We start from the raw sequence: 207505 nt of genomic DNA on the forward strand, positions 1-207505 counted from the left end.
GAAAACCAATTTATATTTTACCATAGATTTTAATTTATGATATTTTTTATGAGCTGTGGTTTGAAAAAGAAAAATTACCCGACGACCAATAAGAATATGGACATTTTCCGCGTAGGGGAATGTGTCGATGAAGGGGAAGTCGTCGTAGTACGCCAACCCGTCATTCGTGATGAGGTTGTGAATCCAGCCTTCCGTATAAGATTCTCGAGTGACCCTCGCGGAATTGGTCGATCAACAACTGTGGAGATATTAGGTGCCCCTGGCGAATGGCGAACCCGAATAGCAAGCGTGGTCGCATCAGCTATGGACATTGCCTAGCATGTATGAAGACTTCCTTGATTATACACGGGTGTTCGAAGATCGTCATTGATGATGGAATAATAAGACTTTAATTAATAGGAAAAAAAGAATTATTTAAGAATCATAAATAATAATCAAATTATAAAGAAAAAAAAAATATGAGAAAACTAAATACTTACCGACTAATTCGCCATTTAGGTTGTAGCGAGGATCGCGAGGGAGATGAGAGCAGCGATGGAGGGAGAGAATGGGCGTGGCAATCCGTCATTCGTTATGAGGTTGTGAATCCACCCTTCCATATAGGATCCTGTAGTGATCCTAGCCGAATTGGTAAAATATAAACATTATTATTACTGTACATTATTACGATATGTACATTATTATGACTCTACATTATTACCATAATAAAAATCAACATCTAACACATCGTAATAATGTAGATAATTATTTGTATTAGTATTAATTGTAGACTCATATGCATATAATTTGTTGTGGAACATATTTAATAATTTGTTTAAAAAATAGTAAAAACAAATTCCGGTGTGGTAAACTAATTATAATATTTAGTGAAAATCAATTTATATATTACCATAGATCTTAATTTATGATATTTTTAATGAACTGTGGTTTGAAAAAGAAAAATTACCCGACGACCAATAAGAATATGGACGTTTTCCATGTAGGGGAATATGTCGATGAATGCGAAGTCGTCGTAGTACGCCAACCCTTCATTCGTGATGAGGTTGTGAATCCAGCCTTCCGTATAAGATCCTTGAGTGACCCTCGCGGAATTGGTCGATCAAAAACTGTGGAGAGATACGAGGTGCCCCCGGTGAATGGCGAACCCGAATAGCAAGCGTGGTCGCATCAGCTATGGACATTGCCAAGCATGTATGAAGACTTCCTTGATTATACACGGGTGTTCGGAGATCGTCATTGATGATGGAATAATAAGACTTTAATTAATAGGAAAAAAAATAATTATTTAAGAATCATATATAATAATCAAATTATGAAGAAAAAAAATATGAGAAAACTAAATTCTTACCGGGTAATTCGCCATTTAGGTTGCAGCGAGGATCACGAAGGAGATGAGAGCAGCGATGGAGGGAGAAAATGGGCGTGGCAATCCGTCATTCGTGATGAGTTTGTGAATCCAGAGTGACCCTCGCCGAATTTGTAAAATATAAACATGGGAAAATATCAACAGTATCCCTCGTGTTTAATCGAAATGCGAGATTTATCCCCTCTATTTCTAGAAATATCAGACATATCTCTTCAGTTTAATATAAATGTCATATACATCCCCTAAAAAAATGTTATATTACAAATATCACATTTTTCGTTTATTTTTTACAAAAAAATAATTTGAACTCCCCAAAATACCCTTAATGAAATAATTTTTTATTTTCTATTCTATATACAAAAAGTTTAAATTAAAAAATTTCTTTATAAAAAGTTAAGGATTTTTTTATAAAGAGAGATTTTGATTTTTTTTTTAATAAAATAGTAAATAAATATTTATTTTATTAAGGGTATTTTAGGGAGTTCAAATTATTTTTTTTGTAAAAAATAAACGAAAAGGGTGATATTTGTAATATAACATTTTTTTAGGGGAGGTATATGTCATTTATATTAAACTAAAGGAATATGTCTGATATTTCTAGAAATAGAGGGGATAAATCTCGCATTTCGATTAAACACGAGGGATACTATTGATATTTTCCCTATAAACATTATTATGACTCTACATTATTACGATATCTACATTATTATGACTCTACGTTATTACAATAAAAAAACAACATCCAACATATCGTAATAATGTAGATAATTATTTTTATTGGTATTCATTGTAGAGTCTTATGCATATAATTTGTTGTGGGACATACATATTAATAATTTGTTTAAAAAATAGTATAAAAAATTCAAGTGTGGTAAACTAATTATAATATTTAGTGAAAACCAATTTATATTTTACCATAGATCTTAATTTATGATATTTTTAATGAACTGTGGTTTGAAAAAGAAAAATTACTCGACGACCAATAAGAATATAGACGTTTTTCGACGTAGGGGAATGTGTCGATGAAGGGGAAGTCGTCGTATTTCTCGAATTCATGGCGTTAATCACGTGCTGGTACTTCACGGAAGTTGCCTTCTTCTCTTCACGCACCCGTTTCTCAACTTCGTCCCTGAAGGCCTGCTTGAGCTCGTCGTGAAGCGACTTGAGTCGATTATATTCATCCTGCTGCTCGCCCAGCTCCTCGATATTGAGGTCCATCTCCCTCTTAGCTCGGTGATAATCCATCCTCAGCGCCTTGATTTTCTCTCTTTCCCCGGCAAGTTCAAGCTTAAGCTCGTCTTCCTTCTCGGTACGAGTGCTCACCTTCTTCCTGAGCTGCTCGATCTCTGCCCCCATCTGGGCCAGCTTAGTCTCGGGCACTTCAGCCTTTTTTAGGAGCTCTTGAACGAATGTGTCCCTCTTTATGTGCTTCATCTTGTGTCTCTGCTGAAGAAGGTTCAACTCGACTGTCGCCTGCAAAAAGAAAATGAGGTATTCTTCGTCAAACACACAGTCAAATTTATCATTAAATCAATTCAGGATCACCCACCTTGGCAATCGCGGCGTGGGCTCATCAGGTATTTCTCGAATTCGACCAACTCCTTGATCAGGGCTAACCTGATCCCGGGCTTGTTGACCTATCGGAGGAGAGCGGTCATGGTCATCAGATCCTTGTACAAGGGACTCAAACCCCTATAGTCGAACTTGATCAGCATGGGAGAAGATGCGGACTTAGTCAGCTGAACTTTTCCATCCTTCCCCGAAGCACGAGGCTTTTTCTGCGAGTTCCCGCTCTTTTGGCTTTTCAGCGGCCTTTTCTGACCACCGATGCTAGCCTCAGAGCTCGGAGTCTGAGCCTTCTTCTCCGAAGTGGAACCCCATTTTGCCTTCGTCCCCTTCGGGGTCACGATAATGACCTTCTTAGGAACGGGCTGCAAAGCCCATTTTCCTTTAGAATGGATCTCCTATTCTCATGCTTCTTCTTCGTCTTCCTTGTCATCCTCCCCGATCTTCCTCTTCCCCTTGCGACTCCGCCCAGGTGGCAGAGGTCCCGTCGGCTCGGGATCAGGATGAGAAACCACGTGAGTGATCACCACATCAGAGTCGTCGGAGCCCGCCTACGACACAGGCTGTTCATTTGAGGGACCAACTACCACGACCTCTTTACCCTTAGTAGAGAATGCTGAAGCATCCTTCTCAGCAGCCGCTTTCAAGCAGCCTCCTTCGCCGCAGCTTCATGTTCCGCATCCTTCTTTGCGGCAGCCTCTCTTGCCGCTGCTTCCTTCTTTGTCCTCCAGCCATCAGCTCGAGCCTTCATCTCTTTTTCACCTAGACCCTCTTGTCCTGGATCTTCGTCTTCTTTCGCTCTATCCGGACCCACTGGTCCTAGATCTTGGTCTTCCCCTTCTCTCTTTGGGCTTGTCTTGGATCTTCGTCTTGACGCTCAGCCCGAGCAGACAAGTCTTTCGCAACTACATTACAAGAAAGAAGAATTCATACCAGCCCGATCAGGAGAAAAATGAGTTGAAGACCCCTATCTGGACTTTCCAAACCAAGAAAATCCCGATCAAACCGCGCTTGTGTAAATCATTCTTCACTCCACATATCCACTCCAAAGCGTCCTAACAAGCTCCTCAAACTGATCATCGGAAGCGATAGTCTTCAGATAAATTGCACAACAAACCATAAAACAACATCAGAAAGGACACCCAAGATGAAAGAGAAGCTAAAGCGAAGATACAACCTAACCCGAGCGGCATAACCACCCTCGGTGAGCTCGGAGACCCTAACATAAAAATACATCTCCGCCCATCTATTGTCCCTCGTAGGGATCCCCTGAATAATGGCCATCGCGGGCTTCCACGAAAAGTAGAAAGTCCCAGGATAGACGGGAATTTCTCTTAGTCCCGATGAGGTGAACCAGGTCATTTAGGGAAAGCTTTACACCCAACTCTTTGGACGGGGTGAGTTGCTGAGAGTCACCTCCAGCTGAGCCATGTAACCTAAGAGAAGCCTAGGAATCGAAAACATAAGCCCACATTTTTCCAGAAAAATCTAGTGGAAACACAAGTACCCATCTTTCACGGTCTCGGCCGTATCGCCAAGACCATGCAATAAAAGCTCTATCTCAGGAGGAATATGAAATCTCCGCCTAATGCGGTCTAAACCGTTGGTATTGGGACGAAGATTAGGTTCGTAAATCGATGGACCGCGAACCTCTTCGTTAGGAATCAACGAACCTAGGATTAGATTGATCTCAAATCAGTAACTATCACACATAATTCTTAATTGTTGAAAACAGAAACCTAAAAATAATAAATATCAAATAAAGGAATTAGGGGAAATACATACCTTTGTCTTGGTGACGGCGATGGACATCGGAATAAGGATCGAACCGCGACGGAGCGATTGCACGGCCACCAGGCATCGAATCTACCTTAGAGCAGCAAGAAGAGAGAGAGAGAGCAAGTTTATATTCAGCGATTTATATACCTTTTGAAGGGGAGTGGGTAACTCGTCGTCCCAACCCGGCCCAATTCAGCGAACCCGAAGCCAAACGGGTCTCAAGATTGGGCCTAAGGGTTCGGTAATTTCAATCTTTACTTTCGGGAAATTTAAATTTAAATCCTTGCGACACTAACACTGATCAAAAGATATTAAATTAATTAGGACATTAACAAAAAAATTACCAATAGTCGGACCATCTTTACTTTAAAGAATTTAGGTTTCATGTTGTCGCTAGTTGTAAAAATTAGATTGAACATTCATCAGTAGAAGATATATAATGCTTTCATGAATTTATAATTTTACTAAAACAATAATGTAAACTGTTGGAAAAAAATCACGTGATTGTAGGCTAAAACAAACTATATTTAACTAGATTATGAAAACAATAAAATTGATAAAATTCGAGATACAAACTCAATAAAATTATTATATCAACATAAGATCTAAGTTTGACAAAGACTTGTCACCAGTGATCACCTTCAATCATTACATTTTTTATGTCTTACTTTTATTCTTTCTTCTCATTTCATCTCTCTTTCACTTAATATATTAAATCACATTAGTAAAAAATTCAATACAAACAGTTTGTTTTCTTCATGTTTTCCAATGATTTCTGAAGTATGCATCCAATCGTAGAAAAACACGGTATAATGTGGTTGACTTTTTATCGTGGTACGATAACGGTAAACAATAAATTAATCCTTAAACTCGACTACTCATGAGTCCTTTACGACCATCATTGGTACGCACCATTGGGTAGAGTTTCTAACGAAATGTTGGATTTCATTTTACTTGAAATGACATTTTAATTTGTAAACAATTACAAGGCTCACTAATTAATGCCTTATATAAATGCCTTGATTGCAACAGTGATTTTCCAAAGGAAAACTCATTTTTCAGCTGTGAAAATACATTATAAATTTCTGTAAAAAATACCCTTACACTTTAAATTTATGTACAATAAGACCTCACTTTTTAATTATGCAAATTTATCCCCCACTTATTATACTTATGAAAATTTATTCTGATTTACTTTGTGACTATTTATACTATTTTATGAGTTTTTAGGAGTAATGATCACAATCCTCAAAAAAGATAAATAAATAAACATATAAAACTAATGATTACACTCCTATTTTCATTAAGTGCATAGCAAAAAACTTTGTATGAATGTAATTTTTTTTTATTTGCCAATATTTTATCAATCCTGCTATTATTTATAATTATTTGGGTTTAATCTTAATTACTCTTAAAATAGTATTCAGTATAGAATAAGGTACGAATTTGCGTTAATTTACAAAGTGAGGAATATTTTGACAAAAAAAAAATAATGGTATTAATTTGCTCGAATTTAAAATGTTAGGCTGCTATATTCCACAATTGAAAAGAGAGGATATTGTTTTGCAGAAAAATGAAAAAGGCTGTTAATTTGTCGTTTGGAATTACAAATAAATCATAAATTTTGATGTGAAAATTATCACCACCAAAAATAACATAATCACCGTAAATACAAACTAGCCTTTTACTTGACTAGTCACGAGTCAAGCTAGCTTAAGGCAGTACTACTAAGCCTTTAATCAGAATTGGCCACAGAGCCCTTTGGAATCATATTGAGAGTCTTCATTAGGAAGGCGAACGTGAACGCGTCTTCTTGAAGCTTCTCGAACCTAAGCGACATAAAACACCGAATTTATTACCACCCTATCAAACATGAAATCACTGAAGCCATTGGCAAATTGCTTCTTCTGCCTCGAGAAAAACACTCGGACTTGATAGTTTATTAAGTGTGATTACTGCAATCGGTTTCTTAGAACTCCATTTTCTGTTATGGTTTCAGGTAAGTAATACCAATCAAGTGTGGAACAAAAATATAAAATAGTGGTGATGACATGAGATAAGAGGCAGGAAAAAAAAACACAAAAAATACCTTCCAGACTTTGAAAAATGCCCTGCACCAAGCTCGCATTTAAATAACAAGACGTTATTGTCCGTCTTCATTTCTCTTAATTTTGCCACAAATTTAGCTGGTTCCGAATACATAACCCTGGGATCTGATTATTAAGACATGTAAATCCGCGTTCAGTCTCAAAACTTTTTAACCTAACCAATATTGTATGCTATTCCTTTCTAGCCATTTAAGCTAGTTGCTTAAAGAAAAACTGAAGCTATATCCTTTTGCAAAAAGGACTACACTTAGATCTGCAGACGGAGTGTTTTAATAAATAGTATATATCTGTTTAAGGCCTGAAATGAAAGATTTATGAGAATTCCATCTACTCCTAAATAAAAATTTAGATGACCCAAAGGATTGTGTCTGTATGCCTACCATTTAGACCAGCTGTAACGAGAATGTGTGGATAGTTTTGAGCATTGACCTGAATGAGATAAAAGTCAAAACGCATTGTCCGTGAACATGATTCATCAGTTGACCAGAAAAATGGAAAATGAAAACAGGAAATCACAGCTGTTATGTACACACATTGTCAACGGGAGAATATGACTTCATGTAGAAATAGAACTCCTCCTTCCTAGGGTCACCCCATTCCTGCGACAACGTGAATTAATAAACAAATAAATAACGTTGTAAGAATGTTTTTGTTGTTACACACCCATGTTTATGATGAAAAAGCAATATGTTCATTCTCAATCAACCACGATGAAAAGATATAAACTTACAGAGCATCCATAGAACTAGCAATGACTAGGTACATCTAGGAAAAAAAAAAAAAACCTCTAGTACGAAACGCAACAAAATGCAACAGTTCAAGCTCAAAACAGCAACACTTTAAAGAAAACTTTAAAGCTGTATTGTATAAATTGATGCTCAACTTTATAACACGTAAAAGAAAACTAGCGGGTACATGAACTGTTCTTCAAAGAAAATAAAACAAATAAAGCTGTATTATCAATCTGAAAATTTGTAGGATCTTAAGGATTAAGAAGATTATAATGCTAACCAAATAATTTAGGATAGAATTTAGACTAATAAGACGTTACTACTACTATGTGTTAGGCCGTAACACTATGTTATGAGAGAGAGAGAGAGAGAGAATTGTGAGGAAATTCGGAGGGAGGACGAAATTCCTTTGGGGAGAGGTGGACATCCTATATTTTACTAATAGTGATCTCGATTAATGAAAGAAATCCATGGGACCGAAGTCTGGCAGTTAATGTCAATTTAATTAACAAAAATTTAGCGATATAAGCCACATAAACATAAGCGTTTGCGTTTTAGCCAACGTTTTGTAAATTTTTCGTAAATAGCCAAAAACTTTTGTAAATATTTCGTAGATAGTCATATTTACTAGAAATTTACTCTGCGTTTTTGGTTATTTTGATAGCGTAAATAGATTTACATGGTTATTTACAAAAAATTAATGAAACGTTGGCTATTTCAGTATTTCTATGGTTTCATATGGTTAGATAGTCGCTGGAACCTTTAATTCATGTAAGTGATGAATTCCACAATACAGTGTCATATAATGATATATTTTAGTAATCGTCTTTTATGACCCAATCTCACTTCCACGATAATAAAAACACGTACCTCCCACTCTGATGTTGTTAGGGGAATAGTTGGGTCAAGCATTGTCGTCACAACATCTACAAAAGGTACGCCAGCAACAGCAGCTTTGAACAAATCGGGCCTCATGTTGAGAACAGCACCGATAAGCAATCCGCCGGCGCTTCTTCCCTCAATACACAATTTTTCTTTTGAGCCATACTTCTCGCTGATTAAATACTCGGCCGAAGAAATAAAGTCGGTAAATGTATTTTTCTTTTTCAAAAACTTTCCGTTTTCGTACCACTGTCTACCCATCTCACCACCGCCGCGAATGTGGGCAATGGCATAAACAAAACCTCGGTCTAGCAAAGACAGCCTAGAGGACTTGAAACTGGGATCGATGCAAACCTGTTTGAATGAGAAGATGATGGAATCAACGTGATAAAGCAACAGTAACTTTATTTGCGTATAAATTAATATGTTCTCAACACCAAAGAATGATGCAACAGAATTCGTTTAATCTTCTAACCACGAGAGTTTCTAAAAACATTCATGCGAACATAAAACTGGCTCAAAACTTCATAAACTTCTTGCACGTAGATGCTGAGTAAAACCCCGAAATAACCTGAGATTTTAATTGTTTCAAACCCAAGTATAAAGCTCATAACTAGGTATCTAAAAGTTTATTATTACTACCCACTAACAGTATACTTCAAAAGAACTTCATAGAGGGTTGGATGTACCGATAGATAGTGCACAGCTCATAATAAACAGTTTTACACCAACTTCAACTAGTAGATATAAATCCAGGGGAAAAATAAATGACAGTTTCTGTTTTTATATTTCAGTGACACCCTTATGGAACGAGAATGTTGTTATAAACCCAAAAGGCGACCACAAGCAGAAGCATCTAATCTCATCTCATGCTTATATAACCCATAACCACTACATGCCTAACATAATCACTCACTAGCCTGAAAGCAGTATTCTTAACAGCGCTGATAACTGCTATAATATTTCCACATGAAGTAGCAACAAGAAATAAAAGGTTCAAGCACCCACCAGAAATTTAATTTATCAAAAAGAAATAATTATCTTTTTTTATGTTTTGTTTTTTAGTTTTTGGAAGCACCTAACTTTTAAGTTGAACTATTACCTCATAAGAACCGTAACCGTAGAGTAACAAGGGATCAGATCCATCAAGTTTTACTAAATCTTTCCGATAGACAATTGATAGAGGAATACGGACTCCATCTGGGGCAGTGGCCCATTTCCTTTCAGTCACATAGTTTGACGCATCAAAACCTCCCAACACCTTTATAAAACAATGAAAAAAAATCATGCATGTGAATACAGATTCAACATAGTTGAGCAAACATTAGTGGTTGGTAAGATATTTCCAGTCATTTGAGAGCAATTTTAAGCTAACATGGTTTTGCCATACTATCTTCACTCGAGTAAAATTTAGAGATTGTGAGCATGATTTCTTTTTTTAAAAAAGAAAGTGTAGTATATACATATATGGGGAAATTTACATCAACAAAAAAATTCTCGATGCTAAGCAATACTAAAATTTGTAAGCTTATCTGACTCCATATTTCCGTGTGTAGAACTAAGATCTCTTCCCGATAATTTACTTAATCTTATTCAAGAACAATTGAACCATGGAAAAGGCATGTTTCTGAAACATGAGCAGGATTTTGAAGCTTACTATTCATATACTTACTGTTTCGATCTTCTTACAAACTGAAACTCCAGTCATCATGTCGTAATCATATGCAGACAGAGGCGTCTTCATTGAGCTATAATGGTATCTTAAGATGCTGGAAGAGAATTCTATTTCTGAGGGATCTACCCACACTGAATATGTAGGGTCCAAAAACTTAACAGCCTGGCCATCCTCAAGGCCTCGAAGTGGTTCTCCCGCTTCTGGAAGGCGATACGTAGTTATTTTCTGCAGTCCATCTTCACGCTCACATACAACTAGGTGATCGGTAAATAGTTGTACACTCTGAATTTTTACACTACAAGGATAAAAAAAAATTGCAAAATATATACAATTTTAACTCAGGAATATCAACATGAACTGTCAGTTTAGCATGAACATGAAGTTTATAAGAATAAGTTTCAAACAACATGCTGTAATAACGTGTTACTGATGGCGGGTTTGTGCAAGAAAGTTTTGTAATAAACTACAAGATGGTCTACTTAGAAAACTTATTAAAGAAGCGGCATCGGTTGTTACAAAAAAATCCCCCGAGACATGTTAACATAATTCCTACTTCTAATATCATTGATCATTTGCTCACATATCAATTATTTAGATTTAACAACAAAAAAAAATATACCTTTCCCTGTGAGGTATAAGAACTGTTGTATCATTTACATTATCCAGAGGGCAGGCAACAACTTCAGAATTGAAAAGCTCATTGCTTCGTCTGGTAATGAAGAAGTGATTCCCACGATGGCTGACTGTAGTATCAACACCAGGTGTGCAAGGTGTAAGAACCGTAAGCCCATCCTCCGGTTTCGAAACATCAAGGTAAAAGTTGAACCTAGTCATTTTGCTTTCAGACGCAACAAACAAAAACTTCTTGCTCTCTGAAGCATGAAGATCAACAGAGAAAGTGTCGTCCTTTTCGTGATACAGCAACGTGTCATTTGACTGTTCTGTGCCCAACTTGTGCAGCCATACCTAATAATAAAAAAGAATTAAAAATAAATGGTCGATAAAATAAGCTGGAAAAAAATGTTAGAAAAATTGAATAGAATTTTGTATGCTTTTTCACAAGGAAATAATGAATTTCACATTTCCATTTACTTAACTAGAATTATAATTTGCGCGAATAAAACAAAAAAAAAAAGGAAAAAAAAAGTACAAGTATTACACCTAACTTTTTAACTTATTCCGTCAACTTGTAGACCAAAAGAGTAGTGAACATAACCCAAAACATCAGCACATGAAATGGAAATTTTTTCTCATTTCTCAAACATTTGAAACATCAAAAGGTTATCAATTAAATTCAAATATCATGAAATCATATGAATATGAACCTTTATGTTGAAAAAAATTTACGTAATGAAATCCTTAAAAAATGAAACGTGACAAAACTTCGACACGGCAGAAAGAAACAAAATTTCCATGTTTTAATCACAGATAAGAAAAAGCTCATGGCTCTGTTGCACCAATGAAATTAAATCTCTTTTCTTTCCTCTACATGCTCCAAACTGTGTCATTTCAATAATTTTCTTCGTGCACATTTTACTATAATCCGTAGACTAGATACAAAAAAGTAAAACAATCAGAAAAGAAAAGGACAGAAAAAGGAACCTTATCAGGACGAAGAATCTCATCCATGGTGACATACACCAGAGCCGAATTGCCCGCCCACTCGACATACGACGTCGAACGGCTCAACGCCTCTCCTACGCTCGCTCCAGTTTCAGCGTCGATCACTCGAACCGTGTAAATCTCGTCGCCTTTCGTGTCCTCCGCGTAAGCAACAAGCTTGTGGTCCGAACTGACCACGAAAGCGCCGATGCAATAGTAAGCGTGTCCGATCGCCATCAAATTCTCGTCGAGAATGACTCGTTCCTCCGGCGCTCCATCTCCGACCTCCATCGTATCATTGACAGAAGGCTCGAGCTCTGCGTGAGATTCCTTCAGAGGCCGACGACAATGCTGGACGTACTCTTTGCCTTCCAGCGTCCGATCGTAGTAGTAGAAACCACCGCGTCGCGTCGGAGCCGTCAAATCGTCTTCCTTAATCCTAGCCCTAATTTCGCCGAATAGTTGTTCCTCGAACTTCTTCGCATCTAATAAATTCCAGAGACAAAAAAAAAGTCGCCTGAGCTTCATCGCTATATGGATTCCGATTCTTAAAAGGTAATTTCTGAGAGGCTATTTCGTACCTGACATTATCGATTCGGTGTAAGCGTTTTCTTGCTTGAGGTACGATATGACTTCGGGATCGGAGCGAGAGTCGTCGCGGAGCCAGTAGTAGTTGTCGATCCTCACGTCGCCGAAGAGCTCCATGGGGTACTTGACCTTCTTCGCCGCCGGAGGAAGCGGCGGAGAGGGACTCGAGAGCTGCGACGCCATTGTCGACGATCGGAAGGACTTTGCTGAGAGTGAGACCGAAGAGAATGAGAGCGAGAGTGAGAGTGAAGAGAGAATGAATGGGAAGTGAAGAAGCCCAACGCAGAGACTAAAACGCATTGTCGTTCAAACGGTCGTTGTGTTTTTCTCCTTATTTAACGGATAAAATGGAAGGTTTGAATATTTTGCTCTTTTGTATTATTATTGTTTTTATTTTATTTTGTTGTGCATGAACATTCATGGCTTGGTGATAATCTTTGAGCAGAGAGTCTTTGTTCCATTGCTAAATTGCTAAGCATTCTATATGAAGAGAAATTGTGGATAGATTTGTGGCAAATGATGGGTAGCAAGTGGTATTTTTTTTCGTATTTTATTCAGGATAATTTTATTTATTTTCTCATTGGTGTAACAACTATAATAATGGAGGAAGTGATAGAGATTTATAGCGTCATGTTCTTCTGAATTTAAGTAATGTCATGTCATTCTTAGTTCAATAATGCCGGCGGGCATTAATGGCGGGTGGCCAAATAACCCTTCTAATTAACTGATTACCGGTGAAAATCTTCGACAACGACAAGTTCAAACCAAGCATATTTTGAAACCCAGCAAACATCTTTTCGAAGGAGAGAGGATTGTCGAATTCTTGTTTGAGCTAGGATATTACTCTCGCGACGGACGGAGGAGAAAGAATCACTATTACCGTTGGTTTTAAAACGGCGTTTTTCACAAATGACAAGTTTCACTGCAATGACACAATCGGAATCGAGAGAGTCCATAACTTAGTTTACTGGATTATGATAATTGGAGAGATTTACCCGTAAGGAACTATAGATGTGAGAAATTACTCCAAACATAGCTTACTAATAAAGTTACTCTCCCAATGGAAAAATCAACGAAATTAATTAACAGAACAAAAAGAGACATTGACTAATAATCGAATGAAGATTTTAGCAAAAACGAATACACAATCCACTGATTTGAGAAAAAGAAGAAGAAGAAAATAAAAAGAGAGACTAAATAAACGCACATTCTTCAGGCTAGAGCAAGGAAGGTTCACCTGCAAATTGCCATGACCTATATAACAAAAGGGTTTAATCAATAATTATACAAGTTATGCAGAGAGATTGATTATCCATCATCCAAATTCACTACAAGAAATACGGGACGCCAGTCCTGGGTCCTCTCATCTGATTGTTCTCCTCTGTTTCGGTGAAAAACTTTACTTCTCTCTCCTGTCACAAATGAAATAAACCAAAACATTTATCAACTATTCTACTTGTTTTCGGCAGAACAAGACTCTTCAATCAGATCACACTTTTCTTCCATTTGAATACTCTGAAGTGTGGACATAAACAGAAGCTTCTCACTCTTCAATGCAAGGTGTAAAATTGACAGTTTGGGTAGTAGCAAGGCATTGATGTAATTAAAGAGCATCAATTTATAAAGACGCCATCGTCAAATTTACAAATCTAATCTCATAGAATCAGATAAATATATGAGCCTATTCTGCGGAAGGGAACAAAATAAGGGTGAGGTTGAGTTTTACTAAGCTATAAAAACATATTTTTTAAAAAAATACCAAAACTATAACACATAAGAGGCTAGCAAAAGTAATAAAGCCATAAGCTGTAAACATCATATCCAGGCGTAAGCTTAAAATCTGCTGATGAGGGCATGGTAAAAGCAAAGGTAAAACAAAAAACAAAAAGCTACAAAACAGTGAGCTACCTAATTTAATGGCAGCGTACTATGAATTGAATTGAAGCCTTTGCATAAAAAGAAGAAAAAATAAACTTCATTCACTATTTTCAAGTCTAAATTATATTGTTTGAAAGTGGTATTACCATATTCTCGTTAAAACTCAATATAGATGCTACATTCCCACATCGATAGCAGTAATTTGGCGCAGACCAAACCTGATCAGCAACAAATATCATTTTTCGTTAAAATCCCCACAGAAAAATAAAAAAATAAAAAAATAATAAAAATATCTAGAATCTCACTGTAACGAGGCCTTTGTCCTGGAACATGTATTTAAGGCCTTCTTGTACAAGCTGGTGCGCTCGACAGACCAAATCAAGGTTGTTTATGTGGTTGAACTGGAAAAAAAAAATGAAAAGAGAACAGTTTCATTAAATGGATGGAAATACATTTGTAAAAGTCCATAAAGAGCTGTCAAAGTATGTGAACTTTTTGTTTTTGGCTGAAGACTGAGATTGGATCAAATTATCACCTCAGATGTAACCCTGGACCCAAAAAGCCAACCTGCTCCGCGTGGACTTACGGCCCATGTTTCAATATCTTCGGGATCACTCCACATTAGATCACAAAAAGGCCCCTCGTGAGGAATCTCACAGTTACGTTCAATAACCCGTATCTGCACAAATTCACATGCTTAAGATAATCATAATTTTACTAGCAGCATAGGTCCACAATAATCAATATATTGAAAAGGGGAAACAGTTTCGTAGAAAGTTTTTTAAAATTAGAAAATAAACATACTGACAAAGTAGAATATATACAACTATAACACAATCATATTATACTTTAGGCATTGGCTCAAAACCAGAACCCAGTTGATAAATGAAGACACGGTTGAATGAATACTAATAAATGCAATTTTACGGGGAAAATATTTATGAACCAAGCCCCATAAAAAACATCAGACCTGATCAATCGTTCGAATGTCGGGAGAAAGGCCACCATGGACACATAGGACCTAGATATCAAAGAAAATTGGACATAAATAAATAAATACATGAAACAAATAGAAAAACCAAATGGACACTTGAAATCATTACGATACGAGTTCTGAGAGAGAGAGAGAGAGAGAGAGAGAGAGAGAGTTTACAGTGCTGTCTATGATTGCTGAAAGTGTCAAGTAATCAAACACGTCTGTGCAATACCGCCACGCATTTGCATTTCCATACTTTCTTTGGCACTCATCGTAAAAACCATACACCTAGGATACAGGAATCACGTAATAACACACCTAAATCAGCATGCCATCAGAAAACTTATTACATGCAAACTAAAAATAGCTACATTACTAATACAGAGAAATTTCGTATTTTGCTAAGTTATGGATAAGAGTTTCAGATCCACGTTGAGAGTGAGAGAACTATAGAAGTGTGACAAATAGTGAAACCTCCATATAATATGGGCCTTGAAAAAGAAAGTTAAACCGTCCCCTATAAAACCTATTGTATGTCCAGCATAATGCATATACTGCAACACCCAACAGTCATTACTATTGAAATAATCACATTATACCCACAAAACTTTTACTAAGGATCAAAGTTACAAAATCACCACTTCAAAGAAGAAAAAGCTAGAACCATGAACTTACTCCAAATGGGAGAAGACTTGATAAAAGTGTTGTCTTTGGATGAGAAATGCAACAAACAGCTTTAAAATTGAGACTTATCATATTTTTAACTTTTCGGTTTACATATAACCTGAACAAGTGAAAGCTATTAGAATGAAGATAAACCTAACTCATAACACTGCTTTAAAAAAATCGCGCAATTATTAACCACCCAAGTAAAATACAAAAACACAAAAACCAGCTAAATTGAAGCTACCTGGGTCAGTTGCCTGCTTTCATGATTTCCACGCAAAAGAGTTATGTTAGCTGGGTATCTGCATTCAGAAGAAAAAAAAATGTTCAAAAAAAGGAAAGACGCAATCAAGTTTTGAAAGAACGTGCTTAAAAGTAGCGACAATTGAGGTTGTTGATAAAATACAACAAAGTTGCAACTATATCACCGATGCTACAAGTTTCTGTCCGTAAGATCATTAGTCTATAACCTAAAAATGCATCAGTTGGATGGCTTCATGAGTTAAATTCTACAAGACATGGTGGAAATGCTCGCAAAAACAGCTAAAGGTGCATAGGAGTCAGATTGCTAATGTTTTATTGAACCTCCACAAATTGTCTCTGAGCTAATTTAAAATTTATAAAATCCCTTGAACTATGGATTTCATAGCAATTTTTATTCCATTCATTATGGGTTTTTTATGGAATCTAACAGCTAACAGCTCTAAAAGTAAAACCTTACCCTAAAACTCCAACCTAAACTTCAAAACTGGGGGTAATATGATTATAGTAGATTTTAATTGGTCATTTTATAACAAGCTTACAGTCTAAATTAGATTTTTTGTTGTTGTTGCTTTGGTTAAAAAATGGAACACCGTCAAGAGCTTAGACCAAAGTTACTACGAAATTAAAAGTTCAACCAAATCAGCCTTTTTCTTATTACATTAGCTCCAAGACCAAAATGCAACTCCTGCAATAATTTAAGGATTATATGTGTCTATTTGTGCTGTTCAGAGAAATTTCAAAAACGCACATCGGCAATAAACGGCATACCTAGCTTTGAGAAGCAAAAGAATTGTGAAAACTTCAAGACTATTGTAGCCCCGATCAACAAAATCACCCTGCAGACCATCTGAAACTTAAGTTACCCATGCAACACAGGTTGATGTTCTATACAGAGACAATTTAGAATCATTTTCAAAACAGATAATAACCATACCATAAATATGTAATTTGTCTCTGGTACATGACCTCCAGTCTGGAAAAGTTTCATTAGATCGTGAAACTGGCCATGAATATCACCACAAACAGTAACTGGACTATTTACAGGCTGCACATTGGATTCCTCGATGAGTATATCTTTGACCTGAAAATGTTCCCAATTTTATGAACACATCATAAGACAAGGAAAAATAAAACATGAAATATATACACTAAAAAAACATCCATACTTCTAGCATTGAATGACCATAAACAATCTAATGTCTGCTACCATATACTCTAAATGGTGAAAAAAAAATGGATGTAACAGAAAAAATCATATTAAATTCAAGATGGTTAATTCATAGACATACTTACAAAAGGAGCACCTTTACAACTTATTCTTGTAAATATAAATATAAATAAATAAAGTAGGAACAAGTGACTTGTTTAAATAATAAATCTATTCTTTTATCATACACCAAATTACTTTCATTATCCTATAATTTGACAAAGATCATGAATCTGACAAGAAGTTCTGAAATCATTGGAATTTATCCTGTTGCCTATTGCATTTTCTTCCTCAATTTGTTCAGGAAATCACCTTCTTGCAAGAGAATGTAGTGAAGGCGAACAAAAATGACCATATTCACTCAAGAGTTCCTAATTTCTATGTCCTAATTGACACAAAGCTAAATTACAGCAGGCAGAACAATGTTAAAGAATGTTGTAACTAACAGATAATCCTTGCAAAGGAAAATAAAAAAGCCATCTCAGAACACAAATAACAAAACAAAATAACTACAGCAAATCATTTCTATCTACTAACACTCTTAAAGCCGCGGAGCTAGAGAAAAAGGATCATGGAACTGCACAAGTTTAAGAACTGCCAGAGCCTTTTTTTCTTACAGAGCTCGCAACTATATCCCACTAAGCACTGCCGAATCGGCCAATTCGCAAAGAGTTCTGAGGTGTAACGATTGAACTAGATCTGCTGGTCGCTCCTCTAAATTTCAAAGCCCAATTTATTTACAAACTCGCCAAGTTTCTAAATCTACCCTGAGTACCTTAACCAAGACGAAATTACTAGTACCTAACTACCTTGTATCAGTTCACCCATAAAATCACAAACAAAAAAACCCAGTTCATAGCTCTATCTTCAGATGCCCAAAATCACACACTCAAATAACGAATCACAATGCACTCGTACCGAAATCAGTTTCTAGCTGCAAAATGGAAAGTGATCTTTAAAAAAAAAAAAAAACAAGGCATTTCCGTACGGAATCTCAAAGCCCCCATTTTCTTGGATCCAACATACCAAACCCTAGAGCAAGCTACACCAATTTACCGCCAGAAATCGAGTCCGAAAATCCTCGAAAGCCGACCAGATAACGAAATGAAAGAAGAAAAAAATACAGATCGAGACAAAGCCCTGAGAAGTTCGAAGCGATTACACAACGAAAGAGAAAGAGAACAATACGTACGTATTCGCAGAGTAGTTGAAGCTCGTCCTCCAAAAGATGTTGGCCATCCTTGACCTTCGAGATCCACTGATCCAAATCCATCTTCGTTCCTCTTCGAATTTCAGTTCCTTCGTCTTTCCTTGAACTCGTTCTTGCTTACTTTCTTTCTAGGGTTTTCGGAGATAAAAAAAATCCCCAACGAGGAAAAATAAGAAACGAAAGATAGCCCCAAAAATTTAATAAAAACTCATTGGCATTGGTCAATACTTCTTCATATGAATCTTTCAAATCGGCTAGGCCAATACCAACCGTATTTATGCTTTTCTATTTTTATTTTAGTTTTCCTCACTGTCTGTATGCAATTTCTTTTAAATCTTATTTTTATTTTTTTTTCATTGTCTATTATTCCCAAGGATTGATGTCTAATTTTGCTAATAGTATGTTTTATAATTTTTTTATATAGAAAAAAAGTATATATATGATGCTAATATTATGGGTTAATGCCTTCTCCCCCCTCTAAAAACAAATGAAGGTCTTTAAATTTTATCTTTTTTCTTCTTTTCGTGTTTGTCGATTTTTACCAAATTTATCATTGTTATATTGTTATGAGCTTCTTAACTCTTCGCCGATAGCCGTTCAGAGTTTAATTTATCATTGTTATGAGCTTTTTAACTCTGTCGTGCACACCTACATCAGTCGACTGCGTTTCAGATAGAGAGTTTTTAATTATTTGTTTTCTTTTGGTTTTATGATTCAATACTCCGTCCATACATAAATAATTGTATGTGAATCATCCTTGTAGCATGAACATATATATTTTTTTATTATCATTAATCATATATGTATGTATATTACATTTATATGTTTTATTATATATATACACTATACATATATGTCATATGAGTATAATATTTTACTGAGAATTATGTATGATATATTATTTTTTATACAAGGCAGGGACAGTAAGTATTTAAAAATACGTGGTGGTGGAATTTTATCCATCTAAATTGGCTGAATCACATTCGATAGAAATTATTATTCTTCTTTTTTAACTCTTAGTCCAAACAAAATATAAGAACGATGTCATTTTAAACGTACCACGTAAGAATTACCACTTTGGTCCGTCAGACCAAAAAATGTCTGAGATTTATCCTTGATCGTCAATGCAATTCGGCATTTGTTTTCCACCAACTTCATTCTTTAATAACATGCTGTTATAAAATCAACCAAAATAAATACAACTAAAAAATTTACTTTTCAGAAGTCAACGCTATAATAGATTTGAATTCAAACTTCTTAAATGATTAATGGATGTATGTATAGGGACAGCGTTCCACATATTACAATGATAAATGTCCAATAGAACTAAAAAGACATTTTCCATTCACCTATTTCAAGGGGGGTAAACAAAAATTAAAAAAAAATTAAAAACCACAGAGCAAAACTTTTGGCCATTTTGGCTGTTTAGGCCAAGACAACTTTCTATTTTTCTATTTTACCACACAGAGCAATAATTTAGAGCAAGGGATATAAAGGAATTGAAATCACAACGATTCGGGGCTCGTCGAAGGTCTTATTTTCGAGGGCATCTGTGAATGGCGGTATTGAAATGAATCCCTCGGAGTAATCGACATTTTGTTCAACGCGTCGTCAAAATCATCAAGATCGTTTTCTTCGAGGGATTTCGCGTTCATCGCGTCCCCGTTTCCATTCGCAAATCCCTGGTCGGCTTCTCCGTCGCTGATGTCTTCTTCGTCGTCAAAGTAAGTGGCTCTTACCATCGACCAGAATATGTAGTTCGGCCGGATAAATCTAAACAATCGAGTAATAGGTATCGACAATTAAAGTTGTAATCTCAGAAGTTATGAATAAATAAACCAGAAAGTTTGGTAGCTCGATATGAAGGAGTGAGTTCAAACCTTTCGCTTTGCTTTAGCAAACACGGGTCGAATGGGAAGAACATGTCGAGTCTTTCGACCCCGCCAAAGGCTTTCGAAGACTCGGATTCCAAGTAGTCGTCGAATAGAAATTTATCGGACGTACTAAACAAGCCCGCAGCTTTAGCCTGTTCTAGGAATTCGGTCACTATAGACGGAAGACAAACCTGTTAAAGAAGAAAAAAGGAAATGAACACCAACACAAGTGAAAATACTACAGTAAGGAAAGAAAAAAAAAAAAAAGTGTTTATTTTTGTAACCTGCAAAGGACTCAATTGATGAGTCAAGATCTTGTCAAATGGCAGAGCAAAAAGCTGTGGTTTGAACCATGGATCTGTCAATATCGATCTCATACGGAAGCATAGCACATACATGATTGCCTGTAGAAAATAAAAAATAAAATAAAATAAATATTATAAAAAAAAAATTGGAGGTTACCAAAGAAAAATATGTAAGCTAGATCATATAAAGATTAAGTTCAAGACATATGTGATTTCTTATAGATATGGAAAACCACAGCGAAGAGTGTACCAAAATCTCAGAAAATCATACGGGACGGAATCAAAGAACACTTTTAAATGAGATACCCAAATGACGCTTAGTTGAGAGGTGAAACCGGATCGGTTTGATTCGGTTTTTGACATTTTTAGTATCCGAATCCGAATTTTCGGTTTTTAAAAACTCGGTCCAGTATCCGGTCCAATTTAGTCTAAAACCGAAATTCGGTTATCCGAATATTCGGTTATCCGGTTTCTTAAATCCAGTATCCAGTCCAGTATCCAATTTTTAAAATTCGGTTATCCAGTTTGTAAAATTTCAGATCCAGTTTAATATCCAGATTTATAAAATAGATATCCAGTTTCTAAAATCCAAATCCGGTTTGTAAAAATTCAAAAAACGAGTACAAACGACTCTTATAAAGCTCCAAAATGACAATACATAATCTAAAACTGAGTAAAAAAATAAAATTCAAAAGGACACTTGCCTCCAACTACATGCACATGTAAACATCATAATATAAAATTAAAATTACAACCCTAATGATCATAATAAACCATACAACAAATGAATTTGTATGTTACCTTTATAGATCACATAATCAAGTTGTAGTAAGAGTAGAAGTTGATATATGAGAAGTTTGTTCTTCTATGACAACTTGACCATCATATGTTAATAATAATGACATAAATTTAAAATAAATTTGTTTTAATAAACAAACAACAAATGAATATGTCAAATAAAATATCAAATTAATTATCTTACCCCGAAACAACTTGCTTAGAATCATTTAGTGCTTCCACTTCATCCATGTATTCTCGCAATACAACAGGATCAAGTCTTTTTTTTTAATATATATTTATTTTTAATTAAAAAAAATCGGTTAAATAACCGATATCCAGATTTTCCCAAAATCAAATCCGATATCCGGTCCAGTTTTGTAAACCGGATCGGTTATCCGAATCCGAATTTCGGTTAGCTGACGTGGCTCCAAATTTCGGTTTCGGTTCGGTTTGGATATCGGTTTTATCCGATTTTCGGTTCGGTTTTGTACAGCCCTACTTGAGAGTGAAGCAAATACCTGACATCCAGAGTAGAAGACTCGATGAGCTTTCGGGTCTATAACGCCATTCTGCATTGTGCAGTAGCTCAAACACCAGTCAACCAACCTAACACCAGATTTAATAGAACAGATGATTAAAGATAAAACTCACTAGAACAGTCCAATTTTGTTTTCAAGTTGTAGCACATACCTTTTCAGAACATCCGATATCACTGAAACTGATAAAAACTGTCCCCGGGACAAATAGCTAGCTAGATATGCCGCGGCACTCATCCTGAAATATATCAACACAATGACAAAGCTCAGTAAATAAGGCAATATCGAAGCTCCAAACAGAGCATAGAACTTCCAACACAATAGGAGAGATACATGAAAAAGATTAGCCGTGATATCAGCCACTCCGATGCAGAAAAAGGTTCTACTACGAAGGGATTAATTTAATTTTCCCCTTTTCTTTTTTTCCCTTTGGATGATGTCGATTGAAACATTTAAGTATTTGCCTATAACATGCTATTTCCTGTCACAAAGGTAATTAAGAGATGTAGGCCGAGCTTAACTTAGAAAAAGTAAGTGAAAGCATACTTTCATTCAATATCTTGATACGTTCCCGAATTGTATAAAGATTTTAAAGGAAACAATGGGTAGTACACGAAATTAATAAATAACCAAAATAAAGCAGTTTAAAAGTAACAGATTTTCACGTACCTATGAAGTGTCGGGCAGAGATCTGAAACAAAAATATCTGTGAGCACGGTTGCAAATCTTGTGCCACAGTTTTCAGGATCCAGAGTGCAAGCAAAGAACATCACAAACTGTAATTAAACAAACATATATTAAAATAGGACCCAAAAAAAAATATTAACTGCCACTGTAGGGCACGCAAATTGCAATTATTTCAAGTACAGCAACTGTTATGGAAAAAATTATGAAGGCTTAATATGCGGTGAATCTATATTAACCTGGGTAAATTTTGACTTATATGCAGTCAGAACGGTGTTTTGAAATGATTGAAGTAGATTTTCGAAGACCTGAAAAACAACACAAGAGCACTCGAGTACTAGTCAGACATAATGAATGCGCATAGATTGTGCTATGGCACAAGGAAAAACTTCCAATAAAGAATAGTAAATTATTTAAACAGAAAATAGAAAATAAGATGAAGGGTGGTAGATACCTGAACTAAACGGCCACCATCTTTACATGATTCAAGATGTTCGAATGTTAGCACCATCAAGTTATCCAACTTTTCAGCCAAAGCATTTCCTCCCAGAACTTTCCGATTTATTTCCGTGGGAAGCTGTATGAAAAAGTAATTTCATTTCGTAATTGCATTTGCCACTTTTTACAGTTCTTTCTAACTTAAACCACAGTTGAATCCGCCAGAAAAACCATCTAGTGGTTACAAATAAGGTGTCCTTAACAGAAATCAATACTAACTAGCTCCTGAGAGACTACTAATAACCATACCTCATTCTCCTCGAATTCGTCATCTGTACTTTCTTCAATATCTGCCATTTCCATGTTAAATACTCCTTTAGTGTTATCTTCTTGTAAAATATGGTCCCATCCAATCTCCACCTATAAGATAGGAAATACCGCATGAATGATGTCATGTCTCGAGTCTCAGTTGTTATATTCTATAAAAATTATACAAAAAAAAAAAAAAAAAAAAAAAACACTTACATCCAACTCTAGCAGCAAATCCACCACCCCTGAAAGCATAGTTCCCCTGGCAAGCTCACCTAATTCACCACCCTCCATCTTTAACATGTTTTCCACATATATTATGAGAAGCTACAAAAGAATAGAGTAGTTTGTTTAAACATAATCTGATCCTCAGAAAAGTTGTTAAAATATACAAAGCAGAGAAAAATAAAATTGAACTTTATAGTAAGAAACATCTTAAATTGACATTCTACATTTGCCACACAGGCACAAATGGTTATCACAATTAGCTAGCGTTCGAAAAAGAAAAAAAAAAAGACAAACCTTTTCTTGGAAGCGGAAGTTTGGCTTTTTCTGTATAATTATAGATATCAATCTCATAGGGGAAAGCGGCACCAAATCAGCTATTTCTTTCATAGCCGAATGAATACGGGATATCACTTCGCCTTTTCTCGAAATACCATTTGGCTGGCCCAAAATTGGAATGAAAGTATGAGAGGGTATGAAATTACTGACGATCATCTCCAAACACATATCAACATATTTTCCACTTGAAGTGGCCTGCAATATTTTATTTCAAACACTCGGTTAGCTTAATTTACTCGGTAAGCTTCATTAAAGAGAATGAAACTCGCAGCATGAAAAAGGAAAACCACGCACTAGTGAGATAATGAGTTCCACAAGTGCATCCATTACATCAGGTCCATAATCCCACATGCTCATTGCAAAGATCTGGAGACATTTGGCACTACGTAAATGCACCAATAAAAAAACCAAAGAGAGAGAGAGAGAGAGAGAAGCAATATCAAGGTAAAAATAGTAACTTACGGCTTCAAGAAGTGACTCGTGAATGAGTCTATCGACGTACATTACCGCACCGGAAAGTGCCTTCAAACTTGTCTGCCAAGAATAGAACATATTAAAAAAAATGCTAAAAATATGACCAATAGCCGAAAGAGGAAATCCCTCTCAGTTTTAGATTTTACTGTTGCAGTATGAAAGAAGAACTCACAACTAGACTCGCGACATCATCGGGAGAGTAATACTTCTTGCGGTAAAAAACCGCCACAAGCTGATTATACTCTACCATATCACCCTGTATCAAGCAAAATTCAGTTTTTTTCTGCTACTAAACACTGTCAACTACTAAAAGAGGAACATCAAAAAGCAGTTCAGTACTTAACCATAAGCCTCAAGTTAACTAACAACACTGATTTCAGTCTCGAAAAACTAATTCAGTTTTTTTTTTCCCCAAAATCAAAGCCTGTTTGACGGAATTTTCAACTTGCTTGCACAGAAAGCTTACCTTTGCGGCTGCCGTGAGAACATCTCTGACATGAATCACCAAGTCCGAGTCATCGAACTCAAAATCTTCCATAGCCTCAAACCCTAAGTCCTGGATGCCAGAATCGACTCCCATGGTTCCAGACCTATACGATACACGGATGAACAACAAACGCGCCTAAATTAGGTCAAGCGAATTCTCAAACTCTGTGGACTTCAATCCGACGAAATTGAAATACTCAAAACAGTAATCGCCGGCACTAACTAGAGCTGAAATCGGTTGACAGTTTGCTTTTTTTTTTCCGCCACCGCAAAATCGACCAAGCTCGGTTTCAGGTTCGAAGCTTACGTGATTGAATGATTGCCTGTGGGCCGAGAAAGGCGCTTTCTCTCTCCTCTGTTTGATTGGCAGCTAATGAAGAGGAGAGAGGGAAAGAGAGGGGTTTTAGTTCAGCGAAAGCCCTAATATATCAAGGGAAACTTGATAAACCAAGCTTAGTGTAGCATGTGTTTTGAAAACCAAACCATATTTTGGGAAGCATTTGTCCATGTAAAATGTCCAAATTACCCTTAAATTAAAATTCTTTTCAAAATCAATCCTTTATTTTCTCTGCACTCCCATTCCTTCCCATTTCATGCGTGCCTTTCCCATTCCCGAACCATTTCAATTCAAAACCCAAAAAAAAAACCCCGCTCATCCCGTCCCGCCCCAAATCCCTCGTTCTCTTCTCTTCTCTCCGTCGGTCATCCTCATGCACCCACGCCCATCGTCGTAAACCAGTCCAGCCCTACTATTCATTTCAGTCCTTCGTCGCCAGTCCAGCCGAGTCGCGAACCATCAGAGCCCTCCTCGCCAGTCCAGCCTTACTCGCCATTTCGCTCCGTGGTCGCCAGTCCAGCCGAGTCGCGAACCACCCTAGCCCTCCTCGCGAACCAGCCGAGCCCTCCTCGCCAGTCCAGCCGAGTCGTGAACCAAACGAAAATGGTGAGTTTGTTTTGGGTCCCATTGTTTTAGGGTTTGTTAAATTGAAATGGTTTCATAATTATTTAGATGACATTATTTGAGAATCTTCGATTATGACTTGTTAGGGTTGTTTAGAATATGTTTCGAAGATTTTGGGTATGAGGGTTTGAAGTTTTCGATGAATTTTTGGTGATTAAGATTGTTTTGATATGAAATCTTTGGTATTTTCGGTGTGAAATTTTGGGATGGGATGTAGTTTTGATTAGAGATTTTGGATTTTTTGGCTATGAAGTTCATAGCGGTTTGAAGGGATTTCGAAGATTTAAGTTTGCTTTGTTTATGTAATGGATTTATTTTTTGTAAACGATTTCAAAGTTTTCATTTAGTTTATGTGTTTGATTTCAGACGTTTCAGTTATTTTTTGTAATGGATTTTCAGAGTTTTCAGTTATTTTATGGAATGGATTTCAGAGTTTTCAGTTAGGTTATGTGAAGGATTTCATAGTTTGTAGTTAGTTTTTGTAAATGATTTCAGAGTTTTCAGTTATTTTATGGAATGGATTTCAGAGTTTTCAGTTAGGTTATGTAAAGGATTTCAGAGTTTTCAGGTATTTTTTGTAAATGATTTCAGAGTTTTCTGTTATTTTATGGAATGGATTTCAGAGTTTTCAGTTAGGTTATGTAAAGGATTTCAGAGTTTTCAGGTATTTTTTGTAAATGATTTCAGAGTTTTCTGTTATTTTATGGAATGGATTTCAGAGTTTTCAGTTAGGTTATGTGAAGGATTTCAGAGTTTTCAGTTATTTTTTGTAAATGATTTCAGAGTTTTCATTTAGTTTATGTAATGAATTTCAGAGTTTTCAGTTAGGTTATGTAAAGGATTTCAGAGTTTTCAGTTATCTTTTGTAAATGAGTTCAGAGTTTTCTGTTATTTTATGGAATGGATTTCAGAGTTTTCAGTTAGGTTATGTAAAGGATTTCAGAGTTTTCAGTTATGTTTATGTAATGAATTTCAGAGTTTTCAGTTAGGTTATGTAATAAATTTCAGAGTTTTCAGTTATCTTTTGTAAATGATTTCAGAGTTTTCAGTTAATTTTTTTTATGGATTTCAGAGTTTTCAGTTATTTTTTGTAATGGATTTCAGAGTTTTCAGCTAGTTTATATAATGATTTTCAAAGTTTTCAGTTAGTTTATGTAAAAGACTTCAGAGTTTGCAGTTATCTTTTTTTATGTATTTCAGAGTTTTCAGTTAGTTTATGTACAGGATTTCAGAGTTTTCAGTAAGTTTTCTGTGATTGATTCTTTATTTCGAACTTTTCTCATTTTTTTGTAGGCACCGAAGTATGAATTGTTAGTTCCCATCTGTAAGGATTACAGTGGTCAAATAAGTTTCAGAGGCAGCGGGTTCTTGAAGGTAATAAGCACACGATTTATGGTATTCGGATTACATGCTAGGTTGAAGGACACACAATTTAGTTGGATCGATTCCCCTTCCGTTACGGGTTTCAACTTTAATGGTGTGATTATAGACCAACTTCTCCAACGACGCATCCAGCAAAGATGTCAGGATGCAATTTACTTTGGTATCGGTAAGAATCCTATCCGTTTCGGAAGAAACGAGTTTGGTTTGATGACCGGACTAAAGTTTAGTACGCTTCCATCAACGGAAGAATTCAAGAAGCACCTTTCAAGCAACCGTCTGTTGAAGACGTATTTTCCTGACCCCGAACACGTTGATGACAACGACAAAAAACTTCACAAGGCACCGTCTGTTGCTGATTTAGAGGCAGCTTTTAACACGTGCACGAACAAAGAAGACTTGTACAAGCTCGGACTGTGTTTGATTGTGGAAGGCATCATACGAGGAAAGGATAGTTGGCAAGGTATTTGGGAGGAGTTGTTAAGTATGGTCGATGAGCTCCCATACTTTATGGCGTTTCCGTGGGGCCACGTTAGTTGGGCTGCCACTCTCGAGGGGTTGCTAGCGACGGACCCGAAACACCTGCGTACCTTATACGAGAATCGAGGTAAGAAGCAGAAGAAGGTTCAAGACGCAAAGTATGCGGTCCAAGGGTTTCTCCCTGCGGTTCAATTTTGGGCGTACGAGGCCATAGAGTTTGTCGGTGTAGAGTATGGCAAGAAATTGAGCGAGAATAGCATTCCGAGAATGCTCAAATGGGTGAGCATGAAACAAGCAAGACAGAAGGGGTTCACAAAAAAGTTAATCCGACAAAGCGTATGTTTTCTAACTTTTTTTCTTCGGAGATTTTATGTACATTTTCAGCTTCATTTCGACGTTTTCCAACTATTATGTATGATTAATTTCGAAGTTTTGTTTTATAGGTGGAGGCAACACCGACGCTTGAGCCTACCGATGGTGAGAAGAAGTATCTCTCCATACTCGAGAGACACCCATCTACTATACCAGAATATCCGGGTTACAATTCTGTTGTAGCGCACAAGAAGTCGGCGTACGTGAATGAAGAGGACGTTGGCCCACCACGTGGAGATGAGAATTTTTCAATACTTGAACGACGTTTGAGTGATGTGGAGCAGAATGTTAAGAAAATGTGTAGGGAGCAGAAGCGCATGAGGAAGCAAATCATGAGGTGGCAAAAAGACACGACTGAGAAACTCGATTATTTGGTAAGTGTCGTCCCGGGAAGCGCTACACAAGAAGAGAGGTATCCATCGGAGAAGTTTCCACGGCGGAGGTCACCATCGCCACATGGTAATCTCTCTCAACTGTGAATTTCGAAGTTTTTAGTTTTATATTGTTAATGATTTCGGAGTTTTATGGCTTTTTTTATATACTGTTTCGAATATTAGTTATTAATTTTTGGTGTTTTGTGACATAATTTTTGGCAGTGGAGAATGATGAAGGTTTATTTTTTGACCCTGACGAAGCTGTTAATATTCATGATGAAACTTTGGACCCTCCGGATGATGATGGTGAGGAGGAAGAAGAAGAAGACGATGACAACGATGAAGATGATGAAACTTTGGACCCTCCGGATGTCAACGATGGAGATGATGACAACGACGAAGATGAAGACGATGATGACGAAGGGATGGCAGCCCCCGAGACGACAAGCAACGTGGCAGCCCCGGAGACGACAAGCACCGTGGCAGCTCCCGAGACGGCAAGCGAGACGGCAGCCCCCGAGACGGCAAGCGAGACGGCAGCCCCCGAGGCGGAAGCCCCCGTGGCAGCCACCGAGACGGCAACCACCGTGAACGCCCCCGTGACGGCAACCACCGTGGCAGCCCTCGATGACGACGACGACTTCGTCAACCCTCCGACGAAAGAGACGGCAAGAACTGTGGCAGCCCCCACGACGGAAACCTCTGTGGCAGCTCCCGATGACGACGACGACGACTTCGTCAACCCTCCGGCGAAAGAATCTGTCCGTGTCTATGGTAAGTTCTCAATTTTCAAACTGTTGCCTATATTTCATGGTTTATGTTCTTTTTAATTCTTTTATGTTGGATTGTGTAGTTTCGAAGAGAAAGAGCAAGCGGCCCATAAAGTATGATGATTACACTCCGTTGAACACAGCCAAACTGAAAAGCCTGAAAAAGGGGTGATGAACATTACTTTGGATGAAAATTGGGTTTGTAATGTTTGTTGATAATAACTTTGGTAGTTTTGGAGACTAGTTTTTTTGGATGAAAATTGGGTTTGTAATGTTTGTTGATAATAACTTTGGTAGTTTTGGAGACTAGTTTTTTGGATGATATTTTGGTTTGTAATGTATACATGAACCCGAAATGTCTGAAATCCTTGACCAAAAATTACTGAAATGTCTGAAATCATTGACAAAAAATTACTGAAATGTCTGAAATCAAGCACATACACTAACTGAAAACTCCGAAATCAAACACATAAAATAACTGAAATGTCTGAAATCAAGCACATACACTAACTGAAAACTCTGAAATCAAACACAAAAAATTACTGAAATATCTGAAATCCATTATAAAAATTATCTGAAAACTCTGAAATCAAACATACAAAATAACTGAAATATCTGAAATCCATTATAAAAATTATCTGAAAACTCTGAAATCAAACAAATAAACTAACTGAAAACTCCGAAATCAAACACATAAAATAACTGAAATGTCTGAAATCAAGCACATAAAATAACTGAAAACTCCGAAATCAAACACATAAAATAACTGAAATGTCTGAAATCCATTATAAAAATTATCTGAAAACTCTGAAATCAAACACATAAAATAACTGAAATGTCTGAAATCAAGCACATAAAATAACTGAAAACTCCGAAATCAAACACATAAAGTAACTGAAATGTCTGAAATCAAGCAAATAAACTAACTGAAAACTCCGAAATCAAACACATAAAATAACTGAAATGTCTGAAATCAAGCACATAAAATAACTGAAAACTCCGAAATCAAACACATAAAATAACTGAAATGTCTGAAATCCATTATAAAAATTAACTGAAAACTCCGAAATCAAACACATAAAATAACTGAAATGTCTTAAATCCATTATAAAAATTATCTGAAAACTCTGAAATCAAACACATAAAATAACTGAAATGTCTGAAATCAAGCAAATAAACTAACTGAAAACTCCGAAATCAAACACATAAAATAAATGAAATGTCTGAAATTAATCACATAAACTAACTGAAATGTCTGAAAATTAGCTGAAAACTCCGAAATCAAACACATAAAATAAATGAAATGTCTGAAATTAATCACATAAACTAACTGAAATGTCTGAAAATTAGCTGAAAACCCTGAAATCAAACACATAAAATAACTTAAATGTCTGAAATCCAATACTACTGACGAAAAGTACACGACTTCCTATTATGTCCTCTACCTCCACAAATACTACATTTGCGCTGAACAACAATGACTTCACCTTGAGACGGCAAACGTTTGATCTTGCGCCGTCCTCCTTTGCTCTTCTTCTTCGGCCGACCGGCGGGGTTTTTCGCAACAGGTACCTTGACCTCCATATTCAACAGCTCTTCTGGAGCATTCCACTCGTTTTCAGGACCACAAGGGTACACAGCATCCATGTAGGCTGCTCTCCAACTTTCTACTCGACAGAAAGGGTGACACAATGAATACACATCGATGTTACGCTTTGTTGCGACACACGTCGCATGCATGCAAGGGAGACCAAGAAGTTGAAACAACCCGCATGTGCATTCTTTTGTCAACATGTTTACCGTGCCATCCTCGTCTCCATCAAGTACTAAGAACTCATGTTGCGTAACCCCCGAATATTGCAAATGGCGACCCTTTTGAACTTGAAGTCGTAAGTCCTCATCAAATTTTGGACTCAGTTTGGTCTTCGCATTTCCAGATTTTTCTCTTCGCTTGAAGAACCATTCTTGAAGAGTAAATCGAATGCATTCCACCATGCTACAAATTGGGAATGTTCTAGCGTCCTTTATCCTCTTGTTGAAGCTTTCCGCGTAGTTACTCGTCAATAAATTGTACCTGTTGTTAAAATATTCGAAGTCGCATTGTAAATCTAAGAAACAAACCAAAATCTTCGAAATAAAGTACTACCTGCTTGTGAACTTACCTTTTTCCAGGAAAGTACGACCGAGCAAACCTTTCAATTCCAATGTCTTCCAGATATTTAGCAAGGTTTGGATCTTTACGCCTTAGCTTCTCGAATTGAGCATGGAAAACAGATTTTCTCCAAGCATAACATGCGCCATACATCTCTGGGCCACAAACATCGGTTTTGAACACATGAGCAACATTCATACTTAGATGCTGGTAGCAGATCCCGTGATAACACTCTGGATACACAACCGGTATAGCATGAAGGATACTCGCGTGCCTAAAACAAAGCGTTTGAAACATAAATATTAGATCAACTAAAATATTCGAAATGTACTTCTCAGAAAACCTAAAATCTCTGAAATAACATTCCAAAATTGTCGAAACAAAACTAAAATCTTCGAAATTAAGTACCTGTCTGATATGAAACAAAGATCTGGCGGGGAACCGATGGTCTCTCTCAGTTTCCGAAGGAAGTAGGTCCAAGAGTGATTATTTTCGGTGTCTACAACAGCAAATGCAAGTGGAAACAATTGGTCATTTGCATCTAATGCAATCGCCGATAATATCTGCCCTCCGTACTTTGTCTTCAAGAAACTACCATCGATACATATCACAGGTCGACATGATGCAAATCCCCGTATACAAGCTCCAAGGGCCCAAAAACAGTACCGAAATCGACTGCCGGAGTCAAGAACAAGGTCAGTAACCGAACCTGGATTTTTTTGTTCTAATGCGTAGAAGTAAGCAGGTAACCGCTTGTATGACTCGTCAAGTGTACCCCTTATGTACCCAATTGCCGTCTCCTTGCATCTCCAAGCCTTCTCGTAACTCAAATTTATCCCATACTCCTTTCGTACATCTTCTATGATGTTCCTTGGTGTATATGATGTCGATTGAAGACTATACTTATGCTTGATAACATGTCCTACAATCCATGGTGCAGCTTGAAGTTGGCCACTAACAGGGGCATCAATCGAACAAGTATGTGTAGAAACATACACACTCACTTCGAACATATCACTGTTTGGTAGTTTATTCCCTCTCAATTTCCAAGTACAATCACCAGCTTTGCACTTGACTACCCATCGACTCCTGCTTGTTTCGAAGACCCTATACTGAAAGCTCTTTCTCATTGCAAGCATGGCAACTTTAGTTTTCAAATCAAACTTATTATCAAAAATTTGCCCAACACATATGTCCGATGAACTGGCAGTGGATGAAGGCGTACTTACATTTTCCTCCGAATCGGGAATTGAAACATGTGCATCCCATAATTTTGACTTCTTATGAGGCGTCGCCGATACTGGCTCTGACATGGGAATATCATTATCATTCATAACCGGATTATCCTCACAATAGAATCCGCTTGCATCAAAATCTTCCTCATCATCGCCATCTTCATCTTCCTCATCATCACCATCCTTACCTTCCTCATCACCCTCTTCATCGCATGGCGCCTGAAAATCATTCACCTCGACGCTAATACCTAAGCATGCTACCTGAGAATTTGGGGTTGGTGAAACTGCCCTGCTTGGAGTTGTATCAAGAGCTGCATCAACAATGTTTCTTTTCACGGGGGTTACGCATAAGGAAATCCTCAGCTTGGATTGACCAGAATTCTCTAACATAAATGCCGTCACACTAGCGTCCGATGCCAAAATGAGAGGAGGCATTGGTCTTCCAGCCCAAACATACGCAGCTTCAAGTTTCAAATCGTATAACGACTTGTCGACACAAAAAGCTTCGTACATAGCGATTAATAGCTCCGCCCGAGATATGTCTTTCGCGAGTGCACGGAGTTCGAATCGCGATTCATTAGTATATTCCCATTTTGTACCTTTGTTCACCCAAGTACCATCAAATAAACAACATATATTAACGTTTGAACCTGTTAAGAAGTTAAAAATTTGAGTTTAAACGATATCTTTTCTGGGAATCGAAATCTTCGAAATGAAATCAAAATAACAACTATAAACGTCGAAATTACAGACAACAATTTCGGACTTTTTTCTGGATCCAACATGACGAACTCAAACTCTTTTTTTCAGGAAATCAAACAAATCTCTTACAAAATATCATCGAATTAGGGATCGAAACTTACCCATATATCTTCGGGTTTGCCGTGCGTTGGGGTTTGCGACGACCGTGGAGATGGGCGTGCTTGGCTGTGGCTTGGCTGGTTCGCGACTCGGCTGGAGGGCTATGTTGTTCGCGAGATTGCTGGACTGGCGACGACGGCTGAGTGGCGACGACGGCTGCGGGCTAGGGCTCTGAGTGGCTCTGAGGATGGTTTCTTTTTTTCTTTTTTTTTTTGAAAGGGAAACGTGCTTGGCTGTGGGCTGCACGTTTTTTTTTCTTTTGTTTTGGTTTCTGAATTGAAAAAGACAACTGGAGTGAGTGAAGGATTGATTTTGAAAAAAAAATTCATTTAAGGGTAATTTGGACTTTTTACATGGTGATATGCTTGGTTTTCCTAAGGGAACCAAAACATGGTTTGGTTTTCAAATCACATGCTTTATCAAGCTTGCTTTATCAAGTTTCCCTATATCAATGTCACCACGGTCGGTAACAGTGTTTCAAAATCTCGCCAATATATCGAGACACGCGAGATCTAGCTTTTTGAAGAGTTTCGGTAAATTATCAGGAATATCTCGTGTCGTTTATATATATATTTTAAGCATAATCTGTATGTGTTGAAAAAAATGAAAAAAAAATATGATACCGGAATAACAAGGAAATGGTCGTATACATGAAAAAAATTTAAAGAATTTATTTTCTTTTTAATAAAAATAAAGAAACAATTGTGAGCATTTTGTGATAATATTATTTCTAAACACTTAATTTTGTGACAACATTTGTCACAAAATAATGTTATTGTGCCAATATAGTCAATAAGTATCATAATGTATCTTTTTTATATAGAAAAGAGCATGGATTCTATATGGTTCCAATGGACTGTGACATAATCGAAGTTAGATACTCGTAAGCTCAAATTTAGTTGTTCATTTTCCGGAACAAAACTCAAATCTAGATAATTTTTCTCCTCTCCACAAAAAAAAAAAACTTTGTTTCAAATTTAGAATAATTGTGGTTTGGTCTATTATTGTATTGTACCAATTAATTTAGTTTAACTTTATTGTCCAAGATTACCTATAAATATATACGCATGGATGAAATAAAATATCATCCCCATTCTAATTTACTTTCCATTTTCTCTACAATTTACTCTTCATATTTCTCCCTCTCTTTAAATCTCCTATCTTCTTCGGTTATTAGTGTTTAAAACAGTTTTTTATTTATTGCTTTGATTTTATAGCAACATTTATTTTTTATTATATAAATATATCTTTTTTTTTAACATTTTTTTATCTGGGCTTTACCACTTCATTCAAAATAATGGTAAAATTGTATCTTTTTTTTTTTTTTGAAGGAGGTAAAATTGTATCTCAATAAAAAAAAAAATTATAGAAAAATGTACGAGGAACATTTCGCGGTTAAATTTTTTTTTTTTTAAAGGAAACGTTTCTTGGAATTTCTAGGCACCACTTTAGGCAACAAATTTTCATCTTCCAAAAAAAAAAAAAAAACAACAAAACTGATTTGACAACTGATTATAAGCACAACATTTTCCATTGATGTCACTCTCAAAAGCATTCTCGTACACATACACCACCAAAAAAAAAAAAAATACATGATAGCTAGATAACAACAATATATTATCATCATCCTCAGTACTATAGACTATAGAGCCTATAGCTAATTAAATGAATGAACGAATCTAACAGTCTATGGAAATACAACTCTGCGCAATGGTATTGGGGTCAACCTTAGCGACAAAAGGGTTGACCTTAACCCAAACAAGCGAAAACACAGACGCCAAGAGCACAGACCAGAGAACAACAATGGTGGGAGTCCTATTCTGTCTCCCCATAAGCCCTTTGAGGAAAGGATAAAGATGAAGAATGACCCAGAAAGCGAAAAAAACTTTCCCGAAAAGCGGTCCCCAAGCCTCGTAGCCCTTGTTGAGCGCGTCGGAGAATCCAGCGACGACTCCGACGAGGTTGATGACCAGAAGGGTGGTCGGAGGGATCAAGAGAGTGGTCCACTTGATGACGTAGAGCTCGGAGAAGTCTCCTTCCTCGTCGGAGGCTTTGGAAGTGACTGTGAAGTTGGTGTCGATTCCGGCGAGCATTTTGAGGAAGCCTTGGAAGACGGCGAAGAGGTGGGCCGAGACGCCTCCGATGACCCAGAACTGCTCGTTGCGCCAGAACTCCTCGATGGTCACGCCGCTCCACCGAAGCTCGAGGACGCTCGTCACGATGATGGACACGAAGAGGCACAGGAACAGTAGGCTCGCCAAATTCGACAACTGATTTTATTTATACCAAAAGAAAAATTTAGGTAATAACTAGTCAGGTAAAGCGTTTGGAATTGTTATATAGTCAGCGTTTCGTAAATCTTAGGTAAATAGTCATAAAGATGATGTATCATTCCTGGTTTGCGTATTTATGTCAATTTACACGTGTAAATACATGGACGTAGTTATTTACTTAAAATTTATGAAATAGTGGTTATATAACAATGTGAAACTGTAAATATGATTATATACCTAATGGGCCGTTTATTATATACACATATACGCTCACTCGTTAGTATATAGGGTACTACAAAATAAGTTGAAGTTTTAATACTAACGAGGTTTATAAGTTATGAGTGAATAATTGCCAATTAATTTTTGAATGAAAGTTGTGATATGTGGATTTGTGGTTATGGGGCAAATTTGATTTTTTTTTTTTTTTATATGTGGGCATGTACGAAAATAATCATATAATTTTAGGCTAAAATGTAAAACTGATAAAAATTGGGGGTAGCAAAACAATTTTTCCAAACTTCAGAGAGTGACTGTGAGAACCCATATAGCTAAAAAAAAAAACGAATAACTATTCGCTAATTGGTTACTGAGATAAAAACTTGTGATATATACTTGGTAGACGAAAAAACAGTAATTGTTGCAGAGTGACAATATAATGACAATACGTATTTGCCCTCTAAACTTTAAAAAATTGCATTTACCCCTATTTACATTATTTTGATTTTTATTTCTAGCCTAAAATTATATAATTTTTTCGTATTTGCCACCTAAAAAAATTCTTGCATGCCCGTGATTTTTTTCTCTATCAAATACCCCCCTTATGAGTTCAAATTCTGATTCCGCCACTGTTCGTGCAATCATGGCATTATTAAGTGGCACGAGTAAGAAAAAAATTATTTATCTCGAGGGTCATATGTCAATGATCATTAATCTTGATTGTCAATCAATTTCGACACAAAGCAGTAGAACTAAGAAGAGAAGAGAAGACGTAGAGTAAATAGTAATAGTAAACGTACGGTGGGGATGATGAATTTTCCGGTGAGGAGGCAAATGGCGGGAAGAGTGCAATAGGCGATGAGGGGAAACGAGGTGAAAGGGTAAACGATGGTGTTGATGTAAGCGAGTCGTTGCAAGGGCCTCAGGCGCCCCCCCGCGAAGCCGTACCAGAGCGGGCAATGTCTGCTGAAGAAAATCTCGACCGACCCCAAAGCCCACCTCAGGACTTGGTGAAGCCTATCCGAGAGGTTGATTGGGGCTGACCCTTTGAACGCCGCCCTCATCGGCATGCAGTACACGGACCTCCAACCCCGACATTGCATCTTGAAACCCGTCAGGATGTCCTCTGTCACCGATCCGTATATCCAACCAATCTGTTCATCTCAACAACAAATTATTATTATAATAAATTAACAGAAAAATTAAGAAAATAGTCAATTTAAATGTTTGACATTATTAAATAGCCAATATTTTGTAAATATTAGGTAAATAGCTACTTTCAGACGTAAATTTTAGGTAAATAGTCAACGTTTGGTATATGAAAGTGACTATTTACCTATGATTTACGTATGAAAGTAGCTATTTATCTAAAATTTATCAAACGCTGGCTATTTAGCAATGTCAAACGTTTAAGTTAGATGTTTTCCTAATGGACTCATAAATTAAACCTAATTTTTGTAACTTTTTCTCTCATAGCTTTACATGAGAAAATAGACTTAAGAGTAGAAGTCTCTTTGATTCTCCCATAAAAAATACAAATAAAATAAATAAATAAATAAGTCTTTTTATTCTTATGCTTAAAATTTAATGTGTATGAGTTATATAAGTTAAAAAAAAGGACCGTCTTTTTAAATAAATTAAATTTACTCTTCTTCTTTATTTTTATTTTTTATGTCTAATTCAGGTCCGATTTCATTGTTTTATTAGTCTTTTTATTCATTTCCTATCAAATTTTATATGTTAAAGAAAAGGACTCTTAAAAATGTCTTGTTAAGTTTTTTTTTTCTTCTTTTTCTTCTAATTTAGGTCCGATTTCGTTGTCTTATCAGCCTCTCTCTTTCAAACAAAACAGAAACGTTATAGTATTAACGTTATTTTTATTATCATTACTATTATTAGTAGTAGTAGAGTAGTATAAGGTTTTTGGGGTTATATACTTCTCTTCCCCATTCGGTCTTCTCTTCGTAGCCGCAACTGATGACGTGGATGGCCTCCTTGATAAGCATGGCCGAGTGAGTCGTCTCGGCGACTCCCCCGTTCTCCATCAGAGTGGACTCGATAAATACGGTTGACAATCCGAACGTTTTCTCGAAGCTCATCTGCGAGATCAGCATCGACCTCTCGTGTTCATCATAATCTGCAACAAGAAGACGAAGAAGAAGACATCTTAAAAAAAAAACAACACATCTAGTTCTTCTAGGACTTCTTTTGAAACTTAGAGGCCTTACTGTCGATCTCGTTGAGGTTAAAAATAGCGGCGTCGAGTTCTTCGCGCTTTGCGTCTCGGTAGAGCTCTGATGGGTCTTTGGCGGGCTTTTTCTTCGAACAACAACAAGAGGACGAGGAAGATTTTGGCAGCGCGGGCAATGAAGGCGGGCTATACCCGTAAAGCGCTTGCCTGTTGAATACGCAACCCGTTCCCACGTACACTGGTCCTTGAATACCATCGAGACCTCTCATATTAACCTACAATCACCGACACACCATGACATTTTCTTCGAGACCCGAAAAAAAAAACAAAAAATTAGGTAAATAGCCAATTAAAACGTTTGGAATTGATATACAGCTAACGTTTCGTAAATCTTATGTAAATAGTCATAACAAGATGACGTGGCCTAATAAATGGAAGTGGCTATTTACCTAAGATTTAGGTCTATAAATATATGGAAGTGGCAATTTATCTAAGATTTACGAAACGTCGGCTATTTAGCAATATCAAACTGTAAATGTGGCTATTATTATACAAATAGCTGTTTCAAATCAATTGATTAGAAAAATAGTCAAAGTTACGTTGTCTAAATCAATTGACACTGTCAATAAAAATATTTGACCCCTTTATATAAGTAACATATCATTGTCAAAATATTTATTGCCTGGTACGTGCACATTTTTGCAAATATTGGCTATTTTACTAATTTTGGACAAACATTGACTACTTTATAATTTCAATTCGCCGCTAGAACATTCCAAAAAAAATCTTTATGATAAAACCAGATGTTGGAGCTTACGTCGAAGAAAACGGTGTTGCGATTGGCGTATCGATCGCTGCGATCGATCCCATCGAACCTCTGAGGGAACTGGACGTAGCACAGGCTCGGGCCTAGTTGAGGATCCATCAAGAAACACATTGCCTCTCTCACCGCCTTGCTGTTGTTCACGTAGTGATCGCAATCGAGGTTGAGGATGAACGGCGCATTCGTGAGGACCGCCGATACTCTAACCTGTGGAACGAAACACAAGGAAAGTCTTGATAATGTCTTTACTTTTTTTCGGCGTCTAAACTCGTGTTCCAAGTGGATTCAATTTACCAAAGCGTTTTCAGCGCCAGCTTTCTTGTGATGCGGATATCCGGGTCTCTTCTCTCTCGAGACATAGACAAGTCGAGGAAGCTCATTTCCCTCGATGTCATGAGCCCCGGTGCTCCCAAGAAAAACCTTAAGATAAGAAAACCAAGATTAAACATTGTTTCAAGACTTTAAATTTATTGACACTCCTTAAACTAAAAGTTAATAGTAATAAAATAAAAAAAAAATTACTTGAATCATGCCGGGATGATCGCGTGAGTTGTTCCCGGGCCAAGGAGTCCCGTCTTGCATAGTCCAACCTTCTTCGGGTGTTTTTTGGGCTTTCGCGACCAAGGCATTTACTCGCACTTTGAACTCTTCATAATCTCTCTAAAGATACGGAAAATAAAGAAAGGAAAAAAAAAGAAAGAGATTGAGCATTGGCAATCAAGTAATAAAGAAGTGTAATAAATAATGGAAGGGATTTGGATTTTTCAGGCGCGTTTACTTTCATGGCTCGCCGCTCTTTCACGAAAGAAGGCTGTATCTTGTCCTTCAAGTAATCGATCTTCTGCGAGAAGTAAAACTCGGGAGCGCGCGGCTCGATCGAGAATTTCTTGCAGAACGGGACCCACTTCCTCGCGAAATCTGCCGTTTCAGCCATGGACTCGAAGGTCAGCATCGCGGCTCCGTCGTCGGAGACATAGCACGAGACTTTCTCGACCGGGTAATCAACGGCTAGGATCGAAAGAACTGTGTTGGCGGTGATTAAAGGCGGTTCTTTCAACGGATCGACCGTACTCACGAAGAAATCAACGGCAGCGAGACCCGACACCTCACCCTCTCTCTCGTACCTGATACGATGCCATAGAATTACACAATAAGCTCTCTCTCTCATCCTTTCATCTCAAAATAGTCGAAGTTTGTCTAAAAATAGTGAAATACCTCAAATTTACAAAAATGTTCAAGTACAAAGTGTCAATAATTTTCTTCATTAGTTGATAAATTTTTTGATTGCGGTAAATTTTTTCCTTATATACATGGGTTAGTATTTTTATTGATAGTGTCACTTTAACTTTTGTTAAAAATTTGAAACTTCGGCTATTTTGCTAATAAATTAATTTCTAATGGCTATGTTGTATATATATATATTTTTTTTCTTTTTCTATGTACCTTGCGGCTAGAACGTCGGTGTAAGTCTCTCTACTGACTGGATACCATTTGGGAAACTGATCCAAAACCCACGAGACGGCAAACCAGATTTCGCAGATCACAGAGGTCATCCATAGACCGAAAGCACTGTCGACCGGGTGAGTCACTCGGTAATGGAAAAACAGGATTAAGATAATCAATCTCATGATTATCACAGTCCTATACGGCGCAAGCTTGCTCTTCGCAAGTGGAATGAGCATCGAGAGTGGCTGCGCCGAATCCGGTGGCCTAATTAAACAAATAAAATAAAAATTCAACTCAAGCATTCACACTTGCAAAAAAAAGAAAGCATGGTTGTGATCATTGGGGGAGCTTTCTTTTTAGCCAACGGAAATTTAGCGATATAAGTCACATAAACATAAGTGTTTGTATTTTAGCCAACGTTTTGTAAATTTTTTGTAAATAGCCAAAAACTGTTGGAAATATTCCATAAATAATCATATTTACTAGAAATTTACTTTGCATTTTTTGTTATTTTTATAGCGTAAATAGATTTGTGTGGCTATTTACAAAAAATTAACGGAACGTTGGTTATTTCAAAATTCCAACATTTCATATGGTTAGATAGCGCTACTGGACCCTTTAAAAAAATTAAAAAAACGGTAAAAAAAAAATCACTTACATTTGTTGTCCTTCTTCCATTTGCTGTTCGGTCGGGATTTGAATTTCGCCCTTTTCGGCCTTGATAACGTCTTTTTTCTTCTTCTTGTTGTTCTTTTTGCCCTTCCAGCTCTCTACCCTGTTCTTCCATATCGGATTTCCGTACTCATCGTTCATTTCTTAAGAACGGGAAAAGCCGATCGAGATCAAGATCATCATCAAGACCAATTGAAAGTTTTTCTTTTTTTTTTTAATCACAGAAGTGAATAGACATGTCTTACCACTATCCACTGTGGACACACTGCTGATATGCCTGGCATGAAGTCCCACATCCTATAAAATAAAAAAAATAAAAAAAAAAATTATTTCTTTCTTAGAATCATCGGAAGAAAGAAACATCGAACGCGAGCTTACCTTCGGCTCATCGAGCTGAGAGGTCATTGCGACATTTGCGTCTTCTGGTTTCATTTCTTCTAGCTTTTCGGTTTTCGCTATACGCAAATTACACAATACAAAAATAAAGTTAAAAAAAAAAAAGGTGATCATTCATTGGTGGAAAGAGAGGCTATACCGCCATAGGGCGTGCCGCAACGCAGGCAAACTTTTCGGCCCTCCTTGCCCTCGTACTCGACGCAGTCCCTGCAAATCGGGAAATTGCATTCGTGGCACGCCACGTAGATCTCTCCGTCGGCTTCGGCGCCCACTTGCTCGCCGCACATGTGGCAATGAGGAACCCCAGATTGCATCATCGTTTTTTTCTCCGAATCACTTCGCTTCGCTCCAACAATGTGTTTAGTCTTTCTTTTTTATATATAACAATGAGAAGGGTATATTATATGAGTTGGGCAGATCTTTAATGGTGGTTGTGATGGTTGGGTTGTTGGTTTTCATGTTGTGAGAGAGAGAGAGATGAAGCAACGGCTATGTTGGATGTATTTTTTTTTTCCCTTATTCTGATAATATGTGAAGAAGAAGGATTTCAATGTTTATTGTATTGCGTGAAGGCTAAGGAAGGTTATGGGTGGAATGTGTACATCTTTAAACCAACAAACAAACCGCACAGTCTTGCATTTTACGTCTATACAACAAGTACTTCGGTTACAATTCGGCTTTGGCTTTGCAATTTTGTTGGTTGAAATTCTTTGTCTCCTGTTTATTTATTATGATGGTTAAAATTGCGAGAAGGAAAAAAAAACAGTGATATACGTATTTATTTATTTATTCTCTCACCGAAATAATAAGTTTATCATGTATTAAAATTTAATAATGAAAGTACCATCCTCTCCATTCGTTTTTTCTTATCTAATTTTCTTATCGTTACCATATTAATTTATGCTTATAAGACCATCCACGATCCATCTCTATTTTTCATCTCTATTTTACATATTTACATCAGTGAACAGTATATTTTATCTGCACTCCATCTCTATTTTACATATTCTTTAACGAATATTCTAAGTATATCATCTCTCACTATAATTTTTTATAATTGAGTTTTAACCCATTATTATTTTTATAAATTACAAATTTGACCAACATCATTAATTTTGTTCATACTAGTCCAAATACATAGATATTATTAATAATTTAACCCAAAAAAAAAATCATTAATTGCACAAATATGATAATATATTAATTGAAAATAGAGTACATAAATTAAAATATTACATCACAAAATAAAAAAAAAAACATAATACATATAAGTATGAGTTGTTTCTTTTTTCTATTGTAGTAATTTTATTTTCTTTTGTAGTAAATAATGTAGTAATTATATTTTCTTTTGTAGTAAAAAAACATAATGTGATTTCTATTGTAGTAATTTTATTTTATTTTTTCAAGTATGAGTTGTTTTTTAATTAATAATTTTTAGAATACACTAATTTACAAATATATACATAATACATATAAATATTAAATTGTAGTTATAAATTAAATTTTGGACTAATAATATAATTTTTAAAAGTTTGGGGCAAATATAGAGATGGAATAGTGCATCTCCATATTTGGAGATACACTATTACATTCATCTCCATATTTGGAGAATAGAGAAAAAATTAAAGATGCATTGTATATGCATCTCTATCTCTATCTCTATAATAGAGATGCATCGGAGATGCTCTAAGCTATAACGTCTATATTGAAAACCATACATATATTTTCATTGTTAAACAAAAAATACTCCTAATTTTCAAATATTCACATTTTATTTTTTCACCTAATTTTTTTTTTTCTGTTGAACTTTTGTAAGTAAAACATGAAGAAAAAAAGAAAAGAAAAAAGATATTGATAGTCAAAGATGGCGGTGAGAAACATAAAGTATTGAAGTTTAGAATGATAATTTTTGTCCGACATAAAAATATGTGTATAAGTTTCCAATTTCAACATTATAGAAAATATTTATCCATTTAAGATATTCGTGTGCATATTTAATCAATTTTTCTTTTTATATTAGTTTTTTTGTTCATGGTAGAGTACATTTTTATCAAGTTTATTCCCCAAGACTTAACAGCATGAACTGTAGACAAATTACTGTAGCGGAAATTACAAATGACTTACAAATGTAGCGGAAAAAGATAGAGAAATCAAGCGATATTGACTTACCAACTTGCACAATAATGAGAATGTGTTTTCTTTTGTTAAATGGAAATTATTTACATTGAATTGTTTCAAATTGCACATCACGATTAATTGGCGCTAATGAGCAACATGATATTAACAATAATATGAGATTTTGAATGCCAAGATAGATTGAGAGGCATTTCTTTAGGTAGCAGATTGTTACTTACTTTTGACTAGCATTTAGTCTTACTTTCTAAGGTGTTCATTTCATTGAATTGATGATATGATCATATTTTTTTTTAAAAAAAAAATCTGAACGGATATGCCCTAAATAAAACACACAATTCTTTAAACACATTTGTATAAAGTTGTGAGCAAAATAAATTAATATGCAACGCGAGTTTTCTTCATAACAAACTTACAACATTCAACACTCACCACAATTCCACCGAATTCTCAAACTTCCAACATTCACCACCGATTTTTTCATTAGTGTGTAGTGTACAATAGAATTTTTTTTTTTTTTTTTCATTGTCCACCACACTGATTCTCATAAATATGATCTTATTTTGTTAGTGTAGCTTTAGAGTTTTTAATTCTGACTTAAACTAAAAAAAAACAAAAAAAAAGTTTGGAGTATTTAATTGTATGTAATCTAAGAATTTCCCTAAATCAATTTCTTTTCCAAGGTTTAGCACTAAAAAAATTCAAAATTAAACCGCTACACATTTTGTGAATTTTAAGATCACTGAACTATTATTCCACAAATTCTTCTGGTTAGTTACAGTTCTCATGTTTCACATGTCACTCACTATTTAAACATTAGGTGTTTGCATACACACATTATAGATTGATTATTTACGGACGTACCTCAATTTTTTTAAAACCTAAGTTCATATCATTTAATTTTAAAAATACGCAACACAATGTGAATTTTGACACAGCCCCGGAAGACTTTGATGGCGAAAACGGGCACGATTTCTGTTCTCATTCATTACCTTGCTGAAACTTTTCTAAACGGTGAGATGATGCTGATAATGTTGAAACCAAGTTAATAAGCCGCTAAATCTGCGCTAATGTGAAGAAACTGGTCTGCTAAACACAATGTAAGCTAAACTATTTCCCTGGGTCAAACATGAGTCTGGAATCTAAAAAAGAAAATCTATGAAACCGAATAGACCTTTACCACTTTGGTCGTGTCACAAACCACGAGGTTATCCGATTCCGTCGGGGTCGTACAGAGCCAATTAACCTGCCAAAATATTACGTTTGGGCGGAGTAAGAGATCCGAATTATGATTAAAACTAAATTAAGGAAAATTTCTATAGGACCACAACAATAACTCACTTTTTTGCTCATATCGATGTTCAGTCGTAGCATGTCCTTTGCAATGCCACCAGTTTCTTCTGGATCACGAAATCTCAACCAATCCCATACTTTCACACACTTGTCATTTCCACCCGAAATTATGAACTTTCCTCTCTCGCCGAATTGCGAAAACGCCCTGGGATAATTTACACAATTGAATAACAATTTTGATTTCTTTACACAACTTTCTTCTTCTTACACGATAAAATGTAAACAACTTACACACAAGACACTGCAGCGACGTGGCCTCCGATCGAGTAGTCCAAGTGCAGCCTTTTTCTTCTGTTCTGTTCCTCAATTTCTTCACCGCTCGCTTTGTTTCTGTTTTTCTGCCTACTTTTGGAACCCGAAGAGCTTTTTGACTGAATGGCGGCGAGTTCTGTTTCGATATGGATGACATCAACAACTCCGTCCCCTCTCGCGACCGTACAAATCTTCCCAGTTCTGTCTATCATTTCCATGTCCGGCACAGTAATTGAATGAATAAAAGCCGGATTGTAACACTGCCCCGCACTACTACCACTGTTATCCGGAAGACCTGTAGGTAAATAAAAATCAGAAACAAAAAACAAAACAAAAAAATCATGGCTCTCAATATTCGACTAAAAAAGAGTACTAACCAAAATCCACGATTTTGGATGGTCGACCTTTGGAAAAGTCCCACATCACTAGTTTGGAGTCCAGCCCTCCAGTGATAACTAAGAAAACAGAGAAAGAATAATCGGTAGTCAAACGTGTGTTGAGTGTGACATAATTACACAAAAAAAAAATTAGCCGACATGTATGGTGTTTGGTAGTAAAGACATATCAAATGAAGACCATTCATGAAAAAACTAGTGAAATGGTCAAAAACAATATTAAATTTAATAATGAACACCTTCCCATGGCCTCCACGGAAGGAATTGAACGCTGCTACATATCTATAAAACGTGGTAAAGGCGGCGATGTGGAAATCTTTAGGCGGACTAAAATGAAAGAAAGATTATTGGAAGCAAGGAAAAGTGAAAGGTAGTCCAAGATGAGAGGATACACTTGTATGGCCAGATCTTAGTGTTTTATACAGACATTTCTGACTGATGTCTATAATCTGCCACAGTGATTGTAACGATCCACATAAGCACAATGAAAAAAAAAAAAAAAAAAAAAACCCCCTCCAAATTTCGCAGCTACTACACACATTATGGTAATAACCTTTAGATCCCCAGAGTCATCAGCGGCGGCCAGAAAAGAAGACTTGAGGTTGCACGCAATCTGGGTTGTAAGGATTGAGCATCGAGAAGTAAGTACTAGCATGAACAGATGTAATTGAGTTTGTTTCAATCCCAAACTGGAATTTTATTTCTCATCACTCGTAGAACAAAAAATTCACCAAGTACAACGGCCTATGATATATAATATAAACGGTAACGTAAATGATTGAGTTTCCATGATAGTGATTCCATGCCAACATAGAATTTTATTTCTTATCACTCGTAGAATCAAAACTGCACCAAGTGCAATGGCCTAAGATACAGTAATATAAATGATATTTGTGCTTCTAAATCAAGAAGAACAAGAATGGGCTTTTCAAGAAAAATTCATGAGCATTGCTATTCATTTAACTATTTGGAGGTATGTTAGAACTTATTATGATATTTAGTCACGAGATCTGTGTACTCTTCCACAAGAATGTAATTGAGATTATTCCTACCTGATTTATCTCCTCCTTATTATACTCGTAACTCTCTAGTGGTTTTGACGAGGCGGGCTGCGAAAAAAGTCAATGGATATTCTTTTAGATAATAAATATTATACTACAAAACAACACCAATAGTGACCAAAACAAAATCACAACTCCTATAGCTCCCATCAACTTCTGGCAGGGATTACCAATTGAATATCAAAGCTCCTCACTTCTTTTCCCGAGGACAAGTAAATGACTTTTTCATTTCCTGTTTAAGCCAAAAAAATCACCGTCAGAACAGAGGAAACAGCATAACAAACCAACTGTATTGTCTAAAATAATCGCACTGAAAAATTCCTACAGGCCTTCTCATGATATTACCAGAAACAAGGGCACAATAATAAGTATAGTCCTCTATGTGAAACTAAGTCAGTCTCACTATACACCTCGTCGTCTGTTATATTATATTAAATAACGAAAACCCAAGATGAACAAACGCAAAAACTAATAGTTGACACGACTCTCTTCGTGTCATGTTGTTCAGTGATATTACTTTTGCCGACTTGATTAGAAATCGGCCTAGTGTAATCCAGGTTGTAATGTGTTGCGTTTATTCATGTTTTTTTCTTTCTAAAAAACAGTCATAAAAGATGACCTTCATCAGGGGAAAAAGAAAAAAAAAAAAGAAAAATTAAAGAACTTAAAAACTCAAGTTCAAGCTTCAATGTAAGTAAGCTACAAATGCATTAACACAAAGCTATACATATACTCAAAACAACGAGACTGTATAATATTCCTCTGAATCTTTCACTCAGTCTCAGAGGATTAGGGGAATAAATGGAGAGATTAAGAACAAATTACCAGACTTGAAACAAATGGACGAAATAGCTTCTTTGCCAACTTCCATGATCTGCACAGCATCTTCGCAACGCATATCGAACCAGCACACACAACCATCCTATATATACACATACATTGAAATCAAAATTCAATTTCGAAACCGAAGAAAACTAAACCTTGTTCCAATTGCGAAATACATTAGTCAAAAACAGCTCGTCGGAGATACAATCAAGTCCATATAGAGGTCGTTTACCTCGCCGGCGGTGAGGACGAGACCGGGAGTGTCACGTGACGAAATACAGGCGGTGGCGGTGGCTTTGTGGCCCTTCAGTCGCCTCGGCTTTCTTCTCTCACCATCGCTCATCTCTCTCTCTCTCTCTCTCTCTCTCTGTGATACACAAAAGTTGTTGATTTTGATCAGCTTTGTAGAAACCCTAGTTTCCAGTGGTTGGGTTTTACTATGCTCTAATGGCAATCCCTTGCTTTATATGCCGAGTAACAATCGGGAGTTTTTTTTTTCTTCCCTGAAATCGGAATGGTAGGAAATGCCGGTGTGTTATTAGAGTGAAAGTTATATGCTTGAGCTAATTTTATTATTATTATAAATTTCATTGTCTTACCTTCTTTCTTACAGGAATTTCATGAGTCAAATACTTTAATTAGTGGTTAGTTTAATAATATCTGAAATTATTATTTTATCTATTTTTTAAATAAAAATACATCTACAAGCATTTAAACTAAATTATATTTAGTAATACAAATAATTGTAAATTATCGCACCATCGCAAACAACCGTAAAGAATCGGAAGTTATTGAAATCAATAACAACAACGATTTGTAGTCCATGTTGACCATTTATTATTTAATCCTGATTTTCATCCCAAACTATCGTAAATCATGGCAATTTATCACAAAAAAAAAAAACATAAAAATAAAAAAAAATCACGAAAAAAATTAAAATCATTAAAATTATAACAACATCGACTCGTTGTTACTAAAAAGTCAATATTTCTTAATTTTTACGATTATTCGCAATGAAATTCAACTTTTTCATCTATGCTAGAGTCAAAAAATTAAATAAAAAGAGTCTAAGTTCATATATTTTTAAGAGATTTGTAAATAATTAGCCTCTTGGTAGAGGTGAGTTTAAATAAGTAGCCCAATTATCCAACTATTTAAAGGAATAGCCCATTTTTTTATGATTCCAAGTTAGCCCTTAAATGAATTTAACTTACTTCTCCGTCTCTTTCATTCCCGTCACTTTCATTATGCTTTCATCGAATTTTAGATTTGCAAAGCTTCAATTCGTCAGAGCTTAGATTTGCAAGCAGAGCCTGAGCCTCCTCTGCGTCGCGGTGGCAAAGGATATCGTCGTTGCGCTCTGCTACGACGTCCTCCACCGCGGATGATCTCCGACGTGATTCGGGATCGCGATCGGCGGCGGAAGCATCGGGACAAGATCCACGTGTTCGGCCACGATTCGACAGCGACGAGGTTTGATTTCGCAACGGAGAGATTGATGAGGGTGAGTCCGGGCTTTTGTCGATGTTTTCGAAGGATCTAGAATCGGTGGGAGGCGAATCTGGCGGTGAGGTAATTTTGTTTCAAATTCTAGGGTTTTTTTTTATTTCGAGAGTTAATCCAATCAACTGTCACAATTAATTTGATTAATTATAACGAATCTCTTCCGAAAACGATTTCGAACATCGGCGAGTTTCGCAGTTGCGCCGATTTGGCCGTTTGAAGGTCGCAAGTCCAATTATGCATATTAACCGTGATGATCCTCCTCCAGAAACGATCTTGAACATCAGCGAGTCCCATGGCTGCACCGATCCGACCGTTTGAAGGTCGCAAGTCCAATCTTGAAATCACCGGAAGAAGCTGAGATTTTATAGCTTCGACGCCGAATGTCAAGATCTCGTTTTCGATGTAGACGAGCGATACTTTACTGGAGAATGGAGAAACTTCGGAGGTGATCCGGTTAACGGTGTCGATCGGATCGGAAGCTAATATTGGGATTTCTCTTTTGAAACTTCGATGAAAACTCGGATTCCGGCGCCGTAGATGCGGAGATGACAATTAATAAGATTTATTGTTGTTCTTGTTACGGTTAATTAGATTTAATGTTGTTCTTATTACCGTTAATGAAATTTAATATTTTTCTTGTTACCGTTCTTGATATTATTTACTCTAATAGTTAATAATATTAATTCTTAAGAGTATTATTGAAATGTTATTATAACAAATTGACTAATTTACTAAATATGTTAAAATATGGACTGTTTGGGCTAGATACATAACCCGCTCTTTTTTTAAATAGCAAATTTAACTATAAAATTTACTAAATTATCAAGTTTACAATATGAAATTTTTCTTCTTAAAATGAAAAGAACCTTCTTTGTGTTAAATAATGAATAAAAAAAATTGTGCTAAATAACTAATTTAAAATAATTAATTCGCAAAATAATCAAATTAATAAAATAATCATAAGGTACATAAATTCAAGTTTAAAAAAATTGACATTTGTAATAGTATTTTTAAGTGATAAATAGTTTATAATAATTATAAATAGAATTAATGACATTTTTGGCCCCTCGTCTTTGACCTCTTTAACACCTTGGTCTCTGATGAAAAAACCCTGCAGTCTTGGCCCATTATGACCAGGCAATTTTCATATTTGGTACTTCTGTTAATTTTTCTGTCAAAATTGGCGGATACTCATCACGTGCAAGTCACGTGTGCGAATTGTGGAGGGTAATTATGTCTCACCTATATTTCATTTCATTTCCTTTGATTTAAGAATTTAAGTAAATAGAATTTCAGAGTAAATAAATGAACAATTAACAGAACGACAGCTCCACCGACCGTCGACCGTCGAAGCTCCAGAACGACCGTCAAAGCTCCACCACGCACCCGCCGTCGGGAACGCACCGGCTCCGGAGCCACGCGCCGGCCTCCACGTCGAACAGGTCCATCTGAGAGACGAGAACAAAAAACAAGACAAGAAACCCACTTCAGAAATCTTATTCATTTAAATGATTCAGGTGGCGGAGGTGAAAAAGATGAAATTTTTATACGTGGGCTTGTATGTACCAACATGGTGAGACTCAGAAACCAGAACCCACATCAGAAACCCACATTCAATTTGGGGCTTTTCGATCGCCGGCGCGGAGAAGCAACCAGGTTCGTCACCGGCGGGGCTGTGACTATCGGGACCTCGGGCGGCGGGACTGTGACTGGGGTTCGGGGCTGTGACTATCCATGGAGGTTTGGCTAAGCTAGGATTTGAGCTCTTGAATCTCTCTTGTTGTATCGAAGAGAATGGCGACCATGAATCCCTTCGACTTGCTGGGCGACGAAGACGCTGAAGACCCATCGCAGCTCAGAGCCCTCATCTGGAGGCGTCGCGCGCCACAGAGCTCGCCACAGCGCCGTCGGGGCAGACCAATGGCATGTGCAATCCCCAGGAATTGCTCCGAGACCGAAGCGATTCGTTCAGAACTCCAGATTCAGCCAACTGTTTCCCTGATTTCACAAACACAGCAAAAAAAGTATTTGATTTTGCGATCCGATTCCAAAACACATACTCAACGCTAAAAACCAAACCCTAGGTCGAGATTTTTTTTTTCGATTTCATTCGTACCAATTGATCGGAGGTCTTGAAGATGCTGACGCATGGAAGCGTCTTCATTCTGGAACAAGTGAATCGGCTTGTTACTCTGGTGAGGCTGAGCCGCCACGAAGAGCGCTTCTAGAAGCCTGTCGGCGCAGAGCCGGACGTCGGCGATGAGCCGAGCCGCGTGGGAGAGCCGCTCCATTGCCTGAGCCACTTGCTTCGGCGGCGCATCTCCGGTCGGAGCTCGGGCGGCGGTGTTTTGGCTAGCCGCCGCCGTAATCGCCATAGCTTGGTGTTGAATTTGAGGTTCTCGGTGAAAGAGAAATTAAAACGAAAATTGGAAAATGAAATTAATAATTTCCCAAATTAATTCAATCAAACTTGAAAAAAAAATAAAAAAAAGTCAATATTGTATAACTGAGAAGGGCATTTTAATAACTTCACTCTTTTTATTCGACACGTAAGCATTTTCTGTCTATTTTGACACTAAAAGTAACAGAAGGATTATAATTGAAAATTTGATTATCATAAAAGATCAAAATGGCATGTTTTTTTCATCAGGTACCAAGGTGTTAAAGAGACCATAGACGAGGGGCCAAAAATGTCATTAATTCTTATAAATATTGTAATTTTTAGCTGAATTTCTTTTAAATAACGTAATTTTGATTATTTTATTAATATATTAGTTTCAAATGATTATTTTTATACAATTTTTTCAATTTATAATGTTCAATTCAATTTCGCTTCATGGATGATCTATATAAGCCAAATTCCCCTCTCTGTCTCTCTCTCTCTAAATAAGAAAAGAAAAAGGAGGAGAAGAAGCAAATTTCATCCTTTCCCGTTTCGAAGATTTAACGCTCAACGAGTCGTGGTCTTATTATTTAAATAAAAAATATAAAAAAATTCGTGGTCTTCGCTCAAAGGGCAACAACAAGTCGATCGGAATTCCTTGAAGCTGGTATGTTATGAGCGTAAATTTCAGTTTCGCATAAAATTATCGAGCTTTAATATTACTGCATGCGGAATTCGGTACGAATTGATAATATACATTAAAGAATTTAAATTTGAAATACTAAAAAATTATGAATTATTTTGTAGTTTTTTTTTTTTTTTTTTTTTTTTTTTTCTTTACATATCGAGGAAAGCACAGTTAAGCGAAACACGATAAATCAGAACCATAAAGATTTCACGTTTCCTATCTCGACAACGCCTAATTTTGCTTTGGCTTTGTTAGGAATAATGGAAAAGGACTTGGATGGTCAGACTGGCTCAGATGCTGCGATTAATTCCTCAAATATTGGCTTCAAGGTTTGTATTCTTGAACCCTACACATTTTATTTTTTTCTTGATTAGTTCATCAGAGTGTATATTCTGGTTTTGGTTTGATGATCTTTAACTTGGCTTTGGTTTTAATGCTATGTAGCTCTTGAAGAAACATGGATGGAAAGAAGGAACTGGTCTTGGGGTTTCTGAGCAGGTGACTTGTTTATCTTTATCCTTTTCTTTCCGTTTTCGCTTTGTACTTTTGAGTTTATTTTTAATTCTAGGCTTGGCTTGTGTAACGAATATTTGTGCTTTATTTTAGGTATTATTGGCGCTAGCAGAGTATGAATTTGTTTTTTCGTTCTATATATTCTTAGGAAAACGAAAGTTGAACAAGTTTCGGACTTGATTTTCTCCAAGTGCACCAAATGCAATTCAGGTTGATTTTTTTTTTTTTTTTTTTTTTTTTACTAAAGCTTTCTTGGTTTTTAAGGGTTATTAAAAATTGCATAAATAGCTTACAATTAGCAATAATTTTGTTTCGTATTCTCTTCAGATGATGCATATATACCGATTTTATGGGGGTGAGAGACCATAGCGAGTGCTAGAATTGATTTTGCGTTCATTGATGTAACCCCATATAAATGTTTTTGAGTTCCTGTGGTTACGGGCTTGGTTTTGTTATTTGATTTTTTTTACGTGTATTGTATAATTCTTACGAAGAGCTTACTTGGTTGTATGAACAGGGAAGGTTGGAACCTGTTGAAGCGCATTTGAAAAATAACAAACGCGGCCTTGGAGCCGAGAAAGTGAATCAGAAACCGACACCTAAGAAACCCATCGTTGCAAAGCCAATCAAGGTGATTTTTTGTTTACTCTATGAACAGGTCTTGTTTCTGCTATAAAGAAAAAATGGCTTGGCTTTTCTCTAGTTCAAATTTCCGTAAAAAAACAATGTAGAAAAAAAGAAAAAGAAAGGAAAAAATAATGTGTTGTGTAAAATTAGAAAGATAAACGGTGTTTGAAGTTTGAACTATGGATTATGAGGGACAAGGTAGGGATGGCTATTGGATTGATTTTCCGTTAGTCGTAGATTTTTAAGAAGTCGTGTGTTCTTAATGTATTTGTATTTTAGGTAAAGCCACCGTACAATTCTAAATTTCTAATAAAACATCGCACATGGAAAAAATGTATAACGCAATCGGTATAATTTGTTTGCCCCTTTTATAAACCTGCTGTAATCCTTATTTAATTTTTTTAGTCATGACCTGAATCTGTTACATTTTATTTATTTATTTAATTTGTTAACGTTAATAATTAAATTAGGTAGCGCGCCCTGAAAAACCCAAGCTCACGAAAAGGATGAGGAAGAGGCTGGCGTTTGAGAAAATGCTCGAAGAGAAGGAACTTGAGAAAGCGTTCATGAGGCAGTTTTGGCCGGAGAATGTTTGATGCAATATTTGTATAGTATTTTTCGATATTCTCGTTCAGTCCTGGGTTTTTACTTATCTTCGTGGGTATGCACTAGTTGTATAGAATTTCGTAGACCCAATTATTTCTTAGCCGTTCATTGTTCTAGTTATTAGTGAAGCTTTGAATCAGTTGTAGAAGTTGATAGTCATACATGATTGGATCAGCCACATTACTAACCTCTCTTTTTTTATTCTTTTTTTCCTTCTATACAAGCAATGAGATTTATTTTTTCTTTCTTCTTTTTTTAACTGATATATGGAATGTACTTGATCTTTGAAACTTGTTTGTGGGTTTATAAGGGATACCAGATATGTTTCATATTCTGGCTCTATAAATTCTCATGTGCTCTATTTATGGACTGATATGACTATGACTATGTAACTATCAGGAACACTAGTTTATAGTTTTTATTTTTTTCTTCTTTCTCAAATCATCAGTTTAAACTTTAGAACATAATCGCTTCCGGGTGTTGTTTTTTTTTTTTTTTTTTTTTAATTTCAGCACATTTATGCGATAGAATATTTATTTTCATTTAATTTTGTAGCTCTATTTAAAAAAATTCGTAGGTATGCACTAATACAGAATTTTACACACCCGATTGTTTCCTAGCCGTTCATTGTTCTAGTTAGTGAAAGCTTTGAATTAGCCGTTCATTTTTTTCGTCATCTATGTTAATGAATGAAAAAAAAAATCGAACAGACCACCGGACCGAACTTCATAGGTCGGATTGGTTGTCTGTACCGTGATTTTCCGCTCAAAAACTGCCCGTACAACACAACTCTATGAATTGCATACTGAAGAAGACTAGTACGTACTTAAATATTTATATAAAAATAATGGAGTCAACGATTAACACTACAAATACAGTTTTGGGTGGAAATGAGCAACGACAGCTGAGTTATGTAAAAACTAAAAACAACATAAATGACACAACTGTAACATTGTCCAGAAATGTATTGGCGCTTTTAATCTAAACTAGGCTTTCTTTTTCTTACTAGACTGAGGCTTAACGAGCTGAACAGGCGCGGCTGGGATTCGGACCCACCATTCTCTAACTCGCCTTACAAGCTTGTCACTGCTCTCTTTCCGGTACGGCATATCCCTCGTGTAATATTCAATAAACACCAAAAGAGGTATGTATCGAAACGGCAAGAACGCAAATAACCCCGCCAAGACAACAAGCAACACAACCACCTTATCCGTTGCCTGCCAAAAAAAAAAACACGTTTATTCGAAATATGCCTTCAATCTAATTTCAATTTTCTTTTTTACATCGAGATAATCAATTTATCACTTTCAAAAAATTAATCATAGGGTAAAAAATTTATTGAAACATAGTAGACAAACCTTTGACTAATTTGCAAATCCATTAATTTCGACGACTATTTAGCTAAAAGAGCAAAAAAAAAAAAAATTATTTGAAATATGCGTTCAATCTAATTTCATTTTTCTTTTTTTACTCTGAGATAATTGTAGTCAAATGATAATTTTGTTTTTTCAAAAAATTAGGAAAATAGCCTACTTAAACGTTTGACATTGCTAAATAGCCAACGTTTGGTAAATCTTAGGTAAATCGCCACTTTCAAACATAAATCTTAGGTAAATAGCCAACGTTTGGTATATGAAAATGGTTATTTACTTAAGATTTACGTCTGAAAATGGTTATTTATCTAAGATTTCCCAAACGTTGGCTATTTAGCAATGTCAAATGTTTAAGTTGGCTATTTTCTTAATGGATCCTTTTTTTTCTTTTTTCTTTTTTTTTTTAAATTATAAATGGTACCTGTGGAAGAACTGCAAAAAGTAGGGCTCTTATCTTGAGGAGAACGATATTCCCGTCTTGAATCAATGCTTCCATTTGATTGATGGCGTCTTGTAAAGTCAGAAGCTGCTCGACGGCGTTTCGGTTCGGTGGAGATTTGACTTTGAAAGGTTCAAGAGGCTTCCCTTTGTTGAAATGCCTTTTCCAAAGCATAAGACCCGCAACGCACAGAAAAAGACACGGCAAAACGTATTTGATCCACCCACTGCACATCAAAAGATTCGGCCAAACCTTTACGTTATTTTTCTTCGTTTGTTTTAAGTCAGTCACACTAATCGAAAAGTTCGTCTTCGAATCAATATTATGTATTGCGACAGACCTTATCACGGACCAGCAGACCAATACCAGAAATACAGCCGATTTATAAGGGTCTTCCCATGAAGCAAAAAGTTGGACCCGGCTTATCACTCCGAGAGCTGGGAAAAGTAGTTCCTGAAGATATGTATACCAAAAAAAGAGGAGTAATGAGAATCACAAGAGCAAAAAGACCCCCATTGCCTTGTAAGGTAACATAGTTTGAAGTTACTAGACACTCTAGTCCCACTATATCATTCTTAAGTCACTTGGGACTTCTTAATTTAGCTCAATAATTTTCTTCTGTAGCTTTCGTTGAGAATGTAAATCAGTAAACTTGGTAACCAATTAAATCTGATCAATCATATGCAACCACTGAAAATGGATGTAAAACAGTATATTCATTTGGGAATAAAATTAGACTCGGAAGATAAAGAAAATCTTGACATGAAAGGACAACAAACTAGAGTTATTCACGATTTACCTTCATGACTGCGATATTGGTATCAATTCCTTCGACCTTGACTCGGTCAACTGTGGCCTGGGCCGCTTCAGCACTAAATGTGTCCGACAGCGATTGTTTGACTGACTCTTCTAAGGGATTGATCTCGCCAACACAAACATCTCCGACCGAACCTTCTTCGTAGACTACGTCTTTTTGCAGAACAAGCCCAAACTGTTGAAGCGCCAGAAGTGAAGTTGGAGACAGTTTCGGCTGATTTCTTGCATTCGGACTCCCAGAATCACTGCGTCGCAATTCGGAATCGGAATTCAAAAGGTTCAGTCGAACCAAAAGAGTTTCGAGAATAAGATCTCCCCCTGGAAGTGTCTCGGCTAGGTTAAAGGGGAGTAAGGTCTTGTAATGCGACGAGGAAAACTGGAAAGCTTCTCTGACTGCATGGTAACGGAAGATTCCCAGAATAGCCCTGGCAAGCACTTCCGATTTTTCAATCTCTTTGAGATTGTTTCTCCGGATAAACCTGTGCGCGTAAAGGATTTCGAGACAAATATCCAACCAATAGTCTCGGCGGGAATTCCCTTTCAGTTCAGTTAGTTCCATATAAACAGGATCTGCTCTGCAAAAACATTACAGAATGAACTTAGACTAATATTTATTTAAAATATTAGTTTTGCATGATGTGCTCTAAACTGTATGATAATAAGAAGTGGTGACATACGTAGATGTTGATTTGTACATAACTGCTGTATCGAAAACACGAGCACCCAACGGCCCGGTCAAATCGGGTTTGATGACCTGCTTCAAATCCGCTGCAAGATCGTACCTAACAGCTTTTTCGTACGACCCGACTCCCAATGGTTCGAAGTACAGAGCATAATTGGTCAGTGTCAACTTCCCTAAGAAGAGACATGTACTATATTACAGACTGTGGAACGGCTACAAACGTCAAAGTATACCACAACAGTAATGAGATATACATGGAAAAAAAATTACGTGAGCAAATAAAAGATTAAGAATTCACCAAAAAGAAGCCAAACCAACATGTATGCCCACACATTGCCGCCTCAGATGAAAAACTAGACCAACAATATCAGTCGGTCATTACAAAATTTACGGAGGAAGTTCAGCACTAATGCAATCCCAAATTGTTTTAAATATACGTTTTTTGTCTGGCTGGAAAAGAAAAGTAGGAAATATAATCAACTAACTAAAATGAAATGCCTACATAATCTAGAGCTACAAAAAAGTATCTTAATTATGAAAAATGAGGATAACACCTTTCAAAATGTGTAGATGATTACTTTTTTTAGAGTTGGAGTAGAGCGGCGTCTGTATAATCTAGTTAAATGTCTTCAATCGTGAGCAAAACATTTGGGGACCATGAAATAAATTATTTATAACTAGAGTCCCCTCATGCAAAAACACAGAAAACCCCCAGTATAAATGAGTGGTAACAGGAAAATCTTTTTTAAGAGAGCCTTTTCACCAAAAGGCATATATCCAACAAAGGAAATCCCACTTGGACAAAACTTCAGTCATATGATCGACATGATGAGTAATATCACAGAATGCAATGACTTACCAGGCCAAGCACCGAGACCAATATGCTGCAGAATTGGTTGAAAAGGAACTGTACCATCAACATCAAGGACGAATTCTCCCTCAGGAAGATGAAGATTCCCACTAGAAGATAGCGAAGCATTTTTCGAAAACTTGATTACCCTGAAAAAACCACGATAGATAAACCAAAATCAGGGGCGACCGAATTTGGGGACATAACACCATTTAGATATAAATTTCATGTGATTTAAACTATAAAATCAGCGACACTGGTTTATGGTTTTGGATAAGATAGCAGATAGCTATAACTTATTTGAACTCTGCGCATGATGTTTTCTCACTACAAACGAAAAGAAGAATAAATAAAAATGATGTACTCCCCGCAGAATCTAAATCACAACAAACGGCTTCTACTGATACAAGCATTAGATTCATTTGTTGGTATGCTGTTATTTGCGATTCAGCTATCAATGCTAGGGAATCACAAACAAAGTGGAAAATAACTTGTGCATAAGGGGAATGCTAGCAAAAGTTTGAAGATTACAGCATCTATAAAAATAAATAAATAATAAAAAAACAGTGAGAGAGAGAAAATTGCGTACTTGTCAAGGCTTCTTATGTACTTGTCATACAAAAGAAAATGAAGCAGATGCTTCGAAGAGCTTGTGAGTGCATTGAAGAGATTGTGCACAGTGATTACATCAGCGATAACGGCACAAGCAGGAGCGATCCTTGCAAAAGCCTCAGGTCCAACTGTTTTCTTCTCTTCATCAACCTAATAATTGATAAGACGAGAAATGTACTGTACATCAATCGTTCTTGGAAGGTAAATGAAATATAGCACAGTGCAGATAGGAAAAAGGAACAAAGAGAAACAACCTGAACAGCCATGTTTGTCGAACTTGAATAAAAAAGCGACCATCCACTATCATCCTCCACTTCACGGTCACTGGTAGGGCTAGCATCCTGATCGTATAGAAAAAAAAGTAAAAAATAAATAAATAAGAAATGCTTGGACCTGAATGTAATATTCAGGCTTTTTGGAATCCACTGTCCCTATGCTAATCAGATGGTGACACTTTGGCCAGTATTCTTTTTCTCTTCGTACTTTTCCCGTAATTTTCTTTTTCTTTTCATTTTCTTATAAATTAGTTAAAAATGGTAATTTAAGGAAGGAAAAAATAAATTATTGGCCAAAGTTTTTTGCCACTTAAATAAAACAGAGACATGGACGCCGGATAGCCTAATATTTATCAGATCATCAAAAAACTTACTTTCTCCACTGGTTTACTTTTAGGACTCGGAGAATCCCACGCAAGCATCATATCAAAAGTCAAACGACGGAATTCCTTATCGCCCAAGTAGTCCGAGCTCTTGGTCAATTCATGCAGAGTTTGGTATGAACAAAACTCTATAAAGTTCCTTGCATAAGTTGGAAGTTCGGTAACTTTCTCGGGAATTGCTGTTCCGAATCGGTCTTGTAGTTCTTCAGCGGGAATCTCAAGGATTCTGCAATAATACAAACATGTTTTGAAGGGCAAGAAAAGTTCAGAGAGAATGAAAACCTCACAATTACACAGCACATATATGTTCACAATTACACTAACATGTTTCCTTTTTTAACGACTGTTATCTTACAAGCCTTGGTTAGTTTTAGTTATGACGCCATTGGCTAGAAACTTTAGGGTACTGGGGCTTATAATAAACTGTTCTGTTTATCCTCTTCTATTATTGATTAATTAATTAATTAATCTATAATGTGGGGACATTGGTTCCTAACAAAGCATCACTCTCAAAGAAGCCTCATGGTATTGAACAAAGTATAAACTTAAATTATTGCAAGCACAGTTTTCAGCCAAAAAAAAAAAGGAGAATAATATCCTGATCCTTTTAATAAGGAAAGACAGAATTTCATTTAAAAAAAAAAAGAAGGAAGAAGATAAATGAGATTAGTATTTATTAGGAAAAGGAACATTAAAAAAGGAATGAGATTTTTTGGTCATTAAAGTCAAGAACCCACACTATTCCTCTTTCATGGAACAATGGAACTCAGTGACTATGTTTCATCAAACCATATTATTTTAAGAAAAATTCGTCAGCCAATTATACTCGCAAGATTTTATCCTTCCGTCAATGATGGACTCTCTCCAATTCCTCACTTAACCAAAATCATTCACAAACCATACTTAAGAAGAAGAAATATCCTAAAGAACAAGTAAAGCTATTTTTCCTGGTTCAATGAAAATGAGCATAGTTATTCCGAATAATGATACGCAAACTCAGGAATAAGCACTGTTCCCAAGGAACGAAGTAACCTAAATGAACGCGAAAACGCGAAATACAAATGCCAGCCATATTGATTTCACGAAGATCGAAAAGAGAAGAACTGAAATGGCGTGCCTGAGTAAGAGAGGGAAAGAGAACGCGAAACCTGGAACATCGAGAGACGACGGAATTGGCGATGAGAGAGAGGTGAGGAATGGCGAGAATGTCCAGGTCGACATTGGAGTTGGATTTCTTGGTGCTGAACAGAGATTTCCAGTTCTTCTGCTGCGTCTTGATTAGCCCTGCCCAAATTCCCATCGAAGCTTTCTCTGAAACGCTCTCCTCCATTGTTGCTTCTTTCTTCATTCTCGGTTCAGAGATTGATTGAGAGCCGACTTTCTTTGGGGAAACGGAATCAACGGGAAAACCAAAACTCAGTCTCTCAGTCTCTCTCGAATTCCTTGCTTGCATTGATTGGCTGAGCATGATACATCCAATCATATGAATTTATTTTTTTTAATAAAAGCAAATTTCTGGTTTTTTTTTTTTTTTTTTGGATTCCTTTCCTGTGTTGGATATTATTGATGGCCTGTTGTATATTTCTAATAAAATTAAAATGCTATCATTATCTAAAGAATATAGTAAACCTTAATAACTATCTTTTTTTTAGGAAACGTGGGCAATACCACGTAGAATTTCATTAAACATTCTCACATATAAGGCGAAAGAATACCGTGATTACAAAGTATTATTTTGGTCTCTAGGGACTTCACACATGGCGCAAGGAGCTAAGAGCAAAACGAGTTAAATTATGAGCCGCGGTGTTACAAGATCTAACAAGAAAGGTGATATCAAATATGGAAAAGTTAAGAAGTGCTACCTTGATGTCGTTCAACATGGTTCCAAGCTCTGTGGCCGGTATAACTCTTCTTTTAACCGCAGGAACAACTTCAAGGCAATCCGATTGCACCATCCCCCGATCAATCCCAAGATTAGTCGCCAAGGAAAGCCCCTTAAGGATAGCCGTGGCTTCTGCAAGAGAAGTAGCAAGGCGGAGATCCCGGGCCGAAATTTTCGAAGCAATGACATACCCCTTGTTGTCGCGAAGCATATACCCGGTGCCAAACCAGCCCGATCATTCATCAATGGCTGCGTCCACACAAATGGAAGTCGCCCCCATGGTCGGCGGAGACCACTCTCAGGCGTACGCCTCGTTGTCCGCCGAGGGCGCGCACGTGTTTGCTTTCCTAAAGGTATCAAGGAATTCGCCGGCCCACTCCACAAGGTCTTACGGTGTCTATTTGGTCTTCCCCGACAAGACCTGGTTCCTATGATTCCAAATTTTCCACACCAAAGCGACAAAAAACTCGAAATCACGTACCTTGACGGCGTTCGCAGCCAAGATGAAGATGCTAATGATATCTTCACCCCGAAGATCCTTAATCAAATCCTTGAAGTTCGCGAGCTTCCACACCTTTCGAGACCACTTGCACCTCCAAATGGCGTGCGTCACAGTTTCTAGGTTTCCAAGCGGTCTTCATCAATGATTCTTCGTCACGCAAAATTGGTTCGCACCGGGATCCATCCCCTACAAACTCTTCATGCAAAGGTTCACCTTCGAAGGAATAGAGAGCTTCCAAAGACGGTTCCACCAAGAGATTATTGCCGAATTATCGAAGGAGCAAGTGTCCGTAACGGCCGCCATAGCTACTCTGTAACCACTCTTCACCGAGTACTCCCCATCTTTGGAATAGTGCCTCCTTAATAAGTCGGCAGCCCCCGAAGTGCTCTCCGGGATGCGTAAAATGGCTCTGCATCCTCTATATCAAACAGCACTCGGACCAAGACTTCATTCCATTTACCATCATAATGTTTTAACTCCGAAACTCTTATTTCGTTGGGGATAAGGGGGGGATCCACAAGGGAGAAGTTAGTAGGCCGAGGGATCCATTTGTCTTTGCACACCAAGACTGTGGTATCGCTCGGCCTTCTCGATGACCTCGCGCTCAAGAGATCCCATCTCCGACATGGGTTGAACTTGGCAAGCGTCCGGTCGGCCGCTCCTAGAAGTCGCACTCGGCCCATCGCCTCCGGCCGGCGCGCGATCTGCTCCAGCAAGGGCCCTCGACCAAGCGCTCCAGCACGACCATCCTGCCCAGCCCTCATCGGCCGGCCCTTCCGGCCAGACTCTCGTGCGCATCTCATCAGCCCCCCCTCCTCGGCCAAAGCCTACAGCCGAGCGCCCCCACACGATAGCTCATCCCCGGCCAACGCCTCCAGCCAAGCAGCCCGACCGGGTCTCCTCGGCCGGCACCTTTGATGTATCTATACACTTCGAAACAATTAATTGTATTGATACTATAGACCACGGTCAAAATAAAAACAAGAAGCAAAAACACCACGGTTAAAGGCGATGTGACAGCCAATGAGTATTTTAGATTTTTTTTTCTTTGGTTAATTTTTAACCGTTGGATTAATTTTAACCCGACATAGCCGTTGGAGCAGCTAGCAATGGAGTTGGGTGTTCTCTGGTTTTAGAGTTTGGAGTAGGTTTAACATTGTTAATCAAACAAGCTTTTTAACTAGATGAAAATTGGGCAGAAGTCAACCGTTGCCTAATTAAAGAGTAACTTTGTTTAACAAATTTCCTTTAGTTAGACTTTGGGAATTAGACACTAATATTAGCATCTTTGAATTTTCTTTTCACCAAAATAATAACATATTATTTTTTGACACTTGAATTAGTTGCATAGGTTTAAAACTATTAATTTATCCTTTTATTTAATATTTTTTTTATTTCTTTGCGTCTCTTTGTCTCCCAACTCTTCGATATCTCTTTCTTTGAGACTAGATTGGTGAACAACTCTCTACGCAAAAGAGGAAAGCATTGGTGGTGACAGTCAAACGGTCAAAGATAGCCGTGACACGTCCGAAGAATGAAATACGACTCCGATTATTCGCATAGTTATGATAATTTTGACGTCACAAAGTTTGATATAAAGCCGGTGCCCAAAAACTCATTCTCAATTACAACAAACATGTAATATTTACGGTTAAGTTCTTTGTGCATTTAGTTTTGTATTGAGTTTAGGGAAGACATGTTATATGCTTGAGTTAGTCGATTTTTTCATGTGCTATCAACTCAAACCGATACAATTAATTTTTTTATTTTTGAAACTAACACGATTGAAAGGTAAAAATAATTAAAACAAATAAAAAATAATCGGATTGGTTTTGAGTGGTTTCTTCAAATTATTTTCTCAAAACATAAGTTTATGTTAAATAATATAAGTATTTTTCTTATCTTGAGAAAATCTACTTACGGAAAAAAAAAATTAAGCATATTTTTTTAACTAAATCTACACATATTCTCAATCAATAAAGTCTATTTAACATTGTTGAATTTATTTAAGTTATAGAAAAATGATAGATTGTGTTGCATTTTCTGTATCTTTTAAATAATAGATTATATAATCTCATTCATATAAATATTTGCAATCTAAAAAATTAAAATATTAACATTATTAGATTGGTTCAATTCAACCGAAAGACTTGCGTTTTAGGTCGGTAATAACTCAACTTTTTTTTGTTTGGTTTGGAAGATTAAGTTAGTAGTTTATAGCGATTTTAAGAGAGTTAGATTGGTCCAAAACGTGAAGAATTCAACTATTTTTCTAAATTAAATAGACAAATATAAATAGGTTAGAATATCGATTCCACACATTATTCGTCAATACACAAGTGGAAAAGTGGAAGAAAGAAACCATTTCTTCCCAAACTTTCTTCTCCTTATTGCTTTCTATTTTCCAACGACGAACCGGCGAGACGATGGGTCAAGTTCAAAGTGACGTTGCTTCAGAATCAGCAGAGTCACGAGTTGATGATTCCGGTGACCGTGGTTCGTCACCGTCACCGTCACCGTCACCGTCACCGTCGTCTTCTTCTCCTCCATCGATGGAGTCTCTGATCTCCGGTACAGTTCTCAGCTCTCCTTCGTTTTCAAATCCCTCACTCATCCGGTTAGTTAGTTTTCTTTGATTTCTCAGAATTTGTAATGAAAGTCACTTATTTATCTGTAAACGCTACGCATTATAATGAAGAAGTTGTGCGGTTTAGGTGTTTGTGAAAATGTCTCTATGTACTTTACAATTCAAACAGTTGTAGTATCAGTATATATATAGGGTTTTGATTAGAGAGAAGTCTTCGGGTTTTTAAGATTTTGGTTTATTAAATTTGTTTGAAGAGTCTTGCCAAAATTGTGTGCATCACTTGTTCCATTTGGGCTTATCATGCTTTGGCCTATGAAAAAACAGAGGATAAAATATTTAAATTGATTGTTAATGTGAACCAGTGATACTGAATTGATTGACCAAACTAGTAAGCTATTCTGTGTAAAAAAAAAAGTCTTGAATTTGATTGGATTTTACTCTTTTGTGGTATTAAACAAGCTTTTATGTAGATGAAAATTGGGCAGAAGTCAAACCTTTGTCCGATTAAACAGTAATTTTGTATACATGTTTCATTTTTGTAATGAGAGTAATGGATGTATTATTTGTTGGTTGGATCGAAATAAAAAAAAAACAAAAAAAAAAACAACAAAAAAATGGGTGGAGAGTTTGACGTCTTTATTTCGTGCATTAACAGAAGCTGCAGCGTTCGGTGAGGAAGGTGGGGATGTGAGTACATGTCAGATTACTAAATATATTAATTTTTTTCATTGTGATTAGCGAGTGACTCGTATCTTTTTCTGTTCGAGTTTCGTTTTGTGTTTTTTTATACATTTGAATAAATATGTTTTGAATCACTTGAACTTTGCACTTTTTTCTTTCAGTCTCTTGAAGATAAGGCACAAAAGGCGTTGGATTGCCCTTGCATTTCTCATCTGCGAAGCGGCCCGTGCGGGGGTCAGTTTTCGGAGGCGTTCCTTTGTTTCCTCAAGAGTACAGCTGAAGAAAAGGTAATCAAAATTGGATTTATATAAATTACTTTTTTGTAGTATGATAGGAACCGAAGAATTCCGCAGATTTTAATTAATTAAAAACTGAATGCACACAAAATACTCGATCTATACTTCGAGAGCTAGATATTATTAATTAACCTAAGTGGCTATTTATAGGCTGAGAAGCCTATAATAATGACCCTTAGCTAATAAAAATGACCGTCTTGCCTTAGTTATTGAGAAGCCGTTGTGAGAGGCTATATGATGGATAAATAGAGATCACGATTTATGCATTAGCTAGAGGGGTTATTGGTTTATCTTTCTGGTTTAATTTTTTTTTTTTTCGATCTTTGATTCCATATTGTCTATGTGAGTGGATAATGTTTGGGAAAATTTTACAAGCATGTCTCCAAAGTTATTACAAACGTAGTTTATTTTAATGTCCTTCTTTTGATTCCCATATACTATTGCCTCGGCTATACTTTTGAAGTCTGTGATCAGCCTCTGTAACCATTCTAATTTCTTATTTTGAACCCAACAAGTAACAACAGAGACAAATAGCAGAGAGGAAATATGGCATGAAGAAAGTGATGATCATTATTTAATAGTTTTCTAAACCGTTATTGATTTTCCAGGGCTCGGACTGTGTGAATCCATTTGTGGCTCTACAGGACTGTATCAAAGAGCATCCAGATGCGTTCTCTAAAGACGTTTTAGAGGAAGAAAATGAAGAAGAGGAAGATGAAATATTGAGCGAAGATTACAAGATTTACCCGCCAAATTTTGCCAAAGAGCCTCGAACCCCGAAGCCCAAACTTTAGGATTTAGAATGAAATTTTTTTCCCCCTCTGCTTTTTATTTTCCCTATATAGAAAACTTAAAATCATTGAAAATAAGCTCTGGTTAATAAATTGCAAAATGCTTAGGAAGTCATTCGGATTGTAATGAAGTGCTTAGAGCAATTGTAACTCTAGCACCAACTAGAGTAGAAATTGATGAAATGAATAGGTCTCAGCATTGCTTTACTTTTTTTTTTTTTTTTTCTTCTAAACTATCATATGAATGTAGAAGCTCATGATATTGGAAACAATGCATACATTTCCTTTTACAAATAATAGCTACCAAATTGGTTGTAAAACTACATTTTACCAAGGTAAGAGCACAATATACAGAAACCATTTTGAATACTCGTCGAGGGTAAGAATATCGGGAATCTGCGTTATCTATCTTGATTAACCTTTGTCTCTTTACTTGTCTTTGTTGCTCACAAATCCTTCATTCCCGGTCATTTTAAACTGACAAAACCATGGACTTTGGGCTTCTCAACTAGTTGATTTTAGAATGAGCTCATTTATCTGAACGGTTATTGCAGAGTAACTCTTCTATTTCATCAACACTGCTCACTCACTCACTCATTCACCACCTAACGATATGATTTCATTTCCTAGTTTCACCTGTTGTGAAACAATTAGAGAAAAAAAAAAAGGAAAGTTAAATCAACGCCAGCCATCGCATCCTAAAACAACAAATTGAAAACATGCCACAGATATTATTATACAAACTGTTATGTGAAGATCATCAAAGCGCATCACTGTCACAAATTTTTGCTTAAATATTGCATAAATAACAACAACAACAACAACAACAACAACAACAACAACAACAAAATATTGTAGCTCATCGCGCCTAATCACAAGTCATCTCCTTTTTTTGATGAACACGATAACAGACGTAAACAAAATGCATAAAAGAAATAGTTTGGAAACAGATTCTTAATGTGATTTTTAACTTACGAATGTGGTTGAGTGAAAATGAGAGAGATGAGCGTGTCATATAGCAAAAATAAAGGTGATAAGGAGCAAAATGTGAAGATAAACTGTTGAAGTTTAGAAATTTTTTAATACTTAAATAGAAATATCTGTATAACATTCTAATTTGGTGATTAGGTGTGTATGCAAAATAAACTAGATGTACGCATATTTTTTAAGAGTGTTGGAAAATAAAAAGAGTCTTTACTTACTGATTTGTGGAAATTTTCGTAGGAGGTCCATTGAATCTAAAAGTTTAGAGCAAATTCTTAATCCTTATTGCCAGGAGTGTAATTTTTGTGATTTATGGTAAATTATTAAAAAAAAAATCTATACTTTTTGACGATTTAAAAAAATAAAAAAATTTCGATGATTCTACTATGTTATTCAATAATTTAAAAGCATGCTACAAAAATCATGCAAAAACATAAATAAAAAAATTTATTTAAAATTTGATATTGGGCGTATTTAAACTTATTTGTTAGTTTTAAAATTAATTTTGAATGTGATTTTTGCATTAGAAATGAGAGATGCAAAAAGTTTGAGAGTAAAAATAAAAGTGAGCAAGAGAAAATTGTAAATATTAAAGATGGTGAAGGTGATTTTCGGAGCAATATGAGCCTTTGAATTTGATCCAAAGGCTCAAAAACGCTTAAAAACTGGTAAATTAACATTCTTAATATGGGCTTCAGCACTCCGCACAGGGGGTCAGCACGGCGCGCTGCTGTGTTTATCAACTCCAATTTTTGTTGACTTTGCTCAAAAGTTGTCGTTTGACCTGTTCTTACTCCCGTTTTTTTTTTCAAGTGACTCCCGATGCTCAATTAAGCACCCAAAAATTTGAAATTCACCATAAAACACAAAATAACTTTCAAATACACTTGAGAACTCGTTAGAATCATTTTCGAGAAAGAGAGATTAGTACGTATAAAACGTACATATCAGTGGTGAGTACTGGGTGTACGACCAAGGCAACAAACAATTATACTGACCGCTAAAAAAGAAAAGTTAACTCAACTTTGAAGGATAATATATTTGTAAGAAAGTCTTAACTTCTTCACACATAGGCCTCGCAAGTCTTTTAGTGAAAATTAAGGAGCTAGATTGGCAAAGTGGATGTCGGTGGGGGAGTTCTTCGACAACTACATGTACCTCGGAGCCGGTTAAGATTGTAATCAGCGAGAACCATCTTCTTTCTGGAGCGTCCAAACATATAAATATCGGTCAATAAAAATATTTTTGGCTCGCAAAGATGCTTCCGAACTCAAAGGAAGCCTGAATTTCGAAAGTGATCTTCGGGTCGGTGAATGGTGTGATTAGTGTGATCAAGTCTCTACTTTGCACACTCCATCGTCGCATGGTAGAGATGATTGTTGAAGTCGGAAAAATCCAAGATCAAATCAATACGAAAGATCGATTTAATATTTTTAATACGGGCCTCGAACTCACGTCGAAGATTCTCAAACTCGCTACAACGAAGTAATTTAATATAATGCGAACGAAATTGAAAGGGAAAGGTTTTATTGAATGAATACATAGCGTGAATTGTAGAAAGTAATATGCTGGAATATTAACGTAACGTGGCTTCATTGTATTGTTGCGAGTTTTTTTTAGAGAACAAAAGAAGTCTAATTAAAGAATCAAATCCTAAGAAATATTATAAGTTTTAAATTAGTAATTTCATGAAAATAATAAGAGAAAATATCAACAGTATCATTTTTGTTTAATCGAAATGCACGAATTATATCTTTAGATCCTATAAATATCGGACATATCCATTCAGTTTAATATAAATGATATATATATCTTCCTTAAAAATATGTTATACTGCAAATACCACTCTTTTCATTTATTTTTTACAAAAAATAATTTAAATTCCCCAAAATACCCTTAATAAAATAAATATTTATTTAATTTTTATTAAAAAAAATCAAAACTTCTCTTTATAAATAAATATCCTTAACTTTTTTATAAAAAAAGTTTTTAATTTAACTTTTTTATATATGAAATAGAAAATAAAAAAGTTATTTAGTTCAAATTTTTTTAAAAAAATAAACGAAAATTGTGGTATTTGCAATATATCATATTTTTTTTGGAGATATATGTCATTTATATTAAATTAAAAGAATATGTCTGATATTTCTGAAAACTGAAGGTATAAATCGTGCATTTCGATTAAACAGTGGTGATACTGTTGATATTTTCTCAAATAATAAAGTAGACATATTTATATTATTTTCATGAAATTAGTAATTTGAAACTAAAAATATTTTAAACATTTTTATTAATAAAAAGATTTTTTTGACATTTAGATGCGATTTATCACATCTAATTGTTTTTTTTTATGTTGTAAAAATTAACCCAAATCATTGAAACTCGTCTAATTTTCGATTAGTTCCGATGAATTCAAATGAATTCCGTGGAGTTTCGATGAAATTCATCGGAATTTATAAAAAATTAGAGGTTAAATTGGATAAAAAGATATTTTTGAACGAATTTGAGTCAAAAATTCAATTTTGGATTTTTTTAACTAAGAAGTCATAGTAATATTTTCTCAATTTTGAGTCTAAATTTTTCTTTTATCGTTATTTGTTTTCTTGTCAAATAGTTTCATTTGCAGCTCTAGCTCTGCCGTCACCGGCAACGAAGCAATCGCTTTCCTCTAAAAAAAAAAAATGGCGTTATCTAACTGTTCTTGCTCTTTCGCTTCCCAATTGCTTCCTCTTCACCGACCTCGTCCAAACCCTAACTTCCTTTCATTCCCTTCTTCTTCATCATCTCTTCGACGCTCTGTTATCGGACCACGGAGACCGATTTGCCTCACAGTCACGTCAGCGCAGAGAAGCGACGAAAAAGGCGGGAAAAAGAGCGGCGAGGCTGTCAAATCGGAGGAAGAGACCGTTGAGGTGGAAGAGGACTTGCCGTGGATCCAAGAGAAGGCCTTGGATTTGGTCGAGTTCACCGGCTCAGTCTCTCAGGCGCTTCCCGGGCCCAGAGTCGGAAAGAGCTCTCTGCCGTGGATTCTCGCTCTTCCTCTCGCCTACGCCGGGGTTACTTTCGTCATTGCGTTCGTCAGGACTTTCAAGAAGTTCACTTCGCCCAAAGCCAAGCGCAAGAGACTGGTAAATGATTTGGATTTGGATTTGGGTTTGAGTTCTTAGGGTTTAGGGGATTATAGAATTTTTGAGATAATTGTTGATGATTTGATGTTTGTTTGGTTCTATTCAGGTGAGCAAAAACGCCACATTGTTGAAATCCGTAGATGAATTGTTGCTGAAAGGAAGAGATGAATTAACCCCTGAAGCGCTCAAGACTCTTGTCGAAAATGTGAGTATAAATGTTTTATTATCATTATTGTAATTATTAATTTTCTTTGCCGATTGGTATGATAATGCTATTGATAAGTTTTTGCCGATTGGATGAACTATGCTGAGGATAGGTGATAATTGTGTGGTTATGCTCTATCCGAAATCTCACTGATGTTCTTGAGGATATAGTCTCATTTATATAGTGTAGATAAATTTCAAAATTCATAAAATTGAGGTATTTTTGGGCATCTTTACAATAGGACTTCTATGCAATAGTACAGCCAGATAAATGGCTTTCGGATCTTTTTGGTTTGCTAACCTGAAATAACAGACACGAGCTTTCGTAAACTCAAAGCTCTCAAACTACCGAGAAACTGATAATAAAAAAATGAACTGTCTTTGTATCCAGACGGGTTTCGCCATCGACGAGATTTTGCGCAAGTACATACGATATGCTTTGAACGAAAAGCCGTTCAATCCAGATTCGGTTGCCGACTTAATCCAGCTCAGGAAAGCTTCTGGATTGGATGACTTGCAGGTTGATGAGGTTCTAGTCGAAGTCTCGAGAAGGATTGTGCAAAATAAAGGTTAGGTTATAATTATTACCTCTCTTGCTTGGCTTTGATGTGTGTAATGAGAGTTTTATAACTTATTGAGATTTTTAGAGATGGCACAAGGCGATTTTCTGACGGCTTTGGTTATATGATCTTCAGGTCCCGTTGTAATGAATATGTCAGGCTATACCGAAAGGGGTTTCAAGAGAAAACTCGCTGTTCAGAGCCTGTTCGCGAAGGTGTTCTATCTCTCTGAGGTAGGTAATTAACAACGCACACAAAAGATATAATTGATCAACAGCTTCGGTGTTTATGAACTTTCTCGCTTGTATGATATACAACTTTTATTTGTTTACTTTCATGTTGTAAAACCAATCGAGAAAGCATTAAAAAAGAAAAATTATATATAAAAAAAAAAAACACTCCATTTATAGGCTAACTGTTACTAGCCATTACACGTGAAGTTAGCTATGTATTAAATCTCTTAAACAATTATTTCACTCCCTATATCCTAATTTGTAATAGGTAGTTTTGCTTGTTACACTAATAAAATGATACATATGAATCCTCGGCAGGCAAGAACTTTCTGATATAAAGAACAAGTGTTCGGCATTGTATCTATTTATTCATTTCATAATCCAAGCTGCAAATAGCTATAAATAAATAACAAAAAAGAGTCATTCTGGTCAATGTGACATCATTTCGAAATAATTTCCAGCAGTGTTCGGAGTCCTTATCGTATTTATAACGTAGTTCTTCGTATTTGTCGCAGCTGCCTGAATTCGGTTCCAAGGATAACTCTCTAGTTATCAAGGAGATATTCGGTGTTTCAGAGTAGGCATTCTTGACTCTTAAAAAGCCTCATTATCTGAATCATTTCAGTGCTTTGATTTTCATGCTCATCGATTGCGTTTCTTTCTATAATAAATCTCAGTGAGGACGCAGAGCAAATCCGGATCCACACACTGTCCGAAGCAGGAGATATGGACTCACTCGAGAGAATGGTTGACGATGGTTCGGATTCAGAAGAATCCACCGAGAATGCGCCGTCTGATCAAAATCTTGGTCCAAAGTAACCGTTGCTCGTGAAACGTGTTGCATAAAGAAAGATTAGCGAAGGCTATATGGCGGATCATTTGTCGCTTTTACCGGAAAGATTCAAGCTGAGTTTATGAGTAATGTTTTCTTTAAATGATATGTTTTAGAAAAAGTTTTGAAGTGTTCTCTAGATGAAGTTTATTTTGTAGCTTTCCAGGCAACACATCTGGAAATTACAGGAAGTAAAAAAAAAGAGCAATAGAACTTGAGTGCCAACAAAATACCATATAATTACCCTAGTGTCCCTATTAACACAAATTAAAAGCTAGGGACTAAATAGTAACTAGTTTAAGCCCTATTTCAGCTTTCTCTTATGAGGTAAAGAGAAACAATATTGATAATTTTTTACGAGAAGAATCACACCAAAACAGTTTCGACAACTTGTGACGAAACTGAGTCGATTTGAATTTGTGTTGGGCCTCAGAATCTTTGTAACTAGTTTAAACTCAATTCCAACGTATGAACAAAAGAGAGATAAATTCCAAAAACACAAGCAGGGATTTTTTTTATTAAGAACTTTATCAAAACGATTACAAGGGGTAATATTAACAAAGGAGAAGTAATAATAAGCGGTTGTCACGTGCGTAATTAAGCCTATCAATCGGGTATTTATTGCTGGAGGGAGTGGTTAGCGAACTCCGGTCTTCTGGGCCATGTCGTGCGTTAAGTTCGAATCTATCCATCATTCAGCGCGACACTTGTCGAGGTTGATCCGATCTTCTTGGAGTGGTTATGGGATGCGTACTTCGGTGGATAAGCATTGTCCAGGTATTCAGGGGGATATGTTAGTCTTCAGTTGAGCGAGCTAAATCACCTCGCGATTATAAAATTGATGTAATGTCGATGATTTGCTTTTATTAGGCCAACTTTACAATTTCGGGTCACATTTGTCTGGTGCTGAACTTGATCCAGAGACGAATCGACATCTCGATGTGATACAACCTTTTTCTATTATTGATTAGTATTTTGGGAAAGAACGGCTAAGTCCATATAAGTGCCGAACCAATCCTAAGGCGAAGCCTTGATAGAGTCCTCTCGTACCTCGAGCATTTACAATGGAGCACCTCGAGGATCTCCCTCTCATACCATAAAGGGAATTTGGGAAAGAAATATGACTGAGTCCTGTCCTCCATCATTCGAGAACCCAATGTCCACGGATCTACTCCGAAACCACCATCATTGAAATAGGAATACCGTTGGACCTCAGGTCATTTCTTGTTATTCTTGTAGACTTCGGTTTCATATGAAACCAGGAGAATTAAAAGAATGTTTCAGTGTGTTATTAATGAAAGACGAAGTCCAACATCAACCATAATAATAATAATTTTGCATGCAAGTCTAATTCAGAGGTCTACATAAGATAATATATTATATACCATATTCATAGAGTATCCCCCTTACAAAGTCTAAAAAAAATACATATTTTGGTAACAACAGTTATTTTGAGCCTTTGACGCCAATAAATACTTATTTCTGTTACTTAATATGTTTAGTGATAAATAAAAAATTTGCTGTAAAAAAAAAAAAAAAAAAAAAAATTACCAAAGGTTGGGGAAAAGAGTTGAACGAACGAAACCAACCAACTCTTCAAAAAAAGAGTTAAAACAAACACTGCGACGGAGATCTCAAGAAACCAAACAAAAATAAAAACACATGTGTTCAACATAAACATCAACCCCATTCATCTACAAATTCAAAACTCGAGAACTCCAAATCCCGAAATCAATCCAAAGACAACAAATATGCTTCAGCAGCAATTCCACCACCGAATAATCCCCGTTCGAACGACGACGACGACACAGTCATCATCGAAGCATTCACCATCGTCAGTGAATCCGAGCCTTCGAATCGTCGGTTCGGCGACGGGGAGAGATCCGAGCGTGAAGAAGCCGGCGTGGCTTCGGCAGAGAGCGGCGGTGGGAGAGAAGTTCGGCGAGGTGAAGGAGTCTCTGTCTCGGCTGGGACTAAACACAGTCTGCGAGGAAGCTCAGTGCCCTAACATCGGCGAGTGCTGGAACGGCGGAGATGACGGCGTCTCCACCGCCACCATCATGCTCCTCGGCGATACCTGTACTCGAGGATGCCGTTTCTGCGCCGTCAAGACCAGCCGTTCTCCTCCGCCTCCCGATCCCAAAGAGCCGCTCAACACCGCCATTGCGATCGCTTCTTGGGGGTCAGTCACTCTCTTTTTTTATTTTATTCGTTTGGGAACAGTGTAAAAGTCTCTCTATCTTTTGTGCTGTGGTATATTCTTTAACAATCTGAAATACATCATCGTTAGAATTATAATGACACGTTATTTATTTATTTTATTTTTTTTGGAGGGGAAATTAAGCTTAGCTTTTGTGAAATCTTGCTATTGTCATCATACATAATAACATGTGATAAGAGCATGAACACGAATCACTAGAGATGAGCTGACATATGGTAATGGATGATAGGGAGTTAAGAACATAGATTCGATAGCTTTAGGAGAGTCGATGATCGGTATTAATGGCTGCAATTGAATGAATGTGAGCTTGTCACTGTTTCGTTCGTTATTAGTTTTGATGAAGTGCTCGTTTGAACTTTGATCGTGTTATAGTATTGTCTGATTTCATCTCAAAGCCAATCGACAACGAGCTGAGTAACCATGTGATATAAACCTTCTTAAGTTCAAAATTTCTGATGTGATATCATTAACTGTTGGAAATACGTCGTCACATTCAACTAGGAGGGCTTAAGGTGAGTGTTCATGTCCATCGTTTGCTCTCGTGGGTTCATTTCCTCATGTGAGACCTACCTAGAATTATTACACCACTTTCTTCCTCAATATTATCGTTACTGTCCTCTTGCACTTCGTACTTCGTGTGTGTGAATTTGCCATGTAGTCTGATGAGTGATCTTTAAAGAAAAGTTTTTTGCTTGGCAATAGTTCTTGATTTTGTGACTCTTTATTTTATTTTTATTTTTTGTCATTTTCTTTTCTATGGATCAAATTTTTAGTGTGGATTATATTGTGCTTACAAGCGTTGATCGAGATGACATACCCGACGGTGGAAGCGGACATTTTGCAGAGACAGTCAAAGCCCTCAAGGTGAAGCCTTTACCCATCTCCTTTTAGTGTCTACTTTTGAATCGGCGCTATGTTGTTTGAGCGAATAAGTGCTTTTGACAGGTTACTGATTCAATGCACATGGTTTTGTTTTATTTTGTGCAGAATCTCAAGCCTGAAATCATGGTCGAGTGTTTAACTTCTGACTTCCGAGGTGACCTGAAAGCAGTCGACACTTTGGCTCACTCGGGACTTGACGTGTTTGCTCACAACATTGAGACCGTGAGACGACTCCAACGAATCGTTCGTGATCCCCGAGCTGGGTGAGCTGCAACATTTTCTTTGTAACAGTTCTTTGATTTTTATCTAACTTCTTTTTGTCATACATGCATTTGAGCTCAAGATTCAGTTTTTATTCTTCTTAAATAATCGAACTTTGAGCAGTTTCTGACAAACAATTTAAGTATTCAACAACTTGTTTTGACAAAAATTCAGAGAAACAAAAAAACGATATGTGGAAAGTTTGATAGATCTCGAATTATGTCGAAAATATGTAAAATGTAAGCATTTTTTTTTATCACATTTTAATTATGTGATAACAACATAGATTAGTCCAGTATATAATATTGACATTTACCAGCAGCAGTTTTTGATTTTGGTTCGGAAAACAAGCCCATCTGGAGAATTTTGTATTTATATGCTCATTATAATTGTCCTCTTCTGTGATTTTCTGCGGTTATAACCTCCATTGCTTGCGTGTCACTCCTCGTTTAGTAGTCGGGATTTTAACATTTGTTCAGCAATGCAGGTACGAGCAGAGCTTATCTGTTCTGAAGCACGCAAAGGTGAGCAAAGAAGGAATGTTTACAAAGTCTTCCATAATGCTCGGCCTCGGAGAGTCAGACGACGAGCTGAAGCAAACCATGGCTGATCTGAGGGAGATAGACGTTGATATATTGACACTGGGACAGTATTTACAAGTGAGTCACCGTTATTTACATGCAAAAATGCTTTTTCAGTGCTATCGAACTACGGAAAATAAAGATTACTTTCATAATGTTGTCGCAGCCCACTCCATTGCACTTGACTGTTAAAGAATACGTCACGCCCGAGAAGTTCGATTTTTGGAAGGAATACGGAGAGTCAATCGGGTTCCGTTACGTAGCCAGTGGCCCATTGGTAAGTTTTTTTTTTTTTTTTTTTTTTTTTTTTTTTTTTTTTTTTTCTTTTGGCTTGATAGACGATCAAATGTGTTGTCTTTGCTAAAAAAAACTTGGGTGACCTAGAAATTTGGTTGGCTTACAAAACCCCGTTTGGTTCATCGGTTCCATTCCGATATGCAGTTTTGAATTGAAAATTTAAAATAACGACTGGTCAAAAGCTTTAATAAGCTTAATTTGGAATACGAGTTTGAATCGAATAATTCTAGACTGTGGTGCTCTCTGAAACAAAATAATTTGATATGTAATTGTTCCTTAGTTCTCAATTCTAGGTATAAAACAAGAACTAGATTCAGTTCATACTTTAATTTGAGGCCATTTTCAATTAGAATTCTGATTGAAAGTAAATTCGAATGATTTGAACTAAGTTCAGCTTATGAAACAAATGGTAGTTGGGTTTTTTTTTTTTTTTTTTTTTTTTTTACGATTTAAAAAAAAAAATGGTTCAAGTGCTTCTGAAAATATTGTTTGACAAGTTCAATTTAGAAATCTATGAACCAAGATAATTCATCTTATATTTATGTTTTTTCAGGTCCGGTCATCATATAGGGCAGGCGAACTCTTTGTCAAGACCATGATCAAGGAAGCTAAAACTGCCTAGTTTTTAATAAACCTCATCGTCGAACAAAATCGCAAAACTCCGAGTTGATAGAATCTAGGGGAAAGAAAAACATTGCTGCAATGGCTCAAATTTTGAGTATTTATTTTAATCTAATTTATCGGAAACATTCTTTTTACATTGAGGAATCGGCCGGGTGCTCTAAAATAATTCCAAATAGTAATTTAGCAATACTTTTTAGCCTTTGGTCCGAAGTCTGTTCTCATCATTTGATTAATATTATGATATTGTATATCGATTCATTGTTACAGATCTTAATTATTTTAGGGTGAAAGAGGTTGCTATTCATCAGGAAGTCGAACTATTAAGAAGGTAAGGTGTTCGTCAGATCTTAATTATTATTACTACTATTGTTATTATTAAACTCTTGGATAATTTAGACGCTCAAGCTAATCAGGTACACTGAACGCTATTAAAGAATTTTACCCCTTTTTACAACCCATCCATGGATCATACAGATCGGCGAAACCACCAAAGTGATAAATTCAATTTTCATTAAATTTTTAAACATAGCTTTTGAATAACGAAAGTAATAAAAGCACAAGAACATCCAAGAGATCTCATGGTACCCAAATTTGTAACCACCTCACCACTAAATCAAAGCCAACAAAAAACACCCCCAGTATACAACACAAACTTTTTATTTATTTCCAAAAAAAAATAAAAAAAAATACAGTAATCAAGCACAAGTACTGAACAATAACTCAAATCATGTCAAAAAAAAAAAAAAAAAACCGTACCAAGTGGTCTAGTTCTCAACCTTGACTTGAACGTTACAGGAATTGTTGGGCTTGATCTGAGAAGACGCATCGGCGCCAGGTGGCGGTGTGGGAACTCCGTAGACCTGAGCGTTGTTGGTTCGAACGTCATGTCTTCCTTTGGCTCGCCCCAAGAAGTAACACCCGAACCCCAGCAACAAACAGAACAGAATCAATGGTAGAGATATCACAAATACCAAACCCATCTTTTGTTTGTTGATCAGAATCAGTGGAGAGAGAGAGAGAGAGAGAGAGAGAGAGAGAGAGAGAGAGAGAGAGAGAGAGAGGTTCTTTCTGATTGTGAAGGAGATGAAAGAATTTTTGTTTTTTTTAGAAGAATCCGAGCTAGTGTGTTGTTAATAGCAAAGCAAGAGTTGCGTGATGGTATTATAAAACTCTGTGGTGGCCTAACGTTCAAGTTTGTAACGGTCACTTTTTTTCTTTTCCTTTGGGTATTTGGTGGTTGGTTTTTCTTTATAATTTCCACGTGGAGGCGAAATCACCCAATTATTCATTTGTGGGGCCATTAAGGCTGAATATTGATTAACTTTTTTTTTTTAAATAGAAAATTAGTCTTTTAAAGGAAATTAATACCGGATGAAATTTGATGTGGGGGAGATTCGTGATGAAGAAAAGGACCATCATTTATGCTCTTAAAGAAAAATTAACAACTTGATCAACAAAAAATATAACTGGAGATAGAGACTTTGAAGCGTGTTTGATAAATTCTTTGATATATGGATGTGATCCTGGAAGAAATCCAAATTTGGAATTAATGAAAAAAAAACACACACACATACACACACACAATTTATCAATGAGGCTGCTCATAACTTTCAAAACTCGGATATTTTGTATGAACAAAGTTTGGTGATGGCCTTATATTCCCGTTTGCATATGGGAAACTATTGTGATATATATTAGTTATCAATGAGAAGTAAAAGGCATTTTTTCCTCAAGTGAGATTATTCTACGAGTTTCCTCGCAAGAAGTTTTAACCAAGCCTTTTTTTTTTTTTTTTTTTCATTCTATCATTCTTGGAGTTGAAACACAGAACGAAGAATAAGATTGAAGAAGAAGAAGAAACAAGAATTGAAATCTTCTAAATGATTTTCATTAATTCGAAAAAAGAATGATTGATGTGTTTTCAAACAAGCACCCATCAGGTAAAACAAAGGAAATGCCATGTAGGCAAGCAAATCACTTAACTTAGCTAAAACGACTTGTCGTACATATTGAACGACAAAAGAAACAAACTACCAGACTATCAAACTACCTAAACTCCAATACGTATGTATTCAGTCAACTTTCTCTTAGTGCTCTCAATTGGGTCGGGTAGCGTGTGGGCTAACAAGTTCGACCCTCTTTTTCTGGAGGTTTTGGGCCGGACCGGCCTTTTTCGAAAAAGAGTCGAGCCAAACCGGACTTATTGAAGGGTTTTGGTTGAGCCTAGGGTATGGCCTAACATGGGCACGATGATTAGGCCCATTTCAGACCTAACTCTCATTGTTTGTCATTTTTCTTAGGCTTAATTCATTGCAATGATTTTTTTTTTTTTTTAATAATTATTTTGCGCGTAAAATTTACTTTGTTAGTAGTGCAAAGATGAAGAGAACACACTTTGAGACATATGTTTAACCTCTAGAGCAACTTGGCAAACAACTAGTGGAAAGCGGCTCAGGAGACAAAGAAATTTGCCACCAAAGCCATTAACATAGTTCTTGTTAATCGAGGAGCTTGGCCGTCGCTCTCGAAGTGCCACTTAAAATAATTCAGAGTTTGGCCGCCGCTCTCGAAGTGCTAGACATCGAGGAGCTCATCTCTCCACACCATGCACCCAATGCCCGCCACGTGGGCATATGGCATGCACCTTCAATTCTTTCGACACTCTTCAAGGCACCTCTTCTCACTCTCCACCGGCAGAGACTCCTCAAATGTATCAAGTCAAACACCAACACCAATCCACGAATCTAACATTCAACTACTATAAAACATTAAATCTCTTTTACAAACCTTTTCCGGCGATGATTTGACGAAAGGAGAGCTTGCGAGGGCGCGGATGGCGTGCTTGCGAGCTTTGGAGGCTTGAAGCTTCGGTGGGCGGCATGAAGCTTGTGTATGTTTGGTGTGTTAGTGGGAAGAGAAAGAGAGGAAGTGATTAGATTTTTAATGTTTTATTTGAAAAGTATGTGTCATGCCATTGAAGTCAATTTGCACATGCATTCCATATTTTCTATTTTTAGCACATACTAACTATATATCACCTCAATATAGCACATACTTTCTGAAAGAGAAATTTCATTTTCTAGACTCGAAAATAATGAAAATATCTCAATTAGACCAACTACTTAAAAAAATCCAAAATTGGACTTTTGTACCAATTTTGAACGAAAATACCCTCAATTCAAATATACATCATCTCTCATCTCTTTCACTCTCACTCTCTCACTTTCTCTCTCTTGCTCTCCCAAAATTCCGACGCCCACCAGACCAATCTGATGCCAAAGACATAAATCCGACCTCCACCACCTCAAATCCGATGCCCACCACACCAAATCCGACCGAAACCACCACAAATCCGACCTCCACCACACCACTTCAAGGTCTCAAGCTCTCAAAGTGCCATAACCCAAAATGACAAAAAAAAAAAAATAGTTTTTTTTTATGTTTTTTTCATGGTTTGATTAGTGTAGGATTGATAGGATACAAGATTTTAGTGCTTATTAGTTATTTTAGGTTGATTTGAATGAGATTTGGAGGTAAAAATACATATTTTTTTTTTTTGAAAAACTGGAAATTTCTGATGAATACCATCGGAATCCATCGGATTCGGTCGGAATTGGTCTGAAAGGATCGGATTTGGTCGAAAAGGGTCGGAATTGGTCGGATTTTCTGTTTGAATTTCATCGGAATCATGAATTTCATCCGAAACGGTCGGATTTCATTGGAAATAATGTCAAATTCCGGAAAGTTTAACCTACATCTACCAACTTTATTTATTATACACAAATTATATCACTAAAGCTAAAAAAGATTAATGAAGAAGCATACTTATCATTTTGAAGGAATTCAACCAATTGGCTACGCGAAATGATGAGAAAATGAGAGAGAATGATAGATTTTCAATAAGCAGTGAATGAACTTTTTGTTATTAGTAGTGTTATATGGTCTTACAAAGGGTATTTTCGTCCAAAATTGGTACAAAAGTTCAATTTAGAATTATTTTTTAATTAATAGGTGTAATTGAGATATTTTCATAACTTTCAGATTTAGAAAATGAAATTTCTCTTGTGAAATTTCCCAATTGAAACTCGAAGCAAAGCATCCTTTCTTTTCTCGTGTGTGTGTGTTAGTTGGCTGAATGACTTCTCATTTTTATTTGATAAAACTATTAAAAGTACATAAGTTTAGGTGTATCCTTGTAACCAAATTGTAAATTTGAGATCACTTTGTATATTTTTATGAATATGCGTATAAATTTGTAAATTTCATTAAATCTCTCAAGCAGAAATAGAGTTTCCACTTTCCAGTCCAGAGGAGAAGAAAAATAGTGACAATCAGAAGAGAGAGAGAGAGGGAGAGAGAGAGAGAGAGGGAAAATGGGAAGCTCAGCACCACCGGCCCAAATTCCGACGAGCTTCGGACACGAGCTCAGAGCTTGCCTTCGTTGTCGTCTAGTCAAGACCTACGATCAGGTCCTTTTTTGCCTCTAAAACTTTGAACTTTCTTCACGGGTTAGGGTTTTATGGGATTTTTCATACCATAGATTCATTTCTGTATTTGCATTACAGTTCAGAGCATCAGGATGCGAAAATTGCCCTTTCTTCAAGATGGACGAAGATCATGAGCGCGTCGTCGATTGTACCACTCCTAATTTCAATGGGTATTTTCTCTTTTTTATTTATTTCAATTTGTTCTCTTCTCTGTGAAACCTGTCACGATGTCTTTTAAATTAACAAAATAATAATAATAATAATAAAATAATAAATTATAGGATAATCTCCGTGATGGATCCATCTCGAAGCTGGGCAGCTCGCTGGTTGAGAATTGGTATTTTATTTTTTATTTTATTCTGAAATGTGCCTTATATTCATTTGCAATGTCAAGGAATTGAGAGTTGTTTTTGAAAAAAAAAATCTATATTTTTTAGGGAAATTTGTACCCGGTTGTTACACTCTCGCTGTCTCAGAGGCTCTCCCAGAGGACTTGCAGGTAATGGATCATTGACTTTTTTTGTTCACAAATGCATGTTTGACATTGAAAAATTATACTTCTTTTTAGCTAATTCTCTGCAATTTCAGATTCTTTGTTAGTGTAAGTAAATCTTCAATTGTGGTATTTTTGCATTATATATAGTCTCTGGATTTCTCAATTACTTGTTGAAAGAAGTGTCACAGTTGTAAAACTTATAAGAAGAGAAGACTTGTTTCAGATGGTTCGAAGTTAACTTAATAGTTTTGTAGAAAAAACAAAAAAATTTCATATCCTTTTGCTCTCTCTATTACTTATTGTTCAGGAGGGTGAAAAAGTAACATCTATCTTGATGTTTTTTTTCCTTCCAGAGTTTGTTTTAATTTCTTGAGAGTATAATAGGTTGCAAAAGACAGTGCCAGATATGAATATTGATCTCTTGCTTTGTGTTTCTTTCCACTTAAGCTTTTGAACCTTTTTTTTTTCTCTCTTGAAAATCATGCTGATCATAATCAACCAATTTTTTTTCTTTCTTTGGTTGACACGGTGCAGAATTTGTGCGAAGACGAGAGAGTGCAATACGTTCCACCAAAACGCTCGTGAGTGCCGGGTTTGATTATGGTTATAGTCATAAGATTAGAGTAAGAGGACTAAACTATTTCAGAGAAACTGTTTCCTTGATAATACTAAATGTCAAAAAAAAAAAAAAAAAAAAATCCTGTGTTTTCATGTTGTGGAAAAAATTAGTAGTGATACAGATGTGGGCTAATTTGTGCCTAGCGTTTTATGAATATAATAACACTGATTAGAAGGAACAATTTAACTCTTTTTCTCTGTCTAACCAAATAGTTGGATAAATTAGCCTCTCTCTCTCCATTGACTCGGAGTTGTAACAAACTCGGTAACCTCATTTTCTTTTGGCATTAGGGATTTCACCCACAATTAGTCAATTAGACTATCTTTAATATCACAAAATTTTAATTTTTCCCGGTTTTTTCTGATAAAAATTTGGCTATTCTAGCTTATGACTATTTACAAAAATGAATTGAATGTTTCGCGAAACAATGCATATTTGCTCGTTCCAAGATAAGTACAGGTATATATTTTATTTTCTTTGTGGCCTTGACCTGAGTGGTTCGAAAATAACAGCTAGCAACACCGATAAAAAATTGGCCATTTTCTTGGTCTTTTTATTTTTTGTTTTTATGATGTTGGTGAAGAAGTCTGGTACAAAATTCATCGCTTAAGGATCATATAACTATTCTAAACTCACATACTAAAAAACTATAAGCTCGACTATGTCCTGTCAAAAAAAAAAAAACAGTACGATCCATATTTTATGTTGAATCGTAAGATAGGTGTTTAATTGGAAAACCGTAATCTATATAGATTTTGATGTCATTTAGATGCAATTTTTTAAACGTAGAACCAACATACAATCTGAAAAAACAACCAAAACAACAATGGAAGGTTTTTAAAGCAACGGTGGTAGTACTATAGTATTGTGAGACTACTCACGTTTTTTTTTACCAAATGATTTAATTTAGCTATATATTTGATAGTTGATAGTATACAAAAAGGAAAGAACGTTGTTCAAGTTCAACTAAATTCGGAATGGCATTTAAATTGTTTCTGAAGCCTATCGTATTTTTTGTTTTTCTTCCTTTGCCAACCAATGCAAATGTTTTTTTCTTTACAAATTTCCATGAGAAGGAAGACATAAGTACTTTCCACTGTTTATTTTCTTTACAAATTCATGCTTCCTTAAGCAAACCAAAGCAAATGTTTATTTCTTTGCAAATTTCCGTGAGAAGGAAGTTTGGAAGAACTTGACCACTGTCCAATGCCCAGAGAGAGACAAAGGCAAAGCACTTTGGTATCATGTTCGGTTTTGTTACTAAGAAACAGTCCCACATCGAAACAACATAAAGCAATACACTACGCAAAGAAATATAAATACAACAGTTTATCTAATTTCAAAGTCAAGCAGCCACGTGATAAGCACAAAGCGAACTATTCTTTCGCCTTTTACTAAAGAATACCGTGTGCTTGTCACAATAAGTGGCATACTCTTATTTTTTGAGGTGCTTCTTGAAAAGAGAAGCTCCTACAATTTCTAGTCTCAATTTTTATTTTGTTTATTTATTTATTTATTTATTAATTTTTACTATGTTCTTCTTTGAAGTAGTTGATTTAAAGTTAAATCTTATGTGCAAATAGATAGATGGAATAATGACTAGTAGAATTTGCATGTACGAGCAAAGTGATTATTGCTGTAAAACTAGTAGAATTTGCATGTACGAGCAAAGTGATTATTGCTGTAAAACTAGTAGAATTTGCATGTACGAGCAAAGTGATTATTGCTGTAAATTCATACTTACGTATTAAATTGTAACAACTTATTATTTCGGCTAATTAAAATTTGATCAAATTAAAGTTCCTTTAGTAGCCTATTTTTTTTTCAGAGAGAACTCTCACAATCACGATTCACAAGAACTCGAGGGTTTTTGTTCAAGGTCCTCAATTGTTTTGATTTTTTGGTGAAGTTCATTGGGCCTTATCCAGAAATTTGGTTTTTCGTCGAAGTTTAATGACCTTAGTCGGCAATGTTAATGGTAGCTTACTCAAGAATCAATGCTTGAGAGAAGTTTCGTTAAGGGGATTTACTTTTCTACTTATATCTTCATATCGTCCTCGAAAGTCTTTTTTACGCTTCTTTTAAGGGAGGAAATGAAGGGTTACTTTCACAGAATTCAAATCGAGAGGGGAGTACCTACTATTTCGTACTCGTCGTCCGTAGACGATTCTATGCTCTTTTGTCGGGCTATTGTTCATGAGGTTCGAGAGGTATGGAATCGGGTTTAGATATATTAATGGTGGTCCAGTTAAGAGGTCTAACTTACGAAATTCGGGGTCTTTTTCTCTAGAAATTGCCACGAGAATTTGAGGACTGTCATTATATGCAGTTTTCGGATGAGTGAATGTGAGGCGAACCTTGTCTATTTGGCAACCCGTTGATTCTTAAGAGAAGTTGGTCTTTCACATTTGCCTTCTTAAAGAAGAAAGTTCATGATCATCTTGAAGGCCGGGAGAATAACGCTTGTCAAATCGGTGGTTCAAAATATTGCTACTTATTCCATGTCTATCTTCAAGATGCCGTGGAATTTTTGCGTCTCTCTTGAAAAATTCTCACGGGTTTTTGGTTGTGGAAAATTTGGTGACGAGAGGTATATGGCCATTATCTACTGGGACTCTTTTGTGTCAACCAAAGGACTCTGGAGGGCTCGAGTTTCGAAAATAAGAAGATGTCAACATTGCTCTCATATATGAAATTCCATGGAATATGGTCTCTTGACTTGTTGCAATGAAGTATCCCATTGGACTTTTTGCATTCGCATAGCATTCACCGGCGGTAAGCAATCTGGCTCCACCTAACTTAGAACCTCTTTCATATCCCCAATATTGCCCAAATAGTCCCTCGCAATACCCAAATTGCATAAAGATCCGATAATGGCATAGAAGTTGTCATGAACTTCAAACAGTCCTCAATGAATAAATGACACGACAAATGTGAAGTCTCCGTGGAGACCCAAGCCATTGCCATAAAGAAATAAATGAAGCTTTACATTGTTGCAACGAAATTCAGAATGGCATTTAACTTTTTGATGAAACCTCTTATCAAGCCTTTTTTTTTCCTTTTCATTTTTTCCAACTCCGGATTCATAACAAATTCAATTTTACTATTCCTTGCTTCTTTTGGCCAATCAAAGCAAATTTTTCCTTACAAAAGGTTCTATAGCAATTACAAGTCCTCTCTCTCTTGAATGAATTGATTTTTTCTCCTTGTTGTGGACCTGTCTCTGAATTTTGATTTTGAATTTGAATTTGATTGTGAATTCTGATTGTTGTGTTGCATTTAATCTTTGCCTTTTGGAATCGATCGATTGATTTGCTTCATTTCGGCGTGAAGCGAATCGCGGCGCGGAGGACAAATTATGTGGAACTAGGTTCTCATTGGTAGAGAATCAGAGCAAGAACATGTCTTCTGAACCAGAACCAGATTCAAATATTGACGTTACAATATACACTAATATGTGTAAATAGTTGTAAATAATAGTTACTAACAGTTACAACATGTATAAAATGGTGTACTTTTTTTTAATCGATAATTAACATAAATAACTTATTAAAAAAAATATATATGAACGTCAATTCTTGTATCAACAACGTACAGTTTGATAAATGGGGAAAAACCTACTTTTGAAAGGTTGACTTCAACAATGTTCATAAAATACAAATTAATAATTGTAAATAATCGTTAATATGCAAGAAAAAATTAATAACTGTAAATAATTGTTAATACGTAATATAAAAAATTGTCAAATTGTCCTAAAATGTTCCAAAATCATTTTGAACAATTATTTGGAAAATAAAATAACTCTAAATAAACATAATAACTGAATAATTGATTTCTTTACTTATAAAAAAGTTAACAAACACAATAAATAGTAATAACGTGTTTGGTGTATTTCGTTCCATTCTTTATCACAATTACTAATTAATGCTTAAATTAAAGTTTCTTTAATTTAAAATTTGGGAAATTTTGAGCGGAAATTTTTATATGGTATTTACGTCAATTTAATTTTGTATATAAATTTTCGTGGTCATTTATCAAAAACTTACGAAACGTTGACTAAATGATAAATTTCAACGTTTTATATGTGTTCACCAATGCAATACTCCATTCAGCCCATTGGAGCAAATTAATTAGGAAATAAAAATAAAATAAAATAAAATAAAAAATAAATAAAAGGCTTGAGAGAGAGAAGAGAAGGTGAGATAAGTAAAGCACGCGCACACAAGTGTATACCAGTTCAACCAAACTCGACTCTTTTACTCTCTCTCTCTCTCTTTTCTCTAGACTGCTTTTACTTTACCAAATCTGAAACCCTTGTATTGAGCGAATCGGAGAGAAAAAAAAATGGCGAACATAGACATCGAGGGAATTCTGAAGGAGATCCCCGATGACGGTAGGGTTCCGAAGACGAAGATCGTGTGCACGCTCGGACCGGCCTCGCGCTCGGTCGAGATGATCGAGAAGCTTCTCCGCGCCGGCATGAACGTCGCCAGATTCAACTTCTCTCACGGAACGCACGAGTATCATCAGGAAACCCTAGATAACCTCCGAATCGCCATGCACAACACTCAGATCCTCTGCGCCGTCATGCTCGACACCAAGGTACCGAGTTTTCCTATTGATTCCGATGCGATTCGTGTCTTATTCAGCCTCGTGACATGATTGATTGATTATGTTGAAGCTTTTTTTTTTGTTTTGTTTTTTCAGGCTCCTGAGATTTATTGATTGGTTGTTTCGGAAATAGTTTTAGTTTTCCGATTTGAATGAAAATAACATTAAAATTTGAAGAATTGTTGAGATTTTACCATTCAATTTTTTTCTTTCTTTTTCTAGTTTAGGGTTTGATAGGGATTTTGCGGGTTATATGTGATTTAGAAAAAAAAAAACATTATTTGTATGTATTGATGATGATTGCTGTGATAGTTAAAAACAAATTTTCCCTCAAAGAAACAAGTTCTCTCTCTCTCTCTATACAGCTATTCTTAGCCGATCCTTTTTTGTTTTGTTGATTGTATTTAGGGTTTGATTGGGGTTTATGCGGGTTATATGTATTTCAGGAAAAATAAAACAATATGATTTGGTTTGATTGATGATTATTGTGATATTTTTTTAATCTATATGCATGAATACCAATATTTTTTTTTTCCTTAAATTTTCAGGGTCCTGAGATTCGGACCGGTTTTTTGCAAGACGGCAAGCCCATCCAGCTGAAGGAGGGTCAGGACATCACTATCACCACTGACTACACCATCAAAGGCAACCCTGAGACGATCTCGATGAGCTACCAGAAACTGGCCGTGGACCTGAGGCCTGGAAACACCATTCTCTGCGCCGACGGGACGATCACACTCACTGTCATATCGTGCGACGCCAAGGCCGGGACTGTTCGGTGCCGCTGCGAGAACTCTGCCATGCTCGGAGAGAGGAAGAACGTCAATTTGCCCGGTATCGTCGTTGACCTCCCGACCTTGACCGAGAAGGACAAGGAAGACATCCTTGAGTGGGGCGTCCCGAACAAGATCGACATGATCGCTCTTTCCTTTGTCCGCAAAGGGTCGGACCTCGTCCATGTCCGCAAGGTTCTCGGACCCCAGAACTCCAAGAACATCATGCTCATGTCCAAGGTACGATGATGGTCTCGGAATGTGGAATATCGTTCCATGGCTATGTTTCTATTTTGTTTGTTGTTTCGTTGGGATGTTGGTTTGTTGTGAAGAAAAAAATTGGGTTTTTTTTGGGGTTTTCTGGCTGTGATGTATTATGTATCTATAAGTTATCTCTTATAAACCCTAATAAATTATTTATTTTTCAAACACAATTAAAATGTGTATTGACATAAATAAACCTGTCGTGGGTGAGAAAAAAATGGGTTTTTTTTTGGACTTTCTGGCTGTGATAGGTTTAGTATCTATAAGTTAATCTCTCTCTTATGAACCCTAATAATCTATTTATATTTGAAACACAGTCAAATAAATAGTCTTAACATAAACATGTGGTTTTATTTGGTGTTTATGCAGGTCGAGAACCAGGAAGGAGTCGTCAACTTTGACGAGATATTGCGCGAGACTGACGCGTTCATGGTTGCCCGTGGTGATCTCGGAATGGAGATTCCGGTGGAGAAGATCTTCTTGGCCCAGAAGATGATGATATACAAGTGCAACCTCGTCGGAAAACCCGTGGTGACCGCGACCCAGATGCTCGAGTCCATGATCAAGTCTCCGAGGCCGACCCGAGCCGAAGCCACCGATGTCGCCAACGCCGTCCTCGACGGCACCGACTGTGTCATGCTCAGCGGAGAGAGCGCCGCCGGAGCTTACCCCGAGCTCGCCGTCAAGATCATGGCTCGAATCTGCATCGAAGCCGAGTCTTCGCTCGACTACGCTGCCGTATTCAAGGAGATGATCCGATCGACTCCGCTCCCGATGAGTCCCTTGGAGAGTCTCGCTTCCTCGGCCGTGAGGACCGCCAACAAGGCGAAGGCGAAGCTCATCGTGGTGATGACACGTGGCGGGACCACCGCGAAGCTGGTCGCGAAGTACCGTCCGGCGGTTCCGATCCTATCGGTGGTGGTCCCGGTTTTGACGACCGACAGTTTTGATTGGACGTGCAGCGACGAGTCTCCGGCGAGGCACAGCCTCATCTACAGGGGATTGCTTCCTTTGCTGGCCGAAGGGTCGGCCAAGTCAACCGACGCCGAGTCAACCGAGGTGATTTTGGAGGCGGCTCTGAAATCGGCCACCGAGAGAGAGCTCTGCAAGCCCGGGGACGCTGTCGTGGCGCTCCACCGCATCGGAACTTCCTCGGTGATCAAGATCTGTGTGGTTAAGTAAAAACGTGCGAGTCTTCTCTTTTCTTGAGAGGGCATTTGGTCAGTTTTTTGGATGCTTCTTCTTTTTCTGTGCTGTGTTGCGTTTTGGAGCACTAAAAAAAAAAAACCAGCTTTTTGTTTTTTTTTTTTTTTTTTTTTTTTGGCATTTTGACGTGAGGTATTATTATGGAGGGCTGGAGTACCTCTGGATAATCTTTTGCTTAGTCCTGCAAATTATTTTTTAGTAAGTTATTGTATGACTGGATTATTGCATGGTACACAAATAAGGGTCGATTATTATATGATCAATCTAATTGCTGTACTCTTCTTAGTATCACCATATTATCTATAGTTTACTTGTGCCGATTGTAGTGTTTTAACTTTCACTGCTTTGGTTCTTGCTTGAACTGATATGAAAGCTGCTCAGGGCAACCTCCGGTAGATTTCAACATCGATAATTCTTTTGAGACTTTTTTTGGGTGATGTAGTTAAATAACTAATTTAAGTTGAAAAATAGTTAAGGTTTGTCTTAATTTAGTGAAATAGATCAGCAATCTTGTTTCAAAAAAAATTTTGATCTCAAGATTAATTTTTTTTTAAAGGGATGAATTGCTTATAATAACTGCAAAAAAAAAAAAAATTGAAAATGTAAATTTGGTTACATCTCATATTGTGACAATGCTGAATAAATTGCATATACATATGTTGTTTCCAAGTGTTTAGTTGAAGTTGGTAACTATTGGTGCATGTGAACTCGATTGGTGGCAAATTAGTCGGTGAGTTTGACTTGGAAAAAAGTTGTACGTTTGTTAAGTGTTTTATTGTAAATCGGATGGGTCATCGTCTTTTAACCTGTGGATTCGGTTTAAATAATATTTTTTTTAAATTATATGGTCTTGTTGCCTTGTTTTTCAGCCAATCTTTAACGTTCCACTGCGATCCAAAGTACTAAATTCAGGGTTTAGACCAAATGGGACTAGTACAATTTTTTATTTATTTATTACTAGGACTATTTATTTTAGGCTATTCAAACTTTGTTTTGAGTTGAAGTTAAAATAGAGGTGCTTGAAGTGAAACTCATGGTTTTTCCTTCTTTGCTAAGTGAAACTCGTGGTTTTGTTTTTGTTTTTTTTTTGTTTTTTTAATAATCAAAGTAAAACTTCACATCTCGTCAAAAGGCTTCTAGATTTCTCATATTTATTCCTTAGTTTGTTTGTTCGTTAATTTGATGGATCCAAGTCCAACGCCGTTCAATCCACGACTCTCCGTTTCCACGTCACCCAGTCTGAATCACACCACCCAATAGTCACTTTCGCATGACTATGACACAGGATATAAATTAAATTTTTATTTTGTAAAATAGTCGACATATTCGACACATGGCTTCAAACTTCAAAGAAAGGAACATATACTGTCGGCTAAAGATCCAAATTAATGAATAGTCCAAAATCAGTTTAATAATAATACTACTCTATATTTTAATTGTTTCGTAATAGAAAACTCATGTAGTACAACGCTTACGCCGTATAATAACATTTTTGTGAACTGCGACAATTAATGACTAGACAATAAATGTGGAATCTGAGAAAATAATAATAGTATACAAGAAAAGTAAGGGACATAAATTTGACCAAGATCATAATATTCGGTAGAATATTTGATAATGCTAGTATGAAGCATGATTTTAAATATATTCTCCATCTTTTGATACTAGTGCTGATCTATATACAGTCAACATTTCAAATATAGTAAATTTCCATAAATGAACTTTTTGGAGGATTGCCTTGTTGGAGTTACTCTTGTTCGTTCTCTCCAATCGGTCGAAGAGGCTGAGGATTTTCCTTGTGTTGAATCTAGTTGTCTGGTTCAACAACTTTCACATCGAAACTCTATCTACGAGTCCTATATTGTCCGATCAAATCTCTTTTATTTTTGGAAAAAAGACTTGGAAAGATTAAAATATCGTCTACTAGCGCCAATTTTTGACGGGTTGAAAATCGTCAACAATGAAAATCCAATCAGAAGTTGGAATAAAATGCCAAAATAATAAACGTATCACGAAGTATAAATAAACACGCGAAGTTATTTAGGCTCGCCATAAATTATCGGAAATGCTTTGTAGTCACGATTTTACACGAGCCCCACCCAAAAGCATTAAACATCAAAAAGTGTTTTAAAAAGTGCCATGTGTAAAAAAATGCATGGATCGCTCAAATTCGTACTCGAACTAAATAACAACGCTCATAAATTATAGCTACGTTATTTTTAGGACTTTCTGGTGTCTCTTTCACTTTAATCAAAATGAGTACAAATTTTTGAGCGTCACTGAACTTTCATCCATTATTTAAAGGGTCTTTACTTTATTGCGACGTTACAATCCACCACATCGAAGACAATTTTTTTTTTTTGAAATGTTGAGAGAAATATCAGGAATTTGTACAAAGAATGTAGCCACATGTGTTTATCAATTTACAAGTTATTCAATTTATTGATAATAATTGGTTTTGAGATTAAATCTTATGATACCTCATAGAAGGTTTGAGTTTTGACTAGAGAAACAATAGAAGAGAAGGAGAAAAATGAACAATTATGTATGAGATTGGTATTTTTGTCTACATTTAAAATAGATCTATACCTACTCAAAAAAAAAAAAAAAAAAAAAAGATCTATACAATTTTTCAATTTTGAAGGTAGTGTAATATAAAAAGCAAAATAGAGATATTTTAGTGTATACAAATTCACTTTTGCTTCTTATCAATAAAGTATCAAGAAAACACATCACAGTCTCTGACCACCTTATCTTTCGAAATGTTGAATAATCCTCATCATCCAAAACGACTACATCATATCAGAGTCAGATTAATATATATATATATATAAAAATCTTCAATTATTCCTTCCGGGTTAACAAAAAAAATTATAAAAGACAGTAATGTAATATAATACACCTTTCCTTCTATATCATATAGCAACAGTCACTAACAAGTAGAAGCTTCAAAAGAAGCGAAGAGGCCAAAGTAAATGGCTTCGAAAATGGCGAATCATTTTCTGTCACTGTCAGTGTCTTCATTTTTTCTGGTGGTGATTTGCGTTTCTGGTTTCACTTCAACAGCAAGATTCATGGAAGTCGATGAACAGTACAGAAGAAACTTGCTTGCCAATGGTCTTGGCTCAACACCTCCAATGGGGTAAGAAACCCAAACCCTCTCTCTTGATCTCACTCAACTTGATATGAGAGAGAGAGAGAGAGAGAAGAGAGGGATTCTTTTAAAAAGACTCATCCTTTTTGCTTGTATGAGAAATACTTGTTTTGTCCCTCGATTTGCCTTGTGAATTGTAATTATCTTCTTTTACTTAATTTCAATTTCAGGGAGAAGATATATGAAGTTGCATGAAACTATTTAGTGTTTTTGATTATTGAAAAAAATTGACATGATCTGTCTTTATGGTGTTTAGTTCAATACCACTAATAACCGTGTTACTCTACTTCATAAGCAGTATAGTTGGTCTTGCTGAGTTTTTTTTTTAATATTTTATTTTTATGTTACCTTACTGACTATTTGTTGTAATTGTTTACTTTTGATCCATATTGATCCATAGGTGGAATAGTTGGAACCACTTTGCCTGCAAAATTGATGAGAAAATGATCAGAGAAACAGGTAAGTAGAGCACTAATTGAAGGTGTATATAAATTTATTTATTTATCTAATTATTTTCCTTTTTTCTTTCAGCCGATGCTTTGGTGTCCACTGGTCTAGCTAAGCTTGGATACACCTACGTTAACATAGGTATGTTTAAATGTTTAATTAAGCCTAGATTTTTTTTTATTTTTTTTTTATTTCAACAAATGGGTTTACAAAGGCAGCCATATATTTTCTTATATTTCAGATGATTGCTGGGCTGAACTAACTCGTGACGCCAAGGTAAAATTTTTTTACGCTGCAAAATTTAATAATGCTTTGAAATCACCAGATTGAACAAAAAAGACTTTATACTTTCAGGGTTCTTTAGTTCCAAAGAAGTCCACATTTCCTTCTGGAATTAAAGCTCTTGCAGACTATGTGCATAGCAAAGGTCTTAAATTGGGGATATATTCAGATGCAGGGTAAAAAACACACTAAAAAAATCTCTACAATTTTATTTTTATTTTTATTTTTTGAATAAATTCTTTCTAGAACCAAGATATAAAGTGTTGGTGTTTTGAAATAAACTTTTGCAGGTACTTCACTTGCAGCAAAACCATGCCTGGTTCGCTCGGTCACGAGGAACATGATGCGAAGACCTTTGCTTCTTGGGTATGAATATGATGATATGTTCTATCTGAAATTCTTAATAAACAAAATCATAATTTTAATTTATTTATTTCAAGCCATGAATTTTTGCTTTCTTTGTGCAGGGTATCGATTATCTGAAGTATGATAATTGCTATAATGACGGATCAAAGCCAACCGTAAGGTTGACCATTTTAAACAGAAAATAAACACCAAATGTTCATGTGACGATTTTCACGACCTTTTTGTTTTGTCACTATCTCTGATCACTGATTTGACGCAGATATCCTGTAATGACCCGAGCGCTGATGAACGCCGGTCGCCCCATCTTCTTCTCTTTGTGTGAATGGTAAACTAAGCTCGCCACAATTTTTTTTTAGTGATTTATTTTATTTTGTTAATATTTGTAATTATTTGACATAATCATTTTTTCAATTTGTAAACTAGGGGAGATATGCATCCGGCTCTGTGGGGCGCCAAGGTTGGAAACAGTTGGAGAACTACTGGCGACATAAAGGATACATGGGATAGGTACGATCACGTTTAAGGCCTCGTTTAAAACCCAGATATGACTCAAGAAAATGATAATGGCGAGGAAAAGTTTGGTGAAAATCCAAGTTATAAATTGTGTTCGAAAGTTGAGCGAAATTCGAAGGAGTAACATGATAGATATTCATTAACTATATTCTTGTTTGAGTTTGGATGTGCTTAAAAAAAAAAATGGATGAAAGATTGATTATTTATGGAGGGAAAGAAAGAACATTTGTGTGAGATAGTGAAGAAAAGAGAAAACAAAAACTCGTGTATACGAGAATTACCTTAGATTTTGATTTTTCATGTTTTAGTTATACATTCTCTCCATCATTTTTTTTTCAAAAATTTAGCGATATAAGCCACATAAACTTAAGCGTTTGCGTTTTAGCCAACGTTTTGTAAATTTTTTGTAAATAACCAAAAACTATTGTAAATATTTCGTAAATAGTCATATTTACTAGAAATTTACTCTTGCGTTTTTTATTATTATGATAGCGTAGATAGATTTACGTGGCTATTTACAAAAAATCAACGAAACGTTGGCTATTTCAAAATTTCTAACGTTTCATATGGCTAGATAGCCACTGGACCTTTATTTTTATTTTTTTTGAATTTACTCGATCCAAACAAAGCAACGAAGAAGTTAGAGGTTTTTTTTTTTTTTTTTTGTTGGCTTTCAAACACTGCCTTAGTGTTTGAGATTCGTCGAGGGATATGTTTTTCTAATGACTCTCTCTATCTCTCTCATAGTATGATGTCGAGAGCAGACATGAATGACGTGTATGCATCGCTTGCTAGGCCCGGGGGTTGGAATGGTGAGTTTCCGGCAAAAAATCATCTCTAACTCAATTATGATACATAATTCACGATTCTCGCTTTATTCCTCGACGCCGAACTCCAACAGATCCGGACATGCTCGAGGTTGGAAACGGAGGCATGACAAAAGACGAGTACATGGTCCACTTCAGCATTTGGGCAATTTCAAAGGTATTTCAGATTTATTTATTTTTTTGTGCTTTTGAAAATTATCTATCTCAAATGAATGAACGCAATATTCATTGGCCGTCCAATTCACGCGCGGACCTTGCATTTAGGCCCCTCTTCTTCTTGGCTGTGACGTGAGGAATGTGACGAAAGACACGATGGAGATCATTGCAAATAAAGAGGTCATCGCGGTTAACCAAGGTATCAAGCTTAATACACACTCTCGGTTCTCATTCTGTATAATCAAACATGACTTCTTTATTTGGTTATATTGACCGAACACTGATTCTACAAACAGATTCACTCGGTGTCCAAGCCAAGAAGGTCAGAATGGAAGGAGATCAAGAGGTAACAACGGATTAATAATAATAATAATAATAAAAAAGCCTTTTAACGATAATCGTTATGTTTGTCTTACAGATTTGGGCCGGCCCTTTGTCAGGCTACAGGGTAGCTTTGGTTCTTGTCAACCGAGGCCCGACTCCTTATCTGGTCACAGCCAACTGGGACGACATTGGAATCCCGCTCGGGAGCGTAGTGGAAGCTAGAGATCTTTGGGAGGTATTGATTATAAACATTTCATCATATGCCACTAAAGTCTTTAATTATATGTGTATCGTATCGGTGTAACAATTTCGTGTGTGTCGTTTTTTTCAGCACCGGAAATTGAAAAACAGATTTGTGGGAAACTTAACGGCGATGGTGAATTCCCATGGCTGCAAGATGTATGTGTTGAAGCCAATCGTCTGAGCAGTAACATTGGTAACTTGTACCGCAAGTTATAAAGGGTCAATGTATTTGTACGCTTTATATGGTTTAAATAAGTTTGTCAAGGAAAGCAGCAATGGTCTTCTTCTTTACAAGATTTTTGTTTTGTGTTTGTGTTTGTGTTTAAGTCTCTCATTGTTAAGAAAGTAATGTTAAGCTCATAAGTTGGTTTTTGAAGGACCATAAGTTTGTTAACTCCATTTGTGGAGATGAAAAGAAATAAGAATTACTCAAGCGATATGGTTAAGCTTTTTATGTGAGCCCTTCCCTCCCGGAACGCTTCTCGTGAACCTATGTGGATGGAATGAATCTGAAGTGGAGTCTCTCGCGGACCTCATAGTGGACTTAACATGGTTCTATTCGGAATTGCATGCTAAAATTGCATAAAATAAAAGAATACGTAACTTATACTTGACTAAACATACAACATGGATGAGAAGTTAAGATGAGAGAAGAATTTACGTTAAGAGTTTTATTCCCATGCTGCTTTCGGAATTCAATGAAGTGCTTGATTTTGAATCCCTCGCCTTTTGAAACTATGAATACTGACACCAAGTTTTTCGAGCCGTTCTTGGATGAATAGAGTCGCAAGTGTGGACTAACTTTGTGCTCAATTGAATTAACGAGATGTTCATTTGAATCAATGGAACACATTTGTGAGAGGGGTCTTTTGAAGAAATATGTATAGAGATAGATAAAAATTCGAATCCTCGTGAGTATATGGAGTAATGTTGGTCGAAAATAGCTTCTCCCTTATATGCCTATATATAGTTTTTCCTTCCCACAATAGCTTTATTTTTTGTTTGTTGAAATAAATAAAATATTAAATGTTAGAAATCCCACATTGATAGTGAATGAAAATGAACGGGGACTAACAAAAGTTTATAGGGGACATGTGGTACACCTCCTCCGTCGTCGAGATCTATTGGGCTGCCTCCTCATGTGGTTCATCTTCTGTCGCCACGATATGATGAGCTTGTTGGTAGGATCCTAAATATTTTGAACCCAATTGCTCAGCCTAGAAGCCCACGAAAATGATAATATATTTATAATAAGAACATGCTGCTAACTTCAATAACCAAATCATTGAACAATTTTATTTAGGATAATTTACAAGAATCCCCCCTGAACTATTACTCGATTAACGAAGTGCACAATCAACTCGGATTTTCATCAAAAATTACTCTGAACTCCTATATGTGTTCACTTTTGCCCCTTCCGTCAAATTTTTACTAACTCTGTTAACAATTTTATGACGTGGATGTCATATGTGACTTAAATTATATGAAATTATCAAAATACCCTCTATTATATCAATTTCTTTTTATTATTATTAATTCAAATCTAAAAAAAAAAAATAAAGTAAACGGTGCCAACTAATTCCAGGACAATTAATGCCCTATCGGTCGAATCAAGGAACGTCTTTAACTCCGCTGGATTACCCAGAAACTTAAGAGGAATCTCTTCAGGAGGAACTGAAATCTGAGAACGGATTGAAAACATAACACTTTGTGCTCGAAGCCTTCCTCGATACTTGTAAGCCACATAATGATGGTAAAACAAAATTGTAATTTCATTATCCGTAGCCCCAATAGCATTTGCTAGCATTTTCTCACTATTTCTGTACATAAACATCAGCTTTAGAGAGTTGAACTCATCTCGTCTGTCAGTAACAATACTCGATATATCTCTCATTAGCGATCGAGATTCACCAGACCCTGTTCATCAAATAGCAGCATCAGATTAATTTTCAGTTGCCAAATTAAAGAAGCAAGAATGAATGAACACAAACGAAGATGTTTTCCTTATCCAAAATACCATGTTCAGAACCACAACAAACATATAATCTCCTTCACAAAAAAACTTATAAAAACACGATACAATTGCTTCACTGTGAACCTCAGTTTTCAGCACATAAATAGAAAGGTTGGTCCGAAATGATCGAATTCATTTCTTCTACCTATAAACCCTTTTTTTTTTCCTTTTATCCTCAAGCCACGTAATTACTATCACAAGATCATTAATTTTTTATTTTCCTGCGCCAGTATGCACAGAATGAGAGTATCAAAATTTCCCCCCAAAATCAAAACATAATCTTTCATTTTTCCTGGCTTGAAAATTCATTATGTCAAAGCTTTAACAAACATATATATATGCGTATAGCTGGTTGATGGTCTGCTCGTGCTCGTCGTTGCCGCCGCCCATGCCGGCCCCGCGCTGGCGGCCGACGGCGTCGATCTCGTCGATGAAGACGATGCATGAGGGCCTTCTCGAATAGGTCCCGAACCCTGGAAGCACCGACGCCCACGAAGAGCTCGACGAACTCGAGACCAAGGGATCTGGAGTGGGGGCTGGGCAAGGACGGCGAGTCTCACCGGACTGGTTCGCGCAGAGGCTGGGGTTGCTTTGGATCTGGTGCGCGAGCAGAGGCGGAGAACCCGGATCTGGAGCGGGGGCTAGGCAAGCGAAAAATGAGGAGGCACCGGCGAGCTGGGAGATCGGTCGCGAGACCCGGGCGAAGGGCAAGGAGGCGCCGACGAGCCCGGAGAGCAGTCGCGCGCGAAGAAATTGAAATAATAGAGGGTATTTTGATAATTTCATATAATTTAAGTCACATATGACATCCACGTCATAAAATTGTTAACAGAGTTAGTAAAAATTTGACGGAAGGGGCAAAAGTGAACACATATAGGAGTTCAGAGTAATTTTTGATGAAAATCCGAGTTGATGGTGCACTTCGTTAATCGAGTAAGAGTTCAGGGGGTATTCTTGTAAATTATCCTTTTATTTATTTATTTTTTTACAGAAGAGCAAAAAATAAAGAACTTTTAGGCCTATTAAGCCGGCTTTGGGCGCGATTGAGAAGACTTGAGTGGACTTTGATTTCTACAAATCGGTGGTTCCTGAGCGTTGTTGACATTGAGATTCATCTCTTAGCTATGCGCAAAGATCTCGATAACCTATCTGGCTAAGCACATGAATAGATCGGTGATCTCTGCGATTCGACACCATTGTTGATGTTGGTTCTTGAAAACAGAGGTTCATATATATATATATATATATATATATATATATATATATAATATTTGGTTTACCAAATAAAATTGGTAAAATTATTTATTTTGTTTTTCTAATCCTCAACCTTTTGGGTTTGGAAAAAAATAAAATAAAATTCCAAGCCCTTTCCTTTATAGCCTTGAACGTCCAACACAAGTTCAATTGGGCATTGTAGTGAATTTGCAAGAGAATTTCCCCTTTTTAGACTTGCTTAGTATAAAACAATAGTATTTGAGAAAATAAAAATAACAAAAATAATAATAGTAAATAGACTTTTTATTTACATACTTTTATCAATGGATTTTTATCATTTTTGGTAAAAAAATGTCCCTATTTTTTTTTTTAATGAAAATGGCACAACGCCTGGGATTAAGGCATATCAGCCGAAATAAAGGAAGTGAGATCAGAAGGAACAGACTCCTCCCAATGCAAGTCCGATGAGGCACCAATACCTCGTTTAGCCAAACAGTGGGCTATTAAGTTACACTTTCTCGAATGAAAATTGACATTACAACCAGAGAAAAACACTTTAAAGGATATGATATCGGCCACGATCGCACCAGCCTCCAAGCAACTCCTTCGCTCGCCGGCGATCATGGAAACCGCCATCATGCAATCTGTATGAACGATAAGCTTTTGAATCCCCAGCTTAATGGCGAGCTTGATCCCTCTCAGGATATCAAGGAGTTCAGCAATCAGCGGGGTAAACGGCCTGGCGTAGGGGAACGCGAAGGACGCCAGCACCCCACCCGTGCTCCTCTGGAAAACGCTGCCAACTCCGCATCGCTGTTGGTCATTCATAACGGCCGTGTCAACTGATAGGTCCACCACGTAAATCGGGGGAGGACTCCAGTTCAGATGACGACTCTCGGCTTTCCCTTAATCTCCCCTAACTGCGCTTGCCGATAGTCGTCCAAAAAAACCAGCCGACCAGTTGACAACATCAGCTAGGTTCCGATCTCGGCCTATGAAGAGGTTGTCATTGCCTCGATTCCAAGCGCTCCATGCAAGTACCACGAAGCAATCGAAGTCCGCCGTGGACAGTTTCTCTTTCATAATCGAAAGGAATCCGATCATATATCATGTGAATCTTTCCTTGATGATCGCCCACCACCCGGTGACTTTCCATAGAGGCGAGATCTTCCGACAACTCCATATGGCATGGAAAATTGTCTCAATAGCCACTCCACATCTCATGCACCGAGGTTCAACATTCATGCCTCTTCTTGCTATGTTCTGACACACGGGAATCCAGCCTCTAGCGAACCGCCAAAGAAATACGCGAATCTTCGGTGGAACTCTGAGCTTCCACAGATCTGTCCACCCGCAGAGTGTTGGCCTCGGGTTCGAGGCATCTCCCTTTGGATGAAGATCGTTAAGCAGCCTGTATCCACTCTTTGCAGAATACGCCCCGTCCTCCGAGAAACGCCAAACCAAGGAGTCCTCCCGATCCTCAAGACCATCCGGGATCCGAAGTATCGCCATGGCGTCCTCTTCCGAGTACCAATCCCGTATGAGGGGTTCATTCCAGAGGCCTCCGGGAATTTTCAAACTCGCCACCGTTGCTCCTTCCGGGATCAGAGAGTCGGGGTGGGGCCCAAAGTTACCTGCTCGTGGAATCCATCTCCCGTTTCTAGCATCCACTCGATTACCGTTGCCAATACATCATCTGGACCCAAGGTCAATGACCTTCCTGCCCCATAACAAACCGGTCCAAAGGCTCGAGGCATGTGTAGATCCCGAAGCTTTAAGCACGTCCGAGTCCGAGTAGTAAGAAGCTCTTAAGACCCGAGAACCCAAGGAGTCCGGGTGTTTTATCAATGTCAAAACACTTTTAGCCAAGAGGGCTTGATTGAACCACTCAAGATACCGAAAGCCTAGTCCACTATTCTTCTTTCTTTCACACAGCTTCGGCCATGAACCCCAGTGCATCTTTTTTTATTCTCGATAATACCCTACAAAAAGTTTGCCGCCATACTTTGGAGATCTGAAACAATTTTTTTCGGAAGCTTAAAACATTGCATCACATAGTTAGGGATAGCTTGTAACACCGCCTTTATGATCACTTCCTTACCGGCCATGGAGAAAAAGGACCCCTTCCATCCTTTGACTCTTTTCCACACTCGTTCTTTGAGGAATCGAAAAACCTCCACTTTACTTCGACCTATCGTCATGGGAAGGCCAAGATAGCGATCATGACCCGGGGTCTCTTTAATATCCAAGACCCGAACCACTCTCCATTCGGCCTCTCTTTCACCGTCTTACCAAAGCACACCTCGGACCTCTCATAATTCACAAATTGCCCCGAAGCCTTTGCATACTTAGTGAGACAACTCTTAACTGCTGATGCTTCTCTCTCCAAGGCTTTGAAAAAAATTAGGCTGTCGTCCGCAAAGAAAAGGTGTGAAACTGTCAAACCTGGAGACCCAAATCTAATTCCTCTAATACTTCCTTGGATCTCCGCTTGTCGAAGGAAGCCGGAGAGCCCTTCGGAGCAAAAGAGGAAGAGAAAAGGTGAGAGATGGTCCCTTTGTCGGAGTCACCGATGTGGAATGATGTCACTTTTTACTTCGCTGTTGAGGATGAACGAGAAACAGACCGAGCGGACACATTTCATACGAGTCGGACCCAACGTTTGTCATATCCGAGTTTTAACATAATGGCTTCAATGAAACTCCACTCGACTCTTCGTACGCCTTAGACATATCCAGTTTTAGCACCCCGTATTGACCATTTCCAAACCGCCCTCTCCGCATTGTGTGGAGCCCTTCAAACCCAATAATAACGTTATCCGTGATTTGCATGTCACCCACAAAGGCACTTTGATTTTCCGATATCACCAGAGGCATCGTGGGCTTGAGTCGAGTAGCAATGCACTTAGCCACCGCTTTGTACATTTCGTTTACATAGGCTGATTGGTAAAAAATCTTGCATCCGGGTCGGTATAACACATTTCAGGATAAGGACAATAGACGTATCGTTAAAGTATCTGAACTCTTTGTCCCCGTTTAAGATGCTCAAACACTCCCAGGTGATGTCAACGCCTATGATGTCCCAAAATTTCCGAAAAAACATACCGGAGAAACCATCCTTACCGGGAGCTTTGGAAGAGTTGATATCGAAGAAAGCGACCTTTACTTCCTCCTCACTAAAATTCCTAGTCAAAACTCTATTTGTGCCGTCGGAGATGACCAGATCGAGACAACACGTGACCTCATCAATTTCTTCTCTACTCGGGCCCATCGAAGAGAAAATATCGTTAAAGTAAGAGGAAATCACACCTTCCACCTCCACCATATCATTGGTCCATAAGCCATTCGAGTCGTATATTCCGGTGATTCTATTCTTCTTTCGACGACTGGAAGCCTTTCGATGGAAGAAACTTGTGTTCTGGTCTCCACTAACGAACCATTCAGTTATACTATTTTGTTTCCAATATGTAGCTTCTTTGTTGAGCATACAATCTAGCTTCCGTTCCTCGGACCTGATAGTCTCCTCACCCGGATCCAAGAAAGAGGAGTTTAGAGCCTCTAGTACCTTTCTTTGTTTTTCTATGCTTGCCTTCATACTACGATACTTGTTACGTCCCCACTTCGCCAAGGCCTCCGCACAATCTCGAAGCGCTATGGGAATATCCGCCGACCAATGCTCTTTGTTGATTTTCTCACATCCGCTTTCATCGCTCCAAGCGGCTTCGAACATAAACGACGTGTATGGTTCGGGGTGTTGGTTGAAGCCCGACCGACCCCCTCAAGAAGGAGCAAAAGCGGGCGGTGGTCGGATTTCCACAGGTTGAGGTGGCGTACCCGACCTCTAGGGAAACACAAAGTCCACTCTTCATTAGCAACACACCTATCGAGCCTCTCCCAAGTAACATCTTTCCCCTTCTTCCGCCTCCAAGTGAACGGGTGTTCCTCAAACCCAATATCTTGTAGCTTGCACTAATCTAAAACCTTACGGAAGGCCTCAATTTGTCCTGGACTCCTAGTGTTGCCGCCCTTCTTCTCATGAGTAAAAAGAATCTCATTAAGATCACCGCCGCTAAGGAAATGACCATGTGCAAGCTCACAAACTCGCTTCAGTAATTCCCACGTGAACTTCCTCATTGACGTCTCTGGGTTCCCGTAGAGGCCCAAAAACTGCTAAGCAATACCATGACTAGTCACCATTCGGGCCTCAATATGGAATCTAGAAAAGGACCCAATTCCCACATTCGCATCCTCTTTCCACGAAAGCACCAAACCCCCGCTCCGCCCAACCAGTTCCACTGCAAAGCATCCCCCAAAACCTAGGAAAATTCTCGCTCTTTCCGCTGCAGCCGGGAAGATACGAGACTCGGAGATAAAAACAAAGTCCGGGTCGTGCATAGTCACGTGGAAACGAAGGGCCTCCATCATCCCGGGGTTGCCAATCCCCTGGACGTTCTAGATAACGCCTATCATAGCTCATGGTGCCCTTGCTCAGCAATGGTCGCCAATGACGTCGAGGAACCACCTTCAGCCATAGCCCTGGGAAAAGAAAGCACTGAAGGGCAGAGTGAGGAAAACTTTTCAGTTTGTGAGATCATACCAAAATTCTGTTGAAAGGTCGATTGATCAAGAGGAGTGACCCCCAACTTCCGCTTCTTTCCGGATTTCGGCTTAACGCTATTCCGACGATCTCCAGTCGGAGTCTTAGTCTTTGGGGATGGGCTCTTCCTCAGACTCAAGGCGAGAGACGTGGGAGAGAAGACTCGTTCAAAGGATTCTTTGACATTGGTAACAACCTGTGGGTCTGGAATAAACATTGGATTCTCAGTACCCCTGGATCGAACATCATGGCCCCCAGTTTCTCCAAACGTATTAGCCGGCCCAGCAAGGGATGAACGGCCCAAATATTCTTCAGATGACTTCTCCTGACCAAGCCCAGAATTGGTGCAAGGCACAGGGGGCCCTAAGCTGGGGGATGGGCCCAGGCCTAATTCAAAGGGGAAGTCTTTTTTGCCCTTTCCTCCCCCCTTCGCTGAGATGGTTCCTCGAGCCTCTCATAAATTTGTGGCAGGGGCGACAGTAATCCCAGACGTGTAAAAATGAGTCCCATGTTCAGTAACCCTCTCCATGCCTTTTGTCCGCTTCAGAGGTCGATCTTCTTTTTCATCAAATGAAGAGGAAATTCGCACTGTATCTGTGGCCCGTAGACCAATCTGCGTACCATCCTCGTCCAGAAAGGAGGGTTCATTTTCTCGGTTTCGGTGCATCAGATGTCTTCCACGCGGTGTGGCGAAACTGTGCCTCACCCGCCTCTCATTCTTAGTGTCTCTACCTTCATCTTCTTCCTGAGATGATTCTTCCCCGAGTCCTTGCTCCAATGATAAGCCTCGAAGCAATCCAGGATATCAGATTTCGGATCCATCCAGGGTCCGTATGCAGCAACGTTCAAGAAATTTTCTTTCCGGACCAGACGAGCTTCTTCTCGGTGACACTTCATGCTTTTGTGTCCCAAACATCCGCATAAGTAGCAAAAAAGGCCCACGTTCTCGTATTTAGCCTGAATCCAAGCGGAGGACTTGTCTTCATTATCCACGAAGAAACCAGGTAGCAGCGGGGAGGTCACATCTATTTCGACCTGGATTCGCACATACGAGTTATACCTGTTATGCACCTTCAGGTTACAACCCAAAAGAGTTTCGAACATTCTGGCAACCCTCCTGATGCTCTTATCGTGGACATAGGCTGGCGGGAGCATAGAGAGCCGGACCCAGAACAAAGATTTGGTCAAATCCATATCAACGATGGCCTTGTGCTTGGGCCACAGTGAGACCACCATCTGAGCCCCTCTGACGGTCCATGGCCGGCGAGCTAGGAAGGCTTCTTTGTCCTTTTTCAAAGCAAAATGCAGAGAGAAAAGGCCGGGAAGAACTTCCTTTGCCGACCATTTACCAGAACCCCGCCAGACTCTAGACAGGATTGCAACGAGAGTCGATCTCCTTATAGTTTTCTTCGAAAGAATCTTGGCCACCAGAACTTCCTCGTCCGAAAGCCGCCCTGGTTGGGACAGGGGTTCTTCATCCATGGAGAGCTCCGATGCCGAGAAAGACAGAGTTTGGTCCGCTCCATCTTTTAGCTCTTTTTTCCTTTTCCATCTGAGTTCCAACAAAATGAGAAGAAATGCTACTCATTGTGAATCGGAGACCTGGTTTGATGAGAAACCACCCTCCAGGAGATCAATCAGGGATTATCTCACCGTGAAAGACAATCACGTATTCGCTTCTTCCTTCTTTCCAGATACTCGACTCTTCTAAGAACTACCTGAGTTGTAGTCTTCCATGGTGTTTGCCATCTCTAAAATCAAGAAGATTCGCAGTAATCTGCCCTTGATGCGGAAAAGCTTATTAATAGAGACGTATTTGTGAAGAAAATAGTTAGGTCTTGGTGCGGATATTAATATGAGGGATGTACACAAGTACAATAAACTTTTATAAAAATCAATTTTTGTAATCACGAACTCTATTATTAAAAAACATATTTAATAAAGCTGAAATCAAATAGAAATAATCTATATTAATTGAATTTAAGAGCAACGACTCTTTTAGGAGTCGTCATTCCCCCAAAAACTCCTTTTCGCAAAAGCTAGATTTTATTTGAACCGAAATTAGTATTAGCCATTAGGCTATTCGCAATAAATGCTTTAAATACATTTTGGTACAAAAATTATAGTTCTCCAATTTTTAGCTATATATATACACGGTCGTGAAGGGAATGAATGATGCCATTTAATAGTTTTACATTCATAATTTATTAGAAATTTCTCTCTCTCTTAGAAAAAAAAAGTCCTTTTTTTAATTTCTAATATTATTTTGAACCCCAAAGTCAGCTTCTTTATAAGTTTATTATATTCTCTCGATGGCTCAACCCATGCGATATTTGGCATCAGTTTCAGTGTGTGTCACTGATGTCCCACAAGTTCCACGTAATAGGGCCACTTGTCGCGAAACCGTAAACCCGAAGCTATCCCATCTCACAAACACCGAATATTATAATAATTAATAGTATTAATATTTATATTAATAAAGTTGAGCTCACTCTCTCTCTCCGTTACCACGTGAGGCATAGCTTCTCTTTTGTTTGGCTAAGGATTTCGATTTTTCCGAAGAATCTCCGACTTACAGTTTTCATCTTCTAATTTAGCTCTTTCGAGGTACGTCCCAATGGATTCAGGTTTCAGTGGCGTCGGCGATTCAAGTATTTGTCATCTTTTTGGTTGATTTTGATTTTAATTTTAATTACCGTCTGTCTCTTTTCATCGTTGGATTCGGTCAAACTGTTGAGTTTGGATCATGATTTATGAAGCCGATGCTTTCGAATTGCGATAATTAGGCTTGTAGCTTTGTAGATGATCTGTGACTGAGATTATAATTTTTGTTTGTGTGTGTGTGTGTGTGTGTTCAATCGTTCTCGGTTTAGTTGCTGGTGAAATTGAGCTCTTTGATGCCAATTCTCATTTGATTATTGGATTATTGGGCGAAGCTGTATTCTTTGAAATTAATTTATCGATGATTTAGAGTTCGCTTGATAAAATATGGGAAATTGAAAGAGTTTTTGAATGAAGAATTGGGGAAAGAGAGGGAAGATAAATCAAGTGAGGGATAAACCAAGTATTGTTCAATGTATATTGAATTAATAAAAGTAAAACTATTTCGTCTTACTATTTTTCTAATTAAGTTTTGTGTTATACCGATAGGGGTTTAGTAATTTGTTGATATGGCTTCGACGGCTCTGATATCTGATACCGAAGCTTGGAGTGGCTTGAAGGTAATTGAATGAAAGCATATATTTTTACCATAAAGATCATTGCTTTTCTTAATTTTTTTTAAGACTTTAACTAATTATATCTTTTCATCAGGGCCATGTTCAAGAGATCAAAAAGACACATTTGCGTGATTTAATGGCTGATGAAAAGCGATGCCAGTCTATGATGGTGTATGATAACAATACCCTTTTTAAGGCGTTAATCAACCTTAATTGTTTCAATAAATGTGGCATTATAATTTGTTAAGCTATACAATTAATATGCTATTACTTTTTTTGGTCATTTACAGTGTGTATGATGGGCTGTTATTAGATTACTCACGGCAGAATGCCACAGCCGAAACAATTGGAAAGCTATTCAAATTGGCAGAGGTGAACTTTTTTTATTATTTTTATTTTTGAACTTCTTAAAGTAATTTCTGTGATTTTTTAAAACTTTTTTTTTTAATTCAGGCAGCGAATCTCAGACAAAAAATAAACCGCATGTTTACAGGAGAGCCTGTAAGTCTAACATTTTATCTTAATCAAGCTCTTCCTCCTATGTTAATCGAAATCTAGCTTAATCGGGCTTTAATATGAACGCTGACTTACTTTCCGTACTATTAGAACGTTCTGTTATGTTCATTGTTGAGGTAAATTTTTTCGACATCCTTCAGATAAACAGCACAGAGGGCAGATCAGTTCTTCACGTGGCTCTCCGTAGTCCTCGAGACGCGGTTATTCATAGCAACGGGAAGAACGTGGTCACCGATGTTTGGAATGTTCTAGACAAGATCAAGGATTTTTCCGACAGGGTTCGCAACGGTTCTTGGGTTGGAGCCACGGGAAAAGCGCTCAGAGACGTTATCGCTATTGGGATCGGAGGAAGCTTTTTGGGTCCTTTGTTTGTTCATACAGCGCTTCAGACAGGTTTTGCTATAGCACAAATTTACTCTTTGAGCTCTTTTTTCTTTCAGTACTTTATTGTTTTGGATAATTAATCTGCGTTCAAAATACTTATTATGGTTTTAATCGGGTGTTATTTTCCAGATCCGGAATCTATTGAAGCAGCAGGAGGACGTCTGCTTCGATTGTGAGCGTTTTATTTGATTATTTTTTATATTTTTTTTTTAATTTTTTTTTTTTTTTCTGGGTGGAATCTAGAATCTCTTGGAACCACCTTTTTCCATAATTAAGTTGTCTAGTAGAAGAAAAAAAAATGTGTCTGATTATGATTTTTTTCACATCGAAATAATCAAGTAAGACTGTAAGACGTATTTTGCTTCAACAAATAGTAACAGATTGTTTGAGTCTTAATTATTTTAAATTAGTTAAATGGTTTTTTTTTTCTTTATTTTTTATGCGCGCAGTCTTGCAAATGTTGATCCGGTTGATGTTGCTAAGAGTATAGCAGGGCTAAACCCGGAAACCACCCTTGGTAAAAAGACAAGTCTTGTTTTTCCCCAAAAACCCACCTCAATGATTATGGTTTCTGATTCTGGGGTCTCTTTTGATTTGCAGTGGTTGTCGTTTCAAAGACTTTCACAACAGCCGAAACCATGTTGAATGCGCGGACCCTTAGGGAATGGATATCGTCTTCTCTCGGGTTCGTAAACTACTACGATCCAATGCTCCAAATTTATTTATAAATATACTCTTGTGGTTCACTTTTTCTCATATATCAACATGCAACCTTTGAGGCTATATCTGATTACCTCGCGAAACAGGAAGAAGAAAAAAACTAGTATTTTGGGGAATTCTCTTATTATTCGTTTCTTATCATCGGATATTCTAGAGCTTGTAATTTCGTTATATCTCTGGCATGTGATTTCTAATTTGTTCTCAGGCTGGACGCTGTTGCAAAGCATATGGTGGCAGTTAGTACAAATCTCGATGTATGTTTTTTTTGTTCTTCTCATTCTCTTGGTGATTTTTATTTTGTTATTGTCAGCAATAATGGAGAATCGGTTCTTTGCTTTATGTTGAGCTTGTTGTATCTTTCTTGCTTGCTTCTGTCCAGCTTGTGGAAAAGTTTGGTATTGATCCCAACAATGCATTTGCTTTCTGGGATTGGGTCGGTGGACGGTACAGTGGTAAGTGATTTTCTTTCTTGTGTACCAAGTTATTTCAGTTGATTTGTCTGCAATGCCTAAAGCCTCTTCTGATTCAGTGTGCAGCGCTGTAGGCGTGTTGCCGTTATCTCTTCAGTATGGTTTCTCAGTTGTCGAGAAGTATGTCACTCGTCTTTGTTTCTTCTTATTAGAATTCGTTTCGATATTTGGCAATGTCCCTTTTAAGCTACATGGTTATGGTTTTTTATTGGTGCATTTTCTTTTTTCTTTACTCAAGGTTCTTGAAGGGTGCTTCGAGTATCGATCAACACTTCAAATCTGCGCCGTTTGAGAAAAATATACCAGTAAGTTCCCAAGTATCTTTGTCTTGATATCAGGTATTATTATCAAGTAATTTTGGATTGGGTTATTTTAACCAATCTAGTTTCAGGAAGGATGACATATACTTCCAAGTAATGCTGCTCAGAATAATTTCTTGCTACATGAGTACATAGTGGATGCTAATTACCTTGATTACATTAATTCAAATTGTCAACTGAAAGTCACATCTCATTATTATTTTTTTTAAACGGAATCTCATTACTTTTAACAAGATTATTTATGACTCCACTGTTATTTTCAGGTTCTTTTGGGTTTGTTGAGTGTGTGGAATGTTACATTTCTAGGATATCCAGCGAGGGTAAGTGATTACATCTATTCTGGATTCTCAATTGTATCATCTTCAATGTTCATTTTTTTTAATCTCTGTCAAACTGACTCGGTGATTATTGATTAGGCTATTTTACCTTACACACAAGCTCTGGAGAAGCTTGCCCCACACATTCAACAGGTATTTTTTTGGGTCCATTGGCTATCTAGCCACATGAAATGTTAGAATTTTGAAATAGCCAACGTTTCGTTAATTTTTTGTAAATAGCCACATAAATTTATTTACGCTATAAAAATAACAAAAAATGCAGAGTAAATTTCTAGTAAATATGGTTATTTACGAAATATTTCCAACAGTTTTTGGCTATTTACAAAAAATTTACAAAACTTTGGCTAAAACACAAACACTTATGTTTATGTGGCTTATATCGCTAAATTTTTGTATTTTTTTTCCATGATTTTTATTTGCTTAGTTATTTTCAAATAGGCTTCTTCTTTCTTGGATCTTGACAGCATACATTTTTCTATTATTATTATTATTATTATTATTATTTTAGGTAAGCATGGAAAGTAACGGCAAGGGTGTGTCTATCGAAGGAGTTCCACTTCCCTTCGAGGCTGGTGAAATCGACTTTGGTGAACCTGGAACCAACGGTCAGCATAGCTTTTACCAACTGATACACCAGGTATGACATTTTTGTTTTCTAAAAGTAATATTTTTTTTTTTTCAGAAAACAAGAACATTGTCGATTCATTTCCATTACATCAATTTACATATATACTTCACTCTTTTAGGGGCGTATTATTCCTTGTGATTTCATTGGTGTCGTGAAAAGTCAGCAACCCGTTTACCTGAAAGGTTCATTTTTTACATCCCAAGATTTAGATTTTGTAAATTTCTTTTCCATAAATTATTATTTTATGCTAAAATATCGTGTATCTTGTGCAGGTGAAGTTGTGAGCAACCATGACGAGCTCATGTCCAACTTCTTTGCCCAGCCAGATGCCCTTGCTTATGGGAAGGTAATATTTTATTTAAAATAAAAATAAATAATAAAAAACTAATAGTAAAACGAATGTCCACGATCTAATTGAAGACTCTTTTTTCCCATATAGACCGTTGAGCAACTACAGAAGGAGAATGTTTCGCCAGATCTTATCCCTCACAAGGTGATTCTTTTTAGCCATACTTGTTTCCCAATCAATCCGATTCCGGGGAATTAAAAATATTAACTCGACACTGTTTTTTCAGACTTTCACCGGAAATCGACCTTCTCTTAGCATTATGCTACCACAATTGAATGCCTATAGTGTTGGGCAGGTTCGTGGTTTCTCTCTATATATCTTGTGTGCTCTTTTTTCCTTTTTTAAAAATTGAGCCCTTTAGGCCTGTCAATATATATATCAAGTGTGTAAAGAAGATATTGATTTCGTTAGCTAACACTACACGCACGAATTCCCAGCTGTTGGCGGTCTATGAGCATAGAGTCGCGGTCCAAGGCTTCTTATGGGGAATAAACTCTTTCGATCAATGGGGCGTCGAGTTAGGAAAGGTTTGTGTTGTTTCGGAATAACTTGCCAATGAAGATAATTATCTGAGCACATTTCTCACCAGAAATTGTTAATTTGCATGTTTTTTATTTTGCATATAGTCACTTGCTTCTCAAGTTAGAAAGCAACTTCATGCTTCTCGTACCAAAGGAGAACCTGTTCAGGGCTTTAACTATAGCACCACAGCCTTGCTCACAAGATTTCTAGAGGTTTGCGATATATTTATTTATTTATTTGCGTTCTCACATGAATATAATTATGATTATTATTACAAGGACTACGAAGATTGATCACATCCTTAAATTTAACTTTGCAGGGAAGTTCTGATGTCCCTTCTGATCTTCCAACACTTCTACCTCGGATATAGCTGTGTTGTCGGCGAATGAAACTCCGTTTCTGGTGTCAGAATCAAAATCAGATGTTCTACGTCACGTCGATCGCTGACATTCTACATCAAGTCAATTGCTTTGAAATTGTTTTTTTTTGTTTTTTTTTTCTTTCTTTTTGATAATAATGGTGGTTAAGTTATGCTTGCGATTTTCCAAATGCTGAGCATATTTTGGATGCCCCACAATACTTGTTTCCAAAAAATTGTTACACGGTGGAGTTGAGCTTGCTCAAACATTGCTTAAATGGCACGATGACATTGTAAAGAGTAATTTATTATCTATATAATGGTAAATTATTTGAGAAACATGAAATGTTGTGAATTATTCACAATCAGATTTAAATACATTTATATTCAGAAAGGTTAAGACAAGTGATATGTTTATATGAGAGAACAAGAGGAAAGCACAATCCTTTCAGGCTCTATTATACGCTGTGAGGAATGTTTTTCTGATATACTGACCCGAGTGTTTCAACTAATCTTTTGCAGTGTACCATAAGCATAGCCAATCACGAGCCCGAGAGCAAGTAAATATCTCGACTAAATCTTCTTACCTCGACATTATCTCCGGCGATCCACTTCTCGAGAATTTTCATACGCTTTTCTTCAACTTTCTTCAAGGGTTCGTAATTTCTAGTCCCGTTTGGCACTAGCCAAGAATTACTTTGCTTCTGGTTTGGTGTGGACGTTATACTTTGATCGAGTCGAAGTAGTAACAAGATTTGGATTATTTCGTTATTAGGGACAAAAAATTCCAAAGATAAAATAACTTACCTTCGATAATTAGAAATGCTCGACTCCTCGAAAGACTCTTCCCAACTGAATTGCCTCCAAGGCAAGCAGTTTAAGAGCCCGAAATCCTCAGCCAACACACTTGAGATGATGAATTTGGAGAGAGCTATCTTCTAAGTAAATGTCCCTCATAAAAGTAAAATACTTACAAAATAACACGTCATAATTCTCATTACACACAGAATTAGTAACAAGTTTCATGGAACTCGAGCCCTTGTACGTCAGCTGACCAGAAAAAGCGATCTTCATGCTCGACAAAGAAACTATAAATCTGTAAAATATACATTACATGTGAGAAACTTGAATAACCATACATCGTAAGGTACACTAGTGTTTTTTTGACACTTGAAACGGCCAAGTTATCCTTAAATTATAAGATCAGCAAAAAATTTCAGCATGTCATCGAAAATTTCCGTATGAATGGTTAGTGGAGGTTTCTTTACTTTTTCTTGATCGCTATATGCATCCTTGTGATCTGATAACTATAATCTTCATGGATTATTGCTAATTTTCTTCCCTCCTTGATTTTTTGTTTTCTTCTCATGTTTGTTACGTTCAAATTTTCTCTTAATTGCAATAAAATCTCAATTTTCTTCCATCTTGTCGTTTTTTATGATTGTCTTCGATTATCAAAATATCCGGTCATAACTACTACTTGAACATGTGCACATCATTTTCGTCTTTTAGCTTTTTTGAATTATCCATAATTATTGACATTTTGATTCATTATTCAACATTTCCAAGGTTTGTGCATAATTTTCCTTGGATGAACAATACTACAAAAATTAAATTTACAATGGATAAAACCGTTGAAGAAGGGTTCCACAACTGTACCAATGCAGAATCCTCCGAGCCAAAAGTTATTAACAAATATAAACGACTTAAATGGTTACCGTCTTAGAATATAAACTTACGATATAACGTATTGTTGTGTTAACAAATACATAAGTTATTATCAGTTTGGTAATTTTTTTTAAAATTTTTGTTTAGAATTCACATTGGCGTTTCCGTCAACAATTTCCCCGGCTAAAACAATAGAGGTTCATTAAAATTTTATAGGTGAAAATTGTTAATTGTGGCTGTTTTCTGTCATTTATCACAAAATGACATGATTAAGGCTTTTATGACGATTTTTTTTTTTTAAATTGTAAATAGTCACTTTTTTTAATTTTTATTTATGTTTACAATTTTTTAAAAAACTTGTTTACAGTTTTGGACTCTATTTAACTTCATTTACTGTTTAAAATTTAATTTGAAAGGAAAATAATTATTTATCATTTGAAAAACAATTATTTTTTTAAAGGATTTGAAATAACAATCATTTTTATAATATTACACTTATAGATATTATTTTTGTAATTTTTTTTGGAGAATGCAACAAGGTTTGAGTTACCGGAATAACTAGTGGGTTATCGCGTGGGTAATCACTTATCGTCAGGTTTGAGTAGCTAACGTGAAATACCTCTAAAATGAGTAAAATCAGGGTTTACCGTTCCGATACCCGTAGAGAATTTCGTAATGCAAAAAATCGGTCCGGCCCATTTACGAATTTAATAAAAATCAGGGTTTAATGCGAAAAAACCGAGCTTTATCGCAGTTCTAAATAAAAAAATAAAAAAAATGAAGGGTAAATTAGCAAAATAGCCAAATCAAACGTTATGATTTGCTATATAGCCAAGGTTTTGTAAATACTAAGTAAATAGTCACTCGGATGACGTGGCCCAATAATATGTTTTTTCATATCCGAAAAATTGCCCTTGTTGCGTTTGAATTTTGAATTTTATTTCAAATTTCGGATTATAAAACTTCCCGAAATTTTTTGAAATTTATTTCCTGATATAAGTGTGAACATGATTTAGTGTATTAATGATTCCCTTTATGTAGGAACTAATTTGGACGTGGCAGTTGCAATTTATTTGTTTCCTATTATGTATTATTTTCATATATTTACTGTTTAAATTATCTTGTCTTGTTTAATATTTAAATTTTTTTTTCCAACGCACATGAATGAATCAGGTCTATATGCTTTTTTTTTTTTTTTGAAATTTTAAGCTATTTTCGCACAGGTTTTCATAAAATTAATATTGTATTTACGTATATTTACTATCACTGTTATGCTGCAATTAAGCTTTTTGAACGTCAATGGCTGGAAAACCATAATCCATTGTCAGGTAGTGTAAATACAGAATGTAATCAACATGATTTACAAACTGTTTTCGGTAGACGGCGTTATTGTGAGCGTCTTATTTCTTACCGCAATTATTTTTGTTCTCGCCGTCGTGGATGAGTCATATAACCATGTTTGCAGTAAATACATGTTAATATTCCAATTTCATTAGATATAACAAATTCATAACTTGACATATTTAGCAGTAAATACATGGAAATATCTTCGTCACAACTTTTTAATTTAGAATAAAATCCATGTTTTTGAAAAAATCGAACCCAAAAACCCAAATTTATCTTTCCATCATGTGTAAATTTTTGTCGGAAATTAGTAAAACCCCTTTATTCCATAACCGCTACAAAAAAATCATGTTTTCCTTGATTATGTAAATCGATGAAGAAAAATTGTAAATACGAGTTACAATAGGTAGAAATCTATACATGCATACCATCTTATGATAAATGAACAATAATCCACAGATTCATTACGCAGAGGAAGAATAATAAGTAATACCATCTTATTTCATAACCGATAAAAAAAACACTTTTTCCATGTTTTAATGTGTAAATCGATGATGAACATTAGTAAATACGAGTTACAATCGGAATAAATTACACATGCATACATGTTTGAGATCCCCTCGCCAAAATCGGTAGTCGGAGAAGATTAACGCAATTCGTCGGAGAGAGTGACGCGTTTTTGAAATTTTTTTTTGGGAGAAATTTTTTTTTTCTTAATTACCGAGTGAAAATCGGTTGTGAAATACGGTTTTAAATCTGCAGTAATTACTCTCCATGATTCTCGGAATCACGTTTTTTTTTTAAAAAAAGTCAACACCTGTGACTTATGGGCGGGAAATTATTTGGGCTTTTTTGTAAATTTAGACGTGTATTAAATGATATCTGGCTATTTACTTAGTATTTACAAAACCTTGGCTATTTAGCAATTTCAAAGGTTTGATTTGACTATTTTGCTAAATTATTATAAAATAAATTGAAATATCGTATACCGAGAACGACAGCCGGGTTGAGTTCCGGGTCAACAGAGTCGGACATATATATGGGTATCGGATTTTATTGATCGTATCTATCGGCGAAACAATTAACGGACAAATCAAATGTACACCCAAGCGTTCGCCACCACAGCAAAGCATCTGTGTTTATCACACAGTCCTTCTTCTCACACTCGTCACGCAAAACGACTGTCGTTTCGTGTTGTGGCAGTGTCTGCTTCGAGCCCTAGCGACGGTGAATCGGAGGCCAAAGCTTCCGGAACCACCGCGAGAGGTCGGAGGCTTCTCAGGCTCAGGGAAGACAAGAGAAAGAGGGAATTCGATCGACTCCACAACTATCCCTCTTGGGCCAAGTCTCTCTCTCTCTCTCTCATTTCTAAGTATATGAGTTAAGGATTTGTAAGTAAGCTGTTTGTTATTATTTCTTCTTGACAGAGTTCTTGAAGAAGCTTGTAGAGATGACGATGAGCTCCGAGCTGTTCTTGGAGATAGCGTTGGAAACCCCGAGCTTATGAGGAAAAAGGTAGTTAATTATTATTATTATTATTATTTGTCAGATAATTATTAATCCTAGAGTAGTAAGCCATGAAAACTTGTTTTTTCCATCATCAAATGTCAGAGGTTTTATGCTTAGAAAACATCAGCCCTTAGGCTTGATTGTAAATATGAATTTTATTGTTAGTTATTGTGTTCTTTTTGATGTATTTTGAACCGGTTAATGTGTTTGAGTTTTGAACTGTCTATTTCTTCCGCTGCGCTTTTCCGCTTAAAACAGTGGCTAAGATATATATATATATATATATATATATATATATTTTTTTTTTTCATTCTAAATTTTACTCTAGATTTAATTGGCTAAGTGAGGTTATGTTTGCTTTTCATTTGAATTTCACACACTAATTTTTTGTACTTTTTTTTTTCCGAGTATATCATATCATTTTAAGAGTGACATTAACGAGGGTTTAGGAATGTGGCACAGATCGAAGAGAGAGTACGGAGAAAGGGAAAAGACTTCACCAAATCGAAAACAGGCTCTGTTCTCTCTTTCAAAGTTAGCTTTAGAGAGTAATTTCTCTCACTCAACCATCTTGCCTTTTATATTTATCTCTTATTATTTTGGAAATGCTTTCTAACTCTGATTTGTACTATTGTTTGGTGTGGTTGATTTTGCAGCTTCAATCCTATTGATTCGTATATATGGTTTGAACTCTACGCTGCACCGTCGGATCGAGATGTTGAGCTTATCGGGAGTGTAAGTTCATCATCGAACCATGTTCATCATTGCTCTCTAGATCCAAAAAAAAAAAGATGAAAATAAATTGTTAGATTATGTTTATAGCTTCTGAAATATTTAGCAGCCTGTATCTTAGGATAGTTGTTATTTCAGAGCATACTGTTAGGATGTTAGTAGAATGAAACATTAAATATTTCTGATGAATAAACTCAATTGCAAGTGCTTTATCCTGCGAGTTTTCTACAAGTATCACTCTATATTTAATTTTTAGATGTTTGCCTTATTCGTTACAGAGTATGAAATCATGTTTATGACGATGGATGCGCAGGTTTTCCAATCGTGGTATGTTATGGGTCGTTTGGGTTCGTTTAACTCTTCCAATCTTCAGGTTTGGATCTTAAAATATCTCTAGTAACACAAAACCAACTTAGTCTGTTTGGATATTCACATAACTGTCATTAATACCCACACGGATCATCTGCATATAAATCAGGTGACGTATGAAGTTATGTACATTTTGACTAAATAAGAGTAGACTAAGTTGAAGATCAAAATTACAGACTGAAATTTCTAGACTAAGTTGTGACGTAGCCAGTAAGACACGACAATGCCAAGTCTTTCAATTATAATAAGAAAGTTAGTCGGAATATACTTAGCATGATAAACATAAAGGGAAAGTGTTGACAGCTGGCGAACGTATCGGTGTAGAAAGTTAGTCAGTTTTGGCAAAAACACCTGTATAAGAGACCTGAGCATCGCCTTCATTTTTGTAATGAAAAGGTTGTTTGTGATGAAAATATGAAAAGAGGCTAATAGGCAAGTGTTCGACAGCTGGCAAACGTATCGGTGGAGTTTGATCCTTCGTACGATGAAGTGAAGGGCTCCAAAGCGATGCCCTCGTCGTTCCATGACATCGGTGATGTCGAATTTCAGGATAATTGGGGCCGAGTCTGGTACTACAATCTTATCAACATCTCTCTTTTATATATATAACTATTTTCAGAATACGGCGTGTTTGGCTTCAACTTTGATAAACCGTTTTTTTTTTAATAAAATCAGAGTTGAAGAAAACTATATTGAGAACATCAATTGATGTTTTCTAAAAAAGTAAATACATACGTTGATCTTTAGTGATGAATGTCTTTGCAGGGTTGACCTAGGTACATCTGATCATTTTGGCATTGACGTGCTTCTCAACTGCTTGACGGTCTTGAGTTCAGAGTGAGAAATTAATATCACAACATTACGTTCTATTTTTCCTTTTTTTTGTTTTTTTTTGTCTTATTAAACACGTATTGTTTTGTTATGGGATTGACAGGTATTTAGGAATCCAACAAGTAGTTTTTGGAGGTCGAAAGATTGGTGATTGGGAAGAAGGGATGAGAAATCCGGAGTTTGGATACAAGTACTTCAAAATATGAAGCTACAATTGTTACATCTTTGTATCTACAAAACTTCTTTCGTGTATGTGCCTAATATTTTTATATTTTGAAAGATGAGCTATCATTGTCTTGTCAGTTTCTTCTGTGCTGTCCCAATGTGAACAAGAGACCCTAAATCGAAAAAGGAGAACTAATTATTGGATTCTTTTCTTGCATGCGTTGTTGCTCTACCAATGGAAAAAAAAAACTCAAAAAGCTCATTAACTCGACGAAGACCAAGACCAGCCAAAATAAAGAGTAAACAATTGAAGAAAATAATACCGCGTGATATCTCCTCGTGTTGTGTGTACATAAGTCATTGGTCTTGCTCTGTGCCTTCTTTTATGTTGCTACGTTTTACGTTAGCTTTATTTTTTAGTGCAAGTTGTTTGGAAAGATGTCGGTCTTCATGCTCCTACTTCTGGTGAGATATCTTTCATTCTGTGTGCAAACAGTATTTCGGGCAAGTTTCCAATATTGACAGATTGTCTCGCTGGTGACTTTATTGCAAGATATTCGTGTGAGGCTGGGTAAATAAACCCTAGATACACTTTCAGGTCTGTACAGCTGCTATAAAAGCCATGCGCTTCCCCCTTAGCAGCCTCGACGCTTTTGATAAAATACTTAGAGCTCCTAGACGTGCAAGACCGGCGGATTGGGAGGCTTTGTGTTTTGTTAAGAGCAGTGTATTCTCTCAAACACTATTCCAGAAAGATTGAGTGTCTGTGAGAGTTGGGTTCTGTGTTTTCGAGATTGAAGGCTCACGATCGTTTGAAGACTGAAAGTCATCCGAGCATAGGCGGTTGCTCGAAGAGTGGAATTGAGGCGGAGCTCAAATCTAGGGGGAGTCCCTGGTTTAGGTATTCACTGGTGGTAATAGTCTCTAGGTTTTATTGATTTGGTGATTGTAATCATTTTAAACCTTGCATGTACTATTGACTCCAAGATAGTGAAATCATTTTCACTGGCAGAGTGCCCCCAGACGTAGGTGTATTGCACCGAACTGGATAACCATATCGTGTGTATTCTTTTTATCGCACTGATTGTTGTTTATCCATTATCTGTGTTCAAGCAAGTTGTCGGACACATTGTCAACACTTTGTGTGCGACATCTTGTCTTTGTGACTAATCAGAATTTCATTTGGTATCAGAGCAGGCACCTAGATCTATTGGTGGTTTCCTGGGTATTTCTTTTCTGATTACCAGATATGGATAGTTCCAGAGAGGGAGGTTCGGTCAATTGCCCTTCAGTACTTGATGGAACCAACTATGGTTACTGGAAAGCCCGCATGATCGCCTTCATGAAATCACTTGATAGCAGAACTTGGAAGGTTGTGATACACTGGTGGGAAGCCCCAGTTACTATTGATGACAAAGGAGTTCCTACAGGTTCAAAACCCGAGAAGGACTGGAGCCCTACTGAAGATGAGGCATCTCTGGGTAACTCTCGTGCTCTCAATGCCATTTTTAACGGGGTTGATAAAAATGTTTTCAGGCTTATAAATACCTGCACAAGTGTCAAAGAAGCCTGAGAAATTCTTGCTGTTGCCTATGAGGGAACCACTAAAGTCTGTGAGCAGAAGCTGCAGTATCTTACAACAAACTTTGAAGCTCTCACTATGCTTGAAGATGATTCAGTCGCTTATTTCAATGTGCGCATTCGAGATCTTGCCAACGAATCATACTCTCTCGGGAAACCCATGACTGATGAAGATTTTGTTAGGAAAACTCTGAGGGCTTTAAGCCCAAGATCAAAATGAAGATCACGGCAATAGAAGAAGTCCATGACCTTAAAACTCTGAAGTTTGATGAACTCATGGGATCCCTCATGACATTTGAGCTTTCACTCCCCAAGATGGAGAAGAAACACAAAGGAATGGCCCTCAAAAGCTCTATTCATGAACAAAAGGAGCAGGTATAATCGGATTCTGACAATGAAATTGACGATACTGTAGCTATGCTGGCCAAAAATTATAGCAGAGTTATGAAGAGACTCAATCAGATGACTGGGAAGAATGTCTCCCAAGATGTCAAAGACAACCTTCAATAAAGATTCCAGAAGAATGCTAACCCTCACAGGAACGGTATAAGTGGTGAACGCTCTGGAAAAGGCAAAGGCATTCAGTGCCATGAATGTAAAGGTTTCGGACATATTCAGAAGGAGTGTCCCAACTTCCTCAAAAAGCAGAAAAAGGGATACAACGCCACTCTGTCAGATGAATAAGAAGAAGATAGCGACTCCGACCAGATAAGTAACTTTGTGGCCTTCACAGCTTCTATTCCCACTCATACTCGTGAATCTATTAATGAATCTGGCGAATCCTCTCATAAATTTGTTATAGATGAGGAACTATCTGATGATGCTATGAATGATGCGTACAATATTTTACACACCAAATGGGTTGAAGAGTCCCACGTTCTTGACAAGCAGAGTGCTCTTATCCTCTCTCTGACTGAAGACAAGACAATGCTCTTAGAAACCATTGTGGATCTGAAAAAGGAAGTCAGCCGCCTAAATGGAGAGCTGGACCAGATGACTAAATCAGTCAGGATGTTGAACTCCAGCACCGACAGCCTTGACAAAATCCTTACCATCGGAAAACCTGTAAAGAACATGAAGGGGCATGGATATACTCATGATGCTTCCTCATCCCACACTACCTTTGTTCCCCAAAAGCCTGCTAGCCAGATGTCGCAAAACATGCCTCAAACATCTGGTGATGACAAGTTTCAAGATCAACATCAACGACATCCTTCTGGACCAAGCAGGTCTCTTGTCAACAGACCTCGTTGGGTCTGCCATCATTGTGGTCGAAGGGGCCATATTCGACCCTTCTGCTATCGATTATACGGGACGAATCTTCATCAGCATCAATCCACTCACAGGAATACTCTTCCTCGCCGTCGACCCTCGACACGGTTGGAATGGAGAGTAAAAGACACATCCTACCATGCCAATATCGCGTACACATCTATGAGTGCTTCCACCGGTAGCGACTGGTACTTCAATAGTGGTTGCTCTCGCCACATGACAGGTGATCATGCCTTCCTGACCAACGTAAAACCCTACTCTAACTGTCATGTTACCTTCGGCGATGGAGTGAAAGCCAAGATTATATGTAAAGGTCAGCTAAATTATCCTGGTATGTCTTGTTTGACTGAGGCTTTATTGGTGGAAGGTCTTACTGCTAATCTTATCAATATTAGTCAGCTCTGTGATTTGAATTTGCGCATCAATTTTACTCGTGATAAGTGTGGTGATAAATGAGAAACATGATGAACTTATAAAAGGAACCAGATCTCGTGACAACTGCTACATGTGGACTCTCACCTCAAACGGTCAGGTCAACAATTGCCTTATGACAAAAGTATGAAATCATGTTATGACGATGGATGTGCAGGTTTTCAAGTCGTGGTATGTTATGGGTCGCTTGGGTTCATTCAACTCTTCCAATCTTCAGGTTTGGATTTTAAAATATCTCTAGTAACACAAAACCAACTTAGTCTGTTTGGATATTCACATAACTGTCATTAATACCCATACGGATCATCTGCATATAAATCAGGTGACGTATGAAGTTATGTACATTTTGACTAACTAAAACAGTAGTATTCAAAATCATAGACTGAAATTTCTAGACTAAATTGTGATGTAGCCACTAAGACACAGCAATGCCAAGTCTTTCAATTATAATAAGAAAGTTAGTCGGAATATACTTAGCATGATAAATATAACGGGAAAGTGTTGACAGCTGGCGAACGTATCGGTGTAGAAAGTTAGTCAGTTTTGGCAAAAAACACCTGTATAAGAGACCTGAGCATCGCCTTCATTTTTGTAATGAAAAGGTTGTTTGTGATGAAATTATGAAAAGAGGCTAATAGGCAAGTGTTTGACAGCTGGCAAACGTATCGGTGGAGTTTGATCCTTCGTACGATGAAGAGAAGGGGCTCCAAAGCGATGCCCTCGTCGTTCCATGACATCGGTGATGTCGAATTTCAGGATAATTGGGGCCGAGTCTGGTACTACAATCTTATCAACATCTCTCTTTTATATATATAACTATTTTCAGAATACGGCGTGTTTGGCTTCAACTTTGATAAACCGTTTTTTTTTAATAAAATCAGAGTTCAAGAAAACTATATTCAGAACATCAATTGATGTTTTCTAAAAAAGTAAATACATACGTTGATCTTTAGTGATGAATGTCTTTGCAGGGTTGACCTAGGTACATCTGATCATTTTGCCATTGACGTGCTTCTCAACTGCTTGACGGTCTTGAGTTCAGAGTGAGAAATTAATATCACAACATTACGTTCTATTTTTCCTTTTTTTTGTTTTTTTTTTGTCTTATTAAACACGTATTGTTTTGTTATGGGATTGACAGGTATTTAGGAATCCAACAAGTAGTTTTTGGAGGTCGAAAGATTGGTGATTGGGAAGAAGGGATGAGAAATCCGGAGTTTGGATACAAGTACTTCAAAATATGAAGCTACAATTGTTACATCTTTGTATCTACAAAACTTCTTTCGTGTATGTGCCTAATATTTTTATATTTTGAAAGATGAGCTATCATTGTCTTGTCAGTTTCTTCTGTGCTGTCCCAATGTGAACAAGAGACCCTAAATCGAAAAAGGAGAACTAATTATTGGATTCTTTTCTTGCATGCGTTGTTGCTCTACCAATGGAAAAAAAAACTCAAAAAGCTCATTAACTCGACGAAGACCAAGACCAGCCAAAATAAAGAGTAAACAATTGAAGAAAATAATACCGCGTGATATCTCCTCGTGTTGTGTGTACATAAGTCATTGGTCTTGCTCTGTGCCTTCTTTTATGTTGCTACGTTTTACGTTAGCTTTATTTTTTAGTGCAAGTTGTTTGGAAAGATGTCGGTCTTCATGCTCCTACTTCTGGTGAGATATCTTTCATTCTGTGTGCAAACAGTATTTCGGGCAAGTTTCCAATATTGACAGATTGTCTCGCTGGTGACTTTATTGCAAGATATTCGTGTGAGGCTGGGTAAATAAACCCTAGATACACTTTCAGGTCTGTACAGCTGCTATAAAAGCCATGCGCTTCCCCCTTAGCAGCCTCGACGCTTTTGATAAAATACTTAGAGCTCCTAGACGTGCAAGACCGGCGGATTGGGAGGCTTTGTGTTTTGTTAAGAGCAGTGTATTCTCTCAAACACTATTCCAGAAAGATTGAGTGTCTGTGAGAGTTGGGTTCTGTGTTTTCGAGATTGAAGGCTCACGATCGTTTGAAGACTGAAAGTCATCCGAGCATAGGCGGTTGCTCGAAGAGTGGAATTGAGGCGGAGCTCAAATCTAGGGGGAGTCCCTGGTTTAGGTATTCACTGGTGGTAATAGTCTCTAGGTTTTATTGATTTGGTGATTGTAATCATTTTAAACCTTGCATGTACTATTGACTCCAAGATAGTGAAATCATTTTCACTGGCAGAGTGCCCCCAGACGTAGGTGTATTGCACCGAACTGGATAACCATATCGTGTGTATTCTTTTTATCGCACTGATTGTTGTTTATCCATTATCTGTGTTCAAGCAAGTTGTCGGACACATTGTCAACACTTTGTGTGCGACATCTTGTCTTTGTGACTAATCAGAATTTCATTTGGTATCAGAGCAGGCACCTAGATCTATTGGTGGTTTCCTGGGTATTTCTTTTCTGATTACCAGATATGGATAGTTCCAGAGAGGGAGGTTCGGTCAATTGCCCTTCAGTACTTGATGGAACCAACTATGGTTACTGGAAAGCCCGCATGATCGCCTTCATGAAATCACTTGATAGCAGAACTTGGAAGGTTGTGATACACTGGTGGGAAGCCCCAGTTACTATTGATGACAAAGGAGTTCCTACAGGTTCAAAACCCGAGAAGGACTGGAGCCCTACTGAAGATGAGGCATCTCTGGGTAACTCTCGTGCTCTCAATGCCATTTTTAACGGGGTTGATAAAAATGTTTTCAGGCTTATAAATACCTGCACAAGTGTCAAAGAAGCCTGAGAAATTCTTGCTGTTGCCTATGAGGGAACCACTAAAGTCTGTGAGCAGAAGCTGCAGTATCTTACAACAAACTTTGAAGCTCTCACTATGCTTGAAGATGATTCAGTCGCTTATTTCAATGTGCGCATTCGAGATCTTGCCAACGAATCATACTCTCTCGGGAAACCCATGACTGATGAAGATTTTGTTAGGAAAACTCTGAGGGCTTTAAGCCCAAGATCAAAATGAAGATCACGGCAATAGAAGAAGTCCATGACCTTAAAACTCTGAAGTTTGATGAACTCATGGGATCCCTCATGACATTTGAGCTTTCACTCCCCAAGATGGAGAAGAAACACAAAGGAATGGCCCTCAAAAGCTCTATTCATGAACAAAAGGAGCAGGTATAATCGGATTCTGACAATGAAATTGACGATACTGTAGCTATGCTGGCCAAAAATTATAGCAGAGTTATGAAGAGACTCAATCAGATGACTGGGAAGAATGTCTCCCAAGATGTCAAAGACAACCTTCAATAAAGATTCCAGAAGAATGCTAACCCTCACAGGAACGGTATAAGTGGTGAACGCTCTGGAAAAGGCAAAGGCATTCAGTGCCATGAATGTAAAGGTTTCGGACATATTCAGAAGGAGTGTCCCAACTTCCTCAAAAAGCAGAAAAAGGGATACAACGCCACTCTGTCAGATGAATAAGAAGAAGATAGCGACTCCGACCAGATAAGTAACTTTGTGGCCTTCACAGCTTCTATTCCCACTCATACTCGTGAATCTATTAATGAATCTGGCGAATCCTCTCATAAATTTGTTATAGATGAGGAACTATCTGATGATGCTATGAATGATGCGTACAATATTTTACACACCAAATGGGTTGAAGAGTCCCACGTTCTTGACAAGCAGAGTGCTCTTATCCTCTCTCTGACTGAAGACAAGACAATGCTCTTAGAAACCATTGTGGATCTGAAAAAGGAAGTCAGCCGCCTAAATGGAGAGCTGGACCAGATGACTAAATCAGTCAGGATGTTGAACTCCAGCACCGACAGCCTTGACAAAATCCTTACCATCGGAAAACCTGTAAAGAACATGAAGGGGCATGGATATACTCATGATGCTTCCTCATCCCACACTACCTTTGTTCCCCAAAAGCCTGCTAGCCAGATGTCGCAAAACATGCCTCAAACATCTGGTGATGACAAGTTTCAAGATCAACATCAACGACATCCTTCTGGACCAAGCAGGTCTCTTGTCAACAGACCTCGTTGGGTCTGCCATCATTGTGGTCGAAGGGGCCATATTCGACCCTTCTGCTATCGATTATACGGGACGAATCTTCATCAGCATCAATCCACTCACAGGAATACTCTTCCTCGCCGTCGACCCTCGACACGGTTGGAATGGAGAGTAAAAGACACATCCTACCATGCCAATATCGCGTACACATCTATGAGTGCTTCCACCGGTAGCGACTGGTACTTCAATAGTGGTTGCTCTCGCCACATGACAGGTGATCATGCCTTCCTGACCAACGTAAAACCCTACTCTAACTGTCATGTTACCTTCGGCGATGGAGTGAAAGCCAAGATTATATGTAAAGGTCAGCTAAATTATCCTGGTATGTCTTGTTTGACTGAGGCTTTATTGGTGGAAGGTCTTACTGCTAATCTTATCAATATTAGTCAGCTCTGTGATTTGAATTTGCGCATCAATTTTACTCGTGATAAGTGTGGTGATAAATGAGAAACATGATGAACTTATAAAAGGAACCAGATCTCGTGACAACTGCTACATGTGGACTCTCACCTCAAACGGTCAGGTCAACAATTGCCTTATGACAAAAGTATGAAATCATGTTATGACGATGGATGTGCAGGTTTTCAAGTCGTGGTATGTTATGGGTCGCTTGGGTTCATTCAACTCTTCCAATCTTCAGGTTTGGATTTTAAAATATCTCTAGTAACACAAAACCAACTTAGTCTGTTTGGATATTCACATAACTGTCATTAATACCCATACGGATCATCTGCATATAAATCAGGTGACGTATGAAGTTATGTACATTTTGACTAACTAAAACAGTAGTATTCAAAATCATAGACTGAAATTTCTAGACTAAATTGTGATGTAGCCACTAAGACACAGCAATGCCAAGTCTTTCAATTATAATAAGAAAGTTAGTCGGAATATACTTAGCATGATAAATATAACGGGAAAGTGTTGACAGCTGGCGAACGTATCGGTGTAGAAAGTTAGTCAGTTTTGGCAAAAAACACCTGTATAAGAGACCTGAGCATCGCCTTCATTTTTGTAATGAAAAGGTTGTTTGTGATGAAATTATGAAAAGAGGCTAATAGGCAAGTGTTTGACAGCTGGCAAACGTATCGGTGGAGTTTGATCCTTCGTACGATGAAGAGAAGGGCTCCAAAGCGATGCCCTCGTCGTTCCATGACATCGGTGATGTCGAATTTCAGGATAATTGGGGCCGAGTCTGGTACTACAATCTTATCAACATCACTCTTTTTATATGTATAACTATTTTCATAATACGGCGTGTTTGGCTTCAACTTTGATAAACCGTTTTTTTAATAAAATCAGAGTTGAAGAAAACTAATATATTGAGAACATCAATTGATGTTTTCTAAAAAAGTAAATACATACGTTGGTCTTTAATGATGAATGTCTTTGCAGGGTTGGCCTAGGTACATCTAATCATTTTGTCATTGACGTGCTTCTCAACTGTCTGACGGTCTTGAGTTCAGAGTGAGAAATTTAATATTACAATGTTACGTTCAATTTTTCCTTTTTTTTATGTGTCTTATTAAACACGTATTGTTTTGTTATGGGATTGACAGGTATTTAGGAATCCAACAAGTAGTTTTTGGAGGTCGAAAGATTGGTGATTGGGAAGAAGGGATGAGAAATCCGGAGTTTGGATACAAGTACTTCAAAATATGAAGCTACGATTGTTACATCTTTGTATTTACAAAACTTCGACTTTCGTGTATGTGCGTAATATTTTTATATTTTGAAAGATGAGCTATCATTGTTATGTTAATTTCTTCTGTGATGTCCCAATGTGAACAAGAGACCCAAATCGAAAAAGGAGAACTCATGCGTTGTTGCTCCACCAATGAAAAAAATGAAAAAAAAAAAAGTTCATTAACTCGACAACCCACAAGACCAAGACCAGCCAAAATAAAGAGTAAACAATTGAAAAAAATAATACCGCTTGATATCTTCTCGTTTTGTGTGTACATAAAAAGTCATTGGTCTTGCTTTGTGTGGCTTCCTTTATATTTTAAGGAGGTGATTTATAGCAAATTTCAAACACAATTTTAAATAGGGAAATTGCCCTATCTACTACCAAATCACTAACTTTTTCCAATTTCCCACCAAAATCATAATTTGGCCAAAAATGTCACTAATCCCAATGTACAACTACCCTTTTACCCTTCACTTAAATTTTTCTTACAACCCACACCAACTCTCAAAATCCCGCTCATATCTCACATTAATCCATGACTCTTCCTGTCAATCTCTTTCTCTCACTCTCTCTTCTCTCTCTCTCTCTCTCTCTCTCTCTCTCTCTCTTCGCGTCAGTCTTTTCCCGAGGACCCAAGAAACCCAGGTGCCCGAGGACCAAGTCTCTTTCTCGCACCAACTCTCTAAAACTCGAGGACCCAAACGCCGACGAGGACCCAAAGCCACCAGACCCAAGAAACCCAGGTGCCGAGGACCAGCTCTCTTTGTCGCACCAACTCTCTAAAACTCGAGGACCCAAACGCCGAGGTGGACCCAAAGCCACCAGACCCAAGAAACCCAGGTGCCCGAGGACCAGCTCTCTTTCTCGCACCAACTCTCTAAAACCCGAGGACCCAAACGCCGACGAGACTCAAACTCCAGATTTAGTCCAAGATCAGGTCGCGCACAAGGTTCGTTTCGCTTTTTAGGATATTTTTTTGGGATATTGTTTGGGTATGTTAAGAATCTTCAGAGTTCATCAGTTCTTTAGGATATTGTTTGGGATATTGTTTGGATGAACAGATTTTAGGTGTTTGGGATGAATCTACAGAGTTCATCAGTTGTTGACATTAGATGTCAACAGTTGACATCCACTGTTGACATCTAATGTCAACAACTGATGAGAGAAATTGACATTTAAACTCTACAGAGTTCATCAGTTGTTGACATTAGATGTCAACAATGGACGTCAATTGTTGACATCTAATGTCAACAACTGATGACCTTAGGTGTCAATTTCTCTCATCAGTTGTTGACATTAGATGTCAACAGTTGACGTCCACTGTTGACATCTAATGTCAACAACTGATGAACTCTGTAGAGTTTAGATGTCAATTTCTCTCATCAATTGTTGACATTAGATGTCAATAATGGACGTCAACTGTTGACATCTAATGTCAACAAATAATGAAGACCTTAGATGTCAATAATCAGTTGTTGACATTAGATGTCAATAATGGACGTCAACTGTTGACATCTAATGTCAACAACTGATGAACTCTGTAGAGTTTAGATGTCAATTTCTCTCATCAGTTGTTGACATTAGATGTCAATAATGAACGTTGTTGATACTAATATGCAGAAATGTCAGAAAAACACTCCATTGAATCTCCGGTGACAAGCTATGACGACTTCGAGCCCCGAAAGAGAAAATTATATAAAAATGAGGTACATTTTGATGCCAAGCAAAGCTGATTTTCGGTTATTATTTTTTATGATTGTAGACATTCATACCTATAATTGTAGACAATTACTAAAATTGTAGTCAATTGATGTTAATAAGGCAAGCGGATCGGAACTCGGTGATGCACAACTCACGGAGTTTTAAATGAGCCAAGCTGAGTACATATGGTACTTGGATACTTTTTGTAGTGAGACTGAATCGGGTCCGATCACGTCTCTCGAAAGGGTTATGAAAGAAATCATCGGAGACGATTGGGAGACTCCGTTGAAGGAAAAAGGAGATTTTATGGAAGTCGTGCCCAAGGGGACACGACTGTTTATGCTGAAAAACCCAGAGAGAGGAACTTCTCTATTATAGGAGGATGAGGATCAACAAGAAATGAGTCTGACGATGAATTCCCCACATCATTGGTCTAAACTTCGTAATATTTATATTTGTATGGGTTTTTGTATGACTTGAATGCTTGAAACTGCTTAATATGTCTATTTACACTATGTCCCTTTTATATATGTGTAATGTTGTGAATTGCATGCCTAAGTGAATAACTAAATTTAAATTCATCCACTAGATGTCAACAGTTGACATCAATTGTTGACATCTACTGTCAACAATTGACATCAATTGTTTAGTTCCCTCACAACTAATGGAGAACAATAAGAAATCACAGACGTCTATTGTTGACTTTAGATGTCTAAAATCTGCATACAAGTCGGAGATTACAAATAAATTTCTCAATAAACTAAGAAATCAACAAGAGTCACTACTGAAATGGTGGAAATTACAAAGAAGTCTGAAATTATTGCGTGGACAAAGGAGTAGCACTATTGCATGTTTGACGATTGTGGCCAATTTGCCCGCAACGCGTACACTTGCGCCTAATAATGTCCTCACCTTGAGAGGGTATTCTTCTCTTTTTTGGCCTACCGGCGGCACGTGCTTTGTGTTGAGGCGGAAGAACTTTGATATTCTCCACCTCGGGGGGAATATTCCAACTCGAAATGTCGCCATGAGGATGATGTACACCTGCGTAGGTTGCCCGCAAATACTCCGTAGAGTAGAACTCGGAAATGTAGTTCTCAACTTGACGGTTACGTACTCGACATGCTGCGATTGCGTGTGGACAAATAAAATTATGAGCCTGCCATCGCCGACATGAGCATGTCCTCTCTTCTAAATTAACAGCATATACAATCCCCTCTCTGTCTACGACCTCAAACTCGTCGACTGAAGATGGCCTCACCTAGTAGAAAACATAAATTCATCAAAATCTTGTACAAAACATGAAACATACAACAATTGTAGACTTTACCTCCATTCGAACAGCGTATGCAATGTACTTGTCTGCTCTGGCTTGGTATACTTTTGTGAGGAGCGTGTTTGTTTTGGCCGCAGCATCTCGACGTTCATAAAACCATTTCATACTTCTCTCTATCAGCCAATCCATCAACTTCGAAACTGGAAATTGTCTGACTTTTACATTTAATGCATTCAATGCTTCCGCGTTGTTGTTCGTCATGATACCGTACCTCTTTCTCCTGAACATGCATCGTGCCCACCTTTGATACCCGACATCATTAGCTAAGTACCGTCGTATTTCGGGATTTTCAGCGTCCAACATGACCATGAAACTTTCAAATTCCCGCTGAGTGTATGCCTTCGAGGCACCGTAAAATTTCCACTTCACCTCCTTCGTAATCCCCTTGAAAGTAGTCTTCAAATTACCGTGAAGATGGTACATGCAAAAACCATGATCACAGTTCGGAAATACCGTCTTGATGCCATTGATTATGCCAGCGTGCCTATCAGATACAAATACTTGCTCTTCCCGTTCCAAGTTTGGCGAAGAAGTAAATCCAAGTTTCGTTAGACTCTGAAGGACCAATACAGTAGGCTAGTGGAAAAATTTGTTTGTTTCCGTCCATCCCACACGCCGTATACAACGTTCCTTTGTAATAGTTCTTCAAATGAGTACCATCGACGATAATCACGGGTCTTACATACTTCCACCCCGTTCTCCATGGGCCGAGTGACATGAAAAAACTAATAAATACGCCGCCCTCACCAGTGACGAGGTCAAATAAAGAACCTGGATTCTTAGTCTCGATCATGTACCTTAGCTTAGGTAAGAATGCGTACGACTCCATGGAATTGCCGTAGAGGGACTTTAGAGCCTGCTCTCTGGAACGCCAAGCTTTTTTGTAAGACATAGACACCCCGTAATCCATTTGCATGTAGTTCATTATCTCTTTCGGTTTGCACATACCCACGCTTGGATCAATACACTTACGCTTCACAACCTCTCATATTAAAGTACTCGTTGCTTGCGGGTGACGTCCTTGTCTTACGTTCAGGGCACAACTGTGGTCGTTGTCGAACCTAAAACATGAAAATTACAACAAACTTAGTTTCAACATTAATGTCAACAATTGACATCAGATGTCAACAATTGACACCAGATGTCAACAATTGACACCAGATGTCAAAAAACAGAGATCTAATTACAGTATTTCAATTTCATACATGATTCAACAAAGAAAGTTTACCTTCTAATTTGGAAAATGGGCGTGTTAGCCTTTCTCACGGCCCGGACAGCCCAATTACAATGCTCTCCCAGACAAACAACATGCAATGTGTTTTTGTCCGAGTTCTTTGTCTTATACGTGAAGTTGTTGTTTATAGCGAACAACATCAAGTGTTTCTGTAAAGTCTTTTTATCCTTGTACAATGCATGTCGCTCAATAAATACGGGGGAATGACCATCTAAAATAATAGCCTCATCCATGTTTGAGTCTCTCCTAGTAGATGAACTTGGGACGCTATGTGAATTCGGCGTAGACGGTGATGAAGGACGGGAGTTTTGTGGTGGAGGAGGGGATCGTGGTGACAGAGGGGAGTTTTGTGGTGGAGGAGGGGAGTTTTGTGGTGGAGGAGGGGATCGTGGTGACGGAGGGGAGTTGCGTGGTGGAGGAGGGGAGTTTTGTGGTGGAGGAGGGGATCGTGGTGACGGAGGGGAGTTGCGTGGTGGAGGAGGGGATCAGGAATTTATAGGTGGAGGCGAGTTTCGTGGGGGTTGTCGTTGTCGTTGTCGTTGTTGTTGTCGTTGTGTCTCATAGTCTGACAACCTTAAGTCATCCAATCCGAACGTACCACGAATTACCGAATCAGGAGTTGGAACCGAACCACACCCCTCCTCGGGTATGGATGGCATGTCAGAAACTCTTGTAGGCGGGTTTCCAACGCAACCACTATCACGGCTGTTGCCAGTGGATCCAACCCCTGGAGAATCGAGCCCGGGTGGAATTTCATTTATTTCCAATATCAATTGTAATTTCTCCGTGTCATCTTCTTTCCTCTTCCTCAAATATAAATAAGCTTCTAACGTAGCGTCGTTGGTTATCTCAACAGGTTTCAAGGCACCAGCCATGGCGTATGCAACACCAATGGTATGAGTGGATGGTGATTTGCCCAAATTCGCGTAAATGATTTGCATCAAACTAGCGAAGTTAACTTCATACGGCACCATGATTCCGAAAGATCCATTCTCATGATAACAACCAGGTTCAACCCAAGTTCCACTGTGCTTGAATAATAAATAAATAGCCGCCATCACTGCGTACAAAAATCATAGGCAGAGTTGAGTTATTAATTATTTGTTGACTTCAGATGTCAACAGTTGACGTCCACTGTTGACATCTGAAGTCAACAATTGATGAACTCACTGGTGAACATACCCAGACCAAACAGGACATTTGAATCTCTTTAAACTATCAAAATGACATAGAACTTGAACTTTTTGAACCACGAATAAATTTATGAAAAATGAAGAAATGCGAGACAAACCTTGTGGGCAAGCTGGTCTTGGACTACGAACTCGTGGGCGTTTGGATCTCGTAGGCGCGGGCTGGTCTTGGACTACGAACTCGTGGGCGTTTGGGTCTCGTGGGCGTTTGAGTCTCGTAGGCGTTTGGGTCTCGTAGGCGTTTGGCTCTGCGTGACCGTGGGTGTAGCGACGCCGAGGGTTTTAGAGACCGACGGAGAGAGAGAGAGAGAGAGAGAGAGAGAGAGAGAGAGAGAGAGAGAGAGAGAGAGAGAGAGAGAGAGAGAGAGAGAGAGAGAGAGAGAGAGAGAGGGATTTGGGATGAGATATGAGCGGGATATGAGCGAAAATGAGGAGTGAGATGGGATATGAGGGAGAGTTGGTGTGGGTTGTAAGAAAAATTTAATTTAAGTGGAGGGTAAAATGGTAGTTGTACATTTGAGTTAGTGGCATTTTTGGCCAAATTATGGTTTTGGTGGGAAATTGGAAAAAGTTATTCATTTGGTAGTAGTTGTGGCAATTTCCCTTTTAAATATGTAGTCAACATTTGATGAATTTTATAATCTAACCATTTACAAAAATTAATATTTTGAGAACATTATTTTGATGCACTCTAAAAAGTATATGACACTCATTGTTCGTCAAAATAAATGTCTTTACCATTAACGTGCTTCTCAACTACTTGACGATCTTGAGTTAAGAGTGAGAATACTAATATCATCACACTAAGATTTTTTTTTTCTTTTCTTATCTGTCTTCTTAAATATGTATTGTTTTGTTATGGGATTGGTAGGTATATAGGAATACAACAAGTAATTTTTTAGGGTTCATTAGGTAAATAGCCACATTCACAGTTTGACATTGCTAAATAACCAAGGTTTTGTAAATCTCAGATAAATAACCAATTTCATATATTTACATACCTAAATCTTAGGTAAATAACCATTTCCATTTATTAGGTCACGTCATCTTTATGACTATTTAACTAAGATTTACGAAACGTTAACTATATTTTTTTAGACAGCTATTTACCTCATTTTTTTTATGGGTCCATTAGGAAAATAGCCAACTTAAACGTTTGACATTGCTAAATAGCAACATATTTTTAAATCTTAGACCGATAGCCACGAAGATGACGTAGCCATATCATAAAATTTTATGTTTTCCAGGTTTGTCCCTCCTTTTTTTTTCTGAAATTTTAAATAAATTTTGATTATTAATTTGGTAGTTTATGTAAGGCAATTTTTTTTAAAATTTGAATTTTAAATTCTCTCTTATATTTCCAAAAATATAGCAAGCAATTATTTTTTTTTATTTTATCAATGTCCAAAATATACGTAACAATTATTTTTCTGATTTTGTGTTTTTTAAAATCGTAGTTCACATTGATACGTATTAACAAATATTTACAGTTATTAACATATATTAATACATTGGATTTATTATACGTTTTTATTTGAATATTTTTGGCAGTTATTCATTGAAATTTGAATTGTGTAATGTGTTTAAATTGGTTAATTAATTCTTTAGTTGCCTTCATCGTTTAAGAGTCATTATTCCAAAAAAATATAGCAAATAATTATTTTCTACATAATTAATTGAATTGTTGAAATCATATTAATTAGTGCCCAAAATATACGCAGCAAGTATTTACACTATTATGTACACCTATTTACAACTACTTACAAACGACCCAAAATTCTCTATAGAGACTCAATAGGTCTATTCATGGAAGACCGTAAGTGATCTACGCCGTTCGCTCGATCGAGATGTGCCTCTCCTCAATAAGCCTATATCGGGAATACCGTAACCGTCATCGACCTCGTTGGATCTCGTATTCCTAGCCCTCTATCTCGGCCTCGTCGGATCTCGCAACCCTCTGCCTCAGCGCTCGGCCTCGGCCTCGTCAGATCCAACAGTCTTTGTCTCAATCATATTAAAATAGTAAATGTTAATCTTTTTTTTTTTTATTTTAACATGAGTCGTATTTTTAAATTTTATTCTTATCTCTTAATTAAAAACTGTTAATAATTGTTATCGGCATCAAGGATCAAAATATCGGCGATATATCCCTATATATCACTGATATCTCGTTTTTTTATACCTCGGTAAAATATCATCAATAAATGTTATCGTTTTATAAAATATCCACAAAATATCGCGGTATATCGCTTTTTTTTTAAATATCGCGATATTTTGCAGTCTATTAAAGGGAAAGTGAGTATACTAGCCCAATCAGCCCATCAATATTATGAGAATAGCACAAGTTTGAATAAATTAAGGGAATAGCCCAATTGATATTTCACTACTTAAATTATCTTTGTATATAAGAGCAAAACTCAATCAGATATCCAAAATTTCTCAAACCTAAACCTAAACTCGTTCTCGTCCATTTCACGCCGCCGCGTCGCCGCCGATCGTCATCCATCCTCGTTGCTGGTCAACCGGCGCCTCTCTCTCGGCAGCACGTGCAAAGACCTTATGGTGGTACTCTCATTGCTTCTGACACTCTTCGCGAAGGTCAGATCGGCGACAAGGAAACCATGAGGATCATGGAGCTTCTCATTGCATTCTTCTTCTCGCTATTTGCAGTTTCGATCAACTTATACATACATCTGCTCGTTCGTGTTTTTGATTCGTTCTACAATTTATTTTTGTTTGTTGATTCGGTGGATTTTTCCTTTGTTTGTTGCTTCAGTGCTAATTCGCGAATCAGTTAATTAATTAACTGACTAAATTGAGTTAGGTTAATTAATTAACTGATTGGTTGAATTAATAATTAGCTTACGTTCTGATTTTTTGTGTGAGTAAAGTTAATTTTCTAACTAACCGAATTATGAATTAGGTTAATTAATTGAATGCTTTGAATAGGAATTGACTTAAGTTCTGATTTTTGTAAATTTTTTGTGAATTTCCAATCCAAACATTCGTTAATTAATTAACCTAACTCAATTCAGTATGTTTATTAATTAACTGATTTGCGAATGGTATAACTGTCTGCTAAGAAAAAATGGGTTATTTCCTTAATTAAATGAAACTTTAGCTATTCCCCTAATAAGAAGTGTAAAATGGGCTAGTGACAATAAATTTCACTCTATAAACTAGCAAAATATCAGCTACATTTTGGAAAAAATCGCCAGAATCGAATCAGTTTGATATCGATCAGGTCTGTGGAAATTTTATGCAACATCGGCGATATATCGTCAACTGACTTTTATATCCGTGGAAAATCGCCGGGCGACAAAGGGTTGTTATGCCATATCGCCGATATCAGCCGATATATCTCTGGTATGAGTACAAAGTTTTGATATTTGAAATTGATTGTGGAAAAATTGTTTTTCATTTTTACATTGATTTAACTTGAGTTTTGTTGAATTTTTTTGCATATTTGAGATTAGTACTTGATTATCTTTCAGATCTCCAACTTTTTTTTAAAGTTCCGGCGAGTTTTTCAATTTTCCGACGATCTGTGACCCATTTTGACGGCGGCCGGCGAATTTTCCGGCGAGTTGAAAATTTCAAGAATCTTTAATTCAAAGAGGTTAGTGTAGAAATTATGGTATTGTAGAAATTAGGATATTCCGACGCGTGAATTGAAATTTATGATTGTGGATGGGAATATGTGATATTGAAACTAGGATAGATAAATTGTGGTTTTAGAAAATGCGAATCAAAACTTGTGATTGTGATTGTGGTTAAAAAGTTGTGAATTATAAATTGTGATATTGTGATTGTGAATTTTTTATTTACAGAAATGACCGACGAAGGGGTAAGAAAGTATTATACGTCCAACCAATGGAGTGTGAACGGGTCCACGTGCCACTTTTGTGATTGGCAAATGAAAGGTGGTGGGATAACTTGAAGCATTTGAGAACTATTTTATGTTTTGTAATGTCTATTTTATGTTTTATAGTCTTCTACTCTTCTACTCTTCTTGGCATGAACTTTGTACTATTTGATTTTGTATTTTCATAATTTGGATTCCATGACATATATACATTTTTAGTTGTTTAAAAATATTTATTTGTTATTAGATTTTTGTCGATATATTTGTCGATGATCGATATATCACCGATATCATCGATAGTCGGTATTGAAATTGTTATAGAATATTCATCGATATATCTGTCGATACCCGATATATTCGTAAAATCAGAATCTTAATATGGGTATTAGTATCGATATTTTAAACTCGCTTCACTTATATTTCACAAGAGCACTGCCTGGCCTGTGCGTCAACCGTGTATTAGACATCATCGTTACTTTATCATTTGTTATTTCACGAAAGGTAATATTGGGCCCAATCTGTCTTTGGATCCGTCAATAGTAAAAAGAAAATAAAAATAAAAATAAAAATCCTAAAAATTACAAATGCCGTCGTGTTTTTTAATTTATAATTTACATACAATATAACTTTATTTTTAAAATATCTACTCATGTTTTATTTATAATAAATTTTCGCATACATTCATTCGAGGAGATTCAGACCGCCCAAAAACACCCACCGAATGTTATGTTTGGTGGGTGCTTCAAACTGAAAATTTTAAATTCGTTTGTAAGCGTATAATCCAAAAGAAATATTTTCGAGACAGTTCCGATAATAAAAAACAAAAAATTAGTCAAATAAGTCGAATGGTTAGATAGCCAATTTTTCTGTAAATAGTCATATCAACTTATTTACAACACTAAAAAAAAATAAAAATAAAAAAATATTCTCATCTATTTTGAGCTTTTTTTGTCTTTTTTTAGTGTCGTAAATAAGTTAAGGGGGTTATTTTCAGAAAATTTACAAAAAATTAATTTTTATACAAAACGCTATAAATAAAAAATGACTATATAGCTAAAAGACTCATAAAAAAAATTAGATTTAAAAAAAATGGGTCGTTGAATTTATCTCCAATGACCATATTTTTTTTTTCCTAATATAAACAATTCTTGTCCTTATTGGTCACAAGTTATATACCGATCAGGACCGTAAGGACAGTTCTAGGCGAATATCAATGAGGATGAGATTTGAACTTTGGATAAGGATTACAGCTTGTAAAAAGTAGTATATCAATTTATACCACAGACATTTAAAAAAAAAAAAAATCTTATCAATTTGCTTGTAATTGTTCATCAATGAGTGATGTAGATGATGATGGTCAAGGTATTGGAGTCAGTACTTCTTCGGAGATTAAAACTCGACGACTCATCAAACAAGCCAAAACAACAAAGTTGAAGAAACCGTGTGATATCAATAATTCAAAAGCGAAATTTCTCCCTCTTTTCTTGTGCATAGAAAAAAAAGCCAATATGGCTTTGTGCTTCCCTTATATTTAAAAAAACTAGTCACATGCAAAGTCACAATCTTGTTCTTTTGTCTTCTACTTTCCTTTTACTATCCTCACACAAAATCTAATCTGCGCTTCAGGGAGCGATCGAGATATCGCCGATCTTGATAATCGTCTTCTCACAGATTCTCGGAGGTGTCTGGATGAGCTCAACCATATAGCACATTGCAAGAAGACCTACAAAGTGGACCCCACAAACATACGAAGCCATCTGGGAAGCCACAAAGCTGCGTTTTCAAGACATCAAAGGCGCTTCAGATCGAGAATCTCTGGAAATCACTGCGAATTAATACGGCTGGGATTCAGGGTCGAGGTAAATTGTTTTACCTTGACATTTTAATCGCTGCGAATTTGTTTTTGTTGATGCAGAAACCATAAGTCGAAATTTTTAAAGATTTTTTCAATGCGTGTATGACAAATAACAAAACTACGGGAGCAATTGCTTTTTATTAATTACAAGAAAGTAAAACACTACTAAAATTTAAAAAAAAAAAAAAAACAAAAGTAGAGGAGCGCACCTATTAATTTTATTGTTATAGCAGTAAACTATAAGCTTGTATGTTCACATTATAAACTAATTACCTTCCATTTAGTTTGCATAAAAAAGTCACGATCTAATAAGCTTTTCGTTATATCAGTTGATATTTTTGGAGGTTGATCACTTATGGCTTCTTCTTCGAGTACCTCTGTAAAAACATACGATGTCTTCATCAGTTTTCGAGGCACGGACACACGCTGGGGCTTTACCAACACTCTTCACAAAGCCTTAGGCGATAAAGGAATAAAGGCCTTCATTGACTCGGAGGACCTCAAGAAAGGAGACGAGATCTCGCCTGTGCTTGTAGAAGCAATCGAGGCATCGGCGATCTCGATAGTCGTCTTCTCAGAGAACTATGCCGATTCTCGGTGGTGTCTGGACGAGCTCAACCACATCGTCCGTTGCATGAAAGAAGATAAACAGCGTGTTGTTATACCCGTGTTCTACAAGGTGGAGCCCAGGAATATACGCCACCAAAAGGGAAGCTTCGAAGTTGCATTTTCACGACATGAACTACGCTTTGGACACGACTCGGAAAAGTTGAAGTTGTGGCGGGAATCTCTGAGAACCACTGCGGATTTATCCGGATTTAATTCGGCAGACGCGAGGTAAATTGCTCCTATATGATATCCTTGATAAATGGTTTTAGTTGTCATAAACCTTAAGTACAGCTTTTAAATGATTTTTTCTATTATCATTGTGATTATTAAAACACAAAATTACAAAAGTTTTATTACCCAAAAAGAAACAAAAAACATTATTAGAGGAGGTCAAATTAGTGGTTATTTAGAGTATATTCGATCCAAATATTTTGAAATGCAACACGATACTCCATTTTTTTTAATCTAAAATCTTCATTTCTCTCTCTCTCTCTCTCTCTCTCTCTCTCTCTCTCTCTCTCTCTCTCTCTCTCTATATATATATATATATATATTATTTATTTTATTTTATTTTATTTTTAGTCTTAACAACTTTCTATTCATTAATTTGAGGAGGTCAAATTAGTGATTATTTAGAGTATATTCGATCCAAATATTTTGAAATGCAACACAATACTCCATTTTTTTTTCTAAGACCAACTCCACCCGATTACACATCATTTTCTACTCTATTTTACAGTACATGTCACACCAAACACTACCTCTTCTCCAACCGAACTCTATTTTTTACACCAAATTAAAATATTAATTTTATATTCAACGCTAATCTTCTCAAGTATTAGTTTATGTATTGTAATTTTATTTTGTTGTATTGTGTTTTTTTTTTATTTTAATGTCTTTTTTTTTGCATTTCGATATTTCGTTTCGGTATTAATATTAATGTCATTTTAATTTTTTCCAAATTCTAAATGTCAATGTTGTATTTGAAAATAAATTTAAAATATGAATAATTTAAGGATAAATATGATAAAATTTTATAAATCAGTGCAAATATATAAATTATAAACTTTACAGGGACTATAATTTTTTTTAGTGCAGTGAATAGTGTTGCGCCATATTTGGCACAACATTAACATCAATTTTAAATGGCGTGGGATATAGAGTACGGGTGGACTCCACTCTTTCGCCATTCACTGGGAATGACGTTCGGGTGGAGTTGGTCTAAATTCTTCATTTATATATATATATATATATATATATATATTATTTTTTTATTTTATTTTTAGTTTTAACAACTTTCTATTCATTAATTATTGGTCACATATATTTAACCTGTATATTTGTATCCAAATATGATTTTTAATAGAAACTGAAAAATATATTAAAAAAAAAGGGGAAAAAGAAAGCTTCATCTAGAACGAAGCAAAATACAAACTAGGTAGCACTTGGCCAATAGTGGGATAAGACAGAGAGGCTAAAACTCGAAAAATCAGAATTTAGAGTAGATATCCAAAGACTACTCCCGAAAATACTGTCCCAGAGATCTTCGAGGTGGAGATATATAATATTCTATATGAATTTACAAAAATTTTGTGGTTCTCATATAAATACGAAGTCACATATGTGTGTATATATATATATATATATATATATATATATATATATATATATATATTGTGATAATTAGGCTATAATCTTAAATGAAGGACGCTATTTTACTAATTCATATAGTTTTTTTTTTATTTTTATTATTTCATTAATTTTACAAGATTTAGCTATTTTACAAATCCAAAAATTTTAATTGGCTATTTAGTCGCAGAACCCGGTTTTTAATGCATATTCATTTTACAACGAGTAATAGATGTCTAGTTTATTTTTTTTTGGTAATTTAATATTGATAAATATCTTTAGTTACTCATAAGGGTTTTTCAATACTGACCCTAAAAGTATAAAATATTTATATAAAAAAGAAGTATAAAATAATTTAAAGGTTTGATATAATACACTCATTAACTTTGTAAAAAAAAATTCGATGATATGTTTATTGACTACAGATTATTTACATTTTTCAGGTCCGAGTTCGAGTTGATAAAAGAAATTGTTGAATCTGTCATGGAAGAATTAAAAATGATATCTTCTACTTCTAGTTATGATACAAATGGTCTTGTTGGAATTGATAACAATTTGCAGAAGATTGAGCCATCTTTATGTGTCAACTTAGCGAACAAGGACACTCGTGTCATTGGAATTTGGGGAATGGGCGGCATCGGAAAGACGACAATCGCCCGTGTCTTGTACGACAAATTCTACAATCGATTCTCTGGTTTCTCTTTCCTTGAAAACGTTAGAGAGGAAGTTACGAAGCACCAATCCTCGGACCTGCAAAAGAGAGTTTTCTCGGAACTGTTGAAAGAGAAGAACTTGACACACGTCACTCATCGCGAAAAGGATAGACTCCGCCAAAGGAATATTCTTTTGGTCCTTGACGATGTCGATGACGTAGAGCAATTGGACCTTCTGGCCATAGATTGTGAATGCTTCGGTCCAGGTAGCAGAATTCTTGTGACGAGCAGAGATTCACAAGTGCTCAGGGCTATCAAAGCCGACGAAACACACAAAATAAAGGACCTGAATTTTGGGGATGCTGTTCTGCTCTTTCTCTCAAAAGCTTTTGGTAAAGAAAGAGATGAATCTACGGCCAAGAGATACTTGGAGTTGGCAAAGACAATTGTCGAGAAATATGGCAAAGGCAATCCGTTGGCTCTCACGGTTTTGGGTCGGCACTTGTGTTCAAGGAGCATCGAAGAATGGGAAAGCGAAATGGAGTTACTTGACTCAACTCCATACCATAAAGTCCAACGCATACTGAAAGTGAGCTACGACGGACTGAGCCAGAACAACAAGGACATGTTTCTCGATATTGCCTGCTTCCTTAAAGGAAAAAACATGGATGAGATCAAGAGAATACTCGGGTATAGATATTCCGGAGTTGTTGCGGGAATCAGTGTTCTCATTGAAAAGGCTCTCATAAGAGTCATAGAAGATGAAATCTATATGAGGGAGAACATCTGGATGCATGATTTGATCCAAGAAATGGGCCAAGAAATTGTTCGTCGAGAATCAAAGGATCCGGGAGAGCGGAGTAGATTGTGGTCTACATTAGATACTTGCAGTGTCTTGGAAGAGAATCGAGTAAGTCATGTTTATGAATATCAAGATCCTTTAAAACTTAATTGCAGTCACACTTTATTATCATTTGTATAATAATCATAATGTGGTCATTTTTTTTGTATGAACTGTGATTAGGGGACACAAAAAATTGAAGGAATTTTCCTGAAGGATATTCCACAATCTGACATAAGCCCTCTAGCCTTTAAAGAAATGCGCAATCTGTGGTTTCTCAATATTGAATGGCCTTTGTACAACAACGTCAAAATTTTATTCCCTGAATATCTTGATTTCCTTCCCGCTACACTGAGATATTTCCGATGGACGGATTGCCCCTTGAAATACTTGCCAGAGAGTTTTAATCCGAAGAATCTTCGTGAGGTGTGCATTGAAAGTGACAAACTTGAACGGGTTTGGAGCCCAAAATACAAGGTATTGTTTTCAGGTATCAACACGAAGTTCATATATTCTAGCGTTCAAATTATTGCAATTTACTCCTAATTTTTTTTTTCTTTCTAGTGTTCACCTCCTTGAACTTCCATTCATATTTTCAAGGGCACATTCCGAATACATAATATATATATGTAATCCATTTTTTTCAGAAAGTATCTATTTATTCAACATAAAACTCTAAATAGCTGTTAAATAATTAACTATTTTCAATAAAGAGGGCACATTCCGAATACATAATTAATTTGTAATCCATTTTTTTATAGAAAGAATCTATTTATTCAACATAAAACGCTAAATAGCTGTTAAGTAATTAACTTATTTTATTTTTTGTATGAAATAGTTAGGTATATCACTAAAGTACACTAGAGAAGTTTGTATTAGTTCGAATCACAATTTTTTAAAACTCAAGGTTTGATATCACTACCTCAAGGTACAAAGAAGCGTATTTGTTATTTCAATCACTTATCCTGCCTGACTTATCACATAAATCACGGTTTACTTTTTCATATAGGATTTGCAAAATTTGGAAGTCTTGATTCTCTATGGTTGCGTCAATCTAAGTCAACTCGAGGACCTCTCTCGCGCCTCAAACCTCAAGCACTTGAATCTTGCTCATTGCACCAAATTGAGTCAACTCCCGAATCTCTCTTACAACTCAAACCTCAAGCACTTGGATCTCACGGATTGCAGCAAACTGAGTCAACTCTCGAATTTCTCTACCAACTCAAATCTCGCCCTCTTGGTTCTTAGGGGTTGCAGGAACCTGAGTCAACTTCCAAATCTCTCTTGCTGCTTAAATCTCAAGTACTTGGATCTCACGGATTGCAGCAAACTGAGTCAACTCTCGGATTTCTCTCCCAACTCTAATCTCGAGGAGTTGATTCTCACTAATTGCAAAAGCATTCGTCAACTTCCTGACCTCTATCACGCCTCAAATCTCTGGAAATTGGATCTCAATAATTGCATCAACCTGAGTCAACTACCGGATCTCTCTCGTTGTTTAAATCTCATAATTTTGAATCTCACTATGTGCCAGAGACTTAGTCAACTTCCTGACCTCTCACGTGCCTCAAAACTCCGTGTATTGGATCTCAGTTATTGCAGCGAACTGAGTTTACTACCGGACCTCTCTATCAACTTAAATCTCAAGTACTTGAAACTCCATTATTGCAGCAAGCTGAGTCAACTACCGGACCTCTCTCCCAACTCAAATCTCTATGTATTGGATCTCACTAATTGCAGTAACCTGAGTCAACTAACGGACCTCTCTTGCAACTCGAGTCTCGTGGAGTTGAATCTCACTAATTGCAGCAGCCTGAGTCAACTTCCTGACCTCTATCACGCCTCAAATCTCAGGAAATTGGATCTCACTAATTGCAGCAGCCTGAGTCAACTACCAGATGTCTCTCACAACTTAAATCTCAAGGAGTTGAATCTCACTAATTGCAGCAACCTGAGTCAACTACCGGACCTCTCTCGCAACTCAAATCTCTATGTATTGGATCTTACTAATTGCAGTAACCTGAGTCAGTTAACGGACCTCTCTTGCAACTCGAGTCTCGTGGAGTTGAATCTCACTAATTGCAGCAGCCTGAGTCAACTTCCTGACCTCTATCACGCCTCATATCTCACGAAGTTGAATCTCACTAATTGCAGCAACCTGAGTCAACTACCGGACCTCTCTCGCAACTCAAATCTCTATGTATTGGATCTCACTAATTGCAGTAACCTGAGTCAACTAACGGACCTCTCTTGCAACTCGAGTCTCGTGGAGTTGAATCTTACTAATTGCAGCAGCCTGAGTCAACTTCCTGACCTCTCATGCGCCTCAAAACTCCGTGTATTGGATCTCACTGATTGCAGCAACCTGAGTCAACTACCGGATCTCTCTCGCAACTTAAATCTCAAGGAGTTGAATCTCACTAATTGCAGCAGACTGAGTCAACTATCGGATCTCCCTCGCAGCTCAAATCTCGAGCTATTGAATCTCACTAATTGCAGCAACCTTAGTCAACTTCGTGACCTCTATCACGCCTCAAATCTCTGGAAATTGGATCTCACTAATTGCAGCAACCTGAGTCAACTACCAGACCTCTCTCGCAACTCATATCTCACGAAGTTGAATCTCACTAATTGCAGCAACCTGAGTCAACTACCGGACCTCTCTCGCAACTCAAATCTCTATGTATTGGATCTCACTAATTGCAGTAACCTGAGTCAACTAACGGACCTCTCTTGCAACTCGAGTCTTGTGGAGTTGAATCTCACTAATTGCAGCAGCTTGAGTCAACTTCCTGACCTCTCATGCGCCTCAAAACTTCGTGTATTGGATCTCACTGATTGCAGCAGCCTGAGTCAACTACCGGATCTCTCTCGCAACTTAAATCTCAAGGAGTTGAATCTCACTAATTGCAGCAGACTGAGTCAACTATCGGATCTCCCTCGCAGCTCAAATCTCGAGCTATTGAATCTCACTAATTGCAGCAACCTTAGTCAACTTCCTGACCTCTATCACGCCTCAAATCTCTGGAAATTGGATCTCACTAATTGCAGCAACCTGAGTCAACTACCGGATCTCTCTTGCAACTCATATCTCACGAAGTTGAATCTCACTAATTGCAGCAACCTGAGTCGACTACCGGACCTCTCTCGCAACTCAAATCTCTATATATTGGATCTCACTAATTGCAGTAACCTGAGTCAACTAACGGACCTCTCTTGCAACTCGAGTCTCGTGGAGTTGAATCTCACGAATTTCAGCAACCTGAGTCAACTACCGGACCTCTCTCGCAACTCATATCTCGAGCAGTTGAATCTCACTAATTGCAGCAACCTGAGTCAACTACCGGACCTCTCTCGCAACTCAAATCTCTGTGTATTGAATCTCACTAATTGCACTAACCTGAGTCAACTAACGGACCTCTCTTGCAACTCAAGTCTCGTGGAGTTGAATCTCACTAATTGCAGCAACCTGAGTCAACTACGGACCTCTCTCGCAACTCAAATCTCGAGAAGTTGAATCTCACTAATTGCAGCAACCTGAGTCAATTACCGGACCTCTCTTGCAACTCGAGTCTCGTGGAGTTGAATCTCACTAATTGCAGCAGCCTGAGTCAACTACCGGATCTCTCTCGCAACGCAAATCTCGAGTTCTTGCGTCTTATTAATTGCACTTACCTGAGTCAACTATCGGACCTCTCTCGCAACTCAAATCTCGAGAAGTTGAATCTCACTAATTGCAGCAGTCTGAGTCAACTACCGGATCTCTCTCGCCACTCAAATCTCTGGATATTGGATCTCACTAATTGTAGCAGCTTGAGTCAACTACCGGATCTCTCTCGCAACGCAAATCTCGAGTTCTTGCGTCTTATTAATTGCACCAACCTGAAGCAACTACCGGATCTCTCTCGCAACTCAAATCTCAAGTACTTGAGTCTTAATAATTGCAGCAGCCTGAGTCAACTACCGGATCTCTCTTGCAACTCAAATCTCAAGGGCTTAAATCTTACTAATTGCAGCAGCCTGAGTCAACTACCAGATCTCTCTCGCAACTCAAATCTCAAGTACTTGGATCTCACTAATTGCACCAGCCTGAGTCAACTTCCGAACGTTTCTTGCAAAACCAAAGTTATTTACAAAACCAAAGGTATTTACATTTCTTTGTTTTTAGACATGACAAATAACTTTTAGTTTTTTACAAATATTATCTCCAATTAACAAATGCTCTTTTTTATAAAAAAAAAATATACATTGACGTGTTAATTCCATTGGAAATGCTATAACAATTATCTATCTCAGTTGCGCCATGTTCGCGAAGTTGACATTTGGCTTCCTGGGGACGAAATCTCGAAGTGTTTCTGCTATCAAAGCGAGGGATCTTTGATGGCCGTGAATCCAGGGTGGTATAACCCCAATTTCATAGTGTTTGCAGCGTGTGCCATTTCAATACTGAAGAATTTAAGAGAAAGTGGTAGGACACAGGTTGAAACTAATGTTTTTAGTCAAGTATTAAAAGTGAAAAAACAAAATTAACGAATAAATAAACAAAAAAAACTGTTTCATCAGTATTCATAATTTTGGATTTTATATATAATTAAAACTAGAAAGTCTGATACAAGTTCAACGACCAATGTTTAATTAGATTAGTGTCCACAATTTCTGTTAATTATATAAATGTCCTGTCTTTCTCTTTGCTAAATCTGAAAAAATCTTAGCATATTATATACACCGCCATTTTCAAAAAATTTGCTAACACTGCGAACCGCAAAAGTCTCAACGAGACAATTTTTTTGATACAAATGAAGATATAGTTCTAATTACGTGGTATTTTTTTTATTAACGGCGGGAAAAAATAACAATTTGAAAAAAAAGTGGATTTTTACATAATTTTTAAACATGCGATTATTTTCATTTTGTTATCTGGAAATAATAGTATATCTCTAATTTTGTGAACAGACATGCTTCGGTCCTTTTGTTCCCTTGAGCTCTTGATGCTGAGGTATTTCCAGTGGAATTATTGGACGTTACATAATCCGAAGAAGCTCTGCGAACTAGCCATATGTGGTAGAAAACTTTAATGAATTTGGAACAGAACATACAAGGTATTATTTTTAGCCTTTTTTAGCAGAACGGATTGCCCGTGAACTTCTCTTTGACTCTCAATTTTTTATTTTTCTTTTAGTGTTCAATTCTCAAAAGTATCAACCAATATGTTATGGCTACCTATAAATTTCGGAAAACATGTTTTCAACCCCTTGATAAAATGGCTAGGAAAACATGGGATAAAGTCTTCCGAAGATAAGTGGCGGGATGGGATTTTGGAGATTCGAGGATATGAATGTGGTTCTTATGGCTGCTCAGACAGAAATATTTCCAACTCTTATTATGTGATTGGGAGTGGTAACAAGGTTGGGGTTTTCACTGATTTCAAAGACCGGCTCGTTCCTAGTCTTCATCTGAATGCAGGGCAAGGCTTCAAGGTGACCGATATTATAGTTTATGGAGATCGGGAATGGTATTCCAGGTAAGCTCCGTGACTGTTGACTTTATATTATGTTAGCGTGATAAGTTCTTGATTTGGAGAATCGTGTCCGATTGCTCGGCGACTTCCTGGAAATTGTGTGTGGTTCAGTGAGGCGTTTGGTTATGGAGGCTGAGATGAAAGGGCTTTATTTGGCGCTGCTTTATGAACGACAAACCGAGTCCAGATTGGAGTAGCTTTGCTCTCCTTTTTACTTTAATTTTAAGTTTGTCAGTTGATTGTTTCAAGTCTTGTAATTTTCAAATGGACAGTGAGGAAGTCACTTTTCGTAGCTCATTCACTTTGTAAATGGGCCGTGAAATTACGACTTTCCTGTTTTGTATCCTTACCAGACAACCGGAGTTTTAATATGAGGTAGTGGGGTACTCTTTCCTCTCCGTCGCACCTATTTGGGGACGGGGAGGTTTTAACGAGGCCCTGTTTTCTTAAAAAAAATCGACAACCCAATATTAACATACGCTCATATTTTCAACAAAGAATTTTGCATTCTTGGTTTGAAATGATTTTATTATAAAGATAGGTAAACTTCTGTTATAAACATAACTTATTTTATTTTAGTATATTTTTTTTTCTAATTATTAGTAACATCAATGGATCGAGTACTCATTAAATTTAGTTATTACTTCGGAACAACAATTAATTTTTTTTTTAAAAAAAATATGAATATAAGCTAGTAAAGAGGCTACGGATACAAAAAGAATAGAAAAAAAGAGGTCAAAGTGTAACTTTCTGACAATGTCACGCGCCACCATTGCCAAAATGCCCATCTTAAATTTCAATTTCCGGACACTTATACTTCCAGACTAATTACGTAAATCACATTTTTTTTTTCATACAAGATTTGGATATTCATACGGAACCGTTTCTTCGCCGACACCGACGATGAGTACGGCGTCCGTGGGCGGCGCCGAGATATTGTCCGCCGTCGCGTTCGGAAACTTGTAGCGGTGAGAGTGGTGGCCATAAGGGTTTGGGTATTGGTTAATGTGGTGGTGTTGTCGAGAGAAAAAGACAGGGGGGAGAGAGTGAAAAAAAGTTTGAAAGAAGGGTGATAAAAAAACATCAAAAAGTTTTTCTCATTTTGTTCACAAAAAATAAATACAACTTAGAAAAAATTTCTAAGTTAAAAAAAGTGAGTAAGAAACCAAACAGCTTTTTTACGTTATTTGACTTTACTGTTGGAATGAATAAAGCAGAAACAAACAAGCCGAAAATATCTCGTTTGTTACTATTATATGAAAGAAACTATGTTAATTATATCTTGATCCGAAAAGGATCAATTAAACAAAAAATTGGCTGCTTAAGCCACGAAAAGTGTTGCAATTTAAAATTGGCCAACGTTTTGTTAATAATCCGTAAATAGCCTAGATGCTTACGAGGCAGCTCATTTAAGAAGGATTTTTTTACTGATTTGCCCTTGTTTGACCGATTTAGTAACTTCTTTTTTAGGCAGTTTTTTTGTTTGAAATTTGAAAACAATTCCGGCAAGTTTAATTTTCGTGCAGGTAGTTATTATGAGCGCATATTTTTAGGTTATTAGTTTCTAATTTTGTTACAAATTATTCACTGGAAATCTGTTAATAATAATTATATTTATTGAAAATATTAATAGTTGATATTTGTTGAACTTCGTATTATTAGTTTACACGAATATACTGTAAATAAGTTTCGTATTTACAATGAATATACTGTAAATCAGTTTCGTATTAGGCAGTTTTTTTGTTTGAAATTTGAAAACAATTCCGGCAAGTTTAATTTTCGGCAAGTTTTAATTAAACAATATTCAATTAGGACGAGAATTTTGAAAATCAAAATTCAAAATTTTAATTTTGAAATCGTGCAGGTAGTTATTATGAGCGCATATTTTTAGGTTATTAGTTTCTAATTTTGTTACAAATTATTCCCTGGAAATCTGTTCATAATAATTATATTTATTGAAAATATTAATAGTTGATATTTGTTGAACTTCGTATTATTAGTTTACACGAATATACTGTAAATAAGTTTCGTATTTACAATGAATATTTCGTTAATAAACTTCGTATTTACAATGAATATATTGTAAATAAGTTTCGTATTTACAGTATATATACTGTAAATAAGCTTCGTATTTACCACTCGGCCTAAACTCAAAATCAACGACACGGCCAAACACTTTCATGAAGCCACAACCCACATTCAAAGATACTGCTGGAATTGAACTCTCCAGCGCACTTCCACCTATTCTCCGGTGTCTCTTCGTCGGCGGGATGGTGCGCGCGAGGAAGAAAAGCTCGGCCTCGGGCTGGTGCTGGTGGCCGCGCGCAGAAGAGAAGGAGGAGAAGAAGACGGCGGCGCTCGGTCTCAGCTAGATGGCGCGCGCGAGGAAGAAAAGATCGGACTCGGGCTGGTGCTGGTGGCCGCGCGCAGAAGAGAAGAAGGAGAAGGAGTGGGATTTCGTGTTTGAAATTTCTGTTTCTATGAGAGAGAAGATTACGTGATCTGTGGTTATAATTAGAATAAATGTTACTTTTGCCCCCTGAATTATGGTGGTCCTGAAATTTTCCCCCCCAAACTTTTAAAACTCGATTTTTTCCCCTTAATGTGTAATTCAATTTCATTCCTTCCGTCAAATATTCTGTGAGTTTGGTTGTTAAAATAACACATGAGTCTCACGTGCTATTTGAGAAAAAGGGTGTTATGGGTAATTCCAATGAATTTTTATTTTTACTTTCCCTTCCTCTTTAATTTTTCTCCCATGACCTTATATTGATTTGTATGTCCCTGGCCGCGAACGATATCGACGAGTTCTGACCGATGAACAACATCCGATCGCCCAAATCCTTGACCGTCTCCCACCTCGGACCGCCCCAAACCATCCGGAAAATCTCGAATCGCACGGTCTGATACCGATAATGCTCCTCGAGATCGAGATCCAAGTACCTCGAAACCAAGAGCAGATCATCCCCGGAGATCACAAGGTATTGCATATCCGCTTCGACAAGCCTCGGCATTTCGAGGATCGAGACCGCCGGAGATTCGCCCGAAACGTCGCACACAGCGACGGAACCGTGTTTGTTTACGGCGCAGAACAATCTTCCGGCGAAGACGACATCCTCGCTGAACGATTTCGCTTCTTCGATGAAGCTCCACGTTTTGTGTCCCTATTTCGCGTACGTCAATTCGCCGCTCTGATTAAGCACGACTATGGCTACGAAACCTTCGGATGAGGAAGGACTCGAAGAGAGGACTATTTTCTTGACGAAGGTGTCTCGGATCTGCCTGAGACTCAGAGAGTACTGTTCGTTGGTGGTGGTGGATCGGAAAGAGAATTCACGGCCGATATCGGCGTAGCTGAATCGTAGGACGTTGGGAAAGGAGGAGATCTGAGGGAGGTGGAGCGTGGAGCGCGTGAGGGGGTTGAGGAGGAGGATCGCCGGCGATTCGTCGAGGATTGCGAGCCAGCCATGGGAGGAACCACCGCGCCGCGTGGCAGAGCGCGAGGCTTCAGGTAGGTCGAGGAGGTGGAGTTTGTTGCCGGAGACGTCGAGGAACGCGGCGGCGCGGCATCTCCGGAGGGAGTTCGGGAGCAACAGCCATGGCAGCTGCAGAATATTACCCATAACACCCTTTTTCTCAAATAGCACGTGAGACCCATGTGTTATTTTAACAACCAAACTCACAGAATATTTGACGGAAGGACACTGAATGAAATTGAATCACACATTAAGGGGAAAAAATCGAGTTTTAAAAGTTTGGGGGGGGGGGGGGGGGGGGGGGGGGAATTTCAGGACCACCATAATTCAGGGGGCAAAAGTAACATTTATTCTTATAAAAATGACAAACTAAACTTTTAAAACTTGATGTTTTTCCCTTAATGTGTGAAATAATTTCATTTATGTCATTCCGTCTAATAATATGTAACGTTGGTAGTTAAAATAGGACATGGGATCTGACGTGCTATTTGAGAGAAGGGTGTTATGGGTAATTCCATTAATAAAAAAATTGAAATAAAGGAATTAAATTAAGAAGTAAAAGAAAAGGAAAAACCTGGGTTAGAAATCAAACAATCGATCTAAAAACCTAAATTCGAATTTGTAAATGGCGACATCGCCTGGGAATGCTGCTCCGACGCGTTCTTCTCCGCGGTTGAAGAACAATGAGGATTTGTTGATAACGACGAGGATTTGTTGGAAGCTATTGGAGACACATTGAAGACCAAGTGGGAGGTTGATATTTTTTGTGAGCACCCCGTGGATGTGCGTGTGCGTGTAAATGACAATCAGGTTGTCCTGGCTCCACCGACTATGCAGGATGAAGTTGACGTTGACGATCACCCTCCAAATATGGAAGAGCAAACACAAGACGCTCCTGATCCAGAAGAGCAAACACAAGACGCTCCCGATCCAGAAGAGCTTATTCAACAGGAACAACATGAGTTCATGGAAGAGACGGTGACACAAACACAAGATGAAGTGCAGCAAGATGCGGGAGATAATGTGCAGGAGGATGAAATTGAACCTGATCAAGAGGCGGTAGAAGATGTCCAACAAGAATCTGGGTTTGAGTTAAGCGACGATGACATTCATGTCGATGGAGACGCCGTTGATATTGGTCTCTCAGTGTTGCGTGGTAAAGGGAAGGTTGTTTTGAGCGACACAGACACAAGCTTGGACATGGATGCAGAAATTGGCGTGGAATCCGATTCCTCAGAAGAAGAAGTACCGGAGATTCCTAAAAGCTCAGGAGCCAATAAGTTCAGAGACTATAGAAATTTAAAGAAGAAACTCCCATCGTTCACGGAGTTTAAAGAGGCAGATATGCAGAATCCAAGCTTCAAGTTGGGACTGGTGTTCAAAAGCTCAAAACTGTTCAAACAGGCCATCAGAGAGTACTCGATCAAAGCCGGTAAAAATATATACTTCAAGAAAAACGATTCAGACCGTGTAAGAGCAGAATGCAAGGACCCTAACTGCAAGTGGACGTGTTACGCGTCTGTTTTGGGTGACACCGGTACGTTCATAATCAAAACATTGAGGCCTGAACATACTTGTGCTAGGGTTAACATTAACTCGTTCGCCACTGCAACCTGGCTTTCAAAGAAGTATATGCAGCAGATCAAAGACAGTGACTCATTGACGGCCGCAGATATCATGAATCGAGTCCAACAAGACTTCGTGCTTGAATGTTCGAATGAGAAGGCTTATAGGGTTAAAAAAATTGCTAAGAAGGCTATCGAGGGGTCATATAAAGAACAATATGCTGCTCTTTGGAGCTATGGTGCTGAACTGAAACGCTCAAATCCAGGTTCAACCATTCAATTTGAAACTGAAACTGTTTCAGAAGGTCAGACAGTTTTCAAGAGGATGTATGTCTGTTTTCAGGGCTGCAAATCTGGGTTTAAACATTGTAGACCTGTGATTGGTGTTGATGGTTGCCATATCAAAGGCCATCACACCGGTCAACTACTAACTGCAATTGGTATCGATGGAAATAACGGTATTTTTCCGATAGCCTACGCAGTCGTTGAGTCTGAGTGCAAGTCTTCATGGACGTGGTTTCTAAAGTTCTTGAGGGAAGATCTAAGTATTGTCAACGGCCATCACTGGACGTTCATATCTGATAAACAAAAAGGTCTACAAGAGGCATTGACGGATATGTGGGAGGAAGGGTCCGTTCAAGCTGAACATAGGCACTGTGCTAGACATTTTCAAGCCAATTTCATCAAGGTAATTTAGATTATAGTTTAAGTAGTTTAGACACTGATAGATTATAGTGCTGTGATTGATCTCAAAGCTGAAAATTCTTTCTCTTGAACTATGTGTTTGTTTCAAACATTAGCTTCTTTGGAAATACATTGTACAAATATGAATCGGTCTGTACGGATATTTGTAATTTTAACCCGAGATAATGTAATGTAACTCGAGTGCTTTTGACAAAAAAAAAACTCCCAAAGTTTTTCTCGAGTAAGAAATATGATTATTATACTCTACTAATGTTGCAGGTACAAAATGAGACATTTACTGAATTCAGGATTAAATTAACAGAGTTCTAAGTTCCCATCATCATATCTAAAATTAACATGCTTTCTTCATCAGGTTTTCAGGGGACAATTTATGAAGACCAAGATGATGGCGGCAGCAATGGCTTATTCTACTGGTAGGTGTGAATCATAGATGGATGACATTAAAAGAGAAGACCAGGCAGCCTACGAGTGGCTTACTAGCAAAGGCCCTCAACAATGGGCGAGATGTAATTTTAGGACTGCTCCTAAATGTGAGATTGTGTTGAACAACCTTTGCGAGAGCTTCAACGGCACACGAGCGATCCTAATGGCAAGACAGAAGCCAATTTTATCAATGCTCGAGCGCATACGACTGTACCTGTTGCAACGCTTCTCAAAACAGCGCAAGGCCTGTGAAAAATGGACCGGTGCACAGGGACCACGCATTCACAACATTCTTGAGCAAAACAAAGTCCACAGTGCTCAGAATATAGCTTACTGGGCAGGTGGTCAACTGTTTCAAGTTACTAACATGTACGGTGCCATGTACATTGTCGATTTGGCACACCGAACATGTTCATGTCGCCGTTGGGACTTATCAGGTAATGAGTTAGTGCAATTGGTTATGTCTAACTTAATTATGTGTCTTCAATATCTAACGTAGTAACCATGCCAGGAATTCCTTGTTCACATGCCATTAGTTGCATATGGCAGAAGCATGACGAGCCAGTGAATTACGTGTCAGACTGGTATAAAAAGGATTGCCAAATTAAGATTTATGAAAACATGATCCAACCAATCAACCCAATCAAACAATGGCCAAGGACAGGTTTGAATCCTATGTCGATGCCACCGGAAAGAACTAAGCCCGGCAGACCCAAAAAGCTAAGACGAGTTACACACGACGAGGTCGTTCCTCGTACAGGCACAAGGTTGACTCGGCAGTATGTAACCACAAAATGCTCAAGATGTGGTAAACATGGTCACAACAAAACAACATGCTTTAGAAGAGAGCAGGAACAAGAGGTATTTGTGTTGAATAATTTTAATTTTTTAGGGTTATTGTACTAATTTTTATAACATTATTCTTACAGAGAAATGAACGAGCAAGACGTACAACTAGAGGAGCTACACAATCGACGTAGTCAACTCACACAAGTGAAGGACCTCAAACTTCGCAGCCAACACAGGGTGAAACTCAAGAGGACAGGCTTAGGGTAAAAAAATTTCAAAAATTTGAAGTACTTGATATTAGATTGAAATTAACCTAAAATCATGGAATACATGAATCTGATTTATTCATATATGGTATTTACAGCGTAGCCCTCGGTTCCATACTCAAACCGGCTTGCGAGGAGGGCAAATGGAGCCGTGCAGTTTATTCCAAGATTAGAAGCCCGGGTTTATTGCTATGACTATGTTGTTAGTCTTTTTTGGATTATGAATGATGTATATGCGACTTGAATGTGTAAACCAAGTCATTTTGGGAGTCTTTAACTTAAGAAACTTAATAGTAAAATATGACTTGAATATGTAACCCAAGTCCTTTTGAAACTGATTTACTTTTTTGAATATGTTAACAGTTTCCTGAGCATTTGAATGTTTAATGTATTTTGAATGTGTTATGTATTTTGAATGTGTTATGTATTTTGAATATGTTAACAGATTCTTGAGCATTTTAACAGTTACCTATCTCATTCTGTTTCCCTATCTTCATTCAGTGTCAAACGCAAGATGCACAAAAAAAACACCAATTTTCTTCTAATAACAACACAACATATGTTATCTTGTATCAGCGTCAACCACTACTGCATTAATTACTTAAACAAAAGCAGACAAAAAAAAAATACAACAACACAGAGCAACAACTTAATTTTCTTGGATTCACTATGCATCACGGCTATAACATCTTCAGTTGAGAGATTCAATCTTGATTCATCACTTGATACATTCAGTCCAGAATATTGTCCATTATCCATCGAATCTTCAAATTCCCATTCTTCACCAACGTTTTCATATTTGTTGATTTTCTTCAGTAAACCTGGAATGATTTTCTTTGCCCTCGGACACATTATTGGCGGGTCCATCCATTGAAAAAAATTGCACCCTCTATCGTCCTTACTCTGATACAATTCATAGACAGAAAGAGATGGAAAAATACTGAAAATCCACAAATTACATAATTAAAATACTGAAAATCCAGATTCAAGTCCGAAAATTCCTGAACAACCACAAATTCACTTACCTTATATTTTGAACATCCAAAGAAGCGTCGTCCTGGATTATCCCCTGTCCATGCGGTCCGGATTTCGCTCATACCACAATTACAATATGGGTGTCGCTGTTCATCAATGGTGCTGCGCTGTTTCTTGCGACTTGAGGAGATGCTTGCACTGCTGTCCATCGCGAACAAGGAATGAAGGCGAAACGATGTTCGATTTACTCGATGAAGAAACAAACACGATTTGGGTTTTTTTTTTTTGAACCCTAGCTCTTCATTTTGTCTGTCGAACAAGATTTGGGGCTTTCCATTTTGATATCATTTATACCTGATATCATAAAATATCTCATTTATATTTTGAAATGGTTTAAACTAAGGGTATATTCGTAACTTCTGGAATAATGGTAAACTTAACTGACGTTTGCTCGAAATAATACACGGAAGGCCTAATTCTATTCTAAATCTGATATTAAGGACTAAAAACTGAGTTTTTGTAGTACAAGAACTGTATTCTCAGCACCACCAAAATTCAGGGAGCAAAAGTAACATTTATTCTTTTTTTAAAAGTTGTTTAGGTGTTAAATTCTATAAAAAAAATCTACTTATTTGTCAAGGACCAAAATGCTATTCCAAAGACTAAAAAGGACACAATCACAAATTGTCAGATTATTTGCATAAAAATTATAACATATACTAAAAAAATCAAGATCTTATTTATCTAGAAAGTTTCCTTATGTTGTTTCTAATTCTACGATATTGACATTCTGTTCGTCAAGGTTTTTTTTTTTTTTTTTTTTTTTTTTAACCAACTAATTTTTTTGCAATATTGTACTTTTGAATTTATTTATTTATTTTTTAATTTGAAAATTCAACACATAATAAACAAACATAAAATGTGCTACAACTTAAAATACCTTGTTAATGATGTAGAAGTAACTAAATTTATTAAATCTTGATCCTAAAAAGACTAGTAACAGTTAAAGCAACTTTACTTTCATAAACAGCCTCTTCAAGTTAGTGATTAGGCTGTTTAGATGCTGCATATTATTATTAAAAAAAAATGCTTCTTTGGAAAGGACAAAAATGCTATAAAATCAATAATTAGGGACTAAAATGAAAAAAAGGTGAGAAAATAACAGAATCTTTAAAATGTGAGATTATTTGCGCCAAAAATCTATAGAATAAGAAATGGTATACTTGTCCACTTGAGATGGTCTAGTTTTTAAATTATATCTTCGTGCTATTTTTCATTTGAAAATTGGGACCCATCTTTGTATGCCAATATTGATGAGTCTCATGCTAAATATTTAGTGTAAATATCATATCTGAATTTTTAGATTGATAGCAAAGGATAGTATATTGGAGTGTGGGTTTTAAGTGTAAGCTAAAAGTTTTTTGTTTTTTTTTTTTTTTTTTTTTTTTTTTTACATTAGAGACGTTCTAACATTGATTTATCTCAGTTACCCCATGTTCGCGAAGTTGACTTTCTGTTTCCTGGGGACGAAATCTCGAAGTGGTTTTGCTATCAATGCGAGGAATCTTCAGTGACATTGAAGCTACATCCGGGGTGGTATAGCCCTGATTTCATAGGCTTTTTTCAAGAATATATAAAGCTACAATTATTATCTACAAGTATCTAATTATTTTTATTTTGAAAGATGAGCTATTATTTTTTTGTTAGTTTTCTTCTGTGATGCCCCAATGTGAACATTGCACTAATTATTCTGTTCTTTTCTTGTGCGCGCTGTGGAAAAAATCAAGTCCTTGAATTCGAGACAACTACAGATGAACCCAGCCAAAACAAGACTACACAATTGAAGAAAATACCGCGTCATATGAATACATATCACAACTTGCAAATTTAAAGAAATTTCCTCTCTTTTTTCGTTAAAACAGCGAAAATGACATAGAAAAGTCAATATTTTTATGCTTTGTGGCTTCCTTTATATTCTAGTACAGCTCAGACAAAACTAGCCACGCACAGAGTCACAGTCTTATCTCCGTATTCTCTCTTCTTCTTCATTCTTTTACTATCCTCACATAAAATCTCATCTGCGATTCAGGGAGCGATCGAGTTATCACAGATTCTCGGTGGGAAGCTACAAAGCTGCATTTTTAAGAACGCAAAAGGCGCTTCAGAAACGACTGAGAGTTCATCCGCCCGGGATTCAGGGGCCAGGTAAATTGTTAGTAACTAATCACTGAGAATTTGTTTTTGCTGAATTAAGTCGAAATTTTTAGATTTTCAACTGTAATCTGTGAGAGTATGAAAAATAACAAGACTAAGGGAGCAACTGCTTTTTTTATTACAAGAAAGTAAAACAGTACTAAAAGTAAATTAACAAAAGTAGAGAAGCGCACCTAGTAATTTATTATTGTAGGAGTAAACTATAAAAGTTTGATGATTCATGAACAGACTGGAATCCAAACAAATTCATATTGAAATAAAATGACATTACAAGCAAGGGCGTCCAGTGTGTTGTTCCCCTGCCGAGGAATTCTGATGTAGCAGCGGAAATAAGGGATAGTCGAACTCGATCGTCGATTCGAACACGAATAATCCGATCGAAGAACCTTCCTTCGCCTATTGATTCGCACATGAATGCTAGACTCCGGCCATCAAACTCAACGCTCACTCATGAGGTCGGATTTGGGGGAAACTCGCAAGTCTCGATTTCCATTTCATTAAAAAAAACTGTCCCCTTACAAAATCATGCAACCCTTTATAAATAGGGTTCAAAAACGGAAAATGAAGCTTAAACGATAAAGGCAACAAATGCGAAGTACATAACTAAAAACGGAAACATAATAATAAAAATAAAGAGCATAATAATAAAAAAATAAAGGCTAGAGATCATGTATTTAATTGTTGGGATTTTTGTGATTTTCTTCCATTCCATTTCGGTATGATGGATAATTCGGCATCATTCTCTCGGCGTTGAGAAAATTCGTCCTCAAATTTATTTGAGGCGTGTGGGCATTAGTAATGTCAGGTGGCACCTCGGGTTGATCTATTCCATCGTCACGTCGGGCGGCTCTTCTTCAAACTTTTTTTGTAAACTTGTTGTGTGCTCTTTCAGGAGGTTGCTTTGATAGCATATTGGGAAGCTCATCAGGGACCAAAGAAAAATTTATGTTGGGTTCTTTAACCTCTTCCTTGAATCGAGTCATGAGAATAATTTTTGGTAAAGGTTTGCTCGGTCCGGTCGGTGCTCTCGTTCTGGTAGTCTTGATGGGGACCCAATAAATATCGACCTTTTTCGTTGAGGCCAAAAACGACGTTTGAACCACGAAAGACATACTAGTCTCATCTGTAATTTTGTCCTCGTCATGTTCGGCCTCGTGGTACAAGGATTCATCGTACACGGCCCCTCCGATTTCCACCTCGTCGTCGTACGTTGCCACGCCATATTCCGCCTCGTCATACACGGTCTTTCCGTGCTCCGCCTCGTTGTAAACGGAGTCGCCGTACATGGAATCTCCGTATTCCGTCTCATCGTAAACGAAGTCGTCGTACGTGGGCTCATCGTAGATAGTCTCGGCATACTCCACCTCCTCGGCCACAAAATCATCGTATATGGGCTCGTCGTTCTTCGGCTTATCGCAAGCGGCATTCTCGTCCTCCGACTCCTCGAATAAGAACCAATTGCGACTCAGAGGGCCAATATCTGGTCAACGTTTTCTCAAACGCTTGGTGTGCGATGAGATTTTCTGCGTTGTTTGGTCCTTGTGGGGCGGTGTTGGTGCTGTCCGGTGCATAATGGGCACGTTGTTAGGGTTGGGGCGTGTGTTGTGGGTTTGAGGCATTTCGTCGAACAACTGGCGTGCGTAAAAGTGAAAAACTGGATTTTGATGAATTTGAGGCTCTCTTCACCCAATTTTTGTAGTATCTCCCACCTTTTCTCTAAGAATATCGTTCCTCCCTCTTCAACCAATCATCGATCATGGTGGAGAGTAGGAGCAACTTCTCCATGGTCGCATCCAGATCTTCTGCATTTTTCTGGGAAATTCACTCGTTTCTTGGAAATCTAAGAAACAGTCCACCGTGTCCAGGTCGTCCGCGGAATCAGAGTATCGAGCACTTGGCTTAGCGACGTCGGAGATTCTGTGGCTTCAGCAACTTCTTCGTCATTTGTCAATGACTGAAGTGAGCATTTCAAGTTCTTACCAGTTAGGACAAATCACCAGCTGGCTGATCTCTTCACTAAGCCTTTATTCTCCATCTTGAGGGGGGAGTAATACGACACTGATTCTTTCCCTGTCATTTTATTCCTTTATGTCTCGCTTAGTCAGCTGCTGAGTCAGCTTTTATTCTTTCTCTTTTCCCTGTTTTCTTAGATTAGTTAGTTCTGATAATCAGTGTTAAATACGTTTGTATCTTTTCAATTCTTTCAATACAATTATTTCATTCTCTAGATTAAGAATCTTCTATCTTCTGTTTCTCGAAAGTAATAAAGAATCCTCCTTCGCCTATTGATTCGCATACGAATGCTAGACTCCGGGCATCAAACTCAACGCTCACTCACGAGGTCGGATTTGGGGGAAACTCGCAAGTCTCAATTTTCATTTCATTCAAAAAAACTGTTCTCTTACAAAATCATGCAACCCTTTATAAATAAGGTTCAAAAACGGAAAATGAAGCTTAAACGATAAAGGCAACAATTGCCACAAATTCTGAAAGTACATAACTAAAAACGGAAACATAATAATAAAAATAAAGAGCATAATAATAAAAAAACAAAGGCTAGAGATCATGTATTTAATTGTTGGGATTTTTGTGATTTTCTTCCATTTCGGTATCATGGATAATTCGGCATCAAATTCTCTCGAACCTCGAACCTTGTACTTGAATACAAATTAGAGCTAATATATATATACGTATATAAATGTATTATTTATGGTTTATTATACACAAATTAACTATTTTAACGTACAGTACTTTTATATTGGGTTTTTTTTTCCGTAGTATTTTATATATTTTTTTAAAAATAAAATCCTACATCCAGGTAATCCAAATCATATTTACAGCTTATGGCTTCTTCTCCGAGTACCTCTGTCGAAAGATACGACGTATTCATCAGCTTTCGAGGCACGGACACACGCTGGGGCTTTATTAGCTTTCTTTGCGACGCTTTGCGCGATAAAGGAATAAAGATCTTCATAGACGAGGAGGACCTCAAGAAAGGAGACGAGATCTCGCCTGTGCTTCTAGAAGCAATCAAGGCATCGGCGATCTCGATAATCGTCTTCTCAGAGAACTATGCCCAATCTGGGTGGTGTCTGGATGAGCTCAACCACATCGTCCGTTGCATGAAAGAAGATAAACAGCGTGTTATACCCGTGTTCTACAAGGTGGAGCCCAGGAATATACGCCACCAAAAGAGAAGCTTCGAAGTTGCATTCTCAGAACTCGAAACACGCTTCGGACACGACTCGGAAAAGTTGAAGATGTGGCAGGAATCTCTGAGAACCACTGCGGATTTATCCGGATTTAATTCGACAGACGCGAGGTAAATTGTTAGTTATCTGGATTTAACCTTATTTGATAAGAGAAATTTCATTAATTGGGCTTAATAAGCCATTAAATATCAAGATTAGACCCTAATGTTTAAAAATATCTAAATATGGACTTTTGACCCAAAATCGGACAAAAATACCCTTGATTCAAAAAACCCATATTTTTCTCTCATTTTCAAATGATTTTTTTTTTTTAGGAATTTGGGTATGTGTTCAGTTTCGGGGCAAGAATTGGGGCGTTGCCCCGAACCCCACGAGCTCAGCGGTGAGCTCGACCACCGAAAATTCTAATCCTAGCGCAACCAATTCGAACATTGGGGTATTTTTGTCCGATTTTGGACCAAAAGTCCATATTCAGATATTTTTAAACATTAGGGTCTAATCTTGATATTTAATGACTTATTAAGCCCAATTAATGAAATTTCTCTTTGATAAATGGTTGTAGTTGACATAAACCTTAAGTCCAGCTTTTAAATGATTTTTTATTTATTTATTTATTTATAGTTTTAACAACTTTCTATTTATTAATTATCGTTCATATATATTTAACCTTTATATTTGTATCCGAATATGATAATATATACATTTTTTTAACAGAAACTGAAAAATATATTAAAAAAAGGGGAAAAAGAAAGCTTCATCTAGAGCAAAGCAAAATACAAACTAGATAGCACTTGGCCAATCGCGGGATAGTATAGAGAGGCTAAAACTCGAAAAAACAGATTTTAGAGTAGATATCCATAGACCAATACTCTTGAAAATACTGTCCCAGAGATCTTCGAGGAGGAGATATGTAATATTCTCTATAAATATACAAAATTTTGTGGTTCTCATATAAATACGAAGTCATATATATATTTATATATATATATATATATATATATATATATATTGTGATAATTAGGCTATAATATTAAATGAAGGACGCTATTTGACTAATTCGTACAGTTTTTTCATTTATATTATTTCATTAATTTTATAAGGTTTGACTATTTTACAAATTCAAAAAATTTAATTGGCTATTTAGTCGCAAAACCCAGTTTTTAATGCATATTCATTTTACAACGAGTAATAGATGTTTATTTATTTTTTTAAAATTTAATATTAATAAATATCTTTAGTTACTCATAAGGGTTTTTCAATAATGACCCTATAAGTATATAATATTTATGTAAAAAAGAAGTATAAAATAATTTAAAGGTTTGATGTAATACACAAATTAACTTTGTAATTTTTTTTTCGATGATATGTTTATTGACTACAGTTTATTTACATTTTTCAGGTCCGAGTCCGACTTGATAAAAGAAATTGTTGAATGTGTCATGGAAGAATTAAAAATGATACCTTATGCTTCTTGTTACGAGACAAATGGTCTTGTTGGAATTGATAACAATTTGCATGTTATAGAGCCATCTTTATGTGTCAACTTAACGAACAAGGACACTCGCGTCATTGGAATTTGGGGAATGGGTGGCATCGGAAAGACGACAATCGCCCGTGTCCTGTTCAACAAATTCTGTAATGGATTCTCTGGTTTCTCTTTCCTTGAAAACGTTAGAGAGGAAGTTACGAAGCACCAATCCTCGGACCTGCAAAAGAGAGTTTTCTCGGAACTGTTGAAAGAGAAGAACTTGAAACACGTCACTCCTCGCAAAAAAGATAGACTCCGCCAAAGGAATGTTCTTTTAGTCCTTGACGATGTCGATAACGTAAAGCAATTGGACCTTCTGGCCATAGATCGTGAATGCTTCGGTCCAGGTAGTAGAATTGTTGTGACGAGCAGAGATTCACAAGTGCTCAGGGCTACCAAAGCCGACGAAATACATGAAATTAAGGACTTGAGTTTTGGGGAGGCTAGTCGGCTCTTTCTCTCGAAAGCTTTTGGTAAAGAAAGCGATGAATCTCCGTCCAAGAGATACTTGGAGTTGTCCGAGACAATTGTCAAGAAATATGGCAAAGGCAATCCGTTGGCTCTCACGGTTTTGGGTCGGCACTTGTGTTCAAGGAGCATCGAAGAATGGGAAAGCGAAATAGAGTTACTTGACTCAACTCCAAACCATGAAGTCCAAGACATACTGAAAGTGAGCTACGACGGACTGAGCCAGAACAACAAGGACATGTTTCTCGATATTGCCTGCTTCCTTAAAGGGAAAAACATGGATGACATCAAGAGAATACTCGGGTATAGATATTCCGGAGTTGTTGCAGGAATCAGTGTTCTCATTGACAAGGCTCTCATAACTGGGGGAATCAATGCGAGGGATCAGATCTGGATGCATGATTTGATCCAAGAAATGGGCCAAGAAATTGTTCGTGGAGAATCAAAGGATCCGGGAGAGCGCAGTAGATTGTGGTCTACATCAGATATTTGCCATGTACTCTATGAAGAGAATCGAGTAAGTCATGCTTATGAATATCAAGATCCTTTAAAACTTAATTGCAATCACACTTTATTATCATAATGTGGTCATTTTTTTTTTGTATATATGAACTGTGATTAGGGGACACAAAAAATTGAAGGAATTTGCTGGGAGTATGGGCCACAATCTGACATAATCCATCTATTCTTTAAAGAAATGCGCAATCTGTGGTTTCTTAATATTGAATGGCCTTGGTACCTATACAATAATTTATACCCTGAATATCTTGATTTCCTTCCCGATACACTGACATATTTCCGATGGACGGGTTGCCCCTTGAAATGCTTGCCAGAGAGTTTTAATCCGAAGAATCTTCGCGAGGTGTGCATTAAAAGTGACAAACTTGAACGGGTTTGGAGCCAGAAATACAAGGTATTGTCTTCAGGTATTTTTTAACACAACAGTTCATATATTCTAGCGTTCAAATTATTGCAATTTGACCCTTAAATCATATATTGCCTGACTTATCACATAAATCACGGTTACTTTTTCATATAGGGTTTGCCAAAGTTGGAAGTCTTGATTCTCAATTGGTGCAACAATCTAAGTCAACTGCAAGACCTCTCTCACACCTCAAACCTCAAGCACTTGAATCTTGCTAATTGCACCAAACTGAGTCAACTACCCGATCTCTCTCGCTGCTTAAATCTCGAGGGCATAAATCTTTCTTATTGTAGGAGCCTGAGTCAACTACCGGATCTCTCTCGCAACTCAAATCTCAAGGACTTGAATCTTACTAATTGCAGCAGCTTGAGTCAACTTCCTGACCTCTCTCACTGCTTAAATCTCGTGTACTTGAATCTCACTAGTTGCAGCAACATAAGTCAACTTCCGGATCTATCTCGCAACTCAAATCTCGAGGAGTTGAATCTTACTAATTGCTGCAGCCTGAGTCAACTACCGGATCTCTCTCGCAACTCAAATCTCAGAAAATTGGATCTCACTAATTGGGACAGCCTAAGTCAACTACCGGATCTCTCTCGCTGCTTAAATCTCAAGCAGTTGAATCTCACTAATTGCAGCAGCCTGAGTCAACTACCGGATCTCTCTCGGTGCTTAAATCTCAAGCAGTTGCATCTCACTAATTGCAGCAGCCTGAGTCAACTACCGGATCTCTCTCGCAACTCAAATCTCAAGTACTTAAATCTTACTCATTGCAGGAGCCTGAGTGAACTACCGGATCTCTCTCGCTGCTTAAATCTCGTGTACTTGAATCTTACTCATTGCAGCAGCCTGAGTCAACTTCCGGACTTCCCTCGTTGCTTAGATGACTGGTACTTGCATCTCAGTAATTGCAGCAGCCTGAGTCAACTTCCTGGCCTCTCTCGCAACTCAAAACTCCGGAAGTTGGATCTCACTAATTGCAGCAGCCTGAGTCAACTACCGGATCTCTCTCGCAACTCAAATCTATGGAAATTGGATCTCACTAATTGCAGCAGCCTGAGTCAACTACCGGATCTCTCTCGATGCTTAATTCTCGAGGAGTTGAATCTTACTGATTGCAGCAGCCTGAGTCAACTACCGGATCTCTCTCGCAACTCAAATCTCAAGGACTTGAATCTTACTAATTGCAGCAGCTTGAGTCAACTACCGGATCTCTCTCGCAACTCAAATGTCAAGGACTTGAATCTTACTAATTGCAGCAGCCTGAGTCAACTACCGGATCTCTCTCGCAACTCAAATCTCAAGGACTTGAATCTCACTAATTGTAGCAGCCTGAGTCAACTACCGGATCTCTCTCGCAACAAAAATCACAAGGTCTTAGATCTTACTGATTGGAGCAACCTGAGTCAACTACCGGATCTCTCTCGCAACTCAAAACTCGAGTTCTTGCGTCTTACTAATTGCACCAACCTGAGTCAACTACCGGATCTCTCTCGCAACTCAAATCTCAAACAGTTGAGTCTTAATAATTGCAGCAGCCTGAGTCAACTACCGGATCTCTCTCGCAACAAAAATCTCAAGGGCTTAAATCTTACTAATTGCAGCAGCCTGAGTCAACTACCGGATCTCAACTCAAATCTCTGGATATTGGATCTCACTAATTGCAGCAGCCTGAGTCAACTTCCGGACGTTTTTTGCAAAACCAGAGTTATTTACAAAACCAAAGGTATTTACATTTCTTTGTTTTTAGACATGACAAATAACTTTTAGTTTTTTACAAATATTATCTCCAATTAACAAATGCTATTTTTTATAAAAAAAGATATATACATTGACGTGTTAATTCCATTGGAAATGCTATAACAATTATCTATCTCAGTTGCGCCATGTTCGCGAAGTTGACATTTGGCTTCCTGGGGACGAAATCTCGAAGTGTTTTTGCTATCAAAGCGAGGGATCTTCGACTATGGCCCTGAGGACTGCAGCGATGTTTCTGGTGCAACGCAAGTGTAGTTCAAAGTAACCGGAGTTATAGAGCGTCTTGACGTACATGAAGATACATTCTGCTTTATTTCCGAGATATGGCTAATCCTAGTAAAAGTGCTGCTGCTTTGAAACCCAAACTTAAAAAGGTATCTGTAGTTCTCTTTAAATCAATATTTTTTTTTTAGTAATATCTGGTCAGAATATATGTTTATTGTTTTTACTTGTACTCTCAATACCGAAGAATTTAAGAGAAAGTGGTAGGACACAGGTTGAAACTAAAGTTTTTAGTCAAGTATTAAAAGTGAAAAAACAAAATTAACGAATAAATAAAAAAAAAACTGTTTCATCATTATTCATAATTTTGGCTTTTATATATGATTAAAACTAGAAAGTTTGATACAAGTTCAACGACCAATGTCTATTTAGATTAGTGTCCACAATTTCTATTAATTATATAAATGTCCTGTCTTTCTCTTTGCTAAATCTGAAAAAATCTTAGCATATTATATACACCGCCATTTTCAAAAAATTTGCTAACACTGCGAACCGCAAAAGTCTCAACGAGACAATACAAATGAAGATATAGTTCTAAACTTCTAATTACGTGGTATTTTTTTTATTAACGACGGGAAAAAATAACCATTTAAAAAAAAAGTGGATTTTTACATAATTTTTAAACATGCGATTATTTTCATTTTGTTATCTGGAAATAATAGTATATCTCTAATTTTGTGAACAGACATGCTTCGGTCCTTTTGTTCCCTTGAGCTCTTGATGCTGAGGTATTTCCAGTGGAATTATTGGACGTTGAAATTCTTGACAAACATGTAATCCGAAGAAGCTCTGCGAACTAGCCATATGTGGTAGAAAACTTTAATGAATTTGGAACAGAACATACAAAGGTATTATTTTTAGCCTTTTTTAGCTGAACGGATGGCCCGTGAACTTCACTTTGACTCTCAGTTTTTTAAGTTTTTTAATTTTTCTTTTAGTGTTCAGCTCCTTCAAAAGGTATCTGTAGTTCTCTTTAAATCAATATTTTTTTTATAGTAATATCTGGTCAGAATATATGTTTATTGTTTTTACTTGTACTCTCAATACAGAAGAACTTAAGAGAAAGTGATTGGACACAGGTTGAAACTAAAGTTTTTAGTCAAGTATTAAAAGTGAAAAAACAAAATTAACGAATAAATAAAAAAAAAAAAAAACTGGTTCATCAGTATTGATAATTTTGGATTTTATATATAATTAAAACTAGAAAGTTTGATACAAGTTCAGCGACCAATGTCTATTTAGATTAGTGTCCACAATTTCTGTTAATTATATAAATGTCCTGTCTTTCTCTTTGCTAAATCTGAAAACATCTTAGCATATTATATACACCGCCATTTTCAATAAATTTGCTAACACTGCGAAGTGCAAAAGTCTCAACGAGACAATTATTTTGATACAAATGAAGATATAGTTCTAATTACGTGGTATTTTTTTTTATCAAAGAATTGGCTGTGTAGCCATCTTAAACATTAGCAATTTTTTTTAGCCAACCTTTCGTTAATTTTCTGTAAATAGCCATATTGCTTACGTGGCAGCTTATTAATTAAATTAGGTTTACACTTTTGCCCTTATTTAATTCGGCAGATTTTATTAATTAGGCAGTTTTTTTTTTCAAATTTCGAATTAAATAATGAAACCGAATAGGGAAGTTTTCAAATTTGAAATTTGAAAGTTCTCAGCCCATTTATTATTATGTATTTGGAAGTTTTTAGCGTTGACTTTAGGTAATTAATTTATATTTTCGTGGCAATTCATTATGGATGAAATCTGTAAATATATTCTTCATTTATTGGTATTATTTTGTCTTCCATATATTCATAATTTCCAGAATTTTCGTGCCCAAAAATATTTCCAAATTTTTTTCCGTTTATTTACACGAATATACTGTAAAACTTTGTATTTACAATGAATATACTGTAAATATGCTTTGTATTTACAATGAATATACTGTAAATATGCTTCGTATTTACAATGAATATACGGTAAATATGCTTCGTGTTTACAATGAATATACGGTAAATATGCTTCGTGTTTACACGAATATAATGTAAATATGTTTTCTATTTACACGAACATACTATTAATGTGAGCAACAACAAAAAAAAATTGTTCTTCGCGGAGTCCATGATTCCGATCGGGACCTTTGGACGCAGATCGCGGAGAGGAGGACGAAGTGAGAGGCGCCGGAGTTTTTCTCGGTGACGAGGTTGTTCTTCGTGACAAATCGCGGAGAGGAGGACGCAGTGAGAGGCGACGAGGCTGTTCTTCGTGGCAGATCTGCCTCTCAGCGTGGACGACGGGCGGGCCGATCGATCGAGATCAGTCCCAGGTGGTGGGAATCCAAGGAGATCCGAGAATTTCTTGGTCCTCCGATCATCAAAGTACACGAAACCCACATGCAAAACGCACTGAAAGGCGTACCATGATCGGCTACGAGTACGCGCAACTCTCTCTGCCGCCAGAGATTTGTTCTTCTCCGTCATCTTCGTCATCGTCGTCGGCGAGGATGGCGGCGGCGAGGAGGCGGAGAGAGAAGGAGGAGGGTGTTGGTGAAGTGGTGTGGTGGCTTCGGAGGAGAGGGTGGGTTGTGGAGAGAGTGAGGAGCAACAAATTAATGAATTTTTCCCTCTTGGGTTTTGAGATAATTTCTTCGTGGTCGGAGCTTATTTTATTTATGTTTTTATTATGTTCGCGAATTCAGCGAGATAAAGACCAAGTAACAAGGGCTAAGTACTGAACATAACGATGTAGTTAATAAACTTAAGTTTTCTATTCTAAAAGAAAAAAATTAAAGATATCTAAGGTTGTTTGAATTTTATGTGCGTAGCCTTCCTGCCCTGAAGTTTATTTTGCTGAATTAGTTTAAAAGACATGTTTCTGGGTACCGAGTAAAACAACATAAATAAAAAGGAATATATACTATTGAAAATCAAAAGTGTATGCGACCAAGCCGCGTTTTAAATTTGAAAGTACAATTGATGCAGGGCAAAACGGGCTACAGTTTTCGGAAAACCGGGATCTCCGAAACGGACAAAGAAGTAGTGTTTTTTGAGTGGAAACGTCCTTCTAAACAAGACCTACATAGTGGGGTCTCATGATTTAAGCCTAATTACGACGTTTGGGCTATCAAAATGGACAGTTTAGCTTCTGCCCGATTTTGCAACTGTTCAGTTTTTATTTTTAATTTTCGAGGTATTAATGTGTGTTGAATTGTATTTATTTTCTAATTACATTCATAATTTTTTTGGTATATAAAAGGTCTCAAGATGCACTATAAATCTTGGTGACTTGTTTTGTAAAAGATAGATATTTTATGAAATGAAAAATTGAACTTGAGTGTTTCTCCCAAATTCGAGCGTCGTGAGCGAGCTCCGAGTTAATGCCCAAAAACCGGTGTTCGTGCGCGAATCAACGGTGATTGGATGTCCCGAGTCTAGCATTCACGAGCGAATCAATAGGCGAAGGAAGGTTCTTCGATCAGTTATTCGTGTGCGAATCAACGATCAAGTTCGACTATCCGGTTACGTTACTTTTTATTTTGGTTTTTTTAAATCAATCTCCTATCTTTGAATACTCCGCTGCATCAACAATGCATGCGACCAAGCCGCTTTTTATATTTGAAAGTACAATGCATGCGACCAAGCCGCTTTGTGAATTTAAAAATGGAAGTGTTTAGACAAAGAAATGGCGAAGATGCTCGGCATTCCAAGGATTTTTCTCCATTTCACCACTCAATCGTTGTAATCGCTATGCCCCGTTTCCGAAGTCTTCTCGGATGATGTAGGGTCCTTCCCAATTTGCGCCAAAGGCCCCGTCTTTCTGTTTAAAATAATTTAAAGGTTTGATGTAATACACTCATTAACTTTGTAATTTTTTTTTTCGATGATATGTTTATTGACTACAGTTTATTTGCATTTTTCAGGTCCGAGTCCGACTTGATAAAAGAAATTGTTGAATGTGTCATGGAAGAATTAAAAATGATACCTTCTACTTCTAGTTATGATACAAATGGTCTTGTTGGAATTGATAACAATTTGAAAAAGATTGAGCCATCTTTATGTGTCAACTTAACGAACAAGGACACTCGTGTCATTGGAATTTGGGGAATGGGCGGCATCGGAAAGACAACAATCGCCCGTGTCCTGTTCAACAAATTCTGTAATCGATTCCCTGGTTTCTCTTTCCTTGAAAACGTCAGAGAGGAAGTTACGAAGCACCAATCCTCGGACCAGCAAAAGAGAGTTTTCTCAGAACGGTTGAAAGAGAAGAACTTGAAAAAGGTCACTCCTCGCGAAAAAGATAGACTCCGCCAAAGGAATGTTCTTTTAGTCCTTGACGATGTCGATAACGTAAAGCAATTGGACCTTCTGGCCATAGATCGTGAATGCTTCGTTCCAGGTAGCAGAATGTTGTGACGAGCAGAGATTCACAAGTGCTCAGGGCTATCAAAGCCGACGAAATACACGAAATTAAGGACTTGAGTTTTAGGGATGCGAGTCGTCTCTTTCTCTCGAAAGCTTTTGGTGAAGAAGGAGATGAATCTCCGCCCGAGGAATACTCAGAGTTGGCGGAGACAATTGTCGAGAAGTACGCCAAAGGCAGTCCATTGGCTCTCACGGTTTTGGGTCGGCACTTGTATTCAAGGAGCATCGAAGAATGGGAAAGCGAAATGGAGTTACTTGACTCAACTCCAAACCATGATGTCCAAGACATATTGAGAGTGAGCTACGACGGACTGAGCCAGAGCAACAAGGACATGTTTCTCGATATTGCCTACTTCCTTAAAGGCGAAGACATGGATAAGATCAAGAGAATACTTGGGTACAGATATTCCGGAGTTGTTGCGGGAATCAGTGTTCTCATTGACAAGGCTCTCATCACTGTGGATGAATACTTGGGTACAGATATACGGATGCATGATTTGATCCAAGAAATGGGCCAAGAAATTGTTTGTCGAGAGTCAAAGGATCCGGGAGAGCGTAGTAGATTGTGGTCTACATCAGATATTTGCCATGTCTTGGAAGAGAATCGAGTAAGTCATGCTTATGAATATCAAGATCCTTTAAAACTTAATTGCAATCACACTTTATTATCATTTGTATAATAATCATAATGTGGTTATTTTTTTTTGTATGAACTGTGATTAGGGGACACAAAAAATTGAAGGAATTTTCTTGAAGGATATGCCACAATCTGACATAAGCCCTCTAGTCTGTAAAGAAATGCGCAATCTGTGGTTTCTCTATATTGATTGGTCTTCGTACAATGGCAAAATTTTATTCCCTGAATATCTTGATTTCCTTCCCGCTACACTAAGATATTTCGGATGGACGGGTTGCCCCTTGAAGTGCTTGCCAGAGAGTTTTAATCCGAAGAATCTTCGCGAGGTGTGCATTGATCAAAGTGACAAACTTGAACGGGTTTGGAGCCAGAAATATAAGGTATTGTTTTTCAGGTATTTTTTAACACAACAGTTCATATATTCTAGCGTTCAAATTATTGCAATTTGACCCATAACTTTTTTTTTTTCTAGATTTCACCTCCTTGAACTTCCATTCATATTTTCAATAAAAAGGGCACATTCGAAATACATAATAAATTTGTAATCCATTTTTTTAGAAAGTATCTATTTATTCAGCATAAACGCTAAATAGATGTTAAATAATTAGCTTATTTTATTTTTTGTATAAAATAGTTAGTTATATCACTAAAGTACGCCAGAGAAGTTTGGTATTGGTTCGAATCACCATTTTTTAAAACTTCAAGGTTTGATATCACTACCTTAAGGTACTAAGAAGCATATTTGGTATTTTCAATCAATTATACTGCCTGACTTATAACATAAATCACGGTTACTTTTTCAAATAGGATTTGCCAAAGTTGGAAGTCTTGATTCTCAAACATTGCAACAATCTAAGTCAACTCCAGGACCGCTCTCACACCTCAAACCTCAAGCAATCGAATCTTGCTAATTGGACCAAACTGAGTCAACTATCGGATCTCTCTCGCAACTCAAATCTCGAGCACTTGAATCTCACTAATTGCAGCAGCCTGAGTCAACTACTGGATCTCTCTCGCAACTCAAATCTCGAGCACTTGAATCTCACTAATTGCAGCAGCCTGAGTCAACTACCAGATCTCTCTCGCTGCTTAAATCTCGAGGTGTTGCATCTTACTAATTGCAGCAGCCTGAGTTAACTACCGGATCTCTCTCGCAACTCAAATCTCTGGATTTTGGATCTCACTAATTGCAGCAGCCTGAGTCAACTACCGGATCTCTCTCGCAACTCAAATCTCGAGCACTTGAATCTCACTAATTGCAGCAGCCTGAGTCAACTCCAGGACCTCCCTCACACCTCAAACCTCAAGCACTTGAATCTTGCTAATTGGACCAAACTGAGTCAACTACCGGATCTCTCTCGCAACTCAAATCTCGAGCACTTGAATCTCACTAATTGCAGCCGCCTGAGTCAATTACCGGATCTCTCTCGCAACTCAAATCTCGAGCACTTGAATCTCACTAATTGCAGCAGCCTGAGTCAACTACCGGATCTCTCTCGCTGCTTAAATCTCGAGGTGTTGCATCTTACTAATTGCAGCAGCCTGAGTCAACTACCGGATCTCACTCGCAACTCAAATCTCATGAAATTGGATCTCAATAATTGCAGCAGCCTGATTCAACTACCGGATCTCTCTCGCAACTCAAATCTCTGGATTTTGGATCTCACTAATTGCAGCAGCCTGAGTCAACTACCGGATCTCTCTCGCAACTCAAATCTCGAGCACTTGAATCTCACTAATTGTAGCAGTCTGAGTCAACTCCAGGACCTCTCTCACACCTCAAACCTCAAGCACTTGAATCTTGCTAATTGGACCAAACTGAGTCAACTACCGGATCTCTCTCGCAACTTAAATCTCGAGCACTTGAATCTCACTAACTGCAGCCGCCTGAGTCAACTACCGGATCTCTCTCGCAACTCAAATCTCGAGCACTTGAATCTCACTAATTGCAGCAGCCTTAGTCAACTACCGGATCTCTCTCGCTGCTTAAATCTCGAGGTGTTGCATCTTACTAATTGCAGCAGCCTGAGTCAACTACCGGATCTCACTCGCAACTCAAATCTCATGAAATTGGATATTACTAATTGCACCAACCTGAGTCAACTACCGGATATCTCTCGCAACTCAAATCTCACAAAATTGGATCTCACTAATTGCAGCAGCCTGAGTCAACTACCAGATCGCTCTCGCAACTCAAATCTCTGGAAATTGGATCTCACTAATTGCAGCAGCCTGAGTCAACTACCGGATCTCTCTCGCTGCTTAAATCTTGAGGAGTTGAATCTTACTAATTGCAGCAACCTGAGTCAACTACCGGATCTATCTCGCAACTCAAATCTCTATTACTTGAATCTCAATAACTGCATCAACCTGAGTTAACTACCGGATCTCTCTCGCTGCTTAAATCTCGAAGAGTTGAACCTTACTAATTGCACCAGCCTGAGTCAACTACCGGATCTCTCTCGCTGCTTAAATCTCAAGGAGTTGCATCTTACTAATTGCAGCAGCCTGAGTCAACTATCGGATCTCTCTCGCTGCTTAAATCTCGAGGAGTTGCATCTTACTAATTGTAGCAGCCTGAGTCAACTACCAGATCTCTCTCGCAACTCAAATCTCTAGAAATTGGATCTTACTAACTGCAGCAGCTTGACTCAACTACCGGATCTCCCTCGCTGCTTAAATCTCTGGAATTTGGATCTCACTAATTGCAGCATGAGTCAACTACCGGATCTCTATCGCAACTCAAATCTCGATGATTTGAATCTCACTAATCGCAGCAGCCTGAGTCAACTACCGGATCTCTCTCGCTACTTAAATCTCGAGGAGTTTAATCTTACTAATTGCAGCAGCCTGAGTCAACTACCGGATCTCTCTCGCTACTTAAATCTCGAGGAGTTTAAACTCGAGGAGTTTTCTTAGATTAGTTAGTTTCTGATAATCAGTGTTAAATACGTTTGTATCTTTTCAATTCTTTCATTCTCTCGATTCAGAATCTTCTCTCTTTTGTTTCTCGAAAGTAACAAAGAACCTTCCTTCGCCTATTGATTCGCGCATGAATGTTAGACTCCGGGCATCAAACTCAATGCTCACTCACGAGGTCGGATTTGGGGGAAACTCGCAAGTCTTAATTTTCATTTCATTCAAAAAAACTGTTCTCTTACAAAATCATGCAACCCTTTATAAATAAGGTTCAACAACGGAAAATGAAGCTAAAACGATAAAGGCAACAAATGCCACAAATTCTAAAAGTACATAACTAAAAACGGAAACATAATAATAAAAATAAAGAGCATAATAATAAAAAATAAAGGCTAGAGATCATGTATTTAATTGTTGGGATTTTTTTTATTTTCTTCATTTTCGGTATCATGGATAATTCGGCATCAAATTCTCTCCAACCTTGTACTTGAATACAAATTAGAGCTAATATATATATATATATATATATATATATATATATATATATATATATATATATACGTATATAAATGTATTATTTATGGTTTATTATACACAAATTAACTATTTTAACGTACAGTTTTATATTGGGTTTTTTTTTCAATTAATTAGCAAAATAGCCAACTCAAACCTTAAAAATTGCTAAATAGCCAAGCTTTTGTAAATAGTAAGTAAATAGCCAGTTATATTTAATTGCACGTCCAAGTTTACGAAAATGCTCAAATTGTTTCCCGCCCAATCTTCATTCCTGCTTAATATATATATAAAAAAATCAAAGCAAATCGGGATTTCCGAGAATCGAGGTCATTAAACTCATTTATTTGAAAACCGCTCACCTTCATTGCATATCTCTCGGTCATAAAATTAAAAAAAAAAAAAAAAAAAGCTCTCCCAAAATTTTTCCAAAACCGCTACTCTCTTCCCCGACGAAAATCTTTTCATCTTCCCCGACGAGCAATTTCGGCTGCTGAATCTAAATCTGGTATGCATGTGTAGATGTTCTTGCTATTTTAACTCGTATTTACTATTTTTCGTCAAAGATTTACACAAAAATAAAAGAGAAAACATGGGTTTTTGGATTGGTTATTGAATAACATGAATTTTTTTTGTTCTTCTTCCTCTAGGATAAAGGGCCAGTAGTTAATGTTCGTGTATTGCTTATTTGTAATCCTAGTTTTTGCCTTAAACCCTAAACATTTGCATACGAGATTTGGGGGTTCGATTTTAAATGGCTAGATGTGTAAATCTTGTTGTGTATGGTTATAACGAATATACATATAGGTATGCATATATTGATTATTATTACTTTATTTTGAAAGAGATTTACTAAAAAAAGAACAAAAATATGGGTTTGTTGATTCGATTATTGAATACCCACAAATAATCTTTGAAGTTTTAGATATTAGGGTTATTTTAATTTTTTACGGTGGTTCTGTAAATCGGACTCATTTTTCAAGTTTTATCATTTTGTGAAGCAACCATTTTTGTACGTTGACTACATTATATTTACATGAGATTTACAATGTTATTTATAGCTATTTACTTGATTCTAGCAGAGAGTCTGGAATTGAGTTGTTTACAAATATTTACACAATCTTCATTTTCTTTGTGTACACAGAATGATAATATGGCGAGGAAAGTCGCCAGAGAAAAAAGCCGATCAAAATTACGGGACACTTAAGTAGATGTAGAGACATATTAATTAATAAATTTTGTGCCCATACGATATATATTTATGTATACTCGTGATGCTGTATTTAATGTGACTTTATATTTACACAGTTTTTACTGCAAATTAATACATTGTTGACTATAGTATATGGTTATTTACAGTTATTTACTTTATAATTACAAATAATTTGGAAAAAAAGTACCAATTTTACATAATTCAAATTGTGACTTACAAAAAGATTTAAATACCTTATATGTCTATTACACGTAATATACTAATATTTGATCAGATATTCTATACCATTAAAGACTAAATGTACGTAATCTCATAACTAAATACTAATTAGTAGGGAATTATTCTTTAGATTGACCGAATAATTAAAATTTAAAACTAAACTACCTAAAATAAAAAGATTTGAATGTCTTAACTGCTTAAATAACGTAATATATTAATATTCAATCTAATTTTAAGTATCATTAAAGACTAAATGGCTTGAATCTCATAACTAAATACAATAAATAGGGAAATATTCTTTAGATTGACTGAATATTCCAGAATTAAAACTAATTTGCCTAAAATATTATCATCATTTATTGTTAAAAAAATTAAATTCAAAATCAAACAGAATTTTCGACTAATAAAATTCAAGTTAAAAAAAAACTGCCGATTATAACTATTTATACTATTATTTACAGTTATTTACAACTGATTACACTATGATTTACAACTATTTACAGATGATTACACAAAGAATCGGATTAAAGAAAAAAGAAATTAATAATTCCAGATATATATATATGGAAACAAAATAAGGAATAAATAACCCACGTAATATTCAGTTGCTAAAAATAAGGATCCGAAATTAACCACCTAATTTTAATCACTCTGAAATTCGGGATATTGGAAAAAAAAAATTCAAAATTCAAATAATTTCGGATTCAAAAGATAAAAGGACACAAACTGGAATTGAAAAAAAAATCTGATTCGTCCACGTCATCCGAGTGGCTATTTACTTAATATTTACAAAACTTTGGCTATTTAGCAATTTCTAAGGTTTGAGTTGGCTATTTTGCTAAATTACCCTTTTTTCCGTAGTATTTTATATATTTTTTAAAAAATAAAATCCAACATCCAGGTAATCCAAATCATATTTACAGTTTTTTTGTTGTATATAATCTTAAAAGGTTCAAGTAAAACATTATCACACCATGATAATCCAAAACTATTTACTTTTTATTTTGTGTTTATGGTAAATTACCATACTGTGTTTGGTCTTACCTTCCATATACTTTGAATAAACTAACCTCACACAAAGTCACTATCCAAGCTTTTCCATATTTCAGATAAGACCCTTTGATATTTTTGGAGGTTGATCACTTATGGCTTCTTCTTCGAGTACTACTGTAAAAACATACGATGTCTTCATCAGTTTTCGAGGCACGGACACACGCTGGGGCTTTACCAACACTCTTCACAAAGCCTTAGGCGAGAATGGAATAAAGGCCTTCATTGACGAGGACGACCTCGATAAAGGAGATGAGATCTCGCCTGTGCTTCTAGAAGCAATCAAGGCATCGGCGATCTCGATAATCGTCTTCTCAGAGAACTATGCCCAATCTCGGCGGTGTCTGGATGAGCTCAACCACATCGTCCGTTGCATGAAAGAAGATAAACAGCTTGTTTTACCCGTGTTCGTCATCGACCTCGTCGGATCTCATAGCCCTCGCCCTCTATCTTGGTCTCGTCGGATCCCGCAATCCTCTGCCTCAGCCCTCGGCCTCGGCCTCGTCAGATCCGGCAGTCTTCGTCTCAATCATATGCGTATTACGGGAAGACCGTAAATGATCTACGCCATTCGCTCTATGGAGGCGTGCCTCTCCTCAATAAGCCTATGTCGGGAATACCGTAACCGTCATCGACCTCGTCGGATCTTGCAGTCCCCGCCCTCTATCTCGGCCTCGTTGGATCCCGCAATCCTCCGCCTCAGCCCTCGGCCTCGTCAGATCTCGCAATCCTCATCCTCCTTAGCCCTCGGCCTCGGCCTCGTCAGATCCAACAGTCTTCATCTCAATCATATGCCAAGAAGACCACAACCAAGCTCGTCGGATCCCGCAGTCCGCGCTCTCTATCTCAACCCTTGGCCTCGTCGGATCCTGCATTCTTGGCCGCCATCGACAAGTGGTAGAAGACTATTTTGTTGCGAAAAACAGAGAAAAAACCAAGATTATTGATTACCTGTACTTTTCGCTGTCTCTAAAATTCTAGTTGGCGTTGATTAATCTTCATCTTCTTGTTTTTTCTCTCTTTTATTCTGTAGAAGTTCGTCGTTCCTAAGATTCTTCTCTGCGGTGAGATTTTTTTTTCTCCGATCGTCTTTTGTTTTTTATTTCTTTTCTTTGAAATCTAATGAAGTCGAATAAAGTTTAACGTGTGGTAATTGATTTGGTCAGTTAATGTCCTGATTTGCGCAATCTTTACTGATTTAAATTGGTTATTTTTTTAATTTAAAATGAAAACAAAATCGGTTTTGGGTGGGAGTGCTATATATGAATATTCTTGTAAAATTACGCTTGTAAATAAAATGTAGTGGTTATTTACCTTAAATTTACGAAATGTTAGCTATTTAGCAATTTCTAACGTTTACATTGGCTATTTTGCAAATTATTTGATTTTTTATTCCATGCTCTCACAAAAATTTTATTCTATTTTTAATATCTTATTTGTTTTTCTTATTTGCATCCTCATATTTTCTAATTTTATTTTATATTCTTATCACTAATACCTTATAATTAATTTCGTCTTTTAATTTATATTTTCTTTCTTCATGTTGTTCAATAAGTACATAAGAAAATTGCAAGATTCTCATGCTATAAATTTAAGTATGATTATTTCTGGAATTGATTGAAATATGAGTTTCAATCTTTATAATATTAAATTTTATATTTTTTAAAAGTTCTAAACTCATTTACCTTTTAAATATATTTCATATATAATTAAATTCACATCTTAATAAACATTTCAAAATATGTATTTTAATAAATTTAATATGATTAATCATGGATTTTTTTATGTATATCAAAATAGCAAATGTTAATCTTTTTTATTTTAACATGTGTCGTATTTTTAAATTTTATTCTTATCTCTTAATTAAAAACTGTTAATAATTGTTATCGGCATATTTCTCAGGAACTTCTGACTTGCACGTGGGGCCCACCATGTGCATAGAAAAAAAGCAATATTGCTTTGTGCTTTATATTTTAAAAAACTAGTCACATGAGTCCTCACAATCTTGTTCTTTTGTCTTCTTTTTCTACTACTTTCCTTTTACTGTCCTCACACAAAATCTAATCTGCGCTTCAGGGAGCGATCGAGATATCGCCGATCTTCTCAAAGATTCTCGGAGGTGTCTGGATGCGCTCAACCATATAGCACGTTGCAAGAAGACCTACAAAGTGGACCCCACAAACATACGGAATCTAGATCTGGGAAGCCACAAAGCTGCGTTTTCAAGACATCAAAGGCGCTTCAGATCGAGAATCTCTGGAAATCACTGCGAATTAATACGGCTGGGATTTAGGGTCGAGGTAAATTGTTTTACCTTGACATTTTAATCGCTGCGAATTTGTTTTTAATTGATGCAGAATCCTGAAGTCGAAATTTTTAAAGACTTTTTCAATGCATGAAAGTAACTGCTTTTTAGGGTCGAGCAACTGCTTTTTATTACAAGTAAAACACTACTAAAAGTAAAAAAAAAAAAAAAAAAAAAAAAAAAAAAAAAAAAAAAAAAAAAAAAAAAGTAGAAGAGCGCACCTATTAATTTTATTGTTATAGCAGCAAACTATAAGCTTATATGTTCACATTATAAACTAATTACCTTCCATTTAGTTTGCATAAACTAACTTCACAAAAAGTCACGATCTAATAAGCTTTTCTTTATATCAGTTGATATTTTTGGAGGTTGATCACTTATGGCTTCTTCTTCGAGTACCTCTGTAAAAACATTCGATGTCTTCATCAGTTTTCGAGGCACGGACAGACGCTGGGGCTTTACCAACACTCTTCACAAAGCCTTAGGCGAGAAAGGAATAAAGGCGTTCATAGACTCGGAGGACCTCAAGAAAGGAGACGAGATCTCGCCTGTGCTTCTAGAAGCAATCAAGGCATCGGCGATCTCGATAATCGTCTTCTCAGAGAACTATGCCCAATCTCGATGGTGTCTGGACGAACTCAACCACATCGTCCGTTGCATGAAAGAAGATAAACAGCGTGTTATACCCGTGTTCTACAAGGTGGAGCCCACGGATATAAGACACCAAAAGAGAAGCTTCGAAGTTGCATTCTCAGAACTCGAAACACGATTCAGACACGACTCGGAAAAGTTGAAGACGTGGCGGGAATCTCTGACAGCCACTGCTAATTTGTCCGGATTTAATTCGGCAGACGCGAGGTAAATTGTTAGTTATTGTTGTACCTTGGCGTATTTGATAAATGGTTTTAGTTGACATAAACCTTAAGTCCAGCTTTTAAATGATTTTTATTTATTTATTTATAGTTTTAACAACTTTCTATTTATTCATTAAATATTGTTCATATATATTTAACCTTTATATTTGTATCCGAATATGATAATATATATTTTTTTAAGAGAAACTGAAAAATATATTAAAAAAGAGGGGAAAAAGAAAGCTTCATCTAGAACAAAGCAAAATACAAACTAGATAGCACTTGGCCAATCGCGGGATAATACAGAGAGGCTAAAACTCGAAAAAGCAGAATTTAGAGTAGATATCCAAAGACCAATACTCCTGAAAATACTGTCCCAGAGATATTCGAGGTGGAGATATATAATATTCTATATGAATTTACAAAAAATTTGTGGTTCTTATATAAATATGAAGTCATATATATATATATATATATATATTGTGATAATTAGACTATAATATTAAATGAAGGACGCTATTTGACTAATTCATATAGTTTTTTATTTTTATTATTTCATTAATTTTACAAGGTTTGACTATTTTACAAATCCAAAAATTTTAATTGGCTATTTAGTCGCAAAACCCAGTTTTTTATGCATATTCATTTTACAACGAGTAATAGATGTTTATTTATTTTTTTAAAATTTAATATTAATAAATATCTTTAGTTACTCATAAGGGTTTTTCAATACTGACCCTAAAAGTATAAAATATTTATATAAAATATAAGTATAAAATAATTTAAAGGTTTGATATAATACACTCATTAACTTTGTAAAAAAAAAAAATCGATGATATGTTTATTGACTACAGATTATTTACATTTTTCAGGTCCGAGTTCGAGTTGATAAAAGAAATTGTTGAATCTGTCATGAAAGAATTAAAAATGATACCTTCTACTTCTAGTTATGATACAAATGGTCTTGTAGGAATTGATAACAATTTGCGTGTTATAGAGCCATCTTTATGTGTCAATTTAACGATCAAGGACACTCGTGTCATTGGAATTTGGGGAATGGGCGGCATCGGAAAGACGACAATTGCCCGTGTCTTGTATAAGAATTTCTACAATCGATTCTCCGGTTTCTTTTTCCTTGAAAACGTCAGAGAGGAAGTTACGAAGCACCGATCCTCGGACCTGCAAAAGAGAGTTTTCTCGGAACTGTTGAAAGAGAAGAACTTGACACACCTCACTCATCGCGAAAAGGATAGACTCCGCCAAAGGAATTGTTGGTACATTTATTGGCGAATTAATGTTGGCAAAATAATATAGAATCGTGGAATATATTATCGGATAGCGTTGGGCTTTGTTACAATGTTTGGTCACAAGTGTCGTAGTTTGTGTTGTAACAGTCCTGTGTAACAGTCTCGGCCCATTGACTTTTGGGCTTCGCTACTCCGACTTGAAGAAGGATTCCAGCGTGGATTAATGAGATAATGGGCTGGTATTCCTAATCCGACTTCAAGATTTGTGTTGACCTAGTTTTCTCATATAAATAGGTCATCACCTCACCTTCTGCACTCACGCCTTTGGAGAGATTTATTTGAGTGTTTTAGCTGAGCTTAGAACGACTTGTGTTCAAGCTTTTAAGGTGTCTTTTACCTCTGCTTTGTTGCCTATATACGGGTGATTGTATTAGAAGCTAGAGGTTAGGTTTTTCAATTGTTTTTGTTGGGAAACACGTTTAGAAGTCTCGGGAGAGATATTCTGTGGGAATCGAGGGGATCTCGTACTTAGGGGGAGCCTAAGTTGCTGTTGAAGAGGATAGACGTAGGTTGGGTAGCTAGCGAGGGAGTCGTTGAGTGTAAATCCTTATTGTACCACGTTATCATAGTAAATTGCTTTTCACCGGGCAAAGGCCCCCCAGACGTAGGCACGAATTGCCGAACTGGGTTACCAACTCTGGTGTCTATTTATTATTTCCGCACTCATATCGTTAATCTTTTGTTTCTCTAAATTTCAGCAACTGTCGCACTTTTTGTTACAAACACTTTCTGAAACAGCTGAGCAGATTCAGTAATTTCAATTGGTATCAGAGCGGTTCACTCAGTCTTGGTGAGTGTGATCCGTAGTGTTACTGATCTGTTTATTTAGAGATGGAGTTCATGAGAGAAGGTGCATCTATTGGCCGTCCGCCCCTCCTCGACGGTGGAAACTACTCGTATTGGAAAGCTCGGATGAAGGTCTTCTTAAAAGCACTAGACGAGAAAGCTCGGAGAGCCGTCCTCACTGGCTGGAAGCACCCCACCACCACTGATGGTGCCGGAGAGACTGTTTTGAAACCTGAAGTTGATTGGTATGTGAATGAAGATAAACTGGCAAGCGGTAACTCTAAAGCTCTTAATGCGATCATGGCTGCCGTTGACCCCAACACATTCAAGCTGATTTCTATATGTGAAGTGGCCAAAGACGCATGGAATATCCTTCAAGTCACTCATGAAGGAACTGATACGGTACGAATGTCTCGTCTCCAACTTTTGACTACTAAATTTGAGAACTTAAGAATGACAGAAGATGAAACTATTAGTGAATTCAATTCTAGACTTTGTGACTTGTCTAATGAATCGTTTGTCCTTGGTGAAAAAATGCCTGAGGAAAAACTTGTCAGAAAAGTTCTACGGTCGCTTCCGAAGCGGTTCATCTACAAAGTCACTGCCATTGAAGAGGCTAAAGACATATCCACAATGAAGCTGGAAGAGTTAATGGGTTTGTTGGAATTGATCTAGGGTTTAAGAAAAAGTTTAACGCTTCGTTAAGCGGCAGAATTTTAAAAATTTTCTTTTTCAAGTAAAAACAGTTTTTACTAACCTAGATAAAGTGCAAGCACATGTAAATAAAACTAATATGAGCACATGTTTCCTCTTTTATTCATTGCTCTCTCATTTGCTTGTTTGGCCGAAATTCTACTTTCCTCATAGAGGAAATTTGTTTCCTCTTTTTCTTTTGGCAAGTATCTTGATACATTTATGCACAAAATAACTCTTTGGGTAGTGGGCGCCTATTACACTCTAGAAATGCCTTCTAGAAGCTTTTCCATTTGTTCATGACAACATGAAAAAGGCCCATTAAGAATTTTCAATAAAATTCTTATGAAATGAAATTAATCCACAAGGCCCAATGATCAAGTCATGGCCGAGTGTTATCAAGTCATCAAATGACCTTGTCAAAAAAATTTATTGACATTCATTTCATCCTATGTCTCAAAAGACAAAAATACCCTTTTGACAATTTTCGTCTTGTTTTGACTTAGCTTCCAGTTTAACTATTCATATTCGTGACAGTGACCTCATGGATCCAAATGAACAAAGCTTGAGCTAAAATACTTGGACTCAAAAGTTCACAAACCTTTTCCAAGTTTAGCTTAATGTCAACTGACTCCACTAAAAAGTTGACACTGAAAATCTCTCGGTTCAAATGAATTTATTTTCTACTCAAGAATTCAACCTAATTGTAATGAGTGGATCCACAGAATATTATCAGTGTTTACCCTTCATGAATATCATCAGCTAGTCGGGATTTACAAAATTACCATTTTACCCTTCTAGCTGTTATTTCCTCAACTCATTTGTCGCTTGTGAATAAGTTAGAAACAATGTATTGACGAGGAGCTAACAAGTCACATTGTTTCATCCAAAAGAGTCAAGACTCAATTTGGACACTGGCCAGTTCATTTATTCACATTCCAAGGAACAAAGCATGAGGTGATATACATTGCATTTCAGCAATCTTGTACATGAATTCCATATCTATGAGAACTTCACAAAGTTACTCATGACATTCTCACAACTTAGTACTTCACCAATAGACCTTGTTCGGAATCACATAGTGAGTCCGAACTCTGACTTTCTCAAATGAGAATACTAAGGTGTGAAATGACATGTCTCATTTCAGGATTAAGGTAAGCACGATGCAATTCATACGTAGTGACTTCGAGACATAAGAGGTTAAATGGTTTGTTCTTATATTGTCTCTAGAAGTGCACTGGTCAATTCAGTACCTTCGGAAGATACCTAGAAGAACTATAGAGTCTCCAACTCTCAATGCCGCATAACCAAACATCATAGATTCCCCTAACAATCGTACGGAGGTCAATAGTCCTTTGACCCTTAGATTGCGAATATATTGTTTTAAGCAAACTACGAAGAGTTTGTTCATGCAAATCTACATTTGTCTCTTCGTAAGTTGTTTAGTTTGTTTATGGACTAAAGACTAATGTTTTATCATAAAGCTTCAGACAATGAAGATTGAATGAACGTTTCAACTTTTGTTAATAAATAAGCAGTTACAAGCAAGAGTCTTCGTAAGACTATATGACATCAAATGTACATAAATACACACTACAACTCTTCTTGTGGGCACCATTGACAACAGGGTTCCCTCAGAACCTTTGAGATGAACGATGAGCACCACAATCCCGAGCCAAAGACTCATGGAATTGCATTGAAAGCTGACCTCGACAACAACCACGGCCTTACTGAAGAGGAAGACTTGGCTAGGACTATCTCTCTTCTGGCTAAGAACTTTGGAAAATTCATGAAGAGGATGAACAATAACACTTGCAGAAGTGTTTCAGAAACTGTCTCTGACAGTTCCCAAAACAGATCCAACGCCAACGAAATTTCCACAGATCTGAATGTCAAAGCTAAGGGGATTCAATGTCGAGAATGTCATGGATTCGGTCATATCCAAGCAGAATGTGCCAACACCCTCAAGAAGCGTAACAAAAGCTACAACACCCGTACTTGGAGTGATGAGGATTCAGAAGAGGAAGACATTATCGACAACTTCCTTGCTTTTACTGCCCGTGATTCTTAAGACAATTTGAAGCCATGCATCACTGTCGCAAGTTGTGTTAGTGACGTTTTCTACATCAGCGACTCTGAAGTCAGCAACAACGAAGAAGATGAAGAAGAATTAACACTTGAGTCTGTTACCAAGGCTTATGGACTTCTCTACAGCAAGTGGAATGATGTTGTTAGTCTTAATCAAAGGCTTTATGAGAAGATTGCCACCGCTTCAAAAGAAAAGGACGAACTCCTTGCCTCTGTTGCCTCCTTAAATGAAGAATTGAAATCTGAAAAATCTCAACAAGATAAGTTTCTTTCTGAAATAACTCTCTTGAAGAAAAATATTAGAATGCTCAATTCTGGAACGTCAAAACTTGATGAAATTTTATGTATAGGCAAAACCAGTGGCGATCATCATGGTCTAGGCTATCAGAGAGGAGGAGCATCCAGCTCTAAGACTATATTCGTCCCGAGCATAAATTCCCAGAATGAAGCTGCTGGCTCAACAACTGTTACAACAGTTTCTGCAACACCTGCGAAGGCAAGCCAAAAATCTTGGGTTTGTCATTACTGTGCGAAGAAGGGTCATATTAAACCCTGGTGTTACAAGCTCCTGAAAGATCTGAAAAAACAAAGACGTTCAAGGTCAAACCCTCTTGCCATGAAAAAAGTTTGGAAAGTCAAAGATCCACAAAATCGCGGTGCGTGTACTCCTCTGAAAGTCCCGACCAAAGATGAGCAATCTATCGTATGCGGTAACTTCATAAAAGAGGATGTTGCTCCGGAACAACAACTTCCAAATATTTTCACGAAAGACGATTCAAAGTTCGAATCACTTAGGCCTGTCGTGGGTCTTTGTGTGACTGATTCGTGATCTATCATCGACATGTATTCGAGTATAAATATGGAAATTTAATGCTCGAATACACTTTTATTGAGGTACGATATTTTTTACCTCAAGTGCAAGTTATCATGTTAATTCGGATTTTTAGTGTTCGTCCGAGGAGTTGTCTTTGTGTTTTTCGTAAAAAAAAAAAAAAAAAAAAAAATTAAATTTCGAAAAAAAAAGTCAAAAGGTATAAAAAAAAAAAAAAAAAAGTCGAAATTCAAAAAAAAAAAAAAAAAATTGCAGATTTCCAGATTTTACTGCTCTGGTTTTTCACTCGACAGATAGACTTCAACGTCTTAGAATTCAATCTCCACCGTTCAGAATGTACCTGTATGTGTTCCGACCATGGTGTACAAATTTCGTGACGATCCAACGGTTAATGAATTCAGAAACTCGTGTTTGACAAGGCTGGTCGGAGTAGTTGCGATTTAAAAAAAAAAAAAAATTTGTTTTCTTCTCCGGTGAACCAACGTTTTTCTCCACCCCGGAGTAGATTAACACTACCATGAGCGCCTCTTTTCTACATTCATTGAGCTAGAAGCTTGTGTATTGAGCTTGGGTCGTGTTTTTTCCGACGCCGTGATATTTTCTTTTCAACAAGAAACGAATTCTACGATGATGCATCATATTCAGGGGGAGCAAACTGTTGTTTGGTGATTGTTCAATTTTGGAGGTATGTTTATGGCAAAAAGGCGGAGATTATGTGACTCGTGTTGACTCTGCTATAATGATGTTGAAGCTTCGTCGTCGTCGTCATCGTCACCTTGTCACAGGTACGATTCTGTTTTGCCTTTAAACACCAAAGGGGGAGATTGTTGATACATTTATTGGCGAATTAATGTTGGCAAAATAATATAGAATCGTGGAATATATTATCGGATAGCGTTGGGCTTTGTTACAATGTTTGGTCACAAGTGTCGCAGTTTGTGTTGTAACAGTCCTGTGTAACAGTCTCGGCCCATTGACTTTTGGGCTTCGCTACTCCGACTTGAAGAAGGATTCCAGCGTGGATTAATGAGATAATGGGCTGGTATTCCCAATCCGACTTCAAGATTTGTGTTGACCTAGTTTTCTCATATAAATAGGTCATCACCTCACCTTCTGCACTCACGCCTTTGGAGAGATTTATTTGAGTGTTTTAGCTGAGCTTAGAACGACCTGTGTTCAAGCTTTTAAGGTGTCTTTTACCTCTGCTTTGTTGCCTATATACGGGTGATTGTATTAGAAGCTAGAGGTTAGGTTTTTCAATTATTTTTGTTGGGAAACACGTTTAGAAGTCTCGGGAGAGATATTCTGTGGGAATCGAGGGGATCTCGTACTTAGGGGGAGCCTAAGTTGCTGTTGAAGAGGATAGACGTAGGTTGGGTAGCTAGCGAGGGAGTCGTTGAGTGTAAATCCTTATTGTACCACGTTATCATAGTAAATTGCTTTCCACCGGGCAAAGGCCCTCCAGACGTAGGTACGAATTGCCGAACTGGGTTACCAACTCTGGTGTCTATTTATTATTTCTGCACTCATATCGTTAATCTTTTGTTTCTCTAAATTTCAGCAACTGGCGCACTTTTTGTTACAAACACTTTCTGAAACAGCTGCGCAGATTCAGTAATTTCAGGAATGTTCTTTTAGTCCTTGATGATGTCGATAACGTAAAGCAATTCGACCTTCTGGCCATAGATCGTGAATGCTTCGGTCCAGGTAGCAGAATTCTTGTGACGAGCAGAGATTCACAAGTGCTCAAGTTTATGAATGTGGTCCTTATGCGCTGCTCAGACATAAATATTTCCAACTCTTGTTATGTGATTGGGAGTGGTAACAAGGTTGCGGTTTTCACTGATTTCAAAGATCGGCTCTTTCCTAGTCTTGAACTGAATGCAGGGGAAGGCTTCAAGGTGACCGATATTATGGTTTCTGGAGATCGGGAATGGTATTCCAGGTAAGCTACCTGACTGTTGACTTTATATTATGTTAGCGCAATAAGTTCTTGATTTGGAGAATCGTGTCAGATTACTGTCGAGTCTGTGGCAGTGAGGATGAAAGGGCTTCATTTGGTGCTGCTTCTTGCAAAATTTTCGCTTTACTAAGACAGCTATTTTCGAACGAGACAATCAAGCTATCATGGATGGCTTTATGAACAACAAACCGAGTCCAGATTGGTGTAGCTTTGTTCTCCTTTTTACATTAATTATAAGTTTGTTAATTGATTGTTTTGAGTCTTTTAAGTTTGAAATGGACAGTGAGGAAGTCAATTTTCGTATCTCATTCGCATTGTAAATGGGCCGTGAAATTATTTGATTATAAAAATAGGTAAAATTCTGTTATAAATATAACTCATTTTATTTTAGTATTTTTTGTGTTGATGAACTAATTAGTGACATCATTAATAGAGCTTAAGTTGATAAATTTTGTAATACTTCGGAACAACAATTAAATTATTTACTTTTTTAATATGAATGTAAGTTAATAAAGAGGGTACCGGTGAAAAAATCAATAGCTCAAGAGGTGAATGCGAAAATGAAAAAAAAAAAAAATCAAGGGTAAAAATGAACAACATGGATAGCTTTATGAACAACAAACCAAATCCAGATTGGAGTAGCTTTGCTCTCCTTTTTACTTTAATTTTAAGTTTGTTAGTTGATTGTTTTGAGTCTTGTAAGTTTAAAATGGACAGTGAGGAAGTCAAGTTTCGTAGCTCATTCGCTTTGTAAATGGGCCATGAAATTACGACTTTCCGGTTTTGTATCCTTGCCCGACAACCGGAGTTTTAATATGAGGTAGTGGGGTACTCTTTCCTCTCCATCGCACCTATTTGGGGACGAGGAGGTTTTTACATTGGCCCTGTTTTCTTAAAAAAGAAAAAAATCGACAACCCAATATTAACAAACGTTCATATTTTCAACAAAATTTTTTGCATTCTTGGCACATAAGTATTTTATAATAGATATTATTGAAATGATTTTATTAAAAGATAGGTAAACTTCTGTTATAAACATAACTTATTTTATTTTAGTATTTTTTACTAATTATTAGTAACATCAATGGATCGAGTACTCATTATTAAATTTAGTTATTACTTCGGAACAACAATTATTTTTTTAAAATATGAATGTAAGTTTAGGTTTTCAAAATGAGTGGGGTCTCACCATTTAAGCGTAATTCGGACGTTTAGGTCTTCAAAATGACGTTTTGTGTTCTGTCCGTTTTGTTTCATTATTATTTCGTTTATTAATGTTTGTTAAGAGTCTTTATTAATGTTTAATTATTCAGTTTTAGGGATGTGAATGGTCACAAGATGCATCTATAAATCTTGGTGACTTGTTTTGTAAAAAAAATAGATTATGAATGAAAAAAAATTAAAACCTTTTTGTTTTTATCCCCAAATTCGTGTGTTCTTGTGAGGACCTGATTTGATGCCCGAGACCTAGTATTCGTGAGCGAATCAATAGGTGGAGGAAGGTTCTTCGATTGGGTATTCGTGCGTCGAATCAACAATCGTAATCCATTTATCTCATCAATAAAAATCTCACTGCATCAGTTTGGTATTAGAGCCGAAGACGATCGTGAATCATGTAGATTTTTGCTGGATTTGTTGACAGTGACTCGATGTCACACGTGTTTGAGGTTGATTGTGAAGAAGAGGAGTTCTTTTTTGAGCCGCTGGGTGATGCAATTTCCTATGAAAGTGAGGGAGAAGAGGAAGAAATTCCCGAGCCATTGAATAATCCAATACTCTATGGGAGAGACGTAGAACAAGAAAAAAAAAAGAAGAAGGCGTACGTGAAGATAGCTCTCGCTCCAACGAACAATCAAGCCGATCGGGCTCTTGAAGACTTCATTAATGTGTCATTTTTGTTTGAGGTAGAATATCGATCTCCGGAGTTCGTCAAAGAAATCCTCCTCCTTTCACACCATTTGAAGATGCATCGAATTCGGGGACGAATTCTATCAAACCCGAGGAGAATGATGTAGATCAAAAGAGTCTGGAAAGTTAGGATCGCAGAAACGGACAACAGAGGAGTGTTTTCTTACTGGAAACGTCCTAGTAAACAAGACCCACATAGTGGGGTCTCACCATTTAAGCCTAATTCGGACGTTTAGGCTTTCAAAATGACGTTTTGTGTTCTATCCATTTTGTTTCATTATTAGTTTTTTTTTTCAATTTCGTTTATTAATGTTTGTTAAGAGTCTTTATTAATGTTTAATTATTCAGTTTTAGGGATGTGAATGGTCACAAGATGCATCTATAAATCTTGGTGACTTGTTTTGTAAAAAAAATAGATTATGAATGAAAAAAAATTAAAACCTTTTTGTTTTTATCCCCAAATTCGTGTGTTCTTGTGAGGACCTGATTTGATGCCCGAGACCTAGTATTCGTGAGCGAATCAATAGGTGGAGGAAGGTTCTTCGATTGGGTATTCGTGCGTCGAATCAACAATCGTAGTCCATTTATCTCATCAATAAAAATCTCACTGCATCAGTTTGGTATTAGAGCCGAAGACGATCGTGAATCATGTAGATTTTTGCTGGATTTGTTGACAGTGACTCGATGTCACACGTGTTTGAGGTTGATTGTGAAGAAGAGGAGTTCTTTTTTGAGCCGCTGGGTGATGCAATTTCCTATGAAAGTGAGGGAGAAGAGGAAGAAATTCCCGAGCCATTGAATAATCCAATACTCTATGGGAGAGACGTAGAACAAGAAAAAAAAAGAAGAAGGCGTACGTGAAGATAGCTCTCGCTCCAACGAACAATCAAGCCGATCGAGCTCTTGAAGACTTCATTAATGTGTCATTTTTGTTTGAGGTAGAATATCGATCTCCGGAGTTCGTCAAAGAAATCCTCCTCCTTTCACACCATTTGAAGATGCATCGAATTCGGGGACGAATTCTATCAAACCCGAGGAGAATGATGTAGATCAAAAGAGTCTGGAAAGTTAGGATCGCAGAAACGGACAACAGAGGAGTGTTTTCTTACTGGAAACGTCCTAGTAAACAAGACCCACATAGTGGGGTCTCACCATTTAAGCCTAATTCGGACGTTTAGGCTTTCAAAATGACGTTTTGTGTTCTATCCATTTTGTTTCATTATTAGTTTTTTTTTTCAATTTCGTTTATTAATGTTTGTTAAGAGTCTTTATTAATGTTTAATTATTCAGTTTTAGGGATGTGAATGGTCACAAGATGCATCTATAAATCTTGGTGACTTGTTTTGTAAAAGAAAATAGATTATGAATGAAAAAAAAAAACTAAAACATTTGTGTTTTTATCCCCGAATTCGTGTGTTCTTGTGAGGACCCGATTTGATGTCCGAGACCTAGTATTCGTGAGGGAATCAATAGGTGGAGGAAGATTCTTTGATTGGGTATTCGTGCGTCGAATCAACTATCGTAATCCATTTATCTTATCAACAAAAATCCTGCTGCATCAAGTCAAAAAGTTTAATTACATGACATGGTGTTCTGAAATAGATGTTCTTTATAGTTCCACATCCTCAAGCTACGAAATCTCTGTTTGATCAAATGGAACGTACGGACATTGATCCGTTCATCTGATACCATTTTCATAGTAGAGTTGAAATTATATAAAATTTTATATAACTATTAATTATATGAAAAGCATAAACAAAAAAAAATGTGCTAAAAGTATTTATTTAAATTGAAAAGCATACTTCATTCTCCGTAGTGTTGTTCAATTACAATAAGAATTAGTTTTATATTGAACAACACAAATCATCCATTCCCAAAAATATCAACTACAACAAAATCGGTCAATATAAACATGATGCAACAATATCATAAACATCTCTATGCAAAATATTGTAAAAACCATGTATTTACACAAAAAAAAAAAAATAAGACCCTTACTCATAAATAAAATAAATATATACAGTTTCTGTTTCGATCCCTAACGACGGCGAATCGGAGGCCAAAGCTTCCGGAACTACCACAACTATTATTTCTTCTTGATAGAGTTCTTGAAGAAGCTTACAGAGATGATGATGAGGTCCGAGCTGTTCTCGGAGATAGCATTGGAAAACCCGAGCTTATGAGGAAAAAAAGGTAATTAATATTATTATTTGTAAAATAATTATTAGTCAAAGAATAGAAAGGCATGTAAAACTTGTTTTTTTCATCATCAAATGCCGAGGTTTTATCCTGAATTCATTTTGAGTTTGACTCTTTTTTTTTCCTATTCAAGTAGGGTTATTTCTGTTTGCTATTGGATTTTTATTTGTTATGTTTTTTTTTTGGAAAAGAAAGTAGTGTTTTATTTATTTATTATTGAAAATTAAAAATCGAATTACAAACTGTAGCTAAAGAGCAATAAAGGGATCGATCATCTTACACTAATATTTTCTACATTTTTTCAATATATCATACCATATTTAGATGAATTACTTAGATGACATTGTTTTATAATTTATAAAAATTAATTTCTCTGCAGAGTCGACCCAGGCACATCTGATCATTTCGCCATTGATGTGCTTCTCAACTGCTTCATGGTCTTTAGTTCAGAGTGAGATAACTGATATCATCACCTTTTATTTTCCTGTCTTGTTAAACATTAATTTTTTTGTTATGAAGATAAGTCCGAAAATTGGGTGATTAGGAAGAAGGATGAGAAATTCGGAGTTGGATACAAGTAGTTTGAAATATATTCTAGGGACGTAAAAAAGTCAAGATTTTTATGATTTGTTGCCACCTTTATATTCTAGGGACAGCCAGGGAAAAAAACTAGCCTCACACAAAGGCTCAATCTTGGTATCGGTGGATATTTTTGGAGATTGAGTTATGGCTTCTTCGAGCAATTCTGTCAAAAAAATACCATGTTTTCATCAGTTTTCGAGGGAAGGATACACGCAGAGGTTTTACAAGCATTCTTTACAGCCACTGCGGATTTTTTTTACCTGTACATATTTTTTTGTTAATAAATTGTTTATGCGGACATAAACCTGGAGTCAGACTTTGCAGATGATATTTTCCCTTTCATTTTAATTTGTGATTAACTACAATTTGGTTTATTTACATATACAGTTCCGAATCCAGCTTAATCAAAGATATTGTTGATATCGTCACAAAGAAGCTAAGAGAGCGTATATCTTCGCAAGTACTCAGAAATATCAAAGCTGAAATACTCTTCGCCATCGTCTCCCTCGCGCTCTACTTCTCTGTTACCGTCGTATGTCAATAAAATAAAAACAAATTTTTTGGTATGAAAAAAATGAATGAAGAGAAATAGTGTTTTTTTTTTGTTGAGGTTTCGTTTTCAACAAAGAACAGATGAAGAAGGAAGACACCCAAAAAAAATTGCAAACCTTCTTTTTTAATTGATGAGTGGTTTTTATGCAAAGTGCTACAATTGATGATATGGATGAATAAAAAATGAAGAATATTTTTATGATGTGTAAAAATTTGGCAACTTATGCATTGGAGTTGTTTTATAAAGCCTATATTTTAATTGTCGTTCACTTGGACTCACTACTACAAATGTTGGATTATACAACCCACTTTCTACAACGCTTAACATAAGCGTTGTAGAAACTAGGGATTCTACAACGCTTAACATAAGCGTTGTAGAAAGAAAGTGTTTCTACAACGCTTATGACTAAGCGTTGTAGAATCTCGGTGTTTCTACAACGCTTATGATTAAGCGTTGTAGAAACTGGGTGATTCTACAACGCTTTTGTTAAGCGTTGTAGAAGAACTTAAATTTCAGATTTCCCACAACGTTAAAACAACCCGTTGTAGAACCGTCGCCGCGGCACCATGTAATTTTCGCCGCGGCGAAACCTTTCTACAACGCAAGTTCAAAGCGTTGTAGAAAGATGGACCTCGCTGCGGCACGATTTCAACCTCGCCGCGGCGACGCATTCTACAACGCTTTTTCAAAGGGTTGTAGAATAAAGTCGCCGCGGCAAGTTCAAAACGAAGAAACACTCTTATGGGTCGGGTTAATAAGGCTAAAACACTTGGTAAAAAAATCCCGGTACAATTTGATGATAAAGGGCAACCAATCGGTAAAGAGGGTGATGAGTTGTCGTGTTACTTTGGCGTGTTAGCAAGAGAACACGTTCCACTTTCGATGCGTGATTGGAGATGTAAAGACAACGCCCAAATTAAAGAACGGATTTGGAACGAAATGCAAGAAGGATTTACGATTCCTATCGAACAAAAACACGATTGCCTTATGAGAGTCGGAGAAGCCGCAAGGTTATTTCGTCATGAGATATACAACGATCTACTCAAAGACATAATCAACGAACCAATCGCCTTAAAGAGACCGGCTTGTATTTTGAAATACTATACAAGTATCACCGAAGAAGATTGGATAGCATTTGTTGAGTATAGACGAACCGAAATGTTCAAACAAACATCGGAACATGGGAAATCAAATATCGGAAAAAGTGTGTACAAATCTCGAACGGGCCGAAATGGATATCGAAAGCTTGATCAAGAAAAGGTTAGATTCATTTTTTTCTTTTAGTTATTTCAAATGTTGCAATTATTTTTTAATTTATTATATAATTACTTCTTACTAGCATGACGAAACGGGGGAATGGCCTACGAAAGAGGAACTTTGGATTGACTCGCGAATGAAAGACGTAGATAACTACAAGGATGAGAAAGACAAATTGATGGGAGAAAAAATCGTAAGTTCTTTACCTTTGTTATAACAATTAACCTTGTAATTTTATTTTCAAATAATTTTATGTGTAGAAAACGTTATCACAACAAGCATCGCAAGGGACATGGTTGCCGGAATCGGGAAAGAGTGTTTTGCAAGAAGCTTTGGGAACGTCGCGAGTTTGCGGTCAATCCAAACACACGTCGCGTTTTAAGTACTTTGTTCCTCCAACGCCCAACGAAGAAGTAATGAAGATGCGTCGGGAAATGAGCGAGTTAAAGTCTTTGGTGATGAAGGCATTCGGTGGAAATGGTAGCATTAATGTCGAGTCGCCTAGTGTCGAGCAAGTGAAAGAGAATCTCAACGCGAATGTTGTTGATGATAAAGAGATGGCAAATGTTGAAGAACACGTCAATGAAGCGGTCTCTTTAGGTATGTTTAATTTTTTTTTTTATCTATTTATTAAAGATAAATGTTTTGGTATTAAGTTATTGATAAAATTCTTGATTCGCTTAGAACACGACGATGTTGTTGATCGTCCGAAGATCGATCCTATCATTGTTGATGATCGTCCGAAGATCGATCCTATTGTTGTGGAAAAACCCAATAGTGTTCGTGCTAGTTGCTCTTTGAATCCAACCACGCCGGTGACACCGAGTTCGGATGAAAGCGTCGAGTGTCTTCTTTTCATTGATGACACCGAGTTCGGAGGCACAATTCATGTTGCAAATGGGCGAGCGTACATGAATGGAGGCGTAGTTCATTTTTCACCTTTGGAGGAAGGAAATTTACGCGTGGCCGTTTGGGGGTTTTGATTAAAAAAGCAAAATTGCCAATTCCCACCGAAGAAGCTCAAACCGTTGAAGATGCTATAGGCGGGTTTGTCTCGTGGCCGAAGAGACTCATGGAAATGGACTCGGGAATAGAGAGTCGCGGTCCGGTTGTCAAACAACTCTCAAAGCTCGGTTTTGAGAGTGAAGCTAGCATCGATGATGCTAAGAAGATTCCGTACAAGGTGATTAATCCCAAGTATCGATTGCTCGCTCAACATGCCAACAAAGTAATGTTACCGGAAGGGGATGTGATTATGGTCAATGTTAGTCCAAGTCTCGCGGCTATCCCGATTCCGGTGTCATTGAAGACATTTCCGATTTTTTGCAATACTTGGAAATTGGCGCGGGGAGCATAACGGTTTATATGGAGTAAGAGTTTTCTTTATATGCGTTTTTTAATATCAATATTCAATATTTAGTATTTTGATCAACTAAATATTTGTTTGTCATAGCTATCTACGCTCGAGGCTAGAAAAGGCGAAGAAGACTCGAAATTTTTGTTTTATAAATCCGAGCTTAAGTTCGTACATCGCAAATGACGACGAGGAGGCTTATTTGTCAAAACGAGTCAAGGACGTTGGAAACGTGGTACGAGATTGCGAATTTGGTGAATTAGTTTTGATGCCGTATAACAAAGGTGCGCATTGGATGCTCGTTGTCCTCGACCTTTGGAGAAATAGCGTTATGTTCTTTGACCCATTGAGAAATAAAATCCCAATCGATTTAAATCGATTGATAAAAAGGTAATATTTTGATTTCTTAAATAATTTTTATTATAAATCGTTCTAGATGTTTTTTCTCTTATAATCTCCGTGTTATATAGGGTTCTTGTTGATTTCAAGCTCGAGCATCAAAACGCCCATAGTAACCGGCAATCAACGTACATCAAGGCTTGGGACGCTCCGAGACAAACGGGAAACACGGAATGCGGGTATTTTGTGATTTCTTATATGCGTGATATAGTCGTAGGAGGTGTAGGAAAATTAGAAAATAAGAAATCCTATACAAAAGAGGATTTAGAGAGAGTTAGGGAAGAATGGGTAACTTATGTACAAACATTTATTAACTGTGATGATGATTAGCTAGTTTTTTTGAAGATGTATATATTAGATTTTGAATGTTTTGAAGATGAATGTATATATTAGATATTTTTTGTATTGAAGATTATTTTCAGGTGCTAGTATCGTGTAAAAACAGATTCTGGATTGAAAATAAATGATTCTCGCCGCGGCGAACTATATTTCTCGCCGCGGCGAAACAAGATACCGAGAGCAGGCAAATTAGAAATCTTAGTCTCGCCGCGGCGAGATTTTTTCTTCGCCGCGGCGAGTTTTTAAAAAAAAATTCATCGCCTTCCTACAACGCATAATATCCGTTGTAGAATCATCTCGCCGCGGCTAAGATTTGACGTCGCCGCGGCGAAGTGGATTATTCGCCGCGGCGAGTTGATTCTACAACGCTTCAATATCCGTTGTAGAAGGTTCTCGCCGCGGCTCGGAACGTACTTCGCCGCGGCAAATATGTCGCCGCGGCGACGTATATTTTTCGCCGCGGCGACGTGCTTCTACAACGGATAGAAGATCCGTTGTAGAATATGTCGCCGCGGCGAGAAATATACTTCGCCGCGGCGAGATGTTTCAAAATACTTAAAAATTACACAATGGATTCTAACCGTTGTACAAGCTTCTACAACGCTTAAGAATCCGTTGTAGAAGCTTAGTTTCTACAACGGATTATTAAGCGTTGTAGAAAGCTGTTGTATTCTACAACGGATTTTTAAGCGTTGTAGAAGCTTCTACAACGCAGGATTCTACAACGCTTAAGAAGCGTTGTAGAATCATTCTACAACTGTTTTTAAGCGTTGTAGAATCCTATTTTTGTAGTAGTGACTGCATGACTTATGACTAGTCAAAGGAAATCACAATTCACTTTTCATGTAGGATTTGCAAAACTTGAAAGTGTTGGATCTCTCTGCTTCAACTCCCAAATCTCTCTTGCAACTCAAAGCTCGACTACTTGAACCTCTATCGCTGCTCGAGGATCGACAAGTTTTTATTGCTTGGATCTCCAAGCAACATTAAGTATGTTGACTGTCTTACACGTCTAGGTGGTGGTCTCGTCGACATAATGGCTGAATTTCAGAGCTGAGTTTTGGCATGTACTTCTATTTTCTACGAAGAGCGTCTCCAATGAAGAACTTGTGCTATTTTTATACAAAAAATGCATTGAATTCTGAAATAATATATTTTAAACAAATTTAGCATCCGCAATGTGGTGTCAAAATGTTGTTCTGAAAGTTCTAAATCATGAATTCAGTTTCAAAATTTACTGAACAGAAATAACATTATGCTAAATTAAAGAAAAAGAGAGGCTGTTATTCCAAATGTGTACTTGATACGAGCCCCACTTTTAGTAAAGATAACATAAGAACTAGAATGCACGATTACAACTCAAAATATATACTTTATACATTCCAGATATTACACGTAGAATAAGACAGATAATGTCAATTTCATTGTCTAATGATAAATTGTATTAATTGTGTCATTTGAAATTTAAATAGCAAATGAAACTTTATATTGAAATTTAAATAGAAATTTGTATCTACCTATAATATTTTCCTATAATATTATGTGACCGCTTTTCCTCGCCCACATAAGAGCTACCATGTGACCGCGAAGAAAGTGCTTCATAAACTTGTATCTACTTATAAATTATTTTCCTGTTTCCGCTATACTACAGCGTTTGATGATGTAAAAAGATAAATCCAACTACTACTTTGTTTTGATTAGGTTCTTTCATACCAAACAAAAAATAATTAATGACTTAATTTTGAATCAGCTTTTTTACTTCTACGAAGGGTTTGTTGTACAAGATCTGAATCAGTGAACAGAGTTTAAAAACATAACAATTCACACAATAAATAACCAAGAATATATGAACACGTTCGATATGATTATTTGACTAGTTAAATGCCCTTATATAAAAAAGAAAAAAATAAATTAAAAAAATAAAGCCATTGGTGCTACGATCACAACTTCTGAGCAAAAGCGAAAGGGTAAAAAAAATGAACAACAGATCTTCTTCCCTAAAACAATTTGACAGAATAGATAATTTTGTAGCAATTTCAATTTTAAAATAAACGTTTGTAGAGTTTGAAAATTATGAAGGCAGTTTGTTAAAGATGTTGGAGTTCAGTGAAAAATTCTGTAATTATTCATCTGCTATATTTATGTTGTAATTAGGCTAGTTAACAATATATTAGTTTTTGCTCTTTAGAATTTACATTTTTTTTTTGCTAGCAATTCCGTTAACAATTTATTATTGTTGGTAAAACATTTGAAGTTCAATTAAATCTGATCAGTCGACAACTGGGTTGGGTTCCGGGTCAGAAGAGACGGACATATATATGGGTATCACGACTGTCGTTTTGGGCTGTGGGAGTGTCTGTTTCGAGCCTAACGACGGCGAAACGGAGGCCAAAGCTTCTGGAACCACCGCGAGAGAGATCGGAGGCTTCTCAAGCTCAGAGAAGACAAGCGAAAGAGGGATTTAGTCGGCGAGAGCTTCCTTTCCTCGTCACCGTGGCCGAGCCGGCCTTTGTCCCCGTCGCCCCACGTGAAGAGCTTCCCTGCGATCGCGTTGAACTTGAACCGGTCAAGCATCACCTCCGCGGTGTGCCACGATCCACAGGCCACGGATTTCACCCTCAGCCGTGACTCGACTTCCCTCGGTTGAGTCACGCTCCCGGTTTGGGTCACCATCGCCGAATGCCATTCTCCGCAGGCGACGCTGGACACGGCTATCCCGTCGAGCGGACCGCCGATTCTGTGAGTGGGATTCCCAGATTCGGAGAGATTATCACAAAGTCACACCGAAATTTTGACACAAAGTGGATGAGGAACAAAGGTGGCCATGACATAGGACTGCTGTGATATTTCTGTTGCAACTCAAGTTTCGTTCCTAGTCGAATGAGTTATTGAGGCGGGTACCCGTATGCGGAAGAGTTTCAAAGAGAATGTGAAAAGATAAAACAGTGGTGAATATATATATATATATATATATATATATATATATATATATATATATATATATATATTTGTTTCATTCTAAATTTTACTCTTGATTTAATTGGCTAAGTGAGTAATCCGTTTTCTCGGGGATTTTGCTTTGCTTTGTTTTGGGTTCTTTGTACTCTTTTCCGGCATTGCCGTGGTTCTTAATAAAGTCCCGCTGTTTCTTAAAAAAATAAATTAATTGGTTAAGTGAGGTTATGTTTGCTTTTCATATGAATTTCACGCGCACTAATTTTTTGTACATTTTTTCCAAGTATATCATATCATTTTAAGAGTGACATTAACGAGGGTTTAGAAATGTGGCACAGATCGAAGAGAGAGTACGGAGAAAGGGAAAAGACTTCACCAAATCGAAAACGGGCTCTGTTTCTCTCTTTCAAAGTTAGCTTTAGAGAGTAATTTCTCTCACTCAACCATCTTGCCTTTTATTTATCTCTTATTATTTTGGAAATGCTTTCTAACTCTGATTTGTACTATTGTTTGGTGTGGTTGATTTTGCAGCTTCAATCCTATTGATTCGTATATATGATTTGAACTCTACGGTGCACCGTCGGATCGAGATGTTGAGCTTATCGGGAGTGTAAGTTCATCATCGAACCATGTTCATCATTGCTCTCTAGATCCAAAACGAAAAAAAAAGATGAAAATAAATTGTTAGATTATGTTTATAGCTTCTGAAATATTTAGTATCCTGTATCTTAGGATAGTTATTTCAGAGCATACTGTTAGGATGTTAGTAGAATGAAACATTAAATATTTCTGATGAATAAACTCAATTGCAAGTGCTTTATCCTGTGAGTTTTCTACAAGTATCACTCTATATTTAATTTTTATATGTTTGCCGTTATTCGTTACTGAGTATGAAATCATGTTATGACGATGGATGTGCAGGTTTTCCAGTCGTGGTATGTTATGGGTCGCTTGGGTTCGTTCAACTCTTCCAATCTTCAGGTTTGGATCTTAAAATATCTCTAGTAACACAAAACCAACTTAGCCTGTTTGGATATTCACGTAACTGTCATTAATACCCACACGGATCATCTGCATATAAATCAGGTGACGTATGAAGTTATGTACATTTTGACTAACTAAAAGAGTAGTATTCAAAATCATAGACTGAAATTTCTAGACTAAATTGTGATGTAGCAATGCCAAGTCTTTCAATTATAATAAGAAAGTTAGTCGGAATATACTTAGCATGATAAACATAACGGGAAAGTGTTGACAGCTGGCGAACGTATCAGTGTAGAAAGTTAGTCAGTTTTGGCAAAAACACCTGTATAAGAGACCTGAGCATCGCCTTCATTTTTGTAATGAAAAGGTTGTTTGTGATGAAATTATGAAAAGAGGCTAATAGGCAAGTGTTCGACAGCTGGCAAACGTATCGGTGGAGTTTGATCCTTCGTACGATGAAGAGAAGGGCTCCAAAGCGATGCCCTCGTCGTTCCATGACATCGGTGATGTTGAATTTCAGGATAATTGGGGCCGAGTCTGGTACTACAATCTTATCAACATCACTCTTTTTATATATATAACTATTTTCAGAATACGGCGTGTTTGGCTTCAACTTTGATAAACCGTTTTTTTTTTATAAAAATTAGAGTTGAAGAAAACTAATATATTGAGAACATCAATTGATGTTTTCTAAAAAAGTAAATACATACGTTGGTCTTTAGTGATGAATGTCTTTGCAGGGTTGACCTAGGTACATCTGATCATTTTGCCATTGACGTGCTTCTCAACTGCTTGACGGTCTTGAGTTCAGAGTTAGAAAATTAATATTACAACATTACGTTCAATTTTTCCTTTTTTTTTTATGTCTTATTAAACACGTATTATTTTGTTATGGGCTTGACAGGTATTTAGGAATCCAACAAGTAGTTTTTGGAGGTCGAAAGATTGGTGATTGGGAAGAAGGGATGAGAAATCCGGAGTTTGGATACAAGTACTTCAAAATATGAAGCTACAATTGTTACATCTTTGTATTTACAAAACTTCTTTCGTGTATGTGCCTAATATTTTTATATTTTGAAAGATGAGCTATCATTGTCTTGTCAGCTTCTTCTGTGCTGTCCCAATGTGAACAAGAGACCCTAAATCGAAATAGGAGATCTAATTATTGGATTCTTTTCTTGCATCATTGTTGGTCCACCAATGGAAAAAAAACTTCATTAACTCGACGACCCACAAGACCAAGACCAGCCAAAATAAAGAGTAAACAATTGAAGAAAATAATACCGCGTAGAAAATAAATACCGCGTGATATCTCCTTTCTTTTTGTGTGTACATAAAAAAATCAATAGTTTTTGCTTTGCGGCTTCTTTTATATTATAAGGAGGAAAGACCCTAAATCGAAAAAGGAGAACTAATTATTGGAGTCTTTTCTTGCATGCATTGTTGGTCCACCAATGGAAAAAAATAAAACTTCATTAACTCGACGACCCACAAGACCAAGACCAGTCAAAATAAAGAGTAAACAATTGAAGAAAATAATACTGCGTAGAAAATAATACCACGTGATATCCAAGGTTCGACATCCCGGGGCTTCCGGCCGGGATCCCTTGAACCGGAGGGAACCGGGACGGGAGTTGCAAAAACCGGTCCCGTGAACCAAACCCGGTCGAATCCCGGTCGGACCGGACCGGATCCCCCCGGACCGGGTCCCTTTTTTGTTTAAAAGAGTTGGTCCTCATTCCGGGAAACCCTACTCTCCCGAGGAAGAAATTTTCGCAAACCCTCCCGACCGGATCCCGTTTCTGCTCGTCGTCGTTTGCTCAAATCCCGGCCAAATCCCGCGAATTCCTTCACTCCCGGTCTGCGTCCCGCCGGATCCCGCACAGCCGCCGCCGATTTTGTCCAGATCCCGGGGAACCCGAGAGGTATCATCCGAGCTTTTCATTTTTTAGGTTTTTTTTTTCAATTTTTTCTTATGAATTGATGATTATTGTGATGATATTGTTGAATTTTAATTAATTTCGAGATTAGTTGGTTATTTTCATGATGAAGTTGAATTAAAATGTTGATTACAATTAATTTGATGATTATTGGTATGGTTATGTTGATTTTGGTGATATGAATTGATGATTATTGTGATGATATTGTAGAATTTTAATTAATTTCGAGATTATTTGATTATTGTCATGATGATGGTCTTGAAATGTTGAATTAATCTTCATTAGATTATGAATTGATGATTATTGTTACGATTAAGTTAAATTACTTGAAGTGTTGATTAAAATGAATTTGATAATTATTGTGATGGTTATATTGAATTGAAATTAATTTGATGATTGTTATGGTGATTTGTGAATATGTGGAATTGAAATGATTATGATTATGAAGTACTATGGCGTCCGACCCGGCATACAAGTATTGCGAGCCCGTCGAAGGACGACCGAATGCAAGCAAATGCAAATTTTGCGGGTACATCATTAGCGGTGGTGGAATCACTCGTGTGAAAAATCACTTGGCGAACATAGAGAAGACAAAAAGTGTGAAGATGTGCGACCAGGTTCCTCATGAAGTACAAGAGGAAATGCAGAAGTTACTCTACGTACGCTCTCAAAAGAAGAAGGAACGTGAAAGTTTGTGTGAGGCGATGCGAGCAGACCTTCACAAAAGTCTAGGGGACTTTGACGAAGAAATAGACGAAGGTCCCGGTGGATCTTCGAGGTCCTCTGATTCAAGAAGATCGCACTCCGGGATCAAGAGGTTGGCCAAAGTTGTCGACCGATTCTTCATTCACGAGTGACGTATACATATGTCCTACGATTATCACTTTCGGGCGTGGTTCAACACATATTCTAGGATGGTGGATGATCAACCACGCCGCAGATCTAGGCGACGCAGATTTCAACGCCCGAGACACTCCACTTATAATTAGTGTATTTTATCGTACGTGTTGTAATAATTTTATACTCTACTTATGGTGTTTTTTGTTTAAGAACTCAGTTTATGTTTGGTTAGAACCTCTGTTTGAAGTATGAACTATGAAAACTATTTTTATTATTGTAAAATATTTGTCTGAATCCCCCTCGGGTTCCTACATTTTTTTTCGGGTTCCTCTCCGGTAAACGGGTTCCTACGTGTAAGTTTTAGGAGAAACTTCGATGATTTCATTCACAAAGAGTCGGGGATTAAATACCCGTACAAGGATGTTTACACGGCTGCTAATAAACTGCTACTATTTAGCTAAATAATAGAACTTCCTAACTACCCGATAATATCTAAATAATTGAGTAATTATCCTAAACTAATAAAATACAAGTATTTACAGGATAATGACCGATTAATATTTTCTACACTCCCCCTCAAGTTGGTGCGTGTATATCGTACATGCCCAACTTGTCTATCATCTTCTCAAACACTTGTCGAAACAGCCCATTCGTTAAGATATTTGCAGTTTGTTCCTTCGTTGTAACGAAAGGAATACAAATGATTCCAGCTTCCAGATTTTCTTTGATGAAGTGCCGATCGACCTCAATGTGCTTAGTCATGTCATGTTGAACCGGGTTATGTGCGATGCTTATCGCTGCTTTGTTGTCGCATAATAGTTTCATGGGCAGATTTATCTCTAGTTTTAATTCTCCGAGAACTCTTTTAATCCACAACAATTCGCACACACCATTGGCCATTGATCGATATTCAGCCTCCGCACTACTTCTAGCCACCACGCTCTGTTTTTTACTTCTCCACGTGACCAGATTACCCCACACATAAGTACAATACCCCGAAGTAGACCTGCGATCCACGTCCGAGCCAGCATAGTCGGAGTCAGTGAAGGCTTCCACTGTTCTGCAGCTTCCTTTCTTGAATAATAAGCCTTTTCCGGGGCAGCTCTTCAGATAGCGCAGAATTCTGTAGGTTGCTTCAAGATGCTCTTCGAATGGGCAGTGCATAAATTGGCTCACCGTGCTTACTGCAAATGCGATATCAGGTCTAGTATGTGACAAATAGATAAGTCTACCTACAAGACGCTGATATTGAGCTTTGTCAACAGGGACCCCTTCTTTTATGTTTCCAGGCTTCAAATTAGGATCAATGGGAGTGTCTGCGGGTTTGCAAGCGCTCATTCCGGTGTCCGTGAGGAGATTAAGGATGTACTTTCGTTGTGACACAGATATTCCTAGTCTTGACCTCGCAATCTCCATCCCTAGGAAGTATCTCATCTCGCCCAAGTCTTTCACCTCGAATTCCTTCCCCATTTTCTTCTTCAACACCTCTATCTCCCTTTGATCATTTCCTGTGAGAATAATATCGTCTACATAAACAATGAGAATCGCAATCTTTCCTTCCTTCGAGTGTTTTGTAAAAAGGGTATGATCGGATTGAGCCTGGTTATAGCCTTTTCGTTCCGCTATACCATTTTGAGAAGGAGTGTCAACACATTAACTTTGATGAATTACCCCTTGTTCAGTAAAAAACTTGTTTAAAGTATGTGAAAAATACTCTCGGCCGTTATCACTTCTAACCATTTTGATTTTCACATTATATTGAGTTTGTATCATGTTAAAAAACATTTTAAATATGGTTTCAACTTCACTTTTTTCTTTCAACAAGAAAACCCAACTAACCCGTGTATGGTCATCTATTATCGTCATGAACCATCTCTTTCCAGTTAATGTAGATACTCTAGACGCTCCCCCGATATCACTATGTATTAGTGTAAATGGAGAGGTAGGAGTATATGCACGTGTAGGATAGTGACTTTTATGGTGTTTTGCCAAAGCACATATATCACAATAGAAGGAAGATGGATCTTTATTAATGAAAAGAGATGGGTACAATCTTTTTAAATAGAAAAAGCTAGGATGACCTAGTCTAAAATGCATTTTATACACTTCATTATTATTAGGAAGGGAAATAATCTGAAAACAAGAAGGTTTTTGACCTATTTTATCCGAGTCCGATCCTTCTAAGAAATAGAGGTCATCACGCTCCTTAGCATTGCCAATCCTCGTCCCCGTAACCAGTTCCTGAAAAAGACACATCGAAGAGTGAAATTCAATGCTACAATTTAGGTCTTTAGTGATTTTACTGACAGAGACAAGATTAAAGGACAAATTTGGGACATGAAGGACTTGAGACAAGGGTAAGGAATCTGATAATTTTATTTCCCCTATTCCTGCTATGGCTGAAAAATTTCCATCAGCAAACTTAACCTTTCTATTTCCAGCACAAGGTCTATATGAACAAAAAAGACTCGAATTTCCCGTCATATGATCAGAAGCACCAGAGTCTATGATCCAGGTGTTATTTGTTTTAGAACTTAGAAGAGAAGTAGGAATATTTTTACCATCTTGTGCAAAGGAACATGTAGGGACATTTTGGCTAGGTGTTTGGGTGGTTTTAATAATTTTTAGGAGCTGTTCTATCTGGTCCTTGGTGAATGGCAGCTGTGCGGAATTGACTCGCTGCTCTTGAGAGGTTTCGGATGTAGAGGCTTGAAGAGCTCGCTCTGCCTTTGTCTTGTACCCCGGTGGCTTTCCGTGGATCTTCCAGCAGGTCTCCCGGGTGTGCCACAATTTCTTGCAGTGGTCGCACCATGGTTTCTTTTTCTCCTCGTTCCGTCTCACAAGCAAGGCTGACGTCTCTTGAGCTGAATCAGCCGGTGCTTGTTCTTCACCACGGCGCATGACCTTTCTTCTATTCTCTTCAATTCTGATCTCTGAGAAGACTTCTCGGATTGATGGCAGCGGACGTCTACCGAGGATTCTTCCTTTGAATTCATCGAGATCACGATTCACACCTGCTAAAAACATGTAAACACGGTCATTCTCCTCGCGTTTCTTCTGTCGAGCGCAGTCAGCTATACTCTCCCACACATCGTCGTGGTACTGATCCAGCTCTTGCCAGTGTGCCACCATTTCGTTGTAGTAGGTTGTCACGTCTCGGCTTCCCTGTCTGGATTGCCACAGCTTGGTCTTCACTTCGAAGATCTGCGATGCGTTCTCACGATCAGAGTACGTCTCTCTGACTGAGTCCCAGACCTCCTTTGTCGTCTTCATGAACATGTGGGGCTTGGCGATTGATGCTTCCATCGAGTTGAGCAACCACGCTGTGATCAACGAGTTCTCGGATCTCCAGATATTGAAGCCATCCTCTCCTTCCTTCGGTCTCTTGATTTCACCTGTCAAATAGCGAAGTTTCCCTCTCCCATCGATTGCAAGTTTCACAGACTGGGCCCATTCCATATAATTTCGTCCAGTCAATCTATGCCCAGTGATGAGCATAGATGAATGGACAGAAGAATTGGATGAGTCCATGCTGTTGATCTGCGAGGTAGATGAGAGAGATTTTGTGTTTGTTTGACTAGTCGAATCCTCCATAGATTACAGGCTCTGATACCATGTAAGTTTTAGGAGAAACTTCGATGATTTCATTCACAAAGAGTCGGGGATTAAATACCCGTACAAGGATGTTTACACGGCTGCTAACAAACTGCTACTATTTAGCTAAATAATAGAACTTCCTAACTACCCGATAGTATCTAATATAATTGAGTTGTTGTAAACTCAATCACGTTTCTAAATAATTTCTAAATAAGTGGATTTACACTCACTTACAGACACAATTTCAAATTAATACTTATTCTTTTGTTATTTTCACACTGATTATTGTCCTTATAAGTTCATGCCAGTGTTAAATATTCTTTGTTTTGTTGTGTCACCACCAAAATTTTCTTTTGCGAGTAATAAAATAGTTATTGTATTGGATAATCTATATTGAATAATTTGAAGTAGTTGGACTTCATAAAAATACAAATCTTTTGACTGTTAATCGGATCAAGTAATACAAAAAAAAAATTATATTAAGAAAAAGAAACAAGCCCTCTAAAATAGTTACCCTCTAAGATAATAATGTAAACGTTTATGTCTACAAGTTAAATAATTAAAGACATGTTATCTATAATTCTGTAATTGTAGACATGTATGTCTACAATTTGTATAATTATATACATATGTCTACAATTATCGATATTTATATTAGAAATTTGTAGACATATAAATTACCGAAATTGTAGATATACATATCTACAATTATCGAAATTGTAGATAGAAAAGAGTAGCAAGAGCATGATATTAAGCTATATGCAGGCTTGCCATGCAGGTTAGCCTAAAAATCCAAATTCAGTAACAGAGACAATCAAAGTCACATGTACCTAAACT

At 37.1% G+C, this 207505-nt stretch overlaps 29 protein-coding genes, 1 non-coding gene and 2 pseudogenes across 36 annotated transcripts; 20 read left to right on the top strand and 12 right to left on the bottom strand.

Annotated features, from left to right (window-relative positions):
• Positions 1–6223: 6223 nt before the first annotated feature.
• On the bottom strand, positions 6224–12748 carry LOC149394305 (Prolyl oligopeptidase family protein). The gene is made up of 10 exons (XM_089617245.1): positions 12291–12748; positions 11710–12194; positions 10727–11073; positions 10105–10402; positions 9535–9693; positions 8421–8786; positions 7353–7418; positions 7200–7248; positions 6801–6924; positions 6224–6540 (listed from the first exon to the last, which is right to left on the bottom strand). Exons 1-10 carry the CDS (start codon positions 12595–12597, stop codon positions 6447–6449), a joined length of 2295 nt encoding a protein of 764 aa, XP_089473371.1. The 5' UTR covers positions 12598–12748; the 3' UTR covers positions 6224–6446.
• A 631-nt stretch (positions 12749–13379) lies between these two features.
• FYPP1 (Calcineurin-like metallo-phosphoesterase superfamily protein) lies at positions 13380–18792 on the bottom strand. Its single transcript, XM_089616819.1, has 10 exons — positions 18481–18792; positions 17016–17162; positions 16850–16917; positions 16062–16119; positions 15329–15439; positions 15146–15196; positions 14711–14854; positions 14481–14576; positions 14322–14393; positions 13380–13709 (listed from the first exon to the last, which is right to left on the bottom strand). The coding sequence occupies exons 1-10, from the start codon at positions 18559–18561 to the stop codon at positions 13626–13628; spliced, it is 912 nt and encodes a 303-aa protein (XP_089472945.1). The 5' UTR covers positions 18562–18792; the 3' UTR covers positions 13380–13625.
• Positions 18793–19728: 936 nt separating this feature from the next.
• On the bottom strand, positions 19729–25341 carry LOC149394307 (RNA polymerase I specific transcription initiation factor RRN3 protein). 2 transcript variants are annotated; one of them, XM_089617246.1, is made up of 16 exons: positions 25256–25341; positions 24929–25052; positions 24635–24718; positions 24451–24522; positions 24283–24354; positions 23947–24183; positions 23641–23751; positions 23425–23535; positions 23132–23254; positions 22917–22985; positions 22663–22769; positions 22148–22231; positions 21976–22063; positions 20657–20776; positions 20379–20563; positions 19729–20271 (listed from the first exon to the last, which is right to left on the bottom strand). In XM_089617246.1, the coding sequence occupies exons 2-16, from the start codon at positions 25040–25042 to the stop codon at positions 20004–20006; spliced, it is 1845 nt and encodes a 614-aa protein (XP_089473372.1). In that variant the 5' UTR covers positions 25043–25052; positions 25256–25341; the 3' UTR covers positions 19729–20003. The 2 variants fall into 2 exon arrangements, with proteins under 2 accessions (XP_089473372.1, XP_089473373.1); XM_089617247.1 differs by having other exon boundaries at positions 25172–25341.
• Positions 25342–27252: 1911 nt separating this feature from the next.
• Positions 27253–29595, top strand: LOC149394308 (uncharacterized). Its single transcript, XM_089618307.1, has 5 exons — positions 27253–27283; positions 27399–28105; positions 28213–28600; positions 28738–29289; positions 29369–29595. Exons 2-5 carry the CDS (start codon positions 27500–27502, stop codon positions 29455–29457), a joined length of 1635 nt encoding a protein of 544 aa, XP_089474433.1. The 5' UTR covers positions 27253–27283; positions 27399–27499; the 3' UTR covers positions 29458–29595.
• A 1094-nt stretch (positions 29596–30689) lies between these two features.
• Positions 30690–33107, bottom strand: LOC149394309 (uncharacterized). The gene is made up of 3 exons (XM_089618308.1): positions 31846–33107; positions 31448–31711; positions 30690–31359 (listed from the first exon to the last, which is right to left on the bottom strand). Exons 1-3 carry the CDS (start codon positions 33105–33107, stop codon positions 30690–30692), a joined length of 2196 nt encoding a protein of 731 aa, XP_089474434.1.
• Positions 33108–35078: 1971 nt separating this feature from the next.
• On the bottom strand, positions 35079–42016 carry IRX1 (cellulose synthase family protein). Its single transcript, XM_089616607.1, has 13 exons — positions 41690–42016; positions 41533–41609; positions 41400–41451; positions 41141–41297; positions 40480–40746; positions 39815–40160; positions 39559–39696; positions 39331–39456; positions 39031–39243; positions 38251–38488; positions 37960–38159; positions 36823–37176; positions 35079–35803 (listed from the first exon to the last, which is right to left on the bottom strand). The coding sequence occupies exons 1-13, from the start codon at positions 41865–41867 to the stop codon at positions 35213–35215; spliced, it is 2937 nt and encodes a 978-aa protein (XP_089472733.1). The 5' UTR covers positions 41868–42016; the 3' UTR covers positions 35079–35212.
• A 2351-nt stretch (positions 42017–44367) lies between these two features.
• Positions 44368–48119, bottom strand: LOC149394311 (Transducin/WD40 repeat-like superfamily protein). The gene is made up of 11 exons (XM_089616608.1): positions 47802–48119; positions 47570–47666; positions 46915–46976; positions 46736–46792; positions 46237–46296; positions 46076–46132; positions 45923–45965; positions 45666–45743; positions 45268–45583; positions 45025–45181; positions 44368–44929 (listed from the first exon to the last, which is right to left on the bottom strand). Exons 1-11 carry the CDS (start codon positions 47910–47912, stop codon positions 44840–44842), a joined length of 1128 nt encoding a protein of 375 aa, XP_089472734.1. The 5' UTR covers positions 47913–48119; the 3' UTR covers positions 44368–44839.
• A 2674-nt stretch (positions 48120–50793) lies between these two features.
• Positions 50794–51450, bottom strand: LOC149394312 (mediator of RNA polymerase II transcription subunit 27 pseudogene; annotated as a pseudogene).
• A 513-nt stretch (positions 51451–51963) lies between these two features.
• LOC149394313 (D111/G-patch domain-containing protein) lies at positions 51964–54333 on the top strand. Its single transcript, XM_089617485.1, has 5 exons — positions 51964–52125; positions 52402–52475; positions 52591–52644; positions 53177–53290; positions 53757–54333. Exons 2-5 carry the CDS (start codon positions 52407–52409, stop codon positions 53880–53882), a joined length of 363 nt encoding a protein of 120 aa, XP_089473611.1. The 5' UTR covers positions 51964–52125; positions 52402–52406; the 3' UTR covers positions 53883–54333.
• Positions 54334–54715: 382 nt separating this feature from the next.
• Positions 54716–60848, bottom strand: LOC149394314 (polygalacturonase inhibitor (DUF639)). Its single transcript, XM_089616726.1, has 10 exons — positions 60471–60848; positions 59314–59548; positions 58919–59005; positions 58642–58814; positions 58062–58201; positions 57198–57375; positions 56504–57095; positions 56045–56157; positions 55687–55930; positions 54716–55109 (listed from the first exon to the last, which is right to left on the bottom strand). The coding sequence occupies exons 1-10, from the start codon at positions 60803–60805 to the stop codon at positions 54879–54881; spliced, it is 2328 nt and encodes a 775-aa protein (XP_089472852.1). The 5' UTR covers positions 60806–60848; the 3' UTR covers positions 54716–54878.
• A 3182-nt stretch (positions 60849–64030) lies between these two features.
• Positions 64031–66268, top strand: MIA40 (Cox19-like CHCH family protein). 2 transcript variants are annotated; one of them, XM_089616728.1, is made up of 4 exons: positions 64031–64277; positions 64949–64980; positions 65136–65261; positions 65879–66268. In XM_089616728.1, exons 1-4 carry the CDS (start codon positions 64133–64135, stop codon positions 66062–66064), a joined length of 489 nt encoding a protein of 162 aa, XP_089472854.1. In that variant the 5' UTR covers positions 64031–64132; the 3' UTR covers positions 66065–66268. The 2 variants fall into 2 exon arrangements, with proteins under 2 accessions (XP_089472854.1, XP_089472855.1); XM_089616729.1 differs by having other exon boundaries at positions 65915–66268.
• A 3370-nt stretch (positions 66269–69638) lies between these two features.
• Positions 69639–72245, top strand: LOC149394316 (ribosomal RNA small subunit methyltransferase J). Its single transcript, XM_089616727.1, has 6 exons — positions 69639–70173; positions 70280–70378; positions 70769–70946; positions 71073–71170; positions 71686–71747; positions 71848–72245. Exons 1-6 carry the CDS (start codon positions 69727–69729, stop codon positions 71987–71989), a joined length of 1026 nt encoding a protein of 341 aa, XP_089472853.1. The 5' UTR covers positions 69639–69726; the 3' UTR covers positions 71990–72245.
• Positions 72246–73670: 1425 nt separating this feature from the next.
• On the top strand, positions 73671–77004 carry LOC149394317 (Radical SAM superfamily protein). Its single transcript, XM_089617583.1, has 6 exons — positions 73671–74184; positions 74997–75087; positions 75211–75368; positions 75854–76025; positions 76114–76224; positions 76798–77004. Exons 1-6 carry the CDS (start codon positions 73754–73756, stop codon positions 76864–76866), a joined length of 1032 nt encoding a protein of 343 aa, XP_089473709.1. The 5' UTR covers positions 73671–73753; the 3' UTR covers positions 76867–77004.
• A 357-nt stretch (positions 77005–77361) lies between these two features.
• On the bottom strand, positions 77362–78037 carry LOC149394318 (uncharacterized). The gene has a single exon (XM_089617584.1). The coding sequence runs from the start codon at positions 77846–77848 to the stop codon at positions 77633–77635; it is 216 nt and encodes a 71-aa protein (XP_089473710.1). The 5' UTR covers positions 77849–78037; the 3' UTR covers positions 77362–77632.
• A 3110-nt stretch (positions 78038–81147) lies between these two features.
• On the top strand, positions 81148–82730 carry LOC149394319 (transcription elongation factor SPT4 homolog 2). The gene is made up of 5 exons (XM_089617324.1): positions 81148–81337; positions 81434–81525; positions 81637–81692; positions 81793–81854; positions 82386–82730. The coding sequence occupies exons 1-5, from the start codon at positions 81242–81244 to the stop codon at positions 82434–82436; spliced, it is 357 nt and encodes a 118-aa protein (XP_089473450.1). The 5' UTR covers positions 81148–81241; the 3' UTR covers positions 82437–82730.
• A 1091-nt stretch (positions 82731–83821) lies between these two features.
• Positions 83822–83939, top strand: LOC149394320 (U5 spliceosomal RNA). Its single transcript, XR_016299958.1, has one exon. It is a non-coding gene; the product is annotated as a U5 spliceosomal RNA (small nuclear RNA).
• Positions 83940–86655: 2716 nt separating this feature from the next.
• Positions 86656–89615, top strand: LOC149394321 (Pyruvate kinase family protein). Its single transcript, XM_089616807.1, has 3 exons — positions 86656–87072; positions 87630–88094; positions 88488–89615. The coding sequence occupies exons 1-3, from the start codon at positions 86815–86817 to the stop codon at positions 89298–89300; spliced, it is 1536 nt and encodes a 511-aa protein (XP_089472933.1). The 5' UTR covers positions 86656–86814; the 3' UTR covers positions 89301–89615.
• Positions 89616–92194: 2579 nt separating this feature from the next.
• On the top strand, positions 92195–96095 carry LOC149394322 (alpha-galactosidase 1-like). 2 transcript variants are annotated; one of them, XM_089616856.1, is made up of 15 exons: positions 92195–92466; positions 92879–92937; positions 93010–93066; positions 93167–93201; positions 93280–93383; positions 93498–93573; positions 93675–93733; positions 93833–93898; positions 93997–94080; positions 94834–94898; positions 94988–95070; positions 95178–95268; positions 95366–95415; positions 95488–95628; positions 95681–96095. In XM_089616856.1, the coding sequence occupies exons 1-15, from the start codon at positions 92300–92302 to the stop codon at positions 95735–95737; spliced, it is 1194 nt and encodes a 397-aa protein (XP_089472982.1). In that variant the 5' UTR covers positions 92195–92299; the 3' UTR covers positions 95738–96095. The 2 variants fall into 2 exon arrangements, with proteins under 2 accessions (XP_089472982.1, XP_089472981.1); XM_089616855.1 differs by having other exon boundaries at positions 92198–92466; positions 95725–96095.
• Positions 96096–99261: 3166 nt separating this feature from the next.
• LOC149394323 (uncharacterized) lies at positions 99262–99693 on the bottom strand. The gene has a single exon (XM_089618309.1). It carries the CDS (start codon positions 99691–99693, stop codon positions 99262–99264), a length of 432 nt encoding a protein of 143 aa, XP_089474435.1.
• A 6228-nt stretch (positions 99694–105921) lies between these two features.
• Positions 105922–111630, top strand: LOC149394324 (Sugar isomerase (SIS) family protein). Its single transcript, XM_089616815.1, has 23 exons — positions 105922–106068; positions 106612–106682; positions 106774–106850; positions 106970–107051; positions 107133–107180; positions 107336–107588; positions 107709–107751; positions 108029–108096; positions 108180–108264; positions 108505–108553; positions 108679–108751; positions 108829–108889; positions 109008–109074; positions 109353–109409; positions 109506–109559; positions 109936–110064; positions 110174–110237; positions 110328–110401; positions 110495–110548; positions 110631–110699; positions 110842–110931; positions 111031–111138; positions 111246–111630. Exons 2-23 carry the CDS (start codon positions 106632–106634, stop codon positions 111294–111296), a joined length of 1707 nt encoding a protein of 568 aa, XP_089472941.1. The 5' UTR covers positions 105922–106068; positions 106612–106631; the 3' UTR covers positions 111297–111630.
• A 3726-nt stretch (positions 111631–115356) lies between these two features.
• LOC149394325 (structural maintenance of chromosomes-like protein, putative (DUF3531)) lies at positions 115357–122605 on the top strand. The gene is given in 9 exon segments (XM_089616768.1): positions 115357–115641; positions 115724–115811; positions 116268–116353; positions 116462–116540; positions 116851–116910; positions 121841–121894; positions 121896–121963; positions 122159–122230; positions 122329–122605. Coding segments are annotated over 9 exon segments (858 nt in total). The 5' UTR covers positions 115357–115393; the 3' UTR covers positions 122432–122605.
• Positions 122606–130294: 7689 nt separating this feature from the next.
• Positions 130295–130903, bottom strand: LOC149394326 (uncharacterized). The gene is made up of 2 exons (XM_089618310.1): positions 130480–130903; positions 130295–130374 (listed from the first exon to the last, which is right to left on the bottom strand). Exons 1-2 carry the CDS (start codon positions 130901–130903, stop codon positions 130295–130297), a joined length of 504 nt encoding a protein of 167 aa, XP_089474436.1.
• Positions 130904–137681: 6778 nt separating this feature from the next.
• LOC149394327 (uncharacterized) lies at positions 137682–145481 on the top strand. 2 transcript variants are annotated; one of them, XM_089616760.1, is made up of 5 exons: positions 137682–138126; positions 138452–138959; positions 140804–141923; positions 142038–142331; positions 142864–145481. In XM_089616760.1, the coding sequence occupies exons 2-5, from the start codon at positions 138478–138480 to the stop codon at positions 145369–145371; spliced, it is 4404 nt and encodes a 1467-aa protein (XP_089472886.1). In that variant the 5' UTR covers positions 137682–138126; positions 138452–138477; the 3' UTR covers positions 145372–145481. The 2 variants fall into 2 exon arrangements, with proteins under 2 accessions (XP_089472886.1, XP_089472887.1); XM_089616761.1 differs by having other exon boundaries at positions 138528–138959.
• A 687-nt stretch (positions 145482–146168) lies between these two features.
• Positions 146169–147889, top strand: LOC149394328 (uncharacterized). 3 transcript variants are annotated; one of them, XR_016299721.1, is made up of 4 exons: positions 146169–146322; positions 146808–146953; positions 147034–147375; positions 147484–147889. XR_016299721.1 is itself a non-coding variant. In XM_089616770.1 (4 exons), the coding sequence occupies exons 2-4, from the start codon at positions 146929–146931 to the stop codon at positions 147506–147508; spliced, it is 303 nt and encodes a 100-aa protein (XP_089472896.1). In that variant the 5' UTR covers positions 146169–146322; positions 146808–146928; the 3' UTR covers positions 147509–147865. The 3 variants fall into 3 exon arrangements, 1 of the variants encoding a protein (XP_089472896.1); XR_016299722.1 differs by having other exon boundaries at positions 146169–146333; positions 147123–147375; positions 147484–147874; XM_089616770.1 differs by having other exon boundaries at positions 147123–147375; positions 147484–147865.
• Positions 147890–150116: 2227 nt separating this feature from the next.
• Positions 150117–150995, bottom strand: LOC149394329 (F-box protein SKIP23-like; annotated as a pseudogene).
• A 684-nt stretch (positions 150996–151679) lies between these two features.
• On the top strand, positions 151680–153548 carry LOC149394330 (uncharacterized). The gene is made up of 2 exons (XM_089618311.1): positions 151680–153101; positions 153471–153548. Exons 1-2 carry the CDS (start codon positions 151680–151682, stop codon positions 153546–153548), a joined length of 1500 nt encoding a protein of 499 aa, XP_089474437.1.
• Positions 153549–157558: 4010 nt separating this feature from the next.
• On the top strand, positions 157559–163633 carry LOC149394331 (TMV resistance protein N-like). Its single transcript, XM_089616765.1, has 3 exons — positions 157559–157776; positions 160626–161107; positions 162397–163633. The coding sequence occupies exons 2-3, from the start codon at positions 160629–160631 to the stop codon at positions 163574–163576; spliced, it is 1659 nt and encodes a 552-aa protein (XP_089472891.1). The 5' UTR covers positions 157559–157776; positions 160626–160628; the 3' UTR covers positions 163577–163633.
• Positions 163634–163690: 57 nt separating this feature from the next.
• LOC149394332 (uncharacterized) lies at positions 163691–166989 on the top strand. Its single transcript, XM_089618312.1, has 5 exons — positions 163691–163906; positions 164033–164515; positions 164882–165644; positions 165798–166050; positions 166644–166989. Exons 1-4 carry the CDS (start codon positions 163691–163693, stop codon positions 165818–165820), a joined length of 1485 nt encoding a protein of 494 aa, XP_089474438.1. The 3' UTR covers positions 165821–166050; positions 166644–166989.
• Positions 166990–168464: 1475 nt separating this feature from the next.
• Positions 168465–170373, top strand: LOC149394333 (putative disease resistance protein At4g11170). Its single transcript, XM_089618313.1, has 4 exons — positions 168465–168554; positions 168660–168674; positions 168943–169001; positions 169881–170373. The coding sequence occupies exons 1-4, from the start codon at positions 168465–168467 to the stop codon at positions 170371–170373; spliced, it is 657 nt and encodes a 218-aa protein (XP_089474439.1).
• Positions 170372–172414, top strand: LOC149394334 (disease resistance protein RPP2A-like). The gene is made up of 3 exons (XM_089616767.1): positions 170372–170990; positions 171106–171399; positions 171827–172414. The coding sequence occupies exons 1-3, from the start codon at positions 170628–170630 to the stop codon at positions 172154–172156; spliced, it is 987 nt and encodes a 328-aa protein (XP_089472893.1). The 5' UTR covers positions 170372–170627; the 3' UTR covers positions 172157–172414.
• Positions 172415–182230: 9816 nt separating this feature from the next.
• LOC149394335 (uncharacterized) lies at positions 182231–182860 on the top strand. The gene has a single exon (XM_089618314.1). The coding sequence runs from the start codon at positions 182231–182233 to the stop codon at positions 182858–182860; it is 630 nt and encodes a 209-aa protein (XP_089474440.1).
• A 16772-nt stretch (positions 182861–199632) lies between these two features.
• On the top strand, positions 199633–201392 carry LOC149394336 (uncharacterized). Its single transcript, XM_089616769.1, has 6 exons — positions 199633–199732; positions 199839–199917; positions 200229–200288; positions 200710–200831; positions 201032–201103; positions 201196–201392. The coding sequence occupies exons 3-6, from the start codon at positions 200250–200252 to the stop codon at positions 201296–201298; spliced, it is 336 nt and encodes a 111-aa protein (XP_089472895.1). The 5' UTR covers positions 199633–199732; positions 199839–199917; positions 200229–200249; the 3' UTR covers positions 201299–201392.
• The last annotated feature ends 6113 nt before the right edge of the window (positions 201393–207505 follow it).

The sequence above is a fragment of the Urtica dioica genome, chromosome 6 (genome assembly GCF_054948205.1).
Source record: "Urtica dioica subsp. dioica isolate 48M chromosome 6, U.dioica_male_clone48M_v1_H2, whole genome shotgun sequence".
Taxonomy (NCBI): Eukaryota; Viridiplantae; Streptophyta; class Magnoliopsida; order Rosales; family Urticaceae; genus Urtica; species Urtica dioica.

Excerpts from the sequence above, each read along its gene's own strand:
- LOC149394305 (XM_089617245.1), bottom strand. The coding sequence starts at position 12,597 with ATGCGTTTTAGTCTCTGCGTTGGGCTTCTTCACTTCCCATTCATTCTC. Across the intron at positions 9,694-10,104 it reads TTTGTAAGAAGATCGAAACA|GTGTTGGGAGGTTTTGATGC; the intron begins GTAAGTATATGA and ends TGTTTTATAAAG. Across the intron at positions 7,249-7,352 it reads CATATTCTCCCGTTGACAAT|GTCAATGCTCAAAACTATCC; the intron begins GTGTGTACATAA and ends TATCTCATTCAG.
- FYPP1 (XM_089616819.1), bottom strand. The coding sequence starts at position 18,561 with ATGGATTTGGATCAGTGGATCTCGAAGGTCAAGGATGGCCAACATCTT. Across the intron at positions 15,197-15,328 it reads CAGCAATCATAGACAGCACT|GTCCTATGTGTCCATGGTGG; the intron begins GTAAACTCTCTC and ends TTTGATATCTAG. Across the intron at positions 14,855-15,145 it reads ACATTCGAACGATTGATCAG|ATACGGGTTATTGAACGTAA; the intron begins GTCTGATGTTTT and ends GAATTTGTGCAG.
- LOC149394307 (XM_089617246.1), bottom strand. The coding sequence starts at position 25,042 with ATGGGAGTCGATTCTGGCATCCAGGACTTAGGGTTTGAGGCTATGGAA. Across the intron at positions 23,536-23,640 it reads ATTTGCTGCTAGAGTTGGAT|GTGGAGATTGGATGGGACCA; the intron begins GTAAGTGTTTTT and ends CCTATCTTATAG. Across the intron at positions 22,986-23,131 it reads ATGGTGGCCGTTTAGTTCAG|GTCTTCGAAAATCTACTTCA; the intron begins GTATCTACCACC and ends GTTGTTTTTCAG.
- LOC149394308 (XM_089618307.1), top strand. The coding sequence starts at position 27,500 with ATGACCGGACTAAAGTTTAGTACGCTTCCATCAACGGAAGAATTCAAG. Across the intron at positions 28,601-28,737 it reads GAGGTCACCATCGCCACATG|TGGAGAATGATGAAGGTTTA; the intron begins GTAATCTCTCTC and ends AATTTTTGGCAG. Across the intron at positions 29,290-29,368 it reads AGAATCTGTCCGTGTCTATG|TTTCGAAGAGAAAGAGCAAG; the intron begins GTAAGTTCTCAA and ends TGGATTGTGTAG.
- LOC149394309 (XM_089618308.1), bottom strand. The coding sequence starts at position 33,107 with ATGCCTCCTCTCATTTTGGCATCGGACGCTAGTGTGACGGCATTTATG. Across the intron at positions 31,712-31,845 it reads CTTTGTTTCATATCAGACAG|GCACGCGAGTATCCTTCATG; the intron begins GTACTTAATTTC and ends GCTTTGTTTTAG. Across the intron at positions 31,360-31,447 it reads TCGTACTTTCCTGGAAAAAG|GTACAATTTATTGACGAGTA; the intron begins GTAAGTTCACAA and ends TTTTAACAACAG.
- IRX1 (XM_089616607.1), bottom strand. The coding sequence starts at position 41,867 with ATGATGCAATCTGGGGTTCCTCATTGCCACATGTGCGGCGAGCAAGTG. Across the intron at positions 41,452-41,532 it reads CTCAGCTCGATGAGCCGAAG|GATGTGGGACTTCATGCCAG; the intron begins GTAAGCTCGCGT and ends TTTATTTTATAG. Across the intron at positions 41,298-41,399 it reads TGTGTCCACAGTGGATAGTG|AAATGAACGATGAGTACGGA; the intron begins GTAAGACATGTC and ends CCCGTTCTTAAG.
- LOC149394311 (XM_089616608.1), bottom strand. The coding sequence starts at position 47,912 with ATGAGCGATGGTGAGAGAAGAAAGCCGAGGCGACTGAAGGGCCACAAA. Across the intron at positions 45,966-46,075 it reads TAAGATCTGGCCATACAAGT|ATATGTAGCAGCGTTCAATT; the intron begins GTATCCTCTCAT and ends CACGTTTTATAG. Across the intron at positions 45,584-45,665 it reads ATCCAAAATCGTGGATTTTG|GTCTTCCGGATAACAGTGGT; the intron begins GTTAGTACTCTT and ends ATTTACCTACAG.
- LOC149394313 (XM_089617485.1), top strand. The coding sequence starts at position 52,407 with ATGGAAAAGGACTTGGATGGTCAGACTGGCTCAGATGCTGCGATTAAT. Across the intron at positions 52,476-52,590 it reads CCTCAAATATTGGCTTCAAG|CTCTTGAAGAAACATGGATG; the intron begins GTTTGTATTCTT and ends AATGCTATGTAG. Across the intron at positions 52,645-53,176 it reads GTCTTGGGGTTTCTGAGCAG|GGAAGGTTGGAACCTGTTGA; the intron begins GTGACTTGTTTA and ends TTGTATGAACAG.
- LOC149394314 (XM_089616726.1), bottom strand. The coding sequence starts at position 60,805 with ATGATTGGATGTATCATGCTCAGCCAATCAATGCAAGCAAGGAATTCG. Across the intron at positions 58,202-58,641 it reads TACATAAGAAGCCTTGACAA|GGTAATCAAGTTTTCGAAAA; the intron begins GTACGCAATTTT and ends TGGTTTTTTCAG. Across the intron at positions 57,096-57,197 it reads ATGTACAAATCAACATCTAC|AGCAGATCCTGTTTATATGG; the intron begins GTATGTCACCAC and ends ATGTTTTTGCAG.
- MIA40 (XM_089616728.1), top strand. The coding sequence starts at position 64,133 with ATGGGTCAAGTTCAAAGTGACGTTGCTTCAGAATCAGCAGAGTCACGA. Across the intron at positions 64,278-64,948 it reads GATGGAGTCTCTGATCTCCG|AAGCTGCAGCGTTCGGTGAG; the intron begins GTACAGTTCTCA and ends GTGCATTAACAG. Across the intron at positions 64,981-65,135 it reads TCGGTGAGGAAGGTGGGGAT|TCTCTTGAAGATAAGGCACA; the intron begins GTGAGTACATGT and ends TTTTTCTTTCAG.
- LOC149394316 (XM_089616727.1), top strand. The coding sequence starts at position 69,727 with ATGGCGTTATCTAACTGTTCTTGCTCTTTCGCTTCCCAATTGCTTCCT. Across the intron at positions 70,174-70,279 it reads AAGCCAAGCGCAAGAGACTG|GTGAGCAAAAACGCCACATT; the intron begins GTAAATGATTTG and ends GGTTCTATTCAG. Across the intron at positions 71,171-71,685 it reads AGGTGTTCTATCTCTCTGAG|CTGCCTGAATTCGGTTCCAA; the intron begins GTAGGTAATTAA and ends TATTTGTCGCAG.
- LOC149394317 (XM_089617583.1), top strand. The coding sequence starts at position 73,754 with ATGCTTCAGCAGCAATTCCACCACCGAATAATCCCCGTTCGAACGACG. Across the intron at positions 75,088-75,210 it reads AGACAGTCAAAGCCCTCAAG|AATCTCAAGCCTGAAATCAT; the intron begins GTGAAGCCTTTA and ends TATTTTGTGCAG. Across the intron at positions 76,225-76,797 it reads ACGTAGCCAGTGGCCCATTG|GTCCGGTCATCATATAGGGC; the intron begins GTAAGTTTTTTT and ends ATGTTTTTTCAG.
- LOC149394318 (XM_089617584.1), bottom strand. The coding sequence starts at position 77,848 with ATGGGTTTGGTATTTGTGATATCTCTACCATTGATTCTGTTCTGTTTG.
- LOC149394319 (XM_089617324.1), top strand. The coding sequence starts at position 81,242 with ATGGGAAGCTCAGCACCACCGGCCCAAATTCCGACGAGCTTCGGACAC. Across the intron at positions 81,526-81,636 it reads ACCACTCCTAATTTCAATGG|GATAATCTCCGTGATGGATC; the intron begins GTATTTTCTCTT and ends AATAAATTATAG. Across the intron at positions 81,693-81,792 it reads AGCTCGCTGGTTGAGAATTG|GGAAATTTGTACCCGGTTGT; the intron begins GTATTTTATTTT and ends TATATTTTTTAG.
- LOC149394321 (XM_089616807.1), top strand. The coding sequence starts at position 86,815 with ATGGCGAACATAGACATCGAGGGAATTCTGAAGGAGATCCCCGATGAC. Across the intron at positions 87,073-87,629 it reads CCGTCATGCTCGACACCAAG|GGTCCTGAGATTCGGACCGG; the intron begins GTACCGAGTTTT and ends TTAAATTTTCAG. Across the intron at positions 88,095-88,487 it reads ACATCATGCTCATGTCCAAG|GTCGAGAACCAGGAAGGAGT; the intron begins GTACGATGATGG and ends GTGTTTATGCAG.
- LOC149394322 (XM_089616855.1), top strand. The coding sequence starts at position 92,300 with ATGGCTTCGAAAATGGCGAATCATTTTCTGTCACTGTCAGTGTCTTCA. Across the intron at positions 93,067-93,166 it reads ATACACCTACGTTAACATAG|ATGATTGCTGGGCTGAACTA; the intron begins GTATGTTTAAAT and ends CTTATATTTCAG. Across the intron at positions 93,202-93,279 it reads AACTAACTCGTGACGCCAAG|GGTTCTTTAGTTCCAAAGAA; the intron begins GTAAAATTTTTT and ends TTATACTTTCAG.
- LOC149394323 (XM_089618309.1), bottom strand. The coding sequence starts at position 99,693 with ATGAATGACCAACAGCGATGCGGAGTTGGCAGCGTTTTCCAGAGGAGC.
- LOC149394324 (XM_089616815.1), top strand. The coding sequence starts at position 106,632 with ATGGCTTCGACGGCTCTGATATCTGATACCGAAGCTTGGAGTGGCTTG. Across the intron at positions 108,554-108,678 it reads CAGTTAGTACAAATCTCGAT|CTTGTGGAAAAGTTTGGTAT; the intron begins GTATGTTTTTTT and ends GCTTCTGTCCAG. Across the intron at positions 109,075-109,352 it reads CGTTTGAGAAAAATATACCA|GTTCTTTTGGGTTTGTTGAG; the intron begins GTAAGTTCCCAA and ends TGTTATTTTCAG.
- LOC149394326 (XM_089618310.1), bottom strand. The coding sequence starts at position 130,903 with ATGAACTACATGCAAATGGATTACGGGGTGTCTATGTCTTACAAAAAA. Across the intron at positions 130,375-130,479 it reads ACTTGGAACGGGAAGAGCAA|ACTACTTTCAAGGGGATTAC; the intron begins GTATTTGTATCT and ends GGTAATTTGAAG.
- LOC149394327 (XM_089616760.1), top strand. The coding sequence starts at position 138,478 with ATGGCTTCTTCTTCGAGTACCTCTGTAAAAACATACGATGTCTTCATC. Across the intron at positions 138,960-140,803 it reads TTTAATTCGGCAGACGCGAG|GTCCGAGTTCGAGTTGATAA; the intron begins GTAAATTGCTCC and ends TACATTTTTCAG. Across the intron at positions 141,924-142,037 it reads GTGTCTTGGAAGAGAATCGA|GGGACACAAAAAATTGAAGG; the intron begins GTAAGTCATGTT and ends AACTGTGATTAG.
- LOC149394328 (XM_089616770.1), top strand. The coding sequence starts at position 146,929 with ATGAATTTGGAACAGAACATACAAG. Across the intron at positions 146,954-147,122 it reads TTTGGAACAGAACATACAAG|GAAAACATGGGATAAAGTCT; the intron begins GTATTATTTTTA and ends TAAAATGGCTAG. Across the intron at positions 147,376-147,483 it reads GATCGGGAATGGTATTCCAG|TGAGGCGTTTGGTTATGGAG; the intron begins GTAAGCTCCGTG and ends TGTGTGGTTCAG.
- LOC149394330 (XM_089618311.1), top strand. The coding sequence starts at position 151,680 with ATGCAGGATGAAGTTGACGTTGACGATCACCCTCCAAATATGGAAGAG. Across the intron at positions 153,102-153,470 it reads TTCAAGCCAATTTCATCAAG|GTTTTCAGGGGACAATTTAT; the intron begins GTAATTTAGATT and ends TTTCTTCATCAG.
- LOC149394331 (XM_089616765.1), top strand. The coding sequence starts at position 160,629 with ATGGCTTCTTCTCCGAGTACCTCTGTCGAAAGATACGACGTATTCATC. Across the intron at positions 161,108-162,396 it reads TTTAATTCGACAGACGCGAG|GTCCGAGTCCGACTTGATAA; the intron begins GTAAATTGTTAG and ends TACATTTTTCAG.
- LOC149394332 (XM_089618312.1), top strand. The coding sequence starts at position 163,691 with ATGCGCAATCTGTGGTTTCTTAATATTGAATGGCCTTGGTACCTATAC. Across the intron at positions 164,516-164,881 it reads GTCAACTACCGGATCTCTCT|TTGGATCTCACTAATTGCAG; the intron begins CGCTGCTTAAAT and ends AAACTCCGGAAG. Across the intron at positions 165,645-165,797 it reads AGTTATTTACAAAACCAAAG|TTGCGCCATGTTCGCGAAGT; the intron begins GTATTTACATTT and ends TATCTATCTCAG.
- LOC149394333 (XM_089618313.1), top strand. The coding sequence starts at position 168,465 with ATGGCGGCGGCGAGGAGGCGGAGAGAGAAGGAGGAGGGTGTTGGTGAA. Across the intron at positions 169,002-169,880 it reads GAAACGGACAAAGAAGTAGT|GTCCGAGTCCGACTTGATAA; the intron begins GTTTTTTGAGTG and ends TGCATTTTTCAG.
- LOC149394334 (XM_089616767.1), top strand. The coding sequence starts at position 170,628 with ATGGAGTTACTTGACTCAACTCCAAACCATGATGTCCAAGACATATTG. Across the intron at positions 170,991-171,105 it reads ATGTCTTGGAAGAGAATCGA|GGGACACAAAAAATTGAAGG; the intron begins GTAAGTCATGCT and ends AACTGTGATTAG. Across the intron at positions 171,400-171,826 it reads TTTGGAGCCAGAAATATAAG|GATTTGCCAAAGTTGGAAGT; the intron begins GTATTGTTTTTC and ends TTTTTCAAATAG.
- LOC149394335 (XM_089618314.1), top strand. The coding sequence starts at position 182,231 with ATGGAGTTCATGAGAGAAGGTGCATCTATTGGCCGTCCGCCCCTCCTC.
- LOC149394336 (XM_089616769.1), top strand. The coding sequence starts at position 200,250 with ATGGGTCGCTTGGGTTCGTTCAACTCTTCCAATCTTCAG. Across the intron at positions 200,289-200,709 it reads TCAACTCTTCCAATCTTCAG|CTGGCAAACGTATCGGTGGA; the intron begins GTTTGGATCTTA and ends AGTGTTCGACAG. Across the intron at positions 201,104-201,195 it reads TTGACGGTCTTGAGTTCAGA|GTATTTAGGAATCCAACAAG; the intron begins GTTAGAAAATTA and ends TGGGCTTGACAG.